This window comes from Hippocampus bargibanti, linkage group LG04, assembly GCF_051943395.1.
Source record: "Hippocampus bargibanti isolate YZ-2025 linkage group LG04, ASM5194339v1, whole genome shotgun sequence".
Lineage (NCBI taxonomy): Eukaryota > Metazoa > Chordata > Actinopteri > Syngnathiformes > Syngnathidae > Hippocampus > Hippocampus bargibanti.
In genome coordinates, this window is record NC_142737.1 from 6,867,911 (window position 1) to 7,156,268 (window position 288,358).

Genomic DNA, 288,358 nt, shown 5'->3' on the forward strand with positions numbered 1-288,358 from the left:
ATGATGACTCTTAGCCGTGTTTTAATATGTGTCACTTATTATTATTATTATTGGTTTTAATTCAGCTGCAGTTGCAAAAAACTTATAACTGCCACCCACTGCTCTACAACCAGTGTGTGCATATGTGTGTTTCTCATGATCACTTCTGTTATGGCTTCAATGCAAAATACATGTCAAACTTGTCGCGGCTTGGAATTGAAGCGGATTTACATGGGACAGGAGATGTGAGACAATCTCTTTTCATCAATGGATGCTACAGCTTCGTGTTAGCTTTCAACATTTAGCTTCTTGCAGACATGCACATTTCACCATGACGTCCCTGATCCACTGGTGAAAAGGATTGATCTTCTGCGCTTTCATCTAGAACTGCTTAATGCAACAAAGAGGGTGCAGAATATGCTTAAAATTGAAATGTCTGTGTCTTTTGTGTTGTGTCACATTTATTTATTTACTATTATATGGCGCCACAAAAGTGGCTGCCTTTACAGCAGCTCCTCCATTTTGTTTTTATACTTCTTCCTTTCCTTTCCTCTTACTTTCAGCACTTTGCCGCTCTGAAATGTGGATTTCTCCACTGCGAGACCAATAAAGGCTAATCAATTCATCCATCCATCAAGAATATGTAAGTATTCAGGACAAAAGATGAATCTCCGTTTTTATCAAATCCAACAATTTATGAAGCGATCAATATTTCGTTTTGCTGGATTAGGCTACAAATGTTGTCTTTTCCTGATATGCTGTACAGATGTATATACACATGTTTGATATTCGGTAAGTAACAGATATTTTAACACAAACGGTGCAGCAACAGGTCATTGTTATAACAATACACACATGTTTTCTATCTATATCTTTTGTGATAAATAATTCAAACAGAATGTACTTCCTGAGCAGTTGTGATCACTATTATCAAAGGTGTCAAAAGGCATCAAGGGTATCAAAGGCAAGACATGTTGCATTTGTATTTTTTTTCTTTCTAGGAGACGGGAACATCTCAAGGGCATTTTATTCATTTCAAAGGGGAACAGTCATTGAGGAAAGCATTGTTTTGAGTGACGGGCACGGTTACAGCCCCATTTTATTTTTATCATCTATTTGTGACTTTACTCTTGCAAGAACATTTACTGTCGGACAAAAGACAAGATGTCAAGAGTCAACTGGATGAAAAGTGGGTCGCAAAATAATGCTGTTTATTTCTAAAGGACAGCGGGCTGGACTCAATTGAATTAAATGACGACGGGGAGGGAGAATGAGGGTAGGGTGAGGTGGGCACATCTCAATTGCACTGCACACTCCGTAAATCAAAAATCTGTTCGGTCTAATGATTCTGTCGGAGGAATGGAATTAATCCCTTAATCCAGGGGTGGGCAAACTTTTTGACTCGCGGGCCGCATTGGGTTCTAAAATTTGACAGAGGGGCCGGGCCAGGAGCATTTGGAGGGAGTGTTTGGGCCGGAAATACTCCGAACAAGTTATGTCCATAATTTATAAAATCACTTCAAATGACTTCGACTGAGCGTATTTTACAAAGATTCCACAGCATATAGCTATAGTTTACGTTTTAAGACTTGCGCTGAATATATGAAGTCTTGTTTTCGAGTTGATGACGATCCCCATGTGACGTCACGTTTGGACCGCCCTGACCGAGAAAGCGACATACAATGCATTTTGGGTACTTTGTTTAGTCTGAAAACTTCGTGTTAATCCGTGTTGATGCCGAAATTAGAAGGAAAACACATAAATAACGCCATGGTGAATCGTTGTGTGTTGCACCAAGACAACTATTTGATATTCGCTGACACAAATTCCCAGCGACAAATCAGCCCATTTCCAACGGAGCTTGGGCGCAATCTTCTGCTTTTTCTGGGTGCTACATTGCTGTCATTGACGGCTCGAATTGATATGGGAGGACTCCTAGAATCAATTGCAAACATTTATGCTTTCCTCTTCAGAAGAACAAGAACAAGAAAACATCTTCTCCGAATCTGAAGCCATTGTTTTGATTCTCGAGCAACCTTCTGAAACTGGCCATTTCCGGATTCATTTTGAAGTCATTTTTATTGGTGTTTTTCATTTAACTAAAAATATCAGCCTGCCTGATTTGGGTATTTTAGATGCTATAAAACGTTTTTCTGATGTCAGTGGGAAACAAAAACAAAAAATGGTGCCGGTTGTCCTTTAAATGTAGTATGTACAAACCTCATAGCACAGTAAAAACACTACAACCCAATTTATTAACTGTCTTTCAAATGTGAAAAATATCCCTGATCAGTTAATAAATTTGTCTCAAGGAATATGGCGTTTGCATACTATTTCGCAGATACTTGGAGGAGGAAATGGAAATAGATTAAAATAACATATGCACTGTGATTTATCAAGATTGCGTCTGTTTTTAAGTTTCCATCGAAGGGGCAAAGAAATCAACATTTATTGAAACATGGAATCACTTTCAACATTCAAAACATATTATTACACAACGAAATATTCAAGCTCAATAATACCTACTTGTGTTAAATTCCGCCAAATCATAGATGGTTTGTCCTGACCGCGCGCTCAACAAACTCCTCACTGACGCTCTCGCCTTCACGCGCTAACAAAACACGTGTACCGTCGCCGAGCACACAAACATAGACTACCTGCAGTTGAAATTTGCATACTCGGCTCGGCAGCCAATCAGAAGCCTGCTTCTTTCTTCCGGACTTTCGCAAGCGTTACAAAGTCGTGCAATTGCATGTCATTTTCCAAAATAGATGCACAGAACCTCAAACTAGAAGAAAGATTCAAAAGAAGCTAACAACATATGTGACGCTACAAAACGTAAATTTACATTAAACCGTGACTGTAAAGTGTACGTGAGACTTGTGAAAGGGGCTTAGTGGCTCGTAGGAATCAATGCAAACGTTGCATTGTGCACCACAATGACAATCGACTACTGTAGCAAAATTTACAGCCATGCGCATTTGCCGTAAATTAAGCAAGGTAGCATTTGTAGTTGGTGCATTCTTGATTTAAAAAAAAACTTTATACTTTGTGACAATGTTTCTTAATGGGATTGGTCTCATTTTGCTTCAAGTTGGGAAAAATGGGGCAGGCAACTTTTCAGTTATCTGCCCTGTTGTTCGCTAGCTTTTTGTCATGAGTTTTAGACAGTTTGTACTATAATTTGGGCAAGTTCGGCGGGCCGGATTGAAAAGCCTAACGGGCCGTATGTGGCCCGCGGGCCGTAGTTTGCCCATGCTGCCTTAATCAGACCACATTATGCATTTATGTAGTAATATTCACATCAGGAGTTCTGTTTTTATTTTTTTATCTGAATAAAACCGACACTGCAAAATGTCGCTATTTTCTTCAACTTTTAACTCACGAATGTATTCAGGAATTAAAAATATGACATAGAGCGCCATTCCTGATTTTTTTCGGATTTTGTTTTTTCTTGTTTGGGTGCCGATAAAGCGCTGGCCAGACCTCTGGCAATGTTTTTTTTTTTCCCGTTCACATGGGGCAGAATTCCCATTTTTTCCATGTTAGCGCTTTGTTCCTGCTTCTGCTGTTTTTAAAACGGTATATAAACAAATCTGCATGCATTGCATTGCACTTTGGACAGCCGCCCTCATTTCAAGCTCATATAACTGCAGACCCATATAATTTAGGAATTAACTATTTTTTTTCTGATTAAAGAATAGAGTCTAAGGTTTCTGCAATGGGTCCTGTGACAATGACAAAAACCTTGGCACTGGAGTGGACACATTTTTGCAATTGTCTGGCAGTGAATGAGTGAAATGGAATTAAATTCTGTCTATTTGGAAAACATGTAAGTATTGATGCTATTATATAAAGGAAATGAAAGCACCATGATTCCTTCCAGAAACACACGTCATGTCAATGACAATTCTTAAAAAAAAGGAAAAACGGAGTAATCTGTGGGCCAATGAAATGAAATGGGATTGTTGCGGATTATGGCAGAAATAATGAAGGGGGGATGGAATACATTATATGCAGATTACACAAATCCCTATAATCTGTCTGTCCTAAATGAGCTTTGTTCTTCATAAGCGAGATTCCATCTGTCCCCCAGGAGACAATGTTTCACTGATGCCACCGCTTCCTTGTTGTGTAAGGACAAATCTAAGTGTGTGTTATTGAAATCTTTGGCAAATGAAAGGAATTACCCGCTTCAAATTGGCGATCCATTTAATATTGCTATTGTGCAATATTGCGCAACAGTAACTTCAAAATCATATTCAATCACAGTTGATGAAAAGGTTTCTTCAGCCGTCATCTGTACTTCTTTTCAAAAAAAAGTACAAATGACGGCTGAAGAAACCTTTTCATCGATGTACCACTCCTGTACGACTGAGATCTTACACAGACGTTCAATCACAGTTGTTAATAGTTCAATCCTTTCTTGGAACTGTATTGTCTTGAGTGTCATTTTATAGTACAGTGATACCTCGGCTTACAAACGCTTTAGCTAAGGAACTTTTCACTTTACGAATGTTAAATTCGCGAGAATATAATGGAGCGCCACAATGAATGATGTGTCGTTCGCGAACCAGCCGCTTCTTGGAGCTGAATCTCTAAAGTGAACGAAGCTGGAAATGGCAGCCGTCTTTTTTTTGGTCCTCTATTCCCCGCCCCCAGTCTTTGGTTAAATCCGCACGTGATTGGTCAAGATCCGTGGTAGAGGAAGGAGGGGACACACGCAGCAGGACACACGCAGCAGTGAGCACTTCCTCCCAAAAACAAAATGGCGTCTTCGGTTAAAGCCACGTGATTGGTCAAGAACACAGCAGGGGGGTTAAACATTAAAGAGACAGGCAGACGACAGAGAGTGAGAAAACACACACACACACACACACACACACACACACACACACACGCACGCACACGCACACACACACACACGAAAGGGAGACGACAGAGCTTGAAACAAAAAAAAAACAAAAGTGGAAAAAAAGTGAACTGGTAAGAAAATGGATAGAAAACAGTGACATTTGGACTCGTTTCAACTTTATTGATAGTTCAAAGGCAGAGTGTAGACTGCAAGGTTAAAATATCCCATCAATCGGGCTCCACAAAAAACCTGCACAAGCCATCTGTAAAATTTAAAGAGAAGTTACAAGCAAGGGAACCACCTATTAATGAAGTTTCTAGTGTGTCTGCCAGTATATGTTGCGGTTGCAATATCACAACTTCTAAGATGTACAACCCAGAGCTCCTTGACACACTATGCAAACACCTATGCATTCCATCAAGCCATCAACGACCATCACAAAGGTAAATAAAACGCCTTTTTTATACAGTACAGTTAATTTCTTTTATTACAATACCATAGTATATTTATTATACATAAAATAAGGTATATTGTGTGTACTTTTTAGGCTTATTCAGTTGAAAATTATGTTTTATGGGCACCTGGGAACGTATTATTCTCATTTTAATGGTTACCTATAGGACATTAATGTTTGGAATACACACTGTTCGCCTTACACACACTTTCTGGGAACCAATTAAGTTAGTAAGACAATGTATCACTGTATATTTATTTATATTTGCCCTTATTTGGTTTTGCTTTAAAAACAATGCATATTTGTTGCAAGCAGCATTCACCAGGCGATATGAAAATAACAAGGCACTTTATTCTTGTTCTTTTATTATTCTTTTTTTTCTCCCCAACCAGCCTGCTTTCTTATTTGTAATTTGACACATCAATCCAATACCTGTACGTTAATTCTTCTAAACTGTTGCGATTGTGTGAGTGCATGAAGAACAATTTCACTCCAATTCTTGTTCTCCCTTCTGCCTTCTATTGATAAACATCAAAAGGAACGTAACAACAAAAGAAATCCATGATGCTTTTATCATTCAGTTATTTATATTTTTACAGACCAAGCATTTGCGCTTGGAGAGCAACACGGCGGACATGAATCCAGCCAAGCAAAACGTGGTATAATGCTTTCATTTACCCAGTCAAGACTTGGCAGCACTCGGGTACGGCAGTTCAGTCAATAACTGTGACATCCACATTTAATGACTTTTTTTTTTGCCGTTGTGTGCAACATCTATTATATGGTCGGCCTTTAAAGTAGAAGCTTGCACAACAACATCTTACAAATGGGATTTGTATTTATTTATTTATTTATTTTTGCGTGTTGCTGATGAGACAGCATTGTCAAAACAATCATCCTACACATGAAAAATACTGCAAAACCTGGACACGCGCCAGATCCGTTGTAGCAAAGCACATTTGAAAAGAACGACTTTTCAAAGATTGCACCAGATCACTCGCACTCCCACATATTGTCTCTTCAGTTTGTATACGGTATGAGATCGTATGTAGGATCATCGGTAAAAATATGTCATTTGGTTATGTTATGCTATGATGTCTGTAAATGCGAACTAAAGACACTTAAAGGACAACCGCCGTCACTTTTTTGTTTTTTAACTGACATCAGAAAAACATTTTATAGCATCTAAATTACCCAAAACACGCAGTATATTCTTAGTCAAATGCAAAACACCAATAAAATGATTTAAAGTGTCCAAAATCTGCAAAAAAATTGAGCTGCGAATTGAGCATTTTCAGAAAAGTCCCGCCCCCAGTTCGTGACGTCACGCCAAGGCGTCTTGCATTGCTAGTGAATCAAAACAATGGCTTCAGATTCGGAGAAGATGCTTTCTTGTTACACATCCAGTTATGAATATGATTCAAATATTTCTGAAAAGGAAAGCATACATGTTTGCAATCGATTAAAGAATTTATTTGTGCCATTTTGAGGCCAGATTGGGGGGAAATCTCTCACACAAAAAAAGAGGCACAAAATGGCGACCTCCTGTGGCCACCTCCATTTCCACAGGCTGATAAATTCCTTATATGGCGCTTGGACGCCCTCTTCTGGCGGCTTTTGGGTGCAACACGAGGTCCCCAGACCAAACAAGTACAGCAAAATACATTGACGTGATGGAAGGACCGCTTCAATGCGTATTTGTTACGGTCATGGGGCGGTCCTTTAGTGACGTCACGTACGGACTCGTCACCAACCAAAAAACAAGACTTCCTCATATCCTCATATTCAGCGCGAGTCTTAAAACGGAACATATAGCTATATGCGGTGGAATATATTTTACGTTTTAAGACGCGCACTGAATATTCAGGGCGTCTTGTTTTTGAGTTGATGACGATGCCTGACGTGACGTCACGCCTGGAACACCCCTGAACGAGAAAGCGACACACAATGCATTTTGGGTACTTTGTTTGGTCTGAAAACATCGTGTTGATCCGTGTTGATGGCGAAATTAGAAGGAAAACACATAAATAAGGCGATGGTGAATCGTTGTGTGTTGCACCAAGACTACTATTTGATATTCGCTGACACAAATTCCCAGCGGACAAATCAGCCCATTTCCAACAGAGCTTGGGCGCCATCTTGTGCATTTTCTGGGACGCTACATTGGAGTCCTGACGGCTCGAGTTGATACGCAAGTACTTCTTTAATCAATTGCAAACATTTATGCTTTCCTCTTCAGAACTATTTGAATCATATTCATAACTGGATGAGTAACAAGAAAGCATCTTGTCCGAATCTGAAGCCATTGTTTTGAATTGAGAGCAAGGCAAAGACGTCCTGGGGTGACATCATGAACGACGGGGCGTGACCTTCTAAAACTCGCAATTTCCGGGATCATTTTGAAGTAGTTTTGGGACACTTCAACTCATTTTTATTGGTGTTTTGCATTTGACTAAAAATATCAGCCTGTGTGTTTTGGGTATTTTAGATGCTATAAAATGTTTTTCTGATGTCAGTTAGGAAACAAAAAATACTAATACATTTCATTTCATTTAGAAGCGTCTTTCAAAACTCCCAAGGTCACTTTACAGTCGCAGGATAAGTTTATTCTGTGGGCGAGCAGCGGCAGCCACATGCGCCAGCGTTCACTCAACCCCGAAGTAACTTAAATAGATAGCAAGCTCGCTAGCTAGCGAATAGATAGATTATAGCTAGCAAACAGATAGCTATTAGCTAGCGAATAGATCGCTATTATAGCTAGCAAATCGATAGCTAATAGCTAGCGAATAGATCGCCACAAAAGTACAAAAGTAGTTTTAAAGCTGCCGTACGCGCTTTTTTTGCGCAATGCCTCTGAAAGATCTGCGAGGTAAAACTGTTCACCTGATGAGTCAGGATTTATTCACTCCGGTACCATTTCCAAAGTGGTGTCGGCATGTATAGTCGCAGATCATGGTCACTAGTCTTAATAGCGTTTTTCATAAATATATGGCTGCATCATCCACATAAAAGGCTTTTTCGATTGCTACTCTTGCAAGCTGACAAATCAGTGCAATACAGACTCATCTTCATTTCATGAATCAATATTGTGAGATGAATTTATGGGAAATACACCCGACTATAAAACTTATGTTACATATGTTCACTCCAGAATTGGCGGACATCTTTTTTTAATTCTCAATCCGTGCACCAAATACAAAAAAATGGCAACTTCCAATTTAAATCATGGGTAACCCAAAACAAAATATAACAAAAGCAGTCATAAAAATGATTATTAATAATAAAAAAATAGTTTTAGCAAACACATGTTACAGTCGTGGATATTTTCTGGAGTCGTGTCTTGTTGAACAGACATTTAATTACAATTAAAATTACAAAACCTAAAATCGGACAGAAAACGAGACTCCACAGAAATAAGCTAATAGCTCAACAAGCTAATAGCTCAACAAGCTAATAGCTCAGAGGTGGAACTACCCTAAGTCATCTCTTCTATGTATAATATTTTTCAATGGTTTGAGCATGAATCATCATTCATACTAAGTCACCCCAGTCACGCATTTGATCAGAAACAGATATATGTAGCAATCATTTTGCATTCTGCATGTTTCATTCTGCTAGCTAACACGGCAAGCATTTACCCCTGAGTCAAAACTCGAACATTAGCATTTATTTTTAAACCTTATTTTCACCTCTGAGTGTTCTCGCTGTTTGGTTGTTTATGTTCTGAGTAAGCACATACTCCAACACACAATTAATGACCACTTCAATCGCCTAAATTTGTTTTTGGACAAATGTTCTTGAAAGGTCATGCTAAAAATGTCCTAGAGGCAAGTCGAATTAAATGAAAAAGGGGGCTTGCGCCGAACATTAATACATCCAGTATGTAAGAAAAGGAAAAGTGTCCATTTAAATAACCTTGCTTAAAATAGTTAGAGGGTGTCATTAATCTTCATGTCATTCCCAAGGATAAAAGAGAGACTTAATTAGAGCTAATAAGAATTTCATCTCCCACTCTACCCCGACCTGTCAATTGGTGGTGATGATTCACTTTGTCTGTTCTGGGAGGTTGGGGGGGGGGGGGGGGGGGTATAGAAGTGACCAAAAAGTACATCTAACATGAATGACTGCAATTCAAAATATAATACACTTGTAAAATTACTTTATAGTTTAGCTTTTGAAAACCATTTTGATTTACTGTATGAACAGTGTCATATTCCGATACATATTCCGCTGGGGGACTAGTTTTCGGCGGATGAACACCAAACCGCACGGTCGAACAGTGCAACGGTGGCTGCCGGACTAGTTTTCTTCACTCGGATATCATCAAGAGGCTACATCAACGACCATCACAAAGGTAAATAAAACGACTTTATTATAGAGTACAGGTTATTTCTTTAATTATGATCCAATATCACGTTTATTATAAGTAAAACAAGGTATATTTTGTGTAGTTTTAAGGCTAATTTACTATAAAAATTATGTTTTATGGGCACCTGGGAACGGATTATTCTCATTTTTAATGGTTTCTTATGGGAAATAAATGTTTGGCAGACAAACTTTTCGCCATACACACACTTTCTGGGAACCATTACAGTTTGTAAGTAGAGGTATCACTGTATAATGTAAAGTATATTTACTTAAGTGTGTTGTGATGTTCACTTCAGCTTGCAAGCTAGCTAGCTATGCCTAAGGCTCGAAAATGCAATTGACCTTGGCTGTGGGCACGGGCACGGACACTTTAGAGTGCCTCGCTGACAGTCGACAGCGCTCGTGCGTCACAGCGAGAAGGGCGAAAATGGGAGGAAATAAAGTCAGATCTGTCAGCTCGGGTGTTCACGGTGTCCTCATGGTGGTGTTGGAAAAGCCTTGAAGGGTAAACTCCAGCCACCGGAATCTTCCGGAAGATTATTTTTGTAGCTCAAATGTAGTGTAATAAAAGTGCTAGACAAAGTTAGTTCAATTTTACAAGGTCATCAAAGTCATTTTGTATTTATTGTTGGTAGCGGGTAGTTTCAAGAATATGTCACAGCATACAAACCGATTTGATTGCAACTGTTCATTTTGGACCGGAGTAGAGCTTTGGTTTTATGTACTGCTGCTTCATGATTTAGATTTTTAATGAACAAAAGATGTCAAAGTTGTTAGCCTCAACCATCTCTGTGTTGTTTCAAATCTTGAAATGCAAATTTCCCCATTGTGGGACGAATAAAGATTTTCTGATTCTGATTCTGAATACATATTTTCACAATACGTTACTGTGTAAATTTTGCTAGGAATAAACTTTAAACAAATCTATAACAAGATCAAATGATTTGAAATGCTACCAACTGGTTGATTATTTTTATAAACACTTCACATTTATTAACTCATTCAGTGCCATTCACAAATTTATTCAGGAATTGAAAATATGACGTAGAGCGCCATTCCCGAATTTGTTTGGGTTTAGTTTTTTTCTTGTTTGGGTGCCGATAAAGCGCAGGCCAAACCTTTGTCCTCTGCAAGGGGGCAGCAAGTCCCTATTTTCCATGTTAGCACTTTGTTCCAGCTTCAGCTGTTGTTAAAGCGGTATATAAACCAATATGTGTGTATTGCATTGTATTTTGGACAAACATCCTCATTTCACGCTCATATAACTCCATACCTATATAATTTAGGAATTAACTCTTTTTCTGATGAAAGAAGAGAGTCTAGGGTTTGTTATGCTGCATTGAATGTTTATGTCATCCTAAAAGTCAATATTCTGTGGGTCCCGGAATTCTAGTGACAATGACAAAAAGCCTGGCACTGGAGTGGACACAATTTCAAAAGCAGAGTGTAGACTGCAAGGTTAAACTATCCCATCAATCAGGCTCCACAAATAACCCGCACAAGCCATCTGTACACTTGATGCAAAAAGCTATCAATCCAGCTAAAGAGAACACAATTGATGAGGAACAAGGTAAAATTATCGCAGAGAAAGCGCATACAAAGGATCATTCCTCAAGATGGTGAAAGAAGAAGGCTATGATCCTCATCAAGTGTTTAATGCTGATGAAACCGACCACTCCAAGGTAAATAAAACGACTTTATTATACTTTATTATACAGTACAGTGTATTTCTTCAATTATAATACCATAGCACATTATTATGCATACAATAAGGTATATTTTGTGTAGTATTAAGGCTTAGAGAATTAGAAAGTAGAAAATTATGTTTTCTACGTTCTACCTTAGAACGGATTATTCGTATTTTAATGGTTTCCTATGGGAAATTAATTTTTGGGATACACACTTTTCGCCTTACGCACTCTGTCTGGGAACCAATTAAATTTGTAAGCCAAGATATCACTGTAGAATGAAAAACGGTGTACACTTCGCATGTATCAAAATCATTTTGACCCAAACGAAGAAGTGTGTGACTTTCTTTCTCCTCCAGGCGGTTGTTGTTTGGAATCCCTCCAGTTTGTAAGACTCTGATCTCGGAAAGTAAATCGCAGGCTCCCCTGGATCACAGAGTGCCCTTGAGCTTCAAATATAACCCTAAGCTTCTGAAGAGAGGCCAACAGTCGCCTGCATTCAGCTTTAGGGGGCTGTTTCATCTTGTTTGTTTTTTTTTTTTTTTTGGGGGGGGGTGATGGGTTGTTGGGATGGGAGAATTGGTAACAAAAATGCTTCGTCTCCTTCGTTGCCAAGATTGTTTAAAAATGATTGCTTAAAACTAATCACTATTCTCCGGTTGATATTCAGTTGCCTCTTTTATTTTATTTTATTTTATTTTATTTTATTTTATGTGTTTATAGCTTTTTGTATTTATTTCTGTGTTTATTTATTTATGTCTATTTATTTATTGGTGTGTTTATATTTTTTTGTATTTATTTGTTAATTAATTAATTAATTTTATATATTATTTCATTATTTTAGTTATTTTTGTTTTTATATTTAATTCTGTGTTGATTTATTTCCGTGTCTATTTATTTCTTTATTTCTTTATTCCTTTGTTGTCACTGTAGTACTAAAAAGCAAAAAATAAACTATGACACACTCATTCACACTGACCAACTTTTTTTGTATCCATCTTTGGTTGCTAATTTTCACCATATTACAAAATCACGGCAAAAAAAAAAACAAATAAATAATAATAAAAAAATAAAATAAAACAACAACAACCCATTATCTTTATACAGTCACGGTTTCATGGTTATTTTTTTTTTTTTATTATTTTACAAGAAGACATCCGATGCAGTCGGAATGAATAATGCATGATCGTCTCAGGAACTAAGCCCCAAAGAACTGAACGTGTTTCTTACCGGTGCCACAAACTGTGAGAAAGTATTGTTGCTCTAATTAACAGTATCACAGCTCAGCCCAAAAAAATGATCTTCAGATAGAACACCCAAGTCTACGAGGAGCTGAGGCGCTGAGATTCTGCATAAATTACAACAGCACATTGTACAGCCAAGCTTCCTCATTCCTTTCAATAACATGACCTATTTTTTTTTAATGCGTAGGGGATTTGCAAGCATCTTTGACACCCGCCCACCACCCCACTCCAAAGCCCCCTTACCTCCAATGTCATACTTCAACATCCGTGTTAGGGGAAATTAACACACTGCGACGGAGGAAATGTAGAATACAAGGTAAAAGGTGGGTCAGCAGCCATCTAAACGGTCTGGTGAGAGTCAATGGATGTCTTGTTTGGCAAACTATTGAAAAAAATGTCAGTGTTTTTGCCGACCTAGCCCTTGTCAATCACAGGTCAGCGCAGTGTAGAATCTGTCTGCCTGCACCTCGATCCAATTTACCAAAAATTGCAATACAGTAAGTTCTCCATGACTGAAACTTGGTCCGAGCCGGTCGAAAATCTTGTCTACCTTCATTCACCAAATTGCTTTCATTAATTTGTTAATTTTTTTTTTTATTTCTTAATTTCTTTATATTTTCTTCATCCATCCACTTACATAACTTTGCTGCTGTGAAATGTCAATTTCTCTATTGCGAGACGAATAAAGGTACATACAATCCAATTCAATCCATCCGACCACTAATTCATCCATCCATCCATCCATCCATCCATCCATCCATCCATCCATCCATCCATCCATCCATCCATCCATCCATCATTCATTCATTCATTCATTCATTCATTCATCCATGTACATGTGACTGTAAAGTGTCCTTTAGTTTTGAAAGGCGCTTATAAATGAAATGTATTATTGTTATTAATTAATGTATTTATTTACATATCCATTTATTCATGTATTCATTTATTCCTTCACACATGTATTTATTCATTCGTTATTCAATGATTCATTGATTCATTGATTCATTCATTCATTATCCATTCACTTATTCATTCACTTCATTTGTTTATTCATTTACTAATTGATGTACTTATTCATGTACTTAGTTACTCATTGAGTTACCTACTTAGTTACTTATTTAGTTACCTACTCAGTTACTTATTTAGTTATTTATTTAGTTACCTACTTAGTTACTTACTTACAAAAGAAAAAAACCTTTGGTGAATCAAATCAACACCAAATCCGGCAGATTGATATTCAGGTCAAATGAATGTGCCGATTGTAGTGTGGCAGGCTGTAGTCTAGTTAGAGAAGCCGTGTATCATTACAGTCACCCCCTCCCCTCCCGTCCCCCCCCAATACATGTTACCTCCCTGTTGTTTCTTCACCGTAACGAGATTTCCGTGGCCGTCCCTGCAGAGACACAGATCAGCTGTGATTTTGCTACAGAATCATTAAGGCTGAGGCCATTTTATTCGGAGCAAGTAAATGCCGTTACTGGAGGATGGGTCACATGAGTTAATAGATCGGAACCCCAAAGGGATAAAATGACAAAGTGGTTCATCAATCAGCAAAACAAACAAGACGGGCAGTGCAGTTCACACGCTACGGCTTATAGAGAAGAATGTTATCTTTCTTCAGTCGCTTCAAAGAACAATCTAAAAGTAGTACAATGATGGATGCATGGCTTGAGGAGCCCGCGATGAGAGGAAGGAGCGTCAGCACAGCGCCAATCTGTATGTGGTAGGGTCACAGCTTGGAATTAAAGTGGATTTACGTGGGACAGGAGATGTGAGACAATCTCATTCGTCAAAGGATGCTACAGTTTCGCGTTTGCTTTCAAAATTTAGTTTGAAGCAGACGCGCACATTTCCTTATGACGTCCTTGATCCACTGGGGAAAATGAGATTTTTCTCCAATCCGTATGTGGAACTCCCGCGGCTTGGAATTGCAGCGTATTTACGTGGGACAGGAGATGTAAAACAATCTATTTTCGTCAATGGATGCTACATCTTGGTGTTTGCTTTCAATATTTAGCTTGTAGCAGACATGCACATTTCACCATGGCGTTATTGATCCACTGGTGAAAAGGAGGCTTTTCTCCAATGCGTATGTGGGACTGCCGTGGCTTGGAATTGAAGCGTATTTACGTGGGACAAGAGATGTAAAACAATTTCTTTTCGTCAATGGATGCTACAGCTTGGTGTTTGCTTTCAACATTTAGCTTGTAGCAGACGTGCACATTTCACCATGACATCCCTGATCCACTGGAGAAAAAGACGCTTTGATCCTCTCCTCTTTCATTTAGAACTGCTTCATACAACAAAGAGGGTGCAGAAAGTTCATAACATTAAATGACTGCCTTTTGTGTTATGTCACAGTTTGTTTTTCACATCAAGATGGCGCCGCAAGAGAGGCTGCCTTCACAGTAGCTCCAGTATTTTGTTTTTTTCTACTTCTTCCTTTCCTTTCCTCTAACTTTCATCACTTTGCTGCTGTGAAATGTAAATGTCTCCACTGCAAGACTAATAAAGGCTAATCCAATGATTAAAAAAAAAACACACACGCATGCGAGCTCAACCAATCCAAACTACAAGAGTCAACAATGCTAGCTGTGCACGTCCACAGCCGAATAGTACTCATCTCCCGTCACAACAACCTCCGTTTAAGTCAGGGGTGTCAGAGTCGTTTTTTGCCGCGGGCCACATTGTAGATATGGTTTCCTCCCGAGGGCCGTTATGAATTTGAGGAAGCCATTAGAATGTTTAATCCCCTCCACATATTACATACAGAGCGCTAAATAAAATAATTAATAACTAGTTTTCAAATCTGAAGTCAAGAAAAATGACTTATTGCGGTTTACATCCAAAAATATGACATTTTGGTTAGGATTTTAGCAAGTATAATGGACAAGTTCACAAGTTTGATTTGCTTTCGCGGGCCGAAAAAAAATGTGTGTCGGGCCGGATTTGGCCCCCGGGCCTTGACTTTGACACCTGTGGTTTAAGTGGTTATTATTGGAAAGTAGACAGAAAAGCAACACTTTTACTTTGGTAATTTGTGGCTGTGCCGCACAGTGTCCCGCAGCCAACATATTGAGAAAATTGACAGCGAGGCAAATAGCCACAGCGCAAAAATGTTTTTCTTCTCCTTCTTTTCTTGATCTCCTTTATCTTCTTCCCCGTCTTCTTTTGAGCCATGTTGGGATTTATGAATAACTGCTGACTGACCAGGGTTTTTTTGTTTGCTTGTTTGTTTGTTTTTCTCTTGAAAAGAGGGCGAGTTGAGCACTTTCATAAAACTTCTTTCGCCGTGCTGAAAAAAGTTCCATGGCTGCCAAAACAGTCTGGGGTGTTTATCCCCAAGAAACCTTCTAATCAACAAGCAAACGTTTGAATTTCTATTACAGTCACACCTCAAGTTGAAGCTAATTAAAATTGGTGTAATTGGACCTGCAGAGGGAATAACGGGGGAAAAATTAGCAGTTTGTAATGTCAGGCTCTGAATCCGGTGAAGAACAATTGTCACGCTTGAAGCGAGGTGAGCGTCATGGAAAAACAACTGAGAAAACTTCAAACTCAACAGGAATGGACTGAATTATTAATATGCAAACATGTGTGACCGGGCAAGTGTAAGCAATAAAGATGCTAATTCAGGAGAGGCTAACTGACAGTTATGTGGAACCAAAACCAAGTCACTGGCTAATAACGTGCACACCGCTGTGGCAGGCGAGAAACAATGAGGTTGAGCGCTGCCGCCGCAGTTTGTATGCCGGCTTCCACCCACAACTTATAAAATATTAAAGAGGTTTTTTTTTGGGGTGGCGGGGGGTGTACAATAACACTCACTTCTAGCATTTACATATAAAGTGTATGCTGTGGTGTAATAATGCCACTGCTTAAAGGACAACCGATACCATTTTTTGTTTCCTGACTGACATCAGAAAAAAACGTTTTATAGCATCTAAAATACCCAAAACACGCAGGCTGTAATTTTTAGTCAAATGCAAAACACCAATAAAAATGACTTAAAGTGTCCCAAAACTACTTCAAAATGACCCTGGAAATTGCGAGTTTATGAAGGTCCCGCCCCCTTGTTCGTGACATCGCGCCAGGGTGTCTTCGCTTTGCTCTAGAATCAAAACAATGGCTTCAGATTCGGAGAAGATGCTTTCATGTTACTCATCCAGTTATGAATATGATTCAAATAGTTCTGAAGAGGAAAGCATAAATGTTTGCAATCGATTAAAGGAGTCCTCCCATATCAATTTGAGCCGTCAATGACAGCAATGTAGCACCCAGAAAATGCAGAAGATGGCGCCCAAGCTCCGTTGGAAATGGGCTGATTTGTCTGCTGGGAATTTGTGTGAGCGAATATCAAATAGTTGTCTTGATGCAACACACAACGATTCACCATCGCGTTATTTATGTGTTTTCCTTGTAATGTCGCCATCAACACGGATCAACACGAAGTTTTCAGACCAAACAAAGTACCCAAAATGCATTGCGTGTCGCTTTCTCAGTCAGGGGCGTTCCAAACGCTTCTGACTATATATATTCTTCAAAGCTGCTGTTGATATTTAAATGGTAAATGCTAGCTTTATTACATTTGTGGTTGACTCCAAATACACTTGGATAGGACCCAAAAAGTATTAAAGTGGATTCCAGCCATTAATACATTCATGCATGCTATCTTCACCGATCCATGTAATTTTCAATGCGAGCGAAAATCCTGATACGGACCAATAATATTGATTACATATCCACAGCGAATGACATGTAAGCTAGGCGAAATGGACGACCATCTCATCAACAACAGTGTATGCATCGTAGGGCAAGCCAGACGTCGATCGAAATGGTCCCTGTGAAGGCCATCTTATCTTGATGTAGTAGGTCGCTGGCATTGAAAATATGATAAATACGAGAGCGTCGGCAGGGCCGTGACATAAGACAAATCGGCTGCTGTAAAAAGTGAGGAATGAAATATTAATGGCCGCCGCGAGTCGAAGCGAGCCTTCTACTTGGAAGTTTCACTGTTTGATAGAAAACAACTGTGGAGCAATTGTTGGGTTGTGTATTTTTTGTTTGTTTGTTTGTTTGTTTGTTTGTTTGTTTTTTCCGAGCAAGTGTCTTAATTGAGGGAATGTTGTTCTTGTGATATTTCCTTTGAAGTATGGCACAACTTGAAACATAATAATTGCATTTTACATTTCAATACTCTAGAGCTCAAGTCAATCTCAAAGAGGAACACTTCATGTAAAACCTATATATATATATATATATATATATATATATATAAATCCACCCCCTCAAAAAAACGAAATAATCAAACAATCGCAATCACAGTCAAATATGTATGTATGTATGTATGTATGTATGTATGTATGTATGTATGTATGTAAAATTTACATGCCGCAGGATCAGATATATCGATAGTCCGGTTATATCGATATTTTTCCTGACTCCCGAGAGTATCGATATAACGGGACTTTACTGTATTTTCATTCATTCATTCATTCATTCATTCATTCATTCATGCATTCATTCCCATATTTATTTATTTACTTCTTTATGTATGTATGTATGTATGTATGTATGTATGTATGTATGTATGTATGTATGTATGTATGTATGTATGTATGTATATTTGTATGTATGTATGCATGCATGCATGCATGTATGTATGTATATATGTATGTATGTATGTATGTATGTATGTATATATGTATGTATGTATGTATATTTGTATGTATGTATGTATGTATGTATGTATGTATTTATTTATCTACTTATCTGTTTATCTATTCATTTATATATATTCATTTATGTATTTTTTATTTTTTATTATGTATTTTTTATTTATTTCATTTTTTCTATTAATTTTTCTATTTAGTTATCTATGCATGTATGCATATATGTACAAAATAAATCAACAATCGCAATTAAAGTACAATTTACATTCTGTCTTCTTGATTTTTTTTATTCATAAATTCATTGAGTTTGGGGGGAGTAGCATGACAATTTTATTTCCAATTTCAAACAAAGCTTTTTTATTTTATTTTTTTGCTTCAAAAAGTGAGATGCCGGTCTAAAATTGGACATCCGGTCACACCGCATGATGCAAAAACTCGAAACACAGTTTATTCCAAAATTTCCCAGCCCATATTGTTTTCAAGTGAGGTTTCAATTCAAACGATCAGTTGAGATAAGGGTTTTAAAATCGGGGTTTAAGCAAAACTAGGGTTGCAAATTAGGGTTTTAAACGAGGGTTAGATTTCCATATTAAGGTTTTAAACATGTTTTGTTGGTTGAAACCACGGTCAGGGGACTAAACTCATTCACAAAAATGTGTCCACTCCAGTGCCAGGGTTTTTGTTATTTTCACTCAATTTCCAGGACCCACAGAATATTGAGTTTTAGGACTATGTAAACATTCAATGCACCGTAAGAAACTTTAGACTCTCTTCTTTCATCAGAAAGAAATAGTTAATTCCTAAATTATATGGGTCTGGAGTTATCCGAGCTTGAAATGAGGGCAGCTATAGAAAAGGCTAATGCTGCCGCCTCGTGGGAGGGAAAAAAGTAATAATAATAATAATAATAATAATAATAATAATAATAATAATAATAAATTACATTTTAAGCACCTTTAAAAGCTCTCAAGGCCAGAGCTCTGACCAGCACTTTATTGTCACCCCCCCTGCAAGAAAAACTAAAACCCGAACAAATTTAGGAATGGCGCTCCACGTACATAATTTCAATTCCCGAATAAATTCTGGAATGGCAGTGAATAAGTTACATTTGGGTATTAAACGAGGATAAGAGTTTCAAAATCGGGTTGAAACGAGAGCTATTCCAATAAGGGGTTTTAAAAACATGCTAGGTTTTGAAAATATTTCAACATACCGGTAGCGTTTTGAACTCATGTCAAAATTTCAAATTAGGGGTTTTAGCTAGCAGTTGGGGTTCAATGGAACAGTAAAATATAAAGTCCCTGTCACGATGGGGCTACTTCATACCCTTTTTTTCTTCTTGTAGCCAATTTTCCACCATCATGTACCGACACAACGACTATTTGACTTTGAGTCTTCTGCAGTCAACAAGGGAGTCTTTCCGAGCCACTGCGGAGGTTTTGCCATATAAAAAAAAAGAGCGACTCCATCCACCACCGCACAACGTATACTGTAATCCATCGACACTGCATAAATAAAATCGAACCGAATTGAATTGCAAATGGGTGGCCATGCTGCATGCATATCGCGCCTGCCCATCGTGACGCCGGTAACATTTAGGTCACACGCTAACAACACGAGACATTGCTTGTCATGTTGCTTGTTTTGCAGTTACGAGGGGGAAAAAAACTGCCCTTGACATGCCAAGTCAGACAAGGAAAATGAATAAATCATAAAAGACTGTACATTCAGTTATTTATTGTACACACAAACACTGAAAACGTTGCAGTCATATTCTAACACAATTTCATTGGCCTTCATTCACGCCGAGTGCGTATACACAAATGTGCCTACATTGTGCATATAAACATTTGAGTACATCGCATAACAATCCGGGCATATGTCAATTGTAACGCTTTTGTCCTTGACGCTTTATGCAAAGGACAGCCAAGCTTTAATCCGCCTCCATTTGGGAACGCCTGCTCTCACAAGTTTAAGTCTATCACATTTGGTGACAATTTCCAACATCCTTTGTTTATATGAAAAAAGGACAGTATCTGACCCTGCGGTGTTATGAATTTAAAGCAAGGCATGCGGTAGTTGTTAATCTACCATTCTATTTTCTTGCCTTCTGAAGTTTCCTTTGATGTACTGTACATTGGCGTAGCCTGCATACGCACGGACGCTACGGTACATAAAACATTTAGTTTCTCTGACATTTTTAACAACTCAGCTCATTTTCCCCATGTGGAGTCTTTTTCATGTTGACCGCATGACACCTTCCAGTCAATCATAGTTGGTAGCTTACGACACACAAGATATCTTTATTTATATATTTATTTAGTATAGTTATTTATTTATATATTTAGTTATTTATATTCCTAATTATTTATATAATTATTTTCCTATTCATTTTCCTATGTGTCTATTTATTTATCTCTTTATCTATGTTTTTATGTATTCATGCATTTATGTATGTATGTATGCATCTATGCATCTATGCATCTATTTATGTATTTATCTGTTTATCTATTTATCTATGTGCCGATATACCTATATAATTATGTTTGATTTTCGTATTTATTTGTGTATGTATATATGTATGTATGTCTGTCTGTCTGTCTGTACGTATGTATGTATGCATTTATATATTTATTTATTTACCAGTATCTTATTTATTTATATATTAATGAATGTTTATTTATTTATTTATTTATGTTTTAATTAATTTTTCTATTAACCTGTTTAATTTTAATCTATTTATCTATTGAATTTTTATCGAGTTATTTTTTATCTATTTATCTATTTATCAATGTATCTATTCATTTATTTTCTGTATTTATTCATGTATTTATTCATGTATGTATTCATTTGTTTGTATGTATGTATGTATGTATGTATGTATGTATTTATTTATTTTTTATTTATTTATTTATAAGGAACTTGCAACCTGTTTTAAATAGGTGGCGTCTCTGCATGCTTATAAATAAAGCTACAGTGTGCTATCCATAAAATGTGCCAGTTGGACAAGGATGTTTTTTTTTTCTTCCAATAACAAATGAGAGCGTCCCATAAAAACTTGGTGGGTGAACATTAAAACAACATCGGTTCTGTTTTCATGGACAGGATTGGCATAATTACTGGTGCATCTGAATTGTCATCCATTTGCGCGCGATTGGCAGAATACGTTGCGCTATGCTGAGCATTCCAGCTAAAAGCAGGTCTAAGTTGTGGCGCATGGGGGAGGGATGCAACGTGATTTTAGTGGTTTTGAGCAGACAGGTTCTGCGCTCCGCTGAGGAATAAAACTCTTAGTTCAAGTATCTCAGTTTTGACACCTTCGGGCAACGCGGATGTTATTTGAAGCATTGCTTAATGTTCATATGATGAAACCCTCATTTACTACAAAATGATGCATGAAGCCCCAAAGGCATCAGATTATGAGGTGAAATGAAAACTACTTTGGGCTCAAAAGCAGAACATGATGATGCGGTTGTACCATTTAAAGGTGTAAGTTTGAAGTATCTCTTGATAGAAGATCCTGTGCCAGTTGGCAAGCAAATTCCCCAGAAACGTTCTTGGATGAGCACCCCCCACCCCCAAGGAAAGCCCTTTCATATGAAGCCCCCTCTTTTCCTTTTCTAACCCATGAAGCGTCTTCCCATGTGATATCTGGGGACCTTACAGCGCTCTGCAGAAAGACTCATTTGCATATCCCACGTCCCCTGTTTGCATGAGTCCCATTCATCATTAAAGGCAAGCTCACCGTTTTTTTTCCTTCCCCCCCATCGGTGTGATTTTAATCAAGCGTCAATTCCAGCAGAAATCAGAAAAGTGGAACTTTGTTCCCTTGTCTGCATTTTTGAAAGCTTGTGATCTGTGTGAATATTGCGAGCGAATAAAATGTGAACGTAAGCAGAATGAGGCAAAGGCAGGTTTCCGAGACTCAGCACTTTGACGACGCCCAATGTGCTGTATTTTATAGGATACACTTAGCATGGGACATAGAGATACATTTCCAGGTGACAATGTTGGTTTTCATTGAACTCTACAAATACAATCATTGTGTCGCGCACCTACGATGATGGGAATAAAACACGCCTGTCGAGGGGGGGGGGGGGGGGCACGATGTCAATTGCATCACCGCATCTGCCGATTTCAGTGCGTCATTGCCCGACGAGACAAGTACATTGTCGCGGCAAGAACTGAAACTAAATGACCCAATCGGCACACAACAATGTGTTTGTGTGTATCAAATAATTACAGAATCAAATATTTGGGGCATAGAATCTACTCTAATGCATTGACTGTTATCTTTTCTATCCATCCATCCAACCCCCCAACCCAAACATCCATCCAACCCCCCTACGTATCTATCTATCTATCTATCTATCTATCTATCTATCTATCTATCTATCTATCTATCTATCTATCTATCTATCTATCTATCTATCTATCTATCTATCTATCTATCTATCTATCTATCTATCTATCTATCTATCTATCCAGCTAGCTATCTAAGCTATCTAGCCATCTAGCTAGTTAGCTACTGTATCTGTCCATCTCTATAGGCAGTGCTTGAAATAGCGTCTGCCCGGTGGCCCGGGGCGTACAACTTTTACGTCGGGCATACAACTTTCAAAACGTCTCAGCGGTCAAAGCTGTTGACCACTACTATCGAGACAACCATTTGCAAAGTCGACATCACATATCTGCCAGAGACTAAAACGCACGGCTGTTGAGCGGTCAGCAAAAGTAAATCATCCCAAAAATGTGCATACATTCACACTCATCGTAACCCACAACTGAAGCAAAGAATTCTGTCCTCCGTGAATGAAAAAATAAACACTTGAGAAACCCTAACAAATCCATGACAAGACCTTGAAGGATTGTGTTGATGATATTCACCCTGTAACGTCTTTCTTTTGTTGAGAGCGGCACGGAGAGAGATCAATAAAACAGACGAAACGCAAGGAGTATTGGGCGTTTGGATGTCAGGAACCCGAATCTTTTGCTAAAAGCCAGTCCAAAAGAAATCTGTCGGCCATATCTGACAAAATATCAAAATAATTACTTCTTAGAAAAGGAAGTATTGACAGTTAATCCGTTAATCATCACTCCCCGCTCTCACCCAACACTTGATTATCTATCCATCTATCAATCTATCCATCTATAAATCCATCTATCCATCTGGCTAGCTGCATAGCTATCCGCTACAGTACCTAGCGATCCATTTAGCTATCCATCTCTCCATATGTATACAGTATAGTTTTTTTCAATATATTTGTACAGTATATTTATACAGTACATTTAGACCACAGGTGTCAAAGTCAAGGCCCGCGGGCCAAATCCGGCCCGCCACATCATTTTTTTCGGCCCGCGAAAGCAAATAAAACTTGTTAAATTCCATGATGATTGCTAAAACCTGAGCCAAAATTTCATATTTTTGGATGTCAACCACAATAAAAGTCATTATTCTTGACTTCAGATTTGAAAACGAGTTATTCATTAATTTGCTGTGTGCTCTATATGTAATATTTGAAGGGATTTAAACATTCTCATGGGTTCCCCAAATTCATAACGGCCCTCGAGAGGAAACCATAACTACAATGTGGCCCGCGGCAAAAAATGACTTTGACACCTCTGATTTAGACAGTATATACATATATACATAGCTAGCTAGTCTATGTAGCTAGCTATATTATCTAGCTATTTATCTAGTTAGCTAGCTAGTTAGCCAGTCAGCCACCTAGCCAGCTATCTAGCCTGCTACCGATCCTGCTATCTAATAATAATACATTTTATTTCCAAGCGCCTTTCAAAACTCTCAAGGATACTTTATCTCGCCAGCTATGTAGCGTATCTAGATAGATAGCTATTGATAGATAGCTATCTAGCCTATCTATATAGATAGCTCTAGATCAGGGGTCTCAAACTCAATTTACCCAGGGGCCGCTGGCAGGCAGAGTCTTGGTGAGGCTGGGCCGCATCATGAGTTCCAAAAGAAAAGCATAGATAAAACATTCCAATGTTCCCAAAATCTTTTTTATTTTTATTTTTATTTATTTTAACACACACAAAAAATGAATTAAATTAATTAATGGAAAAATGAATAAAATATAAATTAACCAGTAATAAATAAATAAAATAATTATAATGATCATAAGGCAGATACAGATGACTGAGAAAACCACAGGAAAACTAATTATTTTAAGTTTCAAATGTCTGTATTAACAGTTCTTTAACCTTTAGCTTTCTTCACATAAATAAAATATTGAACATGAACTGTCCTAAACATGGCTTTTCTTGCCGACTTGTTCAGCTTCACACACAAGTTTCATTCGTATCAATCATGCGGGCCGCACTAACATTAATCTTTCATATCAAGGCGGGCCGCAAAATATTCTTTTGGGGACCGCAGTTGGCCCGCGGGCCGTGAGTTTGAGACCACTGCTCTAGATAGATAGGTATGTCGCCTATCTAGATAGATAGCAATAGATAAAAAATGTTTTACAACAATAATAATAATAATAATAATAATGGTACCATTTATTTTTAAATGCCTTTCATAACCCTCAAGGATACTTTACAGAAATGGGATAAGAACTTTTTTTTCTGCAAATGTCTACAAGTCAATAAGAAAAAATGCTGGTGAATTAATTTTTTGTTTGAAGTGCCAAGCACAACAACGGTCGGCGCTTGTTTGTGTGGTTACAGATACTTGCACACCCCCAGAGATTTATGGTTTCCATGGATACGGACGTGGGTGATGCTGTTGGGGACTCGAGGGAGACCTTGTTCTTACGCGGTTTGTGTTACAGTGAGGGCCCAAATTACACCCAGTATTCTTGGGAGCCGTGATCATTTACAGCCTAAGGATAGCAATTAAATGCCTCGTCGCTGCAGTATTTTTCTTGTTTTTTTTTTTCTTCTTTTTCGTTGCTTTTGTGATTAAGATATTTGAACAGTACACTCCATATTTTCAAAAGTACTAACTAGTCTCCCACCACGCCACCGCATATTGACACTGATGGGGAAAATTCTCAGTGGGGTTTTCAACCACTACACAGTGTGAGTGGAATATGATAGCTGTCCGTGTATGTTTTTGGTCCATTTTTATCCAGGCTGACATGAAACAGTAATATTTAAGCACCCTCGCTGGAATATGTAAATAATTCACATGGAATGTGAACAGCTAACTGCGCTTGTGACAAGAATTGACAGGAAAGATTTCTCACTTTATCATCAGCATCTTTAACCAACGTCGCTCTTACTTATCAATGTGAGAATCGTCTTCCAGCTGCCTGCTTTATTTATTTATTTCTTCATTTTTTCTCTCTGTTATATTCCCCAGTAGCTACGGTAACTGGGGCGCTGCAATATAATTAGCAAACTTTGTGGATGTGACAGTGATGACAGAAAATATGCTTTCCCTTATCCAACCAACCGTCCATTTTCATAATGACGCAGAACAGCCTTAGAATACAGAAAAAATGGACAAAATCTATCCATATTATATTTTATCTGTATCTGTTGGTAAAATTAAACATTTTGAGGTCATGACAAATGTTGGTACCATCTGACATTTCACCTTAGGACAGCCAATGGGTAGCAGTGGTACCCATTTATGTGGGACAGGAGATGTGAGACAATCTCTTTTCGTCAATGGATGCTACAGCTTCGTGTTGTCTTTCAACATTTAGCTCGTAGTAGAAGTACACATTCCACCATGATGTCCCTGATCCACTGCTGAAAAGGACACTTTGATCCTGTCCTCTTTTATCTAGAACTGCTTCATGTCACAAAGAGAGACTCTCAGTGTCTTTCTGTTGTCATATTATTTGTTATTTAGTTTTTTTTGTTTATGTTACTTCCGGGTTGAGTGAACGCTGGCGCATGTGGCTGCCGCTGCTGACCTGCAGAAAACATATCCTGTGACTGTAAAGTGTCTTTGAGAGTTTTAAAAGATGCTTATAAATGAAATGTATTATTATTATTATTAAGTCACACGTCCAAATGAGTCAACTTCAATGAAAACACCTCATACTGATTAAAACCATGAGATAATATGGTATCACGTTAAGGGACTTATCTTCTTATGGTCTCAGATTGACAGAGTTTGAACGGTTGGGAGGAGGTTCTCAACATTCTCAAGATTCCACATGAAAGCTGCAAGTCATAAATGAACTATCTGCATGGCTGAATGACTACGGTCATTACATATGTCAACTTTATGCTTCCAATTAAAGTCAGATGTAAAAACAGCATCAACAAAAAAAATCCGATATGCTGCGAAATCGACCTGCAATGTGAAGAAAGCCGAATTGTTAAGCTTCATGAATCCATTTTAAATGTTGAATCACCTCAACTGCATCGTAGAGTAAAAAAAATATTTACTGGGAAATGGTTAATTGAATGTAGTTTGCCATCATTACTGTCATTCAAACTAATAATTCCAAGGTTGAAATAAAAAACCGAACAAACAGAACACTTCATGACTGGTTTACTTTCCACGCAAGGAAACTTGAGACGAAGAGTTACTTTAATCTATTAATAAGCTCCTTTTCCACCCTTGCGGTGTCAGAGGGGGCCTTGGTTTTGATCCATCATCCTTGTGCCGACACAGTGGAAACACTTCTTGGCAGCGAAATGGTTCTTCATACGTTGACGAAATGGTTTCAAGTCACTGGAAATGCTGACACATAACTATAATCTGCTTGTTTCTCATTGTGAAAAAGCTGAAGGTCACCCATTAACTGTTTATTGTTTGTCATTAAAAGAAGAGAATGTCTGAAAGCCTTGTTTTGTTTTTACGAACAACTGTGAATGGGTTTAGTACCCTTAAACACAAAAACATGTGTCTGTTACACTTAATTAGCCTCTAAAACATCTACAGCTAATGAACTGAACTGACACGATGCCCCAAAACGGAACTTCAGACAAGTAAAACGGACTTCTCAACATTTCCAGACAATTGTTAAAAGTTTCCAACGTCTGAGGCCACAGATAAATTCTTGACTTAGTCACGACGGTAGTCGAGACATTGAATGGATTACACTGTGACATCCCATCGTTATGATGCAAACATACTGTCGACGTTTGCGAGGTGGTGATGGTGCTGGATCCCAAAAAAGCAAGCGGGAGGGAGCGGCAGGGTGTATTTGACAAATTGTATTAAAATAAAGTCAGAAGGAACAAAATATCATATATCAAAGTCATCAGAACAGAAAGGTACAAAGTATCAAAGAAAACCATGAGTAAAAATCTGCCAAGACGAAACAAACCTGACAGGGTGAAGCAAACATATACAATGACCCGACAACGAATAATCGTGCCGGGAGTCCTTTTAACTGCCACTGATTGGACATCCGCGCAGCTGTAGGCGGGGCCGACAGCGCCACCCGTTGGTCGCCAACCAGAACGTGACACATAGTTATGAAAAACGTCCCGTATCGAATCTGCTGAATATCTTTAAAAACGCAAAGAGCACTTTGGACTCATTGCAGTATCGAAAATGCTTTACTGGATGATCAAATGTTGTTCAAGCTGCCTTTCAAAGATGGAAATCCTGCCAGTGATTGTCTAACAGTAGCTCTGAGACGGTAGCAAAATGTTTGCCGGGGAAATTTTGAGACATCGACGCCAAGTAGCTCAGCGGTCCGGGGATGAGCGGAAACGGGGGGAGAGAAAAATATAGACGCTTACATTGGGTAACATAACTCGGCTGTGTGTCCCAGCGTTGAGGGACGATGGGGAAAATATGATCCAATGCAATATTCTCTTTGGAATTAATTCAATGTCTTTTCTCCAACAGCATCTCATTTAGTCTTGCGAGCCTTCCAGACCACATCCCCCACAACACACACACTTTCTCTGTCTGTCTCTCTGCCTGTCTTCTAGCTCCTTCCCGCCAGAAGTGGCAGCAGTAGAGACAGTAGCAAACCTTCCCTTTGACTTGCCTCGGGCTTTTGTGAGACTTTCTTTGTGGCGAGTATAAAGAGTGGGGAGAAACAAGACTCGAGCCGAGAAGTCTGATTGGGAGGGACGAGAACCTGGAGACATGAAGATGAGAGTGTGATAGAGAGGGGGAAAAAAAGAACTTCAGGTCCACTGAGTGGTGGCGGGAAGGAGTTAAAAGATGATTGAATCGCTAACAGGGGAAAAAGGGGGTGAGGGGGTAGAAAGTGCTTATCCCTTTATTGGCTGTTTTGAAGAGGTTAACCTCATTAATTTTGCGGTTATAGAAATGTTGAGGGCATGACATGTAATAAAGCCTTGTGGTAATGGTACATTATCAGGCGGAATGCCCTACTCGATTCGGTTCATCGTCAAGTTTTAATTTAAAGGACAACCGACACCGCTGCACAAATTGTGTGCATAATTTGTAAAATCACTTCAAATGACTTCTACTTTTGCGCATTTTACAAAAATGCCAGCACATATAGCTATATTTTACGTTTTAAGACTCGCGCTGAATATTCAGGAAGTCTTGTTGCTGAATCTTTTTTTCGAGTTGATGACGATGGCTGACGTGACGTCACGTCAGGAACGCCCCTGACCGAGAAAGCGACACACAATACTTTGTTTGGTCTGGAAACATCGTTTTGATCCATGTTGATGCCGAAATAAGAAGGAAAGACACATAAATAACGCGATGGTGAATCGTTGTGTGTTGCACCAACACTACCATTTGCGGTAACACCATAAAAGTGGACACACATTTTCAGCAGACAAATCAGCCCATGTCCAACGGAGCTTGTGCGCCATCTTGTGCATTTTCTGGGAGCTACATTGGAGTCCAGACGTCTTGAATTGATACAGATGGACTTCTTTAATCGATTGCAAACATTTATGCTTTCCTCTTCAGAACTATTTGAATCATATTCATAACTGGATGAGTAACAAGAAAGCATCTTCTCCGAATCTGAACTCTCTGAAGCCATTGTTTTGTGTCTGGCGTATCCTGGCGTTACGTCACGAACAAGGGGGCGGGACCTTCTGAAACTCCGAGGTCATTTTAAAGCAGTTTTGTGACACTAAGTCATTTTTATTGGTGTTTTGAATTTGACCACAAATATCAGCCTGCACGTTTCGGGTATTTTACATGCTAAAAAACGTTTTTCTGATGTCAGTTAGTAAACAAAAAAAATGGTGTCGGTTGTCCTTTAAGAGCATTATTTCTTTGGCCTCATAGATGCTTAACCCCCCCTTCCCTACCCCGGTTGATCGAAAAAGAGTCTTTGTCATCTTTCAAAGGGGGAAGATTAGCGTCAGACAGGGGTAGGTAACCTGTCGGCTCCCAAATGTTCGAAACAATGAAAACACGGCCACGTCTCAGTGGCTAAAATAAAAAAAGAAGAAAAAAATCGAGTAAATGGATCAAATATGAGAAGGTCACTGTGTTTTCCAGCCCGTTGCTCATCCTAAGCGGGTCCCCGTGGATCCTAATGAGGATGGATGTGAGCTGTGCAGGACTCAGTGGTCTGAGTTCAGGCACTTATAAAAAAAGCAAGTGAAGGGCAAACAAGACAAAGAAAGTTGGGTCCGAGGAAGGACTGATGTTTCCGATAAATGACCACGAAGGATTTAGTGTGGCTCGCAGAGGCACTATCCTTGGTGTATAGAATGGAAACGGGGTTAAAGGTCATCCTCCTGACTCCTTCGGAAGCAAACATCCAAAGAGCATTATTTTCTTACTTGTGACTGCAGAGTCAACCCATATTTATGTTGACGAAACAATACTTCCATCCATTTTCCGCCGCTTATCTGAGGTCGGGTCGCCGAGCTTCAATCGGGAAGTCCTGACTTCCCTCTCCCCAGCCACCTCTCCCTGGCGGATCCCGAGACGTTCCCAGGCAAAGTGGGTGACATAATCTTGCCAGTGTGTGTCCTGGGTCATCCCCGGGGTCTTCTGCCAATGGGACATGCCTGGAACACCTCACCTAGGAGTCGTCCAGAAGGCATCCTAATCAGATGTCCGAGCCACCTCATCTGGCTCCTCAACAATACTTCTGTAATCGTCATTTTAACAAAGGACAATGTACTCTGAAGAAATACCACATCCCTACCCGCATTCTTATCATATCCTCAGTGAATTGTAACCAATCACATCCGGACGGTTATTTGCAATCAACCAGAGAAACCGAGACCTTGTTTTCTGATTGACAATATGAAACGGCGATTGCAGGAACAGAAGGTGTTCTCGCATTAAGATGCAAGAAAATGCAACTGGCCAACCGGGATGATTTATAAGACTTGACGAAATGCATAAAGTTAGAGGTCTTTATCTCCATGAAACAAAAGGACACTCGATATCTTTCATGATTCATGAAGCACAGATTGTGTGGAACTCAAGGTCAGACTGATAACTATGCAATGTTGGCTGACGATGTCCTCCACGGGCAAAGCCTTGTGGAAAAAGAGAGAGTTTTCGGATATTCCTGTGAGTTAGCTCACTAATATAACGGATTATATCAAATGAGCAGCGTTTGCCTCACACAAGGTGTTTTATCGGATCCAGTTTGGGATTTATTCTGTCACTGTCACGAATCAGGTGTCAGGGTGTGCAAAATTAATCTGGACTGCACCTTTTTTTGTGTCAATTACGGTAAATAATACACGAGACAGGAAATGAATTATAATCATATGTAAGAAGTCTCTCCGTGCGTGTGATCTCAATTTTAATTACAGTGCCCGTTGTAAATTAATGGCCGTGTAAATTTGGAACAGCGAAAGTACAACTGTCAGAATCATTGAACCCCTCCAGCTTCTACGTTCATACAATAGCCCGTGAAGAAACACCGGATGCAAATGAACATTACAATGGAGATTTATCTTTGATATCGGCATTAATTGACAATAGGATACATTTTCACTTTGCATCATTCATCTGAATCCTGGTGATCATGAGGTAATTTCTTCAGAACTGGATCATGTCTAATTTATAGTCCTCAAGTGATCTTAGAATGTAGAAGGACTATGGAAATATCTCACAGAGAGATAGGATCTAAGATTTAAATCCAGAAATTCAGAAGTGTGAACTCATAGTTTGCTGTGATCTCTGCGAGTGAACGCATTACATAGAAATCAAACTCAGCCATGTCTAGTATATGCTGTCCGACTATCACTCAAACAACAAAATGCCTCCTTGAACAGCTGAGATTTATTCGGGATGAATCTAAGGCACATTAAATGGAGGTAATTACGTGCTGACTTCCATTTAATATGAGTTTAAAACTTATTCCTTCATTCTGAACACATCCACAGTTATAAAACCACATGTCGGTTGTCAATTGTTAACAATATTATAAAACAGTCGGGATCTAGTATGACTGTTAACAAGCTACATGACAGAGAGCAAATAGGTCGAGATGCTCATCCCACACATTCGTGTGACTAAGGGAGCTTTCCAGGGAAAAAAAAACAGTAATCCCGGCTCCTTGGGCTTGAAGGTGTTACGGCAGGGGATGAAAAGAGGTTAGAACAAGGCTGAACAGACTGATTCAAAAAGCAGATCAGCAGAGACCGATTCAGCAGGCTTCCATTGTCAAGATTGTGCGCAACAGAAGAGGAGAGAGTGGAGAAGTCGTCTTCGTCAATGAGTCATTTACTTCTTCTACAATGATGTTTCCCCCTATGGGAGTTAAAAAAAGCCGCTGTTTGGTCACATCGTGATATATGGACTGCAAGGAGATGGAAGGATGCAACCACACCAATGAAAAGGCAGAGCAGGTAGTAAGAATCTACCGAATGACCGCTCACTGCACTCAATGACAATACCCCCATGCTACCCTTTACAGGAGACATTGAAACACTTTCTGATTTCACCCACTGGCATTTATTTACTCAGATTCTATTTGGGGAAAACACACAAAGCAGTGCACTGGTGACGCCATAGTGAGAGTACTCTTGCAAGATGGGCTCAGTGTGGTTTTTAATAAAAATGTGTGTGTATACACACACACACACACACACACACACACACACACACACACACACACACACACACACACACACACACACACGCACATATACACGTGTGCATACACACACATATATACACACATGTACACACACATGCATATATACACACAGGTACATACACACACACATATATACATATATACACATATACACATTCGTATTTACATACAGTACATACATACATATATATATATATATATATATATATATATATATATATATATACAGTACATAAAGTATTTATACAGAGAAAAAAAAAAAAATATATATATATATATATATATATATATATATATATATATATATATATATATATATATATATATATATATATATATATATATATATATATATATCTACATACATACAGTATATATACTGTCTATATACACACACACACATGTGTCAAACATATCAAAAATATATATGTCGAAATCTCATATCAATGACAAGATCTCATAGGAGTTCAGTGTGAAATAAATCCAAGATGTCATTTCCAAAATTGATTAGAATACCAAACAAAAATGTCCTTGGTCAAATCTTGAGCCTGTCTCCACCGATGGCGTGACAGGATTTGCTAATTTTTCCTCGCTTTTATTTTGTAGGGTCTGACCGGAAATGTCTGCTTCTGTATCTCACTTGACATTGGTACTTGCGAGTTGCGCGCCCGCACGCACCTCCGTCTCCACTCACTGCGGTAGTGACGGGCCAAGCAGGCACCTGGCACCATCGCGCCACTTGTTCCGGCGCGTCTTTCCACTCCGCTCAGACACAGAGGAGGACTTTATCAAACGGGACATATTTATCCGCTCCAATTCCCTCCCAGGAGGCGAAGGAGGGACAACCTTTAATTGATCTCGTGATTTGTTCTTCCTATTCTTTCCTATTTTTGCTCAAGAAGCACGTCTATTCTCGCTGTGAGAGGATGGGACCGTTCCTCCTCTCCATCGCCCTGTGCGTGAGCGTCGCTGTCCCGCAGCATGTGATGGGTGAGTCGGAGCGGGGGAGTGAGAGCGGGAGTGGGGTTTCCCCACTTGTTATCGCATAAGTGATTACTGTTTATTGAAAATATCCAGTTGTGTTTTGTGCGTCTACGGTACTGTCGTTGTGCTTGTATCCGTGCGTAATTGAAAATATACCCCGCGCGACCATTTCCTGTCGTTATTTTGAAGTGGGTCTCGACAAAGTAGCATCGCATTTCACACCACCTTATTTCTCTGCCAAAGAGGGCTTTTAGCAAGCCTAAATCGTGTAGAATGCACTATAACCCGGAGCTGTTATTTTGGGCTTCCACTGCATAACAAACTGATCAGACTGCCAGACGTCACTTTTAATTCCACCCCAAACTGAATTACTCGAGGGTTGAAAGATTAGGATCGCCTGCCACCTTATTAGCATTTCGAATGCGTTCAGGACAACTGAAATACTTTGAATTGCACTCATTCATTGAGTTCCATGCTGATGTTAATCTACATCCTCAATAATATATATATATATATATATATATATATATATATATATATATATATATATATATATATATATATATATATATATATATATATATATATATATATATATAGTAAAGTCTCGAATATAAAAATATCGATTATATCGATAGTACTGCTTATTACGATACTATTTCTATGAACGCAAGGAGTAAATTTACATTCCGCTGGAGCGGATATATCGATAGTCCGGTTATATCGATATTTTTTCCGACTCCCGAGAATATCGATATAACGAGACTTTACTGTATATTCCCATTTATATACACATAATCCCCATTTATATATACATAATCAACATATTCCAATAATTCACAGTTCGACAAATGCCATGCATATGACACAATTCACATAAAATTAACATATATTAGATTCATACATACAAAGTAGCATCACATTTCATACATACATACATACATACATACATACATACATACATACATACATACAAACACATATTAGATAAATACATACATTCCCACATTTTTCAACTGATCTCCACAATTCTAACTTCCAATGATTATGCCGGAAATTTTGGCAAGTTATTCCACTTTCCAGATTCTCAAATTTGAATAAAAGCAACTAAGATCTTCCTTCCACATATCAAACCCTTCCAACTTCCAACAGCCCCCCCCGCCCCCAAGTCCACATTTCTAGACCGATTGAATCCATTCCGAGTGTCCCAGCACACAATTTCAACATCTCACTTCATTCCGCCGTTCGGCATGAGCGTGCATTTTCTCCAGAAATAGCTTTCTCTCTCGTCAGTTGCTCGAGCTGGAGATTAAACATCCTCCTCCATCTTTGCCGTGTGCTGACAGGACGATGTAAGCGTTTCCAGAGTGTATATTTTACAGTCAGTCAGGGCAAGCCTACCTGTGTGATTGCAGTAGAAAGCGACACGGCTCTCCATGGAAGTGGGTCACGACAGTCTCCCTGTCTGCGCACATTTAGTAACATGCACGCCTCGGGTGTCACACATGTCATGCAGATCGACTTCCTTGGACTCCCTAAGCCTCTCAGTGTCAAATGTGTGGCCGATTCGTGTAGACTTATTTCAATCAGAATACCAACCCAATTAACTCATTCATTGTCATTGCCGAATTTATTCAGGAATTGAAAGGCATGACGTGGAGCACCATTCTGGAATTTGCTCAGGTTTTCCTTTCTGGGTGCGTGTCAAGCTTCGGTCAGACATCTGGCCATGTCATTCCCTCCCACGAGGTGACAGAATTTACCTTTTGTACGTCTGCCCCCATTTCAAGCTAAAATACTCCAGACCCGTATAATTTAGGAATTTACTTGCTTTTTCTGATGAAAGAAAAGAGTCTAAAGTTTCTTATGGTGCATTGAATGTTTATGTTGTCCTAATACAGTGATACTTCGGCTTACGAACACTTTAGCTCATGAACTTTTCGCGTTGTGAACATTAAATTCGCAAGAATATAATCTTGGCAAACGAACTAGTTTTCGGCGGACGAACCAAACCACAGAATCAGAATCAGAATCAGAATCAGAATACCTTTATTCGTCCCGCAATGGGGAAATTTGCAGTCCACAGCAGCAATTGAAGAGGGATGGGGTTGGGGTGGGAGTGAAAGGATAGAAAACAAGATATTCTAAGCATAACAAAATAAAAATGTCAACTGTATACTGTGCAAATGTAGATGTGCAAAAACCGTTCTATAAACAAGACTGTACATAGTGCAGAATCAAGAAATGCATTTAGATATATTGCAACAACCCATATTTACAGGTGTCCAGTTTTTTTTTTTGGTTTTTTTTTCACATGTGATCATTGGGAATTGTGAAGCCTGACAGCAGTCGGTAGGAACGAGCGGCGGTACCTCTCCTTCTTGCAGCGCGGGTGTAATAGTCTCTGGCTAAAGGAGCTACCCAGAGCTGTCAGGATGGGCAGGAGGGGGTGGGAGGGGCTGTCCGTCATAGCTTTTAGTTTAGCTAGCGTCCGTCTGTTGCCCACCTCCTCTAGAGAGTCCAGCGAGCAGCCCACGACAGAACTGGCCCGCTTGACAAAGCGCTCCAGTCTTTTTCTGTCCCGGGTGGTGATGCTGCCTGACCAGCAGACAATGCCATAGTGGATGGCTGATGCCACCACAGAGTCATAGAAAGTCTTTAGGAGTGACCCCTGAACTCCAAAAGACCTCAGTTTCCTGAGGAGGAAGAGGCGACTCTGTCCCTTTTTGATTAGGGCATCCGTGTTTGTTGTCCAGTCCAGTTTATTGTTTAGAGTAACACCCAGGTACTTGTAGGAGGTCACCCTCTCAATGTCCGAACCCTGGATGTTCAATGGTGCAGGTGACGATTGTTTCCTGCAGAAATCCACCACCAGCTCCTTGGTTTTGCCGGTGTTGATCTGGAGGTGATTCTGCTGGCACCAGTCCACAAAGTCCTTTGTCAGTCCCCTGTACTCCCTATCGTCTCCCTCTGTAATGAGGCCGACAATAGCTGAGTCGTCAGAGAACTTCTGAAGGTGGCAGGTTGGGGTGTTGTAGTTGAAGTCCGAGGTGTAGAGGGTGAAGAGGAATGGAGCCAGGACTGTTCCCTGCGGCGCTCCGGTGCTGCAGAGAAGCCTGTCCGACTCACAGTTCTTTACCCTCACGTACTGTGGCCTGTTTGTGAGGTAGTCTGTAATCCAGGATGTGAGGTGATGGTCGACTCCGGCATGCTGCAGTTTGTCCCCCAGTAGACTTGGCTGGATGGTGTTGAAGGCACTGGAGAAATCGAAGAATGTGATCCTCACCGTGCTCCCAGCATTCTCCAGGTGCAGCAACGCCGTATGGAGGAGGTAGATGATGGCATCCTCCACACCGATGCTGGGCTGGTAGGCAAACTGCAGCGGGTCCAGCGATGAGCTTGCCAGCGGTCGCAGGTGGGCGAGGACGAGTCTCTCCAGCGTCTTCATCAGGTGAGACGTCAGCGCCACCGGTCTGTAGCTGTTGAACTCTTTGGGGTTGGCAATCTTGGGCACTGGGACCAGGCATGACGTTTTCCACAGCTGTGGAACTCTGCCCAGCTTCAGGCTCAGGTTGAACAAGTGCTGGACAATGTCACACAGCTGGTCGGAGCAGGTCTTGAGGAGTCGGGAACTGATGTCATCCGGACCTGCTGCCTTCCTCACCTGCATCCTCCTCAGTTGGTTCCTCACCTGCGCAGTTGTGACAGACAGGCAGGAACCAGGAGGCAGAGTGGCGGCTGAGGGTGTGGCAACGGTTGGGAGGGCAGATGTTGGTTGTGGAGAGCTGGTCGTGAGAGGGGGCAGGGAGGGTAAGGCCACAGTGAGAGTTGGTGCAGGTGCAGCTACAGGTGAAGTTGACGGTGGGCCGGGGGCGGCTGGCGTCTTGTCAAACCGATTGAAAAAGCGGTTGAGTTCATCTGCCCAGTCCTTGTCTTTTTCGTTCAATGTCACTGGGCTTTTGTGGCCTGAGATGTTTTTCAGGCCCTTCCAGACACCAGCGACATTGCTGGCTTGCAGCTGCTCCTCCATTTTCATCCTGTAGGCCTTCTTCCCCTCTCTGATCTTCCTCCTCAGTTGTATCTGCACGGCCTTCAGTTCCTCTCTGTTGCCCGACACAAAAGCCCTTTTCTTCTCCTTCAGGAGGACTTTTATGTCGGGATTAATCCATGGTTTGTTGTTGGCAAAACACCGCACAGTCCTGGTGGGTACGGTGTTTTGTTCACAAAAGTTAATGTAGTCTGTGATGGTGTTGGTGAGTGAGTCAATGTCTTCCCCATGAATCTCAGTAAAGAGCTCCCACCTGGTTGAATCAAAACAGTCCCGCAGAGCTTCTTCAGCTTCTGTGGACCATCTTTTGATCGTGCGGGTCACAGCTGGTTGCCTCTGGACAAGGGGTTACACAGCGCCACGGTGGCTGCAGGACTGGTTTTCGGCGGAAAAAACACCAAACCACATGGTCAAGCAACTGGCGGACTAGTTTTCCACATCCCCTTTGAGTACAGACATGGATTGCCATCGAGTGGAGTACTTTTGCTATTATGGGACTGAAAAAGACCCCACCACAGGCTGGTGTTAAGCCGAAGAGGACACAAGAGACAATTACGGTCGAGCAGAAGAAGGAGATCATCGAAAAACAAATACGAGGTGTGCGTTTGTGTGATTTAACGTCCCAGTACCAGTACGCTAAGTCGTCCATTGCTACGTGTGGCTAAGGGTGTTTCTGTGTTGTCTAAGCAACGGTCTCAGGCAATAGAAGAGTTTGAAAAACTTCTGTTGATTTGGATTAACGAAAAGCAGCTAGCAGGGGACTGTGTGAGTGAGGGTATTATCGCTGAGAAACCACGGCAACTTCACTCGGATTTCATCAAGAGGCAACTACATCAACGATATTCACAAAGGTAAATAAAACAAGTTTATTATATAGTACAGTGTATTTCTTTAATTACAATCCAATAGCACATTTATTATGCATAAAATAAGGAATATTTTGTGTAGTTTTTAAGGCTTATTTAGTCGAAAATTATGTTGTATGGGGACCTGGGAACTGATTATTCTCATTTTAATTCTTTCCTATGGGAAATACATTTTTGGGATACACACTTTTCGCCTTACACACTCTGTCTGGGAACCAATTAAGTTCGTAAACCCAGGTAACACTGTAACTCGAAACCACTAAAATTCTGGGAATGGATTATTCTCAGTTTTAATGGTTTCTTATGGGAAATAAATGTTTGGCAGACGAACTTTATGCCTTACACACACTTTCTGGGAACCAATTAAGTTTGTAAACTGAGGTATCACTGTACTCAATATTCTGTGGGTCCTGCAATTCGAGTGAAAATGACAAAAACCATGGCACTGCACGTCTGGCAGTGATTGAGTTAAATTGCAAGACCCACAAAATATTGAGTTTTGAGACTTCATAAACATTCAATGCAGTGTAAAAACCCTTTGACTCTCTTCTTTCATCAGAAAAAAAAAAACATTTACAGTGATACCTTGGCTTGCAAACTTAATTGGTTCCCAGACAGAGTGTGTAAGATGAAAAGTGTGTATCCCAAAAATTAATTTCCAGTACGAAACCATTAAAATGAGAATAATATGTTTCTAGGTCCCCATAAAACATAATTTTATACTTTCTAATTATCTAAGCCTTAAAACTACACAAAAGATACCTTATTTTATGTATAACAAATGTGCTATAGTATTATAATTAAAGAAATAAACGGTACGGTATAATAAAGTCATTTTATTTACCTTTGATGGTCGTTAATGGCTTGATGGAACAGAGTGGCCGGTTTGATCAGCATTAAACACTTGATGAGGAACGTGACCTTCTTCTTTCACCATCTTCAGGAATGATCCCTTGTAGGTGCTTTCTCAGTCATAATTGTTCCTCATCAATTGTGTTCTGTTTAGCTGGGTTGATAGCTTTTTGCATCAAGTGTACAGATGGCTTGTGTGGGTTGTTTGTGGAGCCTGATTGATGGGATATTTTAACCTTGCAGTCTACACTTTGCATTTCAACTGTCAAAGTTGAAACTGTTGTCTGCCTGTCTCTTTAATGTTTAAACCACCCCCCTCACTGCTGCGTTCTTGACCAATCACGTGGCTTTAACCGAAGACTGGGGGCGGGGAATAGAGGACAAAAACAGTCGGCTGCCATTTTGTTGTTAAAAGAAGGGGCTCGTTCGTGAATGACACATCACTCATTGAGGCAGCTCCGTGTACGAAAAAAGTTCGTATGCCAAGGTAAAATTTTCATAACTGTAACATTCGTAAACCTAAAAGTTCGTAAACCAAGGTGTTCGAGATTACAGGCAAACCTTGGTTTTCAACCATAAGCAGTTCCAGAAACCTGTTCAAAAACAGATTTGGTCAATATCACATGCACATTGTCTGGCAGTGAATGAGTTAACTGGTGTCGCTTTTTATGCCAAATCGAGGTAAAACACACACAAAGAGGATTCGGGGGGTGGGGGGGGGGTGGTAGTGTAACCGTCCGACATCATGGGGTCTTTCATTTTCTGGTTCCAACCAGGATCCCGCCACATGGCACTTGGGCTCATTAGGGATTCTCTTTGTTGACATCATGCACATGCTGTTATTGTTTGCTGGTGGTGGCAAATGTCCTCTGAGAGACAGATGCTAGAGAACACCCTTCGGAGGATATCAGACTGTCGTTGTCACCCCCCCGCCCCCCAAGGGAACAAAGTGACAGGGTGGAAGCATTCACACCCGTCGGTTCGTGAATGGAAATATGTTTTGGCGCTTGTTTGGAAAGGTTGTTTGTTATGAATCTTGTTTCCGGGTTTTGTCCTTTTTTCATAATGGCTGTGAAATTACAGTCTCTTAGGCAAATGAAAATGGCCATCTGGAAAGTCGATGTGGTGGTTGTTTGTTATTGATGAGTCATGATGAGGATTGGACTGTTGGTCGGTGTTTGCTTTGCTGAAGCAACCATGACCCATTTGGCATTTGTTGAACACATTATCGCCATTTTGTTGTGTGGTGGTTGGGGTTTTAAATGCATGGGCAACATTGGTTGCTCTTTCTCGCATTTTAAAACTCGGGGGTGGAGGAGTCGGGGGGCAATACATTGAAGCATTCGGTAGCCATTATTCACACTTAGAACTCCAGGTGGCAAAGTACTTTGGCAAAAATGCACTTTGCAGTGGAAATAAGTCCTTCAGTGTTGCACTCGCAGTTCTGAAATGATTGAACCTACTGCATCACTACATTAGTACAGAAATATACTTATCATACATAAAATATTAATTTCTCAGACAATTTTCTTCTTCTCTGCCACATGAACATCCAATTGGCAATGAAGATATATTAGCCCAGCTAGATAGCTAATTATCTTCCTGTATAGGGAGTCTATCGTATCTATTTCACCAATTATCAACAAGCTTTATCTGCTAGCCGGTTGCAAAGATGAATCAAGAGACAATATTGCTGATATCTAATAATTGGAATTGTTTCAGGAGTAATGAGTGACTCTCACATAAATGTGATATTGTATTAATAATAATACATTTCATTTATAAGCGCCTTTCAAAACTGCCAAGGTCACTTTACAGTCACAGGATCAGTTTTTCTGTGGGTGAGCAACAGCAGCCATGTGCACCAGCGTTCACTCAACCCACAAGTAACTCAAATAGATAGAAAGCTAGCTAGCTAGCTAACAGATAGCTAATAGATAGCCAGCTAAACAGTTAGCTAACCAGATAGATAGCCATACAGCTAATATATAGCCAGATACATAGCTAGCTAGCTAGCTAGCCAGATATATTAACTCACTCATTGCCAAACAATGGGCAAAAATGTGTCCACTCCAGTGCCAGGGTTTTTGTCATTGTCACTCAAATTGTAGGACCGACAGAATATTGAGTTTTGGGACGACATCATCATTCAATACAGCGTTAGAAATTGAAGACTCTCTTCTTTCATCGAAAAAAAAAAAAAGAGTTAATTCCTAAGTTATATGGGTCTGCGGTTATCTGAGTTTGAAATGCATGCAGCTGTACAAAATACAATACAATACATATTGATTTATATCGGGCTTTAACAACTGCTGAAACTGTAACAAAACACTAACATGGACAAATGGCAAATGCTTCCCCCTCGTGGAGGGGACAAACATTGCCAGAGGTCAGACCAGTGCTTTTTCGGCACCCCTCGCAAGATAAATCAAAACCACATTCGGGAATGGAACCCCATGTCACACTTTTCAATTCCCGAATAAATTTGGGAATGGCAACGAATTAGTTAAAATAATTGTCACCCTGCGCAACATTTCAAGGAAGATGTCATTTCTAAGCGCCTTTCAAAACTCTCAAGGTAACTTTACAATCATAGGATAAGTTTTCCTGTGGGTGGGCAGCGGCAACCAAACGCGCCTGCATTCACTCAACCCGGAAGTAACTTAAATCGATAGAAAGCTAGCTAGCTAGCAAATCAATAGCCAACTGATTCCTAGCTCGATAGCCAGCCAGCTAGATAGTGGATAGATAGCTAGTTCGATATCTAGCTAGCCAGCCAGATAGCTAATAGGTAACAAATAGCGAGCAAATGGTAATAATAATAATAATAATAATAATAATAATAATAATAATAATAATAATAATAATAATCCATTTCATTTATAAGCGACTTTCAAAACTCTCAAGGTCACTTTAGTCACTATAGGATATTTTTTTTCTGTGGGCGAGCAGCGGCAGCCACACGCTCCAGCATTCACTCAACCCGGAAGTAACTATTGATAGAAAGCTAGCTAGCTAGCAATCAATAGCCAACAGATATCTAGCTCGACAGCCAGCCAGATCGCTAATAGATAGCTAGGTAGATAGGTAGCTAGCCAGCTAATAGATATCAAATAGCAATCAAATAATAATAATAATAATAATAATAATAAGAAATAATAATAATAATAATACCCGCAGAAAACCCACTGTACACGCAAACTATACTGGTTTCATCACAATTAGTTTTTTTAAACACTGACGGTGTCATGGTACAGTCACCTGACTAGATGATAGCGTTGCAAGTATGAATGCGAATTGACTTTTTAAAAAACCCATAAAACATGAACTTCTTTTGAAACGCTCGTTATATTGAAGCCGGCGAAGTTGATAGCCTTAAATCCAGGTGACTTTGAATAACAATGACTCATAGCCAACCTCTGTAGCGTCCTTCACTCCGTGTTTGAAAAATCAGGGTCTTCAATCAGTCGAGAGAGGTCACGCCGCTGTCAAGATTCCCCCCTCGCCATGATGATCAAAAGGAGTCAAAGTCCCTCATTGGAGGACAAACCGCCCTTAATGGTTGATCGGGTTTCATGAGTCAATCTTCATCAGGTTTTCCCTCACCACTGGTCAATGGCTTCACTTTTGATCACAAAATTTGATTTCAAATCGGATTTGAGAGATTTGGATTTGTCAAGTTAATATATACAGTGCTACCTTAGCTTAGGAATTTAATTGGTTCCCAGAAAGAGTGTGTAAGGTGAAAAGTGTGTCTTCCAAATATTAATTTCCCATAGGAAACCATTAAAATGAGAATAATCCGTTGCCAGGTCCCCATAAAGAATAATTTTCAACTAAATAAGCATTAAAACTACACACAATATACATTATTTTATGTATAATAAATGTGCTACGGTATTGTAATTAAAGAAATAAACTGTTGTGTATAATAAAGTCGTTTTATTTACCTTTGTGATGGTCCTTGATGCCTTGATGGAATGATAGCTTTTTGCATAAAGTGTCTCAAGGAGCTCTGGGTTGTACAGCTAAGAAGTTGTGAAATTGCAGCAGCAACAGATACAGGTAGACACACTATAAACTTAATTAATAGCTGGTTCCCTTGCTTGTATGTTCTCTTCAAATTGTACAGATGGCTTGTGCGGGTTATTTGTGCCTTTGAACTATCAATAAAGTTGAAACGAGTCCAAATTTCCCTGTGTTTTCTATCCATTTTCTCACCATTTCACTTGTTTTTCACTTGTTTTTTTTTTGTTTCAAGCTCTGTCGTCTCCCTTTCGTGTGTTTCGTGTGTGTGTGTTTCTGTTTCTGGAACACCTCCTCCCCGCTCACTGCTGCGTGTGTCCACTCCCGCCTCAACTACGGATCTTGACCAATCACGTGCAGCTTTAACTGAAGACTGGGGGTGGGGAATAGAGGAAAAAAGAAGCCGGCTGCAATTTCAGGAGCTCCAAGAACCAGCTCGTTCGCAAACGACACATCACTCATTGTGGCGCTCCGTGTGTTTCACGAAAAATAGTTCGTATGCCAAGATTATATTCTCGTGAATTTAACATTCGTAAGGTGAAAAGTTCGTTAGCTAAAGCCTTCGTAAGACGAGGTGTCACTGTACACTACTATTTGTCTCAGTGTCGCTGCCGTCTATGCCGCGCTGCCCACATTTCAGGCTTGACTGATTAGAAGGACAGTTGAGGGACAGTTACGGAGACGACAAGGACACATGCTGAGGAAAAGCTCATCAAATGATTTTAATAGGCCCTGAGAGGCGTCCCGGGTTTAATAAGTTTTTTGGGAGGTAACATTGGGGTTGCAAAATGGTGGCAATTTTCAAAGCGGGAAACCGTCAGTGGGACTGATTGAAAAGTTGTAGGAAAAAAATTAGGACTTTGAAAAAAACGGAAATAAAGTTGGACTTTTTGCTTTGTGTTGCAAGCCAAAATTTGTTGTATGAGCAAGCTTGCGAGAGTGTGGGGAGGGGGGTTGGTTGGGGAATGGAGCAATTAATATCCTGCAATGCATGGCTGCCTACTGATGAGAAAACTTATTGTATTTATGGTATGTGTCATGAGCATAACTTCCATTAACTCATTCAATGCCATTCACGAATTGAAAATACAGTAAAGTCTCGTTATATCGATATTCTCGGGAGTCTGAAAAAATATCGATATAACCGGGACTATCGATATATCCGACCCTGCGCACATGTAATTTTCTCCGTGCGTTCATAGAAATAGTATCGTAATAAGCGGTACTATCGATATAACCGATATCGATATAACGAGACTTTACTGTATAATAATAATAATAATAATAATAATAATAATAATAATAATAATAATAACAATACATTGCATTTTAAGCGCCGTTCAAAGCTCTCAAGGGCACTTTACAGTCACAGACAAGCATAGGTACTATAATAAATAAAATATAATCACAAATACAATGCAATAAATAAAATACAATTATATATAGAAACAAGAGAGAGAGAGAGCTACACAGAAAATGCAATTTTAAATAGGTGGGTTTTGAGATAGGATTTGAAGGTGGGAAGAAAATCCATGTTACTAATGTTGGGAAGAAGTGAATTCCAAAGTTTGGCGGCAGAGCGGCTGAAGGCTCTGTCACCCATCAATCAATTTCAAGATCATATAACTCCAAACCCTTATAATTTTGGAATTAACTCATTTTTTTCTGATGAAAGAAGAGAGTCTCAGCTTTCTTACGCTGCATTGAATGTTTATGTAGTGCTAAAACTCAATATTCTGTGAGTCTTGGTATTCGAGTGACAATGACAAAAACCTTGGCACTGTGGAGGACATATTTTCCATCCATAATATTGACTGCCTTCCTACTTTCAAATGCCACCTCAAAACCCATCTGTTTAAAATTGCATTCAGGGTCTAGTTTAATCAGCTATTCTGTTATTTATCATTTTATTTATGGTTTTATTGTTCTGTGTATTGTTCTTTTCATTGTAAAGTGTCCTTGTGTGTTCAGAAAGGTGCTTATAAATTTAATGTATTATTATTATTATTATTATTTGTTTTTTTTTTTTGCACAAGTTAAATTACCCAAGTAAATTCTCACAAATTTAATTTAAATTTCACAGATTTCACAGTCTAAATTTCTTTGTAAATTAACCAGAAAGGCTCTATAAATTGTCCATTTTGGTAGAAGACATGAGAGCTTCCTGTCCAAAACAAAAAACAAAAAGGAGAACAGTGTGTCACATTTTTCTAGCTAATTATGTATTGTGGTGGATTCTTCACCTTTCCAGTTACCTATCAGGTGTGTTGCCATGCCGTATGTATTTAATAAGATGTGACACATTTCAGCTTTGAAACAACCACAGCTGCCTTACGGCTTTTGCTTTTATGATAATGTACGGATCGATCGATTCTATTCAGTCAAGCGCAGGAACATTCACAATCAAGGTTAGAATTGTAAACCGAGGCACCCCGTCAAAATAAAAGTAAATGTTTCATTCTGCGAACACAACACAAGTTGCGACAATCAAACAATCAAGGGAAAGCCATCTTTGTTCATATTTTTAAATACTGTATTTTGTGTACTAGAAGGCCTACATAAAAGCCTTCAATTTTTTCAAAACTGAACCTGTGCCGTATAATCCGGTGCGCCTTATATATGGAATGAACGGGTAAAGTGATAGTTATGAGTTTGGGTGAGTTTGAGTGAATGGAGTTCTCCAAATGTCGCTTATATATAAATAAACACACACACACACACACCATATTTTCCAATGTATAAGGTGCGCCGGAGTATAAGGCGCATCCCCAATGAATGGTGTATTTTCCAACTTTTTCCATATATAAGGTGCACCTTCAATGAATGAAAAAATGTTTCCAAATACAGTGAGACCTCAACTTACAAACACCTCAACTTACAAACTTTTCGTCTTACAAACGTCAAATTTCTGAAAATTAAACCTTATAATAAGCACTATTTTCATAATACACACTCACCACGGCTGGCGGAGTGATCTTCGGCGGAAGCACACGACCGAACAGCACCAGAGGTTAAGTTACCAACAGTCCTTATGGAAGGTGACTCTCCTTCCACTTTATTTTACAGCACAGTTTATTTCTTTAATTACAGTCGTCATGTAATGTGCTCACTTTCCAAACAGCAATTCCCTTTGACCTTCGACCTCCAACGCCATTCCATCAAGCCATAAATGACCATCACAAATGTAAATAAAGTGACTTTATGATACAATGCAGTGTATTTCTTTCATTACAATACAATAGCACATTTATTATACATAGAATAAGGTATGTTGTGTGTAGTTTTAAGACTTATTTAGTTGAAAAGTATATTTTATGGAAACCCGGGAACGGATTATTCCCATTTTAATGGTTTCCTATGGGAATTTTTTTTTAGATACACACTTTTCGCCTTACACACTCTGTCTGGGAACCAATTAAATTCGTAAGTTGAGGTCTCACTGTATAATACATAAATATATAAAAATGTTCCAAATATAAGGCACACCATATTATAAGGCGCTACAGTAGAGGCTGTGGTTGCGTCCTACTTCTTCTACAGGGGGAAATGGAGTCGGTGGCTGTTGACACTACCACACATATAAGGCGCACCAACGTATAAGGCGCAGGGTCATCCTTTGAAGAAAATGAAGGCATTGATTGTGCACCTTATAATCCAGTGCACCTTATTGTGCGGAAAATACAGTAGTCTGTCTGCAAGTTGTACCGTCAAAGGAGTTAATCCCACAGGCGTTCCCACCTCAGGAAGGCAGAATTTCAACCGAATTAAACGGAATAAAGCGGAAGAGGGATTTCGACTCCAAAGTCCAGAGATGGTGATCACGGATGGATGATTTTTCCGATCCTTTCATGATCCCAGTACAATTTTCCACTTGAATGGGTACGGTTCGGACATATCCTCCGCCCATGATTTTGACCAAGTGTCACAGCGGCATCAAACATCACTGATCAAAACCGGCAGCTTCGCGACAGAAATTCAATGAAGGCAACATGACTTCAGATAAACGTGTAAAACTGTAGCGGGCTGTTCATTGAGGGAAAGGAACTTGTGCTGTGATTCATTTCCAGACTTTGGTGGTTCGCTGAGTAGCAAATGAAACCAAGACCCTGAACAGGAGAAGCAATATACCGGACAAAACGAACGGATCGATAGATAGATCTTCACATAAAAGGAGGACAAGACATTTTGAAAATTGCGCTTCTGTTTTCATTCCTGGCCTCGTTTACTCTGCATTTTGCATCACCGCCGCGAGCGCGTAGCGAGAAAATACCATATTTTCCGAAAATTTGTCAGAATGACATGTTACCGTATTTTCCGGACTATAAAACGCACCCGATTATAAGGCGTGTCTTCAATGAATTGCATATATTGAAAACTGTTTCCGTATATAAGGCGCACTGGGTTATTAGGCGCATGGTCAATTTTTGAAAACATTTAAGGTGGGCTTTTAGGTGGGCCTTATAGTGCAAAATATCCGGTATATAGAAAATTGTATTCCACTCAAAATTTCCAGGGTAAAAAAATCAGCTTGTCCACCGAAGTTATCGCACTCCATTATCACGTAAAAGGCCAAGGGTTCCAACAAGCCATGGGAATTGTTAAACACAGGTATAAAAGAGGGGGTAAAAGTGCTAAAGGAACTATCACATGGTAACTCGTGCTCTATTAAATTAAACACACGCCGCAGTGAAGTGAAGCCAGGGCAAGAATTGCTGGGTTCGGGCTGAAAGCACTAATCAAGAAGATTCTATCGTCTGTTGAAATGAACGTTCTATTTCACAGGTGTCAAAGTCAAGGCCCGGGGGCCAAATCGGGTCCACCACATCATTTTATTCGGCCCGCAAAAGCAAATCAAGCATGTCAAGATCCATGATGCTTGCTAAAGTCCAAACCAAAATTTGAAGTTGTCCCATGTAAACCACAATAACAGTCATTATGTTTTAATTTAGATTTGAAAACTAGTTATTCAATAACTCATTCACTGCCAGACGTGCAAAAATGTGTCCATTCCAGTGCCAGGGTTTTTTTTGTCATTTTCACTCAAAGTCCAGGACTCACAGAATATTGAGTTTTCGGACTACATAAACATTCAATGCAGTGTAAGAAGCCTTAGACCCCAGGTGTCAAACACAAGGGGGCCAAATCCGGCCTACCACATCATTTTATTCGGCCCGCGAAAGCTAATCTAACTTGTGAAATTCCATGATGCTTGTTAAAGTCCGAACCAAAATTTCAAATTGTCCCATGTGAACCACAAAAACAGGCATTATTTTTTTACTTCGAATTTGAAAACTAGTTATTCATTATTTTCTTGTGTGCTATGTATATGTGGAGAGGATGAAACATTTATATGGTTTCCCAAAAATAATAACGGCCCTACAAGGGAAACCGGAACTATGATGTGGCCTAAAAAAGACGCATTGTAGCGGTCCTTCCATCACGTCAATGTATTTTGCTGTACCTGTTTGGTCCGGGGAGCTCGTGTTGCACCCAAAAGCCGTCAGGAGGCCAGAAGAGGGCGTCCAAGCTCCATATAAGGAATTTATCAGCCTGTGAAAACGGAGTTGGCCACAGGAGATCGCCATTTCGTGCCTCTTTTTTTGGGTGAGAGACTTTCCCCCAATGTTGCCTCAAAATGGCACAAATAAATTCTTACTCGATTGCAAACATGTATGCTTTTCTCTCAGAACTATTTGAATCATATTCATCACTGGATGTGTGACAAGAAAGCATATTCTCCAAATCTGAAGCCATTGTTTTGATTCACTAGCAATGCAAGACGTCTTGGCGTGACGTCACGAACTGGGGGCGGGACTTTCGGAAAATGCCCAATTCGCAGCTCAAATTTTTTGCAGATTTTGGACACCTTAAGTCATTTTTATTGGTGTTTTGCATTTGACTAAAAATATCATACTGCGTGTTTTGGGTATTTTAGATGCGATAAAACGTTTTTCTGGTGTCAATTAAAAAACAACAAAGTGACGTCGGTTTTCCTTTAAGGTTTTTGTGCATGTGAAGCGTGGGGGGGGGGGGTCTTGTCTGGTAGAAAGGTACAAACGATGGGAGGTGGCCAAGTTTGTAATGAGGCTAAAAAGACTCTCCTGGCTCACGAGCAAACTAGGGCATCCGTAATGAGCTTAGTAGGTGTGGGTGGGGTGCTTGTTGGGATGCGGGAGGGTGGGTCGGGGGGGGCGTAGCGGTAGAGAGATGTGTTGTGAACCTGAACATTGCCACAAGCTGTGATTCTACAAGGTTTCGAGAAAGAGAGAGAAGGAGCTGAGCAAATTAGCATGTGCCTCTCAATTCTATTTTTACATATACGTATCAATCCATTTTTTAAAATGGGTGTTCTCATCGGTGTTGCAGATTTTTGGATTGGATTGGATTACCCTTTTTTAGTTTAGCAGTGGAGATGAATACATTTACAGTTCACAGTAGCGATGAAGTGATGAAACTAAGTGGAAAGGAAAGGAAGAAATAGACAAACAAAATACAGGAGCTGCTGTAAAGGCAGCCACTCTCGCGGCGCCATCTTGAAAAACAAAACAAAAAAAAACTAAATACCAAATACACAGAGTCATTCACTCTCAAGCACTTTCTGCACACTCTTTGATTTATGAAGCAGTTCTAGATAAAAGAGAGGAACAAAGCGACTTTTTCACCAGTGGATTAGGGATGTCATGGTGAAATATGCACATCTGCTACAAGCTAACTGTTGAAAGCAAACACGAAGCTATAGCATCCATTGACGAAAAGAGACTGTCTCACATATCTTGTCTTACATAAATCCGCTTCAATTCCAAGCCGCGACAGTTTCACATGCGTATCGGCGCTCTGCGCTGAGGCTCATTTCTTCTAGTTTTTCTTGTCAGAGAATGTATAGGGTGTGACATTCCCAGAAGTCCCATCCTTATCCTCTCCCCATGACATCATACCCAATCGACATCAGACTCCTAACCCCGGTCCCTGAGCATATTTGGAGTGAACTTTTAATTTATTATTTATTATTGTTATTTACGATGTATAATTTTTATGATTATTATAATTACTATTATTACTATGATGCTGATGATGATGATGATTATTATTGTATTTTTTCATTTTATTCATTTATTTTATTTTTTATTTTATTTTGTTTCTTATTATTAATATTATGAACGAGATTCCGTTGTAAAAGCAGTCATAGCGTTTCTTCAACAAACATTTTCCACTGATCAGTGTCAGTCAACTGTCATTCTTCAAGGAACGGAAAAACGCTACAATATTATCCAGATGCTTTACTCGTTCGTAATAGGCAATAGCGTGCCATGTCAGGGCGAATGGAAAAACTACCAAAGCTGATGTCAACATCAAAGTGTTACAATGCAAATTTCTGTCCGCGCGTGATTCAGATTCACTTTGTGATGTATTTTTAGTCACAATATTATTCTTGTGAGAGATAGGAAGTCATTGATATTGGTCTCCCGTTGTAGGCATAGCCTAAACTGACGTTGGAGAATAGAGCCAAGGGGATTTATACCACGACTGTGTGAAAAGAAGAAGAAAAAAAAACAGGCTGTATGTCGTTTTGATGCTATTATTAAGTTTGGAACGTGGCATTTCCTTGCATTAAAATCACATCGGCAGTCATACTGAATCAGCTCTTTAACACATTTGCTTTTTGCCAGACAGTTCCAAACCACAGGAGACTTTAAAGGGATAGTTAACCAAAAGCCACTGATGTCGCTGGCTACCAATCGAAGTCATCATATTCATTAAAGAATATATATATATATTATCCATTTGTAAAGAAACCTTCTTTCTGGGTTCACTTGAATATTTTGTGCGTAGTGGAATTTTGCCTCGGCTAAAGTAAAATATCAATTGATAGAAAATCATTTTAGAATTCAGAAATATATTTGTTGAACAATGCGCAGTCGGCTTCCCGAATGAATCATGTTAATGTATTCACTGCCAGACGATGTACAAAAATCCACTTAAGTGCAAGGGTTTTTGACATTTTCACTCCAATTGCAAAACACAGAATATTGAGTTTTAGGACGACACAATCATTCAATGCAGCGTAAGAAACCTCAGACTCTCTTCTTTCGTCAGGAAAAAAATAGTTCATTTCTAGCTTATTTGGTTTTGGAGTAATATGAGGTTCAAGCGGGGGCGGATGTACAAATGCTGCCCCCTCATGAAAGGCAAAAACAATTGCCAGAGGGCTAACCAGCGCTTCATTGGCACCCCCCGCAAGAAAACCTACAACTTGAACAAATTCGGGAATGGCAGCGAATAAGTTGGGTCTGGAGTTATCTGAGCTTGAAATGGGGGTGGCTGTACAAAATACAATACGATATTGATTTATATAGCACTTTAACAACAGCAGAAGCTAACATGGACATAAGGCAAATTCTGCCCCCTCGTGTAAGGAAAAAATATTGCTAGAGGTCTGACTGGCGCTTTATCAGCAGCCCCCGCAAGAAAAAAAACAAAACCGTGAGAAAAAAAAAAAATTGGGAATGGCACTCCATGTCATATTTTCAACTCCCGAATAAATTTGGGAATGGTAGCGAATGAGTTAAATGTTAACATTGTTCAAAAAAGGTAAAAAAATGAAAAATGATGACGCATGAATCATTTTTCTCGTCGCAACGAGAAGAAAACACACAAAGGATTTTTCGCCCCGTTCCGGGGGAAGAAACTTAAAGGACAACCGACGCCGCCGGACAAGTTGTGTCCATAATTTGTAAAATCACTTCAAATGACTTCGACTGAGTGTATTTTACTAAGATTCCACGGCATACAGCTATATTTTACGTGTTAAGACTCGCGCTGAATATTCAGGAAGTCTTGTTTTCGAGTTGATGACGATGCCTGACGTGACGTCACGTCTGGAACGCCCCTGACCGAGAAAGCGACACACAATGCATTTTGGGTACTTTGTTTCGTCTGAAAACTTCGTGTTGAACCGTGTTGATGGCAAAATTAGAAGGAAAACACGTAAATAACGCGAAAATATCAGCCTGCGTGTTTTGGGTATTTTAGATGCTATAAAACGTTTTTCTGATGTCAGTTAGGAAACAAAAAATGGTGTTGGTTCTCCTTTAAATCCAAAACAAATGCCACTTATAATACAGTGACGGCATAATTTCTCCTGAGTCACATTATGAATTAAAATGGACCCAATGTAAAAGAAAAACAACTGGTAAAAACTGAGAGCAAAACTGTTGTGATGTGACCATCCAAATACTTTTTGAGTCCTTGAACTTCCAGGCCATCCGTGCTGAAAAGGCACCTCATCGATTCACATCACGATTGATTGTACGTACAACACTGGATCCTATAACAAGGCTCCATCAAGAATACATCAATGGAAAAATTGACAACCGTCTGATAAATGCCGATAAAATGCACTGACTGGCGTTCGTAATTGACGTGTCAGATTGATCCTCAGACAACTTTCGACATGTTACAACCAATACATCAAGATGCGAAAAATGTTCAGCAACTTGTAAAATTGTAAACAGCACTTTAATTTACCTTGGGGTAGTTGGACGAGAAAGCCAGAATTTGTAAACGGTGTGTCAGAAGAAACTGACAGTCGGAGTAAATTGTGCACAATTTTAAAACTAAGGTACAAAATATGATATATCATATTTTCCGTTGTATAAGGTGCACCAGAGTATAAGGTGCACCCACCAATGAATGGTATATTTTCAAAAATTTTGCATATATAAGACGCACCGGACTATAAGGCACACCTTCAATGAATGAAAAAAAAAGATCCTAATGTAAGATATGGCACTGTTTCAGATTTATTCTGAATGTTGCATAAGTACCGTATTTTCCCGTGTATAAGGTGCACCAGAGTACAAGTCATACCCTCCAACGAATGGTGTATGTTCAAACTTTTTCCATATATAAGGTGCATCGGATGATAAGGCGCCCCTTCAATGTATGAAAAAAAAAATCCCAATAAAAGATATGGCACTGTCTCGGATTATTCTGAATGTTGCATAAATCCAATATTTTCAGGTGTATAAGGCGCACCAGAGTATTAGGCAGACCCCCAATTAATTGTGTAGTTTAAAACTTTTTACATATATAAGGCGCACCGGACTATAAAGCGCACCTTATATGAATAAAAAAAAAGATCCAAATAGAAAATACGGCACTGTTTCGGATTATTCTGAATGTTGCATAAGTGCCATATTTTCCAGTGTATAAGGCGAACCAGAGTATAAGGCACACCCCTAATTAATTGTGTCATTTAGAACCTTATTCATGTATAAAGCGTACCGGACTATAAGGCACATCTTCAATGAATGAAAAAAAAATCCAATATGTCAGAATCAGAAAACCTTTATTCGTCCCACAATGGGGAAATTTGCATATAAAATATTGCCCTGCTTTGGATTGTTCTGAATGTTGCATAAGTAACATATTTTCCAGTGTATAAGGTGCACCAGAGTATAAGGCACACCCCTAATTAATGGGTCATTTAAACCATTTTCCATGCATAAGGCGCGCCGGAGCATAAGGCGCACTTTCAAAAAAAGTTTGCCAAATATAAGGCACTCCCCACATTATAATGCGCTACAATAGAGGCTGGGGTTAAGCACTACTTCTACTCGAGTAAATGAAGTCGGTGGCTGTTGTCAGTAATTATAATAATGAGACACCTGTTGGTCGAAACGGAACTCAGTCCTAAGTCAGATGTTACCTGTATAAGGCAATTAATATATATATATATATATATATATATATACAGTAAAGTCTCGTTATATCGATATCGGATATATCGATAGTCCCGGTTATATCGATACTATTTCTATGCACGCACGGAGAAAATTACATGCAAACAGGGTCGGATATATCGATAGTCCCGGTTATATCGATATTTTTTCGGACTCCCTTGAATATCGATATAACGAGACTTTACTGTATATATATATATATATCGTCGGATTGATAAAAGCATAACGTGCACATGCGCGGTAAGTTAGCTGTCTGCATTTCCCCTTGTGTTAGCATATTTTTTATCATTTCAAATAATGATACAACATTTATACGGGAATTGTAATCATTTATAAAGGCGGCTATTAGCCAAGGTTGACAGGTATGTTAATGTGATTTTGTGTGGCAGTTATTGTTCATCTATGATACGTGCCCTGAGATTGGCTAGCAAGCAGTTCAGGGTGTACTGGCCGAAGACACCGAGAATACGCTTCCATGAAGCTAGTAAGGTAAAAAAATCAACATACCAGCTATGTAATGGAATAAAAAAAATCGAAGTGGTGTCATAACATCCTAATATATCATGTCAGGTGAAAAAGGAATCTTATTTAAAAGGCGAATGAATCATGGATGACAGAGAACATGGCGGCCATTAGGGAGCTTACTCGGGGACAGTTCGCTCTCCATTAAAAGTAAAACTGAAAATGAAAGACAACTCAACTCTGCCACGTGAAGCCATTTGTTCCCTAATTTCAACAGAAGGTGGACGCTAACCAACCATTACCGTCAACTAATGAAGTATTTCAAATATAATATAAGCAATTTTCGGATGATATGATCTCACTGCATCAGTTACACCATTGCTAGCTTATGCTAGCCATATAACATCATTTAATTATCCTTCTGAGAGCGAACAATGGGTTCCTACAGAACTGAGACTGCGTGGTTTGCTGCCATAATGAACTGGTATAACTTATTGATCCATTGTCTGCAGCCCACATTGCTATTATACCAAAGTGATTGGAAAAAAAATCATTGGAGGGAAACCATATTTCTGCCTGCGATCTTCTGCTTTCTATTCCCGTAATCAGCATGCCCAGTGGTTCATCTTTGACAATTTTGTATTCAGAGGTGCCCTCTTGCGTCATCGTCACCTCGAAAGCTTTCTCACACAAATACTCTGTCTTGAGTGTGAGTTATAAAAACACGATTAGTGGCCAAAAGGAACACAAACCACAGCCTTCATCATTGTAATGATTTGAGATTTCCTCATTTGTTCACCACTAAAAAAGATAAAACGGAATTGGTTATTCACCCATTGCGCTCTTAAAGGACAACCGACACCATTTTTTTTGTTTCCGAACTGACACCAGAAAAACGATTTGTAGCATCTAAGATACCCAAAACACGCAGGCTGATATTTTTTGTAAAATGCAAAACACCAATAAAAATGACTTAGTGTCCCAAAACCACTTCAAAATTACCCCGGAAATAGCCAGTTTTAGAAGGTTCCGCCCCCTTGTTCGTGATGTCACGCCAGGACGTCTTCGCCTTGCTCTAGAATCAAAACAATGGCTTCAGATTCGGAGAAGATGCTTTCTTGTTAGAATATGATTCAAATAGTTCTGAAGAGGAAAGCATAAATGTTTGCAATCGATTAAAGAAGTCCTCCCGTATCAATTCAAGCCATCAGGACTCCAATGTAGCGTCCCAGAAAATGCACAAGATGGTGCCCAAGCTCCGTTGGAAATGGGCTGATTTGTCTGCTGGGAATGTGTGTCTACTAGAATCAAATAGTAGTCTTGGTGCGACACACAACGATTCACTATCGCATTATTTCTGTTTTTTCATCCTAATTTCACCATCAACACGGATCAACACGAAGTTTTCGCAACAAACACAGCACCCAAAATGCATTGTGTGTCGATTTCTCGGTCAGGGGCGTTCTAGACGTGATGTCACGTCAGGCATCATCATCAACTCGAAAACAAGACTTGAATATTCAGCGTGAGTCTTAAAACGTAAAATAGAGCTATATGCCGTGGAATCTTTGTAAAATACGCTCATTAGAAGCCATTTGAAGTGATTTTACAAATTATGGACACAACTTGTCCGGAGGCGTCGGTTGTCCTTTAAGTACGTACTTTAAAGCCAATGCAGATTCTAATAATGGACTTAGACTGCACTTCTGGGCGCCAATAGGATTCTCTAGAAAGTCTCTACGTCATTAGCAATCGAATCATTCACACCGCCTTTGCATTTCTGTCAACTGTCGGAAAAAAAAACTGAAGTCATTTTTTAATTATCGCCTGTGGATGTTAACTCATTCACTGCTATTCACCAATGTATTCGAGATTGAAAATATGATGTAGAGCGGCATTCTCGAATTTGTTTGGGTTTTGGCTTTTCATGCTTGGCTGCCGATAAAGCACTGGCAATGGCCTCTGACAATGTTTCTTCTTTTCCCCACAGGGGGACAGCATTTCCCTTTTTTCCATGTTAGTGCTTTGTTCCAGCTTCAGCTGTTGCTAAAGTGCTAAAAAAACAAGATATATGTACTGTACTGCACTGCATTTTATACACCTGCCCCCATTTCAAATTCAGATGACTCCAGACCCATATAACTTAGGAATTAACTCTTTTTTTCTGATGAAAGAGCATTTCTTACGCTGCATTGAACGTTTTTGTAGTCCTATAACTCAATATATATATATGGATCCTGGAATTTGAGTGACAATGACAAAAAAACTGGCATTTTAGTGGACATTTTTGCACATTGTCTGGCAGTGAATGAGTTAGAGGCTGTAAATGTTTCAGAGATCACACTATCCTCCAAGTCTTGTTTTTTGACCTGGATGGATCAGTCCTTCACATTCTAGATGGGGCTGATAAAATGGATGCTGTGCTTCATCCATTTAGTTAGAGAAGCATCAACAATGTCTTTCAAATTATTGTTAGTATTGCGTGTGTGTGTGTATGATTGTGTGTGTGTGACTGAGAGTCATTTCACAGTCAGCCACCCACTCCAAACCAAGAAGATTTAATGTTAATAAGCACTGCCATGATGGAACAACACCTCTAAGGGTGACATTATGTGGGAGATGGATGTTCACTGAGCATCTGCTGGGCCTTGAAGTGTGAGTATGTGTGTGTGTGTGTGTGTGTGTGTGTGTGTGTGTGTGTGTGTGTGTGTGTGTGTGTGTGTGTGTGTGTGTGTGTGTGTGTGTGATTCAGAAACATAAAAAGTGACAATTGTTGCTGCTATCTGGCATGCACTCACGTAGCCATATGGGCGCCATTGCAGTCAACTACATCCCCAATACATCAGGATTCACTTGAGACAAAATAACTTTCCAACTGCTAAATGGTGGAATAAACTTGTAAATTAATTCATTCGCTGCCAGACGATGTGAAAAAATGTGTCCACTCCAGCGCCAAGGTTTTTGTCATTGTCACTTGAATTCCAGGACCCACAGAATATTTAGTTTTAAGACTAAATAAACATTTCATGTAGCATAAGAAACCTTATAGTCTCTTCTTTCACCAGTAAAAGAAAGTGTTCTTTCCTAAATTATATGGGTCTGGAGTTATATAAGCTTGAAATGAGGGCAGCTGTCCAAAATACAATGCAACACATGCATATTGGTTTATATAGTGCTTTAACAACTGAAGCTGGGAAAAAAGCGCTAACACGGGAAAAAAAGAAATGCTGTCCCCTTGTGGAAGGGAAAAAACATTGCCAGGGGTCGAGCCAGCGCTTTATCGGCATCCAAGCAAGAAAAAACAAATCCTAACTAATTCCGGAATGGCGCTCTACGTCATATCTTCAATTCCGAATAAATTAGTGAATGAGTTAAATGGAAAAAAAAAGTATATTTGTTTTTAATACATCCATACAGATGAGCTACTCTTGCCTCATGAGGACATACTAAAAATGGATGAATGTTGATTCTTTCAGGCAGGCCATTAAATCCGCCTGCGGCTGAGGAATATCGCGGACTTTAAAAAGGATGAGCAGATGCTGAACTACGTCGCCGGAATCGATAGATTATATTGACTCTGTGATCGTGTATCATTTGTTTTCATTGTGACATTTCATTTTTGTGGTCAGTCATTAATAATGCAGCTGATAAGAGTCGTGATGCATGCCAAAGCAAAAACGTATTCTGCTAATTACACGTCTTATTCAGGCAATTTTGATTATTACAGGTAACTACTTTATCCCAAATAAAGTTCTAAACCTTACAAAATGTCGTATTTTCTAAAATACGAGTGACCAACATTTGATATGAGCTGTTGTTTGTCAGTTAGCCAGATTTTTAGTTTAGCCGCGACTTGCGGCTCAACACATATCGTCTTATCCGGGCAATTTGGCTTATTACAGGTAACTACTCTTTCTGAAATTAATTTCGAAACTTTAGAAAATGCGGTCTTTTGTAAAATACAAGTCGCCAACCTCTGATACCAGCTGTTGTTTTCTGTTGGCCCGATTTTTAGTTTAGCCGCTACTAGCGGCTAAATACACATCGTTTTATTCAGGCAATTTTGATTATTACAGGTAACTACTTTGTGTTAAATTTAGTTCTAAACCTTACAAAATGTGGTATTTTCTAAAATACAAGTGACCAACATTTGATATGAGCTGTTGTTTGTCAGTTAGCGTGATTTTTTTTGTTTAGCCGCGACGAGCGGCTAAAAACACAGTCTTATAAGGGCAATTTTGATAATTACACGTAAATACTCTATCTGAAATGAAGTTCTAAACCTTACAAAATGCCATATTTTAAGTAAAAGTGACCAACGTCCGATCTGAGCTGTTGTTTGTCAGTTAGCCAGATTTTTAGTTTAGCCGCTACTAGCGGCGATGAAAGTTCCAAACCTTACAAAATGTCTTATTTTCTAAAATACAAGTAACCAACCTTTGATACGAGCTGTTGTTTGTCAGTTAGCCAGATGTTTAGTTTAGTCGCTACTAGCTAGCGGTAAAGCCAACGGACCAAGGTAGCAGTCTTTAAATCATACACATTTGCGAGTGGCAAATATTTTAACACTGTATGTTGGATTGTAATTCTAAAACTTCAATCTGTTTTTTTTTTCAGTAGAGAAGTAGCAAATGTAGCCATTTAAAAGCTAAAGGCCACAGCAAGTAACAGCAGAGGGAATCGGTAAAAGATATACTTTGACACATTCCCTCATTTAACTCACACGTCGTCATGAAATTTGTAAAACTCTGACAAAAGTTTTACTGCTTTAGATTTAGAACAAGGGAGACTTAACAGACACAAACAGGATTTGTCAGCCCCAGTGAGTGCTGTCTGAGCTACCAGCATTAGCGGCGACAGCCGACTGTCAGTCTTCATGCCACACTTCTCAATAGGGGTTCAATCCATTACCCGGATTGTTCCTGACATTGCCATGTGCTGACTGGCCATGAACTAGCCAATATGGTTCAAATGATGAGAGTGGTGGAGTCTTTGTGTCAAGTGGACATCAAAGTGTCTGCAATCCAGTCATAAATGACGGGTTCATCACTTTAATCCAAATTAGAAGAAAAAAATAAAAGTTGAATATCCCCGCCATCAGAAAAATAGTTAATTCCTAAATTATATGGGTCTGGAAGTATCTGAACGTGAAATGGGGGCGGCTGTACAAAAGGCAAATACTGCCCCCTCGTTGGAGGGAAAAACATTGTTAGAGGTCTGACCAGCGCTTTATCAGCACCCCCCCCCCCCCCACAAGTAAAAACAAAACTGAAAATATTCAGGAATGGCAGTGAATGAGTTAATATGACATATTTCTAACAGAGATTATTTTTACACTTAATTGACGGGATGGTATGCTCCATGTAAGTGGAATATTGTCTCACAGGTCATAAAATTGGTCATGGTGACAATCAGAGTCTGGATAAAAAAATACCTTGACGAATTATTTTTCAATAGAATTGAGGCATGGAGTTTCAGAGTATGGTTGACCTTATACGTTCCACGGGAGTTTTGAAATTTTGTGTGATTGAGCCTTACTCAGGCCTCTTAACTCATTCAGTGCCAGACGTGCAAAAATGGGTCCACTCCAGTGCCAGGGTTGTTGTCATTGTCACTCGAATTCCAGGACCCACAGAATATTGACTTTTAGGGTGACATAAACATTCAATGTAGCGTAAGAAACATTAGGCTCCTTTCTTTCACCAGAAAAAAGGAATTATTTTATTATTATTATTATATATTATATATATATTATTATTTCATATGTCAGTTAAAAAACAAAAACGTGACGTCGGTTGTCCTTTAATGTAGCATAAGAAACATTATAGTATCTTCTTTCACCAGTAAAAAAGCGTTATTTCCTAAATTATATGGGTCTGGAGTTACATGAGCTTGAAATGAGGGTGGATGTCCAAAATACAATGCAATGCATACATTTTGGTTTATATAGCACTTTAACAACAGCTGAAGCTGGAACAAAGCGCTAACATGGATAAATGGGAAATGCTGCCGCCTTGTGGAATAGAAAAATATTGCCAGAGGTTTGGCCAGCGCTTTATCGGCATCCGAGCAAGAAAAAAAACAAATCAGAACTAATTCAGGAATGGCGCTCTGTCATATATTTTAAATTCCGGAATACATTTAATAATAATAATAATAATAATAATAATAATAATAATAATAATAATAATAATAATAATAATAATAATCCATTTGATTTCTAAGCGCCTTTCAAAACTCTCAAGGCCACTTTACAGTCACAGGATCAGATTTTCTGTGGGTGAGCAACGGCAGCCACACGCGCCAGCGTTCACTCAACCCGGAAGTAACTCAAATAAGATAGAAAGCTACGAATAATAATACATTGTATTACATTGTAAGCGCCATTCAAAACGCTCAAGAACATAACTAATAGCTAGCTAGATAGATAGATAGTTATAGAGCTAATACTTAGCACATTCAACTGGCGAGCTAAAATATACAGATAGCTAGCTAGATAGCTAGCCAGTCAGCTAGATAACTAATAGATAGAAAATTGATAGCAAATAGACATATATCTCGGTAGCTAGCTAAACGGATAGCTAAGGCAGCATAGTAGATCTTTTTTTTTTAATTCAGATTTGATTCAGATGTGAATGGCAATGAATGAGTTGAACAGCTCCAACCTTTGATGCAACACGTTTCTTTTACTCCATGCTTTTTTTGCTTTTTTCTTTTTTAAATCACGGGGGCATATTACCCGTTCTCGTCATTGAATGCATTGATAACATGCAAATGTCCGTTTTTTGTCGTATTCGGTACCCTGCACACAGACCTTCCTATCTCCACCAAACACCTTGGTAGACAGAGCAGCGCCATCCTGGACCGAGTGGCCAATCCCATTTCGATTATGGATGTTGTCGCTGCCTTCTGGCTATCCGTCAGGTTCAACCAATATGACGCAGGATGGACTTTTGTCATTCTTCAAAATGCTTCTCCTTCAGAGAAAAGAACGGCTGCGAATAATCCATTCCCTTGTTTTTTTCAATTATTCATTAAGCACAATGTAGGGTTTGTGCAATTGAATTATTTGTCATGCAAACCATCACTTGATCAATTGTAAATAGGGTGATCTGAGTATCGAGCGCACTCGTGGATTGCGCCTGCCAAATGGTCATAATTGCAAGCGCTGTTGTTCATTTTTGTGCCTTTCCACTTGAAATGCTGAGAGGGACACTCGCAAAGAGATTAAATTGGATGTCGCCGTCGCAGGTGTAAAGCGGATGCAGAGGGTAAAAAAATGAGTGTGGACCTTATCCCCATGTGTAAATATCTTTTTAAAATGCCAGAAACAAAAATTTAAAAATAAATAATGCCACATGTCGTCTCTGGAGATGTACTATTTTTTTTTTTGCTTTGGGATTATTTCATTGCCACTCACCCCTTATGGCGGAGTTTTTGTGTTTGCTGTAAAGGACAACCGACATCAGTTTTTTGTTTCCTAGAAAAACGTTTTATAGCATCTAAAATATCTAAAACACGCAGTATGATATTTTTAGTCAAATGCAAAACACCAATAAACTGAAACACCAATAAACTGAAACTGCAAAAAAAAAAATGAAACCGGAAGTGGCCAGTTTCAGAAGGTCCCGCCCCCTTGTTCGTGGTGATACTTCAAGACGTCTTGCCTTGCAGGAGAATCAAAACAATGGCTTCAGATTCGGAGAATATGGTTTCTTGTTACTCATCCAGTTATGAATAGGATTCGAATAGTTCTGAAGAGGAAAGCATACATGTTTGCAATCGATTAAAGAATTTATTCCGTGCCATTTTGAGGTGTCTGGGGGCGGGAAATGTAGCACCAAAAATAGGCGACAACGTGTAAGGAATTAATCAGCCCGTTTCCACAGGCTGATTAACTTCTTACACGGAGCTTTGTCGCCATCTTCTGCCTCCTTTTGGTGCTACATGAAGTTTTCAGACCGAATAAAGTAGAGCAATATGCATTGACGTGATGGAAGGACTGCTACAATGTGTCCTTTTTTTCGGTTAGGGGCGTTCCTTCAGTGATGTAACGTGAGGACTCGTCACCAACTCAAAAACAAGACTTCCGGAATATTCAGCGCAAGTCTTAAAACGTAAAATATAGCTATATGCGGTGGAATCTTTGTAAAATACGCTCAGAAGAAGTCATTCGAAGCCATTTTACAAATTATGGACACAACTTGTCCAGAGACGTAGGTTGTCCTTTAAGTAAGACTATAGCCTGGAATTTTCTGGAATTTAACTCATTCACTGCCAGACGTGCAAAAATGTGTCCACTCCAGTGCCAGGGTTTTTGTCATTGTCACTCAAATTCCAGGACCCACAGAATATTGAGTTTAAGGACTACATAAACATTCAATGCAGCATTATAAACCTAAGACTCTCTTCTTTCATCAGAAAAAAATAGTTGTTTCTATATTATATGGGTCTTGAGTTATCTGAGCTTGAAATGGGGGCAGCTGTACAAAATACAATGCAATACATATGTATTGACCTATATAGCACTTTAACAATAGCTGAAGCTGGAACAAAGCATGGCAGTAAATGAGTTAATTATATTGTTCCTGAATTTTTTAAACAAAATATGATATAATTACATTTTTTTGTTATTCGCCGATGCAGGCGGATCACCAAGATTGACAATCTTCATGCTATTTAAAAGACCACCGACGCCATCGGACAAGTTGTGTCCATAATTTGTAAAATCACTTAAAATGACTTCTACTGAGCGTATTTTAGAAAGATTCCACCGCATATAGCTAGATTTTACGTTTTAAGACTCGCGCGGAATATTCACAAATTCTTGTTTTCGAGTTGATGACGATGTCTGACTTCACGTCAGGCCTGAAACGCCCCTGACCGAGAAAGCGGCATACAATGCATTGTGGGTACTTTGTTAAGTCTGAAAACTTTGTGTTGATCCTTGTTAATGGCAAAATTAGAAGGGAAACACATAAATAACGTCATGGTGAATCGTGTGTTGCACCAAGACTACTATTTGATACTTGTTGACACAAATTCCCAGCAGACAGGTCAGCCCATTTCCAACGGAGCTTGGAAGCCATCTTGTGCATTTTCTGGGCGCTACATTGGAATCCAGATGCCTCAAAATGAGACCGAAGGACTTCTTTAATCAATTTGAGCCATTGGCGGCTCAAATTGATATGGGAGGACTCCTTTAATCGATTGCAAACATTTATGCTTTCCTCTTCTGAACTATATAAATCATATTCATAACTGGATGAGTAACAAGAAAGCATCTTCTCCGAATCTGAAGCCATTGTTTTGATTCTCGAGCAAGTCAAGACGTCCTGGTGTGACGTCATGAACGAGGGGGCGGGACCATCTGAAACTTGCCATTTCCGGGGTCATTTTGAAGTTTTGGTACACTTTAACTCATTTTTATTGGATTTGCCTTTATTAGCTGGCTACTGTTTGATTAGTATAAAGGAGGGATGGCGCTCTATTGCGGTTTGATTGGGAGTACTAATTTATTCTGCAGTGGGGTTAAGATGGGGAAGAAAAAAAGGCAGTAAATAACACCGGTCAACAGCAAATTTTAATCAGCAATGGCTTTCGATGTCCTTCAACACATTTCTTTTATGGTGTTTGTTAGGGTAATTCGCCATACAAACATCTCTAAACATCGCTCTGTAATCTTTGTTTACATTTTGAACTTCCTCGTATGTCATATCCTGCCTTCCTTTACACGATGTCGCACTTTTAGTACGTCACATCCTGTCGCGTCATTGCTATGCACCGCATAAATACTCCTGCAGCCCGTTTCTCTCTCTCTCTCCATGCGCTCCCTCCTCCGTCCGCAACACTACAATGCCCGTGCTCTCCAAATTAAATCAACTTTCTGGTCAAGTCCTGGCTCCCTGATGATTTAACCATCGATCTCCATCAACACCCGTCGAAGCAATGAACCAAGGGCGAACGATAAAAAATAACCCAACAGTGTTATTAAAAAAAAGGGAGAAACAAAGTATCTTTGTTTACTTGCACTTTTGGATTTCGAATATACCGTATTTTCCAGTGGATGTGGCGCACCCAAAAGCCTTATACGCATATACAGTGATACCTTGGTTTACGAACCCCTTGGCTTACGAACTTTTCAGTGTACGAACGTTAAGTATATGAAAATTTAACTTTGGCATACAAACTATTTTTCGGGATACACATGGAGCTGCCACAATGAGTGATGTTTCGTTCGCGAACGAGCCTGTTCTCCTAACAAGAAAATGGCAGCCGGCTTGTTTTGGTCCTCTATTCCCCGCCCCCAGTCGCCGGTTAAAGCCACATGATTGGTTAAGAACGCAGCAGTGGGGAAGGGGGGGGGGTGTTAACAGACAGAGAGCGAGAGTGAAGCCATTGTCCAAAAAAAGAAAATGGCAGCTGACATTTTTTTTGTCCTCTATTCCCCGCCCCCAGTCTTCGGTTAAAGCCACATGATTGGTCAAGATCACAGCAGTGAGGGGAGGTGGTTTAAACATTAAAGAGACAGGCAGATGACAGACAGAGAGTGACAAAATGGATAGAAAACAGTGAAATTTGGACTTGTTTCTACTTTGATAGTTCAAAGGCAGAGTGTAGACTGGAAGGTTAAAATATCCCATCAATCAGGCTCCACAAATAACCCGGGCAAGCCATCTGTACACATGATGCGAAAAGCTATCAATCCAGTGAAACAGAACAGAATTATATATGTATATATATGCGCCTTATACGCATCTACATAAATATTATGAAAAACTGCAAAAAGTTGAGTTTCAAAATTGCTATTTGTCATGTTCGTGTGGTTCAGAAGGAAGCCATTTTTAAACCAAATACTGTATTTTCTGTGTGTAAGTCGCACCCAAAAACCTTGATTTTCTTCAAAAGACAGCCCTGGGCTTTATAGGCTGGTACGCGTTATATGTGAAGTCATATTGAGCCACAACAGGTCTTGCAACTACTTTAGCGGCCCTGACTCCATTTCACCTTGTAAAAGAAATGCGCCACCCTTTACTGTAGCACCTTATAATGTGGGTGTGCCATATATTTGAAAAACATATATCTATATTTGGATTTTTTTTTCATTGATTAAAGGTGTGCCTTATATATGGAAAAAGTTTGAAAATACACCATTCATTGGGGGGTGCCTTGTACTCCGGTGTGACTTATACACGGGAAAATACAGTAAATAAATCAGGAAACTAAATAGCAACATTTTGAACAGTATGAAAAGTGTCTTGCTTATACGCATATGGTTCACATAAATATCATGAAAAACTGCAAAAAGTTGAGTTTCAAAATTGCCATTTGTCATGGAAAAGGTTTGAAAATAAACCATTCATTAAGGGTGCGCCTTATACACCGGAAAATACGGTAATTTCATTTGTTTGTGTAAGTACAACTGGAGAAACGCCAGTGTAGTATTGGCGTTGGGGCTGTCTGTGTTTCGTGATTTATTTTCAATGGTCTGGATGGAAACACGAGCCTGACATTGAATCATACTTTAATTATACAAGCATGGCTATTTGGAGAGTGTATCATTAGCGCTTGCATTAGTTGGTGATAAATGCTTAACGTGCATATTACCACATGAGATTACTGCTTGATTCATTCATATATACACAGTATGAGGAGGTTTTTTTTGTAATTGAACTCATATGCAGTTTTGGCTCACTACTGCATCGAGGATTGAAATCCTACCTCTCCTCGCATTGTTCTTCCACACGAGCGTCCAGTTTTTGGACCCATTTCGGGGCAATTTTACAAGTACTGATGAAGATAGAGGACTTTGGTAATTATTGTAAGCGAGCCAAATCTCACCCGCTATGCGGAATTGGTGTGTAGCCAGCGAGCGAGCGAGGTCATGTGCTACAGGGGTTCATCTGACATTGGTCCAGGATAATGGATCCATATTAGTCTTGGGATACCAACCAGTTCAGAGCATAATTACTCGGTGTAAGTGGGGGATGGGCGGATTCTTAACCTTCTTTTGAAACTGTGCGTTCTCAGTTTGCAAAATGTGACTACCATATGTGAGTGCATATTGTAATTAATATTGGCTCAGTCGTCGGCATATCAGCGCATACTGTTACATCGCTAAGACACTGAATTTGCCCTCTTCCTTTCCTTCCTCCTTCCCCTTTTCGCAGCAGCAGATGGCGAGGAACCCACATCAGCAGGAGGGAGATTTTTATGCGCGATAACATGATTTCCATTGATTTATATCTTGTGGGATTGCATGTTCAATTTGAAGCGGGATTGTGCGTGTAAATCAGGTGACCAGTATTGCAAATCGTTTGTGTCCATTGAAATGGATGGAAATGCGATTAATTGGTTCCAGCCTATCAGATTTTGTAATGTGGCTTTAAAAGGGAGAATACTACTTGATAATCGTGTCTTTTATAAAAAAATAAAATAAAACTAAAAACATTCAGGAACAACAGAATTAACTCATTCACTGCCATTTACAAATTTATTTGGAATTGAAAATATGACGGCATTCCTGAATTAGTTCGTTTTTGTCTTTTCTTGCTTGGATGCCGATAAAGTGCTGTCCAGACTTCTGGCAGTACTTTTTGCCTTCCACAAGGGGGCAGCATTTCCCTTTTTTCAATGTAAGCACTTTGTTCCAGCTTCAGCTGTTTTAAAGCACCATTATGTATGTATTGCATTGTATTTTGGACAGCCACCGTCATTTCAAGCTCATGTAACTCCAGACCCACATACATTAGGAATTAAATATTTTTTTTTTGGATGAAAGAAGACAGTCTAAGGTTTCTTACGCTGCATTGAATGTTTATATAGTCTTAACACTCAATATTCTGTGGAATTCGAGTGAGAATGACAAAAACCTTGGCAGTGGAGTGGACACATTTTTTTCACATCGTCTGGCAGTGAATGAGTTAAAACGGGCAGCTGTATCATGAACACAAATAAGGTTCATTCTGCCACTTTAACAGTCAATAATTGTCGTCTTACATAGGACAGAAAAAATAATTTTGGTCTCTGCAGATTGTATGATGGTCAGTCTAAATGTGTATCGTTCAAGTTAATATTTAAAATTCCTGAATGCGTTCTGATACAATCTGTCTCGGCATTTCCATTTATGTGTTTGCATTAAGCTAATTAATTTAAAGAAAATATTGTGGTTCTTTTACATACACAACATGTAATTATTTTGTTTTCTGATTAGTTTTACAGTAAACAAAAACTGGGACGGTAAACATTAATTGAACAGCTTGAAGCCTTCAAACTGCTGCTATCAAGTGCGCTGATTGGAGTTCACTACCACCGCACAACAAAGTCAGTCGGGTAACGCATATCGCAAGGATATCGCTGTTTAATGTACCGATCTCAGTTTGGACATGATTTTGAAATACGAAAAATCAAAACATTTTAAAAGGAAAAACATATTTGTTTCTTATTCATTGGATACATTCAATACCACAAGCTAAGGGTTACCTAGGCTAAATGTTTCCACGTTTCACATGACGGACAGAATGAGGAGAACAGCCAGCAAAACAATTATCGGACATCATATTGCCCCAAATTAGGTGTGACTGGCGACCGCTGACCTGGAACTGCACTTGAAAGGAAAATAGGACAGCGTGATGGGGAAAGTCACGCATGAGGCCACACACACGACACAATTATGCATATTGTCTAGATGTCATGATGTATCTAATCTGCAATTTCTTGTCTTCTTATCTCAGTGAAAGGAAGATTTGTCAGTTTTTCTTTGTTTTCTTGGACCTGAGCCTTTAGATCAGGGGTGTCCAAAGTCGGTCCTCGAGGGCCGCTGTCCTGCCTGTTTTCCAGCTTTCCCAGGAGCAACACACCTGATTCCAATGATCAGCTCATCAGCCAGCGCTGAAGCAGCATCAAAATGGTCCTGATGATTTGAATCAGGTGCGTTGCTCCTGGGAGAGCTGGAAAACAGGCAGGACGGCGGCCCTGGAGGACCGACTTTGGACACCCCTGCTTTAGATTAGTACATGCCATTTAGTGTACATGCCTCATTTTCCACCATCCAAACTGTTGGGGATTTTGATGTATCGCTTCCTAGTTCTGGCTCGACGGAGTTTTATGATGAAACATCAGCGGGGACCAAAGTGATGGACAAAAAAGACTATTTTATTCTTGTAAGCGATAGAAGGACATGTCTGGTCGAAGTTGGAAAGCCAAGCGAGAAAGGGCCGCCCCTTTAACCTAGTTTTATCATACAGCAGTGATGACATCATCTCAACCAGGCCTATCAGCAACGAGGAGGGTGTTGTGAGAGTATTAGACTGAAATTAAGGCGTTACTGTACACCCAACAGATACACAGTTATCTAATATACTACACACATCCATGTAGACTAAACTAAACATGAAATAACATAGGATGTTTCAAGGATGTGTATAAAAACGTTCTATCACAAACCCCTTTTGCACTGAAACTTGAAAGCAGTCGGACGAAAATGTGCTTTGTCTGCTCAACATGGCCGACTGTAGCCTTTCATTTAGTTTTCAATCTAGGCAAGATACAAGTGTCAGATTGACTCCATCTCTTATTATCGAGCCACCAATGTAATTATTCTTCATGTTAGAATGCCTACTCACCATCTGACAAAATTACTGACTACAGCTGTGACCCACTTAGTATTTCACTGCAAAACTTGGAGATGAAATGACTTTGCAAAATTGGCCACAATAATGCATTGAGAAGAAACTTTCTTCAACATTTTCTACGGGATTCACTGAGTTAGTCTAACAAATGAATTCAACATGAACAATGAAATCAGACTGAAATGAATTTTTAAATAATAGGTAAAATAAAAGCCATCTCGGGTTACAAAAGTCTTCCATTATGTATCCAGAGCCTCTGCTGTTCAGATATCCAAACGTCCTTCTTCAGCATCAATGCAGTGTACTTAATTATATGCTCTCATGGGTGCCAATCTGAAGCATTAGCACATCTTAGAAAAATGGAGAACCCATTAAAGAGAGGAAGACAGGGTGAGTCACTTACTTAGAAATCACAGAACTTCCATTTTACTGTGTAAAATACAGGGAAATAAATTAATTCTAAATAGTATCTTAAAGGACAACCTACACCATTTTTTTGTTTCCTAACTGACATCAGAAAAACATTTTATAGCATCTAAAATACCCAAAACACACATTTTTAGTAAAATGGATAACACCAATTAAAATGACTTAAAGTGTCCAAAAAGTACTTCAAAATGAACCCGGAAATGGCCAGTTTCAGAAGGTCCAGCCCAATTCTTCATGACGTCACGTCACGATGTCTTGCCTTGTTCGAGAAACAAAACAATGGTTTCAGATTCGGAGAAGATGTTTTCTTGTTACTCATCCAGTTGTGAATATGATTCAAATCAAATAGTTCTGAAGAGGAAAGCGTACATGTTTGCAATCGTTTAAAGAAGTAATTTCGTGTCATTTTGAGGCATCTGGACTGGCTGATTTGTCTGCTCGGAATTTGTGTCAGCTTGTATCAAATAGTAGTCTTGGTGCAACACACGATTCACTATCGCGTTGTCTATGTTTTTTCCTTCTAATTTCGCCATCAACACGGATCAACAGGAAGTTTTCAGACCAACCAAAGTATCCAAAATGCATTGTGCGTCGCTTTCTTGGTCAGTGAAAATACCCACCGTGACGTCACGCTAGGTATTGTCACCAACTCACAAACAACACTTCCTGAATATTCAGCGCAAGTCTTAAAACGTAAAATTCTAGCTATATGCGGTGGAATCTTTGTAAAATACCCTCAGTAGAAGTCATTTTACAAATTATCGACACAAATAAGGCACACCACATGAGGCGCTACAGTACAGGCTGGGGCTGCGTACTGCTTCTTCTACAGGGGGAAATGGAGTCTGCGTATAAGGCGCAGGGTCATCTTTTGAAGTAAATCGCGGCATTTGGGTGCGCCTTATACACTGGAAAATATGGTAGTTAGTTCAAACTATCCATGTATCCATCATCCATCCTCACAAACCCATTCATGCTCACAATTACACCTGGGGACAATTTTGAGTGTTCCATTAACCTGCCGTGTATGTTTTTGGTATAAGGGGGGAAGGATTATAAACACTTTTTTGAGGTACGAAAGTGTCTTAGAGAGGTGGCGGTGGTGTTCCTGACTGGGTTATTCAACAAGATCTTAGATGGTGAACAGATGCCTGAAGAATGGAGACGAAGTGTACTCGTGCCCATTTTTTAAGAACAAAGGAGATGAGCAGAGTTGTACTAACTACAGAGGAATAAAGTCGATGAGCCATACAATGAAACTCTGGGAAAGAGTAGTCGAAGCTAGACTAAGAGCAGAAGTGAACATTTGTGAGCAGCAGTATGGCTTCATGCCAAAAAAGAGTACGACAGATGCAGTGTTTGCTTTAAGAATGCTGATAGAGAAGTACAGAGAAAGTCAGGAGGAATTGCATTGTGTCTTTGTAGATCTGGAGAAAGCGTATGACACGGTGCCCAGAGAAGAGCTGTAGCATTGCATGAGGAAGTCTGGAGTGACGGAAAAGTATGTCAGAGCGGTGCAAGACATGTATCATGACTGTAAGATAGTTGTGAGGTGTGTTGTCGGTATGACTGAGGAATTCAAGGTGCAGGTGGGACTCCACCAGGGGTCAGCTCTGAGACCCTTCTTGTTTGATATGGTGATGACAGGCTGACAGAAGATGTTAGACAAGAATCTCCTTGGACCATGATGTTTGCAGATGTCATTGTGATCTGTAGCGAGAACAGGGAACAGGTGGCGGAGAAACTAGAGATGTGGAGATATGCCCTGGAAAGGAGAGGAATGAAGATCAGTCGCAGCAAGATGGAATATATGTGTGTGAATGAGAGGGATCCAAGTGCAAGAGTGATGCTACAGGGAGAAGAGATAAAGAAGGTGGAGGATTTTAAGTACTTGGGGTCAACTGTCCAGAGCAATGGAGAGTGTGGAAAAGAGGTGAAGAAGCGTATCCAGGCAGGCTGGAGCGGCTGGAGAATAATGTCAGGCGTGATGTGTGATAGAAGGGTTCCAGCTAGGATGAAAGGAAAAGTGTATAAAACCGTGGTCAGACCAGCCATGATGTTTGGACTGGAGACAGTGCCACAGAAGAAAAGACAGGAAGCAGAGCTGGAGGTAGCAGAGCTGAAGATGTTGAGGTTTTCTTTGGGAGTGACCAGGTTGGATAGGATCAGGAATGAGAGGGACAACTCATATTGGAGGCTTTGGAGAGAAAGTCAGAGAGGCCAGACTGAGATGGTTTGGACATGTCCAGAGGAGAGAGAGTGACTATATCGGGAGAAGGATGCTGAGCCTTGAACTGACAGGCTGGAGACTGAGAGGAAGACCGAAGAGGAGGTTTATGGATGTGGTCAAAGAGGGCATGAAGGGAAGCTGGTGTGAGAGAAGAGGATGCACAAAACCAGGATAAATGGAGGACATTGATTCACTGTGGCGACCCCTGAGGGGAAAAGCTGAAAGGAAAAGAAAAGAAGATTATAAACACTTTTCTTTTGCTCGCGATCAGAGGCAAGAAAAAATAAATAAATAAATACACCTTGTTTAGAGGAGACCTTTAAGGGTGATGCTGTGACATTTTGGTGACATTTCATCTCGGGCGAGACTTTCAGAAAGATTTCAATCTTCAATGTGACTCTTGGCTTTCATTACTATTTGACATATCTCAAGCCATTTTATTCCCTCCGCATGCTTTCTTAATCCATTCAGTCCTAAGTGCATTTGTCAAATGTTGACGGTCCGAAATGGCAAAACGGCGATAGCACAAAGTGCTACAAGAGACGTTTCCAGCCTGAGCACTTTGCAAACCCTGCCGAGAGCCCTCATGTCATTATGGCGCTTCACTGCCAATGTTGATCAGTGAAGGATGCGTTCAGTCACCAAAAGCTTGTGAACCGTAGCGGCCCGTCTGTAAAGCAAGGCGGGGTTCAACCGGATTTGACACATTTAGGCCATGTCGCATTTGAGCATGACAAGGCCGGCCGGCTGTACATCCCGCAGTTGAAACGCTCCAATGTAGAATCCCTTTAAAGTGTAACAATGGACTGCCGTGTCATTTTAACTCAACCGTTTGAAATAAGCGCTTATCCGACAGTGGAAGTGGGTGTTTCATGACGGTGAGTACGATCGGTGAAATTGAAGCTATGTGAGACACACTCGTTTGTAAAGCACTCAATTCCAGGCAACACTTTGTGGATTTGATGCTCCGGCTCAACAACTTGACCTATTTTATCAGGATCAAGGAGAAAATCGGCCATCTAGTCAGTAATTCGTTGTCTGACCGCTCCGCGACCCGCCATGATGAAATTTACAGGAATTAGAACAGGGGGTTTTAGGAGAGGAATGCTATCTTGCAATTCATTCTTTATAAGTGAAACTATTTGCGATTTTTTTTTTTGGGGGGGGGGGGGGTATTATTATAAGAGTGCAATGTAGTAGATTAGTAGTTTTCTGCCATCAGATAATAAGCATGGATTGAGCATTTCAACCATGGTCAGCCCCCTTTCCTTTCTGATGTTTACCATATTTTCCGGTGTATAAGGCGCACCAAAAAACCTTCATTTTCTTCAAAAAGTGACCCAGTGCCTTATAGGCAGGTGCGCCTTATATGTCAAGTCATATTGAGCTACAACAGGTCTCGCAACTACTATAAGCAGCCACCAACTCCATTTCTCCCTTAGAAGAAGCAGTGCGTAACTCCAGCCTCTGCTGTAGCGCCTTATAACATGGTGTGCCTTATATTTGGAAAATATATATATTTATATATTATATTTTGGGGAAAAATGCATTCATTGAAGGTGCGCCTTGAATTCCGCTGCGGCTTATATAAGAAAAAACGTTTGAAAAATCACCATTCATTGTGGGTGCCACTTATACTCAGATGTGTCTTATACACCGGAAAATACATTATATGTCTCTATCCCACAATTTCATTGAAAGTAATGACAGGGCAACACAAACAATAAAAAAAATGCTAACATGCTAAAGGGCAACATGCTAACCAGAGGACCACCATGTCGCCATATTTCGGATTGGATGTAACTTTATTCCTCTCACAGTGGAGAAATATACATTTCACAGCAGCAAAGTTACAAAAGGATGAGGAAAGGAAAGATAGAAGTAGAAAAACAAAATACAGGTGTTGCTAAAAAGGCAGGCACACTTACGGCTACATTTTGAAGTCTAAAAAACAACTAAATAACAAATAATATGACAACACAAAGACACAGAGAGTCATTCATTCTTCAGCACTTGCGTACCCTCTTTGTGACATGAAGCAGTTCTAGATGAACTACATAATAGTTGAAATGATTATTAATAATTACTGTATCTCCATTGTGCTGAGCTAGTGATGTCTTGATGTAATTCCTGGATAAGTGAGCGATAAAACGCTATGTCGTTGAATTAGCAAGACCGTTTTGAGAAATAAGATCATGTTGATTGTCAGCCAAGATGTCGCGGTACTACAACCCAGAGTTTTAAACCTCACGGCGTCTTGTGGTCGATCTCCAAAAGGAAACAAATATTACTTTTCCCCGCGTGAAATCACCAGACATGTTTCAGGCGCTTGATTGATTGAACTTTCTTTGCAGCCATGAAAAGAAATCACGTCGCTCCTGCTGGACTGTGCGCCAACTCGCATCAATCACAGACCGAGCGAAAGCTTGAGCGGCTGACGTTCAGACAGGGAGGCTGCCATTTTGCCTGCAGATATGCATCCCACAAAGAACACAGAACAGTGAAAGGGACTGATCTTTGACAATCTGCAGAGATGTTCTGAGACGACATACTGTATTTGAACCAAAATATTTTTTTTATTTTTTTTGAGTTTTGAAGCTGGGTTCATTGTTGACTTACTTTATCTCTGCTTTCAGTCTCTGTAAATCATGCGCCCACCCAAAATCACCCTTCAATACCATTTTAATACATTTGTTTTAACACGCAATGCATGATTTAAGTATGCTAAGCCTAGTCATCAAGAAGAATGTTCAAGGTCAAACTGCATCAGGTTGCAGGAGCTTTCAATATGATTCCCCAAGCATGTACACATACAAGAAATTTGTTTTTAGTAGTATAAGCCATCATAATATTGCACAGAGAAGCAATACCCGTGGTGGGGGTTACAGACAGAGAGAGTGAGGCCGTTAAACATTAAAGAAACAGGCAGACGACAGAGAGAAAATGAGAAAATGGATAGAAAACAGTGAAATGTGGACTCGTTTCAACTTTGATAGTTCAAAGGCATAGTATAGACTGCAAGGTTAAAATATATATCAATCAGGCTCCACAAATAACCCGCACAAGTCTGTATGTACACTTCTATCAACCCAGCTAAACAGATCACAATTGATGAAGAACTAGATACAATTATCACAGAGAAAGCACCTGCAAGGGATCATTCCTCAAGATGGTGAAAGAAGAAGGTTATGTTCCTCATCAAGTGTTTAATGCTGAGGAACCCGGACACTCCATTCCATCAAGCCATGAACGACCATCACAAAGGTAAATAAAACAACTTCATTGTACTGTACAGATTATTTCTTTAATCATAATACTATAGACTATATACATAAAATAAGGCATATTTTGTGTAGTTTTAAGGCTTAGAAAATAGAAAATTATATTTTATGGGGACCTGGGAACGGATTGTTTTAATGGTATCCTCTGGGAAATTATTTTTTGGGATACACACTTTTCGCCTTACACACTCTGTCTGGGAACCAATTAAATTCGTAAGCCAAGGTCCCACTGTATGTGTTTTCCACATATAAGGCACTCCCACATTATAAGGCGCTACAATAGAGGCTGGGGTTACGCACTACTTCTACTCTAATGGGGTCGGTGGCTAATGACAGTAGTTACGAGTGGCTTAATATTACTTCACATATAAGGTGCACCGGCGTATCGCACAGGGTCATCTTTTGAAGAAAATCAAGGCTTTTAGGCGCGTCTTATACACCGGAAAATACGGTATTTATTTTAAACCCGTGTGCGTCCGCCATTCAAGGCACATTGTCTCAATATCACTCAGAAACTTGAGCCCCCCCCCTACCACGCACCCTCTTTCCAATTTTTTTCTGCTTTATGCATTCTCCATTAGTGAGGTGTCAGCACGCTTTGGCGCCACTATAGATCTCCATGTCAAAACATCCCAGCAAGCTGTCAACCGGACTCCCTCCACGGGCTTCGCCTCAGTGAAGGCTCTCACACATTGTTCTGCTCGGTTGATTTGCTGCCACTTTCATTATTAGTAATACAGGTTCCCATTTGGAAAATGGCAGCACTTGGATGGGATTACCTTGTTTGTAATTGTCTTTCAGGGGCTAATTCTTGCAAGGGAACAATAATCTTCTTACTTGGAATATTCTCTCCTTTTTTGTCTCCAACTTGCTGGGAGTATTTATTGTGTTTTGATTCATTTACATTTAGAAAAAAACATATGCTGTGTGTTTTGGCTACTCTGTGACAGATGTATTAAAACGGAGTTGTTTACATGTCAATCAAAATGTCGCCCTGGCAAAGTGACTCGTGGCACACGAGATTCTGTACTCACTTGAACCACTCTCTGCTTGATACTTTGCACATTGCCTCACAGTTTTTCGACTTACATTAAGAAATTTGATTAGATTCGCCTTTATTAGGGTCCTCGATACATATTTTTTGTCTTTTTATGATGATACTTGTGTGTTCTACATACTTGGCCAATAGAGATGATTCTCAAAGTCAGCTTTATTGTCAAATATGCTAATATGCATGGCATACACCACAGATGAAATTAATGTCCTCTCGGACCCAGCGTGCAAGGCACTTATAATGTGGCTAAAAAAGATAGACAATTGACAACAGACAATACATGTAATTTCTGAATGTAAAGTGAGGTAATGTCGTATGTAAAGTGAGGTAGTGTCGTATGAAAAGTGACGTAATGCAGTAATGCAAATACAAACCAAAAAAGGGTTGAAGTGAGGTCTTGCAGAAAAAAAACGAGAAAAATAGAGTTCAGGATGATAGTACAGCATGTAGCGTGTACTCAGAGTTCGGTGAGTGTGGCAGGGGGAAGAGGCAGTGGGGGCAGGGCTGGGAGGGAGTTGAGTCTCCAGACTGCCTGGTGGCAGAAACTGTCCTTGAGCCTAATGTTGAGCAGATTACTTACTCACAGACAGTGTAGGTGTTCAAATAAATACCTGACATGTTTCGGCGACTACTTCCGCCTTCGTCAGAGTGTCACGGCTATAGTAGGGAGTGTCACATTTATTTGAACACCTACACTGTCTGTAAGTAAAGAATCTGCTCAACATTAGATATCAAGTAGACAGGATGAACTTAGTACAACGATGTCCTTGAGCCTGCTGGTCTTCTCATTATGATATGAGAAATTTGACTAGTGACGAGAACATATGGAAGTTTTTATTTTCTAATCAAAGAGAAAGAGAAGGAGCAGAAGACAACATGATTTGGACTGTTAAAAAAGAATAGGTCAAGTTTTGCATGATGGTAGAGGAACCAAAAAGCAGTGAGGTAGTAAGTGGGTTGGACTGAACAAAATGTATGAACAAAAATAAATACCTGAAAGAGTAAGTAAAAAAGTTCGTAAGCCAAGGGGGCTTCGTAAATCGAGGTATCACTGTACAAACAAAGTAACGAGAGAACGAGCAACACCTGGATAACACACCAGGGCTTGAGGGAGCTGATTGGTTAACATCATCTAGATGATGAGAACACGTGACGCCCCCAAAAAATAACAAAAAAGCACAAGGAAACAAGGCTTTCCTCGCAGTCGTCTCCAGTTTGCAAAAAAATACATAGTTCACTCTTTCTCTTTCAAGTTTGGTCAGCCACAAAGCAGTTGTTTCACTGTGCATTTAAATAAAAGTGAGGGACCTGCCATTTGCATGCCGTTGATTTATGACACTAATAAGTCTGCATAAGACCTTGTCGTAAAGCACATGCATTACTTTTACACAAGTAGCAATCTACAGTAGCTCTGAGCTAAGCCATTCAATTCATATGCTCTGATTTTAATAACTTGTAAACGTCTTGATCGTCGCCATGAGCGTCAACAGGGAAGGGGGGAGGGTTAATTATTAATTATCACTCTGAACCAGAGTTATACATCATCTTCAACTTTTCTTTTGAAACAAAGAAATACTTTTCCTTTGTTTCTAACGCTCCAAAGCTTGAATGATTAAACACCTCCTTATGTTCGCTACCCCGAAAATGCTGAATTGGAACAACGGTTGCGCTAAATGTGGAACAGTCATTCTCTTCTTTGCTTTAGAATGATCAATTCTTTACAAAACTGTTTACGACGCACATACAAGACATCTGATGTTTGTTCACCTTGAATGTAACCGAAATACTTTTGGATTTTCTCAAACTCGACTCGCCACATCAAAGTGAGCTTCACGATTGACTTGAAATACATGATAAATAGCTAGCTACCTAGCTAAGGAGATCGCTCACTAGCTCGCTAACTGGCTAGGTAGATAGCTCGCTACTTAGCTAACAGTATAGGTAGAAAGCTCACTAGCTCACAAACTAGCCAGGTAGATAGCTCACTAGCACTTGCTATCTAGCTCGCTACATAGCTTGCTATCTAGCTTTCTAGTCAGCTATCAAGCTCACTATCTAGCTCGCTATTTAGCTCACTAGCTATCTCGCTAGCTAGCGAGCAAGATAGATAGATCAAATGTTTACGACTATTATAATATTATTATATATTAGTTATTCAGTTTTTTTGTTTTGTTTTATTTTTACTTCAAGATGGCGCCGCGAGAGTGGCTGCCTTTCCAGCAGCTCCTGTATTTGGTGTTTCTACTTCTCTTTCCTTTCCTCTTCCTGTCACAGCTTTGCTGCTGTGAAATGTAAATTTTTCCACTGTGAGACAAATAAAGGTACATCCAATCCAATAATGTATTTGGGGTTTATCCTGTGTGTAATAGAGTAATAGTTGTTCATTTCAGGACATTTTTTGTGTTTGTGTTGAACAACTGCACCAATTCTTAACATATTTTATTCATATTTTTGCACATAGGGCCTTGCCACCCAAACCCTTGCCACAACAGAGGGGCGTGTGAGGTCAGTGAGACTTACAGGGGGGACACCTTCATTGGATACGTCTGCAGTTGTCCACCCGGCTTCAGTGGGGTTCACTGCCAACACAGTAAGTTACACCCCAACCATACATACCATGTCACGTTCAACCTAAGCCCCCCGAAAATGTTTTGGCAATACTTTGCATCTTAAATGCATTTTGCCTCAACGCTGATATGATGTTAAGTGTTTCACAACGTACTCACCGCAGGCGTTCTCTTAACATGTCAATTAGCAAGCGCCCGCTGACTCCGACCCTGACCCTTTACACTAATGATGCTGTTCTTCCAACAACACTGATATCAGATGAGTTGTTTGCTTACATGTAATCTTGTTTATTAATGAAAAGACATAACACAAAAGGGAAATGGAAAAAGTCGGCATATCTGTATCACATTATTGTATTCGTCTCCAGCCAAAAGCGGTGCGCCGCTGGCAAGCCTTCTCATCATAATTCAGTTATTGTTTCCTTTTAAGCCCTCACAGTTGTGGGAAGCTGATTCGAAATGGGCTGAATGCACTTATGTCTGCCAATTTTTCTCACAGCCATTACAGTTCAATGCGAGTAAATGAGTAAGCGAGAAAATGGGAGATTGACAATTCTTAATCTGGAGAGACAAACAATCGTATTGAACGATAAACAGACATAAATAATTGCTGCAATAGAATGGCAGACATGGCGGAGAAAATTATCATTTACCACACCTTGAACTGGAGGCTGACAACAAGCAAGACGGATACGATTCTTGCATTCAGGTTTTTGAAGTTGAATTTGAATACATCGTTTTTACAGAAATAAAGAATGATCAAAAACTAAAACCAATTTGAAAGTTAAAAGTGAATTAATCAATGACAGTGTCCATTATAAACTTAAAGGACAACCGACACCTCGGGACAAATTGTGTCCATAATTTGTAAAATGACTTCAAATGACTTCTACTGAGCGCATTTTACAAAGATTCCACCGCATATAGTTATATTTTATGTTTTAAGACTCTTGTTTTCGAGTTGATGACGATGCCTGACATGACGTCACGAACGCCCCTGACCGAGAAAGCGACACACAATGCATTTTGGGTACTTTGGTTGGTCTGAAAACATCGTGTTGATCCGTGTTGATGGTGAAATTAGAAGGAAAACACATAAATAACGAGATAGTGAATCGTTATGTGTTCCACCAAGATTTGCGGTAAGAATTGCGGTAACACCATACAGAAGTTAACACAAATTCCCAGCAGACAAGTCAGCCCATTTCCAACGGAGCTTGGGCGCCATCTTGTGCATTTTCTGGGCGCTACATTGGAGTCCAGCTGGCTCGAATTGATCGGGAAGAACTTTTTTAATCGATTGCAAACAGTTGTGCTTTCCTCTTCAGAACTATTTGAATAATATTCAAAACTGAATGAAGAAGAAAGCAAGAAAGCATCTCCTCCGAATCTGAACTCTCTGAAGCCATTGTTTTGATTCTGGAGCAATGCAAGACGTCCTGGCGTGACGTCACGAACTGGGGGCGGGACTTTCTGAAAATCCCCAATTCGCCGCTCAGTTTGTTGCAGTTTTAACACACTTAGTCATTTTTATTGGTGTTTTGCATTTGACTAAAAATATTTGGGTATTTTGGATGCTATAAAACGTTTTTCTGATGTCAGTTAAAATAGATATATAAATGGAATCTTTGTAAAATAGGCTCAGTAGAAGTCATTTGAAGCCATTTTACAAATTATGGACACAACTTGTCCGAAGATGTCGGTTGTCCTTTAAATCTGCGTTATTTTTCTAAGAACATTTTAGCATTATTGATAACATACATGTCCTCAATCTTCATTCAATCAATAAATGCTCTACATTTTAAATAATAGCATGCATTGGATGAGGAGCGAGTAGAATGAGAAAGAAATGTAAGAAACGCTACTTAGATGTCTTCTCTTTGGCGACATTTTAACTACAAAGGCATCATCGATCAACCACTGCTTGTCTCAGTTTCATTATATACACAACCATATATTGTCTCAAAGACAGTTTTACGTATTTTTCCCCACCGTACTGATCTCACTTTTTATGAAAGCCACGCACTTCAAACTGAACCCACCACCAGTTGATTTCAGCAAGGCATCCATGTTCCGAAAATGTGATTGCTGCTCAGAGAAAAGTTGAAACGGAATAGGCTTCTTTTAATAAGGTTACACATTCAGGCAATGAAGATTAATGAGAAGCGCAATGGAAGTTCAACATTAAACCAAAGACAAATCCGGAATTTGAAAAGCGTTTGTGTAGGCTACTCGTGTTCTTACATACCGTCGTGTCTGGCTTTTACCACATTTGATTTACTGCTGTCAGAGCCAAATCCAATTTCACACCTTTGAACATTATCCTTAATACGTCCATTACACATCCTTCGAGTTAGAGCTGCTTTGTGAAGCTCGGCTACAAACGTCTCATATGTGGACGAGAAGAATAACTCCAAGTAGTCTTGCGTTTTGTAAATGAACTGCACTGTCAAGGCTCACAATTACTTCTTGGTAGAGCTTTTTCTTTTTCCAAATCATTGACTTCGTTTGAGGTGCAATCGAGCCATTTGACATTCGGGTGACCTGAAGCAAGGGTTTAATTAAACAATAAAAATGTAGCAATATAAAAAGGAAATTTTAAGGGTGCAGCAATTCAATATTTTACTGAGTACTATTTCAATATGATACAGTGAAACCTCGGCTTATGAACTTAATTGGTTCCCATAAAGTGTGTGTAAGGCGAAAAGTTTGTCTGGCAAACATTTATTTCCCATAAGAACCATTAAAAATGACAATAATCCGTTTCCAGGTCCCCATAAAACATAATTTTCTACTAAATAAGCCATAAAACTACACAAAATATACCTTATTTTATTATAATAAATGTGGTATTGTACTGCAATTAAAGAAATAAACTGTCCTGTATAATAAAGTTGTTTTATTTACCTTTGTGATGTTAGTTGATGTAGTTGCCTCTTGATGATATCCGAGTGAAGTTGCCATGCTTTCTCAGGGATAATACCCTCACTCACATGATCCCCTGCTAGCTGCTTTTCGTTAAACCAAATCAACAGAAGTTTTTCAAGCTTTTCTATTGCCAGAGACCGTTGCTTAGACAACACATAAACACCCTTAGCCACACGTAGCAATGGTCGACATAACGTACAGGTACTGGGACACTAAATCACACAAACGCACACCTCGTTCGTGTTTTTCGATGATCTTCTGTTCGACCTTAATTTTCATAATTTCGTAATTTTGTGTCCTCTTGGGCTTAACACGAGCCTGTGGTGGGGTCTTTTTTGGTCCCATAACAGCAAAAGTAATCCACTCAATAGCAAACCACGTCTGCACTCAAAGGGGGTGATGCAAATTAATAATAAAGGCAAATCCAATCCAATCCAAAAACTAGTCCGCCAGCCACCGTGGCACTGTTCGACCGTGTGGTTTGGTGTTCATCCGCCGCCAAGATTATATTCTCGCCGTAAGCCGAGGTATCACTGTACTGACAAAATATTTACAAACACATGCATGTTAGCTTGATTACAGAGCAATTATCAAGACAAATGAGAGAAACACATTAATATGGCCCTTTTGCATATACAGTAATGTAACTTGTCACCATGGTAATAAACAAGACACGTTTGCTGCCAGTCGCAACTATCAAATATCCCAATGTTATAGTGCCATAAGCTAGTGGGTTAATGTTTTATGAATCTCACTGATTTGCGTAGCATTCATATTTACAGTGCTTCAGGTCATACACGGCGTCACACCGGCAGAGAGGAACTTCTGTGTTACAACAATTACACGCCACGGTTGTCGCCTTGCGTTTTAATCTGGCTTGTCTCATACATTTCTGCCATTTTCCCGTGTTGTCATCTGACTAGCTTAGCTACCACCTGGACATGTGTCGTGCCCGCTCGTAATTTTTCTTTTCCCTGAGTGAATGGGAAGTGAAAAACACTTATTTTTAATGGCAAACTGCGATGCGGAACGTCTTATTTTGAGCCTTGAGGCTTGTGTACCTACATTTTAGCTAACCCGTTGTGACTTTAAGTCTTTGACAGCTATCGGCTAACATTATACTCTGAAGGTAACAACAGTTCAAAGTCTCTGCGGACTTGTGTCACATCAGAAAGGTTTATGACATTCAATTTACTCAATACTTCCAATAGGTTTCCGAGAGGGGAAAAAACAATCTGACTTACACCACCAGACAGCCCATTAGCTAATGTTGTGTACTAGCATGAAATGAGTGCTACCCAGCTTTCAGCTATTGGCCTTGTCAATTGAAGTTTGGCTTTCGTGTGACCGATAACATTGTTTCAGCCTTCGTTCCTACCGTCTTCTATTATAATCTGTTTCATGAACTATCGTGACAACCAAGCTACTAGCACTCTGATATCAGGAAAGGAGTCAAACATCGTAATGAACTGTCAAAGCGTAGATAGAAACTGATTGCAATGGTCGTCATGAGGTGGAGCGCATGTAACCGTAACTAGCATTGAACATGGCAGTAGCCTGTTAAACAAAAGAAATGAACAGGGTAACCTAAATTGCTAATGGTCGTCTTTTAGATGCCGGTTGCTGATGACGGACTTTTTGACATTCCTCATGGAACACGGTAGTCGTGCGGAACTGATAAGGACTAAATGTAGGAAACGTGAATAAGACAGACAGCGTATTTTGTTCATCGACAGTCGTTATCTTGGCTCCTGCCACAGGACAATCGGTCCGACTTAAATCTGCTGTGCGCCATGACTTTTAATCAATTCCCTTGCCACAGATCACAGGCTACCTTTCATCAGTCTGTGCTGATGCACCTGTAGTTTTTCTCTTCATGTTCATTTATATCCGCGATAACGTTCGCTCGAGCTGCTGACATCTACTTGAATTTTAAGTCTGCGAAAAGACAGTCCAATGAACTTTTCCGCTCACGTCGTGCATAGTAAGATAGTCATAATGACAACCGTGTTAACGCTGCATTCCAGACTTCTGGCACGGTGGAAATAGTTCACACCAATTTCTATGCGGAAAAGTTTGTGGGAAATAGCGAGCTTTGCAACTGCCTCTGTCGACTTGCCTCATATGTCTTTTCACTCTTCGTCCGAGTGCAAGTAAATGAGAGTTGCATGTCATTGCCAATCTGGACAGCTTTTGTCCATTTACATCACATGTGTCACAGTCAAGGTCCGGGGGACATATTCGGCCCGTCAGATCATTTTTTTCGGCCTGCAAAAGCAAATGAATCCTAACCAAAATTTCATATTCGTGGATGTAAACCACAATAACAGTCATTAATCTTGACTTCAGATTTGAAAACTAGTTATTCATTAATTTGTTGTGTGCTCTATATGTAATATGTAGAGGGGATTAAACATTCTAATGGCTTCCCCAAATTCATAATGGCCTGCGAGAGGAAACCATAATACAATGTGACCCATGGAAAAAAATGACTTTAACACCTCTGATTTACATCAATGACAAACGACAGAATTTTCAAGACATCAGGTCGCATAGGTTTTGGAACTTTTCACAGTAAAACTGCAAACAATACAAGATTAAAGGACAACCGACATCTCCGGACAAGTTGTGCCCATAATTTGTAAAATGGCTTCAAATGACTTCTACTGAGCGTATTTTACAAAGATTCCACAGCATATAGCTATATTTTACATTTTAAGACTCGTGCTGAATATTCCGGAAGTCTTGTTTTTGAGTTGGAGACGAATCCGTACGTGACGTCACTGAAGGAACGCCCCTGACCAAAAAAAAGGACACATTGTAGCAGTCCTTCCATCACGTCAATGCTTGTTTGGTCTGAAAACCTCGTGTTGCGCCAGAAGAGGGCGTCCAAGCTCCATATAAGGAATTTATCAGCCTGTGGAAACGCAATACACTGTCATGTCTACAAGAGGTCGCCATTTTCTGCCTCTTTTCTGGTGATCGATTTCTTCCCCCAATGTTGCCTCAAAATGACATGGAATAAATTCTTTAATTGATTGCAAACATGTATGCTTTCCTCTTCAGAACTATTTGAATCATATTCATAACTGGATGTCTACCAAGAAAGCGTAATCTCCGAATCTGAAGCCATTGTTTTGATACTCCAGCAATGCAAGACGTCTTGGTGTGACGTCACGAACTGGGGGCGGGACTTTCTGAAAATGCCCAATTCGCAGCTCAATTTTTTGCAGATTTTGGACACTTTAAGTCATTTTTATTGGTGTTTTACATTTGAATAAAAATATATACTGCGTGTTTTGGGTATTTTAGATGCTATAAAACGTTTTACTGATGTCAGTTAGGAAACAAAAAAGTGACGTCGGTTGTCCGTGAAAGTAAATTATCACACATATTCATTTCGCGTTGTCAATCGAATGTTGAGTCAGAGTTGTAATTCCACAAAATTTACTATAATGTACCAGTGTGTTTACAAAATCTGTTTGCTATTCATCCGAGCCGCTCAAAGCTATCATTTATTTAAGCAGTAAAACTAAACTCATTTTCGGGGAAAATTTTAACCTCATCCTTCAAAATGATCCTGTGGGGGCAGTTTTAACTCAATTGATGAAAATGTACAGCTAAAAAAAGTTTCCGGAAATGTTTGCTCAAGGAAAAAAGTTGTAAACAGACTGAAGAAATACTGAAGTTTCAGTCAGGGTGCCTTGGGTATGATTTGTTTTTTTTTTAATCATCTGACTTTGGGTCACAAAAGTTGGGAAGGATAATGCATATTATGGTAATCTGTTCGCCAGTTTTGTTCTGCCTCTGCTTTGGTGACAGCTCTGACTGGAGGCATTAGAGTCTCTGTCTTTCTCAAAAGCAAATCCAATAATGTAAATTTATCTCCAAGTCTGTGGTGAATAATTTTTTTCATACTGCTGATTCTGTGCTCTTCATTTATAAAAGCCCAGAGTGCAACAGTTGCTACAAAATGAATCCTAATACAGTGATACCTCGGCTTACGAATGCTTTCGCTAATGAACTTTTCGCTTTATAACCGTTAAATTCGCGAGAATATAATCTTGGCATGCAAACTATTTTTTTCCGGAAACACACGGAGTGCCACAATGAGTGGTGTGTCGTTCGTGAACGAGCCGGTTCTTAAAGCTCCTGAAGGAGTTTACCAAGTCGTAATTTAGTTCAAGGCCAGATCTCCTACATCAGGGGTGTCAAAGTCATTTTTTTGCCGCGGGCCACATTGTAGTTATGGTTTCCTCTCGAGGGCCGTTATGAATTTGGGGAACCCATTAGAATGTTTAAATCCCTTCAAATATTACATATAGAGCACACAGCAAATTAATGAATAACTCGTTTTCAAATCTGAAGTCAAGAATAATGACTTTTATTTTGGTTGACATCCAAAAATATGAAATTTTGGCTCAGATTTTAGCAATCATCATGGAATTTAACAAGTTTGATTTGCTTTCGCGGGCCGAAAAAAATGAAATGGCGGGCCGGATTTGGCCCGCGAGCCTTGACTTTGACACCTGTGTCCTACATGAAGATGACAGTTTAACAAGATGTGTCTGTTCACCTCAGATTTTCTGTGCTTCGAAGCATAAAACTTCTCTATCACAAGATAAACATGGTTGTAGTTGATACTGATAATCACATGAAATATGTTTTTTTTTTCATTATAACCAATATAATTGGGAAAACGAACACTATCAAAGTGTTTGGGAGTCTAACTACTTGTATTCATCGTGAGCAAGCATACAGGCTTGCCGCTGTGCTCAATTATCGGGCGATAGATCTTTCGGGAGGACACGGTCGTTTCCTCGTATTGCATTACCCCACCCACTGTTTTCTTTTCAATCTGTGGTCAGATACATTTACAGCAAGATGTGAGCTTTTAATGTGAAAAGTTCCACAGTTGACCAAATATCTCAAGAAGTGACCCCAGTTACGCAGCCAAATCTCAAGTTATCATTGAACAGTAGCTTACAGATTGGCGGTTAATGGTCTATGAAGTCCAACAATGGGAATATAATTCAGGTTTTGCTCATTTATGGCTTCAGTTTTTTTTTTTTACTGCACACATTAGAAGTCATAAAGTCCGAGTCGGTTGAAATAATGTTATTTCTAAGAGTCTCAATAATTTCTGAAAATTGACAGATAAATGTTTTGACGTTACTTTTAGGAAATCTGACCATAAAACCTACGTTACAAAAACAACTGTACCATATATACGTACAGTAAAGTCTCGTTATATCGATATCGGATATATCGATAGTATCGCTTATTACGATACTATTTCTATGAACGCAAGGAGAAAATTACATGTGCGCAGGGTCGGATATATCGATAGTCCCGGTTATATCGATATTTTTTCAGACTCCCTTGAATATCGATATAACGAGACTTTACTGTATATATATGCTCTATAATTAAGTAATAATCAGTTAATAACAACACATGGCAGTGCATAGACTGGAAAGATGCGTTGCCAACAGAGCTCGGATAAGTAAGCAGCAATCCAGGCAGAATTCAGGCTTCTGGCAGTTACGGATGCAATCGTTAGCATTAGCAATCTCACACTTTAATCAGCCACTGCTAAATTAAATGTTAATTTTTTTTCAGCATATCTTCTCAGCTGCTAATTTGCTGTACCATCCTAATTATCTTGTTGTGGCTGAACACTAACCTGCAATGTGGATGGAAAATGCTGTGTTGGTGACCTTTAGCCTTGTTAGCATTCGTCTTTTCTGTTCTTAGCACCACTTTCCTTAGTCTGAATAGAGCTGCTTTTAGCAGCCATTGGAGAGCTATTATCAGATTGGATGTCTTTTAGCTCATTTTTTCCCTTTTCCCCACCAACACAAAAATACCGTATTTTTCTCACTACACTGTAAAGTGATTTAAAGTGCACCTTCTATGAATGGTCTATTTTAAAACAGTTTTTATATATAAGGCGTACCGAATGAGAAAGTACATCGAGTACATCATTGTGATTGCATTATGCATCCACTAAACAAAGATATGGTAAAGGGAATACAATACAGCTTTATGTATATCGAGCTTTCACAACCACTGCAGCTCCAACAAAGTGCTTTACAAAACCTTTAAAATACTACGGCCGAGAAATGAGAATATTGATCCATATATGAGGTGCATTGTATTACAAGGTGTACTGTCGGCTTTTGGAAAAAAAAAATATTGCTTTTAGGTGCACCTTATTGTGCGGAAAAAAACGGTCATTTAAAATAGTATTTTGTGTTACCTTGGTTTTTGAAAAACGAATGTGTAAAATATACTTGTTTCAAAAATTTTCTCTTGAATGTCCTTTGTCTGCAAGAATGCCGGAATTTGATTTCACGTTGGCTGTCAAGAAAAGAAGGTAATGGAGGTATAAAATCAGTCAGCCAGCCAACTCCTCCTTTTTAAAGAAGCCATTAAAACACGGTGCATTTCTTCAACTTTTCCTCTACTTTTTTTCTTCTTTTTATGAAGACGTTCAGCCGACGTGTTTAATCCCACTTGGCTTTAATTCCGATATACTGTGACCTTGCCACCTCTCCAGAAGCGAAAGACCTGGAGGACCTGAAAGATGGTGACAGCATCATCCGAGAGGAATTTCTAAATTCTCACACTCAATTCTGCCATCGGCTTATGCCTGGCACTTGCAGACACAAGGATACATTGATTAAAACTCCACCAAACGATCCTGCATTGAAACTCGCCAATCAATTAATGAAGACGCTCACGGGAAAGTCGTCAGAAATGTTTTGGAGATTGGGCAGCGATTTGAAGCGGCGATATCTCAGCGCCTTTGCCAAATTGGACGTAGCTACTCGTGATGTGTCGTTCGCGAACGAGCCGGTTCTTATTTTTGCTAGCTTCAGAGCTGTCCAACCTTGATGTCCATCTATTCTTGAAAACACCGTCTTGAAAATGTCTTTAACAGTATATCTATCTGCAACCAAATCAATTTCTCTCCTCCTTCAGCCGTTGTGGGTTGACAAAACCGCAATTAAATCAACACAACAATATATTTGCTTATGCAGCTCGCTACAGATACAGTGTGCTAGCTCTGGCCAGTATGCTCTTATCACCTAGCGGCTAGTGAAACTATGATTGGCTAGTTAAATGCTTAAAGGACAACTGACACCATTTTTTTTTGTTTCCTATTAAACATCAGAAAAAGGTTTTATAGCATCAAAAATACCCAAAACACGCAGGCTGATATTTTTAGTCAAATGCAAAACACCAATAAGAATGACTGTCCCAAAACTGCCACAAAATGACCCCGGAACTGGGCAGATTCAGAAAGTCCCGCCCCCAGCCCGTGATGTCACTATTGGTCACACACTGCCTTGCTCCCGAATCAAAACAATGGCTTCAGATTCGGAGAATATGCTTTCTTGTTACTCATCCAGTTATGAATATGATTCAAATAGTTCCGAAGAGGAAAGCATAAATGTTTGCAATTGATTAAATAAGTACTTCCGTACCAATTCGAGCCGTCTGGACTCTAATGTAGCGCCCAGAAAATGCACGAGATAGCGCACAAGCTCCGTTGGAAATGGGCTGATTTGTCCGCTGGGAATTTGTGTATATTTACACCTTATTTATGTGTGTTATCGCAATTGGATGCGACACACGATTTTTTCCTTCTAATTTCACAATTAACGTGGTGTTTTCAGATGAGAAAAAAGTACCCAAAATGCATTGTGTGTCGCTTTCTCGGTCACGGGCGTTCTCTCCGTGACGTCACTTGTCACTTAGGGGATCGTCATCAACTCGAAAACAAGACTTCCTGAATATTCAGCACCAGTCTTAAAACGTCAAATACAGCTATATGCTGTGGAATCTTTGTAAAATGCGCTCAAATTATGGACGCAACTTTTCCGGCGGTGTCGGTTGTCCTTTAAATATGAAAACAGAAGCACAACAAGATATTTTTAGGCCTGCAGAGAAGGCCTTGCAGTCCCTGATTGCCAACCACTGTGTGAACTATATGGTACATGGGACTTTACGGTCTATAGTCACTGTTGTGATGTTTTCAGTATATTTAGTGTAACAAATAGACACAAAAAACATTTGGTGTATAAAACATACCAGTTTAGGTGCAGTCTTGCTTTGCATATGAAAACTAAGCCGTGAATAAAAATAATGAAATCACAAAGTTTTGATGGAGGTGGAAAAAATAGTTTCCACCCTTGAGCTCTGGTCTGGGCATGAGGTGCTCTTTCATTTGTCCTGAAATATGAGCAGATCTATTATGTCAGAATTATATTCTTAAAAAAATGGAGGAAAGAAATCTGTTCTCTGGAAAAGTATTAAATGATATGGGCATATTTATCAATCGCGCTCAGAAAAGAAGCGTCTTTATGAGCAACCCGTGACATATTTGTGTTGTTTCGCTTCCATCAGTTATTCAGGAACTTATCAGAGTGAAAGCTTTAATGAAGTCACACTCACTCACTACAAAACTTCTATCATGACTTTTATGTGGACTCTGTATAAAAAAAATATGAAATGACCTTCAGTCCGAGACAGCAACGTATAAATTATCCTCTTAAAACATCTTTAATAAAGTCTTCTGTCATTTTGCTAATTAAACCGATGATATAGAGTACATGGAGTTCACAAAGTAAAGTCACTGGGCGTCTGTTTTTCATATCACCCCCTTAATGGATTCATGCTGTTATCAAGAGAATTGCAAGCTTTTTCTGTATCGAATCCAGCGTCTGACTGCTGGACCACCGTGAAGCCCACCAGCAGGGAGGCTTTTTACGGGCTAAACTCCTGCTATTTAAGGAAGTGGGATGATTACTTCAAATAACGCTTGAGTATTCGGGGTCAGAGGCTAATGTCCATCTCATTCATGACAATCACTGAACAAAGAGGTCCATATAACCTTGAGAGCCTGAAGGTCAAGAAAGACTTCTTCTATGAAAATGAGAAGTGGCTTGTCACGGGTGGCCTCAACTTAATTCATTCGCTGCCATCCCTTAATTTATTCAGGAATTGAAAAGTGCGTCGTGGAGCGGCATTCCCGAATTACTTCGGATTTTGGTTTTTCTTGCGTGGGGGTGCTGATAAAGCACTGGTCAGCCCTCTAGCAATGTTTTTTTACTTGTACGAGGAGGCAGCATTTGCCTTTTGTCCGTGTTAGCGCTTTGTTACAGCTTCAGCTGTTGTTAATGCGCTTTATAAATCAATATGTATGGATCGTGTTGTATTGTGTACACCCGCCCTCATTTCAAACTCATCGAACTGCAGGCCCATATACTGTAATTTAGGAATTACCGTAATTTCTGGACTAAAAAGCGCACCTGAATATAAGCCTCACCCAGTACATTTTTAAAATTTTATACATACATAAACCACACCTGTCTATAAACCGCACGTTTATAAAGAAAGACGGTACCCAGAAAAAGTTTTAATAACATACCTTAACCTCTCTTTCAAAACAGTGCCTGTTACGTGGTAGCAACACAACATGCATTACGGTAGTAACACAGCCCGAACAGGGCTGTTAAAAAAAACATGCCGGTACAAGTGAGACAAGGCAGCAACATGTTAGCACTCGCTAACACGTCTGGGTACTAAAACATACCAAGTCACTGAGACACGGAAGAAATACATTGGCAGACTTGTGCAAAAGTTGCTCTTCGCATACGGGCAGTTTTGGTAAACGGTTTCTCGCCGCCCTTTGAACTCGGAGGGCCACTTTAAATGCACGATTCACACACATAGTTACCGTAGTTGCATTAACTTGCGTCTTCCTCTGAACATATATTTGCCATGGCGGGCGTTAGAAAAAATGCGCAAATTGGCCGCATCGTTGCATAAATCGCAGGGTTGAAAGCTTGTGACAAAAGTCGCGGCTTATCGTCCGGAAATTACGGTCACTCATTTTTTTTTTTAGGAAAGAAGATAGTCTAAGGTTTTCAACGCTGTATTTAATGTGCATGTAGTCCTAAAACTTAATATTCTCTGTGTCCTGCAATTTGAGTGAAAATGACAAAAACCCTGGCACTGGAGTGGACACATTTTTGCACATCGTCTGGAAGTGAATGAGTTCAGATCAGATAACGTAAAATAGGAAAATCTTCATTTCAAGGGTGGCAAACTCATATTTTGCCACTGGTCATATGGTAGTTACGGTTTCCTCTCGGGGGCTGTGATAAATTTGGGGAAGTCATTAGAATGTTTAAACCTCTCCACATATTTCATATAGAACACACAACAAATCACTAATTTACAAATTTTAAATAAAAATAATGACAATTATTGTGCTTTACATTGGACAATTTGAAGTTTTTAGCAAGCATCACAAAGTTTAATTAACCTTTCCGGACCGAATAAAATGATATGTCGGACCAGATCTGGCCCCCGGGCCTTGACTTTGACACCAGTGCTTTATTTCATCTAACAATGGAGACATTTAGCAACCGTTATAGACTTTAGCTGAAGATACTCTCCCTACATAGGATTTTAGCTCATGTTCAAATCAAATGTATTTTTTACACATTGTTTATACACAAACAAAACTTCTTATGAATTTAATTTATCTCAAAGGAAAACTATAGAAATATTTGACATGTTTTCTCTTAAGTAAATGCCACCCATTGTTTTACTTTGTTTGGTCTCACAATTCCATCTATATGCTAATCGAAAGTATCAACCATGACCTGGATGAACTGAAACACCATTTTTACTTTGACCATGTGTCCGCAGCAGCTGCGGGCAGTCACCGGTCGGGTCATTGCAGCCCAGTAGAAAGGTCACCACTGACCCATGCATACCTACGGGTATGCTCCACCTCCTCGGGCACAGCACAGCCAATTTACACTGACGGCCGGCCTCGGTTCCTGACATATAGCACTATTCATTGCTCTCATTATTGTCCAATAGAGACACTTTCCAGAGAATAATAAGGCAAAGAAAGAGACATTCCAGTGAACAGATGAGAGCTCCTTTAGAGTCGGACCGCAGACCACGAGAGCAGCTGTTCTATTTGTTTTCCCCTCAGTCATACCCTAGACCAAAGTGTACAGTTTTACAGTTGTACAGTCGCAGATTGGCTAACCTAAGCTAACAGCAGCGAACCATCCCATACTTTTATGACTTCCACATTACTCAATGGACCAGGTTTCAACTATTAGATCCACACACACTCAAATTCACAGATAATACAGTGTAGAATATTCATCCATATATACAACCATTTTCAAAAACAGGGATGCTGGGAATTGCTTCCTTCAGCCCAAAGTCAACTGGAATAGGCGAGAAATGTGGGTGTGAATGGTCATTTGTCTATATATATATATATATATATATATATATATATATATATATATATATATATATATATATATATATATATATGTGTGTGTGTGTGTGAATGGTCATTTGTCCATATATATATATATATATATATATATACAGTAAAGTCTCGTTATATCGATATTCAAGGGAGTCCGAAAAAATATCGATATAACCGGGACTATCGATATATCCGACCCTGTTTGCATGTAATTTTCTCCGTGCGTGCATAGAAATAGTATATATATATAGTGTAGTCTTCCTTCAGCCCAAAGTCAACTGGAATAGTATATATATATATATATATATATATATATATATATATATATATATATATATATATATATATATGGACAAATATATATATATATATATATATATATATATGGACAAATGACCATTCACACCCACATTTCTCGCCTATTCCAGTTGACTGTGGGCTGAAGGAAGACTACACTCTGACTCGTCCCCGGTCAGTCACAGGACAAATGACCATTCGCATGCACATTTCTCGCTAAGTGGGAACCGATCCCACGCTGCTCACATCTTTTTGCCATGGGCCACATTGTAGTTACGGTTTCCTCTCGGGGGGCCGTTATGAATTTGGGCAAGCAATTAGAATGTTTAATCCCCTCCATATATTACATACAGAAAGCAAAACAAATTAACTCATTCACTGCCATTCACAAATGTATTCGGGAATTCAAAATATGACATAGAGCACCATTCCCGAATTAGTTCTGGTTTTGTTTGTTCTTCCTTGGGTGCCGATAAAACACTGGCTAAACCTCTGGCAATGTTTTTTTCCCCTTCCACAAGGGGGTTAGCAATTTGTTCCAGCTTCAGCTGTTGTTAAAGCACTATATAAACCAAAATGTATGAATTGCATTGTATTTTGGATATTTTGATATGCCCTCATTTCAAGCTCATATCACTCCAGACCCATATTACTTAGGAATTAACTATATTCTGTTGATGAAAGAAGACAGTCTAAGGTACGGTACGCTGTACTGAATGTTTATGTAGTCCTAAAACTCAATATTCTGTGGGTCCAGGAATTCGAGTGACAATGACAAAAACCCTGGCACTGGAGTGGACACAGCTACGCACGTCTGGCAGTGAATGAGTTAATGAATAACTAGTTTTCAAATCTGAAATCAAGAATAATGACTGTTATTGTGTTTTACATATGACAATTTTACATATTAGTTTGGACTTTGGCAAGTAACATGGAATGTCACAAGTTTGATTTGCTTTCGCGGGCCGAATAAAATGATGTGGCGGGCCAGATTTGGCCCCTGGACCTTGACTTTGACACCTGTGTACGACACCACCGACAACAACAGTATAGATATGGATAAGAACAATACCTGCACATACATACCGTGCATTGGTTATAATACAGAATACATTAAATCATTAAAAATACATATAGAAACAATAAATATATGATATTAACTTAGTTGATTTTAATCAATATGGCAGGTTTGGTATAAATAAAAAGCTGGATATTTTTAATTCATGTCATTGCTGAAAGCTTTCAGCATGTTTTGTTATTGCTGTGATTATTATGGCTATTATTATTTTTTACATTTCATTTGATTGTACAGGCTATTTGAAGACAGCCCATTTAAGACAGCAATCACACGTCTGCTGAACTGTTTCATTTAACCCGTCAATGAAAGCAGTGAGTGACTTTCCCTTCCATTACATCTGTCTGAATTTCCACTCGGTCTGTCACGCTGTCACTCTTTCACCGTCTCCTTTCCATTCACTATTTTTACTACATTCCTTGAGGCAATCATCACCCCGCCAACCCCCCCTATGATTTTGAGGTAGTGAAGTCCTGCTCCTGAACTCCTTGGGGGTGGGGGGTTATGGCTGCTCATAAAATGGAGGTAAATGGTACAAGTACTCTCACTCTGCTTTCTTGGTGTCGTTTTAAGCTCCGGGCTATTTTATTGGCTTGCCTATAACCTCCGCATTTGAACCGAGTGATAAAAATATAACGCGTGTTATGAACTTCAATGAGTAACTACAGTGTTGCACGGTGCTGTGGTGAAATAATTCTGTCGCTGTGTCTGTGTTGGCGGCAGGAGGGGGGAGGGGCGCTGTTTCCATTTTTCTTCTACCGACCAAGGACTGAGTAAAATCAATAAACCACATTTGCGTTACAAGACACGGGGTCTGGATATCGTTATGTATGTGGGAGCTGGACCTTAATCAAAATTACTACAAAATAAGCATTCAGAATCATAATTTATTTTTAATAATAATAATAATAATAATAATAATAATAATAATACAATTCATTTTAAAGCACCTTTCAAAACTCTCAAGGTCACTTTACAGTCACAGGATAAGTTTTTCTGCGGGTTAGCAGCAGCAGCCACACGCGACAGCGTTCACTCAACCTGGAATAACTCAAAAAAATAGGCTAGCTAGCTAGCTAATAGATAGCTAATAATCTGCCAGATCGCCAGCTAGCTGATAGATAGCAAATAGCTTGCTAGCTAACAGATAGCCAATAGATAGCTAATAGCCAGCCAGAAAGATCGCCAGTTAGCTAATAGATTGCAAATAGATAACCAGATAGGGAGCTAGCTAGATAGCCAGCCAATAATCCATTTCATTCATCAGTGCCTTTCAAAACTCTGAAGGTCACTTTACAGTCACAGGATAAGTTTTTCTGTGGGTGAGCAGAGGCAGCCACACGTACAAGCGTTCACTCAACCTGGAATAACTCAGAAAGCTAGAAAGCTAGGTAGCTAGCTAATAGATGGCTAATAACTAGCAAGCCCGCTTTTGGGATCCCATGCTTTATTTTCACGACAGTGCCCATTGTCTGTCCACAATAGACCATTTGCATAATTTCAGCAGAAATGTTCTAATGTAAATGTAAATGCAATTTCTGCTAATCTGTGATTGTATTTGTTTGTGTTTTCAGATATTAATGAATGTGAAAGAGAACCATGCAAGAACGGAGGCCTTTGCACTGACATGGTTGCAAACTACTCCTGTGAATGCCCTGGCGAGTACATGGGGCGGAATTGTCAAAATAGTACGTATACTTTTATTCTTCATGTGCTTCTATTTGAAACAGAGGACTCCGTTTTTTTGTACCGATGGTTAATTCTTTAATGTGATTTCACACCACGGACACCACCATAGAACTACAAGTATAAAAATATAGCTATTATGTACACATAAACATTTGGACTTTACATGAATAAAATAAAACGTATGCAAGAAAATCGTACAAACCACTTTGCCTGCTTTCCGTCCGAAATGGAAGTTTTGATCTTCGTCCTTTTTATCTTTACCTTGCTAAATAGTACAACGATAAAGCATGTCCATTCTCGCCGTCTTCTCAGTAAAAATGAAACTTAAAGGACAACTGACACCATTTTTTTGGTTCCTAACTGACATCAGAAAAACGTTTTATACCATCTAAAATACCCAAAACACGCAGGTTGATATTTTTAGTCAAATGCAAAACACCAATAAAAATGAGTTAAAGTGTCCCAAAACTGCCACAAAATGACCTCGGAATGGCGAGTTTCAGAAGGTCCCGCCCCCTTGTTCGTGACGTCACGCCAAGTCGTCTTTGCCTTGCTCCAGAATCAAAACAATGGCTTCAGATTCGGAGAAGATGCTTTCTTGTAACTCATCCAGTTATGAATATGACCTAAATGTTTGCAACCGATTAAAGAATTCCTTCCGTATCAATTCGAGCCATCAGGACTCCAATGTAGCATCCCAGAAAATGCACAAGATGGCGCCCAAGCTCCGTTGGAAATGGCCTGATTTGTCTGCTGGGAATTTGTGTCAACTCGTATCAAATAGTTGTCTTGGTGCAACACACAACAATTCACCATCGCGTTATTTATGTGTGTTCCTTCTAATTTTGTCATCAACACGGATCAAAATGAAGTTTTCAGACCAAACAAAGTACCCAAAATGCATTGTGTGTCGCTTTCTTGGTCAGGGGCGTGACGTCACGTCAGGCATCGTCATCAACTCGAAAACAAGACTTCCTGAATATTCAGCCAGAGTCTTAAAACGTAAAATATAGCTATATGCCGTGGAATCTTTGGAAAATACGCTTAGTAGAAGTTATTTGAAGTGATTTTACAAATTATGGACACAACTTGTCCAGGGCGTAGGTTGTCCTTTAAAGTAGCGCGAAAAGTAAAACCTGTACCGAAAGTGACAACAACCCAACGTAATGTCAAGAAAAATAAAGCACAGACATTTGCTGGCCAACTATGGCATAGCAGTTATCGACAAACATCAACAGCATTTACACTTCATATTGCATTTTTTTTTTTTCACATCTGCTCTTTTTGCTAATTGCAGTGGTGACCACATGGCACGCTGTTTTTTTTTCCGTTCATGTTTTTAATGAGTCATTTTAATACAAAATAAAAATTACTACATTGAAACATAACAAAAAAAAACATTAAACCCCGACGCATAAAGTGACTAAATTCAAACATTACAATGCTCGTGACTCACAAACATTTTTTTTCTCCTAAAGTGTTCCCCTCGGCTATGCAGAGAATGAGAGAAAAAACGAGCTAAAATGCTTGAGTCTTATCACAAGTGGCTTTCTCTTTTTACAAAATACTCAGTCGCTCAAAAGGAATTTAGTGTGTTTATTATGCTTCTTCTGAGGATTTTTTTTTTTTTGCCGACTCACTGTAGGAGCAGATTAGGATTAATGTTCCGGGGGCAACTCCCGTAACGTGAGCCTGCGCTCCACTGTGACTGGCGAATATATTCATCTGCTTTTCTATCTCGCAACACGTCAACAGTTCACAGAAAGCATCCCTCATTTATTTTGCGGGTGCTGCTCGGAGAAGATATCCTTCTCCCGTGTTTGGATATATTGAGCTATGTTAGGGATATTGCATTTCACTTTTCTCGCTGCGTGGTTTTCCAAATCATATACAGCTATACCTCAGCTTACGATCGCTTTAGCTCACAAACTTTTCGCCTTCTGAACATTAAATTCGCAAGAATATAATCTTGGCATACTAACTAGTTTTCGGCGGACGAAACAAACCATGCAGCGCCACGGTGGCTAGCGGACTAGTTTTCAGCGGATGAACAACAAACCACACGGTCGAACAGCGCCACGTTGGCTGGCGGACTAGTTTTCCACTCCCACTTTGTTTGGATGCAGATGTGGTTTGTTATCGAGTGGAGTAGGAGAAAAGTTCATCTGCCGAACATTTATTTCCCAACCATTAAAAATTCGAATAATCCGTTCCCAGGTGCCCGTAAAACATAATTTTCTACTGAATGAGCCTTAAAACTACACAAAATATACCTTATTTTATATATAATAAACGTGTCTTGAATTGTAATTCAATAAATAAACTGTACGGTATAATAAAGTCGTTTTATTTACCTATGTGATGGTCGTGTCGTTGCCTCTTAATGATATCCGAGTGAAGTTGCCGTGCTTTCCCTCACTCACGATGTCCCATGCTAGCTGCTTTTCGTTAATCTTAAGAAAGATACATTTTTCAACCTTTTCTATTGCTTGAGACCGTTGCTTAGACAACACAAAAACACCCTTAGCCTTAGTTCGTTCTTGGTGGGGTCTTTTTTGGTCCCATAAGAGCAAAAGTATCCGCGCTAACAAACCACGTCTGCACTCAAAGAAAGAGAGAGATGAAAACTAGTCCGCCAGCCACTGTGGCACTCCGGGCAGTTTGGTTTGTTTGGCGAAAACTAGTTTGTATGCTAAAGTTATATTCTTGCAAATGTAATGTTCGTAAGGCAAAAAGTTCATAAGATAAAGCGTTCGTAAGCTATCACTGTACTGTAAATATAACATGCAAGCTGTAACAGTTGATCGACAAAGCTTAGTTAACTTGAAATGTAGATCTTTGGTCAAAAACGATCGGGCAACCCCGCCGGAAGACATACAGGTGTTTTCCGTTCAACCCCACGTTGACACCTGCTGCCGGATAGATGTGGTTATTATTTTATTCATCTCGCCATCTGCTGCATGCTCATTAGTAATGCTGCGCTAATTTATTTAGGCTGTAGGTAAGGTTTGCGTGAGACGGATTCAGCTGTCAGAGCACGGCGGTGGTGCCGTTAGTGATGCGGGCTGTCGCGGAACTGATGTATGCACAGGGGCCAGAGGGCCAAGGCTCGGGGGCTGACTGCCTCCGCTGCTCTGATAGACGACTGGCAGGCACATCATTAAGAGTCCCCACTCATGTTTGCAAGGTGAGAAGGAACACGGCTTTGAGGCAGCATGTTGTTAGGTTACGACTCGTCGGATGGCCAATATTTTAATACAGTGATACCTCGTTTTACAAACCCGAAGCTGCCTCAATGAGTGATGTGTCGTTCGCAAACGAACCCGTCCTAACAACAAAATGGCAGCTGACTGTTTTTGTCCTCTATTCCCCACCCCTAGTATTTTAGAGTTGAAAGGCAGAGTGTATACTGCAAGGTTAAAATATCCCATCAATCACAAAAACAACCCGCACAAGACATCTGTACACTTGATGCAAAAAGCTATCAACCCACCTAAAAAGAACACAAATGATGAAGAACTAGATAAAATGATCACAGAGAAAGCACTTACAAAGGATCATTCCTCAAGATGGTGAAAGAAGAAGGTTACGTTCCTCATCAAGTGTTTAATGCTGATGAAACCGGCCACTCCATTCCATCAAGCCATCAACGACCATCAAAGGTAAATGAAATGACTTTATTATATAGTACAGTTTATTTCTTTAATTATAATACCATAGCACATTTATTATACATAAAACAAGGTATATTTTGTGTAGTTTTAAGGCTTAGAAAATTAGAAAGTAGAACATTATGTTTTATGGGGACCTGGGAACGGATTATTCTCATTTTAATGGTTTCCGATGGGAAATAATTTTTTGGGATGCACACACACACACACACACACACACACACACACACACACACACACACACACACACACACACACACACACACACACACACACACACACACACACACACACACACACACACACACACACATACGCCTTACATACTCTGTCTGGGAACCAATTAAGTTTGTAAGCCAAGGCATCACTGAATATAGAAGACACAGCTGGAGATATTGTGAAAATAGCACGACGCGATGTTAAATGGCTTTTAAGGTTTTATTATCGAAAGGTTCTTTGTGGACGACCAAAAATTTGATGAAGGGCGAGTGGTATTGCAACATTTCTACACGGCTATCATCGAATCCATCCTGTGTTCTTCCATCACCGTTTGGTTTGGGGCCGCCACAAAAACAGTTAGGACGGCGGAAAAAATCATTGGCACCGCCCTACCCACTCTCGAGGACTTGCACACTGCAAGAATCCAAACTAGGGCGCGGAAAATTATACTGGACCCTCCGCACCCTGCCCACCACCTTTTCCAGCTACTCCCCTCAGGCAGGCGCTACCGATCCATGCGCACCAAATCCAGCAGACATTTATACAGCTTCTTCCCCCAAGCCATTAACTCTTTGAACAGTAGCCCCCCAAAAAATTTTTGATGATGATACTAGTGCAGCGTTTTCAACCGGAAACAAATTCCTTGTGTGTTCTACATACTTGGCAATAAAGATGATTCTGAAGTGAGTTCATCTATGACAGGGGTCTCAAACTACGGTTTCCTCTCAAGGGCCGTTATGAATTTGGGCAAACCATTAGAATGTTTCATCTCCGTCACATATCTCATACAGAGCGGCCAAAAAATTAATGAATAAGTAGTTTTCAAATCTCAAGTCAAGAATAATGACTGTTATAGTGATAAAAGAAGAGAGTCTAAGGTACAGTACGCTGTACTGAATGTTTATGTAGTCCTAAAACTCAATATTTTGTGGGTCCAGGAATTCGAGTGACAATGACAAAAACCCTGGCACTGGAGTGGACACAGCTATGCACATGTCTGGCAGTGAATGAGTTAATGAATAACTAGTTTTCAAATCTGAAATCAAGAATAATGACTGTTATTGTGTTTTACATACGACAATTTTACATATTAGTTTGGATTTTAGCAAGCATCATGGCACTTGACATGCTTGATTTGCTTCCGCGGGCCAAATAAAATGATGCGGCGGGCCAGATTTGGCCCCCGGGCCTTGACTTTGACGTCTTTTTTTAGCTCAGCCTTTTGTTGCTTCCACCAGTCAGTGGTTAGCTTAATCCAAACATCATGTAGCAAAGCAAACAAAATGTTAGCATGCCTGTCAATGTTATTCATCAATGTTGTACCGATTACACACTTGGTGGCTCAGTTTCCTGTAACACTTTTGGCGACAGAAAAGATGCTTCACTTGGCATCACTGCTCTCTTTCCTCGTTTCTCCCAGTCCCTTAAACCCACTGGTATGAATATTTTAAGACGATCAAGGATCAGATTGTTTGTGGAGCTAACCGCTATTCCCATCTGCAACAAGCTTATTTCCATCCTCTTCGTATCCGTGAAGTCGTATGATCATTGTGTGGTCTTGTTGGCCAGACATGTCGCGTCTCCACGGGGTGTTATTCTCCAGTGACAGATGCAGACGGATAAATCAACATTCCGCTGTAAAGCGGAGGCCAAGATGCCAAAAAGTCATGAAGAGTGATTAGTTGCCGTTGAAGCGTAAGTCGTAAAATTGATTAGACAACAAACTGGTTCACCCCTTAACAGGTATGTCTGGCTTTTCTTTCAACCGGAAAAGTGCAGTTTTAGTCCCTATTTGGACCTCAATATATTGAGCAGGACATTGAGTAAATTCTTTTCATCCTGCGTCATAAGTGAGAATAAGTTTTTAAGAATTTATCAAGATTAATAAGAATTTATCAAGGCTGGTCGAACCATTAACTCATTAGTGCGCCTGAAAATACATTTATCAAATGGAACACTCAAGCCGTCATATAAATCCAAATTACTTGGAGAATGTATGCATGTGCGTGTGAGTGTGTGTGTGTGTGAGTGCGTATGCGCGTGTGTGTCGCACACCTAGTCCCCATGGTGGTGTAAAAACGTGTGTGTGCATATATATAAACATATCCATATATATAAATACATATATCCATATATATAATATCCATATATATATATATAAACATATATCCATATATATATATATATATATATATATATATATATATATATATATCCATATATATAATATATATATATATAATATCCATATATATATATATATATATATATATATATATATATATATATATATATATATATATATATATATATAGTGTGATAGTGTGTGGAGTTATATTTTCATGTTTGGCGCAAGACTAGCGCAAAACATGTAATTGTGTCAACATGAGTTTTTTCACCACTTGCATTGCTATAAGGTCCAGAAAATACATTTGTTTTTACAAATATAACATTTTGTCTTCTGTACTTGGAAGACAAACCATGACTTTGTTTGCTGCCGTTGTCTGAGCTGTACTTCAAGATCTGCACCATGACTGAAATTCCACTGTGTGTTCTTTGTACAGAATGCTCTGGACCACTGGGCATGGAAGGCGGCATAATCTCTAACCAGCAGATAACAGCATCCTCCACCCACCGGGCTCTATTTGGCTTGCAGAAGTGGTACCCGTACTTTGCGCGCCTCAACAAGAAGGGCCTGGTGAATGCATGGACTGCAGCTGAAAATGACAGATGGCCATGGATTCAGGTAATTACGCATTAAAATCGAAAGGCCGAAACACCAAGCTGAGTCAAGGCCACTAAGACATGAGTCAACACGCAGTTTGATTGTCTGTTCTCGGCGGAATCCGTGTTTATTTTAAACGGCGACGCTAATGCGGACCTTTCTTACTTGTTTGTTGAAGTATACATTGTTGTTGGGTTTTGATGTGCGGAAATCAATTTCTTGGGGTCACCTGGGTGGTATATTTGTATATATATATATATATATATATATATATATATATATATATATATATATATATATATATATCACTGGAAACAAACTCCAAACAAAGATAGAAATGAATTGTGTAAATACATCTTTAAAAAAATAGTCAGTGGTCGTTTCAGACTCAAATTTACAAGGTGTGTCAGAAGAGGCTACAGGACTGATGTCACAAAGAATAGGACTACTAGTAGCTGCTGTCAATTGCTGAGCATCTGACAGTTTCTCGCCGGGAAAATATAACCGTGCTCAAGCAACCGTCTCAAAGGCTGCTCCTTACAGTAGCATAATTACAGAGCAGCAGCTATAATATAGCTTGCTAGACAGATAGATATCACAATTGATAGCTAGCCAGCGATCTAGCTAGATAGATATCGTACTCGTCCCCGCGAGGTAAATTGGATATATAAACAACTACATGCAAAATCATTCAAACCAGAAGGCTGGGCTTTTGGTCTCCATCTTGTGCCGCTGCACAGATTTACAACAGCATTTACTTTCCACTTTGAGGTCATAAATCAACACAGCGGTAAACTAATGGGACGCTTCGCTAGCTACTGTCTCTCAGCGACGGTACTGTGGTAGAAATGATGGTCTTGTGTTCGCTATGTTTTGCCCAAAAGAGCAACTTATTTTTTTTCTTTCAGCAGTACTTGCTTCAGAGTATTGTCTAGACTCTAGACTCTAGACAGTGACGATACTGTCTAAAGACCGGAGAAACAGAAATGCTACCTCAAGACAAATGACACAACAAAAAAGGGATTTGTCGAAGAAACTCATGAGGCAAACAACGAGAGACGAGGTGATTGGTACATGCAAAGGTTGAGGAGACCAGGACATCAAACATTCAGGCAGTTTATTTGGCTTTAATGATGTCATGGGGGATGTTGAGCGGGATGCTGTCGGGATTGTGTGTTTCGACATGTGGGTTCGGATAATTGGGACATGTACAGTTGGATCAGGGTATCGGGAATATTCTGGAGCGTTTTTTATTTTCTAAAACGACTTGGCAGACTGTATTTGGATGTCTTGAATGTGACGCAGGTAATACTGACAGATGACAACCTTGTCAGTGAAGGGATTTGATTCTTCCGGCTATTGGAAAACGTTGTTCTGATGCATTGTGCGTTTTTGGGAGTTAGTCAGTGGAGCTCTCTCCTCTGAACCTCGACAAATGAATCACAAAAGCAACAGACTTTGAATAATACATCACAGCCTTGCCTACAAGCTCGCATGCGCTGTATTTGTTTGTGTTGGTTCATGCACTTGTTTCTCCTCACACATCTTCGCAATGCAGTGTCTCTTTTTTTTCACTCCGCTGTCTTTTCTACAGCGAGCTCATGCGTAAAAATGCATGTGAACACTCCTGGGAAATATAGTACTGCTCTGACCAATATCAGCAAAATAGGGTTTGAACCAACACGGTTGAGGGAATCAAAAACTCAGAGAATGTCTATGCCTCATTGAATATGTGTTAAAAAGTCAATATAATCATGAGCGTCCGCAGCGTCCATGTGATAGCCACCGCCGTCAGAACCCGAGATTCCTAGCTATGCGCCACCGCGATGCCAACTTCAAAATAAAGGTCAAACAGTAATACCTCTGTGTAAGCGCTCAGTCGTACAGGAGTGGTCCATTGATGAAAAGGTTTCTTCAGCCGCCATTGTACTTCTTTGAAGGTGTCGGACGTTTCGCTTCTTATCCAAGAGGCTTCGTCAGCAAACTAAATCTTTTGCTGGTAGTTTCGGGCCTATACATATCCCTACGGTCTAGACGTGGCGGTGCTAGATTCTGCTATTATTGGTCCCTGCTCCCAGGTTCCCTGCGGGAGTAGAGCAGGGACCAATCATAGCAGAGTCTGGTCCGCCACGTCTGGACCGTAGGGATATATTAGTAGGGCCGAAACTACCAGCAAAAGATTTTAGTCCACTGACGAAGTCTCTTGACTAAGAAGCGAAATGTCCGACACCTTCAAAGAAGTACAGAAGACGGCTGAAGAAACCTTTTCATCGATAAACAGTACTACCGTATCACGATATTGATGCGTTAGGTCTCATTGATGCTGAAGCTAGCCTAAGGAAGCAATAGTTGCTGCTGCTGACTTGACTGACTTTTTTGACTGCAGGCTAGCCTGCTGGCTGTCACTCTTGGTACACAAATGCGCACTGAGGCAATCAAGTCAATCGCGCATGTGACTTTTTCTCACACTGCACAGCACCCCTGTTGTTACATAGAAAAACATGCCCAAAAAGGACAAACTTCGGTTAATCATACCCTCAAAATGATGAATGTTTCTTTCAAACTAGGTCAGGCATACAAACCCGTGAACCAAGGTCTCAGCAGGATTACTTCCAAAAATGCATCACTCAAACAAATGTATGCATCAGTATTAGCACTCAAGTGTCAGAGGTATGTTACTGAGCGTTCATTAAAAATGTGAAGGATCACCCCAATTACCTCGGTAGTGGCCTTTTAGTAACTGAGCCTCTAATTAGCGAAAGAAGTATATGTCTCTGTGGAGGGGAAGTCAAAGAAGAAATGCCCTGAATGGGAAAGAGTGGGTCACTGGAGCTACACAGTTCTAAGTAATGTCCTTATATATAATTAACACTATAAGTTGCTTTAAGTTAGCCGGGAAAATCTTACTTTTGTAACCTCTGTTTAAACTGCAAGAAGTAGAATCATCGTAGCTCAGCATATCATGATCGGTGTATTTTCTATCTTTTTGGCCATGACATTTATCAAGGGGGAGACTCTGCTGAGCGGTTGTGCCTTTTCAGCAGCGCAAATTTTCCAGCACAGTTTTTGATTGGGAGGAATGTCAGTGCCATTTGACTGTCATCACTGGATAGTTTAGGGGAGATTGTGAGCGGAAAGGTTGGTGATGTTGGACAGTCTGCTGCTGGATGGATGCATGGCTTGAGGAGGCCGTGATGAGAAGAAAGGAGCGCAGATGCGTATGTGGAACTGTCGCGGCTTGGAATTGATGCAGATTTACATGGGGCAGGAGATGTGAGATAATCTCTTTTCGTCAATGGATGCTACAGCTTCGTCTTCCATTCAAAACATAGCTTGTAGCCGACGTGCACATTTCACCATGACATCCCTGATCCACTGGTGAAAAGGACGCTTTGATCTGCTCCTCTTTCGTCTAGAACTGCTCCATATGACAATGATGGTGAAGAAAGTGGTGGCTGTCTGTGTCTTTGTGTAGTCATATTATTATTATTATTTTTGTTCTTTTGAAGATGGCGCCGCAAAATTGGCCGCCTTGACAGCAGATCCTGGGTTTTGTTTTACTACTTATTGCTTTCCTTTACCCTTCCTTTCATAACTTTGCTGTTGTGAAATGTAAATTCTTCTACTGCGAGACTAATCAAGGCGAATGTAATGTAATCTAATCTAGACAAGGGTAGTGATAAAGGAAAAAAAAAGAGTGGTTATTCTCATTTCAACTTTTTTTCTGTTCATTGAGCATATTGGCCCTTTAGCAGCAAATGATATTTGGGAACTAGTAGAATTCAGTGGAATTTGCTGTCAATATGATTCTTTGAAAGGAAATTATTGAAAATGATCTTTGAAATTGATCAGTTTTAGATGCAATTCAAAAACATTTGCTGATTAATATTGGAAGTACTTGGTACTAGAGGTCTCGTGAATAGCTAGTTTTGATTTGTTTGCGCCTTATTTAATGAAATTGGACTTTCGAAACTGCTTTCTATATTTCATGAGGTAGTCTCAGTGTGATACTGTATTAAAATCGGTTTGATGAACTGAAACTTTTTGGATGTGATAAATATGCCATGAACAGAAAAGTCAGGAAGGGTGGCAAATATACGTTTTCACTGTATTGCATCAATAAATTATCTTTCTGCTGCTATGACATTTAATATTATGATGTAATGTGTCATTTTTATTGTAATGTAAAATGCAATACATGGGCCATGAACATAAAAAAAGATTTAGACAATTTCTGAATATTCAGGGGGGGAAAATAAGCTATTTATCGTAGATACCAGAGGGAAAAAGAGTGCAATACATCTGTGATGCACTGATAATGAAATTGCAGTCTACTGAGTTTTTTCTCTTAACCTCTTCTTCCCTGGTACAGTGATACCTTGGCTTACGAACTTAATTGGTTTCCAGACAGAGTGTGTAAGACGAAAAGTGTGTATCCTAAAAATTAATTTCCCATAGAAAACCATTAAATTGAGAATAATTCGTTCCCAGGTCCCCATAAAACATAATTTTCTACTTTCTAATTTTCTAAGCCTCAAAACTACACAAAATATACCTTATTTTATGTATAATAAATGTGCTATGGTATTATAATATCCTCATCAATTGCGTTCTGTTTAGCTGGGTTGATAGCTTTTTGCATCAAGTGTACAGATGGCGTGTGCGGATTGTTTGTGGAGCCTAATTGATGTAATATTTTAACCTTGCAGTCTACACTCTGCCTTTGAACTATCAAAGTTGAAACTCTCTCACTGTCGTCTGCTTGTCTCTTTGTTTAAACCACCCCCCTCACTGTTGCGTTCTTGACCAATCACGTGGCCTTAACCGAAGACTGGGGGCGGGGAATAGAGGACAAAAACAGTCAGCTGCCATTTTGTTGTTAGAAGAATGTGCTCGTTTGAGAACGACACATCACTCATTGAGAGCTCAGTGTACGAAAAACGTTCATATGCCAAGGTAAAGTTTTTATGCCAAGGTAATATTTTCAGAAATTTAGCGTTTGTAAACCGAAAAGTTCGTAAGCCAAGGGGTTCGTAAACCGAGGTATCACTGTAATTTACACGACACCCTATTGGCAGTCGACACCGAGATGGCAGATTGGCTTTGGAACGGAAGGATTGATTAAATGTTCTATCTGATCACAGACTTTCTAAAAAAAAAGATGGATGGCCCTGACAAGCCAGAGTCAAAAGGCTGAATTGATTTCTATGACTTCAATTGGTGCACTGGGCATCCATACACAATCCCCCCGCCAAGCTCGACAATTGTGGCATCTGCAACACTTTTGTTGATTTATTTTCCCCTGATTCCCACAGATAAACCTACAGAGGAGAATGAGGGTCACGGGCCTAATTACCCAGGGCGCAAAGCGAATTGGCAGCTCAGAGTATGTCAAGTCATACAAAGTGGCATACAGCGACGACGGGAAGACCTGGAGAACGTACAAAGTCAAGGGCAAAGATGAAGACATGGTAAGAAAGACATCCACAAAAAATGTCCACAACGATATAGAGGACAGAATTTCCATTATTGAAGGAACAGCGCAGCAGTCAGAGACTGTTCAACTCACTCAAGGACAGGGCAAAGGACAAGTTGAGAGTGCTGTTTAATTATCTCTCACACGCTGCACTTATCTTGCTACCTGTTACCCCCATCCCTTTTATGATTTTTTTTTCATTCTATTTGTGGAAGAGGAGAAACCAAATGGGTCACAAAACACTGTCGTTCCTGACAGCAAACTAACCCTGTCCTCAGTTGAGCCCTGCTCCGGATAATGTTGACCTCCAAAACGTTTTAAAATGAAGACTGCTGGGCAAGAAGTCCTGATACAGACCGGATTTAGTCACTGTGGACCGGAACAACAAGAATAACTCACAAATTATGTGCGCCATGATGGCGTCCTAGCCAAAATAATATGCTAGCATTGACAAATGTAGCATTATTGATGATAGAACGTTTTTATATACACAAACATATACAAATTAGTTGAAATGAAATAACACATGATGTTTACGGATGTGTATATAAAAATGTTCTGTCAATTGATGAGTGAACAAACGCATACGTCAGAACTTTACAAAGATGGTCAAAGTAATTAGGTTCACTTTTTGGCATTTTAACATGATAATTAACATTAAAGGACAACCGATGCCACCGGACAAGTTGTGTCCATAATTTGTAAAATCACTTTAAATGACTTCTACTGAGCGTATTTTACAAATATTCCACCGCATATAGCTATATTTTATGTTTTAAGAGTTGTGCTGAATATTCAGGAAGTCTTGTGTGAGAGTTGGTGACGATGCCTGACGTGACGTCACGTCTGGAACGCCCCTGACCGAATGCGACACACAATGCATTTTGGGTACTTTGTTTGGTCTGAAACCATCGTGTTGATGGCGAAATTAGAAGGAAAACACATACATAATGCGATGGTGAATCGTTGTGTGTTGCACCAAGACTACTATTTGAAACTAGTTGACACAAATTCCCAGCACATAAATAAGCCCATTTCCAATGGAGCTTTGTCGCCATCTTGTGCATTTTTTTGGGAGCTACATTGGAGTCCAGTCGCCTCAAAATGATACGGAAGGACTTCTTTAATCGATTGCAAACATTTATGCTTTCCGCTTCAGAACTATTTGAATCACATTCATAACTGGATGAGTAACAATAAAGCATATTCTCCAAATCTGAAGCCATTGTTTTGATTCTAGAGCAAGGCAAGACGTCCTAGCGTGACGTCACAAACAAGGCAGTAGGACCTTCTGAAACTCGCCACTTCCGAGGACATTTTGAAGTAGATTTGGGACATTTTAACTCATTTTTATTGGAGTTTTGCATTTGACTAAAAATATCAGCCTGCGTGTTTTGGGTATTTTAGATACGATAAAACATTTTTCTGATGTCAGTTAGGAAACAAAAAAATGGTGTCGGTTGTCCTTTAAATAATAATTGTAAATGGTAATGACAAAGTGGACAAAAAATGTCAACAAAGTCAGGTCCTGTCAAATTCACTGTTTCCATTCCAAGACCACCAAATAAATGAGGATATCTGAAGCGGAGATGTGGGTGGCCGGGGTGGATACCATCATAGTTTCAAGATTTCACAAGATAGGATTTTGTACCGATCTGTCGTGGTGAAGAAGGAGCTGAGCCAAAAGATGAAGCTCTCAATTTACCAGTCGATCTACATCCCAACCCTCATCTGTGGTCACAAGCTATGGGTTGTGACCGAAAGAACAAGATCTCATACACAAGCAGCCGAAATGAGCCTTCTCCATCGGGTGTCCGGGCTCTCCCTTTGAGACAAGGTGAGAACCTCAGTCATCCAGGAGGGGCTCAGACTCGAGCCACTTCTTCTCCATATAGAGAGGAGTCAAATGAGGTGGCTCTAGCATCATATTAAGATGCCTCCTGGACGCCTCTCTGGTGAGGTTTTCTAGGCATGCCCCAGTGGCAGAAGACCCTGGGGACCACCCAGGACACACTGGAGAGACTATTCACCCAGCTGGCCTGGGAACGCCTCAGGATCCGCCAGGACGAGCTCGAAGAAGTGGCTGGGTAAAGGGAAGTTTGGATGGACAAGATCGCACTCATAAAATGACAAATTGGCAAATGCCAAACTGTAAATATGCAAGGTTGAACTCAATCTGCACCTCAAACAAGACATGTTTTCATCAACTAAAAATGCTTGACAGGGAATGTGAAAGTTAGGCAGATGTACCATTTCACGGTGTACCATTTCACGGTGCATGATCAGAAGAAATAATTATATAATAGGACCAGTAATTCAAAATACACTAGTGTTCTGATGAATTACCGGCTCAAATAGTGTGAGAAATTGTCTCTTTTCGATACGCTTGAAGCTCATTGACCTTGAAGGAGAGCAATTTGCTCAGCTTTGAGTAGACGCCAGAGACATTGGTACCAGACTGCTACATAATGGTATACCCGATCTCTTCTAGCACCCTCATCACCCCCCGTATGCTACATGTGTTTTCATCCCCTGTGACAGATTTTCAGAGGAAATGTCGACAACAACGCTCCATCGGCCAACTCTTTCACCCCACCCATTGAAGCCCAGTTTGTGCGGATTTATCCCCAAGTCTGCAGAAGGCACTGTACTTTGCGGATTGAACTGCTTGGATGTGAGGTAACAGGTGAGTGAACGGACGGATTACACGCTCACCCACTTTAGTTGGCGTTTGCTAATAGGGTAATCTACAATTTGGGAAGCAGAAAACAGAAGTAAAAATGTCATTGCTGTCTCCAGGTTGTTCAGAACCATTGGGGATGAAATCGGGTCATGTCCAGGACTACCAGATCACAGCCTCATCCGTCTTTAGGACACTCAACATGGACATGTTCACTTGGGAGCCTGGAAAAGCCCGTTTGGACAAACAGGGCAAAGTGAATGCTTGGACCGCAGGACGTAGTGACCAGTCACAGTGGCTACAGGTAAGGAATGCCCCGAGCTCACTTGAAGTTACGCCATTACTTTAATATTATAATATTAAAAGGAGGGTGATGTCACTCTGACATCTGTTTTTGAAAGTATTTCCTCAAAGGCTGCGTTAGCTACAATACATCTTTTTCAAGTGTCTCCAAACTGTTTTCCCTGAATGCAATAGACAGACAAATGTTCCAAGTAGGTGCTTTTCTTAGCCCTAATCGGAACTTTTTGGAACATGTTGCCAACATTTATTTCAAAATGAGAAAAACATAATTAAAAAAAAAATCGATGAAAAGGTTTCTTCAGCCGTCATCTGTACTTCTTTGAAGGTGTCGGATGTTTCGCTTCTTATCCAAGAGGCTTCGTCAGCAAACTAAATTATTTTGCTGGTAGTTTCGGGCCTAGATATATCCCTGCTGACCAGACGTGGCGGTTCCAGAATCTGCTATGATTTATGATTTATCAACATCGCAGGGATAATACTAGTGGGCCTCAATCGGCAGGACATATGCACCTAAAAGCTAGCAACCACTCATTTGACGACAATGAGATAAAAATCTTAGCAAAAGAAAATAGATGGATTGAAAGGGGAGTAAAAGAAGCTATTTTCATAAAACAGCAAAATCAAGTGTACCACAAGTCAAGTCGTTATCACCGCTGTTTGTATTCATTCTTCAACCTCTACCCATTCACTAAATCGCCATGGTGGGGTGAAGTTCAATATGGATTGTTCGTACAACAGTCTTCTTCGGCAACATACGCTTAGTTATGCTGATGAGGTAATACCAGAGCAAATGGGGCAATCAGGCCAGTCGTAGACCTCATACTCAGGTAGAACAATAGAAGTAATCAGTCAGAACAATAGAAGTAATCAGTGTAGTCGCAGGGAGTAGTCCCCTGTTCCCCCTAACCTGAGAGCAGGGACCAATCATAGTAGTCTGGCATCGCCACGTCTGGATAGTAGGTATATATATAGGTCTGCAACTACCAGCAAAAGACTTTAGTTCGCTGACGAAGCCTCTTGAATAAGAAGTGAAACGTCCGACACCTTCAAAGAAGTACAGATGACGGCGGAAGAAACCTTTTCATCGATGGACCACTCCTGTACGACTGAGAGCTTACACAGACGAAATAAGAAAATATATACATTTGTCACTTTGGACATTGGTGGATCTATTTCCATTGGTAGGCAACCAATCGCTCGGTGTAAAAGTTGGCGCAACTTTATTTTTGCATCGAGGCCATTCAAGTTTAACATGTGCTTAACACCTTGTTGGGCATGCTGACACACTGAGGTGGCCTGCCCCCTGACGTACTTGACAAAAATATATCATCCGCAAGTGGAGTTCTTGCAGTTCTTTCAAAATGTACTTTTAATGTTGCTCGTCTTGCAAAACAACTACAGAGAACTCCGCCCATGTGCTGCGAATGCTCTCTGTAACTATTCTGCCCCGAAACAATTTGTAGCATTTACCCATATTGATGGACCTTCCTGTCGTTGACTGAGTGCAGTTATCTTGGACTTCAGCTGAGGTTTAGCATCTCCATCAAAGCCCTCATTCATTAGTTCCCATTACAGTAAACGATGGCTGGAAATATCTCATTAAATGCGAAAGATCAGCCCCTGGAAATGAACCATTGCCTCCCTAGCTTTCTGTTTAACAAGCCAAGTCTGATACATTTAAGAGTTATTGTCAATTTAGCAACTCATTTGGATGATCTGTTGTGTTGCTGCAATCGCCTTTCAAAGGCAAAAAACGCTGACCTTCTTTTCAAGTGAGCCCCCCTTGCTCCAAATTCAATCTGTAAAACCGATGCATTGGGAATGGCAATGTGGATCATCCTCCTCAAGGAATTGAAGATCAGTGATTTTTTTGATTTATTAGCCCTACGACTGTGCCTGCCGCTCCAGCCTGTTCGTGGATGACACCGTTCGGTCGTCACACTGACTTATCTCGACGGAATGAGATTGCTTGGGCTCAAATTTGATGTTTTTTGCTTACACTGAAAGTTTAGGTTAAGATCTGAGGTTCAGGGAGGGTGTTTGAGGGAAATAGACGCATACTTAGGCTGGCCCTATCCAGACCAGAGACGTCAGCTGAGCAAAAATTGATTGTTGTTGGTCAAAGATACTTGTCTCATATTACATGCTGTGCTCGCAGGAATCTTTCGACGCGATATAGTTGCGCTGTGAAAAATCGATGTTCGCTGACAAGGGCCCTTTTTTGCGTGCAAATACAAAACACCTACTTTTAAAAGTGAGCACAAAGAGAGTCGTACCACCTTGGCTTCTATTGAACCTGACGAATCAAGTCGTTATCACCGCTGTATGTATCCATTCTTCAACTCCAACCCATCAGTTATCTTTGTTGTGCCACCGCGGCAAATAATTGATTCGGAGCCACATTACAAAATTCGTTTCAACCGTACAAATTAATGAAATAAATCATCCTTAATGACAAGTTAAGCTTTCTGATTAATCAAGACACCTAGTGCTTTCCCTGCTGTGCACCGCGGGGTAGCTGCTCAGGCGCTAATAGCAAAACCGTACAACTTGATGCATTCGGTTTCACTTTAACTCATTCACTGCCATTTCCGAATTTATTCGGGTTTTCATTTTTCTTGCAGAGGGGTGCCGAAAAAGTGCGAGTCAGACCTCTGACTATGTTTTTTCCCTTCCATGAGGGGGCAGCATTTGGCTTTTGTCAATGTTTACGGTTTGTTACAGCTTCAGCTACTGTTCAAGCGCAATGTGCGTATTCTGCGCCATATTTCTGTCTGCGACAGCTCACGGACATCTCATACATTTATATACAAAATTATTTGTCAAAAGGACGATCATTTGTCTTTCGGTGAATGAAAACAGAGTTGAAATTGATTGTGGAAATTAAATAAATAAATAAATAAATAAATAAATAAATAAATAAATACACACAGATACACGATTGCAAATAAATAACTAAAAATAAACAAATACGTAGATACAAATAAAAAATAAATACACACGTAGATACATACATGCAAATAAATCAAAACAAATACATAAATAGATAAATAAATAGAGAAATGCATAAATAAATAAATAAAAATAAATAAATACACCCCTATACATACATGCAAATAAATAGCAAATATATAAATACAAATAAAATGAATAAATACACACAGATACATACTGTACATGCAAATTAAAACAAACCAAAATAAATAAATACACACAGATACATGAATGCAAATAAATAACTAAAAGGAAAACAAATAAATACATACACCCCTATACATACATGCAAATAAATAATAAATAAATACCAATAAAATGAATAAATAAATACACACAGATACATACTGTACATGCAAATTAAAACAAACAAACCAAAATAAATAAATACACACAGATACATGAATGCAAATAAATAACTAAAAGGAAAACAAATACATACATGCAAACAAAAAATAAATAAACACACACGTAGATACATACATGCAAATAAATTAATACAAATACATAGATAAATAAATAAATAAATGCATAGATAAATACATACATACAAATAAATAAATACACACCTATACATACATGCAAATAAATAACATTAAATAAATAAATACAAATAAAATAAATCAATACACACAGATACATATATGCAAATGAAAACAACAAATAAATAAATAAATAAATAAATAAATACATTCTTACAACAAATCTGAAACATTCAACAGTCGCGAGGAAAAGCACGCCTGTTTGGGATTTGTCCAAGAGCAGAATTATTCTAAGCTGCAAGGAACGGAAATCATCGTTCAAGATGTTTTAAAGAGGGAAGCTGAAGCTTGTCAGAGTGAGCTGCCAAATGCTCCAGCTGCTCTGAGAAGATTAGTTCATTATCCACTCAAACACCTCCTGAATACTTTCAACTTTCCTCGTTGTCCCTGTGAATACAACATGCACCTGTTCTACAGTCCAGTCCTATGAAAAAACACATCCACATTTTTTTCACATCCATTTTATCATCCCTTCCACCTAGTATCTATCATCTTTATTTCAAGCTAGTTTGGTCTGTAGGCCCCTGTTAAGGGATGTCAGGACTATAACAGATCGGGGTACTTGGGTTTTATTCAGCAGCGTAAACCTAATGCAGGTTTTCTCACATTCTTACAAATCCCGCGTGAGAACATCAAAAGAACAAAAAACGTCTACGAGTGCTTAATAGCTGGTGTTTAAACAACATTAAAAGGCATCCATTCAAAGACGACCCGCTGTGCCGTTGCAGTTTTCGGTGTCATTAGCATCCACCGTTGACGCTAAATTTTGGTTTGTTGTTTTGTTGTCTACCGCAGCAAATGGGGATTATATGCGGGCATACGCTATTGATTGCTAAGAGACCATCAGACATGCGCAGGGTGGTTAGCTAATTCCACCTAATCTCTTTATTTGTGAATAAAACGCATGTATTTATACATTTTAGCCGGCAAAGGTGTGTCAGGAAGAACCATTTCAAGCTCATTCACCAAACGGCTGACGGTACAATTAACTTGCATATCAGTGTTTTTGGTTTTTTTTTTGCCTGAAAAGGCCCAGATTTCAAAATGAGCGACTAAGAATGGGCCTGATTTAGGGATGATTGAAAATACTTAAACTGCTACTGCGCTCGGGCTGGTGGCAACAGGTGCAAAAGTGGTTGACGAAGGAGTTTATCGTTTAATTCCGTACAAAGGATATCGATGAAAAGGTTTCATCAGCCGTCATCTGTACAACTTTGGGACAGACGTGCAAAGGATAGTCATTTTTTTTATTTTATTTTTTTTAACTTTAGGAGCTTTAGGAGACTAGCACATGTACAACTTATAGTTTGATAAGTTCAAAATAGGGAGTGTAAAAATATAACTGCACCAGAAACTAAATGTATTGCTCCAATAGTTTTGGGAAAGCCAGCGACTACTGAAGGACGATCACTAGTCATTGATTATTTTTTCTTGGACATATTAAATTAAAAATGTTTAAAAAACAATTAAAAATGTTTACTCGTGTACGAGCAGGAGTATTTTGCATGGTAATCAAAATAAGCTCATATGTTGTATTGTATATGAATTGTCTGAGCTCAACGCATTGGCTTTTGTCATCCGAAGAGCTTCGTCAGCAAACTAAAGTTGTGCTGGTAACCCTGGCCCTATATCCCGAACGGAAAGGTGGCCGTGCCAGGACTCTGCTTTGATAGGTCCCTGCTGTTCTAAAATCAAATTAATTTAAACCATGCCACTACATACTTCTTAGTCCGATACCACATAGGCTCAGTCATGCTAATGAGGTGGAACCAGTGCTAGGGATTGAAAAACAAAAGTATTCAGATTGGCTAATGAGGTGAAACCAGATGCAGGTATAGAACAATAGAGATAATCAGATTGGAGAGGTAATCAGATTGGCAATAAAGATGATTCTGATTCTGATGAGGTGAAACCAGAGCCAGGGATTGATTGGCTTCAGGGAGTGGTCTACTGCTCCCTAATCTTCGAGCAGGGGCCTATTAGAGCAGAGGTCTGGCACAGTCACCTCTGTCCATTAGGGCCAAAGTTACCAGCACAACTTTAGTTCGCTGACGAAGCTCTTCGGATGAGGACCTAAATGCCCAACGCCTTCAAAGAAGTACAGATGACAGTTGAAGAAACCCTTTTCATCGATGGACCACTCCTGTACGACACTGTTCATTCGCTCTGCGGTATGTTGCGGTGTAAAACCTTCGGCAACATGAATCCCAAAATATATGCATCATTTACACAACAAGGGGTGTTAGAAAAAGTACTTTGTAGATGAGTTCAAAGTTATGAAAGTGTGATTGTTCTCACTCATCTGTACGTCGCTTTTCTTTCATCCGCTCATCACCTTGATGTGATAATTGCAGAATACGTGCGGGTGATGTGTTTGTTTGTGTGTATATGTGTGAGTGTGAGAATGTGTCTGTAACACACAAATCATGACTTTACTCCAAGATCAAACCCGAATCAGGTCACACTTGCTCAACTGCAGAAATAAATAGATTAGCTTCTCTGCAACTGAAGCGCCCATGCGGGTGCTCCTATTTGCAAATCACGACATCTGCAACAGCAGCGCTACGGTCACAAAAATCCCAGAAGCTCCGTCTTGTGTGTTCTGATTCAGTTCTCCATCTTAAAATGTGATTTAAAAGCATCTAGGGAAACGATAAAATCAGGTTTCCTTCCAGCAACATTCCCATTGGAACAAACTCACCACTGGGCTATCAGCAATCTGTTTATCACCTTCCTTCGACACATTAGTATGCACCGTCTTCTGCTGATTTAATGAATCGTGAACATATGTCCAATTAAAAAAAATAAAAAACTCGGCTCTGCCGAAACACGTTTACTGCTGTTTGCTTATAGTAACATCTTGTGTAAGCAGAATTTTTACACTCCGAGGTAGCATTTAGCACCAGCCAGTTTAAGCGCAGTTATATAAAATAACAGCCACACAATTTGAATCAATGCAGACAATTTAGGCAGGTTCCATTTCAGGATTGGAGGACATTTTAGGAAGCAAGTTGAAAAAAACCCTGGTCATTAAAAGCATTATATAACTTTAGATATCAAGTGCAAACATACGATCAATGGGAAAATATACCACTAACAATTACATCCAAATGTCCTTTGCGGAAACGAATGACTTGCTATACTCACTACCTATTAGCTATCTATTCGCTAACTATTAGCTATCTATTCGCTAGCTAGCTAGCTTGCTATCTATTTGAGTTACTTCCGGGTTGAGCAAACGCTGAAGCGTCTGGCCTCCCGCTGCTCACCCACAGAAAAAAAATATATATTCTGTGACTCGTCTGTGTAAGCTCTCAGTCGTACAGGAGTGGTCCATCGATGAAAAGGTTTCTTCAGCCTTCATCTGTACTTCTTTGAAGGTGTCGGACGTTTCGCTTCTTATCCAAGAGGCTTCGTCAGCGAACTAGTCTTTTGTTGGTAGTTTCAGACCTATATATATCCCTACTATCCAGACATGGAAGCTTCTTGGATAAGAAGCGAAACGTCCGACACCTTCAAAAAAGTACAGATGACGGCTGAAGAAAACTTATTCTGTGACTGTAAAGTGACCTTGAGAGTTTTGAAAGGCGCTTATAAATGAAATTTATTATTATTATTATTATACTTAAACTGGCCATCTGTGTGCAAATAGTCTCAAAAGCATCAGTTTGACACAAGCAAGAATCAAGACAAGAGCGCGGAAAATCCTACCGGACCCTCCGCACCCTGCCCACCACCTTTTCCAGCTACTCCCCTCAGGCAGGCGCTACCGATCCATGGCTTAGAGTAGGGACCTATTAGAGCAGAGGTCTGGTACCGCTACCACTGTCCATTATGAAATATATACAGTAAAGTCTCGTTATATCAATATCGGTTATATCGATAGTACTGCTTATTACGATACTATTTCTATGAACGCAAGGAGAAAATTTACATGCCTCAGGATCGGATATATCGATAGTCCGGTTATATCGATATTTTTTCCGACTCCCGAAAATATCGATAGAACGAGACTTTACTGTATATATAGGGCCAGAGTGACTAGCACAACTTTAGTTTGGTGACAAATCTCTTCGGATGAGGAGCGAACACCTGTCCGACACCTTCAAAAAAGTACAGATGAAGGCTGAAGAAACTTTTTCCTCAATGGACAAATCCTATATGACTGAGAGCCTACACAGACTTCTGATTCTGAAGTCACTGCGTCCCGAGGGACGATTTTTATGTGCGACGGACTACTTCTATGGACGTGTTTCTAAACATGCCATTGTAAACAAACCGCGTTTTATTAATACTTTTGCACTTCTTGATTCAAACGTCACCTCAATTGCAATGGCGCCGACAACAAACTATATTTCTTTCAATTAGTGAGACTGATGTTTGTTTATTCATCCTCTGAGGGATTAAGTTAAATGGCAATCATTACATTCCTTTTTTGTTTTCCAGAACAAGTCTTTGTAGCCTTAAAAGCAACTTTCATCAGTGTGTCATTGTCAGACTTCTTCAAACTCTTCTCCAAACAAAAAAGGGGGCAAACAAAAACTCATTATTACATTATTGTCAAATCCTGCGTTTATCTTCTTGTCATGCTATATTGAATTAACAGGGCAGAGATAAAGGCTTTATTCCACTGGCTGCTCATTATTTTACCACTGTTTGGATATGTGTCATTACAATAATTTTATTACAAACCAAAATTGTTTGGTCCGATTCCTCAATTCATTTCGATTTAATCATCTCATCGATTTGCAGATGACAAACTAAACCGCAGTTGCATCCATTTTTTTGGTTATTTGTCTTACATTTGTTACTAGGGCCAGAACCCAAAACATCAGGGAGTTGAATTAGTCATTAGCAAATGACAAACAACTGGGGAAGTGAGCCTATAGCGACTCCTATGCATTTATACAACATTAAACACTAATGACTTATTTTAACAAAAGCAGACTTTGGTGTGGCAGAAATAACTCGCGGTTTCGCACTGAAATTAAACCCGTTTTTAAATGGCTTCATTAGCGGAAGCCGCTGCTGCGCGTCTTGTTTTATGACTTTTTATGCTTTTTTAGCACAATATTTTATCTATAATTGTTTCAGTGATTCATGCTGTGAGGAACAAAATATATCCTAGAAGAAATAAAAAAGGTATCGTATTTTCACTGAAAATGTAATGGTTTTTGGACTTCTATTAGACTACATCGTCATTCGTGATTGGATGATCTATTTGCATTACTTTTAGTTTGAAAGTACTGGAAAATCCAATTTATGTTGGCAGTCAACACCTTGAGTTTAGGTTGTTGCTGCTTGCTGATAAGCGAGTAGTCTTCACTGCGACGATCTGACGTTTGTATCTTGAATTTCTGCTCTTAAGTCAAAGCAATAATAACTGACAACTTTGTCAATGCATCCAGGTAATGTCCAACTTGCGACCGGGGCGACTTACGACCATCCGTACTTACGACCATGACCGCCAGACCGTTTTTTAAATTTTAATTCTACCCCTCGCACCGCAACGCGCTAGCAGCTCGACAATTTGGGATTTTGACTTACAACCATTTTGACTTACGACCGTTTGGTCGAAATGGAACCCGGTGGTAATGTTACCTGTACTTAAAAGGCTGTGCATTGACCATGCATTCAAAGTACCGTATTTTCCGGTGTATAAGGTGCACCGGAGTATAAGGCACACCCCCAACGAATGGTGTATTTTCAATCTTTTTCCATATATAAGGCAGATCGGACTAGAAGGTCCACTTTCAATAAAAAAAAAAGTTTTCCAAATATAAGGGACATCACATTATAGGTGCTGCAGTAGAGTTGGTGACTGCTGACAGTAGTTGCCAGACCTGTTGTGGCTCAATATTATTTCACATATAAGGCGCAGCTGCGTATAAGTCGCGGTGTCATCTTTTGAAGAAAATTAAGGCTTTTGGGTGCGCCTTATATAGTGGAAAATACGGTAGTTGGAAAATGTTCCAAAAAAACTAAGAGCACTAATTTACATCGTCGTTGAAGTACAGATGAGCTCACGAGAAACCCGCGTTGTGAAAAAGGCATTTTTCAAAGAAATACTTTAAAAGGAAAATCTATACAAACCTCTAAACCTGCCCGTTGTAAATTATATCATGCTGTTTTAACATGATGATATTAATGTTGCGTAATCCGCGTAATTATATGTTTTTCCTCCTCCGTTTTATTCAATTCCCCTACAGCTAGTATGATGATTAAATTAGCTGCGTAATTCGATTATCCGAAATATCGTGACTCCATCTGCTTCCTTGATTTACTTAGAGTGGGAGATTTTTTAAGCATTTGGCAGCCTCCAACTATACGCACCCTTAAACATTCTGTATGTGCCTGCTGGTGCCTGGCTAACTTTTTTCCTTATCCAAGGACACCCACCATCTTATCTTTCACATCTATTGCACGCCTTCTTGCCACACTTGCTCTCTTCCTTCCAGTTGTCGGCTTTCAACAAATTTCGGATTCACGTATCTGTCTTATCGACCCAAGATGGATTCACGAGTCTTCAGCAGCTCTCCCAGAACTATGTGGAGGGCCGCAGCCTGAAACTAAATTAATTTGTATCAGAATCGTTTGCTTATGTGGTTAACTCATTTACTGCCATTCACAAATTAATTATTATATAAAATATGAGCACTATTCCAGAATTTGTTTGGGTTTTGTTTTTTTTTTCTTGCTTGGGTGCCGATAAAGCGCTGGTCAGACATCTGGAAATGTTTTTTTCTCTTCCACAAGGGGCCAGCATTTCCCTTTTTCCATGTTAGCGCTTTGTTCCAGCTTCAGATGTTGTTAAAGCACTCTATAAATCAATATGCATCTGTTGCATTTTGTACAGCCGCCCCCATTTCATGCTCATATAACTCCAGACCCATACAATTTAGGAATTATCTTTTTTTCTGATGAAAGAAGAGAGTCATTGAATGTTTATGTAGTCCTAACACTCAATATATAAGGAGTGATTTGTCGTTCGCGAACGAGCCCGTTCTTCTAACAACAAAATGGCAGCCGACTGTTTTCATCCTCTATGCCCCTAGTCTTTGGTTAAAGCCACGTGATTGGTCAAGAACGCAGCAGTGAGGGAGGGTGGTTTAAGCATTAAAGAGACAGGCAGACAACAGTGAGAGTTTCAACTTTAATAGTTGAAAGGCAGAGTGTAGACTGCAAGGTTAAAATATCCCATCAATCAGGCTCCACAAACAACCCGCACAAGCCATCTGTACACTTGATGCAAAAAGCTATCAACACAGCTAAACAGAACACAATTGATGAGGAAAAAGGTAAAATTATCGCAGAGAAAACACCTACAAGGGATCATTCCTCAAGATGGTGAAAGAAGAAGGTTATGTTCCTCATCAAGTGTTTAAAGCTGAGGAAACCGGACACTCCATTCCATCAAGCCATCAATGACCATCTCAAAGGTAAATAAATTGCCTTTATTATGCAGTCCAGTTTATTTTTTTAATTATAATAATTATGTATTATACATAAAACAAGGTATATTGTGTGTAGTTTTAAGGCGTATTTAGTTGAAAATTATGTTTCATGGGGACCTGAACGGATTATTGTCATTTTAATGGTGTCCTACGGGAAATTAATTTCTGTGATACACACTTAGCCTTACACACTCTGTCTGGGAACTAATTAAGTTCGTAAACCAGGGTATCACTGTACTCTGTTGCACCTTATACACCGGAAAATATGGTAGTTATGGAACATTCAGAAAAAACCTGAAACTGTGCCAACTGCAGAAGTATTTTATGTGCGGCGCACCTTTCCTTTTATATGACGTCGGCAATGTGTAGCTGCGCGTTTTCCAGATTGAATTCTAGACAAGGACACACATTGGGACAGACTTCTTATTGCCAATATCGTCACGGTGTCCATCACGTGCTCGGTTACGGTAAACATTAAAAAAAAAAAAAAAAGGAATGAAATCTACCGGGTCGCGCTCAGAGGCAATAGCATAGCCATTCTTCATCTTCACTCACACTGACACACGATGAAAAGTCACAGATGTTTGTTCTCCTTGCCGGGAGAGCTTTAAATGACCCACGGCATCATGGTTGATTTCCTTCCTGTTGGTGTTGCCATGGCCAATTCTCTTCATCTGTTGCCACAGCCATTCCGAGTTAACTTGACAAGCTGAACTGAGGCTCCATCCGTGTTACTGCATTCTGTTTAAAGTGGCTCTAACAACATCAGGTCCAGTGTTGAAAAGCGTTGGTGTGTATAAACTAAATAAATAAATGAATTCAGTTCTCCCATCATAGACCGATTGTATTCTTTTTGATCTTGACACGATAGAAACAATATCATGGAAATGCGATTTGATGATCCGGTAATGTGTTCAGTAGAATATGAATGTTCTACAGTAGAAATTCGTACCTCAACTCAACTGTATTTATAGAGCATTTGCAAACAAACAAATCTGCATACAAAGTGCTATCCATGGACAACTATCAAATACAATCAATAAAATAAGTAATATTGAGCCATAACAGGTCTGTCAACTACTGTCAGCAGTCTCCAACTCTACTGTACTGTAGCGCCTATCATGTGATGTGCCTTAAATTTGGAAAATGTATATATTTCTATATTTGGAAAACTTTTTTCTTTCATTGAAAGTGGACCTTCTAGTCTGATGCGCCTTATACATGGAAAAAGTTTGAAAATACACCATTCATTGAGGGTCCCTCTCATACTCAGCTGCACCTTATACAGTATTTTGAATGCATGGTCTATGCACGACCTTTTAAGTACAGGTAACATCCGACTTACCACCAGGTTCCGTTTCGACCAAACGGTCCTAAGTCAAAACGGTCGCAAGTCGAAATCCAAAATTGTCGTACGGAGTGAGCTGCTAGCATGTTGCGGTGCCAGGCGTAGAATTAAAATGAAAAAAAAAAACGGTCTGGCGGTCATGGTTGTAAGTACGGATGGTCGTAAGGCGCACGGGTCATAAATTGGACGCTACCTGGATAGCATTGACAAAGTTGTCAAAGTTCAGCATATTTATTGCTTTGACTTAAGAGCAGAAATTCAAGATACAAACATCAGATCGTAGCAACAACTCTCAGCATCCACCGACCCCCCCAACACCCCCAGAAGAATTTGTGTGTAACCCCTACCTCTACTGTAGCGCCTTATAATGTAGTGTACATTATATTTTGAAACTTTTGTATATTCATATTTTATATTTGGAAAATATTTTTCATTCATTGAAGCCTTATATATTGACAAAGTTTGAAAATACACCATTCATTGGGGGTGCACCATATACTTCCATGCACTTTATACACTGGAAAATACAGTAGTTAGAACAGATGCATGATTATTGATAATAAACAAACAAGTGACTAAATACAAAAATAAACAGACACATCTTTTAAAGAAAATTAAGGCTTTTGAGTGCGCCTTATACACCGAAAAATATGGTAATTGCATTTTCACTTGGAGGTCTCCTGCAACATGCAGGGATCAACCAGGATGTTCACCTGTGTTTTGAATATCTTCTGAAATTAGATGTTAGTCTCTTGGCGCCATTTTAAAATTTCTACCTCTGATTTGCAACTGTACCTGTTTTGCCGGTCACTGCTTTTTATAATTTATTTATTTTTTCCGTAACTAATGCATTATGTACGACGCTTCGGTTTAGTGCGAAGCCGTGTTTAAATGTGCTCTATAAATAACCTTTACTTACTCCCTCTCATTCAAAAGCAGCTGGGCAAGGCTATGCATGGAGTGTATGTATGGATGGCATTTTCCGGGCTGACTGATTCAATAAATCAAGATTTATTTATTTATAAGTCCTTGTCACTTTTAACCCTCGTTTATACCCTGTCTGCGGAGTTGATGGTCCATCGCATCATCTCTTTCATGCTACCCCGAAATGACAGACAACTGTGAACTTTGCTCTTTGACTTAGTGGAAGACGAGCGTGCCTCACACGCACATTTTTTTTTTGCCACAGGCTAAGAAGACTAAATGAGGCTTCACTACAAACAGTTAAAGCAGCGCAGCCGGAGCTATGCTGTCAGCAATAGGCGATGCATACAGTACATGCGGCGTATTTATAAAATAGGGAAAAGCAGGTCTAGTCTGTGTGACTGCACTCGCTGCATTAATCTGTTTAGTTTGCACTAGCAAAGCTACTTCTAATAGTGACAAAGTTTCCCTACCAAATCTCTCACGCTAATAAGCAGCGGTGCGTTTGCTCGGCTTAAGTGGGCAAATGTGCAAGCAAGAGGAAAAGATGCTACTTTGCTTCCTTCTTGAACTTGGATTGAGAGTGACTAAAAACCCAATAAGTGATTATTGTGTTTGATATAGAGAGATATTGATCAATAATACAGTGATACCTTGGCTTCCGAATTTAATTGGTTCCCAGAAAGTGTGTGGAAGGCAAAAAGTGAGTACAGTCAAACCTCGGTTTTCGAATGTCTCGGTTCTCATTCCATCCATTGCCCCGGTATACAACCAAAATTTGGTTCTCAACTAAACTGAGTGCATCTGAATGCATCACTCGACTACCCTCTGCTTCCTTATACGTCACTTCCTTATATGTCACGTCTTCCTCATTGTCTCATTGTGACCGACGCATTAACATTGTTGTTTTATCTTTGCGAAAATGCTGACATATTTGGTTAAGATCTTCTGAATAGTATGATTTTTAAAGCAAGCAGAGGATGGTTTGAAAAGTTAGTGTGCACTGTGTTTGCCCAAAGACAGCTGGGATAGGTGCCAACACGCCCCGTGGCAGAAAGATAAAGAGATTTTTATGTACAGATGCTAATGTTGATGTTAAAAATTGTTTGTTTTTATAGAATTTTACACATGACCTGCTCTATTATTAAGTTTTTATCCGATGAAATAGTTAAAAAGTTGTTTTCTAGACTTTGAACGGATTGAGATTTTTTACATTGATTTTAATGGACAGTGCTCTTTCGGTTTTTGAACAAATAGGTTTTCGAACAGGTTTCTGAAACAGATTATGGTCGAAAACCGAGGTATCACTGTATTCCAAACATTAATTTACCATAGGAAACCAGTAAAATGAAAATAATCCATTCCCAGGTCCCCATAAAAAGATTTTCAACTAACTAACCTTATTTTATGTATAATAAATGTGCTCTGGTATTGTAATTAAAGAAATAAACTGTATGGTATAATAAAGTGGTTTTATTTACCTTTGTGACGGTCGTTGATGGCTTGATGGAATGGATAGCTTTTTGCATAAAGTGTCTCAAGGAGCTCTGGGTTGTACATCTTAGAAGTTGTGATATTGCAACAGCAACAGATTCAGGCAGACAGACTAGAAATTTTATTAATAGCTGGTTCCCTTGCTTGTATGTTCTCTTCAAATTTTACAGATGGCTTGTGCGGGTTATTTGTGGAGCCTGATTGATGGGATATATTAACCTTGCAGTCTACACTCTGCCTTTGAAATGTCAATAAAATTAAAACGAGTCCAAAGTTCATTGTGTTTTCGATCCATTTTTTCAACATTTCACTTTTTTTTCACTTTCGTTTTTTTGTTTCAAGCGCCGTCGTCTCCCTTGAGTGTGTGTGCGTTTGTGTTTCTGCACCCCCCGCCCCTGCTGCGTGTGTCCCCTCCCTCCTCTACCACGGATCTTGACCAATCACGTGTGGCTTTAACCGAAGACTGGGAGCGGGGAATAGGGAAAAAAAGCTGTCTGCCATTTCAGGAGCTCCAAGAGCCGGCTCGTTCGCAAACGACACATCACTCATTGTTGCGCTCTCTGTGTTTCCCGAAAAATAGTTTGTATGTCAAGATTATATTCTCGCGAATTTAACGTTCGTAAGGCGAAACATTTGTTAGCTAAAGCGTTCGTGAGCCGAGGTATCACTGTATATGTTTAGTACGTTCTTTGCCGAATTTAGAATGACTGTGTTTGGAATGCGGCTCTATGTTTACCTTGCCTGAAGTCTTTGGGCTATTTTGCCCTGCATACAAATACAAACGTTGTTTGCCAAGACCAAATACGCTGTTGTATTTTTAATTGAGAAGATGCTGAATAACGTTCAGCCTGTCAAATGTGCCTCAGTGCTTTGAACTGCTTGCTGAATTCTAATTCAGATATCCGTTTTTTTAGCAAAAAAAAAATCGGACGGAAATTGAATGAAAATTCAAAGTAATGAATCTCGGAATGTTCTAAGCCAAATGTTACAATACAATACATCCTAATTTATATAGCGCTTTCACAACAAATGCAGCTGTAACAAAGTGCTTCACATAATAGTCAACACAAAGCAAAATCGCCGCTCGGAATTGAGGCGGATACACATGCCACAGGAGATGTGAGACAATCTCTTTTCATTAAGGGATGCTACAGCTTCGTGTTTGCTTTCAACATTTAGCTTGTAGTAGACATGCACATTCCACCATGGTGTCATTGATCCACTGGTGAAAAGGACGCTTTGATCTCTTGACCTCTGTTACATGAAAGATGAGAGGATGAAAGTCTCCTTTTCACCAGTGGATCAGAGACGTCATGGTGGAATGTACACATCTGCTACAAGCTAAGTTTTGAAAGCAAACACCAAGCTGTAGCATCCATTGACAAAAAGAGATTGTTGTCACTTGAAAAAGACAGAACATCCATATCTCCTACCAACTGTTGCAACAATTCGATATGCACGATAGTACGACATTGATTCTTTAAGGTAATAACACTTTGTTCGCCATTTATTAATTACGCTCTGCGAAATGGATGAACGCCACTCAGCCGGCAAAGAAGCTTTCATTTCTCATCTATACTTATGTGCTCATTGTACATAATTCTTTCGAGTCTTCTGACATGCAAAATAGAATAAAATGTCTTTAGTTACGGATTGTTGGAAGAATAAACAATTGGATGTTAAAATGTCAGGAGTGACAAGTTGTGATTCTAAAAAGTGTCATGTTAAGTAAACTGTGCCATGTTTTATTCTGTGGGTTTATGGATGTTTTCATCGCGATTGCGAGATATTATGACATTGTGACGAATCGGTTCTCAGTATTTGGCTAGTACACAAACAGAAGTTCTTGGACTGGGGCTATTTTGTCAGAACGAATTAATAACAGATGAAGGTAACTTAAGTTCGATTGAAATGTTTTTTTTACGCTAAAACGAGAAGGATTTTGAAGGTACCACACATGATGAGCTCTGACAAGCTCGCCTAAAATCTTATGACCTAAAAGCCAACAGTGGATCAGTAATCTGATTTCTTGGATGTAGTATTTTAACTCATTCACTGCCAGACGACAGAAAAACGTGTCCACTCCAGTGCCAGGGTTTTTGTCATTTTTACTCAAATTGTAGGACCCACAGAATATGGAGTTTTAGGACTATGTAAATATTCAATTTAACTTAAGAAACCTTAGACTCTCTTCTTTCATCAGAAAAGAGAGAGTTAATCCCTAAATTATTTGGGTCTGGAGTTATCTGAGATTGAAATGGGGATGGCTGTCCAAAATACAATACAATACATACTGTACATATTGATTTATATCACGCTTTAACAACAGCTGAAGCTGTAACAAAGTGCTAACATGAACAAAGGGCAAATGCTGCTCACTCATGGAAGGGAAAAACATTGCCAGAAGTCTGACCAGCACTTTATCCTCCCTCATAAGAAAAAAACAAAACCTGAACCAAATGAAGAATGGCGCTCCACATCATGCTTTTCAATTCCCAAATAAATTCAAGAATGGCAGTTAAATAGTATCTAAATCACTTTGTTACAACCGCAGTTGTGAAAACTGCATTGTATTGTATTCCCTTTAGCATAGATCCTCTGAAAGCATTCATAATTCAACCGTAGCCACTTTTGTGGCTTCTGTTCTCTGCACCTTATAAGCTGACGCGTTCTATGCAGTTTCAAAACAGTTTTAAAATGGGCCATTACTTGATGATACACTTCATACTCTAAAGCGCCTTATACTGCGGAAAATACGATATATCTGACGAACACCACACGAGCATCTAACAGCCTATTTTATTCTTTTGTTTTCCCAGTCTGAAAAAAAAGTGGTGTAGGTGGTGCATCTCTAACTGATATTATCAATCTAGAATTTCGAGTACCGGTATCGCTAAGTGTGAGAGGTTGATGTCATGCATAAACAGGCGCATGTCTGTCAAGGCCTCAGGTCTTTTCCTTTTTTTGTTTTCAGCGGGCGTGCTGAAGGATGCTTTTCTAAAATTCACCTCACACAGTCGAGGGCCAGAGAGAGAGAATCTCTCGAGCGGTGTTTAAAACTTAAAAGAGGGAAAACAGCAGAAGTTGGCTCAGTCGTTGCTTCGTATCGCTTTAAAATAGATATTTCAGATTATCGAGGCTATTTGAGGGAAATGAATGTGCAGTGGGGGTGGTTCAAAGAGTCGCCATGGTGTTCGGTGTAAACCCGAAGGCGGAGCCTAACGTTATGTATTATTGAAAGGCTTTCTTTTGAATCTACACTGAGGTGGATTTAACGTGCATTTAGCCCTATCAGTGTGCTGCGATCCGGACGATGTGGGCTAAGGTTTGATATATGTTTTCTCAATACGTATATTCATCAAAAGGAACGCTCTGGCACTCTGAGAGTTTCTAAATTGTTCAAGCATCTTTACATGTGACACCAATTGCAGGGTTGCAACAACTGCGTGGCCCCAAAAATTAAAAACAAACGGAACTAATGAAAGTCACATATCATTGTTGTCGAGCGAATACTTAAAGGAAAACCGATTTTTTTGTTTCCTAACTGACATCAGAAAAACGCATTTTATAGCATTTAAAGTACCCAAAACACGCAGGCTGATATTTTTAGTCAAATGCAAAACACCAATAAAAATTAGTTAAAGTGTCCCAGAACTACTTCAAAAAGACCCTGAAAATGGCAAGTTTCAGAAGGTCCCGCCCCCTCGTTCGTGACGTCACGCCAGGGCGTGTTGCCTAGCTCTAGAATCAAAACAATGGCTTCAGATTCGGAGAAGATGCTTTCTTGTTACACATCCAGTTATGAATATGATCCAAATAGTTCTGAAGAGGAAAGCATAAATGTTTGCAATCGATTAAAGTTCTTCCGTATCAATTCGAGCCATCAGGACTCCAATGTAGCGTCCCAGAAAATGCACAAGATGGCGTGCAAGCTCCGTTTGAAATGGGCTGATTTGTCTGCTGGGAATTTGTGTCAACTAGTATCAAATAGTAGTCTTGGTGCAACACACAACAATTCACCATTGCATTATTTATGTGTTTTCCTTCTAATTTCGTCATCATCAATCACGACGAAGTTTTCAGACCAAACAAAGTACCCAAAATGCATTGTGTGTCGCTTTCTCATTCAGGGGCGTTCGTGACGTGACGTCACGTCAGGAATCGTCACCAACTCAAAAACAAGACGTCAGATTAACCCCAGATTTTCTGTGCTTCCATTGTGGGCCTTGTGTTCGGCAGCATGAAACTTTAAATATCAATACTTCTTTTCTGTCTATTTTCTATCAGTTGTATACATCTAAAATTGTGCAAAAATTGTACAGAATGCAGCAAAATGCAGCCTGTTGACAGGTATGATAAAAGTTTTACCTCAAAGTCGTCAGCACTGTTAAATTTCCGCTGAGTTTAACAAATAACCTCTTTGAAATGAAACCCAATCAACATGTCTGGCTCTTTGAAGCCGCATGCGATTTCTATACTGCTCAGTCGAGCTTGTATGAATAATGAAAGCCACTTATTGCGCCTGTGCGTCAAAAAAAAGATGAAAAAAGACATGCAAAAATGATAGTCTTCTAATCTTGTCAGCATTTTTCAACTTTGGTTCTCCTGCAAACCTATTTCATGTCTTCTCTTACTCGCTCTCGTTTTTTTTCTTTTCCAGATGGACTTACTGGTGCCAACCAAGATCACGGGTATAATCACCCAGGGAGCTAAAGACTTTGGCCATGTGCAGTTTGTCGGCTCGTACAAATTGGCGTACAGTAATGACGGAGAGCGGTGGAAAAAATACCAAGATGAGAAGCAAGGAAAGGACAAGGTATGTATGGCGTTCACACCGTTACACCCGACAACATCGTGAATTATTATTTTACGCCATTAAAAATGGCTACGATCCAGAAAAACTCAACAAACTAGCCACATGCCACATCTCCATATCGGTTCTCTCTCGAGTCTCTTTCCCAGCCCTCGGACTGACCTAGCTGGGATTGCCCCTCTGCTTTCGGATCAGATAAGACTGTCATGTCAACCAAGCTTGACCAGTTCTGATCGGAAAATCTTGTTCGCGGCCATCCGGAGGGGTACATTTGTCCCCTGCAATCGGCCTCGACATCAGAGGCAGCGAGGGGGGTTGCTCTCGCCTCCCTGTTGACAAGAAGAGCGCTACAGCCGGAACTAAAAACCTTTTGTCTTTCACAGAGCTGTCAGCAAGTGGGCCATTGTTTACTTTTCTCAGTCTCCGTGTTAGCGACAGATAAGCGCCGCATCTTGTGATTCTATTTGTGACTGGGTTAGACTGCACCAATGGAAAATCCGCAGACCCTTTTTGAAGACCTTAGCACAGGGGTCGGGAACATTTTTCACTAAGAGACGCATAAAAGTAAAATATTTAGAATTTTTTTTCAGTGTGAGCAACACACACGCAAACATGCACGCAAACACACACACAAACACACACGCACGCATGGCCACTTTTAAACAAAATATCCGAATGTATTACAGTAAAGTCTCGTTATATCGATATCGGATATATCGATAGTCCCGGTTATATCGATACTATTTCTATGCACGCACGGAGAAAATTACATGCAAACAGGGTCGGATATATCGATAGTCCCGGTTATATCGATATTTTTTCGGACTCCCTTGAATATCGATATAACGAGACTTTACTGTATTTAAAATCGCCGTTAACATGAATGGTTTTCCGTTCCTCATGATTGGTAAAAATCCAGCCAAACGATCGGAATGAAAGTCAACTTTCCGGGTCCATACGCGGAGTTACTGCTAGCTAGCGTGCCCACGGCTCATTGCGCGTCCACACTTGCTTTCTGCTGTCTCTCGCAGAAGTATATTGATGCTAACGTTAGCATGGGGCTTGTCAAAATGCCACTGACATTCGACTGTTTCAAGTGTATTGTTTCATTGCAAATTAGAATCAGCGCCTTTTCTCTCCACAAAAGTGAGTCCTTCGGTGCATTCAAGCTGAAGTGTACTCACCATTTTTTTTACTCAGCGATCTTATTTAAAGGGCTGTTTACTTGTTTCAACATGACGGCCAGTATCATCCAATCAAAATTGCGCTTTCAGCCAACCTAGGTCAGTATCATCCAATCAAAATTGCGCTTTCCGCCAACTGCAGCCCCAACAGGAAATGAACAGCGAAAAAGCGAGAATATGCATATTTAATTTTAGCGGCGAGCCACATGCAATCATCAAAAAAGCCATATATGGCTCGCGAGCCATAGGTTCCCGACCGCTGCCTTAGCACATCGAGCCACTTTCAGAGGCAGAAAGAGTTGCGTCCGTTTATGGCGTTTTCAGATCATGCTAAGCAACGGAGGGGCATCTCGCACTGTACATTTTGTTCTTAAACCAGGTCGCTAGGGCAATTAGCTTCCCACGAGCGCCTTTTCACTGCTTTGTTGCTCAAAATCTGGTCTATATAATAAACTCCATGTGATTAAGGTGTTCCTTGGAAGCAAAATCCGCAAATGGATAATGAATTACGTGCATTTGGGACTTTGAAACGTGAATATGATTACAGTAGAAACGTTACAAAGGGGGTCCGTTAAAATGAGGTTCGACTGTTAAAAGCCATTTCTTTCAGTGGATAATTCACCTTCCCCCTCGAGTTGTTATGGCGATATGCTTCAGAGCAAAACAAGGACAGCCAGTCAGATGGAGTGTGCGTGAGATTAGAGGAGAGGCTTGTTTAGCGGCGTTGCGAAAAATGTCAATCAGTTTGTCCTGAGAGTGAGCCTGGGGACCTTTCACAAGTAGGATCCTTCAAGGTGCCTCTCACCACTACCACCTACCCTCAGACAGCTCAAGTTGCCATTAATGCCAGAGGACACATTTGACTGTCGTGCTCTTGTGGATCGTTCTTCCACACCGCAATACATGTGTGTGTTTGTGTTTGGTTTGGGCAGAGTGTTCGATGCTTCTAAGTATTCTTCTCAGCTGCCGGCTTCAGCGCTTGTGTGGCAGCAGCTGAAGGCGGTTAGATGGAGATTTAGAGAGGAGACTGTGTCGGAATACAGATATCGGCAGTCGGTGAAGTCACCGGCACTGGTTTTAGGATCCCCTCGCAGAGTGGAGCACGCCATGTCTTGTCTTTTCTTCGGAAGAGACGCGTCGCATTGTGAATTGTCCTTAATGATACACCGTAGGGTCACGTTTATTCATCAATGCGTTAATCAGTGGGGCTTTCTCCTAAATCCTAATTCTGAGTTCCTGTTACAACGCAGCTGATTGAAATAATCAGCTGATTAGCAAGCTATGTACGAGCCTGTCATTGGACCTTCTAGTTTGAATCAGGTGTGTTGCAACATGGAGGAATTTGAAACCTGAGTTCTAATGGATCTATTTTGAACCCTGGATATACTGTCGAAAGGGTGCGATTCGTTTTTAATCTTTGAGTTTTGATCAAAATGTAAGCTAAATTGAAATATATGTATCTGAGATCATCTTTCGTAAGGTGTCGTTAACTCATGCACTGCCATTCACAAATTTATTCGGGAATTGAAAATATGACGTAAAGCACCAATCCCGATTTTTTTCGGTTTTTGTTTCTTCTTATTTGGGTGCTGATAAAGCGCTGGCCATGGCCTCTGGCTATTTTTTCCCTTCCACAAATGGGCAGCATTTCCCTTTTTACCATGTAAGCGCTTTGTTACAGATTCAGTTGTTGTTAAAGTGCTATATATACTAATATGTATGTATTGTATTGTAAGATGAAATAGTCGTCAATCCAGCTATCTATCTCGCTAGCTAGCTACCTACCTAGCTACCCATTTGCTGTCTAGCTAGCTGGAGGTTTTGATCTTCTCCTCTTTCATCTAGAACTGCTTCATGTCACAAAGAGGGTACAGAAAGTGCTGAAGAATGAATGACTCTTCGTGTCTTTGTGTTGTCATATTATTTGTTATTTATTTAATTTGTATTTTTTTATTTTACGTTACTTCCGGGTTGAGTGAACGCTGGCGCGTGTGGGTGCCGCTGCTCACCCGCAGAAAAAATATCCTGTGTCCTTGAGAGTTTTGAAAGGCGCTTATAAATGAAATGTATTATTATTATTATTATTATTATTATTAGTACAGTAAAGTCTCGTTATATCGATATCGGATATATCGATAGTCCCGGTTATATCGATACTATTTCTATGCACGCACGGAGAAAATTACATGCAAACAGGGTCGGATATATCGATAGTCCCGGTTATATCGATATTTTTTCGGACTCCCTTGAATATCGATATAACAAGACTTTACTGTATTATTATTATTATTATTGCCCCATTTCAAGCTTATATAACACCACAGCCATATAATTTAGGAATTTACTGTTTTTTTCTGATGAAAGAACAGAGTCGAAGTTTTCTTACGCTGCATTGAATGTTTATGTAGTCAGAAAACTATATTCTGTGGGTCCTGGAATTCGAGTGACAATGACAAAAAGCCTGCCACTGGAGTGGACACATTTTTGCACATCGTCTGGCAGTGAATGAGTTAAACATCTTTTTCCAGTTACATCTTGACACAATTTTTACAAAGCCACTTCCATCTCCTCTGAAACTCCGCTTTAATGCTATCGTGTTCATGGACAGGTTGAGCAATTCAAGTGTTGGGTATCCAGACAGTAGGGTTTACTGTTGGTTGTGACTAATATTTTATGACTATTAGCTCAGAATTTGCAACTTAATGTGCACGATGAAATGTTCGCAATGAAGTTACATATAGTTACATACATATGAATGTAATCCTTAATTGCAAACTAATTTGCAATCTCTTCTCCCGGGAGTTGTAATCTTGAGTAATCAAGGAGTGGGTGAATGATTTGAAAATCGCCAAAATAATGCCACTCAAGATTCTTACTCAAAACTGCTTCTGGAATTTTGCAATATAACTATTGATTGAGGTGTCTGGTAAATTGGTTGTTTCACGTTGCCGTCGGATATCTTATGCACCTTGGGAAATATGAACGTGTGTGTTATGTAAGCCTGCCGGTTAGGTTAAGAGTCCACGTCACCCACATTTATTTGCGCTTGTTATCCTTGTGAGCGGGAGACATTGCAAACCTAGCAGTCTTCTGAGCGAAACATCACTAGGAGGGACCTTACATGGACACATTGTGCATTTTCTCCTCCCAAACTGATATTTATTATTGATGACTGATCGCGAGGCCTCCAACCTCTACCCTCCATCCCCCCAAACAGCCACAAAAGCGTTGGAACGAGCGAGTTCATGTGTAATTGTTTTCATACCTACCATATTTTGTCACTTCTTTGCGAATCTGTTTGTTTTTCTCGTTTTGTCTGCTGAAGCGTGATTTTGAAAATGACCATATATTCCATACTGTGTATTAAAGGGCAACCGATGTCACGTTTTATTCAAATGCAAAACACCAATAAAAATGACTTCACGCCAAGACGTCTTAGCATAAACCAAGCATAAATGTTTGCAATTGATTAAAGAAGTCCTTCCGGATCATTTCGAGCTGTCAGGACGCCAACGTAGCGTCCCACAAAATGCACAAGATGGCACCCAAGCTCCGTTGGAAATGGGCTGATTTGTCTGCTGGGAATTTGTGTCAACTAGTATCAAATAGTAGTCTTGGTGCAACACAACGATTCACCATAGCGTTATGTGTTTTCCTTCTAATTTCGCCATCAACACGGATCAACATGAAGTTTTCAGACCACACAAAGTACCCAAAATGCATTGTGTGTCGCTTTCTCGGTCAGGGGCGTTCCAAACGTGACGTCACGTGGGGATCGTCATCAACCCGAAAGAAAGACTTCCTGATTATTCAGCGCGAGGCTTAAAATGTAAAATATAGCTATATGGGGTGAAATCTTTGTAAAATACGCTCGGTAGAAGTCATTTGAAGTGATTTTACAAATTATGGACACAACTTGTCCGGAGGCGTCGGTTGTCCTTTAAGTACGTACTTTAAAGCCAATGCAGATTCTAATAATGGACTTAGACTTCACTTCTGGGCGCCAATGGGATTCTCTAGAAAGTCTCTACGTCATTAGCAATCGAATCATTCACACCGCCTTTGCATTTCTGTCAACTGTCGGAAAAAAAAACGGAAGTCATTTTTTAATTATCCTTTAAGTAACACTGTTACATGCTTTCAAGACAGTTTCCAGTCACAGGACAAAGAGATTTTGTCGGAAATGAGTCGGAATAAGGGTCGGAAAGTTGGCTGGTGAGCTGTTGAGATTTGTAGTCAAAAATGCTTGCCGCCAGTCCCCCCTCCCCCTTCCCCGGAATATGAAAATGAGTCGTTCATCATTTGCTTGGATTTGGCCAACTGATTTTTCCATTTTGCACAACAGTGAGTCTCATGACATGCTAATTCCACGGGCCTAATCATGTGTTTTTAATTGGACTGATCATATCCTTCAATGAAGCTGCCCCCCCCCTGTCGATTCATTTCCTCTTAATAAACTTCACTCTACTGTCAATTAAACACTTACGAATGCAATGCTGCATCCCACATGTTTGCGAGCATTAGTTGGGCCCTGCACTGTTGTTTAAAGGTTTATTGCAAGCTTAGCGATTCATAAATTAATTATCAGACTTCATTTAGCCCCCGTTAGTTGCCAGGCTAGTTCAGTGGTTGCACTGTGGTGTACATGTGATGAAAATGCCTATCAGCATGCGCCACAAAGTGTTACGTGGATTATATTTTACAGTCCCAAATCGACAATAGCGGGACGCCGTCTCTGAAATATTTTTGGCAGGCACTCAAATTTTGGTTGGTTTTACTTTTGCAGATCAAATAAATAAATCAAATCAAATACATCAAATAAATAAATAAATAAATAAATAACTGCACTTTGCTGCTGTGAAATGTAAATTTCTCCACTGCGAGACTAATAAAGGCAAATCCAATCCAATCCAAATGCATAAAAATAAATAAGCATAAATAAAAAACTGTAATAAAAATAAATACACAAATAAAGAAATAAATACAAATAAAGAAATAATAAAAATAAATAGGAATAAATACCAATAAATAAAAATATACACGAATAAAATATAGAACTATATTAATTAATTAAAATGTAAATACAAATAAATGCGTACAAATATATACCAACAAATAAAAAACACACATAAATAAATAATAAAAATAAATAATATGACTAATAAAGACTAATAAAGGCAAATCCAATCCAACCTAATTGCATAAAAATAAATACCAATAAATAAAAAACAGTAATAAAAATTAATACATACATAAATAATAAAAATATATAGTAATAAATACAAATACATAAAAATAAACACGAATAAAATAGATACATAAACACATTAATTAAAATGTAAATAAATAAATAATATAAATAAATGCATTAAAAAAAACAAATAAAAGACACTAATAAAAATAAATAAATACAAAAAAATAAATAAATAAATAAATAAATAAATAAATAAATAAATACCCCACCTTAGATTTCCAGTGGGCAAAAGTATAGGAGCAGACACTATTAAATAAACTTGAAGTAAATAACACTTCATATTTGGTGGCATAAACCTTACTTGCATGAAGCCTGCAACCGGCTGACTTCACCTGGAAGTCGATCTTCATTGACAAAGCGTTTCCAGGCCTTTAACGCAGCCTCATTCAGTTCGTGATTGTTTTCTCGGGGAGGGGGAGTCATGATGGTCCTTATCAAGTTCACCTCCAGAGAGGATTTTTAAACTCCGGAAAGTTTTATGAGCTTATGCGACCAAATTTTACCAATATAAAATCCTCCTTATGCACAAAGAAAGCAACTTCTTAGTATGCCACAGTAACAAACATTTTTTTCTGTTTCTGTGCTTTCAGGTCTTTCAGGGGAATTTTGACAACGAGACCCACAGAAAGAATGTGATCGATCCACCCATCTACGCTCGGTTCATCCGGATCCTTCCGTGGTCGTGGTACGGAAGGATCACTTTGCGCGCAGAGCTACTCGGCTGCACCGTGGAAGAGTGACATCCTTTCCCTTCTTGCTATCAACATCGTTCCCCGTCTTAGCGTTATACTGGCGTATGTTACCCAGTAGTGAAAAAAACAAACTGTGCGACCTGTTAAAATGAAAAAAATAAATTAAAAAAAAGATTTCCAGTAGTTTATTTTGATTTCAGGAATTTTGTGAAGAGTCACCATTTTTGATTGATTATTTGGAGACAATAATTTAATGCTCTGTTAGTTTTTTATGTCCATTGAGTTTTCTTTACAGTGTGATTCTTGCCTTTTTATTGTTCTTGAGAACTGTAATATACATTTGTGGGTTTAGGGTCAAGGAGGGGGGGTGGAAAGGGGTGAGGCTGAGGATCTCACTGTGGATTTGCCATACAAACTATTGTACAGAGTCACTTTTTAAAACAAACTACGCGGCGGCCATGTTACGTTCGCACCGTCGCACACGCAGACAACCACATTCACACACACACACAAACATGAAAAAAATGCATCAAATTCAAATATATTTTTTACTTTTAACTTTGCCAATCCATTCTTTCACCTTAATGGGCACTTGCGTGACGCCATCAAACAAAACACAATTGAATGCAATTGTATTATATGTAAAAGACCAGGAAATTGCATGGTGCGTGAAGGAAAAGACCGCTTCATACGACAAATCAGTCAAAACCTCCAACCGTGAAGGTAATGACTTTAATTTAGGGAACTGTGTTTGCTTTCAAATTGTCCTGAAAAAGGTTAGCTTTGTCTGCAAATACTCTTAGCGATTCATTCAGTCGCGTTGCCGCGCAGACGGCGGATGTCGAAGTGCTCATTTGGATTCATTTCACGACTAATATGTCATCGACCTATGTTGAGTTTTTGTGCGTTTTTGTATTTATTCCAATTATGTTTTTTTTCCCCATCCAAATTTTATAAATATGTGTTCAGTGTTGTCTATGGTAAGATGAATTAATTAAAGCGCTCAGGATATTACTGTATGCTCCCCAGAAAGCCCATCACTGCATACACTATCATTTTTTAACCACAATGGTTAGCCAATAAGCGTAAATCAATAAGTGAACAGTTTATGTTAATTATCTTTGAATCAATAATTTCCTTTTGTTTTTGTATTTTTTTTTTTGAAGGAGAATCACTTGATAAATTAGCTGGCTAGCTAGCTAGATGGCTGGCACGCTAGCTATCTAGCTGGCTAGCTAGCTATCTAGCTGGCTGGCTAGTTAGCTTTCTAGCTGGCTGGCAATCTATCTATATCTATTATCTATATAGCTAGCAAGCTTTCTAACTAGCTAGTTTTCTATCTATTTGAGTAACTTCCGGGGTGAGTGAATGCTGGCGTGTGTGGCTGCCGCTGCTCACCCACAGAAAAACATTCTGTCACTATAAAGTGACCTTGAGAGTTTTGAAAGGCGCTTATAAATGAAATGTATTATTATTATTATTATTATTATTATTATTATTATTATTATTATTATCATCATCATTATCATCATCATTATTATTACTATTATTATTCTAAGTGATGATGTCACGCATTTGCAATAACCATGGTAACAGTTGACCATACACTCTCCAAACTGGATAAGGATTGTTTCAGTGGGTTGCTTCTTATCAAGTGCAAATGCTTTTACAATCATAAAGTGATCGGTTGTCACAATGTGGCTTCAATTCCAGGCGCCTCGCTTTCTTTTGTGGAGTTTTCATGTTCAACCCGTGCCTACGTGGCTTTTCTTCGGGTATTCCGATTTCCTCCCACATCCCAACGACATGCGTGGTAGGTTAATTGGATTCTCGAAATTGTCCCTAGGTGTGACTGTGAGCGCCCATTGTTGTTCATTTCTGAGTGCTTTGTAATTGGCTTTTAACCGGTTCAGGGTGTCCCCGACCTATTGCCCGAACATAGCTGGGATAAGTTCCGGCATACACATATCATACACAAGTGCTATTAGGTGTGCAAATAAATAAATAAATAAACTGCAATGAATGCATCAGAGGGAACAAACTATGTTAACAAAAAAAAAATCAATGGAGAAACATTGAGTTCTATCTCTTCAAGCAATGCGGCTGTTATTATTTTTGCTATTTCTAGCGATTAACTTATTCACTTCGACGTAGCGCCATTTCCGATTTAGTTCGGGACTGGTTTTCTCTCTTGGGTGCCGATAAAGCGCTGGGCAGACTTCTGGCAATTTTTTTCCATTCCACAAGAGGGGCAGCATTCCCCTTTTTTCCATGTTAGTGCTTTGTTCCAGCTTAAGCTGTTAAAGCGCGATGCAAACCAATATGAATGTATTGCATTACCACCCTCATTTCATGCTCATATAACTCCAGACCCATATAATTTAGGAAATATTTTTTTTTCTGATGAAAGAAGAGAGTCCAAGGTTTGTTACTCTGCATTTAATGTTTAAGTAGTCCGAAAACTCAATATTCTGTGGGTCTTGCAATTTGAGTGAAAATGACAAAAACCCTGGCACTAGAGTGCACACATTTTTTACAAATGTCTCTTAGGGAAAGGGTTAATTCTCAATCACGGGCCATTAATAAATAATTAAAATTGGTTTACTTTAGCCAGATATGCAGTATGATAGATGCTTTGAATGCATGGAAGCCCCCGTCGATAAGGTAGAAAACCAGTTTTTACCAATGGAAAAGCAGAAATTCCTTTTCGAGCGATATGACGAGTAGGTAGTCGACTGTGGAAAACGTGGCAAAGCAATTAACATATCTTCACAGCAATCACGTTCAGAATATTCTTGAACAGGAACAAAAAGGTGTCAAGTGCGCCCTGCTAATTGGATGTTCTTTATAATGCTCTCCAATCACAATCGCTGTTCGCTCGTTCAAACTTTCTTCGCTTTAGAGGAAAGTTAAAGGGAAATGGCTCTCATGTTACATTGCTGATGAACTTTATTTGGTGGTCCTGGAATGGAAACAGTGACATTGACAGCTCCTAATTTTGTTGACATTTTTTGTCCACTTTGTCATTACCATATACAATTATTATTTACAGGACAACCGACACCATTTTTTTTCTAACTGACTTCAGAAAAACGTTTTATAGCATCTAAAATACCCAAAATACGCAGGCTGATATTTTTAGTCAAATGCAAAACACCAATAAAAATGACTTAAAGTGTCCCAAAACTACTTCAAAATGACCTCAGAAAGTTTCAGTTTAAGAAGGCCCCGCCCCCTTGTTCGTGACGTCACGCCAGGACGTCTTGCCTTGCACGAGAATCAAAACAATGGCTTCAGATTCGGAGAAGATGCTTTCTTGTTACACATCCAGTTATGAATATGATTCAAATAGTTCTGAAGAGGAAAGCATACATGTTTGCAATTGATTAAAGATTTTATTCCGCGTCTTTTTGAGGTAATGGGGGGGGGGATGTCGCACCTAAAACAGGCAGAAGATGGTGACAAAGCTCCGTGTGTAATAATAATACATGGGCTCCATGTGTAATAATAATACATGGGCTCAATGGGCTCAAAATGTTTGTCACAACACACAAGGATTCACCATCGCATTATTTATGTGTTTTCCTTCTAATTTCGCCATCAACACGGATCAACACGAAGTTTTCAGACCAAACAAAGTACCGCAAAATGCATTGACGTGATGACAGGACTGCTACAGTGTGTCCTTTCTCGGTCAGGGGCGTTCCTTCCGTGATGTTACGTGAGGACTCGTCTCCAACTCAAAAACAATACTTCCGGAATATTCAGCACGAGTCTTAAAACGTAAAATATAGCTATATATGGTGGAATCTTATTGAAATACGCTCAGTAGAAGTCATTTGAAGCCATTTTACAAATTCTGGACACAACTTGTCCGGAGACATCGGTTGTCCTTTAAGGGATTTTTTTCCAGTTATTTCACATTGTACAAATGCAACACATTCAATCTTAGATTGCACTCGGGCCTGAAATAGAAAATGTATTAAGGGGAGAAAACAAATATTTAATGCTCCAAGCTCACCAAATGTCAGCAGTTGTTCCGTTCATTTGGTATTCAAATTTAGGGAAGCAAACCATCAAGGAAGTTTTTCAAGAGAAAAAAAACACAGCCCAAAGAAAAAAAAAAAGAATAAATAAAAACACACATCTACACAGACATCTTTAGCTGTGCGAACTGTTGTAAAAAATATTGTAAATGACTCATTAATTAAATATCGCATAACAACTGGCATTCTTCACATTGGTGGACGCAAAGCCAGCAGAGACAAACGTCTTTATTTTTTGCGGTGAAAAAAAAAAATTGTTTACTGCCAAATCCTTTCATCCGGCATCTGGTCCTTGTCGCCCATCCGTAAGCGCAAGTGTGGGCAGATTTGCATGATGAGTTAGAACTGTATTGTATAAAAATGTTCACTGTTACATTAACTTGTTGTATTCCACAGAGATTTTACTTTGTACTCGCCATTGATTGTCTTGTGTGTTGTACAAGTGCATTTCAAGGGGGGCGGGGGGGGAGAAAATTTAGAAGACTTCATCTTGTCTTTGTATGTTGGCATCATTTTACCTGCTCAACCCAAGTGTCCAGCTAGAAAATGTAATTAAAAATAACGCTTGGTAGGTTCAAGCCAGCTGTTTGGGCACCAGAAATTGTGTACAGTCAAAAAATAAAAATAAAGAAAGATCCTACAACTCCAAAACTCATTTCAGTTTGACAAATAAAACCATATATGTGTAAAGTTATGTGGTCGTTTTTGTTTTGCTTCCACGCACACACACACACACACACACACACATAATGTGTGTATATATATATATATATACACACGTCTGTGTAAGCTCTCAGTCGTACAGGAGTGGTCCATCGATGAGAAGGTTTCTTCAGCCGTCATCTGTACAAAAGTGATGTAGTTTATTCCATACATTGTAAGAATGAAAATTGTAAAGAGCAGTACATTGGGGAGACTCAACAAATTCTCAAAAAAAGACTTTATCAACATCGCAGGGATAATACTAGTGGGCCTCAATCGGCAGTACATTTGCACCTAAAAGCTACTAACCACTCATTTGACGACAATGAGGTTAAAATCTTAGCGAAAGAACATAGATGGTTTGAAAGGGGGGTAAAAGAGGCGATTCTTATAAAACAACAAAATCCTTCATTAAACCGGTCTGGTGGTGTGAGGTTCAATTTGGATCGTTCATACAATAGCCTGCTCAGGCAAAACAGGTTAGGCAACTTTCGCAATGCTGATGAGGGTCGTTATGCTGATGAGGTGATACCGGGGGGAGTGGGTGTAATAGGCATTCTTCAGAGATCAGGAATGTAGGAACAATCAGTGGGGCCACAGGGGGGGGTCCCGCGCCTCCCCCAACCTGAGAGTAGGGACCTATCATAGCTGTGTCCGGCGCCACCAGGTCTGGACATTAGGGATATATAAATGGGGCCAATACGACCAGTCAGACTTTAGTTCGCTGACGAAGCCTCTTGGATAGGAGGCGAAACGTCCGAAACCTTCACTTTTGTACAGATGACGGCTGAAGAAACCTTCTCATCGATGGACCACTCCTGTACGACAGAGCTTACACAGACGTATTGCTGCCAACTTTGGGAGAGACATCCTTCTGCTGGTACGTAACTTAGAAAAGGCCACCTTTAAATTAGCTGATTTAAAGAACCACCTCAGATTCAATCTTAGATGTAGACAGAGCCGGTTAATTCCTAAATGCTTGAAGCAAGCACCCCTGGAACCCGGATACTTAGCCGATAAAATGCAACAAAATTATACCAGGAAAATTCTAAATTTGCGAATTAGGAGACTTAACATAGAGATAAAAAACAAACAGTCAGAAATAGAAACTTATTATCAGCGATTACAAACTAATCTTACCCACAAAATCTATCAGGAAGTGTGTGAATTTACTAAATCCGGTTATATGAGGCACCACAGCAAAACCAAAGAGAGACAAAAGGGTAAATTTCAAAAATTACTTTTACTGAAACAATCTCAGCTACTGGTAAACACGCGTAAAATTAGGTATGAACAGTTTGCAAGGGAGAATTGGATCAAAAATTTGTCAGACAGAGATCTCTCAGAGACAGAAAAGGCGGTACTTACCAAAGGTTTAAATTTCTCAGTGACTCCTAAAACTATACCTACAATAGATTATATCACAGCTACTGAATCGGCTATTAAAAATAACAAACTTTCGTATGCAGAGGCAGATGATCTACGCATTAAAATATCAGCTCTTCTCAGTAGTGCCAAACTTCCTCCGTCCAACATAACATTAGAAGAGAGAAAGGCGTTAACTACTCTACAAAAAGACAAAAATATTACTATTTTGCCAGCAGACAAGGGCAGATGCACAGTGCTGCTCAACACATTGGATTATGAAGACAAAATAAATAGGTTAATCAGTGATTCTAACACGTATGAGCAACTAAAAAGGGACCCTTCCAATAGATACAAGAAAGAAATGATTGACTGTCTCCAAAAGCTAGAGAAAGGAAAACATATAGACAAACAGATGTATTTTAGATTATACCCGGGAGAGGCCACGCCATGTATCTATGGCCTGCCAAAAATACATAAAGAAGGGTTCCCCCTCCGACCCATTGTTTGTAGCATTGACTCCTCTACATACAATGTAGCCAAATATTTAAAAACTATTTTAGCTCCGTTGGTTGGTAACACAGAATACCACGTAGAGAACACCACAGGGTTTGTAGAGAGGATCAAAGACCTCATATTGGAACCTGAGGAAACTTTGGCATCATACGATGTGACTTCTCTCTTTACATCTGTCCCAACCCCAGCAGCAGTCTCAGTGGTGAGGACGAGGCTGCTGGCGGATGTTTCTCTGCATGAAAGAACCAAACTGAAACCGGATCACATCTGCCAATTATTAGAAATCTGCCTTAATACTACGTATTTTCAATTTCGGGAAAAATTTTATAAACAAATCCATGGTTGTGCTATGGGCTCACCAGTTTCACCCATAGTGGCTAATCTTTACATGGAAGAGATGGAGAAACAGGCCCTCACATCCTTCCCAGGGACAAAACCTAGACACTGGTTTAGATATGTGGACGATACTTTTGTCATAATTAAGAAACAAGAAATTCAATCCTTCACAGATCATCTCAACTCTGTAGACTTCAACATTAAATTTACTCGTGAGGACATTCAAGAGAACCAACTAGCCTTCTTGGATTGTAAAGTAATTATAAAAGAGGACAGAGCGCTAAAAACAGAAGTCTTTAGGAAGGCTACGCACACTGACCAATACTTACTTTTTGACTCTAACCACCCTTTACAACATAAACTAGGAGTTATCAGAACCCTCCAGCATAGGGCTAAACTAATACCAACTAGCACTGAAGGTAGACAAAAGGAGTCAAAACATATCAGGAGAGCACTCACTAACTGTGGGTACCCTCAGTGGTCATTCAACAAATGTCAGAAAGAAAGAATAGCGAACGAAACCAATAATTCTCAAGATTCTAAAAGGAGAGGAGTAGCAGTACCGTACATTGCAGGAGTTTCTGAAAAATTACAAAGAGTCCTTTGGCAACATAAAATTCCTACTTATTTCAAACCGATAAACACGTTAAGGCAAAAATTAGTGCATCCAAAAGATAGGCTACCAAATGAAAAACAAAGTAATGTAGTTTATTCCATACATTGTAAGAATGAAAATTGTAAAGAGCAGTACATTGGGGAGACTCAACAAATTCTCAAAAAAAGACTTTATCAACATCGCAGGGATAATACTAGTGGGCCTCAATCGGCAGTACATTTGCACCTAAAAGCTACTAACCACTCATTTGACGACAATGAGGTTAAAATCTTAGCGAAAGAACATAGATGGTTTGAAAGGGGGGTAAAAGAGGCGATTCTTATAAAACAACAAAATCCTTTATTAAACCGGTCTGGTGGTGTGAGGTTCAATTTGGATCGTTCATACAATAGCCTGCTCAGGCAAAACAGGTTAGGCAACTTTCGCAATGCTGATGAGGGTCGTTATGCTGATGAGGTGATACCGGGGGGAGTGGGTGTAATAGGCCAATCGTTAGTCAGGAATGTAGGAACAATCAGTGGGGCCACAGGGGGGGGTCCCGCGCCTCCCCCAACCTGAGAGTAGGGACCTATCATAGCTGTGTCCGGCGCCACCAGGTCTGGACATTAGGGATATATAAATGGGGCCAATACGACCAGTCAGACTTTAGTTCGCTGACGAAGCCTCTTGGATAGGAGGCGATACGTCCGAAACCTTCACTTTTGTACAGATGACGGCTGAAGAAACCTTCTCATCGATATATATACACACACATTATGTATGTATATATATATATATATATATATATATATATATATATACAGTAAAGTCTCGTTATATCGATATTCAAGGGAGTCCGAAAACATATCGATATAACCGGGACTATCGATATATCCGACCCTGTTTGCATGTAATTTTCTCCGTGCGTGCATAGAAATAGTATCGATATAACCGGGACTATCGATATATCCGATATCGATATAACGAGACTTTACTGTATATATATATATATATATATATATATACACACACAGTAAATTCTCGTTATATCGATAGTACTGCTTATTACGATACTATTTCTATGAACTCAAGGAGAAAATTACATGCCCGCAGGATCGGATATATCGATAGTCCGGTTATATCGATATTTTTTCCGACTCCCGAGAATATATATATATATATATATATATATATATATATATATATATATATATATATATATATACATACAGTTTGCAATCGATTAAATAATTTATTCCGTGTCATTGTGAGGCAGCAGGGGGGGAAATGTCGCACCCAAAAGAGGCAGAAGATGGCAACAAAGCTCTGTGGAAACGGGCTTAACATTTTTATCACAACACACAAGGATTCACCATCGCGTTATTTATGTGTTTTGCTTCTAATTTCGCCATCAACACGAAGTTTTCAGACCAAACAAAGTACCGCAAAATGCATTGATACCATGAAAGGACTGCTACTGTCTGTCCTTTCTCGGTCAGGGGCGTTCCTTCAGTGACATAATGTGAGGACTCGTCACCAACTCGAAAACAAGACTTCCGGAATATTCAGCGCGAATCTTAAAACGTAAAATATAGCTATATGCGTTGGAATCTTTGTAAATTACGCTCAGAAGTCATTTGAAGTGATTTTACAAATTATGGACTCAACTTGTCCAGAGACGTCGGTCGTCCTTTAAGCGCTTGGAAACATATTTAATTGCGTGTTTGTTCCATTTTCTGTCCCGGCGACATTCAGTGACGTCATGAACGCGTTGAATCACCTTGCCGCGTCAGTGTCTCATGATGCCAAGCGGCTTCACATAATTTTGATCAGTAGTTTCTATTGCCTTTTGTAAAGAACCAAATCTTTTCTGTTGTCTTCTGTTGATCCCGGAGGCGTGCAATTGCAAGTCACGTATGTTAAAATCTTAGACTCGTCACATCAAAATGCACATTTATACCAATGCTCTTTGGACCCAATTAAACTCCCATACTACAAGCAAACACCCCCGGGTAGTAAGAATGTGGTGGAGATATTTGTGCTTTGACCTCAAGCAATTTTTATTTTTATTTTTTTTCTCCAACACTTTGACCTTGGATCATTTCGCTTTGGCATTGGTATCAACTCACTGTCAACGGTTTTCATATGAGAGGCTCTTAAATAAATATAAAATATATGTATATCGTACAAGAGTGGACATTTCTCATTGTTTTGTCAATTAGATGTAAGTCATGCATGCATAATTAGATGCAACTATTTGCATATGATTTAAATGTTTTTTAGGTCAAGTCTCATTCCAAATTAACCCGATATGATGGTATGACATGGTGGTCGAGTGAGCAAGTGGTTAGCTCATTGATCTCGCAGTGTGGAGGTGTAGGGTTTCGATTACATGCCCTCTCGGCTTTTTCTCTTGGGCCTGCGTGGGTTTTCTCTGGCTACTCCGGTTTCCTCCCACATTCCAAAAACATGCATGGCAGGTTAATGGAATCCTCTAAATTGTCCCTGGGTGTGAATGTGAATGCAGTTGTTCGTCTCTTTGTGCCCTACACTGCAATTGGCTGGTAACCAGTTCAGGGTGTACCCTGTTTACTGCCTGAAAACAGCTTGGATAGACTCCGCGCTTAACTAATTCACTGCCAGACATGTGCAAAAATGTGTCCACTCCCGTGCCAGGGTTTTTGTCATTCACTTAAATTCCAGGACCCAGAGAATATTGAGTTTTAGGACTACATAAACATTCATTGCAGCGTAGGAAACCTTAAACTCTCTTTTTTCCTCAGTAAAAACAGAGTTAATTCCTAAATTATATGGGTCTGGAGTAATATGAGCTTGAAATGAGGGTGGCTGTCCAAAAAAAACAATGCAATAAATTGTTTATATAGCGCTTTAACAACAACTAAGGCTGGAACAAAGCGCTAACATGGTAAAAAGGAAAATGCTCCCCCCTTGTGGAAGGGAAAATATTGCCAGAGACCCTAGCCAGTGCTTTATCGGCACCCAAGAATGGAAAAACAAATCCCAAACAAATTCGGGAATGGTGCTTGATGGGTTAAAAGCGATCGTTCTCCCTGATTCATGGCTCTTCAGGGTGTTAGAAGTAGGATGGTAAAAAGCTTTTCTTAAAGGACAACCGACGTCTCCGGACAAGTTGTGTCCATAATTTGTAAACTGGCTTCAAATGACTTCTACTGAGCGTATTTTACAAAGATTCCCCCACATATAGCTATATTTTACGATTTAAGACTCGCGCTGAATATTCAGGAAGTCTTGTTTTTGAGTTGGTGACGAGTCCGTACGTGACGTCACTGAAGGAACGCCCCTGACCGAAAAAAAGACACATTGTAGCAGTCCTTCCAGCACATCAAGGTATTTTGCTGTACTTGTTTGGTCTGAAAACCTCGTGTTGCACCAAAAAGCCGCCAGAAGAGGGCGATCAAGCTCCATGGAAGGAATTTATCAGCCTGTGGAAACGGGCTGACTAATTCCCTACACGGCTTTGTCGCCATTTTCTGCCTCCCTTGGGTGCGACATTTCCCACACCTGATGCCTCAAAATGACACAGAATAAATTCTTTAATCGATTGCAAACATGTACGCTTTCTTCTTCAGAACTATTTGAATCATATTCATAACTGGATGTGTAACAAGAAAGCATATTCTCCGAATGTGAAGCCATTGTTTTGATTCTCCAGCGATGCAAGACGTCTTCGTGTGATGTCACGAACTGGGGGCGGGAACTTCTGAAAATGCCCAATTCGCAGCTCAATTTTTTGCAGATTTTGGACACTTTAAGTCATTTTTATTGGTGTTTTGCATTTGAATAAAAAATATCATACTGAGTGTTTTGGGTATTTTAGATGCTATAAAACGTTTTTCTGATGTCAGTTAGGAAACAAAAAAGTGACGTTGGTTGTCCTTTAATCTGTGCACTTCAATTGTTCTCTATTTTATCAGCGCATTGGCATTCTGCTGAAGAACCAACCCATTTGTACTGCGACAGTCAAGATCAACACAGTAGTGGATCAACACAGTAGTGGATGAAGCAGGACTTGAACTGTCTCTTGCGGCCTCCATGGTAATGTTGGGCCCCATTTGACTGCGCTATACGTTTGACAAGTAAACCGAAAATAACATTTGCTGTATTTTCATTAGGTGAGCAGAAGATTGGCCCAGTTCTGCCAAAAAAAATAATAAAAAATACAAAAAACTCCCCATAGACGACACAAACAAAATAAGCAGCAATATCATACAAAAACTTGCTTGCTCTCAATGCTGATTGTGACAAAGTGGCATGAAGACAAATTTAGTCCATATGATAAGTGACACTAAATTTAGCTCTAATGACGGGTGGTGTTGTGATGTTCCAGATTTTGCGTGTTTGGGGAAGATCAATGTTGTCAGCGCATATTTTTTTTTTCAATGTGCTCAAGTTTTAAGCATTACTGGATATGCTCGTCTTAAATCGCAGACAAGCTTTGAGAAGCTTTAAGGAGCATTCGTAGATGCGTCCTGTTCCACATGACTGGATTCATGATTGCTGCCGTTCCCGTAGCAATTGCCGAAATATATGAAGACCTTGTCCAATAAATTTAGAGATTTGGTTCTCCGTTCATTATACATGATTGAAAATGAGTGCAATTTCAGTTTTCCTGGTTTTGTTTTTTGAGGGTGTGTGACACACTTTGGAGGCTGGTACGAGTTGTACTATAAGGTGCACCTAAAAGCCTTCCATTTTTTTTAAAGCTGACCATGCGCCTTATAATCCAGTGCGCCTTATAGATGGAAACAGTTTTAAAATACACTGATACCTCAGTTTACGAACCCCTTGGTTTACGAACTATTCGGTTGACGAACGTTACATTTATGAAATGTTTACCTTGGCATACAAACTATTTTTTGGGATACACGTGGAGTTGCCACAATGAGTGATGTGTCATTCGCGAAGGAGCCCGTTCTCCTAACAAGAAAATGTTGGCTGACTGTTTTGTCTTCTATTCCCCGTCCCCAGTCTTCGGTTAAAGCCACGTGATTGGTCAAGAATGCAGCAGTGGGGGGGGGGGGGGGGTTAAACATTAAAGAGACAGGCAGACGACAGAGAGAGTGAGAAAACACACACACACATGAAAGGGAGACGACAGAGCTTGAAACAAAAAAATAAAAGTGAAAAAAAACAAAAGGGAAATGGTAAGAAAATGGGTAGAAAACAGTGAAATTTGGACTCGTTTCAACTTTGAGTTTAAAAGCAGAGTGTAGACTGGAAGGTTAAAATATCCCATCAATCAGGCTCCACATATAACCCGCACAAGCCATCTGTACACTTGATGCAAAAAGCCATCAACCCAGCTAAACAGAACACAATTGATGAGGAAAAAGGTAAAATTATTGCAGAGAACTGGCCACTCCCGGTTTTTGCAGTTTCAGCACACTTCAACTAATTTTTATTGGTGTTTTGCATTTGACTAAAAATATCAGTCTGTGTGTTTTGGGTATTTTAAATGCTATAAAACGTGTTTTTCTGATGTCAGTTAGGAAACAAAAAAGTGATGTTGGTTGTCCTTTAAAATTGAAACGATCGAGATGACCAAATTACAGTACATACAGTACATACAATACATACAGTACATACATAAATATTTGGCTCGACATATAAATAAATATTTGATAAATAAATGAATTAAATGAATAAAAAAATAAAATACATCAATACATAAAAAATAAACATTTGGCTCGACAAATAAATAAATCTTCAACAAAATAAATAAAAATAAAGAAATGAACAAATAACTAAATTAATAAATAATTATTTGCCTCGATAAATAAATAACAATATGAATAATTTAAAATAAATAAAATACATGAATACAAAATAAATACATAAATATCAAAAAAATTAAATGAACGAATATTTAGCTAGAAAAACAAATATTTAACACAAATAAATAAATAAATAAATAAATAAATAAATAAATAAATAAACTCTTGTTCTTCTACTGTGACTGTAAAGTGTACTTCAGAATCAGAATCAGAATCAGAATACCTTTATTCGTCCCGCAATGGGGAAATTTGCAGTCCACAGCAGCAATTGAAGAGGGATGGGGTTGGGGTGGGAGTGAAAGGATAGATACTTGAGGGTTTTGAAAGGCGCTTCGCAACTGAATGTAATATTATAAGAATAATTATGATAAAATAAATAAATAAATACATATTAACACATTTCTATGAAGAAATAGATTTTCTTTTGGGCGCAATCCCCTGTCAAAATAAAGTGTAATTTTAAACCATTAAAAAAATGACTATCATTCTCGTTATGTTTATTTGCAAATTAACCTAAAATGCTCAGTGAGAGAAACATGAACGAAATTAAATCTTCCCAAGCAATCTTATACACGAGACTTCAATAGGACAAAAGCAATTGACAAACAAGTCGCTAGCTTAGGGTAAGCAAACAACCACAACGTTTTTGTCTCCACGTCTAATTTTACAACTTAAAAATATGTGTATAATCAGGAAGGATAAACCGACTTGGAAGAAGAAACAAATTTGATCCCAGCAACCACCAAGCGCAATGCTAATAAGGAGTTTCCACGCAGTATTCGGCGCAACTCCCAATGCCCAGGATATGCGATATGATTGACACATCTTGAGATGAATATTCTCTTGGATTGCGGAAATCACTCCCGCAGAGTGAATCCAATCCTTGAAAGGGCCCTCCACGACGGCGCTGCCTAATAGTATTCGCAGAGCTGCAATTCCACTCTAAATCCTGAAAAGGTGGCATCTGTCCCCTGCAGCTGTCCTTCGCTGGCTCTTATCTGCTGAGGTCAGACCACCTTGCATCACCACCTTTTTTTTTCCCTGTTGGCTTGCGGCGCAAACGTCCACAGGAACGATGACGCCAGTAGTTCAGCTCGGACAGGTGAGGTATCTTGGCTACACCCGCGAGATCATTACTCAAACTGATGGATTCTTGTCTCCCCGTTGGTTACGTTGCATTTTCTCGCTTCGCACTGGGATCCGAATCAAACACATTTAACTCATTCACTGCCATTCACAAATGTATTCGGGAATACAAAATGACATGGAACGCCATTGCTGGATTCTTTCAGGGTTTTCATGTTCATGCTTGGGTGCCGAAAAAGCGCTGGCCAGACATCTGGCAATGTTTTTCCCTTCCACGAGGGGGCAGCATGTCCCTTTTTTCCATCTTAGCTTTTTGTTCCAGCTTCATCTGTTGTTAAAGCGCTATTGAAACCAATATGTATATATTGCATTGTATTTTGGACAGCCGCCTTCATTTCAAGCTCATATAACTCCAGACCCATATCATTTAGAAATTAACTCTTTTTCTGATGAAAGAAGAGCATCTAAGGTTTCTAAAGCTGCATTGAATATTTACGTAGTCCTAAAACTCAATATTCTGTGAATTCGAGTAACAATGACAAAAACCCTGGCACTGGAGTAGACACATTTTCGCACATGTCTAGCAGTGAATTAGTTAATGAACATAAAGGTCAAAACATTATCCGAAACAGCATGTTTGATGAAAAACTTTGCAACGACCACTGTGGCTAGCAGCGTCGTGGTTTGTGCTTTTTAACCGGTGGGCCAGTGGTTAGCGCGTCGACCTCACAGTGCAGAGGTACCGGGTTTGATTCTTGCTGCGCCCTGCCTGCCCCTGTGAGTTTTCATGTTCTCACCATGCCTGCGTGGGTTTTCCGTTTCCCTCCCTATATTCCAAAAACATGCCCGGCAAGGTGATTGAACACCAAATCGTCCCTCGGTGTGATTTCAGATGATTGTTCGCCTGTGTGTGTCCTACGATTGGCAGGAAATCGGTTCAGGGTGTCCCCCACCGACTGCTCACAGCTATGATTGCATCCTGCATTGCTGTCCTTCGCTTTCCGCGACGTGTTTACAAGGGCATCGAAGTATTTGTATTTCATTCAATACAAGAAGCTGCAGGCTTGGAGTGGGTACAAACAGTATGAAATCACATGGCTCACTGTTTTATGTTGAACGCTGCAGGGCTCAGACGGAGAAACCTTTTTGCTGCCCCGCTGCTCCTTGTGATACATCTTGTTCAAGTGCATCATTTATTCTGTCCTCAAATCCCATTTTTGATGCATTAATAAACACTCCAGTCAGTTTCTGATTAATATTTGCCGCGGAACATCATTTTAAATAACTGTAATGAATCTAAGAAAATAAACTGTGACCCCTGAGTCATATTCAGCCTAGCATGCCATGCTAACCCACCCTTTGATGGGATGTAATACACATCACTGTACATAAAATTATCAACAAATACATGTTGACAACACAAGAGGAAATATGATGAAACAATGATCGAGAATAGACTGAATAGAAATTATAAAAACCAATATGGATGCCAAGATGGCTGAGGTTAATCGACATGGCCTGTTAAACTGTCATTTTTATGTAGGAGATCTGGCCTACCTATTAACCTATTAAAATGTCTATGTTCTGTTGTTTTATGGATGTTGGTGCTTGGCACGTACATGGGTGTGGTGTTCAAATCAAGAAGACTATGTTTTACTAGTGTATCACTTACATTTGCATATACTCTCAATAAACAGCTCGGCAGAGGGCTGCAGAAGTTGGCCGCCGGTCATCAATGGCTACGCCCCCTGCCGGCAGTAAAAGACAATCTTCCTGTGAACATCTCTAACAAACACGAAAACTGGTCATTGTGAAAGCTAATTCAGTTCTTAATAAGATATTTGGATGAGGTGAGTGGCGCTAGCGAGATGAATTGCCGCTAGCTAATTGTCAAAACGCCATGCGCTCACATCTATCTCATTACCCGGATGGCTGTTGGTGTTCTAGCTGGTGTGTAAGCGGCGTCCTGAAAATTGGGGGCTCCAGTTTCCTGAAGCGGGTGTGCAATAAGAACTTCATTGAGGTCTGATACGGTTCTACAGATTAATGGCATTTTAATTAATGAGACATTTTGATTGTGTGTCTTGTTAGGGAAAAACAGAGAGTGCTGATCTGAAGGTGTGGAAGCTTTGCTTGATTCATTGATTCAGTCCAAATGTCATTTATGAAACAATTTTGCTAGTGGACATGTTTTAGCGGCAACAGCCAATTTAGTTCTCTGTAATTCGAAATGAACTTTTAATATTCCAGCAGTGGTGGGCCGTCAGGGCCTGCAAGTCCTTCTCTGCTGGGCTAAAAATATCTGATGAATGTGAATTATATTTTGTCCGTGAATTCTTATTAAAAAATTCCAAATGGCCTTTCAGGTACCTTTCATTGCTTTACTCCTGTTGTGCTGCTTCCAGATATGTGTTTTCGTATTTAAGCATTTAACCAATCACATTTCAGCCATCATTTGTTACCAGGGTCAGAAATCTATCTGGACGCCTTCACAATCCGTTCTGAAGGCCCTGTCACTTCAAATGTGTCGATCAAACTACTGCTTTAACCAATCAGTTCGAGTTGGCAACCCAAGGCCTGCTGTACGAAGCGTGTCTCCCTTTTCAGCATCAGTGAGAGGAAAGTAACCCTTGACAAGTGCTGAGGCGTCTCAATGCTGACACGGCAAATATGGTCTAAGAGGGGCCAAGATACCAGCATAGTGGCAAAGTTTTTTTTACAGGTGAAAAAAAAAGAGGAAATGTTGGATGGAGAAAAGCAATCGACAAAATGTGATTGACTTTTCCCATATACAGTATAAGGTGCACTTGATTATAAGGCGCATGGTCAGCTTTTGGAAAAAAAATGAAGGGTTTTAGGTGCGCCTTATAGTGCGGAAAATACAGTAATTAAAAAAAAAAAAAAAAAAGAAAAATGCACCGTTTTTGTGCGCTGTCTTTCTTTTTTGCTCATGTTTTTCCGCCATTCCATTTCTTCATCATGTATTTATATCTTGTTTTTAGCCTGGGCTGCTTTGGGATTGAAGCATAGTCGTTCAAATGACTGAGTTTGCGTCAAACGAGCACCATTTACCGAAACACCGGAGGCAAATTTCAACATTCGTATCCCAGTTGGCTGGTTCTCACCGGAAGGGAAAAATAAAAGTTGTGTGTATCCTTAAAAGCAAGTTGTCAGGAGTACATGATGTATTCCTACAATTCGTTTTATCTTCGTTGTTGTCGAGGCTGCCGAGCGCTACTGGAAATCAACTCAACAATGAATAAAATCGGGTGTAGAAACGTGTGCAATGTTGCATGATGGGAATTTTACGTGCGGAACAAAGCAGGTAGTATGTTGGAAGTTACTTTCACCGAGCAAATGTGTTAATTTATTTCTCACATTCAGCTGACTACGTCCACTTTTGCACAATTTTACAAGAGTTGCGAAAAAAAGTAATTCATTAATTTATTCACTACAAGACGATGTGCAAAAATATGCCCACTCCAGTGCCAGGGTTTTTGTCATTTTTACTCAAATCCCAGGACCCACACAATATTGAGTTTTAGGACTATATTCAATTCAGCGGATGAAACATTAGACGCTCTTCTTTTATTATAATAAAAGAGTTAATTCTGAAGTTATATGAATCTGGAGCTTGAAATGGGGGCAGCTGCATTAAATACAATACATGCATTGATTTATATAGCGCTTTATAGCCAGGGTTTTTGTCATTTTCACTCAGATTGCAGGACCCACAAAAATAGAGTTATAGGACTACGTAAACACTCAATACAGCGTAAGAAACCTTGGACTCGCTTCTTTCATCAGAACAAAAGAGTTAATTCCTAAATTATATGGGTCTGGAGTTATCTAGGCTTGAAATAGGGGCAGCTGTAAAAATACAACACATACATATTGATTTATATAGCGCTTTAACAACAGCTGAAACTGTAACAAAGGGCTAACGTGGACAAAAGGCAAATGCTGCCCCCATGTGGAAGGGAAAAAACAATGCCAGAAGTCTGACCAGCGCTTTATCAGCACCCCCTACAAGAAAAAACAAAACCCAAATACGGAAAAGGCGCTCCATGTCATGCCTTTCAATTCCCGAATAAATGAGGAAATGGCAGCGAATGAGTTAAAAAAAAATCTTTGTGAGCAAAGGAGAGACACACATCATTCATAGCGCACAAAAGCAGAAGAGCGCTATCAAGCCAACAGCGCTGTGTCGCATTATCACGCCGAGTCACATCGTCCTTTGAAGCGCTAATGAGGAGAAATGGCCGAGTTGTGGAGAGAAGCCAAGTGGCGGTCTGAGGTCCACCCCAACTGGCGGCGGCGATAAGAGACAGATTAAGATTAAGAATTTGCAGCATATTGAAAGACTAATCAAGAGTCCAGGCGCACGCTTGCTTGTGTCAGCATTACCTGAGAGAACCGTTTTGAAGCCCGCGGAGTACATCCCCGTGTGTGTCGTATATTTGTGTGCCTGCGTGAGCTGCCTTTTGTGATGACTCTTTTAGAGTCTTACCTCAGACTTCCAATGATTCTCTGTTTACATTTTTTTGTTTATGCTTTCCAGTCATCATTAACTCATTCACTGCCATTCCCGAATTTATTCAGGAATTGAAAATATGATGTAGAGCGCCACTCCCGAATGTTTTTTTTTTCATGCTGGGGTGCCGATAGAGCGCTGGCCATGTTTTTTTTTTCTTTTCCACAAGGGGGCAGCATCTCCTTTTTTGTCCATGCTAGCGCTTTGTTCCAGCTTCAACCGTCGTTAAAGCGCTATATAAACCAATATGTATGTATTGCATAGTATTTTGGACAGCCGCCCTCATTTCAAGCTCAAATAACTCCAAACCCATAGAACTTAGGAATTGACTTTTTTCTGATGAAAGAAGAGAGTCTTATGCTGCATTGAATGTTTATGTAGTCCTAATATTAAATATTCTGTGGGTCCTCCAATTTGAGTGAAAATTACAACAACAACAAAAAACATTGTCTGGAAGCGAATGAGTTAATCGGTCCATAAAAAGATATATCATATATCATCAAAAATCATATTTTACGCTGACTTTGGACTGAAACTGGCAGTATACATCCAGTTAAGGAATTAAACTAGCACTGAGAATGAAAACAGCTTTATCTGATAAATTATTTCTCCTTCCTTTTAGTGTTTGTTTTTACTCTGCTCAACCAGTAAAACAAAACTACTCTCCCCCTGTATTAAATATTTAATTATTTTAAGTGTTGATTTAACTGTGTCTTTAAGAGAACAACAACAGTCTTTAACAGAACAACAGCAAACAGAGAAAACAAAAGAAGCATGTCACCATTTTATCATGTGGGCAGAAAACAGTACAGGCGTTTAAATGAAAAATAATTGGATTTTTAAAATAACACCCAAGTGACGAAGAATAAAGAATAAAAATGAGAGGGTACTGTTACCTGGATTGAAAAGTATTTACACTCTCTAGGCTGTGCTGATTCCATCACTATTAGCTATCTGGCTATCTAGCTGCCTGGCCAAGCAAGCTATATATTCACTATCTATCTAGCTGACTAGCTGGTTATCTATTAGCTGGCTAGCTAGCGAGTAATCTGTGAGCTATCTATCTAACCATCTAGAGAGGTATCTGTTAGCTATCTGGCTGGCAAGCTGGCTATATATGAGCTATCTAGCTCACTATCTAGCTAGCTATCTATTTGCTATTTATTAACTAGCTAGCTTTCTATCTATTTGAGTTACTTCCAGGTTGAGTGAACGCTGGCGAGTGTGTCTAATTATGATTATGATTATTATGATTATTAATATCATTATTATTTAGGCGGCATAACAGCCAAATGCTGCTTCACTATGTTTACAATCAACCCCGGGGGCTCGATTCATTAATCTTAGTTGCCAGATCTCAGGGCCTTATTGGGTTGATATACATTTCTTTCATGTATTCAAGACCCGAACCATTTTCAGCCTACTCGAAGAATTTTAAAAATAAGACATTCTGCAAGTCACTCCAAAGGCTGCATGTTTAATAATAAATAAATAAATAATAACAAAGCATTTCAAACTGCAAGATATGGTGTGATGTTACCCCCTCTACCGCCAAAGTTGTAAAAAGCCCAAAGGACGTGCCTGGTTCGATATCTCCCTTTCACCGCAAATTAAAATATATCACTATTATTCCTGTAAAACCAAGCGTGGACGGTGAACACGACGCCAGTTCCTGCAGTGAGCCTAATCTGAAGCATTAATCTTTCACCGTTAATAAAAAATATCATCAACAACTTTGAAGATGATGAATACGCTTTACTTGCGGCGACCGCAATGGAGGACCAGATGTGACCCTGCGAGGAGTTCTCGGAGGGAGGGATACAGTGAAGGTGTTATATAACCGAGTTGCAGTTTACGGAGGGTGGTGAAATTCCACTGTGGACTTAGTGTTCATTATTTGCTTGGATGAGACATCATTTTGCATACAATTATCTTTTTTTTTTTTTAATACACATCGAAGTTGCGGTACTGCTGTGGCCGTCAAATGGGGCTTTTCAACTCCGACTGGAGCGTTTCGCAGCCAAATGTGAATCGGTTGTGGTGAGAATCAGCATCTCTAAATCTGAGACCATGGTTCTCAGTCGGAAAAGGTGGAGTGCCCTCTCCGGGTCGGGGAGGAGATCTTGCCCCAAGTAGAGGACTGTAAGTATCTGGGAGTTTAAGTATCTGGGAGTCACGAATGAGGGTAGAAGGGAGCAAGAGATCGCCAAGCGGATCAGTCCGGACTTGGTACCAATCTGTGGTGGTGAAGAAGGAGCTGAACGGCGAAGCTCTCAATTTACCGTCTATCTCCATCCCAACCTTCATCTATGGCAGTGGTTCTTAACCTGGGTTTGATCGAACCCTAGGGATTTGGTGAGTCAGTCTCAGGGGTTCGGTGGATCCTCCACCACAGAGGTCCACCCCTCAGTCTAGACTGCAGTTAGTAGGCACAGTCATTGGAAGAAGGGTTCAGTGAATGAGCGTATGAAACTGGTGGGGTTCGGTGCCTCCAACAAGATTAAGACCCACTATGGTCACAAGCTATGGGTCGTAACCGAAAGAACGAGATCCTGAATACAAGCGGCCGAAATGAGCTTTCTCCATAGAGTGTCTGGGCTCTCCCTTAGAGATAATATAAGAAGCTCAATCATCTGTGAGCCGCTTCTGCTTCACATAGAGAAGAACCACATGAGGTGGCTTGGGCATAGGATCAGGATGATTCTTGAACACCTCCCTGGTGAAGTATTCCGAGCATGGCAGAAGACCCCGGGGATGACCCAGGACATGCTAGAGAGACGATGTCACTGAGCTGGCCTGGGAACGCCTCGTGATCCGCCAGGAAGAGCTGGAAGGAGTTGCTAGGGAGAAGGAAGTCTGGGCTTTCCTTACTGAAGCTTCTGCCCCCGCGACTTGACTTTGGATAAGCGGCAGACAACGGATGGATGGATATATCGAAGAAAAACTGTGCAGTCGATGATTGATTGAAGACTAGAGTCCACAAACGGCACTTAAATAATCAAATAAATAAGTAAATGCATAAAAAAAGCTTCAGGTTTTTCTTAGTTGCACAAAAGTCATTGATTTTTTTTATGTTCTTTTAGATCTCAAATCCATCATATTCTGCAAACCATCATGGCCTGCACAGCCCTACCATGACCCAGCTTGTACCATGTTAGAGGCAACGTGAGCTGTTCTCAGAAAAAGAAAAAAAAGAACGATTTTCAACGGCGTATTATTCACTTCTTTTGATTCTGTGATGGGTTATTTTTCCTTCTTTGTAAGAGAAATTATTCATTTATCTTCCTGGGAGACATTACAAAAGCATCCCAAGACTTGTAGAAAAAATATATTTCGCAGGCCCTGATCTCAAGCTAAAATATCGTGATCAACATTTTCCTGAGGACTGAGGACTAATGTGAAGGCAGAAAAAAAATGGCAATCAAGCCATAAGTGAAGTGGACTACTGTGAAGGCATAGCCAAGCTCCCCTAGGGAGGAAACTCGAAATAGTGGTGCCCTCAAAGGCCTCTCAGAAGTCCGCAGGTCACCGGACACAACTAATCATCAATACCCTTCACCCTTCCTTCCCCATTGCTGATCAGGTTCCAACCAGCAGACTCCCAAACCCCTTAGGTGTCTGAAAGCTGCAAGCTTTCTTCTGCATACGAACCAACCCCCCCCCCCCCCCCGCCCCCTCATGTTTCATGTCAGCGAAATCATTTCAAAGTCAACCGCGCTTCTCTTATCTCGCGTGTGAATGTCTTCATGTTACATCCGCTCGTCCCTTCCTGTCTTCTACATAATGCATGGCTGTCACCTGCACACTGCGTTGAGCAGCCAAATCTGCGTCAAAATGTCCGCTGACCTTCAGAAGACTTGAATTAAATGATTATAAGAATAAGAAAGTCGTTTATAGTCCCAAAATTGGGAAATAAATAGTGATACCTCCTCTTACGAACTTAATTGGTTCCCAGAAAGTGTTTGTCAGGCAAAAAGTTCGTCTGCCAAACATTTATTTTCCATAAGATAACATTAAAAATGAAAATAATCCGTTCCCAGGTTTCCATAAAACATAATTTTCTACTAAATAAGCCTTAAAACTACACAAAATATACCTTATTTTATGTATAATAAATGTACTATTATATTGTAATTAAAGAAATAAACTGTACTGTACAGACCCGTCGTTTTATTTACATTTGTGACGGTCGATGTAGTTGCCTCTTGACGATATGCGAGTGAAGTTGCCCTGCTTTCTCGGCAATCATACCCTCACTCACAATGTCCCCTGCTATCAGCTTTTCATTAATCCAAATCAACAGAAGTTTTTCAACCTCTTTTATTGCCTGAGACCGTTGCTTAGACAACACAGAAACACGCACACCTCATTCGTGTTTTTCGATTATCTCCTTCTTCTTCCCGACCGTAATTTTTTTTGTGTGTCCTCTTCAGATTAACACTAGCCTGTGGTTGGGTCTTTTTCGGTCCCGCAATAGCAAAAGTACTCCAGTCGATAGCAAACCACGTCTGCACTCAAAGGGGGTGTGGAAAACTAGTGGCACTATTTGACCGTGTGGTTTGATGTTCATCCGCCAAAAACTAGTCCGCCAGCCACCGTGGCGCTGTGTGGTTTGGTTCGTCCGCCGAAAAGTAGTTCGTATGCCAAGATCATATTCTCACGAATTTTATGTTCGTAAGGCAAAGGTTCGTGAGCTAAACCATTCGTACGCTGAGGTATCACTGTACAATACAAGAACTGTCCTCAACTGCTTTGGAAGTTTAAAATCATATTTTCTGACAGACATATTTTTATTTACGTAGTCGTATAGAGCCGGTTCCATATCACTGAGTTTGGAAACAGAACGAAAAGAAAGTAAAAAATTGTTTTGTGATGCTCTTTTCTGTTTAGACAAACATTCCTGATAAAATATCTACTCGCAAGCTGTTTAAACCGCACCATGAAATAACATCATATGCTTTAATGTCTTTTCAATTGCTGCTTTATTAGGCACATACTGTTTTAAATTTCAGGTTCCCCGCGAGCTTCGGCGCTGGCAGAACGGTTCGAATGGGCCTTCTAGTGGGTGCTGTGGAGTCAAACGCGTGGATTATTATATGCAGCTCAAGCAGGGATGCTCAATGGCACATATGGATAATTGGTAAAAAAAAAAAAAATCTCGCCGCCTACGGCCATGAATTGCATTTGTCAACAAATGAGCCTCCGAAGAAAAGAATCTTCATACAGCTTGTAAAATCTTCAGTCCACTTATTTCACATGCATATGATAGTGTATGCTTTGCGGGGATGCAATATATGTATTTTACCTATTGTTTGTATTCTTCATTAACAGACTTAATGCTCGATTTTCACACATGGCTGAGGGGCTCAGCTTGCATCAAAAGACAATTTCGTTCTCGCAACAAAATAACAGCAAGGTACATTAGGTATGATCATAATGAGAGACACGGTGGAAAATATGCCGAAGATGCAGATGAGTCATTTTCTAAATCAACTTAATATAATAGTACTTCATACTAATCGTATCTCGATTTCGACAATTGGAATTTTGATTTTACCATACTGATGATAGTGCGAGGAGGGTAGGAGCTAGCAAGAAGGATAACTAGCGTGAAGGATAGCTAGCGAGAAGAATAGCTGCTGCAGACTGCAAATTTCCCCATTGTGGGACTATTAAAGGCTTTCTGATTCTGATTCTGGAGGATATCTAGCGAGAAGTATAGCTAGCGAGAAGGATGGCTACCTCGCTAGCCAGAAGGACGGCTACCTCGCTAGCGAGAAGGATGGCTACCTCGCTAGCGAGAAGGATGGCTACCTCGCTAGCGAGAAGGATGCCTACGTCGCTAGCGAGAAGGATGGCGACTTCACTAACGAGAAGGATAGCTAGTGAGAGGGATAGCAAGCTAGATAGCTAGATACAGGAATAAAATAAACATCAGGAAATAATCGAAACTCCTACAGGTCCATTTGTCATAAAGATGCTACTCCCATTTGGCCCCGACGGCCCTCTTTTTTAACTGCATCACATTAAATCGCTTATCTACTTTCATTCCTTTCATCACTTTGCTGCTGTGAAATGTACATTTCTCGACTGCGAGACTAATAAAGGCAAATCCATAATCCATATAATCCATAATCTTCCAGTCAACTGTGAGAATTACTGGATAATGACGCATATGTAAATACTTTCTTGTTCAGGCAGATGTATATTGTTTTACACTAACAAAATATAATTTAAATTATTAAAGTGACTGGAAAACAATGACCGATTTCAACATTTATTAATAGAATGAACTGTTCAGGTAGTTTTCCGTTGCATAGCTTTTCTCCCATCGAAGAGCGAATGTTGACACGGAACCATGATGAACTACAGTAAAGTCGTTATATCGATTCGGATACCATAACTATTTCTATGAGATCATGAAACAGGGTATATATCGATTTTTTTTTTTTTGTAAAAATCTACAATTCAATTGATTTTAAGAGGGAATCTTGTTTTTTTTTTTTGTAGTTGTTACCTCATGTCCCTCCTGCCACGCCTCAAAGCCATTAAACAGCAGGACACGGCAGGTTATGTGAAACAAACTGCTTTGCTATTCTTAGTGTGGCCAAAAATATCTAAATCACCCTTCAAGCTTCAAACAACAGCTGTGATATCTCCCAATGATATCATTTCTATTTCAATTCGGTCATCTTTCTTCATTGAAAGACACATTTTTATTCCGCATTGATAGTTAGCTTGATTTAATTGGGCTTCCTTATGTGGACTAAAATGTTTGGAGGAACTTTAATCAATATATTTTATTCATAGAATAATCAGAGGTTGAACGAGGCATCCAAATTGCAATTCCATACAAATTGGACAGTTATATGCTTCCAGCTGTTTCTGAAAACCTGACCCCCCTCGACCCCCAGCATGGCAAGCTTACACGTGTCGTTAACCTCTTATCTCACTTGACTTTTCGGTTGACTGAAAAGAAGAAAAAAAAAACAGTTTACAGTGAGTTTGATCCTGAACAATTCTCAAAATCACCATTGCTGAAAGCGAACGTTAATCATATTAGCCTATCTTTACCCAAAGACTATTCCCAAATGGGTGGCATGCTAACGTGAGGACAGGCTTGACCTTGTTTAAATAGAACATGTCCACTACATCTGAACCGATTCTCTCACATTGACCCTGAGGTCTTTGCTCCTGGTCATGCTGCAGAATGTTCAATAATGCAAGCTGTGGTGCTAGAAGGTGGTGGTGAAGGTAGTTTCAAAGCATTCTTCAATACCACTCCATTCCTTCTTCAAACAAAGAGGAAAAAAGGGAAAATGAACATTTTTTAACACACTCCTAAAGAGTATGGAGCAGTTATGGGGAGGAAAAAAAAAAGCTTTTTCAGTACTAAAACCTCTAAAATGATTGTAGGAATTAAAAAAAAGAGGTTAACCCATGTACAGTCAAACTGAACAAAGTGTCGGGCGTATTCGTCATTAACTTTGATGGCACACTCTGAGCGTGTGACGATGAGGGGCCGTCAAGGCCATAATTCCAAATTACCTCTCTCACATGCGCAATGAAAACGTAATGTGCAAATCGCTGAAACACGTGTTAGTCCATTTCAGAGTGCCATTTTTTGTTTATTTTTTTATGTAAGCGAATTGAAGTAGGTTGCAAAAAATATATCACCGTTTCAGCCGTATGTGTTTGTATGTGCATGCTTGTACTTGTGTGTCTATAAGAGAAAAGATAGAACATTTCTACTGTGTTGCCGTGTCTCATTGATGGGTTTGAAAGCTTTTCAGTGGAGTATGTGTGTGAAAATAAATCAAGTGTGAGAGCTTTTTATTAGTGCCTGAAAGAACGGTGACAAACTGGGGAGATGGGGTGTTACGGCAATTGTGATTGTGAAAATGTTCGAGTTGTGCGTGTAAAACCGATGTCCTTGAAAGCTGTTCAGTCGAGTCGGAGATTGCAGAAGTGAGTATAAGAACATTACATTAGTGAATTTTATCTTTTTTTGAAAAACAAATCCCTGGCAAACTACAAAATCAGACCCCCCCCCCCCCCCCACTCCCAACCGCCATCTTCTTCTACTTATGCACTGACAGTAGGAGCAGCCGTAGCCACTTTGTTCGCACTCGGAAGGGGGATCCCGAGGCATTTACAGGCCAGCTTCTTCCCAATGGGAGGTCTCCCGGAACACTCAGTAGGGAGGATTCCTAACGAGAGGCCCAAGCCAGCTCATCTGGCTCCTCTCCATGCGGTGAGGAAGAGTATCGACAACGAAAGTAAAAAAAATAATAATTAGCGGTGAATGGCATTCACATATCGTCTGAGTAAATACGAGTAAACTTGCCATGCTTCTAAAAAAGACTGAAAGTGAAAGGAGCTCATTTTACTCCAAATACTTCAAATACAAAGTGCATTGTCATAGTCATAGTCATAGTATTAGTAATGATAATGGTAATGGTAATGGTATTGATAATAGTATTAGTATTAGTATTAGTATTAGTAAAAGTAATAGTATTAGTATTAGTAATGGTAACAGTAACTTTATTATTATTAGTAGTAGAGTAAAGTCTCGTTATATCGATATTCTCGGGAGTCCGAAAAAATATCGATATAACCGGGACTATCGATATATCCGACCCTGCGCACATGTAATTTTCTCCTTGCGTTCATAGAAATAGTATCGTAATAAGCGGTACTATCGATATAACCGATATCGATATAACGAGACTTTACTGTATTAGTATTAATAATAATAATAATAATAATAATAATAATAATAGAGGACATGAAGGTAGCTGGTGTGAGAGAAGAGGATGCACAAAAGCGGGATAGATGGAGGACATTGATTCGCTGTGGCGACCCCTTAAGGCAGGGGTGTCTAAAGTCGGTCCTCGTGGGCCGACTTTCATCCTGCCTGTTTTCCAGTTCTCCCAGGAGCAACGCACCTGATTCAAATCATCAGGACCATTTTGATGCTGCTTCAGAGCTGGCTGATGAGCTGATCATTTGAATCAGGTGTGTTGCTCCTGGGAGAGCTGGAAAACAGGCTGGACAGCAGCCCTCGAGGACAGACTTTGGACACCCCTGCCTTAATGGAAAAGCCGAAAGGAAAAGATTAGTATTAGTATTAGAATTAGTATTAGAATTAGTAGGAGCATCCAACTTGGCTCGAACCTGATCCCAACACGTTTAAAGGGAATAAAGTGAAACGTCTCAAATACTGCCATCTCGTGGTTCATACCTGACACTACACCTAATTTCACATTTCTTGAGAAGCTGCAGAGAAACTTTCAATGCTTATTATGTGCTAATAATAACCGTAAATATTGCAGGAGATCACATTATTTTTATTTTTTTGCCGTAAAAGTATCATTTGTCTGCTTAGATCTATAACATCTTAATAACATAATATTACGGGGGTGAATATTAAGTCAAGGAAAGGACAGGGATTTGTATGAAAATCATACGGTTAAAAAAAGTGTTTTGATTCACTGTTAATGCACTTGAGTAAAGGTAGAAAAGTACAGAAGTGTTGTCTATAAGATAAAAAAAAGCAACAAGCTGTTGAAACAAAATGTAAAAGTCATCCGAAAAAAATAAATGCTGTAAATACAGATACCTGAAAAATGTTCTGCAGTTCAATCACCGAGTATTTACACCTTTGTTATTTCCTACCGCTGACAATATCAGCAACTGCGAATATATGTGCATTTTGCTTCCCCTTGATAGAAACAGCTGAGCTCAGCTAAGACCAATTCATTGTAGCTTACTCTTATCTCCTTCCAAGCAAAGACAGAAGGTTCTCATTGCGGCTCTATTAACCATACAAGCACATGCGCCTGCTCTTTAGCTTTGGTATATGACATTGTCACAGCATCTTTGTAAGTTGCATGTCGGCTGGCTAATGGGCCTGAATGTATGTGTTTTCCTGGGTAAAGCTATTGTTGCCTACCTATTCCCCTTAAACGCATCCATCAATGGATGATAACAGCGCGAGGTGCAGTAATCGAGAAAGGTCTGATGTATAATAGCGCATAAAGGCCAAAATGGTGTCTTGTTTAACCTTCATGTTCTCTTCATCTCGAAACCAGAGCATTGGGGGGGTCCTTTTGCCGCCTGGCCTCAAGTTACCAGATCCCGTAGAGATGAACAGTATCCCTCTGCGATATCCGTCAGGATATTGGCCCTTCAGAGACTAATAAAGAGGGAGGGGGGGGGACAGCAGGGAGCAAGAAGTGATCCACCTGGGGGGCGGCAGTGATTGATGATGTCGACAGGTCAATATGAGAAGCCAATTGCAGCTCAATAAAGCTCGTACTGAGCAGGGAAGTCTCAAGCTGTCATGTTGAGGAAGAAAGCCTCCCTGTGGGTGTGTGTTTGTGTGTGCGTGTGCATGTGCGTGTGTGTGTGTGTTCGATCCATAACTTCCACACCTCACAGTGTAGATCTCGTCGGTTTGATCCTGTGTGGAGTTAGCATGTTTTGCTGGGTCTCCGTGGGTTTTCTCCAGGTGTTCCAGTTTCCTGCCATATTCCAAAATTATGCATGGCAGGTGAATGGGAGTTGATGGTGATAGTTAAGATGGATAAATCGAATAAGACGAGTTGTCTTAAACACATGAGTTCTAATAGAGAGAGAGAGAGAGAGAGAGAGAGAGAGAGAGAGAGAGAGAGAGAGAGAGAGAGAGAGAGAGAGAGAGAGAGAGAGAGAGAGAGAGAGAGACAGAGAGAGACAGAGAGAGACAGAGAAAGAAATACAGACAGAGATACAGAGAGACAGAGAGACAGAGAGAGTGAAAGACAGACAGAAAGAGACAGAGAGAGAGACAGAGACACACAGAAAGACAGAGGGAGGGTGAGAAAGAAATACAGACAGAGACACAGAGAGACAGAGAGAGCGAAAGAAAGACAGACAGAAAGAGACAGAGACACACAGAAAGACATAGAGACAGAGAGAGAGAAATAAAGACAGAGACACAGAGAGACAGACAGAGAGACAGAGAGAGCGAAAGAAAGACAAACAGAAAGAGACAGAGACAGAGAGAGAGACAGAGACACAGAAAGACAGAGACAGAGAGAGAGAAAGAAATACAGAGACACAGAGAGAAAGACAGAGAGACAGAGACACACAGAAAGACAGAGGGAGGGAGAGAAAGAAATACAGACAGAGACACAGAGAGACAGAGAGAGCGAAAGAAAGACAGACAGAAAGAGACAGAGACACACAGAAAGACATAGAGACACAGAGAGAGAGAGAAATACAGACAGAGACACAGAGAGACAGACAGAGAGACAGAGAGAGCGAAAGAAAGACAAACAGAAAGAGACAGAGACAGAGAGAGAGACAGAGACACAGAAAGACAGAGACAGAGACAGAGAGAAAGAAATACAGAGACACAGAGAGAAAGACAGAGAGAGACAGAGAGAGACAGAGAGAGACAGAGAGAGGGAGAGAAAGAAATACAGACAGAGATACAGAGAGACAGAGAGAGCGAAAGAAAGACAGACAGAAAGAGACAGAGACAGAGAGAGAGACAGAGACACACAGAAAGACAGAGGGAGGGAGAGAAAGAAATACAGACAGAGACACAGAGAGACAGAGAGAGTGAAAGAAAGACAGACAGAAAGAGACAGAGACAGAGAGAGAGACAGAGACACACAGAAAGACAGAGACAGAGAGAGAGAGAGAAAGAAATACAGACAGAGACACAGAGAGACAGACAGAGAGACAGAGAGAGCGAAAGAAATACAAACAGAAAGAGACAGAGAGAGAGAGAGAGAGAGAGACAGAGACACACAGAAAGACAGAGATAATCAGAGAGAGAGAGAAAAAGACAGAGAGAAACAAAGGGAGACATTTCCAATCAGTTATTTTTCGGCTAATGGTACCCTCTAGTGGACTTGTAGTAAATCATACCAAACTTTTTTCAATCTGGATTCAGACGTAGCACTGCAGAAGGCCTAGCGATGAAAACCACGGTTTGCCACGGCTATCCAGATTACATAAAACACTGCAGGTCACTCATTGGGTGAGCATGTATAAGTATCACAGTAGGGCTATTAGCAAGGTTTGTTTCCAGTTGTTGCCTTTGCATTGTCAGGTTTCTCAGCAGGAAGAATGTACACAAGTACACAGAGACGGTCAATATTGAACCTGCCTTGTTGCCTTCCCAAAAGAATTCAGGGCACCTTTGCCCTTTCACAAATAGCCACATCCGGGTAATGCGGTCACGCCGGACACAGCATTTTTACAAACAAAAGTCCAGCTCATTCCCTACGGTATCTTTTCTCAGTCCTCCTATATCCACTGAGCCTTTGAGGTTGTATTTTTACAAATTTGACAATAAAGTTCTGCTTTGTTGAACAGAAATTACTTTGTTTGGATTATCCAGTACATTGAAATCGCTTTGAAGTTGGAAGCCCCTTGGCACACTGTATAGTCATCAAGCGCAAAGAAGTGTAAGCACATAAAATGTGCTTTCATCTCTTGCTCACGTGGTTTTCTTTGCCAGAATGTCTATCAATTTCTATAGCAAACACTAGTGTGGCCTCAGATGAAAGAAATTTTGCTCTGAGTCGGACTTGAGAAGGAAAGGAACTATTTTGTACAGTGATACAACATCTTACGAACTTAATTGGTATCCAGAAAGTGTGTGTAAGGCAAAAAGTTTGTCTGCCGAACATTTATTTCCCATAAGAAACCATTAAAAATCAGAATAATCCATTCCCATGTCCCCATAAAACATAATTTTCTACTAAATAAGCCTTAAAAGTACACAAAATATACCTTATTTTAAGTATAATCAATGTGCTATTGGATTGTAAATAAAGAAATAAAATGTACTTTATAATAAAGTCATTTTATTTCCCTTTGTGATGGTCGATGTAGTTGCCTCTTGATGATATGCAAGTGAAGTTGCCGTGCTTTCTCGGCAATAACACCCTCACTCACAATGACACCCTGCGAGCTGCTTTTCATTAATCCAAATCAACAGAAGTTTTTCAACGTCTTCTATTGCCTGAGACCGTTGCTTAGACAACACAGAAACACCCTTAGCCACACGTAGCAATGGTCGACATAGCGTACTGGCACTGGGACACTAAGTCACACAAACGCACACCTCGTTCGTGTTTTTTGAAGATCTCCTTCTTCTGCTAGACCGTAATTTTTTTGTGCCCTCTTCGGCTTAACACTAGCCAATAATAATAATAATAATAATAATAATAATACATTTAATTTGTAAGTGCCTTTCAAAACTTTCAAGGTCACTTTACAGTCACAGGATCAGTTTTTCTGTGGGTGAGCAGCGGCAGCCACATGAGCCAGCGTTCACTCAACCTGGAAGTAACTCAGCTAGAAAGCTAGTTAGCTAGCTAGCTAGCTACCCACCAGATAGCTTATAGATAGCCAGCCATTTAGCCAGCTAATAGATAGCCAGCTAACTACATAGCGACCTAAGAGATAGCTAGTCAGCCAATAGATAGCCAGCGAACCAGGGAGCCAGCTAATAGATAGCTAGTCAACCGGATAGATAGCTAATAGACAGCCAGCCAGCCAGCTAGACAGCCAATAGATAGCAAACGTTCTTCACTCGATCACAAACCACGTCGGCACTCAAAGAAAGTGGGTGTGGAAAACTAGTCCGCCAGCCACTGTGGCACTGTGTGGTTTGGTTCGTCCGCCGAAAACTAGTTCGTATGCCAAGATTATATGCTCGCGAATTTAATGTTCGTAAGGCGAAAAGTTTGTGAGCTAAAGCATTCGTAAGCCGAGGTATCACTGTACTTTATTGTACCTGTCACAAAATGGAAGCAAAAGTTTAGAAAATAATGCAGTGATATAGATTCACCACGTGTGAGAGCTCCCTGTCGTGGTATGTGAAAGCATTCCTGGATGAGTACAATTCAATTGTATTTAACACAGAAAAAGGCTAATTTGGAACAATGAATGGAAAATATACCTCCCAAAATCCCCACTCTAATATTGGAGCCTACGATTACATCTGATGAGTACTCCATCTACAGTACATCCCATCTGGAGGTAGACGTACAAGAAACACAAACAAACAATAAGTGATTTTTTTTTCTTTTTCATCAGACGCCAGATGTTCTCCCAGTCACCTTGGCAAAAGACGTTTTCACAAAAACCCGAGAGTTCGACAGTGTTCAAAACTTCTCCAAAAGCAGACCTATCATCAAGCACACACATGGGAAATCAAATTCTCCCATCCTTTCCGACACAGTCCTGCTGCTTCCCTTTTGAAAAAAAATGTGTGCAGGAGCTTCTCAAGAGTGTGCAATTACTCCCCGGGGAGAACAGAAAAGAGGCAGCAAGCTACGGAATCGTACCTGGATTCCAGTCAATGTCCCTCATTTGTCAAAAGTCTACTGCACATTTAAAATATATATATTTATGTATTCATTTTTAGACATCTATGATGCACTATGAATTGTGACATTTAAGCAATTTTTCATTGTCACTTTGGGAAACAAATGTGTAACCTTTTTGGGTGTTTTATACAATACTCAGTTTGACAGTGCATGATTTAAAGAAACAAAGATGCTCTATTTTTCATATTTTGTCACATGAATCCCATATTGGCATGCAAAAGTTAAAATGAATGATGGAAGAATGCTTTTGTGGGAGAAGAAGGTCATTTAAATCCATTTGTTTTGAAGCTTGCCTTTTAATTAATGTAATCGTGTCACTTCCTCGGTCCAGAGCTTAGTGGGGAATGTAAACATGTCAAATACAAAGTTTGGAAGTTGAGTCTCATCTGTTTTGGCTTTATTTTTGTTTTTCAACTTTTTGAAGAAGTCATATATGTGCACTGAAAAATGACCCGAAAGGCCAATACAAGGTTACAGATTGATTGAGTGAAGAAGTTGTATGTTTTTTCAATGCTATCCATTTATCTATCTTGCTAGCTAGCTAGCTCGATAGCACTGATTTGCACTGAAAAATTACATGAAAGGCCAAGACAAGGTTACAGATTGATTGTGTTTTTTCTACGCTATCCATTTATCTATCTCGCGAGCTAGCTATCGAGACAGCTAGCTAGATGTGAGGCTTCTTCGCTAGCAAGCTAGCAAAGAAGCTTTGATTTACTCATTGCTAGTTAGTTAGCAAAGAAGCTTCATATCTAGCCAGCTATCTCATGAACATGTCAAATACACCATTTGGAAGTTGATTCTCATTTATTTTGGATTTAATTTTGTTTTTTTTAACTTTTTGAAGAAGGGATAGGTGCATTAAAAATGACTTGAAAGGCCAATACAAGTTTACAGATTGATTGAGTGAAGATGTGTTTTTCTATGCTATCCATTTATCTATCTTGCTAGCTAGCTAGCGTTATAGCTAGCTAGCTCGAGAGCTAGCTTTATAGCTAGCTAGCGCGGTAGCTAGCTAGCTCGATAGCTAACTACATATGAGGCTTCTTTGCTAGCTAGCAAGATAAATAATAATAAATAAGTTAGACAAGTTTGTGAAAAGAAAACTGCTGTGAATTGGGAATTTCTTCATTTTGAGACAAATAAAAGTTTTTTTTATCTTGTCTTATAGTAAAATCATATTCAGGTGTAAAATTTAGCCAAGAACGTTGTTTCGGCTCTATGTAATAAAAAATAAAAAGCTCATTTTTCAGTTATATGCATCCCTGTTGTTTTATTGGCCGTCTCCCAAACCAAATCATATTGTCTAACTATATATATCTAAGAAACGGTTTATATTTCCAAGAATCTACAAAAACAACAAGTAGTTTTTAACCAGAGGGGGTAAATGGTGCTTGGCTTTGAATCGCGGAATACCTCGTTAACCGTGCCAGGCAATGAAATTGCTTCTGCCTTGTTATTTTAATGTCACTCTCCGGGTTAGCACGATGTGAGTATATCGGCCCAAGTTTCCATACTCACTTAGAAAAAAACAGAATCACGAATCAGAATCTTCACACGAGCAAACGGATGATTTTTATCGGAATTATATTGCAGTTTCTGAATGACCTTTGCTTGGATTTTAGGTATGTGTGTTGAAATGACCTATCTGTGGCCAAGCTATGCCGATTTTTGGTGATCAGTACCTGAAAGTATCGTAGTTATTAGCGGAAACAATGGTATGTCAGACGACATAGTAGGCACCGTTATATCATTTTAAAGGCACCATTTATTTCCATAATTGTCTCTAGTTGCAATGGGGTAGCAAAAATGTCCTTCGACTCGACAAACGACAGAGAAAGCGTTGACATGAACAATGTATTTAACTTTCCATGCATCACCATAGCCTCCACAGACACCTGAAAGGCTGTCATCAGATAAAAACGAGCGCGTCTCACAGCGACGGCGCCCTGCATGCCAATACAAGCAGATTTCCTTCCATCTCGCTTTTCGCTGCGCAGCCTTTTGTAATTCTCTCCGGGATGCGCTACTATGCAGTTTTATCGCATCTTGCAAGTGATCATCAGACGCATGGAAGAAAACTGGGCACGCTATAGCCACTTCCAAATTGAAAGATTACAGTTTGCTGAATCATATCGTACAGTGACAAAAAAATAAAAACATAAAGTTGGACTTATAAAAGCAATTGACACAAATAAGAAAGTATATACACATGATTATTCATTTTTTTTAAGTCTTAATTATTACAATTTTGAGAAGGACGTCAAGTTTGAGTTGTTTTGACATCGGATATCACCAAAAATACCCAATCATTTATTCTGCCATTCTGAAATTTGATTCAATTTCCTCAAGTGACCCGTCAATATTTTCACCAGGAATTTTTTTTAGGGGGGGAACCGGGGTCGGATTGTGTGAGATTTGATCTGCAAGAAAAAAAAAAAACACTTCATCTGACCTGTTAATGTTTAAAGCTCCAGAAAGAGTTTTTTTTTTTTCATTTGCCTGCCAATCTGTTCAAAACGACTCTTTATAGACACATAAATCAGATAAATGTCCCCCGCAACACATGATCAGATGAATGCAAATCCCAAATGTCCTGTACCGCCGTCTTAAGTAGTCGAGGAAGCATATGGGACCCCTCAGAAATAAGTGGGACCAAATGTTTATGCAACAATGGGTCAGTGTGCTGCAAATGACCTACAGTGAAGGCACAAGGCTGGCTGCAGCCGAGTGGTTGCCTTGACTTTCCTTAGAGCAAGAAAGGGAGTGACGGCAACAAATTAAAACAGGTCGTCGACGACATTTTGGTTCCATCACTGCCTACAATTTGACTATTACATAAAAATTTTACACAAATTATGACAGCAATCACTGCAAAATGTGAGACACACCGAGCTAACCCGCTTCTTTTTAGCATAATTCAATATACAATATGTTTTATTTTCATTTTGGTTTGTATAATAATATTTATGTGACCAGCAAAGAGCGTGACATTTATGACGATCGGCAGAAAGAAAAGCTTGAGGAGGTTGGATCAGAAACAATCGTATTCGAGTGGGGATAACAAGACACCGTGCACTTGTATAAACCCCCACCCCGCAACCCCCCTCGGTGCATGTCTCGCTGCTTCAGTTCAAATGAACTGACTTGGATTTGTCTGCTCAACTGCATCCTTGTCATATTTTTTACGTGATAGTAGAGGACCACCAAAAGTAGGGAGACATGAACACAACAGTGGACTGAACAAAATATATTGACATCAAAATGCTGACAGGAGTACACAGGGGGTAAAATACAAACTCAAGTGCACAAGCCTGAAAAACTACATGAAGCCGAAGTAACAATAAAACAAACAGCCTAAGACGGAAACAAACAACATGACAACCGCAGAATGATCGGACAGACTTACCCAACCCGAGGAACGAAATCCAAACACGAACGAAATCCAAACAAAGTGACGAGACCACGAGTAACACCTGGACAGGAATCAAAGGCTTGACGGAGTTGATTGGTTAAACACGAGGGACCCGCAGGACGGGAACAAGGGCAGACAAACAAACAAACAAACAAACAAATAAATTAATAAATACTTTTATCCTGCGATAGCGCTAGCTAGATAGCAGGATGGGAGCTAGCCAGAAGGATAGCTAGCTAGCTCGATAGCTAGAGGTATAGCTAGCTCGAAGGATTGCTGCCTAGAAACTTAGCTGGATAGAAGGATAACTGGACAGACGGATAGCTGGATGGACGGACGGACTGCTAGTTAGTTAGTTAGTTAGTTAGTTAGTTAGTTAGTTAGATAGATAGATAGATAGATAGATAGATAGATAGATAGATAGATAGATAGATAGATAGATAGATAGATAGATAGATAGATAGATAGATAGATAAAAAAAAAATATTAAATAAATGACTTTAATGTGGAATATGCATAATCAAAATCATAACATATTAAGTTCCAATCTAAAAAGTTAAGTAACCATACGGTAGTGAAAATACAGTCATTATTTTCTGCAGTGTTTCATTCAATTCCAGCCACGGTTCTGTTCGCGCAGGGGTGTCAAAGTCATTTTGTAGCCACATTGTAGTTATGGTTTCCTCTCGAGGGCTGTTATGAATTTGGGGAACCCATTAGAATGTTTAAATCCCTTCAAATATTACATATAGAGCACACAGCAAATTAATGAATAACTCGTTTTCAAATCTGAAGTCAAGAATAATGACTTTTATTGTGGTTGACATCCAAAAATATGAAATTTTGGCTCAGATTTTAGCAATCATCATAGAATTTAACAAGTTTGATTTGCTTTCGCGGGCGGCAAAAAATGATGTGGTGGGCCGGATTTGGCCCGCGGGCCTTGACTTTGACACCTGTGTGTTAGCGTAATTCGCTATACGAACATCTTTTTGCATCGTTTTGTTTTTCTTGGATGCTGATACGTCATATCCTGCCTGCCTTTACATGATGTCACATCCTTTCACATCACATCCTGTCCGTCTTACATAAATGCTCTCCCAGCGCGTATATCCTCTCCTCAACCGACCTCACAATGTCCCTGCTGTCTACAAGATTAAAATAATTTATTCTGTTCTGCTGATTTCACCATCCCACTCTTAAAACCGTGAAGAGCGATGAACCAGGAACGAACAATCACTTTTAACCCATCAGGTTCCTTGTGTGGAGTTTGCATGTTCATCCCGAGCCCGCATGGGTTTTCTCTGGGTACTCCAGTTTCCTCCCACATTCCATAAACATCCCTGGTAAGATAATTGAAGACTCAAAAATTGTCCCTAGGTGTGAGTGTGAGAGCAAATCGGTTGTTAGCCTTTGTGTGTGATGCCATTGGCTGGCAACCAGTTCAGGATGTACCCCGCCTACTGCACGAAGACAGCTAGGATGGACTCCAGCACCCACCCACAAACTTTATGAGGATAAGTGGATTAGAAAATTGATGAGTGGAGAGTTGGTGCTCCGGAAGGTCATTCAAAAATGGCAACAGCTGGGTATTGTACAACAACACCGTCACCTTGTTTGGGAACCCGGGTTGAACTTCCTGTCTGTGCGTTAGAATTGTCGGGGTGGTCTTCATATATCACCCCCTTTCAGGCACCTTGATTTGCAACAATCGGGGTGCTCTTTGAATACAAGATTTGAAAGCTCTGTATAAGCTGTCAACGTGATATGATTGACAGTTTCCCCAATGTGTTGTTATTCAAAAGCTGTATCACTTTCCAAAGCTAATAAAAGTCACTTTTGACGCCGTCCAAGTGCTACTCATTCAACAAGATTGTTTATTATGGTGGTAGTAAAGTGCCGTCATGTGGTACTGCAACACAGCTGGATCGAAGAACGTGGTCGTCGGATTTTGTTACATTTAAGAGCCTAAAGTCTTGTACACCCCTACAGTAACCAAAAATAAGCATATTATTGAATCCAGGTTGAGACAGGGCCTCAAAATACCTTGGGTACTCGAAACTGTTAGTGTTGACCATATATTTATGTCAAACACTTTTTAGTGTGATGATGAGTGATGAAAAATTTACGATCACTCCAACTTACGTTTGGATCCCAGCGCAATCGTATGGTTCCACCCAAGACATGACACTTGAAATTTTAATATACCGTATTTTCCGGTGTATAAGGCTCACCGGAGTATGAGGCGCACCCCTAGTCAATGGTGTATTTTTTAAACTTTGTACATATATAAGGCGCAAGTGTGAATAAGGTTTTTTTTTCACTTGACCCATTTTAGTCATGCCTTAAAAATTGCATGTCTTTGTAATGTATGGTATGTAAATATAGTAAAAAAATATATACAGTGATACATTGGCTTACGAACTCAATTGGTTGTGTAAGGCGAAAAGTATGTATCCCAAAAATTAATTTCCCTTAGGAAACCATTAAAATGACAATAATCCGTTCTCAGGTCCACATAAAACATCACTTTCTAATTTTATAAGCCTTAAAACTACACAAAATATACATTATTTTATGTATAATAAATGTGCTATGGTATTATAATGAAAGAAATAAACTGTAATATATAATAAAGTTGTTTTATTTTCCTTTGTGATGTTCGTTGATGGCTTGATGGAATGTGAGTGGCCGGTTTCATCAGCATTAAACACTCGATGAGGAACGTAACCATCTTCTTTTGCAATCTTGAGGAATGATCCCTTGTAGGTGCTTCCTCTGTGATAATTTGATCTAGTTCTTCATCAATTGTGATATGTTTAGCTGGGTTGATAGCTTTTTGCATCAAGTGTACTGATGGCTTGTGCGGCTTGTTTGTGGAGCCTGATTGATGGCATATTTTAACCTTGCAGTCTAAACTCTGCCTTTGAACTATCAAAGTTGAAACTCTCTCACTGTCGTCAGCCTGTCTCTTTAATGTTTAAACCACCCCCCCCTCACTGCTGCATTCTTGACCAATCATGTGGCTTTAACCAAAGACTGGGGGCGGGGAATATAGGACAAAAAGAGTCGGCTGGACTCGTTCGCAAACGACACATCACTCATTGACGCAGGTCCGTGTACGAAAAAAGTTCGTATGCCAAGGTAAAATTTTCATAAATGTAACGTTCGTATACCAAAAAGTTCGTAAGCTAAGGGGTTCATAAACCGAGGGATCACTGTACACCCCTAATGAATGGTGTATTTTCAAACTTTTTCCATATATCAGGCGCACCGGACGACAAGGCGCATCTTCAATGTATGGAAGAAGTTTTCCAAATAAAATATATAAATACATAAAAGTGTTCCAAACATAAGGCACACCACAATGTAAGGCGCTACAGTAGTTGGTGTTACACACCTTTTCTACAGAGGGAAATGGAGTCTGCTGACGGAAATTGCGAGATCTGTTGTAGCTCAATATTACCTCACATATAAGGCACACCTGCAAATAAGGCGCAGGATTATCTTTTGAAGAAAATCAAAGCTTTTGGGTGTGCCTTATACACCGGAAAATACGATACATACATAAGTTACGAACAAAAGTCCATACAAACATTTTTGTAGTAACATACTGTATGTAGTTCTGTAGTTGTACATGTACATATCTTCATATAGCACATATTTTATTGAATGTTTATTTTTTCAGTACAAACAAATACAGTTTACTTATCCAAGCCTTAAACATACTTATATCACCCTCAAACATACTTATATAAGCCTTAAACATACATTCCATACAAAATATAGCACTGAAGCAACTTACGAACAAATTTACCTTACGAACAACCGTTCGGAACGTATCTCGTTTGTAAGTTGGGGAGTGTCTGTATATCATTTTTTTCCCTTCACCCGAACACATTTTATGGGAAAATGTGGTTGATTATTTTCCTGAATCCTCATTTGAGCTTCATCAATGACTGAATAGGCCTCGGTTTACAAGCATGACTTCATTCAATTATTTCCTGCCAAACGCAGGTCCTCGCAGCACCATGGAAGAGAAGAAAAGGTTCCGACTAATCCATCCCACCCTCATTTTCTCTCGCTTTCACGCTGCCGTCTATCGCAACAAAAGATCCTCTGTGAGCGGAGACTTCGTGCCCGAGTATGGGTGGGGTAGAGGGGCACAGTTCTTTGCGTCATAGCCTGCTTTAGCCATAAAAGCCTTCAAGTCAGCATTGTTTGCGACACAGATGTGACCAATCGCTGATGACCAATCGGAAGGCCGCCTATTGTTAATATTTTTGTTTTTTGTTGTGGGTGTGTGACTGTTTTTGAACGCAGCTTTTTGGCTCCAGTGGAAGAACCGAGTTTGCATGCAGTTTTCATGCTCAAAAATGGCATTTTGAAGGACATACGTAGATGTTAAATCATAATGAACCACCTTTCTTCAAATATTAGCCACAATTCGACACTCGTTTGGTACAAGTTTATGGTGTCAGATATAGATCACTTTCAATATCAGCTCCCATTAAAGGACAACCGACACCATTTTTTTTGTTTATCTAACATCAGAAAAACGTTTTATAGCATCTAAAATACCCAAAACACGCAAGCTGATATTTTTAGTCAAATGCAAAACACCAATAAAAATGATGTCCCAAAACTGCTTCAAAATGACCTCGGAAATGGCGAGTTTCAGTTATTTGTGACGTCATGCCAGGACGTCTCGCCCCGCTCTAGAATCCAAACAATGGCTTCAGATTTGGAGAAGATGCTTTCTTGTTACTCATACAGTTATGAATATGATTCAAATAGTTCTGAAGAGGAAAGCATAAATGTTTGCAATCGATTAAAGAAGTCATTCCGGATCAATTCGAGGCGCCAGGACTCCAATGTAACGTCTCAGAAAATGCACAAGATGACCTTCTGATACTCGCAATTTCCGGGGTCATCTTGAAGTAGTTTTGGGACACTAACTCATTTTTATTGGTGTTTTGGATTGGATATGCCTTTATTAGTCTCACAGTGGAGAAATTTACATTTCACAGCAGCAAAGTGAAGTGAAGTTTGCATTTGACTAAAAATATCAGCCAGCGTGTTTTGGGTATTTTAGATACTATAAAACGTTTTTCTGATGTCAGATAGGAAATAAAAAAATGTTGTCGGTTGTCCTTTAAGCCAGTGGTCCCCAACCTTTTTAGCGCCACGGACCGGTTTAATGTCAGACAATATTTTCACGGACCGGCGGATAAATACAATCAACCTGTCAAGCATGTTTTTGGAATGTGGGAGGCAATCCGAGTACCCAGAGAAATCCCGCATCGGGACGGGGAGAACACACAAACCCCACACAGGAAGTTCAGAGGCGGAATTGAAGCTCGGACCTCCGCACTGTGAGGTAATCGTGCTCACCAATTGGTTACCATGCCACAATATCTGTACAACTGATTTTATTTATTTATTTATGTTTACTTCGTAAAGATGATTTCTTTTCAAGCGAGTTTAACGATTTTGTGTTTCATCCTTTGCTAAAATGTAATCACTGAAAAGTAAAAACATCTGACAGTTTCGATTGTGTTGCATCTCAAGTTCGGACACCGTCTGTTTGCAATCAGAAAAGGCAAGTTAAGAGCCCGTTTTGTTTGTTTTTCAAGATGGAAGCAGTCCTCGGTAACCCCGTCAAACAAGGCTTCATTCATCGGTTGTGATCATTCTCATTGGTTTGTTTCTAATAAACTGTAAACATTTCATCAAGCAGGTCGGCGTCTCTTTTGTTCACAAGGTCCTAATGAATGACCCCCCACCGGTGTTGTTGGAAGCCTCTCTGGTCCAAATTCTTAATGTGACTTTTAATACATACGTAAATCAGAACTGAATAAAAACCATTTTAATGATTTTGTTTTTTTGGTAATTCCAACCAAAAAGACCCCTTACGTCAGGGGTGTCAGAGTACTTTTTTGCCGCGGGCCACATTGCAGTTTCCTCTTGAGGGCCGTTTTGGCGAAACAATAAGAATGTTTCATCTCCCCCACATATTACATTTAGAACGCACAAAAACATTAATGAATAACTACGTTCCAAATCTGAAGTCAAGAATAATGACTTATTGTGATTTACATGGGACCATTTGAAATTTTGTTTGGGATTTTCGCAATCATCATGGAAATCGACATGCTAGATTTGCTTTCGCGGGCCGAATAAAATGATGTGACGGGCCAGATTTGGCCCCCGGGCCTTGACTTTGACACTTGTGCTTTAGGTGTACCATAAAGTGGGTGATAAAGATTCTCCAGCAAAAAAATAACAAAAAACAAACAAATAAATAAATACAGATAAATAAATATATAAACGAATAAATAAATATAAAGATAAATAAATAGATAGATAGATAAATAAATAAATAAACAGACACATATTTAAATAAATAACTGAAGTGACGAATTAATAAATAAATCACAAACAGATTAAGAAATAAATAAATAATAAAGAAAGAAATGATGAAATAAATACACGAATAAAAAAAATAATGAAATAAAAAATAAAGAAATGACGAAATAAATTCATACACGGATACAAAAAATAAAGAAATAATAAAGAAATGACGAAATAAATACATACACGAATAAAAAGAAAAATAAATAATAAAGAAATGACTAAATAAATCAACGAAAACAAAAATAAAGATATAAATACATAAATACCAAAATAAATACATAAATAAATAAACAGACAAACAAATACACGAATAAATATACAAATAAATACACGAATAAATACACAAATAAATACACAAATACACAAATAATGTACAGAAACAAATACATACATATATAAATAAATAAACACTATTTTATTTGGAAATCAAGGTTTAATTTTATATCATTCTATTCCGTGAGTACGCACGGAATTGGTTATCTCTGCCTTTCCGATAATGGCATTCATGCTAACTACCAACTACTGTCTCTGATCTACTTGTCTGATCTACTGTCTGAACTACTTGTCTCATGGATCCAAGTTTCCGGAATATATAAGGAGCCGTTGCAATTTAAGTTTACAAGTATTGTTTGGTTGCCGTGACCACCAAAGCAACATTATTTGCCCTAATCCCTCCATTCTGCATTACGATCACACCCACACTGCTATTGGAAAATGCACGTACAGTAAAGTCTCGTTATATCGATATTCTCGGGAGTCCGAAAAAAATATCGATATAACCGGGACTATCGATATATCCGACCCTGCACGCATGTAATTTTCTCCTTGCGTTCATAGAAATAGTATCGTAATAAGCGGTACTATCGATATAACGCGACTTTACTGTATTAAAAAACAAACACCCATACATATGATACGTGTTGAAAAAAAGCAGCCGTATGTGGCTAGAGTAACGATCAGCAAACGTTCCAAGGTAAAATGCACGTATGACTCACTGTTACGACTTCCCAGATTCCATGAGCTCACCTCCAGCGCAGGGCCTCCTGTAACCTCCTGTAAAACATCCATGTGATTTTTGACTTTTGACCTCTACTTACCGTCTTGACGGGAATCAAATTTATGTACGTTTTTCTGAATCATGATTTAATAGCCACCATTTTTGGAGTGTGCGCGTGTGTGCCATTCCTTTCATAAAAACTGTCCTGTGTATGTGTGTGTGTGTGCGTGCGTGCGCTTTAACGATAGTTTCCAATTAAATGACAATTCTTTTCTTTAAGTAAAAATGTAATAATACAATAAAAATACAATATAATACAATAAATACAATACAATATAAAAACAATACATTATAATACAATACAAAAACAATACAACAATACAAAAACAATACAGAAACATTACAATCCAATACAAAAACATTAAAATATAATACAATAGACAATGCAATACAATACAATATACAATGCAACACAATAAAATACAAAAACAATACAATATTATACAATACAAAAACATTAGAATTCAATACAATATATAAGAAAATAGAATACAAGACAATACAATATAAAAACAATACAATACAATACAAAACATTACAAAAAAACAATTCAATACAAAATATTAAAAAAAACAATACAAGGCAAAAACAATATAATACATAATAACACAATACAAAACATTACAATACAATAACAAAACAATAAAATAAAATACAAAAACAAAAATAATACAACATGATACAACACCACACAACAGGACATGATACGATACAATACAATACGGTACGATACAATACGATACCAAAACTCTCAAACCGTTTCACGCACAGAAAGAAGCAAATGGATCAAGCCTTGCAAATATGCTGCTTTGTTATGTGACTTGCAGTGAAACGTTAAGCCTATAGTTTTATCATTTGCGAGCCACGGTCCGCTCTGGATCACTTGCAATCCTAACAGGGTTACGTGATATCAAAACAGTGATGGATAAATTGGCCCTTCTTTTTATGCCACTGCTCAATGCATCCACCATACCCGATATTCGGCTCAAGCAGAATAACTTCCCCAAAATGAGCTGTGAAACCCTAATTGGGCCACCAATACGTAAATGAGTCATCTTGAAAGACCACAATAAAATCCATACTTTTTAGTCCGCCCCGTTTCCCATAACATGTAGCGAAATGCAGACCGGCTGTGTGAAGACAACGCCGGTCCGCTCCAGTTCGGATCCACTCAGCACATTTTCCGTCTTCTATCCGTAAATGCCCTTATGTGCCATTCTCTTGCGTAGGTACTCCGCCTTGTTAGCGTCAAACAACACGCTATCCTCGATTCATCTTCGGCAAAACAGATGAAAATAATGAATAACAAATGCTCAGCGCTGGCTGTTATCAACTCGGCAGGTTTTTCATAAGTCAACCTTGCGCTGCTTCCACCTTCCCCATTGAAACTCACTGGGAGACTTGCGTCAGCACAGACCCGCGAGACATCGTCGTCCCTGTTTCCTGGTGTTACTGAGACCCGGAACAAGATATATGCTAGTGTTTAACAAGAATTTTACAACCCAGCAATGAGCTAGAAACCCGATAACCTGCTGTGAATGCACTCATGGGCCCTTGATTCTGGTACTGCAGAGTCATGGAAGACACCCAAAATCTGAGACCTCCTCTGTCCATCAAAACTATCCAGTCAGTACATTCTGTCCTGTTCCTGTTAAATGTTCACACATGCTAGTAAATGTCAATAACGATTTTAGGCAACAGCTTGGAGCACTGTCGCTTAAACAAAGAGGCGGATTGTTTTGTTGTTGTTGCGTCTCTTTGACTCACGCAAACATATGTTTATTGTTTAGGACATTTCTGTTCAAATGTCAATTATTGCCATTGTTTAAATAAAATTGCTCGCAGGCACTAAATGCAACGCGTTCGTTTTTTTGGGACCATATTATAAGCGGGATTTTGGCTTCTGTCTTTTTTGTTTTGCGTTTTTATTTCATACATATTGCCAGAAGTATATTTTCCTCACTACAGCGATAACTTGGCTTACGAACTTAAATGGTTCCCAGACAGAGTGTGTAAGGCGAAATGTGTGTATACCAAAAAATAATTTCCCAGAGGAAACCATTAAAATGTGTGTAATCCGTTCGCAGGTCCCTATAAAACATAATTTTCTACTTTCTAAGCCTTAAAACTACGCAAAATATACCTCATTATATGTATAATAAATGTGCGATGGTATTATAATTAAAGTAATAAACTATACTGTATAATAAAGTTGTTTTATTTACCATTGTGATGGTCATTGATGGCTTGATGGAATGGTGTGGCCGGTTTCATCAGCATTAAACACTTGATGAGGACTGTCACCTTCTTCTCTCACCATCTTGAGGAATGATCCCTTGTAGGTGTTTTCTCTGGGATAATTTGATCTAGTTCCTCATCAATTATGTTCTGTTTAGCTGGGTTGATAGCTTTTTGCATCAAGTGTACAGATGGCTTGTGAGGATTGTTTGTATAGCCTGACTGATGGGATATTTTAACTTTGCAGTCTACACTCTGCCTTTGAACTATCTAAGTTGAAACTCTCACTGTTGTGTGCCTGTCTCTTTAATGTTTAAACCACCACCCCCCTCACTGCTGCGTTCTGGACCAATCACGTTGCTTTAACCGAAGACTGGGGGCAGGGAATAAAGGGCAAAAACAATTGGCTGCCATTTTGTTGTTAGAAGAACAGGCTCGGTCTTGAACGACACATCACTCATTGAGTCAGCTCTGATGTATTAGAAGCCTCTCATTTTATGGGTCTTTTTTTTAAACTAACTTAGTTTTTGGGAATTCACGTTTTCTACGACTGAGTGTATATGGTATACTGCTTGGATGAATTTCGGGACTCACAGAATATTGAGATTTATGCCTACATAAACATTCAATTAAGAAACCTTAGACTCTCTTCTTTCATCATAAAAAAAGAGTTAATTCCTAAGTTACATGGAGTTATCTGAGCTTGAAATGGGGCGGCTGTACAAAATTCAATACATACATATTAATTTATATAGCGCTTGAACAGCTGAAGCAGTAACAAAGCGCTAACATGGATAAAAGGCAAATGCTGCCCCCTCGTGGAAGGGAGGTCTAACCAGCGCTTTATCGGAACCCCTCGGAAGAAGAAAAAAAACAACAAATCCGGGAATGGCGTGCCACAACACACTTGTCAATACCTGAGTAAATTCGGGAATGGCAGTGAATGAGTTAATGAATAACTAGTTTTCAAATTTGAAATAAAAAAATTATAACTGGTGTTGTGGTTTACATTTAACAATTTGGTTTGCACTTCAGCAAGTATAGTGGAATTTCACAAGTTTGATTTGTGTTTACTGTTTTTTCCGATGTGTATGGTGCACCCAAAAGCCTTCAAGCTTCAAGCTTCAAAAGATGGCCCTGCGCTTTATACGTGGATGTGCCCTATATATAAGTAATGTCGAACCGCAACAGGTCTTGCAATGGCTGTCAGAAGCCATGACTCCATTTCTCCCTGTAGAAGAAATAGTGCGCAACCCTTGCCTCTACTGTAGCTGTGTGAACTGAATTTTGTTGAGCTGTGAATAAAAAGGGGGGGGGGGATGCTGTAACAAGAGAAAGGTGATGACAACATTGATTTAAGTCCTTACCGAGTGGAAAAAGGAACAGTAATCTTCACACGGAGACCACGCGTCTATTATTTCATTTTCATTCATCCACTTAGCTCAACGTATGCACATTTCCCTTTAAATCTCCAGAGAAGTGAAGGAAGCTAAATCTGGAGCATATTGGAACGGTAGAATATACAACGGAGGCCCACCATGCCGTCATCTCAGCGGACAGACTGCGGACAGACCAAAAACAGTTTAGCTTATCACAGCTGTGCTAACTCAAGTGGGCTGGAACAAATGACTGATTTGGTCATTTGGGGCGCAGGGATTCTTGCTGAGAGCAGCATCTGCGCCATGTTGCTCCATTCCAGCATTTGCCATTTTTCACAGACAAACCAAGTGGCTGGGAAAGTATGAATTGGAACCACACAACCTTTGCTCTGCGCTACTTGCAAAACGATCCTGCCTCTCATTGTACACCAACTCTGTTCAAAAACGATCCCATAAGCAAGTTTTTAAATGTTTACCAGTCCTTGTTAATATACATCCAGCGTCCAGGGGTCATGATGGCCGAGATGGATGCCATTTCCAAAAAACAAAATCCTTGATTGGCAGGGATTCCAAATTGTAGATTATTTTGGGCTTCCACACATGACTTGTATACTACAGTGCAAAATCCGTTTTGGATTCGAATAGCCTTTATTAGTCTCACAGTGGAGAAAATTACATTTCACAGCGGCAAAGTTATGGAAGGAAGAGGAAAGGAAAGGAAGAAGTAGAAAAATAAAATACAGGAGCTGCTGGAAAGAGCAGTCACTGTCGCGGCGCCATTTTGAAGTCAAAATAAATAAATAAATAAATAAATAATATGGCAACACAAAGACACAGTGATTCAATCTTTTTCTGCATCCTCTGAAACAGTTCTAGATGAAATAGGAGAGGACCAAAACGTCCTTTTCATCAATGGATCATGGACATGATGCTGAAATGTGCACATCTGCTACAAGCTAAATGTTGAAAGCAAACACGAAGCTGTAGCATTCATTGACGAAAGAGATTGTTTCACATCTCCTGCCCCACGTAAACCCGCTTCAATTCCAAACCGCGACAGTCCCACATACGCATAGGCTATTTTCTTCTCATCGAGGGCTCCTCGAGGGATGCATCCATCCAGCTGCAGACTGACCAACAGCACAATCGCCCCAGATCTGTTCAGCAATAACAGTGGCACCGACATCCCTCCCAATCAAAAACAGTGCTGGCATATTTGTCTTGCCGAAAAGGTGCAACCGCTCAGCACAGTCTGCTCCTTGATGAATTTTACCCTCACCAAACAAACAGTTTTCGGACGAAAATAAGACTTCCTGAATATTCAGTGCGAGTCTTAAAAGGTAAAATATAGCTATATAATCTTTGTAAAATACGCTCAGTAGAAGTCTCATCTCATCTCATGTCATTTTCCGTGCCGCTTATTCCTCATTAGGGTCGCGGGGGTTGCTGGAGCCTATCTCAGCTGTCTTCGGGCACGAGGCGGGGGACACCCTGAATTGGTTGCCAGCCAATCGCAGGGCACACAAAGACATACAACAGTCACTCTCACACTCACACCTCGGGACAATTTGGAGTGGTCAATCTGCCTGCCATGCATGTTTTTGGAGTGTGGGAGGAAACCGGAGGACCCAGAGAAAACCCACGCAGGTCCGGGGAGAACATGCAAACTCCACACAGGGAGGCCGGACCGGGACGCGAACCGGCGACCTCTGCACTGTGCAGCCGGTGTGCTAACCACTCGACTACCGGGCCGCCTCAGTAGAAGTCATTAGAGGAAATTATTATTATTAACTTGTCTTTTGAGTGGCATTACCTTGCATCAAACATACAAACCAAAACTAATGAACACCTGACTTGGGTGGCTTTGAGATTCGCTTCACTTTTTAAACAAAATACATTTTTTAATCCTTGAGGAATACAAAAGAAGTATAAATTACCAAAAGCTGATCTGGCAACCGGCTAGATGATTCGAAAATCACTCTCCGAGTTATCATTTAATTTTCTTTTTCCTCCATAAACTTTAATCACTGTTGTGATTGCGTGAATCGGATTAGCTGTCGAGAACAAGCCAAGCCTGAGTCTCCCATTCAGTCAAGATGGAGAAATGGGGGTCTGGGGGGGGGGGGGTCCAGAAAAAGTGCCAAAGAGGAGCCCCAAAAGAACTCCGCATGTTGATGGGCTGATGGTAAGGGGAGTGGTTTCTCGATCCTACAAGGCTTCAATAAAAGCCACTTGTGTGGACCTCCGAGGAGCCTTGCACTTTCCAGTAGCATCAAAGGCATCTGTTACACCGAAAGAGACAGACACTACAGCCTTAATTTTTTTAAAGAAATTTTAAAAAAATTGTTTAAAAGAACTTTTAAAAATCATTTTAATTCATTTGTCAATTTAAGAGGGCCTCTTTTGTATAAAAAATAACAAAAATGAGCAGTTTGCTGTGCTTCATCATATTCTCCTTGACCCTGGCTGGCATTGCTTACAGTCATCCGACAGCATATCCAGGTAAGATTTCAATTTGTATCCCCTTTAAAGTGATACATTTGTTATTTTAAATCAAAAGTGAACGAACCGTGTAATGAGCAAAATACTTCCACACAGCAGGAGGGTTCACCAAAGGTTTGTGGGGTTGGTAACACACAGCGACGTTGGCTTTATGCCAGTAGACCACCACATTTGGGAACAATTCGGGAATAAATCGCCATTGTGGTCGGCGTTCACGTTCGCAAAGTTAGATCTTGCTCTGTGAAACAGGAAGTTCATTATATATATATATATATATATATATATATATATATATATATATATATAAATTTAAATTTCTATTGTTATTTTTTTTAATCAGTCAGTCACTTTGCTAGCTAGTTTGGTTATTCATTTGGACCATCTATTGGTCGACTCTAAAATTGAAATAGCATTGATTGTTCGTTAGATGCAATAAAATGAGTGTATTTTCATGAACAAAAAATATGTTGAAAAGTAGTATCATTAAATATGGTAGGTTCATACTCCACACACACCCAAAAATCTATATATGTTATTTTATGTTGCGAGTTGATTTAATGCACTTCTAGCATCATCCGCATGCTAATTGCTGACTCAGCGTCGGCGGGATAGCCAGACAACTTTGTGCTATTCAGAGTTGTCTGAGGGAGGGACAACACTGGGAAGTAGTGAAGTTTTTTTTCTTCTTCCAAATGTTCCCACAACAACCAGTGAGCGCAGGAGAGGGGGGGGATGGGCGGCACTATGAGAAAGCGCTTGTTTAATGAGCGAACATAAGCTTTGAACCAGGAAAACGATAGCAGGCTTTTACTACTTTCTCATTTTCAAAGCATTATTGTAAATAAACCAGTGGTGGGCCGTCAGGGACTGCAAGGCCTGCTCTGCTGGCCTTAAAATATGTGAATCACTGACTGATGTTAATTACGTTCTGTCCATGAACTCTTATTAGATAATTGAAAATTGTCTTTCAGCTACATTTCATTACTTTTCCCCTGTTGCATCATTTATTACAAGGGTCAGGAATCTACCTGGATGCCTTCACAGTCAATTCTGGAAGCCTTCACAATCAATTAAGATTGGCTAGTCGCTAGCCAATCATAGTATCACTAGCCGCTAGCGATACTAGCATACTGGCCAGAGTTAGCACACTGTATCTGGAGCGAGCTGCATAATCAAATACAGTAAAGTCTCGTTATATCGATATCGGATATATCGATAGTCCCGGTTATATCGATACTATTTCTATGCACGCACGGAGAAAATTACATGCAAACAGGGTCGGATATATCGATAGTCCCGGTTATATCGATATTTTTTCGGACTCCCTTGAATATCGATATAACGAGACTTTACTGTATATTGTTGTGTTGATTTAATCACGGTTTTGTCAACCCACAATGGCTGAAGAAAGGGAAGAAATTGATTTGGTAGTAGATAAACTGTTCAAGCCATTTTCAAGACTGACTTTTGAAGAAGAAATGAACATTAATAAGATTGGACATCTCCCAAGCTAGCAAAAATAGCAAATATTGCACTTTTATGAGGTTATCATGAATCCACACGTTCATCGTGAAAATTCGAAGTTTAATGACAATATTTCTTAAGTTTCTTCAAGTCACACGTTATTTCCTGACCGACGGCACCCTCTAGAGGACGTGTAGTAATATCACAGCACACTCAAGGCTGGTTGAGTCAGACATAGCACTACTGAAGGCCCACCACTGTAAATAACATTTATTCATTTTATAGCAAAATTATAAACAATGCAACCGACACCAATTACTATTTGCCGTACGCATGTCTGCTAACAGTCACAGAGAACAGACATTTTATTTTTTTCTACAAAGATTCCTTTGCATGGGACTTTGTGGCCACATGCTAATGGCGAGAGGAAAAAAGAACCAGACTCAATTATATCTGGAATAATTTCTAAATGAACTGGGCAATTCTGAAATGTAAATTTCTGCACTGCGAGACTAATGAAGGCTAATCCAATGTAATCTGATGTTATCACCGCTACTCTGTAGTTCATAAAAACAAATTGTTAGCCACTCCTGTTAGCACTCATGCAGCGCATCTGGTAGAGCAACACAGCTAGTCCACCTGCTCACAGTGTGCCCCCTGTCCACTTCGTGACTCACTGCCACACTCAAATCATTTTGGCATAAACTGCCACAAAGTAACGAGCGTCCTGACAGAAACAGAGTCACAATCGACGGCCAAATGTGTCAAACCGCATACTGAACGATAGCCAAATAACACTTTTCCGTAAAAGTCTGTTAAGTGTGATTCCAGCTAGGAGTGTTGGTCTTTGGTCGCTAGTGCTGCGTTGTGGGCCACTCAAAAATGGCCGCAATCCAAATCCGGGGCTCAAATCGTGTTTAGGTTACCAAATCAGACAGCGAAGAGGCACACTTGCTTTTTACTTATCTGCTCATAAATTGTGAGGGAAATCTGACACGACAGGTCGGCGAGCAGGGATTTGCGTGGACTGTCAAGTAGGCACCAACCCGCGCCACTGTGCTGTACCCGCTTTCTATATTCGTGCTCATTATTCATTACCAAAAGCGTGTACAGTATTGTAATTAGTGAAGAGGTTTGGACGTGCGTTGATTTCCCCCAGCTAGGCTTGTTAATTATCCTGCCAAATCGACACAAACAGGCCAGCACTGAAGGAGTGAAAAGTTCAAGGTTGTAATTTTCAAGCATCATCAATAGTTTACTAATCAATCACAGTCATAGATTTGAAATTTACAAATGAATCCAAATTATTTAATGAATACCTTAACTCATTCACTGCCATTCCCGAATGTATTTGGGTTTTGAAAATATGTGGAACACCATTCCCGAATTTGTATGGATTTTGCTTTTTCTTGCGGGGGTGTGGTGAGAACGCGCTGGTCAGACCTCTGGCAATATTTTTTGCCCTTCAACGAGGATGCAGCATTTGCCCTGTTTAAAGCCGCCCCCATTTCAAGATCAGATAACTCCAGATCCATATAATTTAATTCAGGTTATGTTTTTTTCATGCTTGGGTGCCGATAAAACGCTGGCCATGACCTCTGGCAATGTTTTATTCTTTTTCACAAGGAGGCAGCATTTCCCTTTTTTTCCACGCTAGCGCTTTGTTCCAGCTTTAGCTATTGTTAAAGCGCTATAGAAACCAATATGTATTTTATTGCATTGTATTTTGGACAGCCGCCCTCATTTCAAGCTCATATAACTCCAGACCCATATAATTTAGGAATTAACTCTTTTTTCCTGATGAATGTCTGAGGTTTCTTACGCTGCATCGAATGGTTATGTAGTCCTAAAACTCAATATTCTGTGGGTCCTGCAATTTCAGTGAAAATGCCAAAAACCCTGGCACTGGACTGGACACATTTTTGCACATGTCTGTGAATTAAAAGGCCGATTTACAAATTCTGAAGTCGAATTGTGTGACCGAGAATCACATCTGGAGAGTCCATTTTCATGTAATGTCGTCTGCTCGAGGATTTAAAAGCTGGTTAGTCAATCGGAATCCCTCAGGTTTTAAGCACACTTCATGAAACGGGCACTCATGCAGAGTATTTATGAGGCCTGGTAAAGATTTGCGTCATTCTTTGCAACACAGTCCACCCCCCAAAAAAAATTACTCAAAAGATGCTTGGTTGGAAATTGTGTTGACGAGTCACGTTGGACATAAATTGAGTTTGGTGAGGCGTGTTCTGGTTTAATTTGAGCCAGACTGAACCTGGAAGCAATAGGGGTTGAATGATAGCTCAATCTTAACAATGTAACAACCACTGAACAAGTCCAGCTATGTCTACTGTGTGGTCATAATTCAGTACTGGGCTCTTTGGATTCACTTTCAGTGCTAATAATTTAAGTGTTAGCATGCATTAGTTCCAGATTATCTGTAAACGTGTTCGTGCATATGAATATAAAAGACATAATAAGATATAATATAATAAAAAACAATAAAAAACAAACAAAAAACAATAAGTAATTAACAATAATTAATAAACAATAAGTAATAAATAATAGGATCGGATTGGATTTGCCTTTATTAGTCTCGAGGTGGAGAAATTTACATTTCACAGCAGCAAAGTGATAATAATAAATAACAAATAATAAATAATAAAATAAACAATAAATAATAAATAAATAAATAATAAATAATAAATAATAAATAATAAATAATAAATAATAAATAATAAATAATAATAAACCTCCGATATTGGATTGGATTATCCTTTATTAGTCTTGCATTGGACTCACACTTAATTTTCAAATTCCTTTCAAATTTTTTATATGATTCCATAAACAAATGAGGGGGGGTGTATGAGACCACATACTATACGATGCATACTATATTAATGCACCTGAAACTAAATTATCTCCCATGCAATTTTATATACATATTATTTTAATCTGTCAATTACTGAGCTAGTGTGAGCTAGTTGGGTCTTTCATTTGGTCAACTCCAATATTTAAATAACATTGATTGTTTCTTATATGCAATAAAATTAAAGAGATGTATATGCAGCGTATAAGGCGCAGGGTCAACTTTTGAAGAAAATGAAGGCTTTTGGGTGTGCCTTATACACCGGAAAATAGGATATAGTAAATAAATCTGGCACGATGGATACTCGCAGGGCCAGATTCTTCCAGTTTACTCCGTGCAGGAAATCTCGTAGTTTCCGCACTATAAGGCACACCTAAAAGCCTTCGATTTGTTCAAAAACTGACCGTGAGCCTTATATATGGAAAAAGTTTTAAATTATTAATTGAAAAAGTTGCGCTTCATAATGCGGTGCGCCTTATGGTCCGGAAAATATGATATTTTTCTGCTAAACATCCACTAGTCCCAACAACGTTCCAACGGAATCATCCGAAATCTAGAAGGTACTTTTTCAGAGTGGCTCACAGCAGTTCCTGACTCCAATTACCAAACTGGTTGAAGGGCTGTACCTGTGGAGACAAGGGGTCAAGGGGTTGTGTACATCTGTCCATCTGGGGCTTATTATTGCCAAGAGTGGGGCACTGCGGTTTGGCTGCTTCAGTACCACTTATCCAACCTCCGTGAGGTCAAAAAATTGTGATTACAGAGGTTGTGGGAACCCAAAATAAATGAACTGCCATTTGGATGGTGTGCTGTTTGTCGTAAAGGAATATAGTCATTTTGCTGATGTGTTGTGTGTGTTGGAAGTTTTGTTTATATCTGTTTCAACTCAAGCTCTGGCAGAACCATGAAAAGACGAACTCAACTTTTCTAAGTACGTTCAACCATTTCATCTTTTCTATAGTGAAGGTGATGGCCGACCTCGGAGACAACGTTATTTTGCCCTGCCATCTCCCGCAAAAAAGCCACAGCTTCTTGAGCGTTGGCATCCGAGTCAAGTGGACCAAGGTAGCGGAGGATGAAGCCCTGAACGAAGACGTTCTGCTTTCCATGGGCTTCCATAAGAAAGCGTACGGAAGCTTCGAGGATCGCGTCTACCTGGTGGAGAACGATAGCGACGACGCGTCCTTGGTGATCACCAACGTTTCCATGGTTGATGCCGGAACCTATCGTTGCGAGATCATCAACGGCATGCGAGATACCATTCAAGATATTGGCCTGGAGGTTCAAAGTGGCCTCAGTGATGGTAAATTGATTTATATTACCTAGCTGTTTGATTTTTGTGGTCCTATACTTTGTTAAACTCATTCACTGCCATTCCCGAATTTATTCCGATCAAGCGCTGGTCAGACCTCTGGCAATGTTTTGCCCTCCCACGAGGGGGCAGCCTTTGAGTTTGGTCGAGCCGAAAAACCGAAACAAATGTCATTATAATCAATGTAATCAATGTCTGCTTTTTATTGTTGGTTTTTTAATCGTGACTGAACAATACAAACACGCCTGCTCACAATGCAACGCTACATGAGGATAATGTGTCGGTCACAATGAAACGCAACACAAGGAAATGACGTATAAGCAAGCGTCCGGGAGTCAATAGTGCATTTAGGTGCGCTCAGTTTGGTTTAGAACAGAGTTTTGATTGTAAACCGAAGCATAAAAAAATGTGAAATTTTTGGTCAAGAACCAAATTGGTCGAAAACAGACGTTCGAAAACCGAGGTTTAACTGTACAGTGATACCTCAGCTTACGAACTGAATTGGTTCTCATAAAGTGTGTGTAAGGCAAAAAGTTCACCTGCTAAACATTTATTTCCCATCAGAACAGAAAAATGAGAATAATCCGTTACCAGGTCGCCATAAAACATTATTTTCTATTAAATAAGCCTTAAAACTACACAAAATATACATTATTTTACGTATAAATGTGCTATTGGATTGTAATTAAAGAAATAAACTGTACTGTATAATAAAATCGTTTTATTTACCTTTGTGAGTGAGGGTATTATCAAGAGGAAACTCCATCAACGGCCATCACAATGTCCCTGCTAGCTACTTTTCGTTAATTCAAATCAACAGAAGTTTTTCAACCTCTTCTGTTGCCTGAGACCGTTGCTTAGACAACACAGAAACACTCTTAGCCACACGTAGCAAAGGTCGACTTAGCATACTGGTACTGGGACGCAAAGTCATACAAACGTACACCTTGTTCGTGTATTTCGATGATCTCCTTCTTCTGCTCGACCGTAATTTTCTTTTGTGTCCTCTTCAGCTTAAAACTAGCCTGTGGTGGGGTCTTTTTCGGTCCCATAATAGCAAAATTACTCCACTCGATAGTAAACCACGTCTGCACTCAAAGGGGATGTGGAAAACTAGTCCGCCAGCCATCGTGGCGCCGTTTGGTTTGGTCCGTCCGCCGAAAAGTAGTTCATATGCCAAGATTATATTCTCACGGATTTAATGTTCGTAAGGTGAAAAGTTCGTGAATTAAAGTGTTCGTAAACTGAGGTATCACTGTATTTGGCCATTTTGGACTGTTGGAGAGTTGTCCACTGCATCAAATTCAGGCACGCTATAATGCCCTCACTACCTTGCAGCAATCCTTTGTTGTTCCAACAATATTTTGAGAGTCACCTATGTTGTACTGACAGAAATGGAGGACATTTAGTGCAATTGTTTGAATGGTCTTTCCCCCCCCCCTAACAGGTGTGGTGTTCCCCTACTCTCCACCACTCGGCCGCTACAGCTTTCCCTTCGACAAGGCTGTGCAAGCTTGTTTGGATCAGGACGCGGTAGTCGCCTCCTTTGACCAACTCTTTGAAGCCTGGAAGGACGGCATGGACTGGTGCAACGCTGGCTGGCTGAGGGATGGCACCGTGCAGTACCCCATCACAAAACCGAGAGTACGTTGCGGTGGGGCCAACAACAGACCCGGCCTCAGGAACTACGGCAGGCGTAACAAGTACATCAGTCGCTTTGATGTGTTCTGCTTTGCCAGGCCATTAAAGGGTGAGTATTAAGGCTAACGTTTGTACATTTTTGGACCCAGCAAATAAACATAATAATAATAATAATAATAATAATAATAATAATAATAATAATAATTTTCATTTATAAGCGCCTTTCAAAACTCTCAAGGTCACTTTACAGTCACAGGATCAGTTTTTCTGTGGTTGAGCAGTGGCAGTCACATGCACCAGTCACATTCACTTAACCGGGAATAACTCAAATTGCTCTTCCATGAACTGATAAATTTGTAACCTGGCTAATGAGCTCTCCCTGTGAATGAGTTTCAAGTCGTAATTTACTCCGGTGGTAGTTTCCCAAGTCCTAAATTCTGTCCAAGACCAGATCTCCTCGATGAAGATGACAGTTTAAAGGGCAACCAACGTCACTTTTTTGTTTTTTAACTGACATCAGAAAAACGTTTTATAGCATCTAAAATACCCAAAACATGCAGTATGATATTTTTAGTCAAATGCAAAACACCAACAAAAATGACTTAAAGTGTCCAAAATCTGCAAAAAATTGAGCTGCGAATTGAGCATTTTCAGAAAGTCTCGCCCCCAGTTCGTGATGTCACACCAAGACGTCTTGCATTGCAGCAGAATCAAAACAATGGCTTCAGATTCGGAGAATGCGCTCTCTTGTTACACATCCAGTTATGAATATGATTCAAATAGTTCTGAAGAGGAAAGCATAAATGTTTACAATCGATTAAAGAATTATATGTGCCATTTTGAGGCAACATTGGGGGAAAATCTATCACCCAAAAAAAAGAGGCACACAATGGCGACCTCCAGTGGCCACCTCCGCTTCCACAGGCTGATAAATTCCTTATATGGAGCTTGGACGCCCTCTTCTGTCGGCTTTTGGGTGCAACACAGTTCTCAGACCAAACATGTACAGCAAAATCCATTGACGTTGATGAAGGACATAGCTATATATAGCTATATGCGGTGGAATCTTATTAAAATACACCCAGTAGAAGTCATTTGAAGCAATTTTACAAATTATGTACACAACTTGTCGACGTCGGTTGTCCTTTAACTTGCAGTGTGTGTTAAACTTAGATTGACCTCAGGCCATCTGCGCCTTTTATTTGGTTGGGTAGCGAATCATGAAACTTTTAAATATGATAACTTCTTATTCTGTCTAATCTCTATCAATGAGTTAATTGGTTCTAGATTTCAAGCAAGGTAGTCCACATAGCAAATTAAAATTTACTAGTCAACAGATGCTTTGTTGCCAACTCTAAATTGTCACATGACAATTCCAACATTCAATTTGACTGAAACTAATTTTTCCCGATCAAATGTTGATTGGTCTACTCCACCGCAGGACATTTTTACTGGCTGTTCCAGACTGAAAGGCTCAATTTCCATGAGGCCGTCCAGGCTTGCTCCGACGACGGCGCAGAAATTGCCAAAGTGGGTCACATATTCGCCGCTTGGAAGCTGGAAGGCTACAATCGTTGCGACGCCGGCTGGTTGGCCGACGGTAGCGTCCGCTACCCCATCTCCAGACCTAGCAAGAACTGCAGCCCCACAGAAGCTGCCGTGCGCTTTGTTGGATTTCCAGACAAGCAAGAAAAACGCTACGGTGTCTACTGCTTTAGACCAGAGCCTTGAGGAGACCTGGTAAAGCCTACATCACTAACCAAAGAGCTGCAATAACAACCTAAAATTTCCAACAACAACAAAAACGTACCTAATGTTTGGATTTTGACCAAAATCAACATTAGAAAATTAAAGGACATACCACACAATATCCAGTAGAATACAATATGCGATGTATCCAGATCACCAATTTGATGACAAGGAGTTGTTTTTTCTTCTCCACTGAGTAATGACGGAATGCTCAAAGTTCAACGCTGCTATGATTGTGCAAACATTGAATCCATACCTTTTTTTTTTGATAATACAACATTGCGATATTTTCAGCAAATGTCACCTTGCATATTGACTAAATTTTGGATTCCACGTCTGTGCAGCAGTTTACATATTACTTTGCATCGTCTTTTTCTTTCATTTCAAGCAGATGGTGCTGTTTGCATGCTTTTTTCGTTTTATTTCACAGGTAAAAATGAATGTAAACGACTTTGTGATTTCGTTGGAATAACGAAACAATTATATTCTTTTATGTTTAAAAATCTTGTGTTTTTTTTTACATTTCTCTTTCTTTTTTTTGAAACAATTCTGACTTCATTTTCCTACAAAACAATTTTTTAAGAAATAATGAAATATAAAACATGTTATTTCACGTTGTGGAGTTCTTCTTCCCCAAAAACAACGAATATATACCGTACACATTTTTTTTAATGTCATAAAACTTAAACACGCAATTAAAAGGACAACCCACACCATTTTTTGTTTCCTAACTGACATCAGAAAAATGTTCCAAATAGCATCTAAAATACCCAAGACACGCAGGCTGATATTTTTAGTCAAATGACAAACATCAATAAAAATGAGTTAAATAGTCCAAAAACTACTTCAAAATGAAAAGAGCTCAGAAAGTTTCAGTTTCAGATGGTCCCGCCCCCTTGTTCGTGACAAGACGTCTTGCCTTGCTCAAGAATCCAAACAAAGGCTTTAGATTCGGAGAAGATGCTTTCTTGTTACTCATCCAGTTACGAATATGATTCAAATAGTTCTGAAGAGGAAAGCATACATGTTTGCAATCGATTAAAGAAGTCCTTCCGTATCAATTCAAGCAATCAGGACTCCAATGTAATGTCCCAGAAAATGCACAAGATGGCGCCCAAGCTCCGTTGGAAATGGGTTGATTTGTCTAATGGGAATTTGTGTCAACTAGTATCAAATAGTAGTCTTGGCGCAACACACAACGATTCACCATTGTGTTATTTATGTGTTTCCCCGCCACTCCAACCATGACGATGGCCACGTGGGCTCTCTTTTGACAAAATGAAGTCATTACATTATATTTATTATTATTTATATTATATTACATTAGTAATATAGAAATGTATTGGTGAAATATACATGGATGCCTAGTCAACATAACTTATAGACAAATATCCTTTTCGGAATCCATTCATATATACCACTACAGCATTCTGCATCCAAAAAAAAAGAATGATGGGTAAATTCATCAACACATTTTTCCTTGGGTCTACATTTATGCGCTTCTTGTGTGGCACCACAACACAAAAAAAAGCAGAAGGACAAAAAAAAAAAAAAAACATGATACTTGTAAAAACATTAGACACTCACCGAGCTGAAGTCTTGTACTGTGTCACAATTGAAAGTTCTTTTCTGGCCAGGTGTCAAACTCCATCATACATGTTTTCCAATTCTTCCTGTTACAACACACCTGAATTAAGGTGTGACAAACATCAGGTTTGTGTGGTGGAACCAGGGAGGTCAAGCAAGATACACAAAATTCAAAATAACATGGTTCAAAGAAACAGGGAATAAACTCCTAACAGACAGAAACGCAACATGACAGAAGAGCGCCTTGATAGTTAAAATGAATAGAAAAAACGGGAAGAATCCAGAGAAATAAATACCAGCAATCTAACGAGCTAATGAGGAACACCTGCGAAAGACATGAGTGGCTGGAGCGAGCTGATTGGTTGACATAAGAGGCAATGCTGACAACAATAATAATAATAATAATAATAATAATAATAATAATAATAATAATAATAATAATAATAATAATAATAATAATAATTATTATTATTATTATTATTATTATTATACATTTCATTTATAAGTGTGTTTCAAAACTGAAAAATGAGTTGATGTGTAAAACGAGACACCAGGAAAACAAGTTAATCTAATGAAAAAAAGGGAAAAAATGTATAGAAAACATGTAGGATATAATAATAATAATAATAATAATAATAATAATAATAATAATAATAATAATAATAATAATAAATCAGAATCAGAATCAATCAGAATCAGAAATCCTTTCGGCTTTTCCCATCAGGGGTCGCCACAGCGAATCAGTGTACTGCATTTAGCCCGGTTTTGTGCATTCTTTTCTTTCGCACCAGCTACCTTCATGTTGCCATGACAACAAAAATCTAATTTATTTGCGCTTGTTGTTTTGTCAAAGTGTTTATTGTTTCTCTGTGAACCTGTATATTCATGTTTTTCTTAAAATCCTCCCCAAAACTTTGTTTGGAATAATTTGTCATGGATCACTTCCGGTTCCGTATCACGTGTTTCAATGAGCGAGAGAAATTGCTCGACAGAATGATACCGTCTGTTCTACGTCTTTAAAGTTTATCTACTTCCAAGGTGCACGCGTTGCGCTATTAATTTGCTTATTGATGTCTAATCGAATACATTGTAGTAATGTCGATTGTTGTTTTAAATGTCTTTTTTTCGTTTTCACGGTGTTCCACAATAAACGTTTTGGACATCAGTATGTGGCGTCATCCTTGACCCGGGTAGATACAGATATCATGCAAAGTAAGTCTAATTGAGCCAATAAATGAAAGTCTAAGAGTAAACAGTCATTTCACCATCTCACTTGAAATATTTTATTGCCGGACTGTCAGGTAATTCAGTAAAGAATGGAACTCCCTGCACCACTCTTGATCGACAGCGCCATCTGCTGGTACGGGCACAAAACTGCCTTATGTGAAGGGCCACATTTCCTTTGGCTTGTCAAATGAAATGATACTTGTATAGCATACTTATTTACATATTCATTTTTATTTCTTTGGTGAGTTAAAAAGAGAGCTGAACAGGCTGACATCTTTTTAAGAAATTGGAGAGAAAAAAATCGTCCCAGACATTCACAGTGTGACACAAGTTATAAATATAAAAAGGATATTATGTGCACATTAAGGCTGAGACACTCATAAAGACATTCACAGACCAAACAAAATCACGTTTGCATTAACAAGAAAACATTTTGTGAATTTTTACATATTTGGTATTGGTAAAACAAAGGTTTTTCAGGAAATCAGGAGCATAGGGGAAATAAATTATATGCACGACTGCTTGAACAGGTGGTCTGCTCAAGTCTTTCGGAGAGTCTCAAAAAATACATTCTCTCAAGAAACGGCAAGGTGGAGCTCAGAAGCAGCAGATGACAGCAAAGTTCGGTGGTGTATACATTGAAACAGCGTTTTGCTTATTGTAAACATGTCGCAATTTTTTTTGCTACGCCTTTGATAGAAAGCCACCGGTGTGTATCCATGTCCCATTGGTCGATGGCTTTATTGATGTGCAACATCTAGCACGCATGGACCATATTTTCAAAATAAAATAGCTTTTATTCTCAACATAGAAATAATTAAAAAAAAAAAAAAAAAAAAATGTCCCGGCCAAACATCAAGGTTGGAATTTAGGTTGGTACCTTTGAAAGCTGCCTCCGCTAAAGCATTGCTTAAAAAAATAAAAATACAACAAAAAAAAAGTTGACTTTAACTCATTCACTGCCAGACATGGGCAAAAATGTGTCCACTCCAGTGCCAGGGTTTTTGTCATTGTCACTTGAATTCCAGTACACACAGAATATTGCGTTTTAGGACTAAATCAACATTCAATACAGCGTTAGAAACCGTAGCTAGGGCCTAAAATTAATTAATTAATAAGAATTAATTCCTAAATCACGGGTGTCAAACTCATATCACATCATGGGCCACATATGGCCTCGGGAGATGTCAAGTGGGCCAGAGCATTAAAATTATACCATATTTACTATAAATAACCAAAATACCGAAACCTGTTGAAAACACACCAAGCACAAAGGTTTCCCACGCATCTCTGTAAGAAAAATATGACGTGGTCCATTTTTCATTGAAAATTCTACACTCCTTATCTACTTTTCACCATTTGGATAATGCCATTTTGGCGAATGAGTGTGTTGAAACCGCGGTTGAAAAAGCACCACTCTGCCCCTAGTGGACAATCCTTGAGATGCACCTCATTAAAAAAATGAATTCCATATCGTTCGTGCATTTTTTTCCACTTTTAAATTATCCTGCGGGCCTGATCAAACCTCCTTGGGGGCCGGTATGTTTGACACCCCTGTCCTAAATTATATGGGTCTGGAGTTATATGAGCTTGAAATGAGGACGGCTGTCCAAAATACAACGCAATACATACTGTACATATTGATTTATATAGCGCTTTAACAACAGCTGAAGCTAGAACAAAGCGCTAACATGGAAAAGGGGAAACGCTGACCCCTTGTGGAAAAAAAAAAAAAAACATTGCCGTAGGCCACGGCCAGCGCTTTATCGGCACCCAAGCATGAAAAAACTAAACCCGAACAAATTCGGGAATGGCAGTGAATGAGTTAAAACAATTCAATTGGTCTAGAGTTAAACGACGGCAACGCCAACTGCTTTGTACTACGCTGTGTAATATTGTTGTCGAAGAGCATAAACAAAATGGTTTCCAATAACGTAAGCGCTATAAATTCACACCATTTTCACTTCAGATGGAATTGCGCAACAGTCATCTAAGAATGTAATGGCACTGTTGTATTTTTTTGACAGCCTAAAACCCAAATTATTTATTATTATTATTATTTTATTTATTTTTGCATTTCCAGTAGAAAGTAGAAAATATTCCTCCGCACAGGCCATGTTCGAAATCAGTGTCTCTCATTAGGCAAAGTCAGTTTTTTTAAAAGGCACTCCCTGTTGCTGCCGCTGCTCACCCGCAGAGAAAAATACCCTGTGACTGTAAAGTGTCCTTGAGAGTTTTGAAAGGCGCTTATAAATGAAATTTATTATTATTATAAGATTCCATCGTCATCTCCAATGTAGATCAACTAGGTTGTTTGTATTCCGTTTGTGCTTGTTCCTTCTTCTTATTTTATTTTTTAGTCCTCGATCCGCATTGGTCGTCACATCCCCTTGCGTTTGTGTTCCGGTTTATTTCTCCGTACCCTGTAAAGCCGATGGTTTAGACGAAAGACCTGTTGAGACGGCCATTGCCTGAAGTTGTTGATGCTGTACACCCTTGTGTGTTGATGTTTCCGGAAGAAGGTTCTTTGATAGTTGGATGCTGCAATGAAAAAAAAAAAGTGAAAAGTTAGCTCAGGAACTTCTGATTATAAATGAAGACTTTTGCTTTGCTTACGGTTCATGCAGGTGATTTTGGGAACGTCCCAGTGTCCGTTGCCACGACAACGGATGGTTGGGAGGTGCCTTTGAATGTATCCCATACCGCACCGGTACCTAACCAGCGAGTTGACCTCATAGCGTTCACGTTGCCTCCCGAACGTTTGTGCGTTTTCCACCAGAGGGGGCTGGTTGCATGCCACTGAGGAGAGCACGAGTTACTTAAATTGAAACTTGGAAATAGTGAAACTTGAATACAGTGGTAGCTCGGTTTACGAACCCCTTGGCTTACGAACTTTTCGGTTTACGAATGTTACATTTATGAAAATTTTACTTTGGCATACAAACTTTTTTCATACATGGATCATCGTACATCAATGAGTGATGTGTCGTTCGCGAACGAGCCCGTTCTTCTGACAACAAAATGGCAGCCGACTGTTTTTGTCCTCTATTCCCCGCCCCCAGTCTTCGGTTAAAGCCATGTGATTGGTCAAGAACGCAGCAGTGAGGAGGGAGGGGTGGGTTTAAACATTAAAGAGACAGGCAGACGACAGTGAGAGTTTCAACTTTGATAGTTCAAAGGCAGAGTGTAGACTGCAAGGTTAAAATATCCATCAATCAGGCTCCACAAATGACACGCACATTGATATTATTTTTGTTATTATTATTATTATTATATGTAATATTATTATAATTATTAACATAATTGATGAGGAACTAGATACAATTATCACAGAAAAAGCACCTACAATGGATCATTCCTCAATATGGTGAAAGAAGGTTACGTTCCTCATCAAGTGTTTAATGCTGAGGAAACCGCCCACTCCATTTCATCAAGCCATCAACGACCATCACAAAGGTAAATAAAACTACTTTATTTATACAGTACAGTTTATTTCTTTAATTATAATACCAAAGCACATTTATTATACATCAAATAAGGTATATTTATCTGTAGTTTTAAGGCTTAAAAAATTAGAAAGTAGAAAATTATGTTTTATGGGGACTTGGGAACAGATTATTCTCATTTTAATGGTTTCCTATGGGAAATTCATTTTTGGGATACACACTTTTCGCCTGACACACTCTGTCTGGGAACCAATTAAGTTCGTAAGCCAAGGTATCACAGTTTTTTTGTTACATGGGGCATGCAGTGGAGGAAAAAAAAAGTTGGTCGTGATCATCAGATTTTCTGCATCATTTTTGTGTATATGACATGTACCTGGGCCCTTCTTGCACGTGAAAGTGAGATGGTAGTTGCACGGAACGTCATTCCATTGGCCGTCCTCATGCCAGATCATCACCACACAGTCCTCACCCGAAGAGAAGAAACTGTCGGGCTGGCTGGGCCTCCAGTGTTCATAGTGCTGCAATTCAAGATGTACAAATGAGTGTAAGGTATGACGTCACGTACACAGAATATCGGGGGGGGCACCTGTGTGAGAATAGATCCACTTTTTTATTCCGTGGGGGGACCCTATCAATGAAATGTTCTAAATGACATCAAGGAGCATTAAGGATCATTCCAGTCATGGAAGTCCTCCAATTATGTGATAACTGGAGTGCTTGGCACCAATAATAAATGATGTTAAATTGATTTTTGTAGCATGAGTTTTAAATTAAACCCCCAATCTCCTAACTGGGCTGCATTGAAATGACTGTCAGATTTAAAGGACAACCGACACCATTTTTTTCTTTCCTAACTGACATCAGAAAAACGTTTTATAGCATCTAAAATACCCAAAACACACATGTTGATATTTTTAGTCAAATGAAAAACACCAATAAAAATGAGTTAAAAGTGTCCCAAAACTACTTCAAAATGATCCCAGAAAAGGCAAGTTTCAGAAGGTCACGCCCCTTTGTTCGTGACGTCACACCAAGACGTCTTGCATTGCTGGAGAATCAAAAGAATGGCTTCAGAATATGCTTTCTTGTTACTCATCCAGTTATGAATATGATTCAAATAATTCTGAAGAGGAAAGCATACATGTTTGCAATCGATTAAAGAATTTATTCCGTGCCATTTTGAGGTATCTGGAGGCGGGAAATGTAGCACCAAAAATGGTCAGAAAACAGCGACCAAGCTCCCTGTGAGGAATTAATCAGCCTGTTTCCACAGGCTGATAAATTCCTTACATGGAGCTTGGTCGCCCTCTTCTGGCTCTTTTTGGTTCAACATGACGTTTTCAGACCAAACAAGTACAACTAAATACATTGATGTGATGGAAGGACTGCTACAATGTGCCCTTTTTTCGGTGAGGGGCGTTCCTTCAGTGACGTCACATACGTCTTAACACGTAAAATATAGCTATATGCGGTGGAATTTTTGTAAAATACGCTCAGTAGAAGTCATTTGAAGCCATTTTACAAATTATGGACACAACTTGTCCGGAGACGTCGGTTGTCCTTTAAATTAAACCCCCAATCGCCTAACTGGGCTGCATTTAAATGACTGTCAGATTTAATCGTTGACATAACATGACATCACACGATCTGCGTACTTAACATAACAAATGTAACTTGGCCGATGCGCTGCTCATTTACACATTTATACAACGCGTACACACATCTGAAGTGCTGGAGGGTATTCGACGTGCAATTGATGCGACCTGCAGTCTTTCAGTAAATTGTGGCTTCAAACGACCATCTTCAAAGATGAGACCCCCAATGCACCCCCACCCCCTCCCGCCTCTCACACAATCCCAGCCCCCGACCTTACCCCACGTCTTGTCCCTGGGCCGTGCTACTCTGTCATTAGGCTTTACAAACATTGCTACTTCCTGCTGGCCTCGCTGGTAACAAATGTCATCAGCTGGGCAACTGTGCACAGCAGGGTGCCATCTCTCAAAATAATCAAACAAACTCTGATCAGCCTCACGGGTTTATTCCCCCTATTTTTAATTGGTGAAAGGGCCATTTTTAATGATTCTTTTTAAATGTGAACAATGCCAGAAAGAACACAAATATACTCTATTCACCATTTACCTTATGATGAATAATGACTTTATTTTTGCATTTTATATTTTTAGAAAGTCAAAATTTCAAACATTACATTTCAACATTTATGTTGGTCCAGTTTTTATATTTACCGAATGTGCATTCCATCTTTATTCCATAATTTCAAATACTTATGTTTTTTTTTTTAATTATTTTTATTTTAAAACTTATCTTTACAATATTGTAAGCTTTACATTAAGGAAAAACACTGCCATGTTTTTTTGGATGGGCCTTTTCTGTTCGTGTATTTTAACTCATTCACTGCCAGGTGATGTGCAAAAATGTGTCCACTCCAGTGCCAGGGTTTTTGTCATTGTCACTCAAATTGCGGGACCCACAGAATACTGCATTTTAGGGCTACATAAACATTCAATTCAGCATAAGAAACCTTACTCTCTTCTTTCATCAGAAAAAATAGTTAATTCCTAAATTATATGGATCTGGAGTTATATGAGCTTCAAATGAGGGTGGCTGTCCAAAATACAATTCAATACATACATATTGGTTTATATAACGCTTCAACAACAGCTAAAGCTGGAACAAAGTGCTAACATGGAAAAAGGGAAATGCTGCCCCCTTGTGGAAGGGAACATATGTGCCAAAGGCCATGTCGCTTTATCGGCCCCCAAACAAGAAAAAAACAGGAATACATTCTGGAATGGCGTTCCATGTCATATTTTCAATTCCCGAATACATTTGGGGATGGCAGTGAATGAGTTAATGCCGATCATGACGGAAAAGAAAAAGTGGAAACAAAAGCGAGAGTATTATTATTATTATTATTATTATTATTATTATTATTATTATTATTATTATTATTATTATTATTATGTGTTTATTTATTTATTTATTTTTAGAGGTTGGGTGAGTGTGACCACCCATGCAGACCCCCCATATCGCTTTGTCCAATTCGCTGTCTTTCTGCAGGCGGGCACAGGTGCTGTCCATCTGTGTTGTCTTCCCGCATGGTGGCCCTTTTTCCACTAGAGAGTGACTGCCTGCTCTGGGAAAGATGGAGGGGTGTGTGGTAGGTCACCAAAACATACCTGTCTACGCCTGCCGGTCTACAACCTCCACCCCCCCCCCCCCTCCTTCCCCAAAGTGTCCTCACCCCTCATTTGAGAAAGGGACTCAATAGATGGCCCTTTGATTAGCTTTAAAGCCAATCTGTTGAAACGTGAACGTGTTGAATCTTTGAAACGTGGACGTTATTCTGTACGCACGTGGCAATTAGTCACTTTCCTAGCTAGTCACGTGAGTTCACATTGGTCTGTGATTCAGGTGTTTTTGGGCCAGCGGAGAAGGCCTTGCAGGCCCTGACAGCCCACCACTGGCAAAGAGCAGGGTGATCAAATCAGGAGGACGATGGTATAAAATCAGCATAGTGTGAATCTTTCTTGATTTATTTATTTAGCTATCCAGCTATCTATCACTTAGCAGTTTTTTTGACGACGATACTAGTGCAGCGTGTTCGACCGGAAACAAATTCCTTGTGTGTTCTACATACTTGGCAATAAAGATGATTCTGATTCTGATTCTGATCGAGCTAGCTATCTCGCTAGCGAGCTATTTGCTATCTATTTGCTGTCTGGCTCACTGGCCGGCTATCTAGCTAGCTATATATTAGCTATATAGCTATACAGCTTGCTAGCTATTAGCTATCTATTGGCTAGCTAGCTAGCTTTCTATCTATTTGAATTACTTCCGGGTTGAGTGAACGCTGGCGCATGTGGCTGCCGCTGCTCACCCACAGAATAAACTGATACCGCGACTGTAAAGTGACCTTGGGAGTTTTGAAAAACGCTTCTAAATGAAATGTATTATTCTTTTTATTTTTTTGGTTTTTTATTTTTAATTTTAATTTTAATTTTAATTTTTATTTTTATTCAACCGCTTCCGCGACACCACCGAAAGTGGCTAAATTACTCAGAAAGAAGTAAAATTATAGATACAACAATGAGCCATCGTTGGGACGATTTTTGTCTTGAGAAAAGAACAAATACGGATTAGTTGCATTTCCGTTCATGACAATGGGGAAAAGATTATTTCTTATGTGAGTGTCATCTTGAGGCGCCTCTGTAGAGATATTTGAAATAAAAATGTAGATATTTTAAAAATTATTCTTATGGTTGAACAATCCGGTTTCCACTCTAAATGCTGCTTTTAACGCACTCTGAATGCCATAGCCAAATATTTTTCTGCACCCACTTTGAACAGCAAAGAACGTCATGAGAAAATCAACAGTGCCCCCCTAATAAAGGGTGTTTCTCTCGACATGAGTGCATCTGTCATTGACATGACGTCCAAATATTTAGACTGTCGCTCAGCCATGTGTGTGGAGGGTGGGGGGGAGAACCGCATAAGGGAACAACCTATCTTACCGTGGGGCTCCCATCAGTCCAGCGGAAGTCACTATCAAACATTTTATCATTCAGGCCAATCCACTGGTAATCCTGTCCGAGACCTACCAAACAGAACAGACAACATATTGCATTTCTGTAAGAACTACTGAAAGAAACATTACAGCTCATTCTTGAAATGTAGATTTTTCAAATGTGATTGGGTATATTGTGCTTCTAAAGCTTACGGTTAACAAATTGTTGCTCCTCATGGGAAAGGATGCTCGTCAGGTGAGCCCCTTGCATGCGGCAGTCTCTCTCTGCCGTATCCCAGTTTCTTCTGCTCGGGAAATATTTGTAGCACTGGCCCTGAAACTTGTGCCAGCCGTACTGACACGTTTCTGTATCTGCAAGGTAAGAAAGCAAAAAGAAGATTGAGGAATACACAAGTGCAGTATTTGAGCCACTCCGATCTAATCAAGCATCTCATTGACTTCAAGCAATGTTAACGCCTGACCCTTGAGGCTTTCTTTATGTCAAAATAAGGTCACAATGATCTAGTCCTTTAAAAGAATGTTAACAGCTTTAGGAGGTATGAAAATGTGAGGTCAATAAGGTATGTGACCAAAGGTTTGAGATTTTCCACTTCCTGGTGTTACGATATGGTACAATTAATTTATATCGCACTAATGGTGATCGCGGTGTCTAAATATTCAAAACAAAGTCCACTCTGTTAGTTTAACAGCTTTCATTTCAGTGCAATTAAATAAGGATACAAAGGCAAATATCCCCCTTGGGTCGCTCTTTGAGCAAGCACTTCGAAGACGGCAGCTGCATAGAGTACACAATCTCAATGACGAGTGATCTCTAACAAAATAAATGGCGGAGAATGCCTACGCGCTACTTCCAAGTTTCTACTGAAGTAATCCCTTTTTTTAATGGTTGAAAAGCTGGACATGATGTAAAAGACTAAAATCTGTGTCCATGTATCAATTTGGTTAAGAATAGGGGCATTTCATGAATTAAGGTTCCACTGTATTAGTTATGTGTCGTTCGCGAACGAGCGGGTTCTTAGAGCCGGATCTCTGAAGTGAACGCAGAGAGCCGTGTCCTAACAAAGAGCCGGAAATGGGAGCCGACTTTTTTGTCCTCTATTCCCCGCCCCTAGTCTTCGATTAAAGCCGCATGTGATTGGTTGATATCCGTTGTAGAGGAGGGAGGGGAGAATAATAGACACACGCAGCACTGAGGAGAAGGGGGGGGACGAGGGTAGACAGGTGGACAAATGTTATTACATAATAATAATAATAATAATAATAATAATAATAATAATAATAATAATAATAATAATAATAATAATAAAACATTTCATTTTTAAGCACCTTTAAAAACTCTCAAGGTCACTTTACAGTCACATGATTCGTTTTTCTGTCACCAGCGTTCAGTCAACCCGGAAGTAACTCAAATAGAATAGTAAGACAAATACAGAGAAAGCTAGCTAGCAAGCCAATCAATAGCTAATAGCTAGCCAGCTGGATACTTCGCCAGCCAGATAGCTATTGTACGTTATGCTGTTATTATTATTCAATTAGGATATTTTTTACTAGTCGGTATGATAGCATTATTAATATGAAAAGCAAATAAGTGACAGCTGATCATCAGACCAGAGTAACCACAGGGAAAGTGAAAGTTAGCATCTGCTAACTCTGTGCACATATAAATAAAGCCATATAAATAAAAAGATTTGATTTAATGTTTTTTTTTACACGAGTAATTCGTTTTTCATATAATTTTACATGATTTTTTTAGTAGTTAATTAATTTAAGCAACAAAAAAAACAAATAAACTGAGGAGCCATTTGGGAGCCAAAAGAGCCGGATCTTTTTAGTGAGCCGAGCCAAAAGCTCTCTGAAAAGAGCCGGAATTCCCATCACTACACTGTATGTCTTTAAATGTGCCTGAAATTTGATTGAATAGAATCACAATAAGAAAAACATGCAATGTTTAGCCCCTCTGACCCAGAATGTCATGTAAAAAAACATACCTGTCTCACAAAACAGTCCAGAGTAGCTTGAGAGGCAAAGACAACTGAAGGAAGCCAACCCATCAACACATGTTCCTCCATTGCGGCAAGGGTTAGACTGGCATTCATCAATATCTAAATACAGATTTATTATTAATAAACCATAACATTCTTAAGAAGGTTTTGTTTTTTACACAAATAGATATTTTTAAGACTGTTTCCTACCAGTTTCACAGTGATCACCTCCATAACCCGGTGCACAGTTGCATGCTAGGGTGCTGCCCCTCACGAAGCAAGATCCTCCATTCATACAAATGTTTTCAGCACATGATTCAGGTCCTGGAAAAGAAAATGTCCATATATTCACTGTGGTTTTGTTTAATTGTGTTTGTTCACAAACATACAAAAAAGTTGCGAAACCTACCGGTAATGTCAACAGTCTCTACGACAACGATGTGGCCCGAACCACGTTCTGAGTCGTGTGTTTCTCCTTCAGGGAGCGATGGAGGTGCAGTTATGTCACTGTCGAGTTTGTGATCTTTGTTAGAAAACGGCTGTGTGGGGTCTACTGAGAGTGAAATATGACTTTGGGTTTCAGCTGGTGTCGTCTTGGAGAACTCTTGGACTTGTGGCTTTACAGTGGATCTTACTGTCTTATCCGCACTGCTTTCAAAGTCAACGCTATGGACAGTCGTTGACTCCATCTTAGATGCAGTGGTGTAAGAATCTACCTTGAAGACTGTCTGGATATCATTTGATCCTGGGTTTGTTGTGTGGATTAAGTTTCCGGACATTACAGAAGTGACTGTTTCTCTTCCGATACTGTCTGAGTCTGAAGGCTGACTCTCAGCAGCTTGGCTAGTAGTGTAGATTCTTGTTTCTGTTGGTTTTATATTTTCGGGGTCTTCTGGAATATTTTCTACTATGCTGGGATTTGATTCCTCATAGTCGGGCGTATCTCCACTTAGATCAACAGAAATGCTGTCGGTAGGAGACTGTGTTACTGGAAGATCTGTTTCTGGAGGTGATTCAGTCATTTCACCACTTGAAACTAGTTCCCCTGTTAGGTCAATTGTATCTACAGGCACTGTGGTGGACACCGTCCCATTGACTGAAGGGGCAACAGTTGTTAATTCCTTAAACGGTCTTGCTGACGTGAGACTGATCGGTGATACATGTTCCGAAGAGTAATCGGTCTGAGCGCTTTGGGTGACAGCAATCTCTGACCAGGCTTGCGCCAATGATTCTCCGGGGGGTGTTGGATGTTTTGGAGGGGCAAATGTGTGACAAACTGCACCAAAATGCTTTCCTTTGAAGGTACTGATCCAAAATGGACTTCTGAAAGATGTTCTTCTGGTTTTGTTGTAGACACATCTTGGTAGTTGGTCGTGCTCTCTCCAGTTGTTTTTTGTCAGTGAAGTGAGTCTCCTTTTTCTCAACATCTGCCAATATTGACTCAGTAGAAATTTGGGACATACCAGGGGACAGGGTTGAGTAATCATCTGTCAGGGGGATATTAGTAGATGTTGAACCAGATGTTACTTCATAGAAAGATGACTCTCTCTGTGGTGTTATTGGACTACCAAAGTCTGCAGTGTAGACACTTGGTATTGTAACCCCTGAACCGTCTTCTTCTGTTGAGGTAATGAGACTTGTCTCTGTTGACGAAGAAGCCTCCTCGCTGTCTGAGGAACTTTCACCAGATGTATCTGGTGCTGCTGTAGTTGAAGACACAGTGTCATCAGAGGATACTTGTTCTGTAGCATTTAAAATGGCATCTACTGGTAGACGTAATGAAGATGGGGTACTTTCTGGTTGCACTGAAGGTGATTCAGTTATTCCACGTGGGCTGTGCTCACTTGAGCTTTCAGGAGAGCTTTCAAATATCATCCCAGTAGTTTCTTCCTCAGGTTTTGCAGATGAACTAGTTTTTGGAGTTGTATAAGGTGAAATTATTACATGAGACGCTGAGGGCTCAAATGTTTTGTGGTCCACTTCAGAATGAGTAAGCATACTGTTTGGGGCAAAGGACTGACTTGAAGCTTCAATGGGAATGGGAAACATTGTAGTTGTAGAAAATGAGTGTTTTGAAAATGAAGATGTGACACTGTCCACGGTGATATCGTCTTGTGATGGACTAAATGTTATTTTGTCAGAGGAAACAGTTACCACTTCGTGTTGCATTGTGGTTACATTATTTGTTTCCTGCTCATGGGACCATATGGCTTTATCTGTGCTCAAAAGAGTGGATACTGTAGAAGTAGTTTTATTATCAAGTGTGACTATGATAGGTGAAGTGGTTATGTCATCTGAGATCTCGTGAGCGGAACCTTCCGTACTTATCGGATATAGTGATGTAGTGAAGGGCGTCTTCAGAGTAGCAGCTGTTGGATGTTCTGTTACATGAATGTGTTCATGTGATTGTGTCTTAGAAAGATCCATGAAGGAAGTGGCAGTTGCCTTCTTAGTGCTGAAGAGACTTGAAGCATCAGTTGATACAAATATTTCAGCCTCCCCACTACCAGTCTCCGGTAACACTTCTAGATGTGATGCTGTTTTCTGCTTCATTGTTGAAACAGTATGCCTTTCATTACTTGAGGTGCCAGGAACATCAGGTGCCAAACTGAGCATTGGTTTCACAGTACTGGATAAAGATGGCCAAATGGTTGTTGTTTTTCTATCGTCGTCAGCTCCACTAATAATTTCAGACTGCTTAGTGCTGAACAATGAAGAAGCTGAGAGTGTTATTACATCAGATACTGTCCATCCAGAGGATGAATCTCTTGTTGCTGTGGTTTGAGTACTGAACACAATTTCTCCTCCAGAGCCTGCGTCTGAGTCATCTACACTTGACTCTTGTTCAGATACTCTACTGATAGGTGTTGTCGACATTGGCATGTGTTGTTTCACAGTATCTGAATGTATGGAGGTTTCATCAGTCCCACTTGTGGCTGTGATTGCTGTGTGCGATGAAGTAAAAACCGAATCCTCAGGTGTTAAATCCTCATCGAAGACACCACTTCCTTGCTCAGTTAGGTAAATATCACTGTTAGTCTTGTCTGGAGATTGGGTTGTTGATATAAATTCCTGTGTGGGCTGCCTGCTTGGTTGAGTTAATGAATCATCTGTGCTCAGGTCTAGTTTTGTCTCATCAGTTTTATCGATGGCTACATCTCCACCTGATCCTTCTGAATTTCTCTCTAAATCATCATCTTCAGGTTGAAGCCCAGAGATCTCCATGTCACCGGAAGATTCATTTGAGGGAAACACAGAGAGACTTGAGACTTCCGTGCGTTGAGTCCCTTCAATTATACGAGAACTTGCTGAAATAGCAAACAAACTATCCCGCAAACTTTCTTTGGTAACCATAACTAATGGTGTGATGGTGGTTTTGGACAACGCTACCTGTTCTACGGGTGATTCTTCTTTTGGTGTTACTGAGGATAAAACAATTGTAACAGCAGATGTGACATCTCCTAAACTTCCCCCATTTTGAACCTCTGCATTGTGAATTTGTTCTGTTACAGACGGTAAAGAAGAAATGCTTTGAACTTCAATGGGAGTCATCATTGTAGTTTTCTTAGTACTGAACAGTGAAGACACTGAAGTCACTTGGGGCTTTGAAACAGTGGTCGGACTGACAGATTCGGAAATAACGTGAATTGCTGCCTCTTCTGTATGAACCTCAGTGGAAGGAGTTTGAACTGCAAAGGTTGAAAATGGTTTCTTTGTGCTAAACGTGGTTGAAACGGGATCATCTGAACCTGCATCATTTGTTGCAAATGCCACAGGGGGAGTAGGAGCAATAGTTTTCCTTGAGGTTGAGTTCATGTCGGTTCTGGTACTGTGTTTTGTAGGTGATGAAGACTCTGTATTGGCAACTGTAAAGCCATCAAAGGAGAAGTTAGGTCTCCAGAGCCCTCATAATTGTTGATCAGTTCTGTAACAGAACCTGATGTACTTGGAAGTGAAATAGTTGTCGATGCACCTTTCACTGGGCTGGACAAAGATGTTGACGAGACAGGCTCAGATGTAGGCTCCTCATTGGATGTCCTATTAGTAGTGGGCAACATCAATGAAACTGTGGTTTTGTCAACGGGGGACATTGGAGTATCAGTGCTATAGTGAGAATCATCTTTACCATTTCCTCCCATTGAATATGCTGGTGTTGAATGTACTGGTGTTTTCGTACTAAACATTGAAGAGATGTTCTCAGATGTTTTCCCTGTGACTTCAGTCGAAGGGTTTTGATCAATAAGTTCAGTGTCGTCAATTATTTGAATGGAAGGCTTAAGGGAACCTGGGGATTTTGTAGACATCTCCTGTGAAGTTCCAATAACAACGGCTGAGAGGCTGCTGTGTTTCATTGTTGTATCTGTCACTGACAGAAATGAAAAACTAGAAGACTCTTCTGTTAAAATTTCAGTTGTCTGTCCATTTGAGTTGTCCTGTTCTGGAAGAATGATCCCAGAACCTGCATCAAATTCATTTATGATTGGAATAGCTGAAGTGGTTGGTAATATTTTAGTTTGTATGTTAGTGGACTGCGCAGGTGTTGTAGTGCTGATTCCTGGTAATTTAGATTGGCCAGGGAGATTTGAAGTCGGTGTTGCTTCAGTAAAGCCTTTTACTTGACCAGCAGTGAGCAGCTCTGACTGTGGTGATTGTTTCTCAGGGCCAAGGGAAGACACAGAGCTCATAATTGAAATTGTTTCTTTTTTGACGACATTCACGTTGCTCTTGTTATTTGGAGTTGATACGGCAGAGTTTGCCTCAAGTTCAGGCATCTCGGTTGTGGAAACAGAAGATGCCTTTGCAAATATGTCTTGGGTTAGATAACCTGACCCTTCAAGACGATCAGAGGATGGTTCTGTCCCAACTGTGAACTGGTCTCCATCAGTCTTAGCTGTAGTCACATACTTTTGTATTTCTGAAGACACGGAAGTAGGTTTATTAGTACTAAGGAAGGATGATTGCGTATTTGAAACTGTTGAGACTTGTGATGCTGTCATTGCTGGGGTCTCTGTGCTGAACATCGAGGAAACAGTTGGTCTTTCTGGCCCCTTTATAAATCCATCTGTACTGTCTCCAGAACTCTCAAAATCTGATGTGGTGGTACTGGGAAGGATTCCAAGTTGGATGGTTGAGCCGGCATGGGAAGGAATAGCCTGAACCATCATGGTGTCATTGCTAATTCCATCATCATCAATGTCCTCAATGTCCAAATGAGCAGATACAGTTGGGGTTGCTTTTTCCGTACTAAAGAAGGACGATGCCGTAGTAACATATGTCTTTGAAATGTCATGATTTGAATCATTGTCTGATGCATTCACTTCAGATGTCCCTGTACCCAAAATGGAGGCAGGCGAAGAAGTGATTTCTGGTTCTCTGGTTAACTTTTCACTGCCATCTCCAGAATGCTCAAACTCTGCTGTAGAACTCATAAAATATTTTTTTTCATAACTTTGTGTTGTTTTACTTGACACTGGCTCAAGGGGCCTAGTACTATACAAAGAATCAACTTTAGTAAAGGTCTCTTTTTCCTCCACTGGCAGTTGTGTTGGTCTTTCTGTGTGAAACATTGATATAGGCGTCTGAGATGAAAGAGTCATTTGGGTTATCTTAGCACTTTGTTCACCAGAGCTCTCTTCTTCAATATCTGTTGAAGTGGGAATAGTTTTTGGTAGTAATGATGAGTCCTCACCTTTTATGACATGTGCATGGGGTTCATAAGGTGTTTCATGGAATCCTGTCGTTGACGAGGTGCCACTGCTAATAAACACTGAAGGCGAGGAAGTTGTTGCTGAAATTGATGAATTTTCAGTCTGACCAACGAGTGCGCCTACGCCATCAATGGTACTGACTAGAATTTTAGTTTCCGGTGTAATTTTTGCTCCAAGGACGGACACAGATGGCATCAGGGGTTCTGATGTCGGTGCTTTGGTACTGTGGAGGGATGACACAGCCGTGGAGGTGTTTGAAGAAGTATCAGTTTCGTTTCCATGTGATATGGTTGTCGCTGGAGTATCTGTATGAGACACTGAAACAATAGTTTCAGTAAAGTCTTCAATGCTTTCCCCAGAACCATCTGTGTTTGTGACAGTGAAGAATGATGACATTGGAGGCTGAATGGTTGATCCACTCAGAGAAGGAAAGGAACCAGATCCTTCATTTAAAGTCGTACTGAATAATGATAATGATTGAGTTTCAGGTGTTGTACTTGATTCAATAACTGATGAAATTGACTGAGTGCTTGCATCGTCCTTCTCAACATGTGTGACTATAAATGGACTCGTAGGAGGTTCAGTTTGTGCCTCTGTGGTGAAAAGAGTAGCAGTAGTAATGGAAGATGTTTGAACGACAATGTCTTCTGTTTGTTCACCAGAACCATCTTGATCTACTGGCACTTGAACAGAGGTTGGAGTGTGATAAGACATCTGAGGCATTTTCGTAGTACTATACAGGGACGATGTGGCAGTACTAGATTTTTTATCTCGTGTAACTTCCTTGTGTGATGCTGTCACAACTGGTGTCTCTGTACTAAACATTGAAGGCACAGTGGTTGTTTTTACTTTTGACTCTCCAGTAAACTCATTAATGGTGTCTCCAGAACTTTCAATGTCTATTAATATTGCAGGCAAAATTTTTGTGCTGAACATTGAGGAAACAGAAGTTGGTGTGATTTCTGAGGCTCCACTAAAATCATCAGCACCATCTCCAGAACTTTCTGGAAGCGTGGTAGAAGAGAATGATGCCACTTTACTTCTCATGGTTGGGCCACTGATGGTTGGTATTGGATAGGTCAGGTCAGGGACCAGAGAAACTGCTGGATTTCCTGTGATTGAAGAAAGTCCTGGTTCAAGACTTTCTGTTGTTTGTTTGGTGCTCAACAACAAGGAACTGCTTGCCTCTTCCTGATTTACTGGAAAAGATCCATTGTTTTCAGGTGTAAGTGATGAGTCCTCCATCTCACTCATTTCATGTGATGTTGTGACTGCCGGAGTATTTGTGCTAAAGTCTCCAGTGAGCTCTGTGGCCATGTCTCCAGATGATGATTCAGTTTCAGGGGTCAAGCTTGACCCACTGACAGAAAGATTGGAGTCAGTGTTTGACACTTCAAATTTAACTTCTGGGGTGGTGAATGTAAGAATTGGAGATTCGGCAGTAGATACTTCTGCACTGTCAAGAGCTGATACAGTAGAAACAGAAGATGTCACAATGATCATATCTGAAGTTTGGGCACCTGAACCATCTTGAACTTCCCCGGCCTGGACAGTACTTGAAGTTGATGCTAGTCCTGCTGCCGTCTCTGTACTATACATGTTTGAGACAGTAGGTGTTGGGATTTTTGAGGCTCCAATAGTGGCGTCTGTTTTGCCTCCAGAATTTTGCGTGTTTTCTTGGTGTATTTGGGTGTTAGTGGTAATTAATGAAGTGGAAGTCGTTGGTGACATGAACGAGTCTCCAGTGACCTCTGTGGCCATGTCTCCAGATGATGATTCAGTTTCAGTGGCCATGTTTGACCCACTGACAGATAGATTGGAGTCAGTGTTTGCAACTTCAAATTTAAATTCTGTGGTGGTGGATTCTAGAATTGGAGATTCTGCACTCGATACTTCTGCACTGTCGAGAGCCGATGCAGTAGCAACAGAAGATGTCAGAATGATTATGTCGGAGGTTTGATCACCTGAACCATCTTGAACTTCCTCGGCCTGGACTGTACTTGAAGTTGATGCAAGTACTGCTCGCGTCTCTGTACTGTACATGGATGAAACAGTAGGTGTCGGGATTTTCGAGGCTCCAATAGTGGCGTCCGTTTTGCCTCCATAATTCTGCGTGTTTTCTTGCTGTATTTGGGTGTTAGTGCGAATTAATGACGTGGTAGTCGTTGGTGACATGAACGAGTCTCCAGTGAGCTCGATGGCCATGTCTCCAGATGATGATTCAGTTTCAGGGGCCAAGATTGACCCACTGACAGATAGATTGGAGTCCGTGTTTGCAACTTCAAATTTAACTTCTGGGGTGGTGGATGTTAGATTTGGAGATTCGGCAGTAGATACTTCTGCACTGTCAAGAGCCGATGCAGTCGAAACAGAAGATGTCAGAATGATCATGTCCAAGGTTTGGTCACCTGAACCATCTTGAACTTCCTCGGCCTGGACTGTACTTGAAGTTGATGCGAGTACTGCTGGTGTCTCTGTACTGTACATGGATGAAACAGTAGGTGTTGGGATTTCTAAGGCTCCAATAGTGGCGTCCGTTTTGCCTCCAGAATTCTGCGTGTTTGTTCGGTGTACTTGGGTGTTAGTGCGAATTAATGACGTGGTAGTCGTCGGTGACATGAACGAGTCTCCAGTGAGCTCGATGGCCATGTCTCCAGATGATGATTCAGTTTCAGGGGCCACGCTTGACCCACTGACAAATAGATTGGAGTCAGTGTTTGCAACTTCAAATTTAACTTCTGGCGTGGTGGATTCTAGAATTGGAGATTCTGCACTCGATACTTCTGCACTGTCAAGAGCCGATGCAGTCGAAACAGAAGATGTCAGAATGATCATGTCCGAGGTTTGGTCACCTAAACCATCTTGAACTTCCTCGGCCTGGACTGTACTTGAAGTTGATGCTATTCCTGCTGCCGTCTTGGTACTATACATGGATGAAACCGTAGGTTCTGGGATTTTCGAGGCTCCAATAGTGGCGTCTGTTTTGCCTCCATAATTCCGCGTGTTTTCTTGGTGTATGTGGGTGTTAGTGGTAATTAATGAAGTGGAAGTCGTTGGTGACATGAACGAGTCTCCAGTGACCTCTGTGGCTATGTCTCCAGATGATGATTCAGTTTCAGTGGCCAAGCTTGACCCACTGACAGATAGATTGGAGTCAGTGTTTGCAACTTCAAATTTAACTTCTGGGGTGGTGGATTCTAGAATTGGATATTGTGCACTGTCGAGAGCCGATGCAGTAGCAACAGAAGATGTCAGAATGATTATGTCCGAGGTTTGGTCACCTGAACCATCTTGAACTTCCTCAGCCTGGACTGTACTTGAAGTTGATGCAAGTACTGCTGGCGTCTCTGTACTGTACATGGATGAAACAGTAGGTGTTGGGATTTTCGAGGCTCCAATAGTGGCGTCCGTTTTGCCTCCATAATTCCGCGTGTTTTCTTGGTGTATTTGCGTGTTAGTGCTAATTAATGAAGTGGAAGTCGTTGGTGACATGAACGAGTATCCAGTGACCTCTATGGCCATGTCTCCAGATGATGATTGAGTTTCAGTGGCCAAGCTTGACCCACTGACAGATAGATTGGAGTCAGTGTTTGCAACTTCAAATTTAACTTCTGGGGTGGTGGATTCTAGAATTGGAGATTCTGCACTCGATACTTCTGCACTGTCGAGAGCCGATGCAGTAGCAACAGAAGATGTCAGAATGATTATGTCCGAGGTTTGGTCCCCTGAACTATCTTGAACTTCCTCGGCCTGGACTGTACTTGAAATTGATACGAGTACTGCTGCCGTCTCTGTACTGTACATGGATGGAACAGTAGGTGTTGGGATTTTTGAGGCTCCAATAGTGGTGTCGGTTTTGCCTCCAGAATTCTGCGTGTTTGTTCGGTGTACTTGGGTGTTAGTGCGAATTAATGACGTGGTAGTCGTCGGTGACATGAACGAGTCTCCAGTGAGCTCGATGGCCATGTCTCCAGATGATGATTCAGTTTCAGGGGCCAAGCTTGACCCACTGACAAATAGATTGGAGTCAGTGTTTGCAACTTCAAATTTAACTTCTGGGGTGGTGGATGTTAGATTTGGAGATTCGGCAGTAGATACTTCTGCACTGTCAAGAGCCGATGCAGTCGAAACAGAAGATGTCAGAATGATCATGTCTGAGGTTTGGTCACCTGAACCATCTTGAACTTCCTCGGCCTGGACTGTGCTTGAAGTTGATGCGACTACTGCTGGCGTCTCTGTACTGTACATGGATGAAACAGTAGGTGTTGGGATTTTCGAGGCTCCAATAGTGGTGTCTGTTTTGCCTCCATAATTCTGCGTGTTTTCTTGGTGTATTTGGTTGTTAGTGCTAATTAATGAAGTGGAAGTAGTTGGTGACATGAACGAGTCTCCAGTGACCTCTATGGCCATGTCTCCAGATGATGATTCAGTTTCAGTGGCCAAGCTTGACCAACTGACAGATAGATTGGAGTCAGTGTTTGCAACTTCAAATTTAACTTCTGGGGTGGTGGAGTCTAGAATTGGAGATTCTGCACTCGATACTTCTGCACTGTCGAGAGCCGATGCAGTAGCAACAGAAGATGTCAGAATGATTATGTCCGAGGTTTGGTCACCTGAACCATCTTGAACTTCCTCGGCCTGGACTGTACTTGAAGTTGATGCAATTACTGCTGGCGTCTCTGTACTGTACATGGATGAAACAGTAGGTGTTAAGATTTTCGAGGCTCCAATAGTGGCGTCCGTTTTGCCTCCAGAATTCTGCGTGTTTGCTCGGTGTACTTGGGTGTTAGTGCGAATCAATGAGGTGGTAGTCGTCGGTGACATGAACGAGTCTACAGTGAGCTTAATGGCCATGTCTCCAGATGATGATTCAATTTCAGGGGCCAAGCTTGACCCACTGACAAATAGATTGGAGTCAGTGTTTGCAACTTCAAATTTAACTTCTGGGGTGGTGGATGTTAGATTTGGAGATTCGGCACTGTCGAGAGCCGATGCAGTAGCAACAGAAGATGTCACAATGATTATGTCCGAGGTTTGGTCACCTGAACCATCTTGAACTTCCTCGGCCTGGACTGTACTTGAAGTTGATGCTATTCCTGCTGCCGTCTTGGTACTATACATGGATGAAACCGTAGGTTCTGGGATTTTCGAGGCTCCAATAGTGGCGTCTGTTTTGCCTCCAGAATTCTGCGTGTTTTCTTGGTGTATTTGGGTGTTAGTGGTAATTAATGAAGTGGAAGTCGTTGGTGACATGAACGAGTCTCCAGTGACCTCTGTGGCCATGTCTCCAGATGATGATTCAGTTTCAGTGGCCAAGCTTGACCCACTGACAGATAGATTGGAGTCAGTGTTTGCAACTTCAAATTTAACTTTTGGGGTGGTGGATTCTAGAATTGGAGATTCTGCACTGTCGAGAGCCGATGCAATAGCAACAGAAGATGTCACAATGATTATGTCCGAGGTTTGGTCACCTGAACCATCTTGAACTTCCTCGGCCTGGACTGTACTTGAAGTTGATGCGAGTACTGCTGCCGTATCTGTACTGTACATGGATGAAACAGTAGGTGTTGGGATTTTCGAGGCTCCAATAGTGGCGTCCGTTTTGCCTCCAGAATTCTGCGTGTTTGTTCGGTGTACTTGGGTGTTAGTGCGAATTAATGACGTGGTAGTCGTCGGTGACATGAACGAGTCTCCAGTGAGCTCGATGGCCATGTCTCCAGATGATGATTCAGTTTCAGGGGCCACGCTTGACCCACTGACAAATAGATTGGAGTCAGTGTTTGCAACTTCAAATTTAACTTCTGGGGTGGTGGATGTTAGATTTGGAGATTCGGCAGTAGATACTTCTGCACTGTCAAGAGCTGATGCAGTCGAAACAGAAGATGTCAGAATGATCATGTCCGAGGTTTGGTCACCTGAACCATCTTGAACTTCCTCGGCCTGGACTGTACTTGAAGTTGATGCGAGTACTGCTGGCGTCTCTGTACTGTACATGGATGAAACAGTAGGTGTTGGGATTTTCGAGGCTCCAATAGTGGCGTCCGTTTTACCTCCATAATTCCGCGTGTTTTCTTGGTGGATTTGGGTGTTAGTGCTAATTAATGAAGTGGAAGTCGTTGGTGACATGAACGAGTCTCCAGTGAGCTCGATGGCCATGTCTCCAGATGATGATTGAGTTTCAGTGGCCAAGCTTGACCCACTGACAGATAGATTGGAGTCAGTGTTTGCAACTTCAAATTTAACTTCTGGGGTGGTGGATGTTAGATTTGGAGATTCGGCAGTAGATACTTCTGCACTGTCAAGAGCCGATGCAGTCGAAACAGAAGATGTCAGAATGATCATGTCCGGAGTTTGGTCACCTGAACCATCTTGAACTTCCTCGGCCTGGACTGTACTTGAAGTTGATGCTATTCCTGCTGCCGTCTTGGTACTATACATGGATGAAACCGTAGGTGTTGGGATTTTCGAGGTTCCAATCGTGACATCTGTTTTGCCTTCAGAATTCTGCGTCTTTGCTTGGTGTACTTGGGTGTTAGTGCTAATTAATGAAGTGGAAGTCGTCGGTGACATGAACGAGTCTCCAGTGACCTCAATGGCCATGTCTCCAGATGATGATTCAGTTTCAGGTGTCAAGCTTGACCCACTGACAGATAGTTTGGAGTCAGAGTTTACAACTTCAAATTGAACTTCTGGCGTGGTGGATGTCACAATTGGAGATTCGGCACTAGATAATTCTGCACTGTCAAGAGCCGAAACAGTAGAAACAGAAGATGTCAGAATGATCATGTCCGCAGTTTGGTCACCTGAACCATCTTGAAATTCCTCGGCCTGGATTGTACTTGAAGTTGACTCTATTCCTGCTGGAGTCTCTGTACTGTACATGGATGAAACAGTCGATGTTGGGATTTTCGAAGCTGCAATAGTGGCGTCTGTTATGCTTCCAGAATTCTTGGTGTTTGCTTGGTGTACTTGGGTGTTAGTGCGAATTAATGAGGTGGAAGTCGTCGGTGATATGAACAAGTCTCCAGTGACCTCTATGGCCATGTCTCCAGATGATGATTCAGTTTCAGGAGCCAAGCTTGACCCACTGACAGATAGATTGGAGTCAGTGTTTGCAACTTCAAATTTAAGTTCTGGGGTGGTGGATGTTAGAATTGGAGATTCGGCAGTAGATACTTCTGCACTGACGGTAGCTGATGCAGTAGAAACAGACGATGTCAGAATGATCATGTCGGGAGTTTGGTCACCTGAACCATCTTGAACTTCTTCGACCTGGACTGTACTTGATTGCATTTCAAGATATGTTGGGTTTTGTTTCTCAGTGTGATAAACAGATGTTGTATTAGTGACAGATGCCCACGAAATAGGACTACTTTCACTTCTTTGTGAGGCTGTCAATGCTGGTGTGTCTGTACTTAACTTTGAGGATATAGTAGTTATGAAATTTGACTTTTCAGCAAACTCATCCATGTCATCACTTGACCCCTCTTTGTCTTCACTACTGAATAATGAACCTGTTCCAGTTGCAATGGTTGATAAATTCAATGAAGGAACAGACTGAACCATCATTGTCTCATTACTTATTTCATCATGAATATCAGCAGCAGTAGAGAAAATACTTGGAAGTATTGAAGCATCACCACTGTCAAGTGTAATCGGTGTGGAATTTAATGTAGAGGATGGCATCGGCTTTTGATTGATGTCAGACGAAATAGTTGATGCCACTTCTAATACGAATAGCTTTGACATTCCTTCTGTAATGCTGCTCTTAGTACTTGCTTTCTCATCTGCATCACGAGACAAGGGACTGTATATAGTCTGCAGAGAAGCCTGAGAGGAATTTTCAGCAACTGGTGGGGCAGATGTGCTTTTTATGCCTATTGTTGGTTGAACTATGTTTCTGTCTGTGTGAAGATTTGTTGCCAAAGTAAAAAGGGATGGATCCGTTGCCTTGTCTGTTTGAGTCACTTGTGAGTCCGTCTTCATCGACGTGGGAGGGTCGCTTAACCTGTCTTGCTCTTTCTGTTCAGTTGTGGTGATGACAGTGGAGGTTACCTTATCTGACAGGGTTGTTTCACTCTGCTCTGATATGTTGGTCACATGTTCCTCAGATGGTGAGGCTGTCGGAAAGAAATGAGCAGAAGTAGGTGCAACCAACATCCCGTATGTGGTTTCAGAGCTAGCTTTTAGTGTGGTTTTCAATGATGTGATGTCACCCAAAATTGCAGTTGGAGCAGAAGTTTTGTCTTTCTGTGTGGAAGCCTCTTCACTTCCAGGAAAAAATTGAGGGTGTTTTGTTTCAACTGTCGGGATAATGTCAGAGTCAGTGTCATCTACCATTGTGGGGATGGAAGGGTCAAGCAAGACTGGAAACTTAGTGTTCTGTGACTGAAGGATCTGGACATCTGCAAAAAAAATACATATATAAATATTTATTTTGATATGAATAAAACAAAATTGTTCTATTGTAAACCACCCAAAGAGATTCACCATCTTTGAGCTTCACGGTACATAGAATTCTTCAAAAAGTCAAACTCAAAAAACAATAAAACATTGTAATGTTTAGAGCGCTAGCACATTCCAACGAATCTGGAAGGTCAACAGCTTGTGTAGCAAGGAACATGACTCATTCTCGATGATGAGTAGCCTGCTCTCAACTCAAATCTGACCACAGTGTTATTGTTAAAGGCAAGATTGGTAAAAATGAGCAGTTTATATATTGGTTTAAACGGAAGCCAAACGTTCAATTATTTTAACTAATGCTGACCACCTAGGAGAAGGAGCGTATGGCTTTCAAAAGGCGAACTTTGCCGGAAAAAATTGTCTTTGCAATCATAATAATAATATTTTCATTTCATTTATAAGCGCCTTTCAATACTGCTGTGAATTCACCAATTTCCATCCTTTTCATGCGGGCTGGCATTTGGACCGTTCGGGTTCCGTTAATCGCAGTGAAAATCATATGTGCTTATGTAATATTCATGTAAATACTGCAATGAAACATACATTTTTTAAACTCAAATCTTTTAAGCAATCAGAACACAATGAAGTTGTCTCTCTCTCCCCGTTTCTCTCGCTGTTTCTCACAAAAGATTGTAAACGGAGATTGAAAAAGATTATTGGTTGCGCCTCAAGAACGCCTTCACCACCTGTTTAGAGTTAAGACCGTCCTGGGAACGCGGATCTGGGACCCACCTGACTAAGCCACACACAAACACACACATGTACACAATTTCCCTCACCCTATCGGGGTCGTACTACAGACTCTCATTTGCCAAAGTTTCAAGAAAAATTCACTACCACAATCACTGCTTGACAGTCTTTTTTTCCAAGACGGTCTGCCTTTTAACTGAACATTTCCATTTGGGTAAAGATATGGAGAATATTTTGATTCCGTTCTTGGGAAAACCTCAGTCTATTCATCCATGAATTAAAAACATGCTTAGGTCTGTCCAGGTTTGTGTTTGATGTAAACAAGACACATCGAATCTAAAGTTCTGAACCTACGGGTGTTTTGTATTTCTTCAATCACAAACACATCACATGTCAAAGAATTGGGTGTATATCGGTAGCTTATTTTGCTCTGTTGCCATGCAACCAGACAAGATGTGCTTCCTACTCTTCCATTTTTCCAAAAGATTTCCCACAAATCCTGAGAGAGTAACAAGCCTGTGTCATCTGAGCCACATGACCTGATGGAGAAGTAAAAGTAGATGTATTCACCCGCTTTGGCCACGTGGCATCCAGCTGTCCCAGCAGCGAGCACACTTTGTTTTAGAGTGACATCATCACTTGATCTCATTTGCAACGTGAGCTCGTGAGTAGTGTTTTTTTTTCGCTTACTTTTGACCCACGCACACTTAGTGTATGCCATGTGCTTTCTGTTTGTTTTGTCTCCGGGAGGTATACTCTCAAGGAAAGAAACTCTCCAAACTTTCGAGACACTTTGGAATCACAGCGTAGTCATGGAGTCTATACGGGCAAACTCGCTCGGTACACACAGACATACTGTACATATGGCAACTGGAAACAGGCTGGTAGTGTTCCATTAAACGTACCAGCAAGAGAGGAGCGGTACAGTTTCCAAGGAAGCCAAATAAGCAAGACATCGCAGATGACTGATGTTTCAAACTCAGAAATCCATTGTGTCATTTGTTGAAGTCATGGTGGAAATGTTAGTAGCTGTACAAGATGCTGAATCACATTGCCTAGAGGGGATGCACCTGCTTTTCGGGTGGTGAGCTTCCGATCATAACAATTTCTGATCTTCACAGTGTTCTAAATGGTGAATAGTCATCTACGCATCTACACATCACAATTTGACATTTTGCTCCATTTTTAGCAAGGATCATGCCATTTGACATGCATGATTTTCTTTTAGGGAGGAACATAAAATGATGTGGTAGCCCGGATCTGGCCCCTGCGCCCTGAGTTTGACACCTGTGATCTAAAGTATAGGAAACTAAACTGACCGAGAGTTTTGGATAACCTTTCTCTAAAAGCTACGGAGAAGAAACATCTGTCATATGTCAGACCAACACTTTTCATGTGACGTAAAATGTCATATAAAAAAAATCCTTAATATATGTTGACCATCTCAGATGTTTACCTAGTGTGTCTGAAGCCCACGTGCAAAATTGTACCAATGCACCTAAAGAGCAAAGCTCTCATTGGGAAAACGTATTTCCTATTTATTGACTTGAAAGACAGTACAGTGATACCTCAGTTTGCGAACCCCTTGGCTTACGAACATTTCGGTTTACGAACGTTACATTTATGAAAATTTTACCTTGGCTTACAAACTATTTTTCGGGATACACACGGAGCACCACAATGAGTGATGTGTCGTTCGCGAACGAGCCCGTTCTCCTAACAAGAAAATGGCAGCCAACTGTTTTTGTCTACTATTCCCCACACCCTGTCTTCGGTTAAAGCCACGTGATTGGTCAAGAACTCAGCAGTAAGGGGCGGGGGGGGGGGGGGTAAAGACAGAGAGAGAGTGAGGCCGTTCTCAAAAAAAGAAAATGGCAGCCGAGTTTTTTTTGTCCTCTATTCCCCGCCCCCAGTCGTTGGTTAAAGCCACGTGATTGGTTAAGAATGCAGCAGTGGGGGGGGGGGGGGGGGTAAACATTAAAGACACAGGCAGACGACAGAGAGAGTGATAAAATGGATAGAAAACGGTGAAATTTGGACTCGTTTCAACTTTGATAGTTCAAAAGCAGAGTGTAGACTGCAAGGTTAAAATATCCCATCAATCAGGCTCCATAAATAACCTGCACAAGCCATCTGTACACTTGATGCAAAAAGCTATCAACCCAGCTAAACAGAACACAATTGATGAGGAACAAGGTAAAATTATCGCAGAGAAAACACCTACATGGGATCATTCCTCAAGATGATGAAAGAAGAAGGCTACGTTCCTCATCAAGTGTTTAATGTTGATGAAACAGTCACTCCATTCCATCAAGCCATCAACGACCATCACAAAGGTAAATAAAATGACTTTATTATATAGTACAGTTTATTGCTTTGATTATAATACCATAGCACGTTTATTATAAATACAATTAGGTATCTTTTGTGTAGTTTTAAGGCTTACAAAATTAGAAAGTAGAAAATTATGTTTTATGGGGTGCTGGGAACGGATTCTTCTGATTTTAATGGTTTCCTATGGGAAATACATTTTTGGGATACACACTTCGCCTTACACACTCTATCTGGGAACCAATTAAGTTGTTAAGCCAAGGTATCACTGTATACAATATTCCCAAAATATTTGACTTTGGCGCCACAAAAAAACAATAACGCACAGCACACAACATCAAAATCAATGTCCGAGAGAAAGTGAATGGCTAAAGGTTGTGTTAGTAAGTCTTACCTGATGTGTTCCGCTCAGGTATAGCGGTGGTCCCTTTGATGGTTGATTCCGTTGTGACGGCTCCATGCGGCGTAGTATTGTTGGTTTTTGCAGTTAAAACCACCGCAGCAGCTGTGAAGAACTCAGCATCCATGTTTTCTGTCGTGTCAATCGATGTGAGGGTGTCATCGTTTTGTTCTGACACCTGATCAGCAGACTGGTCAAAGACACTCGTCGACCCATCATCGGATGTCACACCTTCGACGAGCATGAGAGTACCGGTACCGGTGTCAAACAGGCTTTCGTCTGGAGTCGCGACATGTTGTATTAGGACTTTGTTCTGCGTGGTTGTTTCCAGTGGTGATAGGGCGGTGGTGCTAACGTCCACCTCTGTGCCGCCAGGTTTGGTGTTAGACATAAAAGTGGTGCTAGTGGGAATGACGGTGGTGACGGGGATGTCCGTTTGGTCTGAGCTATTCAAGATGTCCTGTGACGGTCCTGTGAAAGCGGGTGGTGGGGCCTCCATCAGTAAATCTGGCTCGATCCCATCATCAAACGGGAACGGTAGCATCGGGTCAGTTGGTGTTGTTTTGGACGAACTGAATAGGTGTTCAGTTTCAATGTCTGTGGCGTTGTCGGTCAGATTAGAATTGAGGATAGTTTCCTCCGTTTCACCCTCAGCAAACATGGGCTCTGTGCTAGGAGAGGCATCGTACAGGATTGCATCAGTTTCAATAGTGCTGATCTCGATGACTGAATGATCGTCTGGCTCGGATGCTGACTCTGTCGTGTTAGTACTTCCTGTCACAATGTGGAGCTCGGGCAATGTGTCGCCACGATGGGGATCTGATTCGAGAAATGTCACATTCTCATGTACAAAGTCATCGACATCAAAGTCTGGATCTACTGGTTTTAGATCGTCAATATCTTCTTCGTGGTCTTCGAAAATGGTCGGTTCCACTGTGGTAAATAACTCTTCTTCTCCTGCCGGAGTAGGACTTGGTGGTACCATACTAGTAGAAAACATGGATGAGGTATCTGTGGAAACTGTGTCCTCTCCAGACTCTGATCCAGTTTCGGAAGTTTGAGTTTGAGCAACTGTGCTACTCTCAAGTAAAGGAACGGTGGAGGGGGTGCTTGTGACATTGATGACAAATACATCCACAAAAGAAGTCTGGTTGATCATCAGTTTCCTTCCTGGAACATATAGAAATCATAAATATTAGACTATGCCATTTTCTGGCAGAATATCAGTCGAGGCATTGGGAGGCGTAATGGCAGTTTTTGTGTCAGAAGTGGTTGGCAATCTGTTGGTAATGCCGTCTTGAAACGGGTGGGCATTAATATTCCCGAGTTCATTTGAAAGAAAAACACTATTGCGGCAGACAAGCAATGGACCCGACTTGAATAAGAACTCTTTAAACAGTTCCTCAAGTCCCTCAGACAACAAATGTGGCTCCTTAGAAGAACAGAATCTAAACATTGAGATCCAGCCAAGGCCCTTCACTGTGTAAACTCTTTACACAATTCATGAATGTTTGAACCTTTTAGCTTTTCTTCACTGTTGCCGAAGACAAACACAACTGAAAATTGACGCTGATAGATGACCGCGGTGGATTTTATATGACATTGGAGATTCATTAGCACCATAAAAGTTGATCGAGTAACGAACCAGAAAACAAGAAAAAACGCACAGAGCACGTGAACTATTCCAACTTTATCATGATTGACAAAAAGGAAAACTATTTTTTAGATTTGACACAGAGTTGCCGACCCGCGTCTTAGATGACCTTCAACATCCGCTCATTACTCATTGACTCACGCGCGAAAAGTAGTAAAGTGTGTACGCACAACTCCGAAAAAAAAAGACATCCGGTTTCTCCATCCTCATCAAACGATCTCTGATGTAAAGTGCCAAGACACAGTTTTTCCAAACAGGAAAACAGAGGCAGCTTTCAAAGGGACTGCATTATCTCACTGAATGGTTTGAGCTGTTGCGATTACTCACGCCTTTGTTTTGTACGAAAACTAACCAAACCGATCGCAATGACGCCATTACTTCGCCTCTAAATAACATTTTTTCTTTTTCTCATTCAATCGCAAATTTCATCTAGAACTGCTTCATGTCACAAAAAGGGTACAGAAAGTGCTGAAGAATGAATGACTCTCTGTGTTGTCATATTATTTGTTATTGTGTTTTTTTTTTTTTAGTTTATGTTACTTCCGAGTTGAGTGAATGCTGGCGCGTGTGGCTGCCGCTGCTCACATGCAGAAAAAATATCCTGTGACGGTCAAGTGTCCTTGAGAGTTTTGAAAGGCGCTTACAAATGAAATGTATTATTATTTGTTGTATTTTATTTTATGTTATTATTATTATTATTATTATTATTATTATTAGTTTCAGTTTTTTATCCCAAAATAGCACTGAATGAGGTAAACATATTTTTGGTGTGTGTTGAAATATGTTAAAATGGGTTTAAATCACTTTCAATGTCATGACAGTTTATGGGAGGGGTATTTTATAGACTCTTAAACCTCAACCCCGTTGGTCTACTCTATACAGTGCAGGCTTGTTGTTTTTTTTAATTTTATTTCCCCTGTTTACGTAATAATTTGTCTGGTGACATATGGCTGCGAGCGGGAAGGCAGGAAATGATGCATTGGGTCCCACCAAACAAGCGTACTTGAAAAGCACTCAGATGGGGGCGTAAATACAAATGGCCGAGAGTGAGGCGACATGGAACACACAGCGGGGGAGCAGAGGGTGGGCTGTTTGTGTGCCCTCTGAACTCGCCGGGGACTTATCACCGCGAGAGTTGGGCTTCCTCGGAGCACTAAATGGCAAGGCAGGGGATGGCTTATCTGCCCCAGCTCTCATTTGTAAAGAAGGAAAGGCCAGGTCAAAGGTCACCGAGGATGACCGAATTTAGAAGTCCGGCGGTAGCTTGGTCCATTATCCAAATGTCTGCTCTGATAAGTACTAGTGAGAATGATGGAGCGAAAAAGTCTGACAGCGGAAATGATGGGAGAAAGGCGAAAAAAAGGGAGTAAGATAGTGAGGCTAAAAAGGCTGACAGGTGAAGGATTCCGCTGCTTTTTCAAACGGAACCTATCATCAGTTGTTTGCTTTGCCCCGAGGATGCCGATTCGTTAAAAACTGCCCCCGGCCCGCTAACTTCCAGTGAAGCGCAACACGTCACTCCTGTTGAGATGTATTGCCCCTCGTCACTCCTCTTCCCCGTGGCACAACAATGACCTTATTTGTACGCATACTTGAATCTTTTCAAAGGGAACAAGGCCCGGAACGATCGAAATGAGTTAACTCTCATCCGCCGAGTGATACTTGAACGCTGTTTGAATAGTACTCGAGTGCGCAAATGTGTTTCATATCCATCAATGGGTTTCTTGGAGCGTCAAGGAGCACGTTGAGGGAAACATTTGGCTTCTCAAGAAAAAATCTTGACCATTAATCAGTGTCTGAAACTCATGACAAAAAGTTTGTGGAAACAGTTTGTGAAAAAAGTTGTGGAAAAAGTTTGTGAAAAAAGTTGTCTGCCGGGCCATGAAGTTGCGTGCCCCATTTCTCACAACTTGAAACAAAATAAGACGACTAATCGCAAAGAAAACATTGTTGCGAAGTATAAAGGACTTTTTTTATTAAGGAAGTACCTACCACAAATGCTCCCTTGCTTAATTAATGGTAAACATTCTTTGCGGAAGATTTTGCACTAGTTGTCGTTTGTCATCATCGTGCACAATGCAATGTTTGGGTTGCGTTGTCTGCTAAAAGCCACGTGGATTCCTCTTCTAAGCGCCTTTCAAGACTCTCAAGTACACTTCACTGTCACGGTATAGTCCGAAGCACGCAACAGGCTTCTGATTGGCAGCCGTGCCAAGTATGCAAATTGCCAAACGAACGTTCGTATGGCAATTTGCATACTCTGCCGAACGTTCGTTTGACAATTTGCATACCCTGCACGGCAGCCAATCAGAAGCCTGTTGCGTGCTTCGGACTATACCGTGACTGTAAAGTGTGTTTGAGAGTTTTGAAAGGTGCTTAGAAAGAGGAGTCCACGTGGCTTGTAGCTTTTGCTTTATTGAATAAAACAAACGTTTGATTTGAAAATAATCGTTCTTTTTTTTTCTTGAAGAAGTTGTCGGCCACCCGGGCCGACACATTTTGAAAGCTGGACGCCCGACGTAAAGGTTGTATGCCCGGGCCTCCGGGCAGACGATATTTCAATGACTGCATTAATCCTCCAATTAAAGTCACGGCCGGTCAGTGACCATCATTTTTAGGTAAACATTTTGTCACCACTACCCCTCCCCTTAGCTAATTTTTGCAGGAACAGAAATGGGCTGGGAAAAAAAAGCTGTAGACGGTGAGGTCAACTGGACTCAGCGTACTGAGAAGTTGGTACACCATCAGAATAATTGCTTCCATTTGATTTTAGTTTTATGATAAACGCTTTTTCATTAAAGTTCACCTTATTGAAAGTCATGTATCAGAGAATGACAACACGTGTAAAACAAATAAAGGACAACGTGTTGCACCTAAATCGGAATGTATAGGAAAAAAAAGTAGAAGGGTGGGGGACCCAATAGAAAATGAGATCATCGTCTGGACTGTTTTACTAAAATGTCTGCGCCTTCAATCCCACTTTTCAACAAAGCCAAATAGGAACACAAATTGTTGTCAGGGCCAAACCACAAACGGTAACTCCGTGTTCCGTGACGCTCATCACGCACGGTCAACGGGGTGTACTTCCTAAGGCTGCTAAAGAAGCATGATCTGCCATAGGAGGTGCTACGACATTTCTACACGGCTGTCATCGAATCCATCATATCATCTTCCATCACAGTTTGGTCCGGGGCCGCCACAAAAATGGACAAAATCCGACTGCAACGGACAGTACCGCCCTACCCACTTTCGAGGACTTTCACACTGCTAGAATTGAAACAAGGGCGCGAAAAATCCTCCTGAACCCTCTGCACCCTGCCCACCACCTTTTTCAGCTACTCCCCTCAGGCAGGCGCGACCGATCCATGCGCACCAAATCCAGCAGACATTTAAACAGCTTCTTCCCCCAAGCCATTAAACAAATAGAACTGTATCGTGCCTCTTTGATTTTTTTTATAATAATTATAATAATAATAATAATAATAATAATAATAATAATAATAATAATACATTTCATTTACAAGCGCCTTTCAAAACTCTCAAGGTCACTTTACAGTCACAGGATCAGTTTTCCTGTGGGTGAGCAGAGGCAGCCACATGCGCCATGGTTCACTCAACCGGGAATCACTCAAATAGATCAAGTTACCTAGCTAACTAATAGATAGCTAGCTAGTTAGACGGCTAATAGTTAGGAAATAGCTAGCTAGGTAGCCAGCAACGGTGACCCCGTTCAATCGGGAATAACTCAAATAGACCAAGTTAACTAGCTAGCTAATAGAAAACTAATAGATAGCTAGCTAGCTAGACAGCCAATAGATATCAAATAGATAGGAAATAGATAGCTAGCTAGGTAGCCAGCAACGGTGACGCCGTTCAATCGGGAATAACTCAAATAGATCCAGTTAACTAGCTAGCCAATAGAAAACTAATAGCTAGCTATCTAACTAGCTAGTTAGACAGCTAATAGATAGGAAATAGATAGCTAGCTAGGTAGCCAGCAACGGTGACCGCGTTCAATCGGGAATAATGATGATACTAGTGCAGTGTGTTCTACTGGAGACAAATTCCTTGTGTGTTCTACATACTTAGCAATAAAGATGATTCTGATTCTGACATGACAGTCTTACCTCGAAAGCAGTAAGCCCCAAGCTGGGTTGTCACCTCTGGAAATCCAGTTTGGTTCCGATAGCGGTACATGGTTCTGACCCCCAGCAGGCCTCCACCGCATTGAATTCTGGGTACGGAAACTGGGTGCCGGGCACTGCCGTCTGACAGCCAACCGTAGTCACACCTGTCGAGACCTCGTCGCCACGCGGCGTGAAGCTGGCCGGGTGTTGCCAATTCGCTATTTCTCTTCTTACATTCTTCCTTTGCTTCCTCAAAAGTCATTTTTTGAGATATGGGAGCGTAGAACACGTCACCTGGAATAAGAATGAAAAATTGGAACATATAGTGAATAACAAGATAAAATTAGTTGTAAATAATGTAGGATTATATTCAATCATTCCATTGCCATTAATTTAATTGGCAAATTAATGATTCATTCTAAAATGAATGCAAATGTTAGTAAGTCATTTTTTTTAAATAAGAAAAATATGAATCCATTATACTTGAAAAAAACATACAAATGTCAAATATCAAAAAAATAATAAAAAAAATAAAGACAGAAATAAACAAGTTTTCACAGTAATCTACGCAGAACATAAAGAATATATGCCTGTGATCATTGAATTGTATTGGATTAGCCTTTATTAGTCTGTGGAGAATTTTACATTCCACAGCGCAAAGTGATGATAAGAAGAGGAAAGGAAAGGAAGAAATAGAAAAACAAAATACAGAGCTGCTGTAAAAACAGCCACTCTCGCGGCGCCATCTTGAAGTCAACAAGAACAATAAATAAATAAATAATGTGTCACACAGACAGTCATTCAATCCTAAAAGCACTTTCTGCACCCTCTTTGTAGTATGAAGCAGTTCTAGATGAAAGAAGAGAGGATCAAGGCATCCTTTTCACCAGTGGATCAGTGACGTCATGGTGGAATGTGCATGTCTGCTACAAGCTAAATGTTGAAAGCAAACACCAAGCTGTAGCATCCATTGATGAAAAGAGATTGTCTCACAACTCCCTTCCCATGTAAATCCACTTCAATTCCAAGCCGCGACAGTTCCACATACGCAAGGACGCTGTCATTTGTCTACATGTGCTGCACCAGTGACACATTGTCAGTTATAACACTATGACTCTGTTTTTTAGCCCATCTATGTTGTCATTAACTTTTACTAAGACTGATAACAAATCCTCTTTTTCGGAAAACTTGCTCACAAGTTGCCAAACTGCCACTTGTAACAAAGTGAGTTGAATTCACTGCTACTATGTAGCGCTACTATCTCACTCCATTAATTAAAATGATATTATTCTGTTTTGCGAGGAGGTTAAACTCTGTTGCACACCTATCATTTCACACTATTAGCTCTTTGTAGCTGACTGCCACGACCGTCCTATCCAAACATCCTGCTTAGGATCAGTGTTTACAATTTGGAACTTGACTACACTGTCTCACGTTCAAACAACAGTGCTCAAAAGGATAAACAGGCTGAAAACATGATATCATTTAGTCCAGGGTGGAACATTTCTACCAATCCCATTTTATAGTGGTTCTTTTAATTTACAGCGGCATTGACATCCACCCAAGGAATGTCGTCCCTCCTTCACGTGTGACACATAGGAAGTCCAGAAGGTTACAACGTTTGTTGAGTAAGAGTAGATTTGATTTTCCTCAATGTTTGTCTGTGTAAGCTCTCAGTCTAAGCGCCTTTCAAAACTCTCAAGGTCACTTTACAGTCACAGGATAAGTTTTCTGTGGGTGAGCAGCGGCAGACACATGCGCGAGCGTTCACTCAACCCGGAAGTAACATAAAATGATCATCATTACACAAAAACAACGACAATAATAATAATAATAATGATAATAATAATAATAATAACATTAATAATAATAATAATAATAATAATAGTAATAATAGTACATTTAATTTCTAATCGCCTTTCAAAACTCTCAAGGTCACTTTACATTCACAGGATATTTTTTCTGTGGGTGAGCAGCGGCAGCCACACGCGCCAGCGTTCACTCAACCCGGAAGTAACATAAAATGATCATCACAACAACAACATCAACAACAATAATAATAATAATAATAATAATAATAATAATAATAATAATACATTTAATTCCTAAGTGCCATTCAAAACTCTCAAGGTCACTCCACAGTCAGAGGACATTCTCTCTGTGACGCTTACGAAGCTTCTCGGATGAGGAGCGAAACGTCCGGTGTTAATCTTTAGAGCAAATGTTATATATAATCTATGAAATGAAATGTGCTATATGCTTTTGCAAACAGTGTATATAGTGGACTATAGGGGACAGCTATTCACGTGTTGTTTTCTTTTATATTAATTTATCGTAATGTCACAGCAAGCATACCAATAGGCCATAATGTGTGTTGCCATTCGCCGCCATTTTTTCGGGTGTAAAGACGGATAAAAAAAATGGAGAGAAAAAAAATCCTGGTTGTTATTATGCAAAATTATGCACAAAGTAGAATTTGTATTTCTTAGAGTCAATATTTCAATGTTGCAATGGAATATCTGAGGCGAATAAGAGAAACTCCCACGAGATTAACAGCTGAAAGGAAACTGGTCAAAGATTTAAACCCTCATGGAAAGACTGCGTTGAGAGTTGAATGGAGCGTGTCAGCCATTATAGTCCAGAACACGAGTGATGACAAATACCAGATGTTTTCACGTCAACATTATCACCTTTTTTTATGTGCTAGATTACCACTACAAAGAGTGAATGTGATCTGTAAATTATCTGTGAAAATAGATTATTTTATTTTTTATGGCTTACCATGAAGTTTGTCCACATAACAGTACACGTCGTAAGTTTCTGTCGGTTTCCTGGTTCCATATGACCTCACACCAGGTTTATTGTGTAGGTTGCCATGGCAGCCCTTTCGGGGATTTATGATGGGGTATCTATGGACGCAAGCGATGGAAGATCCGTTTGACATCTTTCAGATAAGTGGACATTGAAATGTCAACATTCCACAGGCGGTTTTGAACGACAACGTACCTGACAGTCTGGTCGGCAAGCCATCCGGCATCACATTGATCAAAACCGTCATCGTACGCAGCTTTCAGCTGGTCGTACGTGGCGATGGTCGCGCCGATGTTGTCGCAAGCTTGGATAGCCTTCTCGTAGTTCAACGTGTACCGACTGTTGTTGGTGCGGTAGTGAAAGACGACACCTGGACCCACAAAATAAATATTTTTAAAAATAAAAATCGTTTGCGGCATTGATCCGTTTCATTTAAATGTCCAGGGGATGGGTTGAGTGTGTCAAGGTGGAACACCGCAACAAAACAAGTACAGTGATACCTCGGCTTACGAACGTTTTAGCTCACGAACGTTTCGCCTTACGAACAATAAATTCGCAAGTTTTTCGGCGGACGAACCAAACCACACAGCGCCACGGTGACTGGCGGACAAGTTTTCGTCGGATGAACACCAAACCACACGGTCGAACAGCGCCACAGTGGCTGGCGGACTAGTTTTCGTCACCACCTTTCTTTGAGTGCAGATGTGGTTTGTTATTGAGTGGAGTACGTTTGCTATTATGGGACCGAAAAAACCCCCACCGCATGCTAGTGTTAAGCTGAAGAGGACACAAAAGAAAATTACGGTCAAGCAGAAGAAGGAGATCATCAAAAAACACGAACGAGGTGAGCGTTTGTGTGACTTAGCGTCCCAGTACCAGTACCCTAAGTCAACCATTGCTACGTGTGACTAAGGGTGTTTCTGTGTTGTCTAAGCAACGGTCTCAGGCATGAGAAGAGGTTGAAAAACTTATGTTGATTTGGATTAATGAAAAGCAGCTAGCAGGGGACAGTGTGTGTGAGGGTATTATCGCCGAGAAAGCACAGCAACTTCACTCGGTTATCATCAAGTGGCAACCTGGAAGTTCGTTATCCATTGACAACTACCATCACAAAGGTAAATAAAACAACTTTATTATACAGTACCGTTTATTTCTTTAATTACAATACAATAGCACATTTATTATGCCTAAAGTAAGGTATATTTTGTGTAGTTTTAAGGCTTATTTGATAGAGAATTATGATTTATAGAAACCTGGGAACGGATTATTCTCATTTTTAATGGTTTCTTATGGGAAATAATTCTTTGGCAGACAAACTTTTCGCCTTACACACTTTCTGGGAACCAATTCAGTTCCCAAGATGAGGAATCACAGTACTGCAGTAGTCGCCAGCAATTATGACTCATTTCTTCATGATTCCAGAAAAAACAAAAGAATCTTACCATCGACATTGAGGTTTACAGTATCGCGGGTGTCCTCGATGCCAAACATGACCTCGCAGCGATACGTGCCAGCATCTCGAGCAAGCAGCTTGACCATGGTCAAAGAGGCATCCCCCACAATCTCGGGATGACTGGGCACGGAGACCCGGTTCCTGTAGGTGGAGCCGATCTTGATGATCCCATTTTGGGCTACTAACACCGTTGACTCAACGTCTCCCTCTAATTTGGTCCATTTGATGCGTAAATAGTCCATGGAAAAAACATTGGTGGCATTCGGGTTCACTGGTGACAGGGTTGGAATGATGGAGAAGAAACATGGAAGGCTAACTTTCCCAGAGAGAGAGCCAGTGACTGGCTTGATAATTGATAACGTGTCGGTGACTGAAAGAGAAAACAAAACAATAAAGGTTCATGGATATTTATCCTCATACAAGACAAAATAGGGCGAGTCTGCCATATGACTGCTGTGTATTTCTCGTCCTCGAAATACAGCCATCATTAACTAATAAAAGAAACCCCAAAAGTCAAAAACTGGATTAAGGTGGTCGGTGAAATGTATGAAATGTATGAAATGAAAAAGCTTACATTCATTGTCCAAGGCGAGCCAAATTTGAGAGACTATGGGATACCTGGAAAAAATCTACGGCAACCAAGTGCTTGTAAGAATAGTTAAAGGACAACCGACGCCTACGGACAAGTTGTGTCCATAATTTGTAAAATCACTTCAAATGACTGCTACTGAGCGTATTTGACAAAGAGTCTATGGCATACATCTATATTTTACGTTTTAAGACTCGCGCTGAATATTCAGGAAGTCTTGTTTTTGAGTAGATGACGATGCCTGACGTGACGTCCCGTCTCCAACGCCCATGACCGAGAAAGTGACACACAATGCATTTTGGGTACTTTGTTTGGTCTGAAAACTTTGTGTTGATCTGTGTTGATGGCGAAATTAGACGGAAAACATAAGTAACGCGATGGTGAATCGTTGTGTGTTGCACTAAGACTACTATTTGATACTAGTTGACACAAATTCCCAAAATACAAATCAGCCCATTTCCAATGGAGCTTGGGCGCCATCTTGTGCATTTTCCGGGACGCTACATTGGAGTCCAGACAGCTCGAATTGATACGGAAGGACTTTTTTAATCGATTGCAAACATGTATACTTTCCTTTTCAGAACTACTTGAATCATATTCATAACTGGATGAGTAACAAGAAAGCATATTCTCCGAATCTGAAGCCATTGTTTTGATTCTGGAGCAAGGCAAGACGTCTTGGCGTGACATCACGAACAAGGGCGTGGGACCTTCTGAAACTCGCCATCCCAATGTCATTCTGAAGTAGTTTTGGGACACTTTTTAACTCATTTTTATTGTTGTTTTCCATTTGACTAAAAATATCAGCCTGTGTGTTTTGGGTATTCTATATGCTATAAAACGTTTTTCTGATGTCAGTTAGGAAACAAAAAAATGGTGTCGGTTGTCCTTTATGTTAACATATTGGCCCCAATCCACTCAATTTGGTTACATTTTGTTTATTATTATTTTTATTTTTTATTGTTATTTTATGATTTTTCTTCTCATATGGCAGAGTGGACAGGACAGTAGATATGCGGAAGTGCAAGAATTGTAAAATGTTTTATTGAGATGGTTATGTGTATGTTCTGTTTTGATGTTCGGAATAGATGTTGTTCAATGTGACCATGTTTTCTCTCTTCTAACTGTTTAAAAAAAATCAATAACAAGTTCAATAACAAAAACCAAAAAATAATAATTTAGATATACATATACAGTGACTGGAAGATAAAGTCAGTAAAAAAAAAAACTCAAATTATCCCGCGACTGTCAAAAGTTATTGATTGTGTTGAAAGGCGCTTATAAATGAAATGTATTATTATTATAAAAAGGCGAGTCCTGAACCAGACAGTATAACAGTTTCTCATTCCACTTCCGAGTCAGGACCCAAAGGAGACATCAGACAGACAACCAAACACAACATGGCAACGGGTTGAATCACGCTGACTCATGTGGCGAAGGGGGAATCTGCCCCCCCCCCCCTGAGGTTGTGGAGATAGGGGAGGGGGAGAATGAGAAGGGGAATAATGTAGGGAATGCTCTGGAAACAGCGATGGGACTGCCTTCCAGGCATGAGTGTGCACACTTGAACAGAGGGCCTTATTAGGATAAAGAGGTGAAACCAGCTGTTATTCCCAGACTGGGAACTTGCTTTAATTGAAAGGTGTCACTCCAACCTCAAGACAGACACAGACCAGAGGCTGAGGAGAAGCCTTGGGGGAGGTCAACGGGGTCCACCAGGTGGCAAAGGTCTTGGGACACATTATCACCTTGAGAAAGCTGTACTGCAGTTCAAGGGCCACATGTTGCCTAATTTGATGTCAAGTGGGTCGCGCCAGAAAAATTTTACTTCCTTAAGGTACAAAAGAGGAAGATTTTTATAATAATAATAATAATAATAATAATAATAATAATAATAATAATAATAATAATAATAATAATAATACATTTCATTTATAAGCGCCTTTCAAAACTCTCAAGGTCACTTTACAGTCACAGGATAAGTTTTTTTCTGTGGGTGAGCAGCGGCAGCCACACACGCCAGCATTTACTCATCCTGGAATAATTCAAATTGAAAGCTAGCTAGCTGGCTAATGGATAACTAATAGATAGCGAGCGAGATAGATAGCAAATAGATAGCTAGTTAGGTAGCCAGCTAGATCGCTAGTTAGCAAATAAATATGTAGCACGGTAGCCAGCTAGATAGCTAGATAGTGAGATTAGCTGGCCAATAAATAACTAATAGATCGCCAGCTGGAGATCATGTCATGTGTAAAAATTAACTCATTCGCTGCCATTCCCGAATTTATTCGGGTTTTGATTTTACTTGCGGGGCTGCCGAAAAATTGCTGGTCAGAACTCTGGAAATGTTTTTTCCATTCCACGAGGGAGCAGCATTTTCCTTTTGTCAGCTTCAGTTGTTGTTAAAGCGTTATGTAAATCAATGTGTTTATTTTGTATTGTATTGTATTTTGGACAGTCGCCCCATTTCAATCTCAGAAAACTAACCTATACAATTTAGGAATTAACTCTTTATATCACGATGAAAGAAGAGAGTCTAAGGTTTCTTCCGCTGCATTGAATGTTTATGTAGTCCTAAAACTCAATATTTTGTTGGTCCCGCAATTTGAGTGACGATGACAAAAACCCTGGCACTAGATTGGACACATTTTTACACATCGTCTGGCAGTGAATGAGTTAAGAAATGAGATTTTACAATCATTTTGTTATACTGTTTACACTAACTTGAACAGTAATTAAGAACACGATTATACTGCTTTATTCATTACTTATTTCAAAACTAGTCATGTAATATTTTGATGTGTATGAAAAATAATCAGATGAGACGACTAAACATTTCTGGTTTCAATTGTCATAGAACAGACGGTCGTGACTGGGACGCTACATTGCTGTCATTGACGGTTCGAATTGATCTGGGAGGACTCCTTTAATCGATTGCAAACATGGATGCTTTCCACTTCAGAACTATTTGAATCATATTCATAACTGGATGAGTAACAAGAAAGTATCTTCTCCGAATCTGAACTCTGTGAGCCAATTGTTTTGTTTCTTGAGCAAGGCAAGACGACCTGGCGTGACATCACAAACTGGGGGCGGGACTTTCGCAGTTTTGAGCTGATTTGTGGCAGTTTTTGGACACTTTAAGTCATTTTTATTGGTGTTTTGCATTTGACGAAAAATATCAGCCTGCGTGTTTTGGGTATTTTAGATGCTATAAAACGTTTTTATTATGTCAGTTTTTCTGATGTCATTTAACACGATTTGTAATGTAAGTTCTGCTGTCAAATGTCTTTGATTCAGAACATTAGTATGAAGCCAGTATGTTAGTATCATTGAGCAGCCTGCATCGTTAGATACTCAGAGGTAAAGAACAGCTGTTGTGACAATGCTAATATCTTACCAACTCAAACACTAGTCATAATCAATGAATACCGAGACATTAGTCTGACCTGATTTGATTAAACTATCATCATATCACAGCCACGTAGTTACCTATAGTTCATATTACATGTTTTGATACTGGGAAAATACATATTTACTAATGTTTAGTAATGTAATGCTTGAATATTACATGTCAGAATTAATGTTAGGGCATAATGGAATGTTAATATGCAGTTAATCACTTTGTACCTACTGCATTACACTAGTTCGAAGCTATCACATCATAAAAACAGATCATGTGGAACCCACGCTATATCGACGTATTTGATTCATAGGTTGTCGTGCTGACAACCATGCAGATTTACAAAAATAAGGTAATTGAATGTAAGTTATTAGTTGAAAATGATGTCTATGGACTGGAGTTGATATTTGGCGAGGTTGACAATTAATGTGATACCTTTACTTTCATACATTTTTGGAAAACGTTAAGTTAGTCAAGAATCACTGTCAAGCTTTTGAGTTACAGCCTTCTACATAGCAGTGTCAGCATGGTTAAAATCTGCATTGGTCCTTGCGCTCAGAATTGATATTCCTGTCAGGCGTGTGGAGTAACTGACTGGAGTCAAAAAACCAGACAACGGGTATAAACCGTGTACTATTCTGTCTAGGAAGGTGACTCTGTGGGACAGTCAAAAGCAGTGACATTAGTACAATGACTATCGTGATCAGTTGCACTAGGATAGAGAGTTGCAACCTAGCTACGTTCATTAAGAATAAATGCAAACTCATGTACGTCAGCAATAGCGCTTGTGAAGCAATCACTCAGTAGCTGCATGTGTATTACCAAGAAAACTACGTCATGAAGTTTGAGATTACCTTAATGCTCATAGTCTAATTAAAAGGGAAAATGTAAGGGTACTTTGGGATTGGACTCATACCAGTGACGGTAAACGTAGCAGTTAAAGTGCCTAGAGGCATCCAGTCCTTCAGTTCAGTGACCACTGAATGTTTTACAATGGACGATAAGACAAGAAAGTCAATCTAAGCTCGGCACCGTTGAGTAGTAAGACAAGGTGATTGGCAAAGTTTACCATAATTAGATTTTGCATCATGTGGGGACAAGTTCGCAAAGTTGATCTGATTCTAACTTTAATCAACACATGAATCGAAGACGTGATTTAACATGTACAAACTTCAAAACCTCTAACTAGTCCATACAGTCAACTTCACGCACTGATCCATTAATAATTAATTCTTTCACATTAGTCATCAGTATGCAATCTGTACTTTCAATAGAGCTTTCTTGATCTGATTAGATTGAATTGAACAGCAATGAAGGATACAAAGATAATCAGCCTGAAGCGACTCTTGAAGGCAATCTGAACAAAAGAAAAATGAATACATAAGAATGATCAAGCACGAACAATTATCTTAGCACTCCCCTTATCTAACAGTGTAATGCAATAGAAGGATAGCTCTTGACCAGACAACATAAGATCAAGTGACTTGCAATACGCTAAAGCTAACGTTAACCAATTGTAGATCGACATTTGATGAAAAACGTATGACTCAACTTCCTAATCTGCATTATCCAGCAATGATTTATCATTTGCAATAGTTGAGCTACAGATAGCTGACCAGCTAATTGAATTTCATTTAAATCTGTCGATCATTCAACGATATGGGCTCAATACGTGTTACGTTTATGGAGACTACTGATTGATCAGTGTGACAGATAAGGGTTGCGATAATGTTGGATACCAGTGCTTAAGAGTTGATGTTATGGTGAATAAGCGATTCAAGTATCTTAGCATCTCAGGTGTTATGAAAAGTGGTCGAATGTGGTAAACAGAAAACTCTGTTCTGAACAGGTCTCACAAATTATCGGTGTTGACATTGGCAAAATTCCAGTATCGAAGGTCAATAAGCTTAGGTTGCTCGTTTAACTGAGAATAAGGTTCTGTATGGTGAATATGCACGGTGATCCAGTTGCATTAGGAGGCAGTATTCACTGTGGTGTTCATATGAATACCTCAGTTGACGTGCATGTAAAACATCATGTGCTTTTCCAATTATGTGTTTTATGTTGAATATGTATGGGTAGTATTAGGTAGTTCACGTGATGTGTTTGGCAATCGGTGCACTTCACTGCTGTTATGATATGCAGATCCACTCTCACTCTTGTCGTCTTAAATGCAGTTCTACAGCATTATCATGTTTTATTCTGGGTTTGATTTCGCTTTGACTCGTTTTCTCATGAGTGTTGTTAGCATTATGCCGAACTATTTGTCTTTATGTGTAAGTTCCTGCACATCATTTGATTTTTGTCACCACTGTCCATTTGTTCACAGGTTTCATGGTTAGCAATCGACCATTGCAAATCGTAGTTTTAGCACATTGACATGTTTGCATTTTTTACCAGGGTCTACTTACTTTCACTTACATCTGGTATTTCCCTTGCATCTTATTCACTGGAAACATAAGCTCTCACTTCACATTTGTCCACATGACACATATTCGCAAGTCGACAGTTTGTCATTTACGTTCAACTCATTTATCGTCGTTGCACTCAACAGCTGATAACTCCTCCATCTTGCAACGGCTATTCCATGAGCTGACACGATCAACAAGTGATAAACACATGAAGTTTGTCCATCTCATTTAGCACAATGTCCACTAGCAACATTAATATTGTCTCACATTTTATCACTTCACTCATGAAATGTTCTGAAGCGTACATCTCCATGATCACCAACTTTTCACGTTACCTTGCCATTGCTGTAACACCAATGATTATTTGCAATCTGTATAGCATACACTGATTTATGTACGTATTGTCTTCATATACAGCAAACCTCACGTTGCCAACGATTCGAGTTCGAACATCAACGTCTCATTTCTGACCAATTTGGTTGACCGTACAAATTCGTCATCCTAAATTCTGATGACTATGTCTTACAAGCGTAACAATCAGTTCTCGACCAAATCGAGTCCTGATGCAATTCCTCGCAATGGTTAGTCTACATTACAGTCTCGGACTCTACGTTCTAACTCAATTGACATCGGTCTCCATTCAGCATGTAATCCAATTTTGTAAATAGTCATTGTGAAATCATTCGACGTTACCTAGTTTAGAAGGAACTCGCTAACTCTAAAAGGCATCTGAGTTGAGTTATACCAATGAGTTTTCATGTGCATTCATCATTGTACTGATAAGGTTGACAAGGATCTGTTACGCACTGCAGATACTGTTATTAGATGTTCACTTTAGATTCTAATATTACTGCTTCTTGTTGTAACCATGGAGTAGGTTGTACAATGATCGAAGATGAGGCTTTATCTCACTTGTAACCAACTCACTGAGTGTAGCTCCTTCTCCCGGCGTTTGTTACATGACAGTGACAAGTCAGTGTAGCATCCTTTGACACATGTACTCTCGTCTGACATTACTGTGATTCGACTGGGCGTCTGATCTAAGAGTGATCTGTGTACCAGTCAGGAATTCCTCTTGAGATCCTGCTAATGTAATGTTCATTGTATCAACTATATTAGCAGAACAATTCATTCACTCTAGTGTAAATGTATACCATTTCTGTAACATTGAATCAATCACTTGGATCCTTAAGACTGACCAATATTTACGATCTGTGAGGTTTCCAAATTGATAACAGTATATGTAGTAACTAACTCAGGAGCCAATTTCTCAATCGACAACGCCATTCTCTGTGTCACTGCGTAATCGACATTTACGCATGATTCCAAGATATCAGCTGGGTATGAATTGTAGGCAATTGTTACCCCAAACAAATCTAAGTATTATGTCTGGAGCAAACATAGAGAAGACAGCCAGTTAGAAGAAGGATGCCAAAATATAAACCCCAAAACTAGTTCCGAATTGATGGCACACTGGGAAGACCGTCAGGATCTGTGACCAAAGTCATGGTGCCAGGCACTTGCAGTGATGTCACTAAATCGTGCACGGTTGCAGCTTGCAAGTTCGAGTAATCGAATAGCTGTAGGATTCAGGTTGAAGAGTTAACTTACCGTTAGTTGTTTCACACGTTGATTAAGCCCTTACCTCATGAGTTTGTTGAATGCAGTCAGTCATTGTGCGCTCATCGTTATGGTGTCACTCCAGTCAGTTTCCTTCGGTCATTGGTTTTACATGTGGTTCATTGTTGTCGGTTTACTTGTTGATTACTTTGGTAGTTTGATCGTGGTTTTGTTGGTATTACTTTATCATGCTTGTCTGTGATTTATCCGATATTGGTGAATTTTAATACATGTAAATACACATATCACATAGGACAACGAATTTTAAGTCATGAATCAAATATTCTAAATAGGATAATTCTAAAGACAGATTGTCAATGAATCATACTTTAATGTTTAATACAAAGCTGGTCACTATGTCAAATACTCAAAAACTCAAATAATAATGCCTTATTCAAATATCAATCAAATGTCCCGAGTTTATGCTTTTATGGCTCAGTTATCATGTCCAACCTTGTTCTAGAATCATAGATTGCTTTGTCTTAGAAGTCAACATCCTTCAGTTCGGAAGAAGACATGTTCTTGTGACATCAGTAATGTTGATTCAAAGTTGAAAGGAATATGTTTCTGATTCAGAGTAGATCCAGTATAATAGGATCATGATAGGGAAGCTCAATTTGCATAATGGCTGAAATGCTAGGCTAATGATCCGCAATCCATAATTGCGCGTATCTTCTAATTCTGCGATACTGCAATCTTTCTTTGAAATTCGCTATAATCCAGTCGACTATTAACAGAAGTTTTCTATGCAATGAACAACATTGCCGATATCACGGAATTTATAGAACGTCAAAATCTACAGTGCAGTTCTTAGAAAATGTATGATGTACATTTGATACGGACTCAAATGGCATTCGTGCGTTGTACATTTACATAACCAAGCCTCTGCTAGGAAATGATTTTTTAATGCAACAGCTTGCGAAGAAGAAAGATCCTGAATTTGTTATTTCTTTGTGGTCAAAAAAAGTCACCTTAAGTGATAAACTGTGAAGAGCTTAGTCACTAGAAGTCATACTAGTTAGAGGATCTTTGACTAGTTACAAATATGATTTTGAGCATATCAAAGAAATGGAAGAAGTCATATCTTTGACAATAGACAGAAATACTGAGCTAACACGACAAATTCTCAAAAGTCTTACAATCTATGCATTGAAGTACAGCTGCAAGTCGTAATTCAACGTGTTCATCAGATGTACTTCTCGATGAAGTTCAGAATGTATCTATAAACATCTTTGAGTCGATTTGACTCGATACGCAGACGCTCGAAGACACATTAGAGTAAGAATATCGTACGCTGTAATTTTCACGACAATTACGAATCTCCCAAACCGCTTCTAACTGAAAGAATGGCAAAGGAACAAACGGAGAGGAAATGAGTCCAAGAAAATGGGTCGATAACGAGAAGCAGACCATTCCCACGTCACCGAGATGTCCCGTGTGACATTCGAATAGAACGGCATTGTGCAAACAGAACGAACATCAAGTTGTTTCTGGCTACAACATCTACGTATATTCTTTGTGTCTGAAGCCATAAAGTTTGCCACTGATAGGAAATAATTTACTCACAACTGTACCATGAAGGTAAACGTTACTTACACATGGACATCGCGATGCCCCGTGGTATGATGGGAAGAGAAGAAAATGTTACGTTTGAAGCATTTCCTCCAAGAACATGATTAAATTAATCTGCAACGACTTTTAAACATAGTGGATTTGCAAATTGGATTGGATTAGCCTTTATTAGTCTCACAGTGGAGAAATTGACATTTCACAGCAGCATAGTTATGAAAGGAAGAGGAAAGGAAAGGATGAAGTAGAAAAGGAGCGGCTGGAAAGGCAGCCACTCTCACGGCGCCACCTTGAAGTCAAAAGAACAAAAAAACTAAATAACAAATAATATGACAACACAAAGACACAGACAGTCATTTAATCTTAAGCACTTTCTGCACCCTTTTTGTCATATGAGGCAGTTGTAGATGAAGAGAGGATCAAAGCGTCCTTTTCACCAGTGGATCCGGGACATCATGGTGGATGTGCATGTCTACTACAAGCTAAATGTTGAAAGCAAACACAAAGCCGTAGCATCCATTGATGAAAAGAGATTGTCTCACATCTCCTGTCCTACGTAAATCCGCTTCAATTCCAAGCCACGACAGTTCCACATATGCACCGACCTTTCCACTGAACAAAGCGGAGCTGTGATAATGTTGCCTAATACAGGCGCAAAAAAAAGAACAATCGCCCCAGAGTTGTCTAGCAATGACAGTCAAATGGCACTAACATTCCTCCCAATCAAAAACGGTGCTGGCATATTTGTGCTCTCGTCCTTGATGAACGTCATGGCCAAAAATGCTGAAAAACACATGACGCACAACAGAAAAGTGACAAAAGAAAACACAAAAACAACAAAAATTAAGCAAGTCTCGTGAGTGCACTTGCTGACGGCTGCCTACTCGTAGTGTAAACATTTGCGTTTTGCGAAATAAACATTAAAAAGTGTTTGTGGCAGATGACTCGATTGCACATCGAGTTTTGCACAGAGTTTTGCTGTATAATGATTAGCGGATTAAATGGAGTTTCATCCTTGCCATGCTTTCCCCATCGGTTTTCACAAGCATAGTACTGTAACTGGACAATTAGCTGCTGGTAATGGCGCGTGAGACATAGGTAGATAGCGCCAACTACTCAAGCGACATTATGTACGATGGCCAAAATGTTAGAAAAGAAGGATGAAGATCGAGGGAGGGAAATTGACACGAGTGCTGGGATCAAAAAATGTTTTAGATAGCTAAGGCACTTTGATCGCTCTGAAACTTTTGGCTAGCTATTAGCTGTCTAGCTAACGTGCTATCTAGCTATTTGCTATCTATTGGCTATCTATTAGCTGTCTAGGTGGCTGGCTAGCTATCTATCTTTTACCTATACACCTATATAGCTGGCTAGCTTTCTATTAGCTAGCTAGCTCGCTTTCTATCTATTTGACTGGCGCGTGTGGCTGCTGCTGCTCACCCACTGAAAAACTTAGCCTGTGACTGTAAAGTGACCTTAAAAGTTTTGAAAAGAGCTTATAAATGAATTGTATTATTATTATTATTATTATTGTTATATTACTCTGGCGCCATCTTGGACTACTTATGTTTTTCAGTTAAAAAAACAAATACAAAATGGTCGACAGAGATCGATGACATCCCTGATCGACCCTCCCCCAACCCACAAAGCAGGCAAGAGGAACAAATGTCTTTTTTGTTTTGTCTTTTGATTTAAAGCATATGGAATATATTGGGAGTGGGGCGGGGGGTCCTGTATGATGAATAAGCGGCAAAAAAGTAACACCAGTTGCTTAGTGATGAGACTGTTTTCTGGGTGGAGCCCACGTAAGATGTTACCCTGTCGTCGAGCTCACCGCTGCCGAGTTTGAGGCAATGTCCAAGGGTTGAAAAATGACTTCCATGGTGTAGTCTCGAAATGTGTTCTCCAAACATTAGTGGCAATTCCTTGGAGTTTAGGGGGGAGCGCTCGGTTCCTCTTTATCACACCATCAGTGACACATGCTTTACGGAACCGCTTGGTGTCCACACGCTGGCTGAGGCCCAATTAAAATAATCCCGATGTCAATTTTTCATAGGAGAAGTAATTTTGGATCAAATGTGAGAAGCCACTTGAGGATTAGAAGTTTTGGGGGGCCAAACGAAGCTTGCAACGTTGCACCACAGGGTCCCAACCGTGTTGGTTCATGTCCACGCTGATTCCTGGGTGTCTTCTCACTGAGGAAGAAGCAACGCAGCAAAGAAACGGGAGCATTTTGAATAAAATGTGATATTCCATTTTGGAGATGGACAGGATGTTTCATAAATCTGTGTCACTTCTATCTGTGCAGCGGGTGAAGGTATGAAAATGCAATACAGGTAACATCCGACTTACGACCGGCACGACATATACATAAGACCACGACCGCCAGACCCTATTTTTTTTTCATATTAAATCTACGCCTGGCACCGTGTGGTGTATTAACCACAAAAGTTAATTGTGGATTGTTTGGATACTTGGAGTTGCTGTACCATTTGCTATCGACTGCACATGTGTGAAAATGTTCCATTCTTCCCATGTTTGCTGATGTAGGAAAGTCACGGTCGATATAAATGTAACAAGCAAAACGCGTGAGTCTACTTCGTCACACAAGACACCACACACCGCAACGCGTGAGCAGTCCAGCAACGCATACGACAATTTTGGCCAGCCAGGAAGCATCCCACCGGCCAAGGCGAGAGCCAAGGCGTGGACATTACGGGCGTGCGGGACCGCCGTGATGAGAACGGGGGGAGAGTTTCCCGGCATCGGCGACATCGCGTCGGCGGCATTGTGGCGACGAGAACGCGGCGGCGACAACGCTCTAAGGCCGGGGAGAAGGCAACCGGTCGAACACCCAGACCCATACCCTCCCGTCCCCGTGGCGTCCGAATCACATCGTTTGCAATCGCATCATTTAGCACAGACATTTTGAATGGATTTCGACTTACGACCATTTTGACTTACAACCTTTTGGTTGGAACGGAACCCGGTTGTAAGTCAGATGTTACCTGTATATATTTTCCTGAAGCTACCAATATCACGTTTTTAGAGCAAAGATTTGCACGTACACAAGAAAAAAAACAACTAATATATATATATATATATATATATATATATATATATATATATATATATATATATATATATATATATATATATATATATTTTATGAAACATTTCACAAATGTTGCAGATCATATTTTTGTCAGCCAATCCTCCATGAAGCGTCTCCAGCTGGTCGAGAATGCTGCTGCTCGCCTCTTGACTGGTAATTATAAGAGGGAGCACATAACTATCACGCTGGCATTCCTTCACTGGCTCTCTATACATTTTAGTTATTTTCAATATGTAGAGTTTGTATGATCTCCCAGGGCTTGTGTGGGTTTTGTCCGGATATTCTAGTTTCCCACATTCCAAAAACACACATGGCAGAAAGCCAAATTTGACAGGCAACAGCCACATTTGAGAGTTCCTTCATGCATATGTGACACAAATGTGGTTCAATGACAGACTGGAAACGATGGTGGAATCCGCACATGACGGGGAGGCCCTTAGTAACGCGAGTTTATGTTTTTGTTGTTTGTAAAAAAAAAAAAAAAAAACATTTCTACGTTGCTAAATCTGTTATCATAACAGATCATGGGAGACACGGTCAAGGCCAGCGCGAAGTGAAGTCAGCGCATTGGGAATTGCTATACTGTGATTCAACATATTGATGTTGCTTTTTTTTTTTGCCAGGCATACCAGTGGTTACGATTTGAAATATGCAACCAAATTATATTTCAAATGCAATGCTGTCATTTAAAGACCGTGTGTAAGAAATGACCTCAAATTGTGTTTTCTTTCCTACGGTTGTGTGACAAACCTGTGATTTCATTCCATTTTTGAAGTTCCTGGCCTTTGGTCACTAAGGGTTTCCGTTACTTTCCATCTTCCTTGACGATTCTCATCGAGAGAAATGGTGTGGTCCATCGAGAAACCCTGGCTGAACTGATGATGCCCTGTATAAAGAAATACATCCTGTATTTAGAGGCGGCATCATTAATCACTCACAAATGGGTAAAACCAGATGTGAGGACTACCATTTAAATGGATGTTAGGAACATCCAGAACAGAACAGAGAGCCTATGATGAGTTCGACGACTGGCAAAAACTAAATTATAATCACGGTAATCAGATTAAGTCAAAGTTCGGCCGTTCAATCATGCCTATGATCAAATACCAACGATTATGAATCCATTTGTGTGTATTAAAATTCTGGAGGTCGACTTGTGCTGAAGAGTAACATCCTTAAAATGGGTGTTTTAACAAGACAATGACTTTAAATACCTCACTCATGTTTCAGTTTGCGACCAAGGGGTGGCCTTGCCTGTCGCTGCACAGTCGTTTTAATCAGTGTCCGTTAAAAGGAGACCCGGCACGGCCATTCAGTGTTGGGTCATTGTTTGTTTCACCCTGTCAGGTTTGTTTCATCATGTTTTATTTCTGGTTTTGTTTGCTACCTTGGACCTTTTTGTTCTGATGACTTTGTTGTTTGAGATTTTTGTTCCTGCTGACTTTATTGAATACAACTTGTCTAATAATAATAATAATAATAATAATAATAATAATAATAATAATAATAATAATACATTTCATTTATAAGCGCCTTTCAAAACTCTCAAGGTCACTTTACAGTCACAGGATAAGTTTTTCTGTGGGTGAGCAGCGGCAGCCACACGCGCCAGCGTTCACTCAATCCGGAACTCAAATAAAATAGTAAGACAAATAGATATAAAGATAGCTTGCAAGTCAATAGAAAAATACAACCTACTCCTCTCTCTCGCCTGCATTTTTGGGGTGCACTACTACCAGCACCTTGCAAATCGTGACATCATGAATGCAGAAGCATCTGGGTGACAGAACAAAAAAATTGAAGTTATGGCACGGCCAGCCAACTGTCGTTTCTTAATTCGATCAAACGAAGAGAGTTTCTATCAAATGTGGATTTTGGCCAACTAATACGACATTGCTTCTGACTAAAAACAATCCCTTTTAGTGAATTGTATCCATCAGCACCACCCATCCACCCTTCTTCTCCACTGCACCTCCCAACCATTATCTTACATGCATCTTTGTCTCTTTTATCTGAAGGCACCTCGCTGCGAGCGATTTGTTTCCTATGTTGCCATTATCTGATGCTAAAGCCAGAGGCTTTCTTTCGTCTTTTGTTTTCAGTTCAACCCCCCCCTGCTTTTTCTTTTTCTTTTGTTGCTTTATCGGGCCTCACCAATTTTGAAAACAGAGCTGAGGGCAAGAAAGGCGGAGTATGTCCAAAGGGGTTTAAAATGCATAGCCTATTATGTAAAGTTGGGAATGATTTCTAAATGCAAATTAGACACGAGTTTACTCAGGAAAAAAAGGCAATAATCTTTTTATTTGTTTTGATTTCATACTTTGATACTTTTGATTACAACTTTGGCTAATAGCTGTCCTTATGAATGATTACAATTCCCAGATAAAGGTTGTGGTACGCCGTACATTGTTTTAAAAGATAAAAAAACGCTAACACAAGCAAACAGCTTACCGCGCATGTGCACATTATGCTTTTATCAATCCAACCGTACGCAGCGATATAAAAATATATACGACAGAATTAATTTTGCTGGTTTGCCGTGACAATAGAAGCGATCGGCAGCAGCATTGTTGTTGACTACCAGCAGTTGAGACCAACTGGATTTGAGCCAAAATGGTCTTTGTAAGATCGGTTAATAATTTGTACTTTTTCTCCCATATAAAAGTTGTAGTATGGCGTCCATTATTTGGAATGATGAAAAAATGGTATAAAATACAGCGAAAACGTATACGTTGACATGTATGTGATTTAGTTGGCAAGGCACGATGACAGACTGCAGCCTAGGATTCATCTTTTCCTCAAGATTTGGTGCCCAGAAACTCTCGATTCTAAGAAGTACAGATGACGGCTGGAGAAACCTTTTCATCGATGGACCACTCCTGTACGACTGAGAGCTTACACAGACGTAGTGCCCAGAAACTGTCGCAAAGCAACTCCAATGTATAGTCTTAAAATATCTGTGTAGTGACATGTAGCCGGAGGAAAAGTTCCTTGATCGATGACTGGTGAGTAACATTCGCTTGACGCGCTTCCAGTGAATAGCAGATTCATGTACTTGGCAGGAGGATCGAGGTGTGGCGGTGTGTATGGATTTGCGTCATCATGAGGTCGTTTGCAAGCGATGGGGAGGGCGTTCCCTGTAGACTCCACCGGCGGTTCGTTGCGAAGATTTGACATCACGCCTGCTGTGTGACGCAGGGAGTAAGAGACCACCTCGCAGCTGGCTGGCTTGAAGCAATCACGTTCGAATGGAATTCAAGGTTTGATTCACCGATGTGAGGTGTTTCCCAAAACTTAGCTACGGGGTACACCCCACGTTTGTTGTGCGCTCAATGTAATTTTTTTTTATTTATGTGGTTATTTATTGTTTATTTATTAATTAACATGTTCCCTGCCAGACATGTGCAAAAATGTGTCCAATCCAGTGTCAGGCTTTTTTTTGTCATTGTCACTCGAATTCCAGGATCCACAGAATATTGCGTTTTAGGACTACATAAACATTCAATGCAGTCTTCTTTTATCAGGAAAAATAGAGTTAATTCCTAAATTATATGGGTCTGGAATTATATGAGATTGAAATGAGGGCGTATGTCCAAAATACAACGGAATACATACATATTGGTTTATATAGCGCTTTAACAACAGCTGAAGCTGGACTAAAGCGCTAACTTGGAAATAATGGAAATGCTGCCCCCTTGTGGAAAAGAAAAAAAAAAAACATTGCCAGAGGCCATGTCCAGGGCTTTGTCGGCACCCATGCATGAAAAGACAAAACCCGAACAAATTCGGGAATAGCACCCTGTCATATTTTCAATTCCCGAATAAATTCGTGAATGGCAGTGAATGAGTGAATTAATTACTCTCGTTGTTTATTTATATATTTAGTTAGTTAGTTATTTGTGTATTATATGAGTTTGTTTTTGCCTTCGCAGCTAAGTTACTTTCAACTGTGAACTTTATTGGCAGGTTAAAGGCAAAAACTGGAAGTGATCCAAAACTCCAATTTAACTCACAGTCTGCATCATTCCTGGCATAGCCAGATTTGTGGCTAATCGTCAGAAGCAATAAAGCGACCTATAAACTCCAGCATATATGTTGGAAGACTATTGTCGTGGACTGGCGATGAAATCCAAGTCTAGTGACGCAACAAAGTAGTTCAGTCAAGTATCCGTCTGTGAAAGTGTGCCTTGCGAGTTACATCAGCAATTCTTGACTACAGCTGTGCTTGGCCGTTAGCCAAGCGACTAACGCCTGCTTGACGCTTATTGTGCGCTCGGATTTTCTTCTTGTCAGTTTGGCCTCTTGTCCCGTTTGATAAATATCTAAAAGTGTGGCCCTGTTTTGTCCAGCTGAACCCAGATCATATGCTAAGTCACATGTTGGCTTAGAAGAGAAAACAAATAAAAATGGAATGCGTATTGGGTCCCGTTGCCACGTGCGCAATACTAGTCGTTTAAACCCCTTCGATTGCATTTTCATCTGATAAAACACAAACCTGTGGTCATGATTGTTGGTTCAGGTGATGGATGGCTGTCATCAATTGTCTCCTCTCTTCCATTTGGGCTGTCATATTCACCTGAAGAGCTGTCGTGTTCCCTTTAAAAAATATATAGTATCTGCAGTATGTTGACAGATAACTGAATATGCTAAAAAGTACAGTTATTATGTTGGCCCATTAACTCATTCACTGCCAGACGATGTGCAAAAAAGTGTCCACTTCTGTGCCAGGGTTTTTGTCATTTTCACTCAAATTCCAGGACCAACAGAATATTGAGTTTTAGGACTACATAAACATTCAATGCAGCATAAGAAAGCTTTGACTCTCTTCTATGAGCAGAACAAAAGAGTTAATTCCTAAGTTATATGGCTCTGGAGTAATATGGGGTGCAAGTGGGGTGGGGGGGCTGTACAAAAGGCAAATGCTGCCCCCTCGTGGAAGAGTAAAAACATTGCCAGAGGTCTGACTAGCGCTTAATCGGCACTCCCCGGCAAGAAAAACCAAACCCCCCAAGAATTTGTGAATGGCGCTCCATGTCATATTATCAATTCCCAAATAAATTCGAGAATGGCAGTAAACGAGTTTAAAATAAATACATAACTGATAATTAACAGCTGAGTTTGCAGTAATAGTTTTAATGTGTCCTTTGTCATTTTCAAATTATTATCGCAACCACTGTATCAAGGTTTTTTTTTTCTGCAACAGCATTAGCAGAACGTCAGCAATCTGTTTCAGAGGTGCGTCAGAGAATTTCCAGGACTGTTGTTACAAAAGATATATATATTAAATCCGAACTACAAACAACACGTTTCCATGGAATCCAAGGCACATTCCGGGAGAATATGAGGAGTCTTCCGGGATTGTCCACAACTACGTCATTACAGCCGTTTTGATGTAATTCCATATGTTTAAAATGGCTCCTTTTGTTGATGGGGAAATATCACATGGACACAGATGTGTAAGTAGTAGGTTGCAGCAAAGTAGGACCAGGAACTGTTAGATGCTCAGAGATAACATACAAGAAAGGGGACCAGCTAATAATGAAGTTTCTCGTTGTGTCTGCCTGCATCTGTTGCAATATCACAACTTCTAAGATGTACAACGCAGAGCTCCTTGTGACACTTTATGCAAAAAGCTATCCATTCCATCAAGCCATCAACGACCATCACAAAGGTAAATACAACGGCTTTATTATACAGTACAGTTTAGTTCTTTCATTACAAAACCAAAGCACATTTATTTTACATAAAATAAGGTATATTGTGAGTAGTTGTAAGGCTTATTAGGTTGAAAAATATGTTTTATGGGGATCTGGGAATGGATTATTCTCATTTTAATGGTTTCCTATGGGAAATTAATGTTTGGAATACACTTTTCACCTTCCACACACTTTTTGGGAACCAATTAAGTTTGTAAGCCAAGATATCACTGTATAGCTTTTGTGACACCTGTCCCGGTACCTTTCTGATACATCACGTAGGTTAAGAATCAATTGAAGTGAGTGGCTGACCTTTGCTTCCTCTGAACTGTCGATGGAAGTTGACTCAGAGCGTCCTGGAGGCTTCTGATCTTGGCCTTCTTCTCATTGAGCACCAGAACAAAGCGGGTGTATAAATCCCTTGTCATAGTTTCCTTTTCCTGAACGTGATGTTGGAGCCTAGTGACAAAGAGACCAAGGTGCACAAATGTATACATTACAATTTTTTTCATATTTTTGAGTCATTTGCGCTGAAGAATTATGTTGCCTATGTAAATTAAACGAGAAAAAAAACGTGACAAAAACCTTACACTAGTTACCAGAAATCACAGAAAAAAGTTCAGAGCTGTGGGTGTAACCGTCACGACTCATAGGGGCGACCGGTGATGATGTCATAGCAGTTGACTGCTGTGCATGAAAACAGCTGGCAGTGAGCATAAAAAAAATCAACCAGAGCAAACAGTTCTAACTGTAAACAAACACAGTGTTACTATTCTGGCAGGGGGGTTGACATTTTTTGGGCTGTCGTTTCTTTCAAATTTGACGGCAAAAAAAAACCTGCTTAAACGTACTCTTCAAGGATGTGTGCATGTTCCTCTTTCAGTTTACGGTTCTCCTCCGATAGGTGCGAGTTTTCTTTCAGCAGGTTAGAATTGCGCTTGAGCGACTGGCCAATCAACTCCCGGGTCAGCGCGGTTGGGTTTGAAGCAGGCTGAAGCTTCAAAGAGCCCAAGAGCACCTGAAAATAAGAGGAGGGGGAAAAATAAGAAAGGAGTCTGAGAGCAGAGGACCACAGGGTGAAAAGTCAACACGAGGACATAAAATTGTTGCGCACTATGCAGGGGACAAGTTTTCACAAGTTGCAGAGTGCCTCTAACTGCTCCTTTTCAATCAAAAATGTTGCATTACATGATCTTTCACAACATAAATTAACTTTCCAGACATCAAGCCAGATCCAGCAGGCCCGTGATGAACTGTACTAATACAATATGTGTAGATTAGATTAGCCCTTATTATTATTATTATTATTATTATTGCAACTTTCCCCATGGTGGGGCTATTAAAGGCTTTCTGTTTCTGATTCTGATTAGTCTTACATTGGAGAAATTTACATTTCATAGCAGCAAAGTGAAAAGGAAAGAAATAGAAAAACTAAATACAGGAGCTGCCAAAAAGGCAGCCACTCTCAAGGCGCCATCTTGAAGTCAAAACAACAAAAACAAAAAAATAATAAGAAATAATGGGACACAAAAGACACAGACAGTCATTCAATCTTAAGCACTTTCTGCACCCTCTTTGTTGTCTGAAGCAGTTGTAGATGAAAGAGGAGAGGATCAAAGCGTCCTTTTCACCAGTGGATCAGGGACATCATGGTGAAATGTGCACATCTGCTACAAGCTAAACGTTGAAAGCAAAGCTGTAGCATCCATTGATGAAAAGAGATTATTTCACATCCCCTGTCCTGTAAATCCACTTCAATTCCAAGCCGCGACAGTTCCACATACGCATCAACGCTCCGCACTGACTGTGCATTGTGTTTATCTATATTTATAATTTCATGTGTCAACAGTTCTTGTTCAGATAAAATATGGCGTCTTAACATGCTGTTTTCTGATTTAAAAAAAAGTTTTCCCTGTTGCAGCAGGTTGGTGAGCAGATAAGGGGGAATCGCCAAGTATAACTTGTTTGCGATTACCCAAGTTTTGTTATGGGACTTTTTGTGTCGCTTGGTGTGTGGTGGGCCTTACTCAGCGATGTGGGAGGATCTAATTCTGAACAATGATGTAATACAAATATAGCGGTGGACTGCGTGGATAAAATCAGTTCGGGAAAAAAAGACCCACTCTAAGCAGTTGACGGTGCTTTTTGGCAAAAGTAGAGGGAATGATCAAAACAGAGCAAAACTGTCATGGTGAAAGAATAAACAGCACGGCGCTCGCTTCCAAAATCTGCATTGGAGTTTCAGCAAATATTTATTTGCACTTGTGTGCCAGCCCAAGATATTCTCCAGTGTGAAGGTGCAAGAAAACCATGACATCAGGGTTTCTCCAGACTTTATAGGGTGATGAGGTGTTTTTGTCTGTCTGGGAGAAATATAGCGGGGTGGGGTAGGGTGGATGGGTGGAGGGGGGGGCAATGAGTTGCACTAGGTAGAAGTCAGTTTTTCACTCTGGTGGCTTCTTGTTCAAGATATGACAAGACACACAAACAGACTTGTGGCTCTGAAAAAAAAATCATGTTGCTTTTTTCCCCGATTGATACATTTTCTTCATTGGGCTTCATTGAGTCAATAAAATGAGCGTGAGTTTGTCAATATAGGTGTGTCACGTTTTGATTTGCGACCAACGGGTGGCACTGTTTTAATCAGTGGCAGTTAAAAGGATTCCTGGCACGACCATTCAGTGTCCGGTCATTGTTTGTTTTACCCTGTCAGGTTTGTTTCGTCTTGTCATGTTTTACTCATGGTTTTGTTTGCTACTTTGGACCTTTCTATTTTGATGATTTGTGTTGTTTAAGCTTTTGTTCCCGCCCACATTATTTATTTTTTTTTGTCAAATACACCCTGCTCCTCCATCTTGCCTGGTTTTTTTTTTGGGTCCACCACTATCACCACTTTGCAAATGGTGACAAGGTGTCGCTGCAACGAACCGGCAAACTACTGTTTACTCGTTTCTTTGGAGGTCACGATCTGGATTTCCGCTTTCTTGCAAGAGCGGACTAACTCCATTACAAAACAAAAACAACAACAAGAAAAACACACTGAAGTCTTGATCCACTGGGAAACAACAAAGTGATAAAAGTGCGACATTTTAAGTATTGTGTCCACAGTTTCAGACTAACAAAAATTATTCCATCATCAAAAGCAATCATGAAATATTTGTCATTTTTCTCCAGGACCGGTTTCACCCTGACAAGTTACACAGCTGTTTTTCCTTCCACTGCTGATAACGTCACCAATGAACACGCACTTTGCTCACTCACGCTTGCCTCAATCTGTCCACTATGCCATCTGATTTTATTTTCCGTCAGCATTTTTTTTTATAGCTGCCACACCCACTGAAATTATTCTGTTGTCATAAACATATACAGGAATCCCTCTTTTTTCACGGTTAATGGGGACCAGGACCATCTGCGATAGTTGAAAATCCACAAAGTAGGGTTTAGCATTGTTTGTGAGTACCAGCATGATTAAAATATGTAAACAGTATTTATACTTTATATATTTGAGACAAGGACTATAGCAGTACTGTATCCATATACAGTCAAACCTCGGTTTTCGAACGTCTCAGTTCTCGACCAATTCGGTTTTCGATCAATTCGGTTTTCAACCAAAAATTTTGGTTTTTTTATGCCTTGGTTTACAACCAAAAATCAGTTCTCGACCAAACTGAGTGCACCTGAATGCACCAGTCGACTCCCCTCCGCTTCCATATAAGCCACTTCCTTGTGTTGCGTCTCATTGTGACCAACGCATCGTGTAGCCTTCCATTGTCAGCAAGTGTCAATCACAATTTTGAAAAAAAAAAAAAAAAAGTAGACATTGATTATATTTCCATGTTCGACCAAATCAGTTTTCAAACTGGTTTCTGGAACGGATTATGGTTTAACTGTATATATTTTGTACATGGAGAGTCTAAGGTTACGGTCATCTGCAAATGATGATTTGATGATTTGTCATCTTCATCCTTGGTTTCTCAATAAGAAGCTGGCAAGGCCTCTTGAACACACAGGCGTGTCTTGTTAACATTTGACAAACAACATATGTTTTCACTTTTGAACAATTTTTACATTGTTTTACTGCTCTTCGTTTCCTTGAAAAATAGAGGTTTGTGACAATCGGAAGATGGAGGCTGTTCTGATCTAAAGCACAGTAGGCCGCATCCTGACTACCGTGGAGTCGCACCCCGGGCGTTGAAACTCAGCTCAGGTGTTAAGTCGCCACTTGTGCACCCCCTCACGCTGACATTACTCCCTGCATGTGTGTGGTCTTATTTTCTCTGTGGCGTGTGGGAAAACATGTAGAAAGCAGAGTACAAATTGAATTCCCCTTAGAGGCAAAACAATGTTTTCATCACACACTATGATAAATTAGAAACGCAACGATAATCAATTTTGTATTAAGTGCTACAAGCGACCATATTTGACCCCATCGAACAAACTGGGCCATCCTGTAAATCTGTTCCTGACTAGAATTTAGTGGAGTCAGCGATTGTTCAGGTCAGTCCAAATTCATAATCAACTCATGGAGGCCTGTATCAAATCTCCCCAGTCACCACTTTTCTTTCACAGCTATTACCTCGGTGATTGCCGACCTTGAATCCAGGCTGGGGGGGTATCGGCAATTTTACAATTGAGGTTACCCCCAAAAAATAAATAAGTATGTATTGTTAGTGGAAACAACACATGGGAAGACCACCCGAGATCTAAGAAGAAGGATGCTCGGAGAAACTCATAAAAGTCAGAGGCAACGTTAGGAATGTCACAATGATCCGGCGCAGCCTGTCCGGGGGAAATTCGGGTGGCACCGAGTTGTGACTAAGACCTTGTGCAAGATGTTCCACTAATAATCTCAAACGATGAGTCTTTGGTTAGTGGAATCCGAGTAAGAGGAAGAAGGGATTGAAGACCACAAGGCTGTACACTCAGTTTTCAAACACCCCCGAAAAAAATCTGTTTTTCCCACTGAGTTTGATTGAAGCACCTTAACCGTCATGTTTTGGTGTTCGACCAACAGGTGGCACTGTCAGGCCCCAGCTGCAGCTGCACAGGTGTTGGTTGCCTTAATCAGTGGCAGTTCCATTCAGTGTCGGGGTCATTGTTTGTTTCACCCTGTCAGGTTTGTTTCGTCTTGTCAGGTTTTACTCGTGGTTTTGTTTTCTACTTTGGACCTTTTTGTTCTGATGACTTTGTTGGTGGAGATTTTGTTTCTGGTGAATTGATTTAATACAATTTGTCAAATACACCCTGATCCTCCCTCCTTCCTGTTTTGGGGGGTTGTAAATCATGATATTAACAGAGGATGAATGAACTAAATAAGAGATATATTTAAAGGACAACCGACACCATTTTTTTGGTTTCCTAACTGATATCAGAAAAACATTTTAAAGCATTTAAAATACCCAAAACAGGCAGGCTGATATTTTTAGTCAAATGAAAAACACCAATAAAAATGCCTTAAAGTGGCCCAAAACTACTTCAAAATGACCTCAGAAAGTTTCAGTTTCATGGTCTGTTTCATGGTTTCAGTTTCAAGGTCCCACCCCCTTGTTCGTGACGTCACTCCAGTACGTCGTGCCTTGCTCTAGAATCAAAACAATGGCTTCAGATTCGGAGAAGATGCTTTCTTGTTAGTCATCCAGTTATGAATATGATTCAAATAGTTTTGAAGAGGAAAGCATAAATGTTTGCAATCGATTAAAGTAGTAGTACTTCCGTATCAATTGAACCGTCAGGACTCCAATGTAGTGTCCCGGAAAATGCACAAGATGGCGCGCAAGCTCCATTGGAAATGGGCTGATTTGTCTGCCGCATTGTCTGTCACCATCGCATTATTTGTGTGTTTTCCTTCTAATTTCGCCATCAACATGGATCAACACGAAGTTTTCAGTCATGAACTCGAAAACAAGACATCCTGAATATTCAGCGCGAGTCTTAAAACGGAAAATATAGCTATATGCCGTGTAATCTTTGCAAAATACGCTCAGTAGAAGTCATTTGAAGTGATTTTACAAATTATGGACACAACTTGTCCGGCTGCGTCGGTTGTCCTTTAAAAGGTAAAACCAAGCCTTGCTTAGGAAAACGGAATTTGTTTGTTATTGATCGTAGACCTTTGCGGGAAGAAGAAAGGCATCCTGGAATACTTGTATTTATTTTCTTGAGCGTCAGCTTCTCCCCTGAGACAAAGTGATAACGTTAAAGGTCAGCTTGACTCTATGAAGGTGTGGGAGGTCTAACTGAGGTTTAAAGATGGCACTCTTTTTGGTATTCTATTCCACAAAAATGAATTTTGAAGCAATCAAAGACAAAAGGTCAAGAAAAAAAACAGCTCATATCTTGCTTTGAACTTGAACAGACTCAGACAATGCACGTTAAGTACAACTGAGCAACATCGATGAAAAGGTTTCTTCAGTCGTCATCTGTACATCTTTGAAGGTGTCGGACATTTCGCTTCTTATCCAAGATGCTTCTTCAGCGAAGACACCTTCAAAGAAGTACAGATGACGGCTGAAGAAACATTTTCATCGATGGAACACTCCGGTACGACTGAGAGCTTACACAGACGAACTGAGTAATATGTTTAAAACATCATTTGTGATTCATTTCTGGATCTCGCGATCGTAGGCATGACGGCTGGCGCTAAACGCGACATTGAGCAAGATGTCTACAATGTAAATGCTGCGTCAGTGACTTCAAAATCTACAACGTTGTCAGATGTGTGGTCCGCTGTTTGTTTTTGTGTGTCTCCAGAAAGCTAAAGGCAGAGCTTGAGGTCAAACCTGGGCAGAAGGGGTGAATGTATTGATGTAAAAGATACTTTGCTTGTCATAACAACCAACACGCGGACTTAACACCACATACCACAAGGGTCAGAGCATACAAATACGAAAAGAAAAAAAAAATAGAAATACTCTTCACAAAGATGTACGTAGAGGGATTCAGGTGTGTTTAGTCCACGTTTCCCATGCACACAAATTACCATGCTGTACGTCGAGAGATTATAGAAGCCGCACTTCGTGGTTTCCGCCATTTTTTGGGAGCCATTAGTCAGGATGACAGCAATTTTATTTTATTGCTCTGTTAATCATATGTAACACTGGCTTGCTGAAAAGGTTGAAAATCCGACGACATATTCTCTTGGTTGTTAGGCCCAAAACAACATTAATAACGAAGCTTAAGCAAACGGGAAGCCTGGGTTGCCTGGGTACAGGGAAAATGAGAGTGCAATAAGATTTCAGTCACGTTCAAATGCACTCCGGAGATTTACGATGGTGATGTTGCAAATCTTTCCAAGTGAAGTAGCTCCCATTTGGCAAACCAGGCTTATGATTTCTTCCGAGATGACAGTTCGCTTTACTGTAACAGCGGAACATTTCATTCGTCATAACGGGAGCAAAATTGGAATTTCCTCTCTCAATCGCTCCCAGTTTGCTAACCATTTTTTTCCTACTTTTCACACAAAATTATGAATGGTAGATAGATAAATAAAGAAAGAAATAAAGAAATAAATACCTAAATAAAGAAATAAATAGATGAATAGATAAATAAATAAATAAATAAATAAATACATATATAGGTGGATAAAAAATATATAGGTGGATGGGTAAATAAATACATAAATAAATAGACAGGTAAATATATGAATACAACAGTGGAAATAACTAAATAAATAGGTAAATAAATAAATAAATAGGTGGATAAATAAAGTAATTAATTAATGGATAGATAAATAAATACATACATACATAAATAGGTGGATAAAAAAATAAATATATAGGTGGATGGATAAATAAATAAATGAATAAATATTTGCCTTAGTATGTTCAAATAAGAATGACATTTTCAAATTTCAGTGGTGGAAATAAAAAGACATTTACGGTATGTTTATTTCAATCAAAACTGGTAAAATTCAACCCAAACGCTATCTCAGGGTTTTTCAGCATCATCTCCAAGTAATCAGGAACGTGGCTGTGATAACACTGAGTGGAATGATGACAGAATAAAGTCGTAGAAAGTGAGCTCAGGAAAGAAAGTGTGGGCATGGAGAAAACATTAGCACCGTCAGGAGGCGTGGAGCTAGATAAAGAGCAGGAAGTAGGGGAGGGAGGTGTCATCCCATCACTGATAACGGGGACGTTCCCACAGTCATTTAGCAAGTAACCTGTGCAATAAGTTCCTCAACAATGTGGCATTCACTTTTCGGCGAGTCGTGATTTCATGCATCTGGCCGACACATCAACAGCATTTGAGAGCAGAGGCAATAAAAAAAAAAAAAAAAAAATAATAATAATAATAATAATAATAATAATAATAATAATAATAATAATAATAATAATAATAATAATAATAATTGTATTGATTTTTCCAAATTCATGTTGTATACTTGGTATTTTTGGAATAATTCAAATATGGCAGGTGGAGTTAAAAAAAGACTTTTCTAACTTTATAGCCTGGTTTAGATTCTTAATTTTTTTATGTAAATATATTGCAATAAATGTACTTTTTTGTTCATGTTGGTTGGTTCAGGTTTTATTTCTCATTTCTTCCATCTATTACTCCCATGGTGCTTTCTCCCATCTTTGTGACTGGTTTAGTTAGTATTGCTGTCCGTGTTAAGCGCGCTTCAGCTGTTGTTAAAGCGCTATAGAAATCATTATGTATGGATTGTATTACCACTTCTGGGGTTACATTCATAAAATATCGTCATCAGGTCAAGTTCAACACCTGTTTTGTGCACTCCCACCTTTCTTCCATTTTTGCTGGAAACATGTTGATTATTTCACAATTACTCATGTTGTCAATCACATGTTGGGAAAGAGCAGTGAAAGACAATAAAAAATTGAACAGGCGTGTTATTATATACACAAAAAATTAACTTAAATATATATATATATTTTTTTTAAAAACAGAATAAAATAATATGTACACAGTTTCATATGTAGAGAAATCTAGAGGGAATGACAAGTGGGGAAAAGCTTTCATCAACTCGTGTAAAACAGCGGTAGATGAGGAACATCCTGTCCATAAATCAGGCTTTTATGGTCCTTTACAGTGTTCCTTAGCCTCAGGCTTTCGCCTTGTGGTGGCCTCTCCGGAGAAAGACATTTTAAGACCTATGGTGACCTGCACCCTCCAGGCAAGAGCACCTGACAAGATTCACACTAAAATCCCAAATCGCTTGTCACCAAGAGTAGTGGAAGAACCCACATGTGAAAGTTCACTCGACACACCTCTCGTATTGGGACCACCGAAGCTCTTATCTGTTCAAGTGTTTTGAAACAACTTTACTTTGAGTTAAATTCGTAAACCTTTCTCCGTGCCCATTGGAGCACAACCTCCTGGCAACAAACAGAATGATTTCTATCATGTGCCTTTGTCCAAGGCCACCTGGAGGGACCAGGGGGCTTTTTCTATTTCTGCAATAATGTAGACTGTAAACCTTATCTTTTAACAGCGCCCCCCCAGTAAAAAAAAAAAACTTCCTTTCTATTAGGAGCGATGCCATTGCGTGTTTTTCTCCCTAGGGAACAATCCTGGTTTGACATGGGAGGTGCGTAGGATGTTGAGGAATTTAAGGGCAAAGTAATGAGCCATCGATGACAGCTTTCTGAATGTGATTCTTTTTTTAAGGGGAAGGGGCACTTTTGAGGAGCTTGTAAGACATTTTTTTAAATAAAGTGTGATATATGGAAACTAATTTTAGAAATCTTTTTGTTTTGTGTGAATCAGAACGACCACAAAGGGCTCACCATTTTTTTCGGTTATTTCATACTTCAGGTTTTTCAGAGTTAATAATGTGCAATATTGAAAATGCTTCCTTACCGGGATGCCGCCACAAATTTTGTGATAAGAGAATTGCCGGCGATCCAGAGTGAGCTCGAAAGAATAGATGTCTCCGTCACGGGATCTCCTTTTGCTCCCTCTCGCCTGTTCACCACCGATCAGTGCTTGATGTAGATCCTCGACGAAACTCTCCATTGGGACCGCCATGTCACTGGCCTTCTTCCGAACCTCATCTTCTGAAACTGGACAGAAAGAAAGCAAATCCCCACCCTCAAGATTATCCAAATCAAACAACTTTCAAGAAACTTAACAGGGAGCAAAGCAAAATAATCAAAACAAATGACGTCATGAGACATGATTGTATGCAAAAGATAATAATAATAATCATACATTTCATTTATAAGCGCCTTTCAAAACTCAAGGTCACTTTACAGTCACAGGATAAGTTTTTCTGTGGGTGAGCAGCGGCAGTCACACGCGCCAGCGTTCGCTCAACCCAGGATTAACTCAAACAGATAGAAAGCTAGCTAGCTAACAGATAGAATCAGAATCAGAAAGCCTTGAATAGTTCCACAATGGGGAAATTTGCAATAGATAGCTAATAGATAACCAGTTAGACATCTAGCTAGCTGGCTAACAGATAGCCTATAGAGAGCTAATAGATAGCCAGCTAGACAACTAGCTAGCTAGCTATATATCTTACATATAGCGAGCTAGAGAGCTAGCCAGCCAGATAGCTAATGCTTCAAAAGGAAGTCCGGGGTAGCCGGGGTGTCATTGCGTGTCATCAGCTGTTGCGCAGCTGCACACACGAGGTCCAGAGGGTCCCGATTAACACATCAAACGCACAGCGAGCGAGAAGGCGACACACACTGGTGCGGTCACAACCCGACGGCCCCGGCAGATGGACATCGATGGAAAATCAAGGATCGCTTCTGCTTCCAGGTGTCCTTCCACACAAAGTAGACCGCTGTGCTTACAAAAGGCACACAGCGCCTCAACATGGGCGTGCGCATACAAAGACGGTCTTGTGTGGTGTTTCATCAATTTTATCCACCTGTAAGATGCGGTACAAAAGTGAAGGGATGATGGGGAAAACAGGTTCGTTTGTGCATTTGGTTAAAGAGTCACAAAATTATTCGAATGGGTCTTTGCCAGGTGCAGGTGAACAGTTGGTCCAGTCTGTTGACCGATAGAACAGGTGATTGCGCTATCGGAGCACTTTTAGCTTTAAGCCGTTATAAACTGATTTTTCATCATACTTATCATAACTTTTTCTATTGCATTAATAATAATAATAATAATAATAATAATAATAATAATATACATCTCGTTTGTAAGCGCCTGTCAAAACTCTCAAGGACACTTTACAGTCATATTATATTTTTTCTGAGGCATTATGAACGAGAGAGGTTTTCAAACTGCAGGTTGACAATGTCCGAGGTTAATAAATGGACGATTCGAAATATCTGCTTTTGTTGCCATTGTCCAACATTTAACAAATAAAAATAAAACATAGGAAAATAAAAAAATCATTTATTAATAATCAATATATTATTATATGTATGTATGTATGTATGTATGTATGTATGTATGTATGTATGTATGTATGTATGTATGTATGTATGTATGTATGTATGTATGTATTTATTTATGTACGTACGTACGTACGTACGTACGTATTGCATTGTATTTTGGACAGCCACCCTCATTTCAAGCTCATATAACTACGGACCCATATAATTTCGGAATTAACTCTTTTTTGTATGAAAGAAGAGAGTCTAAGGTTTCTTACGCTGCATTGAATGTTTATGTAGTCTGAAAACTCATTATTCTATGGGTCCTGGAATTTGAGTGAAAATGAGAAAAATCCTGACACTGGAGTGGACACATCTTTGCAAATCATCTGGCAGTGAATGAGTGAATGTAGATTTTACAACTGCTCCACAGTGACAAAGTGCTTAACAGAACATTTAATATATTACGTCCACAAAATCAGAATATCGATCTATATATAAGGCACCGGATTATAAAATGGACTGTCGGCTTTTGGGAAAATGTACCTTTTTTAGGTGTGCGTTATCATGCGGAAAATATAGTAATTGTAGAAGGACATACAGTAAAGTCTCGTTATATCGATATCGGATATATCGATAGTCCCGGTTATATCGATACTATTTCTATGCACGCACGGAGAAAATTACATGCAAACAGGGTCAGATATATCGATAGTCCTGGTTATATCGATATTTTTTCGGACTCCCTTGAATATCGATATAACGAGACTTTACTGTAATAAAGAAGTTGACACTGTTTTTATCAGGGAGGAAAATACTTAGAGGGACCGCATACACTGTAGGCCTGCTGTATGATTTAATTCAAAGCAAATTGTTTAGTTTTTTTTGGATGGGGGCCTGGGGTTGAATTATCTGCCTGCCGTCGCTACCTAGATAAAGACAAATGTTATGAGGGGAAAAAAAGGCAAAACTTTGGATACCTTCTCCATTCCATGCAGAGACGCCATCAGAGAGAGCGAGTGCAAACCCCGCACCGAGATTCCCAACAAAGTCAACTCGTAGGAAATAAGGAATCCCCGGATCTGTGACCACAATGATCTGCCTGACTGCACCGCTCATATCGCGCGTGTCACCTTCACCTGCAGAGAAGTGGCGTGACATAAATTCCCATGCACAATAGCTACTCTGACATGCCTCCTGTTTCGGTCATATGTTGTAAGTTAACGTGGTCATGTTTTAGTTTTCATCAAAATGCTTCATTGTTTGCTTTTCAGATTTCGTAATCAAAGCCTCCGTATTTCAACAGGGGTCTTCTTGAGTCGCTTGGACCATATGGAGGTCATTAGTGAGGCCCGCCCGAGCACTTGCAAAGTAATTACATGTGACGAAAACTGGAATGAAGCCATATCTTCAACAGCTTTCGTTCAGTTTAGTGTTTTAGCATAAGGACGTCTTGACAGTTGATTTTAATTTGATTGACAATCTTTATTTCCAAAGCTTGTACTTAAAGAATAACCACAGATGGTTATCATGCTATATTGGATGGTTGGTCTGCAATTTAAGATGATTTTACGTTTGATGAATCTGTTGATTCTGATTGAAAAAAAAATCAATGTTTTAATTTCCATGCGTTTATTGAAAAACAGAGCAGAAAATGCTTAAATGTCAATTAATCTTGCTTCATTCGTGGGTTTGATGCATATGATCAATCAAAAACATCAGGAAAAATAAGTTTGATTATTTTCCAAAGTAAAAGCAGATGTTTTGCAAATGGTTGCAGATGATTTATTTTGAAAAATTAAAACAAAAAGACCCATTCAGTCTATGTTAATGGAGGCTTACGGAAATGTGGTTTATGCATCTCTAATATCAAAATGACATTTTGATTGCCTTCACGTTTGCCTAATTTGAGAGCAAAACCTTTACCGCTGACAGATGTCATCACATAGCAGTTTGAAATGCGATCATTAAAACAACATTTCTCAGAATGACATCTGTATTTTACAAGAAATGAATCGACTGACAGCTCAGACCACAACAGGCAAAGCTCTGATAACTTCAAATTGCCAAATCATCATTTTGTGATTGAAGCAGGCATGTGAGTCCACTACTGCGTACATATTATTTAGAAATAGGACCGTGCTCTCGGGGCAGTGTAACAACTCATAATGCAACATCAGATGAAGTCACTCCTGCATTATCCACTTCACTTAATGGCCAGATCGTTGTTTTCCTGTGAAATAATAAGAAAACATTTACTGTACTTGATTGCGGATGTCCAGGCGAGAAGGGGCAATTAGTGCTTCCAGTGGAAGTGGGAGTGATTTTTCAGAGCGGCTAAATTGCAAGTTAGCAGAGTTACTAGTTGTCTCTGAGTCCCTCAAGACACCTTGCAATAACTTATAAGTGTCAACACCCTTCATTTTTCATTTCACTCAAGTCACACAGAGCCATATAGAAAAATTACAGATTAAAATTGAACCGTTGTGCTTGCAGAAGGGGTGCGGCGAGAGGGAGGAAACTAATGAGATGATTGAGAAGAAGGGTTCAACTTTAACCTCATATAAACGGAGCCCAGCTAGTCATTAGTTACTGTAACATCTGGTGTGCGGGGGACGATGACCCTGTGGTGATGACAGAATGGTACTTTAGGTGAAAAAATTTGTCTGTGAGGAATGGTGAGCTGCACAAAACTACTCAGAATTGATCCTGAAGTCTGTCAATGTACTGCACCAGCGCCCATACAAACAGAGAGTATTCATTCATTGACAAGAGCTGTCATGCAGTTTTGACTCATGGCCTTTGACCCCTTCCTTCATCTTGCAATCACTGTCTTTTGTTGTCTTAAAAACAAAATAAAACGCAAAGGTCTTAGAAGTACTATTCAAACAAATGATGTTTTTTGCCAGGAATGTTTCAAAGAAAGTATACAATTTTGTCAAATTCCATATTTTTGATGAAGCATGCAGTGCACTTACAGGGTGATGGCAATTAAATTGGCCTTTCACTGAACTTTATCTTTGTGGCTGCTCACACATTGGGTGTTAAATTAAAATGAGAGCTTGTGTTACACAGCGATTATTTTCCGGGACTCATGAATGAGTGGACATTTCATGTCCCAATACGAAAACATGTTTTCAGAAGAATTGTTTAAACCAGAGTCAGTTTTAATGTATTCCCAATGATTATGATTCATTGATAAATCATAATACACCACATTTGGAATAGCAAGATATTCCCCATCCATTCAGTTGTAATAATACTATAAGAATTTAGCTTTTAGCTAATGTGTCCAATTGTGTTTTTTTTTTCTTTCTCAGCATTAGCACTGAGTTAAAAGATGTTTAATATTTTCTGTGCAGGTTAAAAAAAGGATCAACTTCACAAAATGGAGACACAAAAATGTCGTTGTTTCTCCTCTATAAACCTCAACCTTTAAATAGCTTAATGGTGTAATTACTTAACAGATACATATTTTACTAGGAAACGAAAGGAACACTAGGAAAGTCAAAATTATATGGCAGTGCTGTACTTCGGTACGTGTCTTTTTCATTTGAAATGACCGATGCCACTTAACAGTTACTTCGCTTAAAGACATTCTCAAAATACTTACTGTTACTAGGACTCTGTGGTGTTCGAACGAAGGCTGTATTAATACGAAATTTGATGTTTTGCGTTGATTTCCTGTCAAGCTTTCACTTTCGACCCTTGTTTCGCAGCCAATCAGCATCGAAGACGAGTTACGTGTGGCGTCATTACGTCAGATTCAGTTTTTTTTTTACAGCAAACCCGGAAGTGTTATGTGGCGTTAAACCACCGTCAAAATGGTAAGCATATTTTTGCTCAAAAGCGCTTATAGTCTCTAAACGATCGTTTTAATAGTGATTTGGAGTATAAACACAAAGCTCTGTCCTCGTTTCAGCCATACTGAGGCCCTCAAACATCATGCACAGTTGGAGGATTTTTGATTGAAGTATCTGACTAGCGCGAGTAGCTAAATGCGTCGCCAAGTAGATAAAAAGCAAATGATCATTTTGCATCGTATACTTTTGAACATGGATCACGAGCGTTGATCGCCACTCGTACTGTGCTATCATGGGTTGTGTGTATTGCATGATTTCTTTCGGCTAGGGCTAGGCTGAGTTGGATTCCCAGCACCGTTATGTATTCTGTGCCACGTAGCTGCTACAGTCCCATTGAGGACGCTTCCACCATATGCACCATCGTTATATGCTGTCTTCAGAACTGCTTTTAAAGCACATGCAAGGAGTGTGCATTTATTTGAATCCACTTCATATCTGATGATCGGAATCAGAATCATCTTTATTGCCAAGTATGTAGAACACACAAGGAATTTGTCACCGGTAGAACTTCTTTTTCTTTTGGCTTTTCCCGTCAGGGGTCGCCACGGCGAATCAGTCCTCCATCTTTAGAGGTTTGATTCGCATGTTTGTTTTGGCCAGGCTTTTACATCGGATGCCCTTCCTGACACAACCCTCTGTATTTATCCGGGCTTGGGACCGGCACAATAAGACACTGGCTTGTGTCCCCTTGTGGCTACATAACAAGTTGTCACCGGTAGAACACACGGCACTAATCTCATCATCAAAAAATTGCAAAGAGGCACTATACAGTTCTATTTGGGTTACTGTTTAAAGAGTTATACAGATTATTTTGAATTATAAATGACTTGTATACACGTCGTGACATTACCATGATTTTTTTTTGAGTCAGTTTGTGTTGGGGGGGGACAGAATGAGTGACTATTCAAATCAATATCAAATAAATAGAAAACACTTCTTGTGTGGATGTATCCGAAATATAACTCCTAAATTTGTGTAAGGTATATATTAATGATTCAATTTGTTATTTTATTCCAAGTTGTGAAGCTGAACCTAATCATGTTTCAACATTACTTTCTTGTCATTTTCTAGTCAGCCATTTTCAACTTCCAGTCATTGCTCACTGTGATTCTTCTCCTGATATGTACGTGTGCCTACATCAGAGCGATGGCACCCAGCCTGCTGGATAAGAATAAGACCGGGTATGATCCTAATATATGTGCTTATTTTTCCATAATTGGCATCTTATACTGTATAATACTAGGGCAGAATAGAATCAACAGTCAGATACGTACAGCGGATGTCTTTGTCCAGTCATAGAATTCCCAAATTTTACACCCTCTATTCTTTGTTGTGGTCATGAGATAACTGGGCCATTGCCGACTTCGGAACACATGAATCAGGCTGCAAGTTGTCTCTGTTATCTTTGTGTACAGTGGACTTTCGGGAAACCCTCTGTCGTAAAACAAACATTTGAAAGGTAGCCATTAATCCCCCTCATAGTTTATCTGTCTTTGAACTATTAGATTAAGATTATCTCATGCATGCAAATACCGGTAATATATCTCAAGGCCTCTTTTGCTCTGGGGGTGGGGGTTGTCACAGACATGTAAAAACTGTTCCAAACATTTAACGTGAGTTGTTGTGGTGAGCCCTGATGAGACAAACCAAGAGTAATTGTGAGAACATCAATATTATTCATATTATTTTTGGTAGCCCAATAAACCGGATCAATTCAGAAAAATTCATCAAGACACAACCATCGCCTAGTCCTCTCTCTGAGCGGCAGTAAAACAAATCAAAGAGGAAATTGTTTCCAAACAAATATGAATGTGTAGAAATAAGTCTTACCTCATTCACTGCCATACGATATGCAAAAATGTGTCTACTCCAGTGCCAGGGTTTTTGTCATTTTCACTCAAATTGCAGGATCCACAGAATATTGAGTTTTAGGACGATATAAACATTCAATTCAGCGTAACAATCCTTACACTCTCCTTTAATCAGAAAAAAAATAATAATTCCTAAGTTATATCGGTCTGGAGTTATCTGAGCTTGAAATGGGGTTGGCTGTTCGAAATACAATATATATTGGTTGATATAGTGCTTTATCAACAGCTGAAGCTGTAACAAAGCACTAACATGGACAAAAGGCAAATGCTGCCCCCTAATGGAAGGGGAAACATTGCCAGAGGTCTGACCAGTGCTATATCTACACCAACGCAAAAAAAAATGGGAATGGCGCTCCACGTCACACTTTTATTTGAGAATGGCAGCAAATGCGTTATAGAAATGAAATCGTCTCTACAGTGGAAGATATTAAACTGCTTTTTAGTATTGGTAAAATTCCTCTTTATTAGAAAAGAAAACCATAAAAATGAGTTTTCTGTTTTGTTTGTTGGCTTAGCTGTGACTTGTGCAATGAGGCACATGCAAATGGTTTAACAAGAAAATGCGGTTTTAGTTCTTTTTCTTTATATTTTCCTTCAGGATTCTTGGGATTTTCTGGAAATGTGCCAGAATAGGTGAGACCGTTTGAATCCCTTACACATTGTCGCTCTCGTTAAAATAATTGAAATCAGAGATTGTAAATTGAACTTTTTGTAACGGCGGGAAAGATGTTAATATTATTTCTCTACCTCAGGTGAACGGAAGAGTCCTTGGGTAGCTTGCTGCTGTATCATCATGGCCTTTAGTATCCTCTTCCTACAATAAACATCCAAATAGGACTTAAGAAGCGTCAGAAACAAGGACGACATGGACAATGACGGCTATTTTAGAAACACCGCAAGAACTCCAATAGCTGTTGGATAATGTACGAAGAGGAATATGCCCTCAATCTCTGACACATGAAGCAGAATACGTCCGATGGACACGAAGGGCTGTCCTGATTCCATTGTCGTCGGGAGCACCATCAGGAAAGAATTGTTGTTTTTTTAATCAACGTCTGACCAAGCGGTCTACATGTCTCAAAAAAAAAGGGGAACTTTTGTATTACAGTTTTCATTAACATGCTTCAAATTGCAGTCGTTGTCAATTTAGTCGGGCCTGATGTCATGTGTTTTATGTCATCGCCCCATTTTTGATCTGAGAAATCACCGTCATATTCCACGGCGGACTTAAGTGGACGATGGGGAACGACATACAGCCCAAAGCTCTTTGTTTGTTGTAGCGAGAGAGGTTTTGTGATAACCTCCCATCTGATCTTGCCGTCAACACTCAAATGTGACGGCGACTGTTCACGGGACACAGAAATGAACAAACACATGCTTAGTAAGACCATGGATTTTGTTGCCACTCTCACACTTAAACCGTACTCACATACGAGATTCAACACAAGACCTAAAAAACAAAAACACGATCATTATGGGATGGTGATTTCATGAAAGTGTCTATTTTTTTTTGTTTTTCCATTGGCAATGTATTTTCAAACACAATAAAGACAGTGCCACACTTTATTTTTTTTCTTCACTGCACTGAACTCATTCTTTGCCAGCCCAGTAGAAATAGATTTTTGACGTCAATAGAAGCAATTTTGTATTAAATTCAGGAAAATTAAACTACAATATATACAGGTAACATCCGACTGACGACTGATTTCCGTTCCCGACCAAGTAAGTCGAAATCCATTCAAAATGTTGAATAGAGACTAAGAGGCTAAATGACTTACAAACTCCCCCCTTCAGGTGCCATCACACTGTCGTTGCTGTGCAAGAGCGAGATACTGGCTGGCTGGCTGGCCAAAATTGTCATCCACGTTGCCGGCCTGCTAGCGCGTTGCGGTGCCAGGCATAGAATTAAAATTTTAAAAAAGGGTCTGGAGGTCGTGGTTGTCAGTATGAGAGGTCGTAAGTTGGATGTTACCTTTATATATATTTTTGCAATTACACGCTGAAGTAAAAATGTCCTTAAATAAGCTGTTCGTAACTAATTTACTGCCAGAAAATGTGCAAAAACGAGTCCATTCCAGTGCCAAGGTTTTTGTCATTTTCACTCAATTTGCAGGACCCACAGAATCGAGTTTGAGGACGATGTAAACATTCAATGCAGTGTAAGAAACCTTACTCTCTTCTTTCATAAAAAATGGTTCATTTCTAAGTTATATGGGTCTGGAGTTATCTGAGCTTGAAGTGAGGGCGGCTGTGCAAAATACAGTACAGTACATACATATTGATTTATATAGCGCTTTAACAACAGATGAAGCGCTAACATGGACAAAAACTTTTACTGTACCTAGTCAATGATTTATTCCTTAAAGGACAACCGACGTCACTTTTTTTGTTTTTTAACCACCAGAAAACCGTTTTATAGCATCTAAAATACCCAAAACACGGAATATGATATTTTTAGTGAAATGCAAAACACCAATAAAAATGACTTAAACTGTCCAAAATCTGCAAAAAAAATTGAGCTGCGAATTGGGCATTTTCAGAAAGTCCCGCCCCCAGTTCGTGACGTCACGCCAAGATGTCTTGCATTGCTAGAGAATAAAAACAATGGCTTCAGATTCGGATAATATGCTTTCTTGTTACACATCCAGTTATACGCCCAGTAGAAGTCATTTGAAGCCATTTTACAAATTATGGACACAACTTGTCCGGAGACGTCGGTTGTCCTTTAAGCATCCCACCGTCGCGAATCCATATAACACGTTGCAAACTAATTTTCCGATCAATTGAGATGTTCCTGTAGTTCCTTATTTAGGCTTAAAAATGGTGGCCTTCTGTCCGTTCTGCCATTATTCTGTCCAATGCAAGTGAACTTTGAAGATAAATCAGTAGATAATATGCATTCCCAAACAAAATATTTCCTCTTTTCTCCTGTCGTGACAAAGCCTAAATAAAGAGGAAGACTTGTTGACTCGCTCACCTTTGATAGCCGCTGAGTGTTCATATCCCATCACTCCCGTGATATTCCCTGCCTTGTGAGGGAGCTCTGTTGGCTGTGCGTTCATTTCGGGCCCTGCCAGGTCGAGTTCAAGTGACGCCTGCCGGTAAAACGGCGATTATCAGCGCACGACACGGGCACAGGAGACAGGGATAAGCAGGAAGCTCTCAAACATCTGTTCCTATCTTGGGTCAGCAGAGATACTCGTGTCAATGAACCACCCTGATGTCTCTGTGGATGAAGAAGGGGAAAAGATACGGGAGCTTTCATCGGCGCTGCGCTAGATAGACTTGGTATGTTGAGCAAGAAAAATGGCATCTATTTGAATTGGCAGCAGAATTAACAAATACTTATTCTGGGTATTGTGAGTTAATTCTGTTCATCCTGTTTCTTTTTCAGTTGATTAAAACGTTTTGAAATTCAATGTGTTTTTTTCTTGCAATACAATTGAAGGCAATGGGAGATACTGTGTCAGCAAAGTTGGAAATGAGCAAATTACAAATGCGTAGTATTATCAATATAACCAATACCGATATAATGCGACTTTACTGTAACACTGTATTGTTGTTCGGGACTGTGGTTGAAAACACGGTTTTTATTTTTCCCTTCCATTGTTCCTAGTCTCAACATTTTACAAATAAATTCATATAATTTAATTTTGTTTGTTTTTGTGTGTGTGTGTGTGTGTGTGTGTGTGTGACTTGCATCTTGCATGCCTCTGAGTATTTTGAAACTTCGGTTGAATAAAAAACAGATACAAATCAAGTAGCTGTATTATTTTCTGTGCTGTTTTCAAAGTGCCAAATGACTCATTGCGCAAGTAAATCAACACCTTTTGATTACATGATATAAAATAAACATAACATACAAAACATATCTCTTTCGATCGTATCTATCTATCTATCTATCTATCTATCTATCTATCTATCTATCTATCTATCTATCTATCTATCTATCTATCTATCGTAACCATTTATCGTATCTATTCTATCTATCGTATCATATCTATCGTATCTATCTAGATAGCGAGCTATTTACCTAGCTAGCTATCTACCTAGCTAGAATAATCTTTATTAGCCGTGTGTGTAGAACACACAAGGAAATTGTCTTCAGTAAAACACACTGCACTCGTATCATCATTAAAAAGACATGAGAAATAAGTATGGAGGACACTAATAAAGGCTAATCTAATCGAATTCAGGAACAACTGAAACAATGTACAAGGTATCAAAATAGCTAGATAGCTACATAAATTGTGTAGCTAGTGGCTAGATAGCTACGTAAATTGTGTAGCTAGCTAGCTAGCTATATAACTGCCAAACCCATATAAATACTGTAAATGTTTCATTAGGTTGAAACAGTCATGTAACACACATCACAATAAAAATGGACAATATTCTATCCAGGGTGTTGTTTTACCTCATCAACAAAATTCTCTGTGTTTTGTGAACCAGTCTCTCCATCACTTCCAGGAAAACCAAAGTACAATTCAAACTTGAGAACAAGCACGGCCTCTGGAGTTTATCAGGCAGTTTTCCAGACGGGAGATGGAAAAATGTATTTATTTTGCTTCATTTCTCAAAAGTACCATGTGGGAGATGATAGAAAAATAAACACAAGTTTTAAAATACAGATGAAGCGGTCGTTGCGCCATCTAAAATTATCTTCAATCTCTTGTCTATTGTCCCTAATTCTTGATGAGCAACTTAGATATGAAATGTAACAGTTTTAAAAACGTTTTCTATCAGGTTTATTTCAGTATGATTGTATGTTTTTAGCCATAAAGAGAAGCATGACACTGCCAAGGTAATTTCTGCTACCACAGTGGTGTTCTCTCTTTTCTATTTCAAAAACTATTTTCTAAGAACTCTCAATTCTGATGCAGCAAAGTTCCAAAAACTACTTGCACAATAGCAAACAATACACATTACATTATTGGTTTGTATTTACTTTTGTATTACTTATTGCTTCTTTATAAGCATGTTTACTTTGGAAATTGTCACTTGACCATGTCTGCATTTTCATGTGCCAGCAATTTTTTTACAAATTAGAAGTCTGGCGCTGACAAAATTCAATTTCAACAAAACAACTAACAGTGTCAACCAGATTCCACATAACAGACTCCGGGAAATGATGAGCCTCCATGAAAACGTTGAAACATTTAGGGTGTAATTTGCTCATATATTCATGAAGTGGCATTTTGACACACTGGTTCCATTGTTTGCATTGTTTTGGCGGCTTAGCTGCCGTAACCAAGCAATGAAGTTGATGGTCCATGGGCAAAACACATGTATGACCGCAGCATATGGTGGTGTGAAATGAAAATAACACACCCACTCCGCTGTCATACCTCAAACATTCAAATGCCAATGTGAGTTTTTTGAGGCTTCAGGATTGTCAGTGAACACGTGTGCTTGCTTCAAGTTGTTTGTTGCGACTCCCAGTTGAAGTTTACTGTTTAAGAAAACAAAAAAAGCAAAGAGAATCACATAAGGATTGGACCAAACTACATAACTTGTCCTCTGAAAATCTGTTAGCCTAATGCTAACGTACATTGTGAAACCCCAATGAAAAGGTTTCTTCAGCCGTCATCTGTACTTCTTTGAAGGTGTCGGACGTTTCGCTTCTTATCCAAGAAACTTTGTCAGCAAACTAAAGTCTTACTGGTAGTTTAGGCCCTATACATATATCCCTACTGCCCAGATATAGCGGCGCCGGACTCTGCTATGATAGGTCCCTGCTCTCAGGTTGAGGGGAGCAGAGGACTACTCCCTGCAGCTCCACTGATTGTTCCTATTGTTCTGACTAATGACTGGCCTGATTGCCCCACTTCCACCGGTATCACCTCATCAGTATTATTAATCCTATTTTGCCAAAGCAGGCTGTTGTACGAACGATCCAAATTGAACCTCACCCCACCATATCGGTTTCATGAACGACTTTATTATACAGACATTTTATTTCTTTAATTACGTATCATGTTAGGAAATTGTCAACGGAGAGGGAATAAATATGAGTTTGGCTTGTTGCAAATGATGGCTGTGATTTTTATACAACACCAGCTTCCAGAAATCAAATATGCTCACAATGTTGTAACTTCCTTCCCAATCTTGGCGCATTTTAGTCAGTATAATTGCGGCCTCCATGACGTCGGAATTTACAATCCATCATTGCTAATTACTTGCAAGATGTTTCATTTCAAACGCATTATTCATGTGTGGAAAAGGAAGTTGAAGGGTGACGGATGATTTTTGGAGACTCAGATTGATTTTTTTGCCACACACGGTGTAAAATCCATCCAGGGCTTGGGCCACTAATAATCGATTTGCTAAAGACCCTTGCGAGGATAACGCCAATTGGTAAATGGGTGGATGGATGGATAACCATCTGTTGGCCAAGGAATGGACACAAGAAGGAGCAGCACAGTGTTCATTGAATGAGCATGATTCATAAACTAGCTGGAGTGTGAGTGGTTATGCATCTGATGACGCGTTTACATTAAATGGCCTGTGTAGTGAGCATTAGCGTGTTAGATTGTTAGATTTTTAGACAGAAAAACGTTTTATAGCATCTAAAATACCCAAAACATGCAGGCTGATATTTTTAGTCAAATGAAAAACACCAATAAAAATGACTTAAAGTACTTCAAAATGAACTCGGAAATGGCCAGTTTTAGAAGGTCCTGCCCCCTTGTTCGTGACGTCACGCGAATTATATTATTATGATTGTATTTTGATTAATTTTAAATAGTGTATACATAAGTTAACAGCTGTTTTTGCATCACATTCATGTGCTTCATTTATTTAAGTACTTCTGTTAGTACAACTCATGTTGAAAGTATTAAGCATCTTAAATATAAGTATATTAATTGTTGAATTAAAAATTATTTCTAATTATAATAAGTTAAGAATCTGTCAATTTATTGTCTGCATCTATTATTAGGGTCCAATGTGGGGAAAATTTATCACTTGTGTCAAAACTGTATTAGTGAGAATCATTGTCGATAAATCAGGTTAGTCGATTTAAGCTATAAAATACTTGTCAAGGCGTTTTATTACCATCTCGAGATAACATTTAATACTAGTTAGAATACTCCAGGCACACTGAAAGTTCACACTAAATCCAAATCCTATTGACCAAATGCTGAAAACACATGTGAAATTCACTCACGAATCATCGATTGCAGAAGCTTTTCGTCACAGTGTTTTAACAACTTTCTTTGAACAGCTTATTCGTATAACATCTCCTGTTGACCAGGTGAACAACCTCAGGAAGTACATATGTTCTTCACATGAAGACGGGATCTTTCACAGCTATGTGAGAACATATGAAAAGTGACTGCCCATAAAATCTCCTCGTGTAACAGCATATGAAGTTTTCTACATAAACTTACCTTTGACAGTTATCGTAGCATGGTTGCGTAGGATGGAGGAACTCAGGACAAAGAATGATCACAGCCTCTGAGTGACAGCTTTGAAGGATTGCTTTTTAAGGGATCAGCACTATTGAGAGCTTTAAGAATTGTGAAATGAAATTTCCCAGAAATTTTAGAATCATGTTTGTATAATTAAGGTACATGGATTCGTATTGTTTTTATCGTATGTCTTGAAAACTTGCTTTTGACAGATGTCGTCAATGTCACAATTTGGATATTCAACAGGATTTCAGATTCATGTGTGGCCATGATATTAGGGAGGCTCCGGTGAGCTGACAATTTTGACTGTAATTGACCTTCAAGCCGAATAATTTCACAGTCTTCTTTTGTCTACCATCCATGGATCACTTCGACCAGTTGTTCGTATTCACTTACTTCGAACTGAATCTCTGAATCATGAAGGATCTAATCTTCAGGAATTAGGCAGAATAGCAATCGATACAGTATTCAATCGAACTTTCGAAAGAAAATCCGAATTTACAGAATGCTTAATGAAAATAATTATCATTATAACGCTTCAAATCAATGTCACTTTCATCTGTGATATAGTTTTCAGGTGAGTCAGCGAGTCACAGACCCAGGTGCTCAACGGATGCTTCAATCGGATATCAAGATAGCTACAGATTAACATAGAATCAGTAATAGCAGCAATGCTTGCAAATATTCACATGAAGCAAGCCATGCTATTCAACAAACTCTGTAGACAGATAGCTGAACAATAGCAGCTAAAATAGAGCTTCTACATTATATAAGGAGCATAGAATCACTGACATAGCAATATCACATGATTCACAGCCAGGATGCAGCAGTCTGAGTAATGCAAGCGAAGCACGGGAGTCTGAAGGGTCAGCGAGTCCATCACTGGGTACTGCATCCGAAAAGCGTCCAGCAGCGACAGATCATGGAACATCAAGAAACCGAATCACTGTCTCCCCAGGGAGATTCATGGACAAAGACGCTCTGTAAAATTCAACACTAGCCGCGGGCTACAAAGGACAGCTATGGCACAATACATGAGCTGCTAATATGCAAGGCTAATATAGGTGTATTGATGAGTTAACATTCTTTATAAGCTTAAAGAAGACGTAACGGTGTCACTTTCAGTTCAGAGCCTTGAAAAGTCAGTAGGTCTGCCAGTCGGTGAAGTTGGCATCTGCTTGCGAAGGAGAGATGCGACGATTGTAGCACTTAGTTAGCTTTAACTTTCATATTATCAACTTTCATGCATAATAATAATATAATAATAATAATGGAATATAATATACTTTAGATAAGCGCTTAAAACTCTACGGTCTTTAAGCGAATTATAGGCATAGGACATACTAGACATAGAGGTTGCAAATGCAGGTAATGACATGTCAGGTAAAATACAGTTCGAATATCTCTATTGCAGTTGATGCAAACATCAGTTACATATAAACATAGGAAACATAAAAAAATCTTTATTAATATCAATATATTGTTTATGTATGTTGTACGTTGTATGCAGTTGTGATGTGAAATGATGTATGTATGTATGTATGTCTGATGTATAGTATCTATTGTATTCATTTATTTATGTACGTACGTACGTACGTATTGTTTCAGGAGCATCAACCTATTCAGATCATATAATCTCGGATACTCATATAAATCGTTTGTTATGACCTGTCTAAGACACGTAGATTCTTACGTGTCTGAATTGAGGATGGAACCTATCTATGGGTCCTGAATTAGAAAATGGACGTGACATGAGTGGTAATTTGAAATTTCTGATCCTAGTGAATGTAGATCATTTACAATATACATACAGTTGACAAACAAGAATTAAATATTCATCACATATAAATATGTCATTATTAATTATTAGGCGATTGTAAAATGATGTTGCTTTGGAATGATCTATTTAGATTGCTGTTATCGATCGGATATATATTGTGAGTAAGTAAATCTTTATACGATATGATAATCGATAACGGTTTATATATATATTCTATTGCATACGAGATTATGAACTATTCAGAATATCGATATCTGTATAATATCGAATGAATACTTTTTATCCTTGAAAGATATAGAGTCATTTACTGTAAGAGATGCTACTGTTTTATCAGGAAAAATTACTTAAGGTCTGTAATGCATGCTAGAACTATGATTATTCAGCAACTGTGTAGTTTTGGAATGGGGGAATAGGCTGAAATTTGCTGTGCATTTAGAAGCTTACATGGAACCATTTGAGCATAGTCAAACGAGAACAAGAGACATGTCAAACAGATATCCGACATATCAACATGTATTAGATGGATAACCTGAATCCCGTTGTGCACGCTCTATCGCATGCGAAGTGCTTACTGAAGAATGGTCATAAATCATGTACTATATGCTACTACGATGTCCGTGTTCGATATGTTTAAGTAACGTGGTCAGTTTTATTCAAATGTTTGTTGCTTTTCAATTTCGTAATCGACCTTTTAATGGATTTTCGGTCTGTTGCGTATGGAGGTCATTAGTGAGCCTCGAACCAAAGTAATTACATCGTCTTGAAATGGTGAATTACTTGAGACTGACCATATGTTAGCTTTGTTTGAGTTTATGTAGCTTTGCAGTTGATTTAGCACTTGATACTTTGATTCACTTGTAGTTGTACCAATTGAAGTCAATATACGTGATATTGATGTCTGAGAATATGTTTGAATAGATTGTTTATTGTCCATCATGATTCATGAAAATCAGAGAACATTTATTAAATATTAATCACAACGAATCTAAATAAGTAATCTTATCTTATTCGGTTTCATGAGATCGAATCAATAATAATCGTTTTAAAGAGATTTTGAGATGTTGGATTTAAATAAAAAGACCCATTCAGTATGTAATGTATAGGAATGTGCGTTTGCATATTTAAATATCATGACTTGGTCTATTTCAGGATTAAGATTTAGTCCTAATCGACTATCATTTAGTTGCACTTCACGACATAATTTCAGAAAACCTATTGACAAGAGCAGTCGTTACAGTTCGAATTGGCCAAATCATATTTATAAGAATGACACATTTGTGTTAAATAATGTTGACACTGCAGACCATATTTTGATGAACAGCTATAGTGTCAAATCGACTATGAGTCATTGATTGACTACATAATGCAGATCGTCCTTGTATGAAAATATTATGATTGATGATCCTGATTGGGTCAGGTAAGCATTAGTGCATAATGATATTAGAGGGCAATGCAAGTAGCAAGTTACTGTTTCTGTCCTTCAAGATCTTGCATTTTACTTTAATGCAATATGAATTTCTATATGAATACCAATCAGAAAGTCAATGCTTCAGAGATGTGAGATCAGAGCACAAAGACGATGCGAGAGTAGACTATTATCGTATGATTCTAGACATTAACACTTCAGGTAAATAAGTGATACCGCTTCAAGTTGAACATCAATGTCGCGACATGCGTGTATGCCAGATGATCAATTAATTAAAATGTGAACCATGTAGTCATGATAAATGATAGCGTCGGAAGTGAATCAGTCTGACAGTGTCTCATACTTGAATAAGTTTTCGAAACTTACTTACGACAGCAGCTTATCTTGCATCAGTTTTTTGCTTTAAAAAGGTCTTTAAATTTCTTGAAATGCATGATTACAGAATTGAATTACAATTACCAACCCCTTGAAAGGAAATTCATACGAGCTGATTAAAGCATTGATTACCTTCGTCTTCATTTAAAAATAGAGCTTGAATCCAGATTATTAATAAAAATTTTCCTATTTAAATCAATTTGAAACAATATTTAACATGTATGATTATAGTTCATTAAAGGCATTGGTTTTTGATTCTCATCATTTTGGGTTAAAAATAATTTGTTTTCGATTGGACTTAATATGATAATTTTTTATTTTTAAACAATTAAAATAGCTTAATGAATTAAAATTATGTTATAAAATCAACAAATGGAAGAGAATTTAGTTTATTTATTAAAGAAAGCAATTTGGTCAAATTTTCATTTACTTAATTTAAGATGTGATGACGATGCGTTAAAAAATTACTTAAAAAATCTGTATTATTTCCTTTTCAACCTAAATAGAATTGTTCGTATCTGTCAAGTTCGCCTAAAGGAATAAGCTTCTGACGGTACGTTTTTTGAAATGCCTTTAACCAATATCGTTAAAGCTCTGATTTACAAAAATTGTTAAAACGAGGCTTAAACAATTGAAAATTTTTGATTGCAATTTCTCCAATTAGCCTAATCAAAGCAATTGAATGGCATTATAGATAGGTTCAGAATGCTATGTAAAATATTTTCATCATTTTGCAGATGAGCTTGATCCAACCGATGTTTTTGGGTAGCGTTTCTTGCCTTGACCTGACATATGACTGTTAACTGTCAAGTTTAAGGCGAAGATTGCATTTATTATGTGCATAATTTTAAATAAACATATTCCATATATCTTAGGTTGCTTTTTGCAGTTCCTGGCTCAGATTGCAGTTAATTATTTTGTGCCTTTCCAGGTCACGGCCACTGCACAAGTTTTTCCATTCAGCATTAAAAGTGCCCTTGGTTAATCAATATCGGGAAACAATAAATGAAGGCTACATATGGGTTCATTAAATTTTTTATTTTAAAGGGCCCACAGTCTACTTAGTTTTTTAAATTTTTGGGGCTTTAATTGTTTAAAATTATTAGAAATTTTTTGCATTAGTGGCCCAAATTGCTAAAAATTTCATAATCAACTTCCATTAAATACAGAATATTTATTTTTAGAAAATTATCAGTTTATTGATTTGAACTTCCTAACTGTCACATTTTTGTTTAGTCAGCTTTAAAATAAACGAAGTCTTAATAATTTTCAATAACAAAATTCTAGTTTAAAAAAGGCAAATTGCAAATATGCATTTTTTATTGATTAAATTTACACCTAAGGGTAATGCTGAGTAGATGCCTTTCACTAATCATTTATGTCTTTCCCTTGTGTTGTAATGGACTTGGTCCGACAGATTTTGCGGGCTCAATTGGTTTTTCATTTTTCCCAACTACAGTTTGGGTTCCCAAATTTTTTTTAAACCCCAAAAGGGTTTTTAAAATATTTTAAAAAATTTTAAATTTAAATTAAAAAATTTGGAAACTTTTTTTCCCTTTGGGGTTTAAAATCCCCCTTTTTAAGCTACATACCTTAACCCAGGCTAGATTCCCTAACTTGTTGATGTTCCATTATAAAAAAAACAGGGTAGGTTACCTTCTATCAATCATTTGGTAGCACTTTTTCATCCATGTGAATCCAGGCATCCTGCGGCGAGGTGTGGCACCGTTCAGGTAAACAATCATGTAGTCCTCTGCCACCATGAGCTCCAAGGTGCTGATGACATACCTAAACAATACACAGAGTCATTGGATCCGCCTCAGTGGCTCCTCTACCCCAGATGTGAGGGTATTAATTTAGTTATCCAAGTGTCTTGCCTCAAATAAATCAATAAAAAATAAATACAAATAGAAATAAAATTTCAAATAAAATAAATAAATAAAATTACAATGTAAATAAAAATAAATAAATAAATAAAAAACTACAATAAAAAATAAAATAAAATAGAAAATAAAACTAAATTTAAATTAAAAAACAATGTACAGTAAAGTCTCGTTATATCGATATTCAAGGGAGCCTGAAAAAATATCGATATAACCGGGACTATCGATATATCCGACCCTGTTTGCATGTAATTTTCTCCGTGCGTGCATAGAAATAGTATCGATATAACCGGGACAATCGATATATCCGATATCGATATAACGAGACTTTACTGTAATTAAAATTAAAACAAAATAAAACTGAATAAAAAAATAACATTAAATGTTTTTAATTGAATAAACAAATTAAAATTAAAATTAAAATTAAAATTAAAATTAAAATTAAAATTAAAATTAAAATTAAAATTAAAATTATGTCAATGTACGAAACGGGTTTGGATTTTGTGAACATTGTGTTAATTTAACCCAATGTTGGGTTATTTAATATGGATTTGGGTGGTTTGAAGAGCTGAAGCTTCTTGCTAATTTGGACCAGTGTAACATTCTTTGAAAACCTTAGCCGTGACTGGGACTTTGGAACAAGGTATTTATTTATCATGAACAAAAAAAAAAAAAAATGAACACACTTTTCACAATCCATTTTGCATCAAGCTCTGCTTTCACACATTCACCTAATTTAGCTAACTTTAAACCGTTTTTAGGGTGCAGTATGAGTATGTTTTACTTACAAAAAGAGGTTTTCCATGACATAGTTGTAACTTTCACAGTCGCTGTCAGGTAGGAAACAGGCTGCAAAGACGATGATGGCATTCTGATCGGCATAATAACCTGACCAAGAAAATTACAAGCGTTACACATAGAAAATGTCAAAAGCTTCCAAATATGCGTGCGTCAATACCTCCGTGCGAGATGACCCTCTTGTAGGCCTCAATGCACTTCATGTCAATGCGATGCTCCTGCTCGCCGATCACCACACTTCTCCACAGTGGTCGTTCCTCATGGGCTTCACAGCCCCCTTGCGGAAGATCAGTAGTCTCCTGCTCATCTTCCGACGTCTCCAGCTCCGCGATGTCCACATCCAGGTCATCTCCGGTGTCTCCAGCCGCCTCCTCCTCGTCTGTGTCGAGGACATCCTCAGAGAGCAGGGAGCCCTCGCTGTGCTCCAGTGATACGTTCATCGGCGGCGCCGACAACTTTCGTCTCTGACTGGAGCTCGATGCGTCTGCAGAGGAAGGAGGCTCTGCCCCGAAGGAGAGTAGGAGTTTAGAGACACATGTATTGATTCGGACTACTGTAATGAGGAGCCGATGATGAGAAGAAAGGAGCGTCAGCGCAGAGCGCCGATGCGTATGTGGAACTGTCGCGGCTTGGAATTGAAGCGAATTTATGAGTGACAGGTGATGTGAGACGATCTCTTTTCGTCAATGGATGCTACAGCTTTGTGTTTGCTTTCAACATTTCGCTTGTAGCAGATGTGCACATTTCACCATGACACCCCTGATCCACTTGTGAAAAGGACGCTTTGATCCTCTCATCTTTCATCTACAACTGCTTCATACAACAAAGAGGGTCCAGAAAGTGCTTAAGATTGAATGACTGTGTTTGTGTTGTCATATGGCGCGAGAGTGGCTGCCTTTCCAGCACCTCCTGTATTTTGTTTTTCTACTTCCTCCTTTCCTTTCTTCTTTCTTCCATAGCTGTGCTACTGTGAAATGTAAATGTATCCACTGCAAGACTAATAAAGGCTAATCCAATACAATCCAATATAATTTGTCAAGAATAGTACACACTCTAAATATTATGCACACCCTGGAAATAGTCCTTCAAAATCAGATTTTCCTTTGCATGTTGTTAGCTAATTTATAGGTCTGGGCAAAAATGGCGTAACTCGGATAAATTGGTGGAAATAAAATAGGTCCACACAGAATCTCTGCCTTATTCCAAGAAGACATTTTCATTTAATACACTAGATTTTAAATTCCCAATGTACGTTTTATGGTTTATTAGTACCCTCTGCTAGTGGAGAGTTGATCTCGCAGTCAAATGATGAAAGCAGACTAAACTTTAGATAATCTGAAAGCAAGTCTCGGTGGTAGTGTTTATTTGCTGAGGTGCTTATTATTCTTTTAAAGGGACACTAACCATTCCACACCACTTTAATTGTATATAACCTTACCTTCCCCGTTTTCTGCATCCTCGGCTTCCTCACTGGAAGTCCCTCTCATTATCATAGTTGCCGTCGTCATCGTCACTGCAGCCTGGTGGTCCTCGTGGTGCTCTCGCCTGCTCAGAGGCACAGAAACACAATCCATGACATATACAACCAACACCATCGCCAGGATCAGCAGACAGAAAATGATAGCGCAAAAGCCAAAGAACAAAAACATAATCGCATAACTGCCCGAGACATTTTGCGCGAATGAAGTAAGGCTTCATGGCAGGCTGCACGTGTGGGATGAGGGGAACAATACGGAACAGTGTTGCCCCTGCCCCCACCCCGCTGTATCCCCTTTCAACATTGACCCTCTCCCCACGTGATTACCATTATATCTGTGAACAATATAAGAATATGCCAAAGAAATTTGACATAACACACACTCTCATCTTATTTCCACTCCTACCTTAGCATGAAGTAGCTTCTTTGCCACTGCGTCACATGACCA

At 39.7% G+C, this 288,358-nt stretch overlaps 6 protein-coding genes across 8 annotated transcripts in view; 3 read left to right on the forward strand and 3 right to left on the reverse strand.

The window, feature by feature from the left end:
• Positions 1 to 32,894: 32,894 nt before the first annotated feature.
• Positions 32,895 to 138,581, forward strand: edil3a (EGF like and discoidin domains 3a). Its single transcript, XM_088995445.1, has 9 exons — positions 32,895 to 33,211; positions 78,287 to 78,415; positions 95,584 to 95,697; positions 102,153 to 102,334; positions 107,629 to 107,784; positions 110,331 to 110,475; positions 110,589 to 110,773; positions 130,189 to 130,344; positions 137,370 to 138,581. Exons 1-9 carry the CDS (start codon positions 33,148 to 33,150, stop codon positions 137,517 to 137,519), a joined length of 1,281 nt encoding a protein of 426 aa, XP_088851571.1. The 5' UTR covers positions 32,895 to 33,147; the 3' UTR covers positions 137,520 to 138,581.
• Positions 138,582 to 187,628: 49,047 nt separating this feature from the next.
• On the forward strand, positions 187,629 to 197,478 carry hapln1a (hyaluronan and proteoglycan link protein 1a). Its single transcript, XM_088995446.1, has 4 exons — positions 187,629 to 187,868; positions 193,160 to 193,501; positions 194,958 to 195,260; positions 196,593 to 197,478. Exons 1-4 carry the CDS (start codon positions 187,790 to 187,792, stop codon positions 196,880 to 196,882), a joined length of 1,014 nt encoding a protein of 337 aa, XP_088851572.1. The 5' UTR covers positions 187,629 to 187,789; the 3' UTR covers positions 196,883 to 197,478.
• A 2,278-nt stretch (positions 197,479 to 199,756) lies between these two features.
• vcana (versican a) lies at positions 199,757 to 249,692 on the reverse strand. The gene is given in 19 exon segments (XM_088993778.1): positions 199,757 to 202,255; positions 202,331 to 202,513; positions 203,534 to 203,678; positions 207,693 to 207,775; positions 207,899 to 208,057; positions 209,695 to 209,808; positions 209,899 to 210,012; positions 210,098 to 210,958; positions 210,961 to 211,077; positions 211,080 to 212,382; positions 212,434 to 213,566; positions 213,569 to 216,689; positions 221,940 to 223,801; positions 227,275 to 228,450; positions 233,062 to 233,355; positions 235,843 to 235,970; positions 236,068 to 236,242; positions 237,315 to 237,695; positions 249,602 to 249,692. Coding segments are annotated over 19 exon segments (11,601 nt in total). The 3' UTR covers positions 199,757 to 202,094.
• Positions 247,258 to 270,764, reverse strand: LOC148898849 (DNA repair protein XRCC4-like). Of its 3 annotated transcripts, none has more exons than XM_088993779.1 (8): positions 270,642 to 270,764; positions 268,009 to 268,167; positions 265,551 to 265,753; positions 256,580 to 256,746; positions 256,041 to 256,187; positions 254,528 to 254,628; positions 250,783 to 250,918; positions 247,258 to 249,112 (listed from the first exon to the last, which is right to left on the reverse strand). In XM_088993779.1, exons 2-7 carry the CDS (start codon positions 268,145 to 268,147, stop codon positions 250,791 to 250,793), a joined length of 885 nt encoding a protein of 294 aa, XP_088849905.1. In that variant the 5' UTR covers positions 268,148 to 268,167; positions 270,642 to 270,764; the 3' UTR covers positions 247,258 to 249,112; positions 250,783 to 250,790. The 3 variants fall into 3 exon arrangements, 2 of the variants coding, with proteins under 2 accessions (XP_088849905.1, XP_088849906.1); XM_088993780.1 differs by lacking the exon at positions 270,642 to 270,764 and adding an exon at positions 269,587 to 269,625; XR_016114649.1 differs by lacking the exon at positions 254,528 to 254,628.
• A 52-nt stretch (positions 270,765 to 270,816) lies between these two features.
• tmem167a (transmembrane protein 167A) lies at positions 270,817 to 274,328 on the forward strand. The gene is made up of 4 exons (XM_088993782.1): positions 270,817 to 270,855; positions 271,963 to 272,072; positions 273,361 to 273,395; positions 273,515 to 274,328. Exons 1-4 carry the CDS (start codon positions 270,853 to 270,855, stop codon positions 273,583 to 273,585), a joined length of 219 nt encoding a protein of 72 aa, XP_088849908.1. The 5' UTR covers positions 270,817 to 270,852; the 3' UTR covers positions 273,586 to 274,328.
• An 11,076-nt stretch (positions 274,329 to 285,404) lies between these two features.
• Positions 285,405 to 288,358, reverse strand: part of LOC148898851 (uncharacterized) — a 27,441-nt gene continuing 24,487 nt past the window's right edge. The window contains exons 16-19 of the mRNA XM_088993783.1: positions 287,872 to 287,978; positions 286,594 to 286,935; positions 286,424 to 286,523; positions 285,405 to 285,540 (exon numbers count right to left, since the gene is read on the reverse strand). Coding sequence (XP_088849909.1) covers positions 285,405 to 285,540; positions 286,424 to 286,523; positions 286,594 to 286,935; positions 287,872 to 287,978 — 685 coding nt within the window. The remainder of the gene's footprint in view (positions 285,541 to 286,423; positions 286,524 to 286,593; positions 286,936 to 287,871; positions 287,979 to 288,358) is intronic.

Coding starts and splice junctions, on each gene's coding strand:
- edil3a (XM_088995445.1), top strand. CDS start 33,148: ATGGGACCGTTCCTCCTCTCCATCGCCCTGTGCGTGAGCGTCGCTGTC. Junction 33,212..78,286: donor TGTCCCGCAGCATGTGATGG/GTGAGTCGGAGC, acceptor TTTTGCACATAG/GGCCTTGCCACCCAAACCCT. Junction 110,476..110,588: donor GCTTGGATGTGAGGTAACAG/GTGAGTGAACGG, acceptor TGCTGTCTCCAG/GTTGTTCAGAACCATTGGGG.
- tmem167a (XM_088993782.1), top strand. Junction 272,073..273,360: donor CTGGATAAGAATAAGACCGG/GTATGATCCTAA, acceptor ATTTTCCTTCAG/GATTCTTGGGATTTTCTGGA. Junction 273,396..273,514: donor CTGGAAATGTGCCAGAATAG/GTGAGACCGTTT, acceptor TCTCTACCTCAG/GTGAACGGAAGAGTCCTTGG.
- LOC148898849 (XM_088993779.1), bottom strand. CDS start 268,147: ATGAGCGGTGCAGTCAGGCAGATCATTGTGGTCACAGATCCGGGGATT. Junction 256,747..265,550: donor AAATTTGTGGCGGCATCCCG/GTAAGGAAGCAT, acceptor TCTTATTTTCAG/GTGCTCTTGGGCTCTTTGAA. Junction 256,188..256,579: donor CATGCACACATCCTTGAAGA/GTACGTTTAAGC, acceptor CTTTGTCACTAG/GCTCCAACATCACGTTCAGG.
- hapln1a (XM_088995446.1), top strand. CDS start 187,790: ATGAGCAGTTTGCTGTGCTTCATCATATTCTCCTTGACCCTGGCTGGC. Junction 187,869..193,159: donor TCATCCGACAGCATATCCAG/GTAAGATTTCAA, acceptor TCTTTTCTATAG/TGAAGGTGATGGCCGACCTC. Junction 195,261..196,592: donor CTTTGCCAGGCCATTAAAGG/GTGAGTATTAAG, acceptor ACTCCACCGCAG/GACATTTTTACTGGCTGTTC.